General features: G+C 38.3%; 3 protein-coding genes and 2 pseudogenes across 8 annotated transcripts; 3 read left to right on the forward strand and 2 right to left on the reverse strand.

Moving 5' to 3' along the window:
* The first annotated feature begins 10998 nt into the window (after positions 1-10998).
* LOC102530619 (AT-rich interactive domain-containing protein 4B-like) lies at positions 10999-102500 on the forward strand. Of its 5 annotated transcripts, none has more exons than XM_072954602.1 (7): positions 10999-11018; positions 11847-11901; positions 29060-29170; positions 31880-31944; positions 36178-36269; positions 44598-44662; positions 45495-47536. In XM_072954602.1, the coding sequence occupies exons 2-7, from the start codon at positions 11896-11898 to the stop codon at positions 45618-45620; spliced, it is 465 nt and encodes a 154-aa protein (XP_072810703.1). In that variant the 5' UTR covers positions 10999-11018; positions 11847-11895; the 3' UTR covers positions 45621-47536. The 5 variants fall into 5 exon arrangements, 4 of the variants coding, with proteins under 4 accessions (XP_072810703.1, XP_072810702.1, XP_072810704.1 ...); XM_072954601.1 differs by lacking the exon at positions 10999-11018 and adding an exon at positions 11041-11184; XM_072954603.1 differs by lacking the exons at positions 10999-11018; positions 45495-47536 and adding exons at positions 11510-11597; positions 102222-102500.
* On the reverse strand, positions 45646-49262 carry LOC140691236 (uncharacterized). The gene is made up of 2 exons (XM_072954249.1): positions 48862-49262; positions 45646-46352 (listed from the first exon to the last, which is right to left on the reverse strand). Exons 1-2 carry the CDS (start codon positions 49260-49262, stop codon positions 45746-45748), a joined length of 1008 nt encoding a protein of 335 aa, XP_072810350.1. The 3' UTR covers positions 45646-45745.
* LOC140691325 (myb/SANT-like DNA-binding domain-containing protein 3 pseudogene) lies at positions 91093-92003 on the forward strand (annotated as a pseudogene).
* LOC140691339 (MAPK regulated corepressor interacting protein 2 pseudogene) lies at positions 93938-94393 on the forward strand (annotated as a pseudogene).
* A 9846-nt stretch (positions 102501-112346) lies between the features above and the next one.
* ALG10 (ALG10 alpha-1,2-glucosyltransferase) lies at positions 112347-119682 on the reverse strand. Of its 2 annotated transcripts, XM_072954257.1 has the most exons (4): positions 119325-119682; positions 117853-118050; positions 117254-117343; positions 116095-116177 (listed from the first exon to the last, which is right to left on the reverse strand). In XM_072954257.1, exons 1-3 carry the CDS (start codon positions 119676-119678, stop codon positions 117302-117304), a joined length of 594 nt encoding a protein of 197 aa, XP_072810358.1. In that variant the 5' UTR covers positions 119679-119682; the 3' UTR covers positions 116095-116177; positions 117254-117301. The 2 variants fall into 2 exon arrangements, with proteins under 2 accessions (XP_072810357.1, XP_072810358.1); XM_072954256.1 differs by lacking the exon at positions 117254-117343 and having other exon boundaries at positions 112347-116177; positions 119325-119680.
* Between the last annotated feature and the right edge of the window lie 120642 nt (positions 119683-240324).

The following is a 240324-nucleotide window of genomic DNA, read 5'->3' on the forward strand; positions in this document are numbered from 1 at the left end:
AGGGACCAGAAGCGGGGACTCTCTCACCCTGTGACCACAGTGGAGCCCAGCAGGAAGAAGAAAGACTCCTTTCCCTGCATGGCTGCAGCCAAGGGAAAACCATGGACACTGTTCATCTAGCCTCTCAACTTCACTTTCTCTCTGTCAGAGGACTCTCCTTCCCCACGGCCCACCAGCACCGCAGACCCCAAAGCACGGTTCTCGGCTGATCCCAAATTAACCCATCCTGACTGGAGAAACAGCTGGCAGTACTTGTTCTCAGTCAACAGGAAGGACCCCTGAAGGGAGGATTCATCTTTCTCTTTCCCAAAACCTGAAGACAAAAGGACCACTTAAACCTGGAGCAGCTGAGGGCCAAGCCTGCCAGCACATGGAAGAAACTTGTCTGAAAATAAGGTCAAAGAGGAAAGCAGAGCTGATCCAGCTGTGCACAAAGCCTTTCACCAGCCTAGTTAAATGAACTACCAAACTCCTTCCTTTGCTTACATCAGTTTGACCTGGGTTTCTTTCTCCTGCAACTGAAAAAATCCTGAAAAATAAATAAGAATTTAGGTCATATTTGCTCCAATTTAATGTTCTAGGGACATTCCATGCAGCCAGTCTGCTGGAAAGTCCACCTCTCCCAGCACATGTTAACCACAGGGCCCTGGATAATTTAACCCACATCTCACTTTCCCCATCTGTAAAACATGCATGAGATTAGGGCTGCCCCACAGAGCTGTCGTAAGCATTAAATGAGTTACAGTGTGCAGCAGTGTTCAACATCTAGTAAATACGATAGCCATTAAGATCATATATCAGATTCTATATTTAGATAAAGGAAAAGAAATACCACACATCAAAAAAAAAGTATCACAAGTTCAGAATAACAGTAGCTGATATGGGGAAGTTTAATCATGGTGAATCTAGTGCCACTGCAGGTACAGATTCAGTTACCATAACTCCTACCTTGTTCAGCCACCAAGAGATCCAAAGAGATGTGGGATGCACAACAGAAAAGGTGAGAACACTAGCACTTTGTGAATTCGTATCAGAAAGAAAGTTCTTCAATATGGATTCTTTTCCCCAAGTGTATTTTCCTTAATCTTTCCTGATATTTGTTCAAGATTGTACCAAAACAACTGGCAGGAGGTCTGAAGACCACTCATGCTGACACCTCTCCAGTAGGAAACACGACATCAGTGGGAAATGCCCCAAATGGCGATGAGGAGCTCTGGGCAGGACACTGACAGGCTGAGCCCTGACACCCGCTGACCTTTCCGTCATGAAGCACATACAGAAGGAGAAGACATGCTCTTATGAGGAACTTACAGCTTAGTTAGCAGAGGTAACTAACAGCAAAAAATGAAGACCTAAAATTAGTAATGCAAGAAATCACATTCAGTGCTGACAACAACCAGGTGGGTTAAGAGTGAGGCAGGCTCCACGCGGAAAGCATGCCCTGGTTAAGCTGACAATCAGAGTGGGCAGCAGAAATGAAGCGAATGAGCTTTCCAGGCAGGGAAATGCAAGAGGGTTTCACTGACGGGTGGTTCATGTTGGGAGACTAAGAATCTGGGAATACTTGGGAACATGTAAGGGCAAAAATGTCATTTGCTTTTAAATTACCACTTAAAACATAACAACTCCCAAGTACTGAAGAGCCTAACTGGAAACAAACCCATCTGCTGTCCTTTTTCAAAAGGAGATTTAATTGTGGTAAAATACACATGCCATAAAATTTATCATCTTAACCATTTTTATGTGCACAATTCAGTGGCATTAGATACATTCACATTGGTGTGCAATCCATCACCAAAACTTTATCGTCTTACAAAACTGCAAAGTCTACACTCATTAAACAACTCCTCGTAAGCGCCTCTCCCCAGCCTCTACCTTCAATCTCTATTAACTTGACTACTATAAATATCTCATAGAAGTGGAATCACACGGTATTTGTCTTTTAGTGATCAACTTGCCTCACTCAGCATCATGTCCCACTGTCCTTTCCTGCACTTCGTACCTAACATCAAAGCCCGTGTACAAACTGTCCTACACCCTCCCAGTGTTTCCCTGCCTCAGAGTGAACTGTCTCACATCATCCTAAGTAGTTCCTCCAAAAAGCTTTAGGCATATCTGAAGAGGCTGTGGACGTGTCTTCTGTCTAAAGCACCGACTGAAACCCACAATTTTTATGATAAAACTATATGAAACGGGGGGTATAGCTCAAGTGGCAGAATGCATGCTTAGTGTGCATGAGGTCCTGCGTTCAATCCCCAGTACCTCCTCTAAGAATAAGTAAATAAGTAAACTTAATTACCTCCCCCACCAAAAGAAAAAAAAACTATATGAAAGAGGACTAATAAAATTAGTGAATCAATAAGTTTGTGCCTTTTATCTACATACTTTCAAATCCCACCAAATCTTCCCAAATCACTTCTCCACAAATCCATTCCAGCCTCCTAATAACCAGCAAACTGTTAAGCTCCCCCTTTCTGGTGGCCCCTACCTACATTCTGAGTGGTACTCATTTCACACTTAATAATGTCCATCGTGTTGTTTTCTAATGGTCTTGTCTGCACATTTCCCAGCAAAATGCTAAGTTATGGAAAATATCATATTTTTTAAACAAACTTTAAAGTACTAAGTATACAATAAACATTCTATAAGATGCATGATAAATTTACTTTAATAAACCAAAAAGAAAAAAAATCAAAACCACCAGAAAATAGTAACTACTAGTTTTACTGTTGAATATTTACATCTTATAAAAATAAGTACTGAGAAGATCTGGGAAGCCTGTGAAAATCAGTGGCTTAGAGGTAAAAACAGTATTGTTCTGCACGGCTAAGCCTCTGATTAGACTCAGTTAAGTATGCACAGTGAAATTAAAAGTTTAAAGGAAAAGGTTAACCACTCTAAGAAAAGAAATAAAGTATATGGAGTAACATATCCAAATGAGTAGAAAGGAAAAAGTGAAAAGAGGAAACTAAACAAAACCTCAGTTCCAAGAAAAAGCAAGAAAAGAGAAAGAAAAAAACACAGAAAGTACAAAGTATAAGATGGCAAAAAAAAAAAAAAAAGGACAAATCCATTTATTCAACAATTATATTGTGGAGAGCCCGTGAAAAGCCAGATGCTGTTTGAGGCACTTTGGCTACAGCTGTAAACAAAACACAGAGAAACACCTGCCCTTGTGAAGCTTCTGCCCTGGTGGGGAAGCATCAGTGAACCAGAGACATGAACACAGCACATGGCATGCATGTCATATGGTGACAGGCATAAGGACAAGGAGAAGGATGGACATAGAAGGGAAGGTCTCTCTGAGAAGGTAATATTAAAAAAAAAAGAGGGAGGTAAGGTCATAAAGGGGAAGAACATTTAGGCAAAGGCACTGCAAGTGCAAACATCCTGAGGTTAGGGTGTGCCTGAGGCAACAGAGTAGAGCAAAGGGGAGAGTAGCAAGTGATGAGATCAGAGGGAAAGGAAAGGCCCATCATACAGAACCTTGAGGGCCACTCTAAGGAATCTGGCTTTTATTTGCAGCAACATGGATGGAACTGGAGGTCATCATTCTAAGTGAAGTAAGCCAGAAAGAGAAAGAAAATACCAGTATGATATCACTCATATGTGGAATCAAAAATAAAAGAAAAAAGAGGACACTAATGAACTCATCTACAAAACAGAAACAGACTCGCAGACATAGTAAACAATCTTACGGTTACTGGGGGAAAGGGGGTGGGGAGGGATAAATTTGGGAGTTTGAGATTTACAAATGATAACCACTAGATATAAAATATAAAAATAGATAAAAAAACAAATTTCTTCTGTATAGCACAGGGAACTATATTCAGTATCTTACAACATTTAATGAAAAAGGATATGAAAACAAATATATATATGTATATGTATGGCTGGGACATTATGCTGTACACCAGAAATTGGCACATTGTAACTGACTATACTTCAGTTAAAAGAAAAGCAATGCCTTATTTTATGTCTGTAGTTGTTGTTTACTGTATGTCTCCCTTATGTTAAAGTATAATTCTCCCAAGTTTATTATAAAATATGACTATCAGACAAATATAAAATATAAGAAGAAAACATGCCAAAAAAAAAAAGAATCTAGCTTTTAATCTAAGTGAAATGGATAGTCTTTGGTGGATGTTTTGAGAGGGAGATAATCTGATTTTTTTTTTTTCTTAAGGAGACTCATTCTAAATGTTGTGATAGAAAGACTGAAAAAAGAAAAAGCAGACTAGTTAGGTGGCTCCTGCAAAAATCCAGGTGAGAGGTGACTGCAGTTTAGACAGTGAAAGTGGTGAGACAGGCTTGGGAGTCAGGATAGACTCTGAAGGCAGAGTTCTTAGATGAGTGTGGGGTGCAAAAGATGCGTCAAGGTTGACTCTGAAGGTTTTGGCCTGAACATATATTTCAGGAATGACAAGTGACTGTACATCTAACAAGCCTGCCAGTCAAAAAGCTAATTGTAAAAGCATTCAGAAAGCTTACAACTAAAATGATGCAAAAAGTTGAGACAATCTCAAAAGACAGTGGCCAGGGCTATCCCGGGGATCATATTGACACTGTGTCACCTCAGGCATAGTGCTTCAAATAAAGTCTTTTCAGATATAACTTTCCATGTTTTTATTAGCTTTACAGTTTTCAAGGATACATGACCTTGGAGTCAGCTTCATAGGTAAGGCCTGAGCCTACTTAATTCCTACCTACACTCCACCAAGTCCTATGCTGTGTCTGCCTCTTCCTCCCCCCCCCCAGTTAGGTGACCCACCCCCTACCCAGTTCCTCTGGTGTGCAATTTCCCTTGTTTCAACAACTTAATATATTTTGTTAGCTTTGTCTCAGATGGACTTTATCAGATAGGCTTTATCACTGATTGATAAAGCCTCCTGCCCTCTTGAATGTTGAAGGATACATTTGGCCCCAACTTAGACAAAAACTGAAATGTAATAAAGTAAGTTATTTTACTGACATTCATTTGTGTCCTGATAAGAGCTGTGGACTTTTTTAACTTGAGCATTTTAAATTATCTTTTGGCAGAGAATGACCACAGTTTTTGAAAATTACTAGCCTCCAGCAAATTCAGACCTGCCCCACAACCGATATGGAAAGCACGTCCTCCTTTTTTTGTAAAGTACTTTCCTCTCTCCGCCGAGTTGCAATAATATTTGCCTAGTTTTGTCTCAAGTGAAAGAATGACCCCTCTCTGCCTCCAGTCTGTTTCTCATCACACTGATTTGTGCACTGCTGCCTCAACCATGTTATCACTTTGAAGTGTTTTCTCTGCTAAATTTTTCCCTAAAAGGGCCTCTCATTCCTCACCTCCCTCTCACTTCAATCCTTTTCAGCCTGATCTTTTGGCTGCCTCTCCCCTCCAGTTCTTCCATGATTACCTTCTCAAATACCACCAAGTTACTTCATATCACCAAGGTGGTGTCTTAGTCACCATATTCCTTGATTTCTCTGTAGCATAGGCTGATAGGGTTAATGACCCCCCTTTGTTGTAAAAATCATCTGTAAAACGTTGTAGGAAAAAAAAGCTCAAACTTAAAATATCAAATATTTGCAACACAATTCATTTTGAAGCTCATCATTTATGTTGCATCAAGTAAACAGTAAGGGCCAGCTCTGCGCCAAATACTATTTTTAGGCACTGGAGATCTAGCAGCAGAACAGAGATGCAATGTTCCAGTCTTGGACAAATTTATATCTTAATGGTATGAGACAGATGATATATAAGTAAAATAGGTAATTTCAGAATGTGCTAGGTGCAGAAAAGAAAATACATGCTATGTTACCAACTGAAAGTAGGGAAGGTAACTTTCAAGGTGACATCTGAGCTGATAGCTGCAAGATAAAAAGGATCTAGCAATGTTAAAAAAAAACAAAACAAAACAAAACTGGAGTAAGGTCTTTCTAGTGCTGTAGTGTAACAGAAGTGGGAGGCAGGGTTGAGGGAGGGTTAAGAGGGGTCACTTACTATTGTAATCATTTAATCTAGGGCACAAAAAGGAAATAGTGTCTTAAACAAGACAGGAAGGAGAAAAACTGGAAGACTGTGGGGTCACAGCTGCTGAGAAGATGAGAAGAGAGAACTGTTCACTAGATTTTGAAAAATAAATGTCAGTGTCCTTGACAAGAGCCGTTTCGGTAGAGTGGCAGACTCAGAAGTCAGTCTGCAGTGAGGTGAAGTGGAAAGGAGGTTGCAGGAGCATGGCTAAACTGCCCTTCAAAGATGAGACCTCATTGCCATACTGAATGAATAGTTTTTGTAATAGAAAATAACAGATCTGACTCCATACTAGTTCTGTTCCTTTGGCTTTAACCCTGTGCCATTTTCTAGGCTTAGTCTTGCTGGCTCTGCACTCTTTGTAAAATACTGTTGCCGTTAGCCTGAAATATACAGATAGCCTATTCTGAAGGCTCTGATCTTTATGGACATTAACACTTTTGCACTTATATAAAAATAACAAGTTGCAGAATAGAAAATAACATTTGTTTTGGAGGTTTCACAGGAACACCATGACCTGACCCATGGGGACAGCTGCAAGGACAAAGGATTCCTACGGCAAGAAGTTTGCAACGACCAACTACACACTCTCCCCTTTTTAGTGTTAAAGGAGCCTGAATTCTGTCTTGGGTAAAATGGTTCTCCAGGACATTAGTTGCCATCTTCTCAGTCTGTTGGCTTTCCGAATAAAGTTCCTATTCCATGCTTCCATGCACCAACATCTCATCTCCTGGTTTATTGGCCTGTCTTGCAGTCTGAAAGCAGAACGAGTTTGGACTCAGTAACATTTTCAGTCAATATCCCATGTAATGGTTCACCCCTTGGAGTCAGATGGTTTCTGGTTTCTTTCTAGCAGTTCTTTTTTCTTCTTCTCTTTTTCTTTTGGACAGGGAGTTACAAATCACTTTGGAAATCTGATGAAAGCTATCCACATTCATGCAAATTTTACATATAATTTTAGGGAGCTAATTAATCCTTTGAAGATAATTAATGGGCCCCAGAGAAATCCATGGATTACAGATTAAGAACTCTCTGTTTTCAATTAGCCATTCTCTTCCTTCCTGGTTTCCTTATTCCTTTGATTGCCTGGTAACTGTCCTTGCCAACTGCTACACACTCTCTCAGTGACTACATCTACTTTCTTGATTTTTGTTATTGGGTCAATGACACCTGTTTTAGTACAGAAGCCCTCTGGAGTTGGGGGGTAACCTAAAAGAAAATCAAGATCAGTTAAGCCTGATTTTCAATGTCAGAAGGCTTATTTGATTTCACAGTGTCTAACTGGACAACCATAGGAGATGAGGCTATGAATAACTGTTCATAAGGTCATTCTGGAAAAGGTTTATATAAAAAAAAAGAAATCATAAGCTAATTCTCTCCTTGTAACATTTTACAATCTTCTTCCATCTCTGTCTTCACAGCCCCATCACAGGAGGAGGTAGCCTTCTACTGGGAACTTCACACTGGCATATGTTTATCATGCAAAATTCCCTCCAGACTTCTTAGGAACTCTTGGTACCTTCTGATGTGCAACTTTTCATCCTGGCATGTGATTTGAAGGTTAGTTTTACATGTCAATGTGGCTAGGCCATGATACCCAGCTATTTGGTCAAAAACCAGTCTAGATATTGCTGTGAAGGTTTGTTTCAGATGAGATCACCAGTTAAATCAGTAAACTCTGAGTAAAGCAGATTGCCCTCCTTAACGTGGGTGAGCCACACCCAACCAGCTGAAGGCCTTAAGAGACAAAGACTAAGCTCCCCCAAGGAAGAGGGAATTCAATTTCCCCTGAAACACATGGCCACACAACATGGGGGAAATAACAGGGTTCTTTTCATAAGGAAGAAGTGAGGAATGTCTGTTGGGTAGACAAACACCACCGGCCATAGGTTCAATTCAGTACCTCCTCTAAACTCTCCAGTGGCACTACTTATAGATTATGGTTGGTCTTATTTTAAGATGTTCTCTGTTCCCTTAATTATTCTTGTTTCCTCTAAATTAAGTTTTTCTATATTGTTTTGTTCCTTTTTTTTTTTTAACCTTGGTCTTTCCCTGTCACTGCAGGTGTTCTATAAATGTGGGTGGGTTTCTGGTTGTCCACCTGTGTTTCAGACAGAATGAGGCAGCAGAAATGCTAAATGTGAGCTAATAGGAGCTCAGCTCATGTGACAAGGCAGGCTGGCTGGCTGGCTGGTGAGTTTCAGTGCCGTGTGAGAGGGAAGGGAGCAGCCATCATGCTCCAGGAAGGCTCCCAGATGCCAGAATAGAAGAGTGTAGCTCTTTGGCACCAATACATTCAACTTACTCAAATTTTCCAGAAACTTACTTCTAGTTCTCTAGAGGTGTCTACTTTTTTTGCTTTGGGATAAATACCTGGCAACGATGATTTACACTGCCCATTGGGGTACAAGAAGGAGGTAACATGGGGGAGTGTGCCCCTCCATTTACAGACTATCAATGAATTTCTGTTTTCATCCACGTTTATCACTCCTGACTTCTTTATTGATAAGTATAGAGCTGTTCCAATTAGTTCTTAGTGCCTCTCTAACAAATTACCACAGTATTAGTGGCTTAAAACAGCTTATATTTATTACCTTAGAGTTCTGGAGAGGTCCAGGGCTTCTCAAGGAATCACTAGGGCTGCGTTCCCATCTGGAGACTCCAGGGGAGAATCTCTTTGTTTGGCCTCACAGGTTCTAGAGCCAATCAGCCTTCTGTGGCTTCTGGCCCCTTCATCCATATTCAGAGTTGGGTCCTTCTCATATCACAACAGTCTAATCCTGGTTGCAACCTCACATCACATTCTTCGATTCTCCTGCTCTGCCTCACTCTTACATTTGAAGAATGCTTGTAGTTGCCAATGGGTCCTTTTGGATAATTCAAGGTATTCTATTTATCTATTTTGAGATTACCAATTAGCATAATTTCAACTCCCAACCTTCATTCCTTTTTGCTACATAACCTAATAGAGCCACAGGATCTGGGGGGTGAGGACATGGACATCTCGGGGAGAGGGTATTATTCTATTTCAGGTTCTCGTCAGCCACTCTCCATCCCCACCGCTTTCATCAATCAGTAAGTAGTCTTTCTGCTTTCTGTATTCCAGACATTTTTTGAAATTTCTCATCCATTCACAAAGCCCTTCCCATTCACAATGTTATTTCAATATTTTAGCCTTCTTATTCTTTTCCTTTCCTTTTAGTATTTTCTCAAGAGGGAGAAAAGATAAACACATGTGCTCAGTCCAGCATCTTGAAGAGGATGAACATTCTTTCTTCACTTCCTTCTTGCAGGGCTAGCAGAAAATTGACTCTCAGCCAGTGCTGGGGCCTTCTTACTTCTCACAGTTACACCAGCTTCTAGGAGATTTTAGAGGTCCCTGAGGGCATGCCAACTCCAGGCATGACGGACACCATTGACAGTTTTATTGCTGAAGTTGACAGTGATCCCTCAAAGCCAGATACCTTTCTGCTTCCCTGCCAGAGTGCTGCTATGATCATTTGTGTATAAGTTTCTGTATGGATATATTTTTTCATTTCCCTTGGGTAATCTTATGTGCTGAATACGTGTGTCTCCCCCAAATTCCTATGTTGAAGCCTCAACCTCCAATATTTCTGTATTTGGATATAGGGCCTTTGTGGAAGAAATTAAGATTAATGAGGTCATAAGGGTGAGACTCTGATCCAATAGGATTAGTGTCCTTGTAAGAAGAGACCTGAGAGCGTGAGCTGTTTTCTCTCTTTCCACCACGTGAGGACCCAGTAAGGCAGCGGCCGCCTGCAAGCCAGGAGAGAGCAGGAGTGCCGCTGTCCAGTCCGTCCTGCATGAAGCCTGGCTCATATCCTCGAGTGCTACCCAGCCCACGAGCACTTCCCTTCCCAGGGGTCTCTCCTCCCTCCTCTGTTTGCTCTTCAAGTCGCTGCTCCTTCTTCGTGTCTTCCTTCCAGTACACCTAGCCTGATCTCTTCAGTAAGCTCCAGTTTTAGGAAAATTAATTCAGAAAGGGAAGTGTCTCGCAAGAAATTTCTTCTAGCTTGACCATCACAATACTTCCCTGAAGCAAAAAAGCACAAAATGACCTGGGTACCTCTCTGGAACTAAAGATGGAAGAACAGGGAGAAAAGAATACAAATGTCTCTAAAATTATTTTGCTACTAAATACTTACAGTATACAGGCAGTTTCACTGCATTAAATCACTGAACTGTGACTTAATCAATTCATACAAACACTTCCTGTCTGGGCTCCCTGTAGTCGCTCCTCGAACCCAATTCTGCTGATCTATCTTCTACTCTAAAACTAGTGATCCTTTCCAAATTCAAATCTGGTCCTGTCTCCCTTCCGAGTGGGATCCCTCTGAAGATAACCCATTGTTCTTAAATAAGGACAGACCTCCCCCCCCCGCAACAAAGCATATCAGGGTCGGTGGGCACCCTCCCCTCCCCCAAGCCTCAGTTCCTCATACTTTAAAGAAGCACCCTCTCGACTCAAGGCTTTCCAATGCGGTATTTTTTGTTTGGAATGCCCTTTCTTTAGTTGAAACTCCAGCTAACTCTTCCGCTCTCAGCTCGAGCCTCACTTGCTCAGGAAAGCCTTCCCTTCTGTCCCAAGGGCAAATCCCGTTTCCAGTAGTCCTGGCCCCACGGAGCTCTGCTTGGCAATCGGAGGCTGTCTAAGAGGCCATCCGGAAAAGAGGGAGGGGAGGGGAAAAAATCTAGGACAGGGGAGAGAGAAGGGAAGAGGGGACTTGGGGTGGGGGGAGAAGCCATGTTTGCCCGTCAGTCGAGCCCGGAGTGAGGAGCTCGGGTGCCAGAGGGAGACTCTTGAGCTTAAGCTTGCCGCCGCCGCGGCCACCGCCTGGACCTTTGCCTGGAGGGAGCCGCAGAGGGTCCGTCGCCGCCGTCCTCTGGAGGGCAGCGCGACTGGGTGCCCGGACCTCCAGTCCGGGAGGGATTTTTCGTCGTCCCCCCTCCCCCCAGAGAGGGAGCCCGAGCGGCCGCCAAAACAAAGGTACCAGTCGCCGCCGCGGGAGGAGGACCAGCCGGAGTTTCAGCCTCAGCAACCGCTGGACCCGCCGCCCTTCTTCCCCCATCTCTCCCCCGGGCCTGCTGGTTTTGGGGGGGAGCCGAGGAGGGGACTCCGGACGTGCCAGGGTCAGAGCTCGCCTCCCAGGAGGGTAGGGATGTTTTCTGGGGCTTCGCGGTCTCGTCAGGGGGTCTTTGGGGGCAGTCCCTGGGCCCGGCCGGGGGGCGGGGCAGATGGCGGTCGTGGTCTCCGCGGGCGCCCGAATTCGGGGCCGCGGCCTCCGGGGGCCCCCGCCCGCTCTCCGCTGCAGTCGCCGAGTCCGATTGCCCCCCCTCCCCGCCCAGCCCAGCCCAACGGCCGCACACTCAGCGCTTTAGCGCCGGGCGGCCACTTGTGGGGTCTCCGCCTCGGAGCGGGCCGTGGGCAGAGGCTGCGCGGCGGGTCGGGCCGCAGGGCCCCGAGCGAGGCCCGGCCTGCTCGGCTCGGACGCGGTGCGCGGCCGCTCGGAGCGGGAGGCTGGCGGGGAAGGGAGCAGGCGGCCCCGCGCCGGACCCCGGGCGGCCTGTGAGTTTCTTCTCTGAGAGAAAGGGCGTCATCGTCGGGGACGGGAAACACCGTCGGCGCCGACAGTGGGGACGCCGAGCCTCGAGCCGTGTGGGCGGCTGCGTGTGAGGGGTGGCGAGGCCCGGGAGCGCCGAGTCGGCGTTCGGGGTCGGGGCCGACGCTTCCTCGGGCCCCTTTTGGGGTCCCCCGTCGGCGCCGGCTCAGAGGGTGCCGGTGGCGCTGACTGGGTGTCTTTGGTTTCTTCTGCAGCTGCAGGTGAACCCGGTGTTTTTCAGGGGATCGCGGTCCCGGAATCACCATGAAGGTAGGCTCACCTCCAGAAAAGGGACCCCGGGGCTTAGGGAATTCAGGAAGGAGGGTCTGATCGCGGTCGCGCGTGGGGCCCCCGAGTTCCGCCGAGAGAGGTGTGTGCGGGGGCCGGGGCCCAAGCTCTTCCCGGGGCCGGGGGTCAGCCGGCGCGGGAGTCGGTGGGCTTCGCTGCCGTGTTGGATCCGGTTACAGGGTATCTCACCGAGAACGGTTTTCCCATAGAGAACGTCTCTTTTTGCAGGGGGGTGTTAGGAATAACTGCACGAATTCAAGTGTTTGAAAAGCAGGTCAAGTAACCTGCCTGGAGAAACTGAACTGTGTTGTGGTTCTATCTGTTACGCCGATGAAAGAAAATCTAATTTGTCGTGTGATGCGTACAGTACCATGAATTTTTCGCAGACCTGTCTGACAAGCGAAATCCAGCATAATCTTAATCGGAAGGTTTTTAAAGAGAAATGTTGGTGGTCTTTGCACAACTCGGTGGTTGCAGTTGTGTCTTGTATTTCCAGGGATTTAGGATTCTGTGGTTTATTCACCTTTAGCGATCCATTTGGTCTGTGAATTACCAGATGCTGTATCGCATTGTGATAAAACCCATGTGAAAAGCCAATGGCCAGGTTCCTCTTAAATGTAAGCATGTGAACCGAATGGAGGATATTGTCTAAAAAGTACAATTTGCTTAACTGGTGGAAGAAATTATGGTCATAAAAAAAGTACAGGTTGTTTTTTCACTTTAGAGAATGTGTAATTAAATGCTGTCATATTTTTTAATGCACTCTAGGATGAAAAGCCTTAGCTATTGGAAATGTCTGATTCAACTGGTAGAACTTAGAGACTAGCAGATGTTTTTCATCCATTACAAATTCAGAAATGTTTGAAAGGGTGTATGTAATCACAGGTATAGAATTGCAGCAGCTAGAATGTAAAAATGCAAATGTCATCTACTTTTGACAGTTTATTTGAACTATTTTTTAAAAATTTACTTTGCTTCTCTTCAGAATCAGGACTGCTTTTATAGTACTTCATCAAAATTAAGTTCATAATGTTTGTGTTTATGGTAGAAAGTGAACGCCATGGCTACTTAAATATTTGTCAGCTATACACAGTAATTTGATTTAGTCCAGTTTTTTTTTCTTTTTGAGTTTGGGGTGCTATAAACTCTGAAGCAGTTTATATCTGCTGAATGACTATTTCACTTTCATGTAAATGAAAAAATAACCAGTGATATTTCAGAAATGAATTCCTTTTCTTAGTCACAGATGCTAGCTGGAACTTCTGTGACCCATGTGAAATGGTGACAAATTTATTAGGAAAATATATCTTCTCTGGTGTTGGATGAGAATTTCTTAAGAAAAATGTTGAATTGAAAAATATGTAAAACATTCAGAAGGTGAACATTACAAGTTTTAGTTTTGAATAAATGTTGTTATCTGTCATAGTCACCAGTGTAGTGCCTCTTCCTGCCTCTAAGCCATTGTGCCCTCATAACCACTTAAAATTTGCCTCTGTTTGTTCTTTTATACCAATAGGTAATAGTACTTTTCCTATTTATCTCCAGGGGTTTTGGTTTTTTTAGTTTTCTTGATAGAAATGAATGTGCTTTGAAATATGTGATATCAAATGTATTATTTTGTTATAATATTGAATAATGTCTGTGGTAGTAAATATTTTCATATCCGGTTAAGTCTGATTAACTTGCTTCAAGGTTTTCTTGTTCTCCCCCTTTCTCCCATTTTAATTAGGTAACCTTTATGAAAAGCCATGTTGGAATAGAAATTCTTAAACTTCTTTGGGTCGGAAAGCAGAAGCTTTAATGCCATTGTGCACATAATCTCTAAAAATTCTGTCTTTAATTTAATTCTGTCTGTCAGAGACCTACAGAAAATAAGCACACTTAACTGCTTTCAGGATAACTCTGCTTGTATATATAGTAGTCTTCATCTGTTGTTCACACCACCTTGGTTTATCTACTTGTGCTTCCAAATCTGACCCACAGAACTCATTTTGCATTGACTAAATTTACATCCCAGGGGATACCACTGTGCAGTTTGCCTTCACCTGCTTGTATTCTCTGAAGTAATCTAGAGCACAGTATTGCTTTCTGTGAGTAGAGGTAGTAGTGAGGGACCACATCAGTGCAGCGCTAAAGTCAGATCTTGGGTTTACCTGGGCCGTATAAAACCTTCATCTTTTGAGGATATAAGTAAGCAAAGTCTGGGCTGTGGACAGTTTTGATAGTGTATCCCAGTATTAACAGCAGACCATTGTTGGCCACATTATGCTTTACGTAGTGATTGTGTTTTTCATGACTTTGACTCCTCCAAATATGCCACTTAATTCTAGTATTTCAGTGTTTGTCTTTGTGTCACATTAAATCCCTCTTCTCCTGAAACATGGTGTATATCCCTAGGCTGATATTTTACCTCAAGTAGGAAAGTCTTAAGGGCAATTTTTTTTGCCTGAAAATTATTACATTAATATTTCTATCATTTCTCTTTGGTCTTTTAAATGGTATAAAGAATAGATTTTTATGAGATATTACCCATCCTCCTTAGAGTTGCCAACCACTGAGCACATAGTAGATTCTGCTCACCATGACACGTGCTGTATAGAGTTGCCCTGGTGAGAAGCAGCCTGATGGCAAGTCATCCCTCCTATCTACAGAGTCTGTGACTTTTTATTTTGGTTTTACATATGAAACCACTTGGATTTTTCTGTTTGTATGTCTTAACATATTAACTAACAATTAGGTGTCACTCAGGACTCCATAAACTTAGTTTCAACTGTGGAAGATCATGATTGTCTTCTTTGAAGTGCTCCCCCAACATCCCTGAAGTAAATTTTGTGTTTGCCAAAGAGCCTGGTTTTAGCGGTCGTCTCCTGTGTGGGCGTGCCTGGCGTGTATTCTGCCCTCATTTGGTGGCAGCATACCCAGTTCCCTGATGCACTGTCAGCGTAGGTGCCCTGCCCTTCACTGGCCAAGGGCTGAGCATGTAATTCAAGTCACACTTACTGGATATGATAAAAAGAATAAGAAAATGGAAATAAAGTAATATTAAAATCTTTTATTAATGGGTCAAGTAAGATAAATAGAGACCTGTCAGAGTTGGTGGTATGGTCAGTGTTTTTAGCCCTGTTAGGTGACTGTCAAAGAACTCATAACTGAAGTCAGAGTGTGTTGGGAGTTCTCAAGTCCACCCTCAGCTTTGGTACTTGGCTGAGAGGACTGACAAGACTCAGTGTGTGGTTGTACTTAGGCTGTGGTTTGTTACAACAAAAGAACACCAAGCATGATCAGTGAAAGGAAAAGATGTTTGGGGTGAAGTCTTTGGGAAACCAAGTGCAAGCTTCCAGAGTCTTCTTTCAGTAGTCACATAGGCACACTTAAGTCCTCTAGCAATGAATTGTGACAACATAGAAGAACTGTAGCCAACAAGAAAGCTCATTAGTGGTACAGCATCCAGGGCTTTTATGGGGGGGCCAGTCACAGAGAGATCCCATACCTGATGCACACCCCAAGTCCCTACTCTGAGAATGAAAGCTGTTGTTGAGCATAAGCTGTATCATATGTGCATACAGTGTAGGCGCATGAGCCACTTTTATCTATTAATTGTGGAAACTCTCTCGAAATCTCTGTAAATTCCCAGTTGTGATCCAAGGGCCAATGCTGCAAGCAGGCCAAAAACAGCAGTCAGGCCTGCTGCGGTAACTCTTTTCTGTAGAGAAGTTTTACCTTTTACTTTTCTTAGTTTTACTTTTTGCATTGATAGTTTTATCTCAATTTTTCATTTCTTTGCTATAATCTTCTCAAACCACTTTTCTGTAATATACTATTTTAAATGAGCCTGCTTTCATTGCCTTATTTCATTCTGTGTGTATATTAAATATTTTTTTTCATTATCACCTTCCTGTCATCTCTCAGGTTGGTAAATGGTAGCCAAAATCCCCCAGATGGCTTTCACTTTCACCATTCTTTCCATGGTACCTCGTATTATATTGGTCTGGAAACCAAACAGTTGCTGAATTTATCTATTACAAGTTCCCAGTGAGGATCTAGAGAAATAACCTATAGGGCACTGGTTTTCAAACTCTGGGGTGCATCAGAACTCTCTGGAAGGCTTGCTAAAACACAGATTGCTGATTCCCTCCCCCGAGTTTCTGATACAGGATGCCTGGAGTAGGGCTTGAGAATTTGCATTTGTAACAAGTTCCCAGGTGATATTGGTACTATTGGTCCTCAGGACACATTTTAAAAACTTCTTTTTCTAGTTTACAGTATAATCCACAGTCTTACATATGCAAGAATGAGGTGATCTGCAGAATTTACATAGAAGGGCATGCCTACCACAGGGCATTGAAAGTGAGCGAACAGTTGATGGCACCATTGTCTTCTCCCATGTGTTGTGCACCTGCTGCTTTTCTCTCAGAATGTTTGTAGGACACATGGCTCATAAAGATGAACATAAGAAATATTTATTAGAAAAGCTTACTTATCTATTTTTAATATAAATGAAAGATTCTTTATTTTTATGTGCTCAGTGAATCTTCCCCATATCACTTGGAATTTAATCATGTCTCTTGGGTAATCACAGACTGGTAGATTCCCTCTTCATTATTTTCTTGGGGAACATGGGTTATCAAGGGAATGCTAGAATTTAAGGGGTTTATTGGCTTTGATTCCTAACTGGGAATGCTTATGGAAGGGAGTGCCACTGAAATATCTTTCATGACTTTAGGGGAGTCAGAGAATCCTAAGGTAGCAGAGTTTAGCTGGTGGCAAGGGGGCCATGGTCATCACAGTAGGCTGGAAGGCAGGTTTCATAATGAAATTCTGAGAGTGTTCTGATCCACCTGGGATCCCTACATTGGTAAGCAACCTAGTAACTCATTTGGTATAATTTTTTAAAAGTCCACATCTAATAATGAACAATCTAATGTAAGCTATTGTCTTAGAATGCCTTGAGATTGAGCCTGTTTAGTTGTCAGAACCCATTGAAAGAAGGCAAAAATCGAGTACCCTGGAGGGTCTGTCATATAACGCTGCATATAGTGTGACCCTCCTCCCTGGGTTCACTAATGATACCTTGTGTTCACTTACTTAACTGTGCGGTGGGGAAAGGGGAAATACTCAGTTCTTAAAGTGCAGGAGGAACTGTTGTTTATCGGCTCTAGTGTAACAGTAATTTCTGGTGACCCAGAAGACTACCAGTATGATCTAGCAGTAAGACTGGGTGCATGTGGAGAGTCAGGAGATAGAATTTTGACCTAAGTGTATTTCTGTACACCTGTCCTGAAATTATTTCTCTTGGTCCTAAGTGAATAAATATCTTCAGCAAAACAGAATCTCCATTTAGTGTGATGGTAGGAGTGGCCAACCAAGTAAAGCCATTTGGTGCCACCAACAAAAACTTGAAAATTGCTGGGATGATGATCAGGAGAAAAACAAAGGAAACAAAAACAAAACAAAACACACCCACTCACAAAACGCCCTGAAATATGCACACTCAAAAATAAGGCTTTAAAAAAGCCTCACATATTATTGCATTTAATGTCACTTTTTATCTTGTGTTGTAGACTAATAACCTATAATATAAAATGAGGATTCTTTTGATGAGATGTATCAGAAAGGTCTTTCCAGTTTTAGTGATAGCTTCAATACAAATTGAGACTCCATAGGAGGCGAGCACAATGTATTATTGTGATTTCATTCTTTGAAATGACTGTTTTCCTAGAGCAATTCCAAGTAGCTAACATTGTATTATAATGAAATATATATACTCTGGTTAACCAGTATTTAGGTTAATTATTCATGAAGTATTCAGTTCAGTGAGAAGAGTAGTAGGTTAATAGACTAGTAGTTAATTTTTTCATATAAGATTAAAATCCTACTTTTAGTGCAATCTTTCAAAATTGTATATCAAATTACTTATGAGGTTTCTGAGATTTTAATTTAAAGGCTTTGACAACTTCCCACCCCCAATCCAAATTATAGCTGGAACATATGATGTTAAATGTGGCCAATTAGTCTTCACAGTATCACAGACCTTGAAGACTTAGTTTTTAAAAAGTTCGTTCTGACAACATGGCTGAACCCGGAGGGCATTACACTAAGAGGAACAAATCAGACAGAAAAAGACAAATGCTGCATACTGTCACTTATATGTGGACTACAAAAAAAAAAAGTGCATGAATAAATAGATTAATTTGAACTCATAGAGGGAAAATTCTCTTATTTTTAAACATTTGATGTGTTCCTTTGCTTATTTTCTCTGACTGAATCATGAATTTTGAAGACAGGAAAAATATTTTGTTTTTTGTATGTTCTGGACACCTAGCCAGGAACTGCCTACTGACAGTCCAATTTTTGACTTGGTTTGACTGATTGATTTGCTTGTTCATTTATTCAGCTTAGCTAGCATTTTACTGAACAGTTACTCTTCCTGCTTTATTCTTGGTTAGTGCTCTGTTTTTTCTTCTGATTTGGTAAGATATATCTAAGTTTTGAAAAATCTGAAGGGAAAAATAAAAGAGCCTGTTGAAAATAGAGATTTTTTTCTTTAAGTATAAATATATTTTTAGTAATTTGATATTGTAGGGCCAGACCTATGTAGTAAAGGCTGATTTTTGAAAATTGGGAGCCAGAGGTGGTATTTTACTACTGTTTTCTAATGCTACTACTGCTATAGTGGTGACCTGAAGACCTTTTAAAAACCTGTGGTTTTTGCTTTGTGTGTCCATATTTCATTGTTCCTTACTGCTCTTCTAGGACTTTGTATATTGTGAAAACTTAGCTTAAAATTTTAAACTGGAATTGGCTTAATATATGTATAGATAGGATGTAAGTCCTAAATAGCGCAGGGCATTATGCATGCTCAATAAATAAATATTTATAAGATGGTGATTACATCTTGTCTCCTTTGATAAGTTTCTTGGTTTTTTTTGTTTGTTTGTTTGAGGGGAGTAACTAGGTTTATTTATGTATTGTTTAATGGAGATAGTGAGGATTGAATCCATGACCTCGTGCATGGAAGCATGCACTCTACCACTGAGCTGTATCCTCCCCCACCTTCGATAAGTTTCTGATGGGTTTTAATCAAGACTATTTTGGTTATCGATAATAGAAACCATTTCAGATTATCAAAAGCAGAAAAGGGGATTTATATTATAGATACCAAGTACCCGAGAGCAGAAAGCCTGTTCAAATTTGAGGAGAGAGACTGAACTTCAGAGTTGGGCAGCTAGCAGGAACTGAGGCTGGCTGTTCTCTCAGTCATGCAGAGGACACACAGTCTCGTATGTGTTCCTATTTTTCTCTGCACATCTGTTTATTCCTTTGTTTTTCTTTATTTCTCTTTCTCTTTGCAAACCAGTTTTCTCTGCTTCTCCCTACATGTGTCAGAAAATGGCTAGCACAGGCTGTATCACCTTGCTCTGCTGACAAATTGACAAGCATTTCAGCTTTAAATCCTGGGACAGGGAGCCTGTTTGGCACAGTTTGGATCAGGTGGATGGCTGTCAGTATAATCAGCTTCTTGTTGGCAAAGCATATTGCCAGAACGTATCTCTTTGTTAAGAGAAAAAATCTGCTAATTGATTCTTGTCACATTAGCAGCATATTCTTCGTAGAACTATGTGGACTTTTTTAATTGTAAGCATTTGGTCATCTGATAAGTTATAAACAGCGTTTTAAATTTATTAGCATATGACGTAATTTTGTATGTAACAGGTCACGACTTTATTATATATTTTATCTATATTACATAAGCAATATATAAATACATATTATACATTCACATTACTATTATAACCACACTTCACATACGTGAAGTTAGGCTCAGAGGAATTAAGTAACATGTCCTAAATGTCACATAGCTAGTAAGCTACAGCCCTGGAGTTTGAACCCAAATACTTTTGATACCAGAGCTTATGCTTTTGATCTCTCAATATATAGAATGCCTCCCAGTATAAGATGTTTTTGAAATATACATAATTTTTACCTTAAGAGAAATCTCATTTAGCACGGATTAACTAATGTGTATGTAACTTTGGTTCAATAAATGGTTCGTGAATTCCTCCTATATGTAAGTGTAATTCTAGGAACAGGACATCTAAAGATATATAAGATGCTTTTTCTGCCTTAAAGTTGCTTAGTCTACAAGAGAAGACAGATACAAATCATTAAAATATAGTGTAAAACATGCACCTTTACAGAATGTTTATATCCATTTGGGACAAGCAAAGCCAGTCTATAGAATAGCAATGAGTATTGTAGCATTGGTTACAAAAGGGGTTAATATATTAGTCCTCAGAAATTAAAGTGAATTCTGTGACTTAAAATATTTATTACATACCATGTGGGTCAATTTCTTTTGGCCACTAGATTTGGCCAAAGATTATTGTTTCCTTTCAAAGGCTTCTTTCAAGCTCATGTTCTTGAGAATATAAAACAGGATAAAAACTTGGTTTGGTGAGCTGACAGCCAGCAGGTAGGAAAAACTAGCCATGGCTCCTCTAGTGGTACAATGGGGCCTGTGTTGTTGGCCAGGACTCAGAGCTCAGTTTGTGGCCCAGTCATCTGGCAACAGGGAGAAATATGGGTGGAGCTCCAGAGAGATCAGTAGTGCAAAGCTGGGTCTTGCTCACAGGCAGTAAAGCAGGAGCAGGGGCTGAGCAGATCATGGAACAGGACTGTTATATGTCTTGGGTGTTGGTCTTTGGCTTCCCAGCTGCTTAAAAGAAATGGAGAAAATCAGAAATCAGTATTAGATTGAACCATATAAAATTGCCAATATTTGGCCTTTTTCTGATTTATTAAAAAATAGCAATTTCATATGATTTAATTTCATATTTGCTGAGTATTTACCCAGGACCTGTCAGTCTTCTAAAAAGACTACTTAGTTTAATTGAAAACTTGCAGTCACCCTACAAGATCCATCTACAGAAAGGAAACCAAAGATCAAAGTGGTGGGGTGACATACTTCAAGACAGAAAGTTGCTAAGTAAATTAATAGCCATTTCTCTGGTTCCAAAGCCAGAGACTTTTCAAATTTGCCAGGGTCTTAAACTGTATGTTGGGAAGTTCATGTGGACAGCAGCCACTCTGAAATTGTATGACAGATAGGAAGTGGCTTGCATCCAGAAAGCTGGTGACCAAGGCCCAAACCCAAGCCCAAGGGATTTGCTTCTTCATTGTTCTCTCTGCTTCTGCTCCCTACCATCCACCTGTCTTTACCCTCATCTCCTCGTCATTCTCTGTCCCATCCACCCCTCTTCTCTCACTCCTTCCTACCTGCATTGCTCTTTCTGCAGTCATGAAGATATAGGTACGTAAAGGTTGGTGCAGCACAAGTCGAACTATATAGCGGTTAGTGACCACTGTATACAATGACATTTAAGATATGGAGGAATACTCAGGCTTTATTAAGTAAAAAATAAAAATTTACAATGAAGTAAGAGTGGTTGATCAAACTATCTGCATCTATCTGGTAGTATTTTGCCAGGGGAAAGTGTCTGGAATGGTATGCTAATAGTCATCGCTCAGAAGAATGATGCTTTTGCTAATCTGATTTTTTCCCTAAGTTTTCTGTTATTATTTTTATTAGTCATAGAACAAAAGTGTAATAGATTTTTAAGTCATCTAAAAAACCTAGTTGATGGGGAGTTTTAAGGATTATTACTGGTCTTGGCAATTAAGCAGACTCATAGAAAATGTTTTCTAGATGTATGCTAAGGACTCAGCTTGTGACATTTCAAAATGTCCTGCTTATCACTGCTCCTGGTTCATGCCAGTGGCTATCACTAACATGCCAAGGTAGAGACAAACCGTAACAATGCCCGTTTATGGTTTTCCCTTGTAATTCTGATTTTTGAACTGGCTGTACACTAGGCTCCTCTAATTTCCAAATTATTAAAGTTTAAATAATATAAATGAGCATAGTATGTTCTGCCAGTGGTGTTACATTAAAGCAGATTCATTTGAATAAGGTTTGGATCTCACTAATAAGATAACAAATAAGATTAACCTCTTCTGAGGGCAGAATGAATTGGCTGCCTTTGTGTTACATGAGGAAAATGCCTTTGCTGCTTTGGTACATGGAATAATGTCTTAAATACAGTAGACACTTAAATGTCCCTCCAAATATATTTCTCTTTTAACTTCTTTGCTGATGATGAACATCTTAGTTAGAATGTCTTTCCTCAGTTATTTAAATGTTCAGGAATATGCAGACACCCCTCTGTTAATATCTGTCAATATGTAGGTATCTCTCTGGTTAATAGATGTGGGTCAAAAATTTACTTATGAATAATTTGTGATTCTATCTCTTAAAGTAATTTAAATTTTAGAAAGACTATTAGGAAATACCGGTAGCATCTAGAGAAGATTTTTATGTTTGGAGGGGAGGGTTGATTTTTTTTTTAATTTTTATTGAAGTATAGCTGATTTACAATGTTGTGTTAGTTTCAGGTGTACAGCAAGTGATTCAGGTACAATATGTATATGTTCTTTTTCAGATTCTTTCCTGTTACAGGCTATTAAAAGATATTAAATATAATTCTGTGTGCTGTACAATAGGACCTTGTGATTTTTTTAATATGCAAGAACTTTTACAATCTTGTTAGAAAAAATGAGTAACTCAGAAAGACAGATAATGAACATATGTGAACAATTCATAGAAAAAGATATGCAAATGCCCAATAAGTATATACTACTTTAAAAAAGAATTTATTTTCATATAATTTCAAATTTACAGTATTTATTTTCATATAATTTCAAATTTATAGTACAAATAATTCATATAATATATATATATATATATTATATATATATGTGTGTGTGTGTGTACATGTAGATGGGCCTGTTCTCATTATCTTTGCACTTTTTGAGAGCAAGCTGCAGACATGGTGGCCTGTCACCCTAAATACTCCAGAGTGTAATTCCCAACAAAAAGGGCACTCTTCTACCTGTCCTGCATTCAACCCTCTGAATCAGGAAGTCAGCATTATTCTCAGACCCCTTTCAAATTTTACCAACTCTCCTAATAATGTGTCTCCTTTTTTTTTTCCTGGTCCATGTTTAATCTATGAATACAATTGCATTTGATTATGATGTCTCTTCAGACTGCTTCAATCTGAAACTCTTTCCCAGTTTTCCATATTTTTCAAATCCTTTAAAGTCTTAAGGAATGCACATCTTACATTCTATAAATCTGCCTAATTTTTCTCATTGTCAGAGTCACCATTGGCAGGTGTACTACAGAAAGGATGCTCTTTTGTTCTCAGTACATCACATCATTCCACCTCTGATAACTGAGTAGTGTTCCAGGAATATGCCATTATCCTGTTCTTCAACCTTCAGTCATCCACTTAGCATCTATTTATAACTCTGTGAAATTGGTGGCCGAAAGATGACTCTGTTTCCATCACTCCTGCTGCATCTATTGACATTTTACTGTAAGGGAGAGCTTTCCTCTTTCTGTCCATTTTCTGCATTTATTTATTTATTCATCATTCTTTCATTCATTTGTCAATATAGACTCATGGATGCCAGTTTTATTGAATAGATTGTAATTTGTTATTATCATTAATTTTAGAGCTGAAGTATAATTTGCTTACCGTGGAATGCACACATCTTAAGTCATTCAGTGTTGACATATACATACATGCCTAATGGGATAACAGGACAGCCGATACTGATTATGATACACAAATTTCCCCCCATTTGGCTGGTAGGAGCCCCTTCAGTGTGGCTCCTGTGTCCCTTTAAAATGTCCCCATCATTCACTGAGCATTTCCTTACTTTCTGGTACAAGATTTTTTTTAGATTCTTCTTGTACTTTCCCTGCTCAACTTTGAAATTAGTCATTTCTCTAAGGATCTCTGGTTACTTTTAATATAGTATGAGTTTTAGAAATAAAGATACAGGCCGTTGGTGCACTTTTTGTCACTGGGCTGTCAGTTGTTCTTAGGCCTTCTTGGTGGACATAGGAAACTATGTGATGTATATGTATGCACATACAAATACATATGCATATACACATATGCACCTGTAACTGCTTGTTCATTTTGCTGTGTTTGTGTGTGTGCGTGTAATACAACCATGAATTTATATTTCTAATTCCAGTCCAGTACCCTAAACTTCATTTTAACCTTTCTCCTTCCTTCCTTTTAAATTTCTCAGTGAGAAACACTGCCCCAGCTATCCTTAGGACATTGATTTATTTGATCATTCAGTTTACTTATTTAGTCGCTATAATGTTTCTTCCCCTGTGTACCTGATTTCCTCCACCCCTTCTTAGCTCCAACTCGGGCTCAGCCACAAGGCTCGCTGTGCTTCCACCTGCCCCCCTCATAGCCTTGTATACCCAGCATGTGTCTCTTACCTCCTGTCCCCGGTTCTGACCCCTCACTACCCCGTGTCCTTAGAGCCACATGAAGAGGAGGAGAGGAAATGGCTCCAGAGAAGATTTTAAAGTTAGATTGCACAGTTTTATTTCCTCAGTCTACTCATTTTTTAGGATGTCTCAAGAACTCATGCATTTTAATTTTAAACTTAGTTTTAAAATGATACATCCTTTTATATATGGGTGTGAGTGTTTTTCATTTATTCATTTGTCAGAATTATTTTCATTATTGTTTTAATGCCTCTTTGAGATTGTTATGTACAAAAAGGTTGTTTTCTTAAATTTATTGTCACACTGTGTGTTTAAATATATTTATTTATTGAGGGTTTTAGTATCAAATTTGATACTCTTTTGTTTTCTGGTTCTCCTTGGCTGCATTGGCACTGCCTTAGTAACCAATTTGAATGCTTACTCTTTCTAAAAACCTACCTCATAAAATGTCATCTAGTATGTTTTGCTTTTTTAAAAATAGATCTTGAATAACTGAATATTTCCTAGGCGGTGTCGACATTAGCCATTTGGAGAACTGATTCAACTACTGTCTTTCTAAAACTTATTTTACATACTTGGTGTAGCCCAAGTCACATTAGGTATTACTGTTGATTTGTTTGGGTGCTTATGCTACGTATTTCCATGGCATTTTGGCTTCTTGAAGGATTATTATCCACCAATAGCTAATTTAAAAATTGCTTGTGCTTTTTAGTGTCCCCATGGAATTCAGTGGTTTTCAGGTGCCAGTTCAGGCATTTGGTAGATTGACTAGAAAAATAATTGTTTAAGCCGTGCCGGGATAACTGTGAGGTGGCTGTTGCCTTGACAACTGGAATGCTGTTCTGTTTGCTAAATGAAGGAATGAAAATTTAGTAGTTTGATTCCCCTTTTGGCATGGAGGTGCTATCTAAAAGCATTTTGTTTTAGCCTCTGAGATGGCCTATATTTTTTACCACAGAGAAGCAGAACAAAAAGAAAGTAGGAGTTTTTTTTCTGGTGATATACAGCTAACAGGGCTGGTGTTGACCAGGACAGAATCTTGGTTAACCTGCTGACACAGTTCTTTGGGTGAACCTTTGTGTTGGGTCAGAGCACAGTAGCCTCAGAATAGGTATGTTGTCTGGTTGTCTTTATGCGACACGAAAGGGCTGTGGTGGACTTGATGGAGAGCCCCCATGGATGGTTAACCTTTCTCGGTGCTAGAATTCAACACGATTACTTTTTTTCTGGTAAGGGGGATATTTTAAACACTACCCCCTATATTTATAATTATACTTTCAACTGTTCTAGTTATATGGAGTCTCTCTTGTATAGGATTACAAATGTTTTAAACTCACAACCATACCCCAGATAATTAAGTAATAATAATAGCCTTTATTTGGTATTGTATGCTGGGTCCTGTTCTAAGCATTTTACATGTAGCATTTCATTCTTCATCGCTGTGATATAGTCACTATTTGTTACATCCAGAGGTAAGGTGTTTTGGCTACTAAGTGGTAGATTTGAACCTAAGCATCTAATTCAAGAGCCTGTGCTCTTAATTACTGTGTTACACCGACTCTTATTAATAAAATAATTCCATATGCATGGAAGAATGTAGAAAAGTGTTAATAAGAAAATTCAGAATAGCCCATAATCCCAGTCACAATAGATTGTAGTACTTTTTGTTGTTCTGGTGAAGTAATACAACATCTAGGGTTTCCTTGAAAATAATCCGAGTTTGGGAGGAATGGGTAGGTGTATAGATGAAGCAAAATTGTCTGAGGTGATAATTGTGGGAGCCAGGTTATAAGTCTATGAGGCATTTATTATACATTCTATCGTTTTTATATGTTTGAAATGTTCCTTAGTAGACGTTTTAAAAAGCAAAGAATACATGCCAATTGTAAAACAAACAAGCAAAAAACAACAACAAAAAAAGGAACCTTTTAAAGAAAATCAGGAAGATTTACTTTGACTAAAATATTTTCATGTAAGTACTCTATTCCAGTGCCTTTCTCATCGGTTAATCCCTCTTTAACAGCTGTTCTTATTTTTAATATGTGTGAATGTATAACATAATATAGATATCTTTGATAAAGGTGAGAGAAATGGTTTATTTTCACCTTGTATGTACTTATGATGAGCAGTCATTTAAAATGAGGTTTTTGGGGGAGGGTATAGCTCAAGTGATGCTTAGCATGCACGAGGTCCTGGGTTCAATCCCTAGTACCTCCTCTAAAAAATAAAACAAAACCCTAATCCCCCCCCCCACCAAAAATACAATGAGATTTTGCCTCTCCCATTTTAAGAAGAAAAAAAGGAAGCATGTCAAATCTGAATTTGCATTGGCTTAATGTCTTGTTTGCCCACGCTGAGTGTTTCATCATATTAATAGTAACTGTGAATGGCTGCACACTCTGGGCTTCATGACGGAGTACTTTCTAAGGTGACCCTATTTTCCTGATGTGGAAACTGAAGGTTCAGCAGCCTCCGATGGCTCACTGGTTAGCACACGGAGGAGGGCTGGGATGAGGGCCCTGTCATTCTGCTCTGAAAGCCTGTGCTTTTGGTCCCACGTTGTGCTAGTGACAGAGTGAGCATCATGGTCTGCCAGAACTATGCGCAAGTCTGACTGTGTAGGTTGTGAGTTTTGTTTGTTTCTCTCTAGAAATTCGCACACTTTGGGGCATAGTTTCAGTTCCAGATGACTGTGTCTCATTCTGACAAGCTGTGTAACACCAATCCTTTGACATAGGCTTGTTAAATAGATGTATACAGAATTCATCATTATATTCATCTAGTGATGAGACTTTAGGAACACAAAAGTAACTAACTCTTTGTTCAAAATTTTCTGTAATAAAAATAAAGAGCTTACTGCTTCTGAAATATTTGTTTGTTACATGCAACTTTTAAATGATCTCTTATTCTCTTCTACATTTCAGAATTTTGGGTTCCTCATTAGTTTTATTTAACTGTACTATTTGTCTACGAAAATAAATTTTTAGTGGCTAATAAAACAGGAAGTGTTCATGGGAGAGCTTGAAAGTTGTGGAGAGTGATGAGCCTTGCGGCCCTGAAGGGTGCCACACCCTTTGGGCTTTTCTAGCAATAACATACAATATCAGTTGAACCACAAAGTGAATTGATATCTTATTGAAAATTTCCTAAACTTTCTGAGTGAAGTATTGTGAATCCCTTTCATATTCTTGCTAAAATAAAGCTACTAGCTTGTCTGAAATTTAATCAAAATTTTGACCAAGGGAAAATGGTATTTTAAGAAGGCTAGGCATGATGTTGAAATGCATTTATGAACTTAAAGTGCGTGCAGGAACAGTACAGAGCTATCAAATTGTAGTTAATGATACCAACAAATTTGAAAGGTAGCATTGCAGATATGATTATCATTCTATGAGGATACACCTCTGTTATGGCATAAATAAATTGAAATACAGGCACTTTCCTAAGTAGATTTTAAAAAGTATATACTTGATGCATTTTGAGTTCTTTTTTAAAAATACTTCTCATGAAATGCATAGAACAAGAGGCCAGGGGGCCACTAGAGGCCGGCCTGATGCTGGTGGCCACAGCACCCCTGTGGTCTGTGGTGCCTCCCCACCTTTAAAATGGTTATTAAAGTTATTTGATAGACTTATGGTTGCTTTCGTTAGAGCATTAGAGTATCTTTTTCTGAGGGAGGGTCTTTCTCTTCTGTCTGTATTAGCCGGAACTATTAAGGGTGAATTTACTTTCAGATTGAAATGAAATGAATGTTTTCATTATTTATTGCTGAATAGCAGCATTTTTCAGCCTATGCGGTACAGAATTTCTGCAGGATGTTAATAGAAAAAAAAAGGTTCTTTGGACAAATAGATTGGGAAATGATGAGGCAGAGTGGGAATTCATTCAATAAACTGATTTTCCCAAACTTGCAAATCCTTTTCTCTCTGATGGAACCATCTTGGGATGTTAGTATTTCTTGTAAAACAATTTGGGAAAAGTTACTTACATAATCTTTCTTTGGCTATGAAATTGTTTAATATATATAGACCTCCATAGAAATACAGATCCTGTGCAGAAAATCACCTGATTATAAAAAGAGCAGCTACACTAGGACTGTTAAGAATTAAATCCCAAGTGAGGAAACTTAATATTTATTATAGATAGGAAATAAAGAGTGAACCCATGCCAAAGCATTGGAGACATTGTGGCTCATTTTTACTTGAGACTTTTTAGATTGAATTTCTTCATCTAGTTTTCACCAGTAGTTTGAGTACACAGAGTCTCCTCTCAGCCCCTTGCATGCTCGTCTGCCATAGAATTGCCTAGACAGGGATATAACAGAGCCATTCTGAATTTGGGTGGCTGGCAAGAGATAGCCTGAATATAGGAACTTTCTCAGACTGAGCTTTAAGAATCTGCCTTCTCTTTCAGTGGTCATTTTGGACAAAAATATTTGAATGAATGGGTAGATGGAGGGGTGGGTGGAATGATATACTTGTGTTTGAGCTAATTCACATCATGGACCCTATGTATTTTATAGAGAGAAAAAGGATGCCTTTATGTTTTATGTGATGTACATTTTAGTACATTTACACAGGCTTTAGGATACATGCTTACTTATTTTTAAGTTGAAATATTTGATGGATTGTTCCTGTTAACAAATACATCCATCTATTACAACTTTTATAACTACAGTAGGATTGGGTTCTCCATTCTAAGGTCCGATTGTGGGGAAGAATTGGAGAGTTAAAATCTAATTATATTTGTTTGCATTTTTAGGCCCTTCATGAGCCTCCCTATTTGACAGTGGGCACTGATGTGAGTGTGAAATACAGAGGAGCCTTTTGTGAAGCCAAGATCAAGACAGCAAAAAGACTTGCCAAAGTCAAGGTACAGTATACGTAGATTTTATAAATTATATGGTTAGTATTTGATAATTAAACTTTTATTTGGTGAGTGTATTTAAGAATATTTTTCCTGCAAGATGAATTTAGTTTCTAGGAGTGATGATTGTAAAAATACCCGAAAACAAAGCATTCTTTGTGATTTTAAAGTATTGCAGTTAGAATGAAATTAGATGATCCCAGCTGGTATTTTCAATGCTGTTTCACCACAGACTTGTTATTGTTTGTATCATTAGCCTTTTAGAGCTGGAAAGGAACTTAGAAGTCATATGGTTTAATTTCTTAATTTTATTGTAAGAAATATGAGGTTCATAAAGGGTTAGTGATTTCCCCAGGGCCATTATTAGAATTTAGTGGCAGAATGGGAATGACCATAGCACTTCAGTTCTAAGACACCCCTGCCCCCACAGGTTTAACCATGAGATTGGGATGTGATTTATAACTGATGATCGTGGATCTAGTTGTGGATTCCTTACCCTTTACTTTTCTTGAAAAATCTTTCTAAAAATCTGTGCTTTGTCTCAGATAATGCACAAAAAGAAATGTAGTTGTTTACATTTTAGTAAACTTTCAGTGTTGAAAAATATGAGATAAGAGATTCCAAGGTAGATCTTTATTCTTTTGTTAATCATTTATTGACTGGCAAACTGTGCAGGTTACTCTCTTAGATGGGAAGGAGGATGGGGATATGAGAATAATCTGATGTCTGTTTCCAAGGGATTTATATTCCAGATTAGCAGATGCCCTGTAAAACATTGGTTTGAACACCAGGAGTTAAACAGGCCTTGGAGGTGATGTACTTCCAGGGGAGAGTATCAGCGCCTCCTTGGAGCTTTTCCACATGTTGTACACCTAGGTTCCTTCCTTACATGTGGATATGTTGAAGAAAACTGCCTGGGTGATTCTCCCTTACACAGAGCCATTGTGATCAGGCCTTTAAATTAACTGTAAGCCTGTGGGATGCCGGTCCCGGTGCCCCACCCTGCCATCAGTTTGCACGTGCTTGGTGCCTGTGTGCACGTTTGTGATTTGACCATCTTCCAGTGCTCTTGTAGTGGCATTTCCTGTTCTGACTTCACACGCTGCTGTTCTCTGAGCACTTGTTTTTTGCCATGACTATCTTAGAGATGAAGAGAAAGCTTTTTTTTTCATCAGTTTTCTCACTCTTCTAGACAGAGCTACTGCTCACACGTGTAACATCTTTGTGTGAATTAGACAAAACCCCTCCCTTCCGGTAGAGACCTTCCTCAGCAGAGCTCGGCCTGTAGGTGAGCACTTCGGTGTGGGTGAGGAAAGGTGCTCCACGTGGGCTGAAGCGGCGCTGCACCAGGCCCCGTGCTGCGTTAGATCTGGGCCCTGACTGGTAATTGCAGCTCAAGGTCTCTGGGTAACGAGTGAACCAGCTGAATGGCAGGTAGCAACTCTGCTGTTTCTTGTTGTCAGTAAAAGGATGAGAACTGTTAGTTTCTACTGCTTCTGCTGATAGTGCCAACCAGGACCTTGTGCCTTATAAATATTGACTGTCTGAAATTTGTTGTTAGTATTTGTGGCTGCCCTGAAAATCTGCTTGTAATTCAAAGCCAATGATTTTCTCAACAAGTATCGTAATATATTTCTGTGCCAGTTTAATTTATTTATGATTCAAAGTTAGTAAATTTTTCAGCAATGTGTTGATACACTTCTTCCCCATCAGTTTTCCCTTATTGAGCATTTACTGCGTGCTAAGCACTATGTCATGTGTTGAAACTCTAGTATTTACATCTTGTCTTCATCCTTAAGTGGCTTAAGTCTAAGTGAAAGATGCAGACATCTAAACACATAATTTAAATAAAGTGTTACAGTGCCATTGTATGAAACAGAAATGCCCGTGATGCTGTGAGTATAGGATGTGTCCTTTCATACGTGGTTTGTGAGTCTGTTACCTAAATTAATGACTACGCACATCAAATAAGACCATGTTAATGGTTCAGTCCCTGTAAGAACTCCTGCTTTGTATAGGGAAAACAATCTTTTCTGTACTGAACACAGGAAGCTGTTTTGTGTTTTTAACTAACTAATTAAATATTTAAACTTATCCCTTTATTTTTACTTCATGTCTTGTATTCCGTTCTCTGATTTCTGTAGTAATACAGAGTTCTGGATCTAGATGGCCTGAGTTTCAGTCTCAGCTCCACCATGTCCTAGTTCTGTGATCCTGCGCCAGTCACTTAACCTTTCCATCCCTCAGTTTTCTTATCAACATTATGGGAATAATTACACCTACCTAATAAGGGTGTTGTGAAGATTATATATTTATGCCTGAGCCTGATGCTAGGCTCTCTGAGTGAGGGCTACTGTTGCTTGTTGTTGAGCTGGGGCTTCACAAAATAGTGGAGTACCTCATATAACAGCCTAAGGTTGCCACCTCTTTTTCCCTCATTTTTTTTTTTAGGAAAAGAAATTATACAGTTAAACTAATAACTAACAGTATTGCATAAAATATGATATGTGAAACATCCAAGTAAGTTAGTCTGGGAATTTTTCTGTTTAAATAATAAAATTTTCAGTTAATCTACTTAGGGATTGAGATTTTGTATAAACTAGGCAGCTGTTTGTTTAGATTACTTGTAATAAAAATGGATTCATGCATTGATAAGCTTGTGTTGCTTGATTTTTTTTTTCTTTTTTGTTGGCTAATAAACTTTATAATCTCTAGGTAACATTTAGGCATGATTCTTCAATAGTGGAAGTTCAGGATGACCACATAAATGGCCCACTAAAGGTAATTCATTTATTTATTCCCTGTTAATTCTAATGCTTCAATGGGAAACAATAATTGTACTTGGTCTTTTAAAAATTAATTGATTACTTTGTTACTGAGTTGATAAATACATAATTCTCTGTAAATAGACTAATAGAAAAGAGTAGACATGGTGTTCAGTAAAACCTGATATCCTACCTGTGCTCAGAAATGAAATGAACATCAAGGAAGCATTGATTGCTGTCTATTTACTCACCTGTCTTGGTCTCAACATGTTTCACATACTCAAATGATGGAATTTCCAGAATTATAGGTGATGAATTGGGGATCAAGTGACGTAAGTTCAATGATGATATGAAAAGTGAGAAGACAAAAAAATATAAAAAATCTCAGGCCTTTTAGTTCTTTAAAGCAGCTACTGGCATATGAAATTGTTTCAGGGTTGTCAGCGAGTTGTACGTGATGAACAAGGTCATACATATGGAGTTTTATTTCTTTGCATCCGTTTCTCTTCATTGGCCAATGAAGTTCACGCTGCTTTAGTTCCCACTAGGGAGCAGGCTGAAGGGAATGTGTGGGTAGCTGCTGTGTGCTCTTTGGCCATTTTTTTAGTTTTAATTTTTAAAATTTATTTTTTAAATTGAAGTACAGTCAGTTTCTGGTGTACAGCACGGTGTCTCTGTCATGCGTATACATACATGTATTTGTTTTCATATTCCCTTTGGCCGTTTTGAGTGTCTGAAATGGACGTTGACCTAGCTGAGTGAATTTTAAGAAATACTAACAAAACTGAAGAAGCATTTGCAGATGCATGAAATATCTTGTCCAAATGAAGCTGTACTTTGTAAAGAATAGATGTGTGTATCTGCTGGTTTGTGGTTGATTTAAAAACTTAATTGGAGCCCCAGGGCATTAGTACCTTGCATAAGTAGTAGGTACTGTGGGGGCCTAAAATTTGTAAGTTTTTGAAATTGCTCCATGTAAAAATATTTTCTGCCCTTCTGTTTTGTAGGTGCCATCTTACATGCACATGTACGTCACTTGTGGGGACAAAAAGACAAAAACACGCAAGTGTATAATTGGACATTAGCCACCATTCATTTTGCACTTAGTATGTGCTAGGACTGTACTGAGTCCTCCACACATACTGTCTTGTGTAATCTTCATAACATCTCCTTATGGAAGAGGAAACTGAAGGGAGGTGGGAGATAAAGTTATCTGGCCAAGGTTTTAGAGCCAGTAATGACAACCAAAATTCTGGTAGATTCACAGCCTGTAATTAAACATAGTGCCCTCTGGATGATCAGAACACATACCTCTTCATGCCTTTTTTGTGTGTTTGCCTAATAATAACACCATCACAGCTTTTCAGTGCCTGACTACCCTGTTCACCTGGCACAGGCCAGCTGGTAGAAACTACAGAAAATGTTCAGTGTTGCAAGGGACAGGAAAGACAGTTACTTTGTATCATCAAGCCATCTTCCTCTCCTGCTACTCCAGCCTCTTTGTGGCATAGTTGATTTATTTTGCTTGTTTGGTTTTTCTTATTTTATTAAAATTTTTTTTGTGATTAAGGCTTAACACCATTTGGATTTTGACATAGGCAAGTATATTAAATTTTGGTCTCAACATTGTTAACATATTTCTCTTGTCTGTAGACTTTTTTGGTATGTAGATTTTTCAGTTAACTTTTTTTTGTTGACTGTATGTAGATTTTTGATTGTTCCCTAGTACATTCTGTAGCCTTCTGTCAACTGATAGAAAGTATCAGCATTTGGATAAAATATTTCTGTTAGAGGAAATAAGCCTCCAAGACTGATCTGATCTCAATATGTTTTCAGTGAGGTCACAGGAAAATACTACTAGACCACATGAATATTAAATAAAAAAATTAAACCATGTATTTATTGACTGTAGTCATTTAGTGAAAGTTCTAGAATTTCATATCCTCTTGTGGGCATTGTGCTGACAGTCTCTTTGAACAATTTTGTTTCTGTTATCATTATAAAGACCATATACATTTTCTTTTATTTTTATTGATGTATAATTGGCATATAGCATTATTATTAGTTTCAGGTGTACAACATGATTCAGTATTTGTGTACATTGCAGAAGGATCACCCCATTACATCTAGTTAACATCCATCACCGTACATGGTTGAAAAATTTTTTTTCTAATGATAAGGACTTTTAAGATTTACCGTCTTAGCAACTCTTTAAATATGCAATATAATATTACTGACTGTAGTCACCATGCTGTACATTATATCCCCGTGACTTTTTATTTTATAACTGGAAGTTTGTACCTTTTGACCCCCTTCATCCATTTTGTCCACCCCCACTTTCTTTGCCCTCTGGCAACCACCAGTCTGTTCTCTGTATCTGTAACCTTGATATTTTTGGTTTTGTTTTGTTTTTTCCTCATTTTTCAGACTCCACATGTAAGTGATATCGTATAGTACTTGTCTTTCTCTGTCTGACTTATTTCACTCAGCACAATGCACTCAGGGTCTATGTTGTTGCAAATGGCAAGGTTTCATTCTTTTCTGTGGCTGAATTATACACACACAGGCATCTTTGTTCATCTGTCATTGGATGCTTAGATTGTTTTCATATCTTGACTATTGTACCTAACGCTGCAGCAAACATGGGGGTGCACAGATCTTTACAAATTAGTATTTTCAGTTCCTTTGCGTAACTACCAAGCAGTGGAATTGCTGGATCATATACTAGTTCTATTTTTAATTTTTCAGGGCCCCCCATTCTGTTTTCCATAGTGGCTATACCAATTTAAACTTACACCAGCAGTGCACAAGGCTTTCCTTTTTTCCACATTCCAGCCAACACTTTCTTGTCTTTTTGATAAGCCATTTTAATACGTGTTAGGAGATATCTTATTGTGGGTTTGATGTACATTTCCCTGATGATTAGTGATGTTGAGCATCCTTTCAGATACCGGTCTGCCATCTATATGTCTTTTCTTCTTTGGAAAAATGTTTATTCAGGTGTTCTGCCCATTTTTTAATTAGGTTGTTTATTTTATTCATATTGAGTTGAGTGAGCTGTTTATATATTCTGGATAGTAACTCCCATCAGTTATATCATTTGCAAATATTTTCTCATTCGGTAAGTTGTCTTTTCATTTTGTTGATACTTTTCTTTGTTGTGAAAAAGCTTTTACGTTTAATTAGGTTCCATTTGTTTATTTTTGCTTTGTTTCCTTTGCCTTAGGAGACAGAGCCAAAGAATATTGCTAAGAGTGATGTCAGAGTGTACATTTTCTTCTAGGAGCTTTATGGTGCCCAGTCTTATATTTAGTCCATTTGGAGGTTATTTTTGTAAATAATGTGAGAACCTCTGTCCATTTTTCACTTGGACTGTTTTTTTCCTTTAACACTGTTGCATTGCATGAGTTCTTTTTATATTTTGGTTTTTGACCCCTTGTCAGATACATGGTTTGCTGATGAATTTTCTCCCATTCAGTAGGTTGCCTTTTCAAATTGTTGATGATTTTCTTTGCCGTGCAGAAGTGTTAAGAGTTTGATATAGTTATAAAGACCATATGAATGTAATCATCAGCATTTTCTTGATCAGATGAAACTATTTTAAATGATTGTCATTAATGGTACAGTTTAACTCTTTTTTTTAAAACATTTTTTATTGAGTTATAGTCATTTTACAATGTTGTGTCAAATTCCAGTGCAGAGCACAATTTTTCAGTTACACATGAACATACATATATTCATTGTCACATTTTTTTTCATTGTGAGCTACCACCAGATCTTGTATATATTTCCCTGTGCTCTACAGTGTAATCTTGTTTATCTATTCTACCTTTTGAAATCCCAGTCTGTTCCTTCCCACTCCCTGGTACAGTTTAACTCTTAAGGAGACCCCAAAATTAATTCTTATATTTTCCTACTCTTCCCCAGCCTCCTTGAAAAAGAAGTGGTGATATGGTTCAGACAGTAAATTTCACAGGCAGGGTTCCTCAGACCCCCAAGAATTCCCAAGGCCCTTTCAGGGACATAATACTGGAAAAACTATTTTCATAATAATACTTAGATGTTATTTAACTTTTTCATTAATGGTACAAAAACAGTGTTAAGTAAAACTGCTGGCACATTAACACAAATCAGATCAGTTATTTTATTCTTAACCCACTATGTACCCAATTAGTGGGGAAAAAAGACACTTTTGGTTTGTTCATTTATCTTCTAAAAGTTTTTCTAACTTTTTTTTTTATTACTTTGGGTTGGAGCTATTGTGAAAGTGAAGAATCTTGACGGTGCCTATCAGGAAGCTGTAATCAATAAATTAACAGATGCGAGTTGGTACACTGTAGGTAAGGAAATAAATCTTTTAAAAGTATATTTCAATGATAATACAAATAAGGCAGATTTTTATTCATTTACTTCCATAATTGTCATAGATGTTCTTACTGTTAATGGTTTATATCTTCCCATATCTTTAAAACATTTATTTTATAAATACATACATAATAGAATTTGAAATTAGTTTATATATTATACTGTTGGATTTCTAGCTTTTTTTGCTTCAGAGTATATCCTAGAGAAGACCTTTGTGTATTTAAGTAGTGTTAAGAATATTCATGTTGTTGTGCAATAGATCAATTTTTTAATTGTAATATGTTTCATAATATTTGATGTAACATAGTTTATTTTCTATTACCAATGGTGTTGCCAGTTTCCTTAAATATATGCTGGGTTGAATGTCTTTGGTTCATACACATTATTACAGTATTTCCATAGTGTGTACATTGACAACTAGGCATAGATTGAAGGGAAATGTAGTTTTTAAAACTTTAGTAGGTAATGAAAACTCTTTCCTAAAAGATTGTATTAATTTACACTCTTGTGAACAGTGTATGAGTGTACTTGTTTTCCCAATCCTTGTCAAATTTGATGTGAGTAGTATTTTAAAATTTTTCCCTATTTGGACAGAAAATAGTATCTCACTTTTGAGTAATCATGAGATGGAGCATATTTTCATAACTTTAATGAAAGGAGCATTTGTTCATTTGTATTTTCTCTCTTTTTAAGTTTTTTTATTTTTTAAATTTTTATTGAAGTACAGTTGATTTACAGTGATGTCTCAGTTTCAGATGTACAGCAAACTGATACAGTTATACATATATATTATAATATATATGCATCTTAAGATCCTTTTCCATTATAGGTTATTGCAAGATGTTGAATATATTTCCCTGTGCTACATGCTAGGTCCTTGTTTTTTATCTATTTTATATATAGTAGTGCATATATGTTAATCCTGAACTCCTGAGTTACTGCCCCCCCTTCCCCTGTGGTAACTGTACTTTATTTTCTATGTCTGTGAGTCTATTTCTAGTTTGTAAATAAGTTCATTTATATCATATTTTTTCTAGATTCCACGTGTAAATAATATCCTGACACTTGTATATCTCTGTCTGACTTACATTACTTAGAATGACCATTTCCAGGTCCATTCATGTTGCTGCAAATGGCATCATTTTGTTCTTTTTAATGGCAGAATAGCATTCCATTGTGCATATATACCACATCTTCTTCATTCAGTCATTTGTCGAAGGACATTTAGGTTGCTTCCATGTCTTGGCTGTTGTAAATAGTGCTGCTATGAACATTTGGGTACATGTGTCTTTTTGGGTTAGTTGTTTACTACTCATATATGCTCAGGAGTGGGATTGCTGGATCATTTATTACCTCTTACCATATGGTAACACTAAGGAACTTCCATACTGTTTTCCATGGTGGCTGCTTAAATTTACATTCCGAACAACAGTGTAAGAGGGTCTCTTTTTCCGTACTCTCTCCAGTGTTTATTATTTGTAGATTTTTAATGATGGCCATTCTGACTGGTGTGAGGTGAAACCTCATTGTAGTTTTGATTTGCATTTCTCTAATAGTTAATAATAGTTATATTGAGCATCATTTTATGTGCCTGTTGGCCTTCTGTATGTCTTTGGAGAAATGTTTTTTAGGACTTATGCTCATCTTTTGACTGAGTTGTTTGTTTATTTTTCTCTTTTTGATATTAAAATGTATGAGCTAATTTGTATATTTGGCAAATTAAGCCCTTGTCACTCTCCTCATTTGCAAATATTTTCTCCCATTCTGTAGGTTGTCTTTTTGTATTGCTTATGGTTTCCTTTGCTGTGCAAAAGTTCTTAAGTTTAATTAAAATCTCATTTGCCTGTTTCTAATTTTTATTTCCATTACTCTAGAGACAGATTGAAAACAATACTGCTGTGATTTATGTCAGAGTGTCTGCCTCTGTTTCTATCTAGGAGTTTTAGAGTATCTGGTTTTACATTTAGATCTTTAGCCATTTTGAGTTTATTTTTGTACACGGTGCCAAACAATGTTCTAATTTCATTCTCTTACATGTAGCTGTCAAGGTTTCCAAGCACCACTTATTGAAGAGACTGCCTTATCTCCAATTGTGCAACTTCCTTTGTTGTAGATTAATTGACCCATAAGTGCGTGGGTTTATTTCTGGGTTTTTATGCTGTTCCATTGAGCTGTCTGTCTGTTTTTTGGCCAGTGCCACACTGTTTTGATTATTCTAGCTTTGTAGTATAGTGTGAAGTCAGGGAGCGTGATTCCCCCAGCTCCATTCTTCTTTCTCAAGATTATTTTTGCAATTCGAGTCTTTTGTTTTTCCATTCAAATTAAAATTTTTTTTTCCTCCACTTCTGTGAAAATTGCCAGTGGTAATTTGATAGGGAATGCATCGAATCTGCAGATTGCCTTGGATAGTGTGGTCATTTTAACAATATTGATTCCTCCTGGTCAAGAACTCGGTATTTCTTTCCATCAGTTTCTCTCATCAGTGTCTTACAGTTTCAGAGTGTCTATCTTTTGCTTCCCTAGGTAGGGTTATTTCTATTTTATCTTTTTTGATGAGATGTTAAATGGGATTCTTCCCTTAATTTCTTCTTCTGATATATTCTGGCAACATATTTCTCTATATTGTCTGTATCCTGCAACTTTACCGGATTTATTAAGGAGCTCTGGAAGTTTGCTGGTAACATCTTTAGGATTTCCTACGTATAGGATCATGTCATCTGCAAAAGTGATAATTTTAATTCTTTTCCAATTTGGATCCCTCTTACTTCCTTTTCTTCTTTGATTACTGAGGCGAGGACTTCCAAAACTGTGTTGAATAAAAGTGGCAAGAATGGGTATCCTTGTCTTGTGTCACACACTGTTTGGTTTGCAGATACTGAAACACCTTTGCATCCCTGGAATAAATCCCACTCACAGGATTTTAACGTATCGGGGAGCTGGTTTGCTAGTCTTTTGCTGAGGATTTTTGTATGTATATTCATAAGTGGTATTGGCCGACAATTTTCTTTTTTGTGATATCTTTGTCCGGTTTTGGTATGAGGATGATGGTGGCCTCATAGAGTGAGTTTAGATGTGCTCCTTCCTCTGCAGTTCTTTGGGATAGTTTTAGAAGGGTAGGCATTAACACTTCTATAAATGCTTGGTAGAATTCTCTTGAGAAGCCATCTGGTCCTGGGTTTGTTTGTTGGGAGTTTTTAAATTACTGATTCAATTTCAGGACTGGTCATTTGTCTGTTGATATTTTGTTTCCTTGTTCAGTCTTGGGAGATTATACCTTTCTAAGAATTTGTCCATTTCTCCTAGGTTGTCCATTTCATTGGCGTATAGTTGTTCATAGTAGCTAGCGTCTTGCGATCCTTTGTATTTCTGTGGTGTCAGCTGTAACATCTGCGTTTTCACTTTTGATTTTATAGATTTGAGCCCTCTCCCTGTTTTTCTTGATGAGTCTGGCTAAAGGTTTATCAGTTCTTTTTTGTCTTTTGAAAGAACCAGCTTTTAGTGTCATTCGTCTTTTCTTTATTTTTTTTAAGTCTCTTTCATTTCTTTCTCCTCAGACGTTTATGACATTTTTCTTTCCCCTAACTTTGGGTTTTGTTTTGTCTTCTTTCTCTAATTGCTTTAGGTTATATGGTTAGGTTGTTTATTTGATATATTTCTTCTTTCCTGATGTAGACTTGTATCACTATAAACTTCCCTCTTACATCAGCTTTTGGTGTATCTCATAAGTTTTGGATTGTCGTGTTTTTATTTTGATTTGTCTTCGGGTAGTTTTAAATCTTTTCCTTTGATTCCTTCAGTGATCCACTGGTTGTTTAGTAGCATGTTGTTTAGCCTCACATATTTGTATTTTTGCATTTTTCCCCCTTGTAGTTGATTTCTAATCTCATAGCACTGTGGTCAGAAACGATGCTTGATATAATTTCAGATTTCTTAAATTTGCCTAGGCTTGCTTTCTGGCCCAGGGTGTGATCTATGCTGTAGAATGTTCCATGTCACTTGAAAGAATGTTTATTCTGCTGCTTTTGGAATTGAATGCTCTGCAAATAGCAGTTAAGCCCCGAATGTATGATTTATGGCTTGTGTTTCCTTACTGACTTTCTGTCTGGGTGACCTCTTGGTGTGAATGGGGTGTTAATGTCCCCCCTATATATTGTGTTATTGTCAACTTCTCCCTTTCTGTCTGTTAACATTTGCCTTTTGTATTGAGGTGCACCTATGTTGGGTGCATAGATACCAACAATTGTTACATCTTTTTCTTGGATTGAGCCTTGATCATTATGTGGTGTCCTTCTTTGTCTCTTATAACAATCTTTAAAGTGCGTTTGGCCTGATGTAAATATTGCTCTTCCAGCTTTCTTTAGGTTTCCATCTGCATGAAATACCTTTTTCCTCCCTCTCACTTTCAGTGTGTATGACTCTAGCCCTGAAGTGAGTCTCCTATTGACAACATATGGACAGGTCTTGTTTTTGTATCCATTCAGCCAGTCTGTATCTTTCGGCTGGAGCATTCAGTCTGTTTATGTTGAAGGTAATTATTGATAGGTGTATTCTTATTGCATTCTTATGCCATTTTGTTAATTTGTTTTGAATTTGTTTTTAAGGTCTTGCTTCCTTTTTCTGTTCTGTTTTGTGATCTGATGACTATCTTTAGTGAACATTTGCATTCTCCCTTCTATGTGTATATGTGTTACGTATTTTTGGTTTGCGGTTAGCGTGAGTTCTTGGTAGAGCAGTGTGTGTATAGACAAATGATTGCTTTAAGTTGCTGCCCTCTTAAATTCAAATGCAGTTTAAATGCCCTGCATTTGTACTTTCCTCCCCTCATGATTACTGTTTTTGATCTCATATTTTACATTTAATTATTTGTGTATCCCTTTAACTGCTTACTGTGGATATCGATGATTTTACTACTTTTGTCTTTTAACCTCCTTTTTAGTTTGTGTGTGCATGATTTCCTATGTTGTCTGTATGTTTGCCTTACCAGTGAGCTTTTCCATTTCATAGTTGTCTTGTTTTTAGTTGTGGCCTTTTTTTTTGCCTATGGGAGTTCCTGTAGCATTTGTTAGGGCTAGATGCAGGTTTAGGGTTAGGTTGAGGGTTAGGGCTAGGTGCTGGGTTAGGGCTAGGTTCAGAGATACTGCTTGGTGCAGGTTTAGTCTGTTTGCAGGGTTATGGCTATGTTCAAGGTTAGGGCTTTGAGCAGGGTTAGGGCTAGGTTGAGTGTTAGGGCTAGGTTGAGGGTGAGGGCTAGGTTCAGGGTTACGGATTGTTTCAATGTTCATGCTAGTTTGAGGTTTGCTTAGAGCTTGTTTGAGGGTTAGAACTAGGTTCAAGTTTAGGGGTAGGTTCAGGGCTAGGTGCAGGTTTAGGGCTTTGTGATGTTTTAGGGCTTGTTTCATTTCAGGTTTAGTATGATTTTCAGGGTTCATGCTTAGTGCAGTGTTAGGGCTAGTGCTTGTTCTAGCGTCAGTGTTAGGGGTAGGTTCAGGGTGAGGGCTTGGTGTAGGTTTAGTACTAGTTGCAGGGTTAGGGCTATGTTGAAGGTTACGGCTAAGTGCAGTGATATGGCTAGGAGCTGGTTTAGCGCTAGGTGCAGGGTTAGGGCTATGATTAAAATTAGAGATAGTTGAGGGTGAAGGCTAGGAGCAGACTGAAGTCTAGGTTATGGGTAAGGGCTAGTTTCAGGGATAGGTTTACGTTCAGTTTCTGGGCCATGTTCAGGTTCAGGGCAAGGTGCAGATTGATGGCTACGTCCATGATTAGGTGTAGTTGCAGGGCTGGTGCTAAGTTCAGGGGTAGGTTTAAGTGCAGTGTTAGGGCAAGTTTTAAGGTGAGGTTAGGTGTAGGGTTATGGCTAGTTGTACGGTTAGGTCTAGATTCTTTGTTAGGGCTAGGTGAAGGTTTAGGGCTAGGTTCACATTTAGGGCTAGGTTCACATTTAAGGCTAGGTTCAGGTTTAGGGCTAGTTTCAATGTGAGGGCTGTGTGCAGGATTAGGGCTTGTTTCAGGTTTATGGCTAAGTTGAGGATAAGACTTTGTTTCAGGTTTAGGTCTAGATTCAGGGTTGGGTCTAGTTTCAGGGTTAGAGTTAGATTCGGGTGAGGGCTCGGTTCAAGGTTACGGCTACTTTCCGTGTACCGACAAGGTTCAGGGCTAGGGCTCTGTTCGGGTTAGTGCTAGGTTCATGTTCAGGGCTTGGTGCACGGTTGCGGCTAGGTTCAGGGTTACGGCTAGGTTGAGGGTAGGGCGAGGAGCAGGGGTATTGCTATGGGAAGGTTTAGGGCTATGTTCAGGGTTAGGGCTAGTTCCACGGTTAGGGTTAGGTTCAGGATTAGGGCTATGATCAGACGTAGGGTTATTTTCAGTTTGGGCTAGGTCCACTGTCAGGGCTAAGTGCAAGTTTAGGGCTAAGTGGAAGGTTCAGAATAGATGCGCTGTTACGGCTAGATTCAGGGATAGGGAGAGGTGCAGGTTAGGGCTACGTTAAGGATTAGGGCTAGGTGCAGTGTTATGTCTATGTTACACAGTAGGGCTAGGTTCAGACTTAAGGCTAGGTTCAGTGTTCTAGGTCCACGGGTAGGGCTGTATTTAGTTTTAAGGCTAGGTTTGAAATTAGGGCTCTATTCAGGTACACGGCAAGTTTTAGTGTTAGGCCCAGGTGCATTGTTACCCAGTCGGTGTCTGGGTGGTGTGGCATTGGGGGTGAGAATTCTACTGTGCAGTCCTCGGCCAAGGGGTGGACAAGCCCTACCGTCTCACGGCCCGGCCTCGGATGGTGGTGCTCGGCCCCTCTCGGTGGCATTGGCCGTGTTTCGTAGTATGGGAGCCCCATCCCCAAGTGTTCCCGCTACCGGTGGGAGGGGCAGGGGCGTATGTGCGTACGCGTACACGCACGCGCAAAGCACAGGAGCCCGTCCTACACTGTTGGTGGGAATGTAGTTTGCTGCTGCCATTATGGAAAACAGTATGGAGATTCCTCAAAGAACTAAACATAGACTTACCCTGTGATCCAGCAATCCCACTCAGCACATATCCAGAGGGAACTCTGATTTGAAAAGATATGTCCACCCCAATGTTCATAGCAGCACTATATACAATAGCTAAGACATGGAAACAACTTAAATGTCCATCAACAGATGACTAGTAAAAGAAGCTGTGATGTATTTGTACAATGGAATACTACTCAGCCATAAAATAATAAAATAATGCAATTTGCAATATCAGTAATACATAATGATGTAAGCAGAAATGTAATGATGTAAGCAGAAAAAGAAAGAAAAATACCATGTGATATCATTCATATGTGGAATCTAAAAAAAGAAAAAAGACACAAATGAACTTATTCACAAAACAGAAACAGACTTACAGACATAGATGACAAACTTATGGTTACTGGGGGATAGGAGGTGGAAAGGGATAAATTGGGAGTTTATGCTTTGGAAATATTAACTACTATATATAAAATAGATAAACAGGTTTCTTCTGTACAGCACAGGGAACTATATTCAATATCTTGTAGTAATCTATAATGAAAAAAATATGAAAATGAATATATGTATTTATATGTATGACTGGCACATTATGCTATACACCAGAAATTGACACAGTGTAAACTGACTATACTTAAATAAAATTAATTAATTAATTAATTAAAAGGTGATACCAATAAAAGTACATGTATAAAAACTATTAAGCTTTTTGAAGTATAGTTGCTTTACAATATTATATTAGTTTTAGATATACAGTATAGTGATTCAGTATTTTTATAGATTATACTCTGTTAAAAATTATTACAAGATAATGGTTATAATTCCAAGTGCTATACAGTATATCATTGTTTGTATCTTTCAGTTCCGTACCCCTGTGTTGCCCCTCCCCCTTCCCTCTCTCCACAGGTAATCTCTAAGATATCAGTTTTTTTTAATGTAAGGAAAAGTTTGTTTACGTCTAAGAATGGCAGACATTTAGAAGAGTGGTAATGCCTGTTCTTGGAAAGGTGTGGAGGTGATAGTTACACTTGTTGATGAAACTTGGTTAAACCTTTTAGAGCTTTATTGTAGTGACATGGCAAGATGCTCAAATATATTGTAAAGGGTAAGAAAAAATTCCAAAGCATTGTAGGATGTACACTGGAAAAATTTATGTGAGACTGTGACTAACAGTTCACATTGATTTTCTCTGAATGGAATTGCGGAGTCACTTTTGTATGTCGCACGTTGCTATAATTTATCATTAAAATATATTACCTTCGTAATTAGAAAGAAAACATTTTTAAAAGGCAATTTTACAATTTCTCTTTACAGGAGATTACATGCTTGATACAAAGCCAAAAGAAATGCCAGAAATTCAACGTTTAAACTATGAGCAGGTAATTGACACAATTTTTGTTATATTAAAATACGTAATTTTAACTTATGGATGTATTCTCTGATCCCTATCAGTGGCTTTTCAGGTATATTCTTTGATTTCTTTATTTTGAACACAATTCCAAAAATGTAAAAAACATCCTTTTTTTAAATGAGGATAAGGAATTTTTATTATTTTTTAAATGTGATGACGTATGGTGGTTTTATTATTTTTAAAGTCCTATCATCTAGAGATGTGTACTGAAGTATTTATGGATGATATAAATATGTCTGGGCTTTGCTTCAAAATAATACAGACGAGGGGGAAGTGGGTGGGGGTAAGGGTGAGGCGAGCTTAGCCAGGGGTGGGTGGGGCACATGGGATTATTATAATTGTCTACTTTTGTGTCTGCTCAAAATTCCCTACAATAAAAAATAATCATAAAAGAAGTGCAAATCAGATCAGTCTCTCCCCTCAACAGCTTCCTCAGCTCCGCAGTTACTTAGGGTAAAACCCAAATATTTTCCTGTGTGGTTGGGACCCCACCACCTTCTGCAGGCTTCTCTCTGTCCCTCAGAAACCCCAAGCTCCTTCCCACCGCTGGGCATTTGCACCACCTGCCCCCTGCCCCCTCTACCTGGAGCCCCCCTCACTACACACACACACCTTGTCAACCCTCCCTCACCCTCTAGGTCTCAGCTTAGACATATTTCTTCAGGCACTTTCTCTGATCAACCACCGACCCATAGGGGGCCCTGTTAGACTCCCTTGTGGCACGGCATCCTGTGTTCTTCCTTCAGGAGGCTTATCCCAGCTGTGAGGGCAGGAATGTGTTTGGAACTTTCTCCCCACAGGACGGCCAGCTCTGCGAGGGCCTGCCGACCCCAGGCCTCAGGCAGTGCCTGTCCCGGGATGCCCTCCCCTGCCAGTCATCTACATTAGGTCCCAGCCTGGCCCTTTGCCCTGGATCTGGAGCCTGACCAAGGAAGGCCAGAGAAACAGGGAGAAGGTGGGCCAAAGTTGCCCCCAGAACCGGAGGTGGGTTTGCCGCCTGCCCAGCCCTCATCCAGACACAAATGTCAAAGCAGCCCAGGAAGTTTCTCCTCTAGAGCATGGGAACATCATCCCCACAGCCTTCTCCTCCCTCACCCATGTCTCCCTGAGCCCCCACCTCCTTGCTGATCCCACCCAATCCCAGCTTCCCAGGACCTGAGTGTCTCCCTGGCCCAGACTCAGCCCCACTCCCCCAGCCCCAGCCTGGCTCCAGGGATGAGGGGACATGATTCTGAACAGGCACCTTAGGGGTGAGGACCACGGCAGAGCCCCCACTGATGCTGAGGATAGGCACGAGGGGCTGGGAGGAGATGAAGTCCTGGATCTGGGCCACGGCCTCAGTGCCGACGTTGCCCTCAGAGACGATGCCATGGACGCGGGCAGCGCCCAGCAGCCCGTAGATCTGGGTGAGAAGACTGCTGGGGTTGGTGGTGTTGACCCCCACGGTGAGTGGTTGGATCTCTAGGAGCAGGTCCAGGAAGCTCTGGGGGATGAGGCGGGTATGGGCCTGGCCCTGCAATGGCCCTAAGCTGCCGAACACCACGGCCACCATCACAGCCTGCTCGCCCTGCCCGGGGCCCAGCCCTGCCCAGGCATCGAGGAGTGAGGTGAGCAGCAAGGCCGGCCCCAGAGCCCCCAGCCATGTCCACCAGAGGGTCCTGCAGAGAGACCAGGATAGGCATGGGGAGGGAGGCAGAGGCACGAAGAGAAAAGAGAGACAGACAGGAGGCAAAGGCCAGAGTCATAAGGGCACACATCCAGAGGATGAAAGAGAAGAGGGGGAGCCTCCTTCCACAAAGAGAGGCAGAGACAGAGGGAGACAGACAGACACAGACAGACAAGGAAAAAGAGACAGAGGTTAGCTGAGCGTCTAAGTGCAGCCCAGAGGGCGGGGGCTGGGAAGAAGATGCCAGGCTAGGTGCTCATTACTTCCATTTTATGGTTGAACACCATGCTTGGAAACTCATCCATCTGGGTTCTGCCCCAGGAAGGTACACAGCAAATGCTAATCTGGTGCCAAGTGCATGGATTTGAGTGGAGAGGCTTGAGTTCAAGTCCCAGTTCTGCCGCTTACTAATTGTGTGACCTTGGGGAAGTTGCCTAGCCTCTCTGAGCCATGTTTTCTTGCCTGCAACAATCACAGGACCTACTTCACAGTGGTGTGAGGGGTGCCCACTGTTATCAGCATCCTTATCCTACAGGTGACAGCCCCACAGCCAGGGGAAGGCAGGCAGCCCTGTAACACACACACACACACACACGTACCATTCTCCATCCTAAACTGGACCTAACATCTCCAAGGACCCTCCTCTGCTTAACCCTTCCTGGCTCAGAGCCCCTCCTCCTGGGCACTGGACATCCCTACCCTCCCCCCGTTGCCTCAGTTAGTAGCCGCTCTTCCACAGCAGGTGTGTGACCCAGTTGATTTGTTCGGAGCTCAGGGTCACCTGAAACCCTGAGGTATCTCACACATGAGCTGCCTCCCTAGGCCATCACTGATGGGAGGGGATTTTTACCATAACCCAAGGGCCTGACGTGTATCCCTGCTAAATGAGCATCATGGCTTTGGACTGGGACCAATAGCCACACTGGTGAGTGGTACCCATGCATGCAGTTCTCCCTCCCAGCTGGCCATCGGCCACAGCTTTACCCCCCCTCCATCACCATGACATCCCCAAAAAACTTCTGAACAGGGGAGAGTGGAAGGGCGACCAGGCCGGGCCTGGTTGAATTCAGGAGGAGAAGACGGGAGTTTTGGCGGGGGAGGGAATACTGTGCTCACTTTTCTACCCTTGAAACTCCCCCCGTGTGTGATTTCCTAGTACACTGACTTCCAGTGTCAGCCTGGAGACGTGTGTGTCTTGTGTGCGAGCCTGAGCATGCTGTGCCCGCAGCGACCTCCAATCAGAGATTTCAAATTACACCTGAAAAGGGCACTGCCGGGCTTGTTCCACACTTTGCAAGGCCTCTCTGTGCTCATCTCTGCCCGTCCCTGTAGGTTCCCCACCCTCTGGGAAGCCCAAAGCTTCCCCCACCTCTGCCTCCCAGCTCTGAGCTCCAGATCTCTGCTGCCCAGCACAGCAGCCTCCAGTCACGTGTGACTATTGGGCACTTAAATGTGTCTCGTCGGAATTGCGGCATGTTGTGTCAAATACACACTGGCTATTGAAGACTTGGTGTTCAAAAAGGAAAATATCTCAATATTTTTATATGGATTACACGACAAAAGAACATTTTAGATACATTGAGTTAAACACAATATAGCCTTAGAATTCATTTCACCTTTCTTTTTACTTTTTCTACTGTGCCTTCATGAGCTCTCATGTGGTTTCTTTTGGAAAACGTAGCTGTAGATGAAGGACCCAAGTCCTCCCTCAGCTCCAAGGAGACTCTCTGATGGGAACGTGTCTTCCAGGACTGGAGTTGAGGAGAGGAAACTGAGGGAGGTCTTGCCTCTCACAGAAACTGCAGGATGCCTCTGAAGGGAGGAGTCCCAATCAGGCAAGTCTGTGAACTTAAAATAGCAATGGGCAGATTCAAAGAGATGCAGACTCCAGAATCTTAGCACCACATGGCATCCAGTCTCCTGCACAAGGCAGGAGGGGGGCCCCACTGGCCTGAAACACTCCTCTGGCCACTGCAACCCTCAAACAGCACAGCTGCTCCCTGGTGCCCACAAATTAAACCCAGACACTGGGTCTCATGGACAGAGCCCCACACACTCTGACCCCAACCAACTGTCCTTCCCTCCGTGGATCCCACACTCTTGCCACTTAGGGGTGACCCTACTACCCTTGTCTCTTGGCTTTTGCTCTGCTGTTCCCTCAGGCTAGAATGTCCTCTTCCCACCACCTCTCTCTTGTCTACACAACAGATCCCCGAATTTTCAGAGCCCAACCTCAATCCCTCTCCCACAGAGCACCTGCCTTAGTTCATCCAGGCTCTGGAAACATGGGTGAGAAGACAGAGGGTCTGGGTCTGGCTCTAGGCCGGTTGCCCTTCCCCCCACCCCACACCCCCACTTCTCCTGGGTTGGGGAGCTCCTCTGCTAGGGCTTCCCTTACTTTGCTGTGTGTCAGGTATTTGCCAGCCCAGGATGCCGCCGACCCACACTGGACTATTGTCTTACAGACCTCTGCCCACCCACTTGGGGTCCACCCCTTTCACAAACGGGCTGTTAATATTTTATGAACATCCGGACCCCAAAAAGGGTCCAGGGAGAGGATGGCAATGGTCAGGCTTCCGGGACCCTCAGCATCACCCTGAATCGCCTGAGCATCTCCATGAGCTCGCCCAATCTCAGGCAGGCTCCCACGCACGGACATGCACACACACACACTCACACTCCAGACATCTGATGGCTGTCCCCTCTCCCAGGCCAGGAGCCTCGGTCCCAGGAGTCGGCCCCACCCACCAGCCACGCTGTCTCCGGGGGAGCCGAGGGACCCAGGCTCCGCGGCTCCTGTGGATCCACTTCCCTCCGAGTGAGCGGACTCTGCTTTACCGTCGGGTTTTCCTCCCTCCGGCTGAGCTAAAACCCGAACCCAGGTGTCAGGGGAGACGACCATTTCGCCATCATGACCCCACTGACGCGGGCACGGGGGTCTCCCTCCTCCAAGACTAACTCCCCCCTCCCCGCTGATTCCGCCCGGACCCGCGGGGAACCTCTTACACTTGGCCTATGAAGTTCGGGGTATTTTTAGGCCAGCGATAAATAATTCATAGGGAACGTGGCATCAGGCTCCCCCCACGGGAGGAAGGGGTGTGTGCGGCGAGAGCCACCGTCACCCCGCGGCTCAGGGACACTGGCGTTGCGGCAGAGGCAGCAGCGGCGACTCCGAGCAACGGGACCCGCGCCACGCCTCCTGGCGGCCAAGCTGGGCACCACGCACTCCGCGCCCCTCGCCTCGCGGCTACCCTCTGCGGGGTGGGGGGGCGCGTGTCCTCGCTCCCAGGCCCCCTTCCCCACTGCCCCAAGCTGGTCGCCACCCCAAGCCCCGAGGGTGGGGGTTGCGGAGCTCGCCTGACAGGCAGAGTTGTGGGCGGGTACCACCCCGGGCCTGCCCTGGGGCAAACCCAGGAGTCTGGACCCCCGCTTACCCGATCCCCTAAACAATGCTATTGGGGTTTCTAGTATGGAGTCTACTAGGAGCAGGCTCCAAACCTATTGGCACAGCCAGAAACTACAAGGGTTCCGAACTAGAATCTGCTGAGTCCCCTCCAAGTTGCTTTCCTCAGTTTCTCCATGGCCTGGGTCAGGACCAAGCCAGGGCAGTGCCCCCATCGGAGGTATGGGACCCGAGCCGGAAGTCCTATCGGGTGAGCAGGGCTAGGGCTAGTGGGGTGAGCGCAGGTCCCAGTGGGGATTCCCCTTCGCTCACCCAGCAGGATCTTTGGATGGGTCGTGGTACGCACCCTTGGGAATTTTTTGGCTGCTGGGTGCCTTTGCCTTCTCATGGCCCTGGCCCTGCCCGCTTAGGCCTAGGCACCAACGGCCTTCCGCAGCAGGAGGCTAGGGGTTTCCCTTCCCCGCCGTCAGGGATCCTGATGGAAGACCCGGCAGACCAGAGCCAACCCGCTGGTGCGGCAGCCAGGGCCCAGAGCACAGGGGCTCACGGCTCTCCCGGGTCCTCTTTGTCCACCGGTCCTTTCCTATCCTCGGAGCCTGGGTCCGCCTGGGAGCGAGGTCAGCACTTGGGAAGATCCCACAAAGGGTGAAGCCCAGGCTTATTCCCTGAGGTCAGAGAAGGGAGCGGTATGCGGAGCAGGGGAGAAAAAGAAGAGCTGGAAGGGGAGGACCTGGGGGGAATCACGGTGGGTGAAGGGGCAGGGGTGTGAAGGCAGATGCGCGCAGTAGGTGCTCAGCAAACCTCTGGAAGCAGGGGACCGGGCTTCTGGAGCCGCCGACAGCCCTCTTCGTCCTCTGCTCTGTGCCCTCTCCAGCTCGCTTCTATCTGGCAAACCCGGCCACGGCCCCAGCTCACAGCCCCGCTCCCTCCCCCGCCTCCCCCGCACCGGCTTGCAGTAGCAACGGTTGCGGGGCCGGCAGCCCAGACTCCCGCGTCCCGCACCGCCCCCTCCCCCGCGGTGCCGTGGCGCCGGGAGAAGGAGCTGGAGAGCTTGGTGACCCGGGAGACCATGTCTTGGGCGCCTCGCCCGCGCCTGTCACCTGGGTCTCTCTCGTCACCTCCTCTCCGCCCGCCCCGGTCCAAATCCGAGGCCCAGACCCCGAGAGTCTCGGTCCCCCGACCGCCCCCTCCTCAGGCTCCCTGCGCTGGCCAGACTCTCCCTGGTGTCCCGCGTCCGCCTCCATTGTCCTTGCCCGAGAGGCGCCTGAGCCCAGCCCCAAGTTTGCGGCGCAGCTGGCGCCCCCAGCTCGCCGCCCCGCCCCTCATCGAGGGGAAAGGGCGCTGCGCCCGCGCCCAGAGCTCGCGCCGGCCGCCTCCCGCGCGGTGCGCGTCCCGGCGCCTCGGCTCCGCGCGCTGGCGCGCTCTGTCCTAGCTCGGCGGGCGCCTGAGCCCGGGCGCCCCGGGGCCAGTGCCCGTGGCCCGGCCTGGCGGGCTGGGCCGGGCCCGCCCCCGCGCCCCGCGCCCCTCTTTCCTCCCGTGGGCCGCTAGGCGCCCGGCTCCGTCCCGGGCTGGGCTGCACCCTGCATGTCTGGCTCCCGGGGCCAGCCAGCCAGCCGGCTGTGGGAAGCGCTGGCAGCCACCCGCGGGGGCCCGCCCCGTAACAACCATTCTTAACTCAGCCGTATTTGACTCACAAGCCATGTTTTGCTCATCTGTTTTATATGAATATATATAATTAAATATAGATATCATTCTACACACCTATGTAGAATGGTAACCTGGTAATTTCCTTGAAAAAATTGACTTTCAAGTGAATTTGTCATTGATTCATCTTTACTCATTTATTTGTGTTTTATAGTTAAGTTGTGTTAGAAAACAGTTCAGCAGATGATGTCTGGGGTATGGCATTAGGACAACACCTGCTGTTCATAGTTTCAGCGTGTCTGCATTTCTTGGCATGTTCCTTAGAGACTCTAGTCTGTAATATAGGAGGGAACACTGGGTTCAAAACTACTGACGCTGGAAGAAAGCAAGTAAAGCTTCATTTTCTTAAGTATTCTTTTTGACAACGGAAGGCAAGAAGAAATCAGATTCTTACAGTGGAAGAAAGTATCAGCCAATGCAGAAACAGACATCAGTGGAAACTTTATATTTATTTTCAAAGTAACTTTTTCTACATACCTTCACCAGATGGCAGGGCACCAAATGGCACCACCAAATGGCAGAAAGAAAACTCACTTCAGTATTGCAAAATTTCTTGAATTTGAATATTCATATAATCTAGTCCTAACAAATCTAAAAGCCATTATATTACTGAAAGACATTTCCAGTGTGGGGGTGGGGAAGACCTAATTACTTGCTTTTTATAGGAGAAACACACTACACAGCACACCTGAGTTAAAAGTAAAGGACAGAAAAACATATACCATGAAAACACTAATCATAAAAATGTAGGGCTGGCTGTATTACTTCTTTCAGAAGATGTAACAATCCTAAATGTACATTCACTTAATAACAGGGCTTCAAAATACACAAAGGGAAGACAGAACTGAAGGAATAAATTTAAAAGTTCACAATTATAGTTGGAGATTTCAACATTCTTCTCTAAGTAGTTGGTGCAACAAGTAGACAGAAAATAAGCCTATGGGAGGGGCTTCAAGAGGGTGGAATAGAAGAACATGGAACTCACAAAATATGTACTGAATTCTGGCAGAAGATCATATACAAGTGGAGCTACAGGAAAAGTCTTCACATAACTGTGTAGGAAGAAAAAAGAAAAGGAATCAGGATCAGATCTGTGCCCAGAAAGGGAGTGGTGGGAGGGGAGAAGTGGCCTCACCCTGGAGAGCCCCCTCTGCAGCGAGGAGGTCAGCTGGGACAGAAGAAGAGCTTCAGAGGCTCAGAGGAGAGTGCAGCACCTGCTCTGTGATGGACGGAGTGGGGAGAGACCAGCACAGACGGTCCCTGTGGTCCCCAGCCCAGATGGGAGCCTGCTGGTGTGTGCCAGGACTGGGTGCTGGAGCTTGAGCTGCAGAGGACAGACCCAGGGAGGGGGCTGGGGCTGGCTGCACAGAGGCAACCTTGGGGGGCTGGGGTGTGGCCTGGGCTGAGGCTGGGAGTGTGTGTAGGGAATCCTGGGTGTGCCGTCGAGGGCTCCAGTGTTGGTGCATGGGAACGGAGGGGCAGGACTGAGCCACAGCAGCCTACTTCTCAACTTGCTCTGGAAAATAGAATAATGGAAATCACCCAATCAAAACAGCAGATAGAAAAACAAATTTAAAAAAGAATGAAAGCAATATAAGAGACCTATCGGGTAATATAAACAACCTAACCTACTACCTAAAAGAATTAGAAAAAGAAGAATAAACAAAACCCAAAGTCAGCAGAAGGAAGGAAATAACAGAGGTCAGGGAAGAAATAAATAAAAATAGAGATTTAGAAAATGATAGAAAAAAGTCAACAAAACCAAGAGCTAGTTTTTTTTTTTTTTTTTTTGACAGAGTAAACAAAATTGACAAACCTCTGGCTAGGCTCACCAAGAAGAAAAGATAGAGGACCCAAATAAACAAAATAAGAAATGAAAAGAAGAAATTACAACCTATACCACAGAAATATAAAAAATTCACAAAAGAATATTATGAATAATTATATGCCAACAAATTGGATAACCTAGAAGTGGACAAGTTTTTACAAACATATAGTCCACCAAAAGTGAATCAAGACAAGATAGGTAATTTGAACAGACTGGGATTACGATTACTAGAAGTGAAATAGAATCTGTAATTTTAAAAAAGTTCCCTGCAAACAGAAGTCCAGGACTGGATAGCTTCACTGGGGAATTCTACCAAACAAAGAAGAACTTTCACCAATCCTTTTCAAACTTTTCCAAAAATTGAAGAGGAGGGAACACTCCCACAGTCATTCTGTGAAGCCATTACCCTGATACCAAAACCAGACAACGATATCACCAAAAAAAGTTATAGACCAATATCTTTTATGAATATAAATGCAAAAATCCTTAATAAAAATATTAGCAAATGAAATCCAACAACACATAAAAAAGATTGTATACTACTATCAAGTCAGATTCATCCCAAGGTCACAGGGATGGTTCAGCATATACAAATCAATCAATGTGATACACCGTGTCAATAAAAGAAATGGTAAAAGCCCATGATCATCTCAATAGATGCAGAAAAAGCAGCTGATAAAATTCAACATGCACGTATGATAAAATCTCTTATCAGAGTGGGTATAGAAGGAACATATCTCAACATAATAAAAGCCATTTATGACAAATCCACATCCTACTCAATGCTGAAAAGTTAAAAGCCTTCCTACTAAAATCTGGAACAAGATAAGATGCTCAGTCTCACCACTTCTATTCAACATAGTATTGGAAGTCCTAGCTCTAGCATTCATCAAGAAAAAGAAATAAAACTTATCCAAATTGGAAAGGAAGAGGTAAAATTGTCATTATATACAGAGGACATGATACTATTTATAGAAAACCCTAAAGACTTCACACAAATCCATTACAACTAATAAATGAATTCAACAAGGTAGCAGATATTAGATTAATATACAGTAATCTGTTGAATTTCTTTACACTAACAATGAAATACCAGAAAAAGAAAGTTAAAAAAAAAGTCCCTCTTAAAATCGTATCAAAAAAAAAAGGATACTTAAGAATGAACCTGACCAAGGAGATGAAAAACTTATTAGCAGAGTACTATAAAATATTGATAAAGGAAATTGAAGATTATTCAAAGAAATGGAAAGATATCCCATGCTCTTGGACTGTAAGAATAAATATTGTTAAAATGGCCATGCTACCTAAAGCAATCTACAGATTTAATATGATCCCTATCAAATTTCCCAGGACTTTTTTTTTTCACAGAAATGGAACAGATAATCCTAAAACTTATATGGAATCACAGAAGACCCAGAATTGCCAAAGCAATACTGAAGAAAAAGAATGAAGCTGGAGGAATAACACTCCTAGACTTCAGACAGTACTACAAAGCTACAATAATCAAAACAGCATGGTATTGGCATAAAAACAGAAATATGGATCAATGGAACAGAACAGAGAGCTCAGAAATAAATCCACAGACCTACGGTCAATTAATCTTTGGCAAAGGAGGCAAGAATATACAGTAAAGAAGACAGTCTCTTCAGCAAGTCCTGTTGAGAAAGCAGGACAGCTGCATGTAAATCATTGAAGTTAGAACATTCCCTCATATCATACACAAAAATAAACTCAAAATAACCAAAAGACTTAAATATAAGATAGGACACCTAGATAAATCTCCTAGAAGAGAACATAGGCAAAACATTCTCTGACATAAGTTGTAGCAATGTTTTCCTAGGTTAATCTACTTAGGCAATAGAAATAGAAACAAAAATAAACAAGTAATTAAACTTAAAAGCTTTTGCACAGCAAAGGAAACCATAAACAAAATGAAAAGACAACCTACAGACTGGGAGAAAACACTTGGCAAACAATACAACTGACAGGAGCTTAACTTCCAGAATTTACAAAAAGCTCATACTACTCAATAGCAACAACAACAAAAATACTTATGTAATTGATAAATGAGCTGAAGACTGAAATAGACATGTCTCCAATGAAGACACACAGATGGCCAAAAGATACATGAAAAGATGCCCAATGTTGTTAACTATCAGAGAATTGCAAATCAAAACTACAATGAGGTATCCCCTCACTCTAGTCAGAATGGCTGTCATTAAAAAGTCCACAAATGATAAATGCTGGAGAGGGTGTGGAGAAAAGGGAACCTTTCTACACTGTTAGTAAGAATGAAATTTTTGCCAATATGCAGCCAGTATGGAAAACAGAATGGAGATTCCTTTAAAAACTAAAAATAGAGTTATCATATGATCCAGCAACCCCACTCTTGAGCATATATCCAGAGAATACTCCAATTCGAAAAGGTAATGTACCCAAGTGTTCATAGCAGCACAATTTACAATAGCCAAGACATGGAAACAGCCTAAATGTCCATCAACAGATGACTGGATAAAGAAGATGTGGTATATTTATACAATGGAATACTACTCAGCCATAAAAACCAACAACATAACGCCACTTGCAGCAACATGGATGCTCCTGGGGAACGTCATTCTAAGTGAAGTAAGCCAGAAAAAGAAAGAAAAATGCCATATGAGATTGCTTATATGTGGAATCAAAAAAAAAAAAGAAAAAGAAAAACCAAAAACAAACAAAGCATAAATACAAAACAGAAACAGACTCATAGACATAGAATACAAACTTGTGATTGCCAGGGGGGCGGGGGGTGGGAAGGGATAGACGGGATTTCAAAATTGTAGAATAGATAAACAAGATTGTACTGTATAGCACAGGGAAATATACACAAAATCTTATGGTAGCTCACAGAGAAAAAAATGTTGCAATGAATATACGTATGTTCAGGTATAACTGAAAAATTGTGCTCTACACTGGAATTTGATACAACATTGTAAAATGATTATAAATCAATAAAAAATGTTAAAAAAAAAAAAGAACAACTGGGGGAAAAAAAAGACTCTGAAGCCCTTGCCCTCCTGCTTCCTTGTCAGTCACAGCAGGTTTCATTTGTATTGTCCCCATATTTAAGCTAGACATGTGCTAGGTATGGTTAGCCGAGTTAGCCATACGCCTCAGAAATCTAAGGCCAAAGAACCTGAAAATCAGAATCATTACATAGTAAGTCATCTTGCTTTACCTGATCTCCTCAAGTCCACACTTCATTCATTCATTTAACAAATATCTCTTGAGCATGATTATGTCAGAGTGCTCAGCTAAGTACTAGGACTGCAGCCTGAGCAAGGCAACTATGGTTTTTGCCATTTAAGGACCTCCTAGTTTGGCGTAGGACGGGTGTTACATAACTGTAGAAGTACTTATTATTTCTATTGAGATAACACTTTGTCAAGGGTACATACAACATGCTGTGAGTGCTCTTGTTAAGACTTACAACATATCTGGCGATGTCAGGAAAGACTTCCCTCAGAAAGTGACATATAAATTGAGACCTAAAAAATAAATCTTCTAGGAACTTATCAGGTAGCAGAAGAAGAAGGAGGAGGAGAAATTAACTAAGCAGATGATGGAACATGTGTGCAAAGGCCCTGAGGAGGGAAAGAACCTAATTTTTTAAGGAATTAAAAGAAAGCCTATGTGACTGAAGCATAGAAAATAAAAAGCATGATGTAAGGGTCAAGAGGTGGGCAAGTGCTAGATCTTGTAGGGTCCTGAGTTTAGAGGAGAAATAGACCTTGGTCTCCTGATGGCTTCATGGTTCTTTTTGTTCTTTCTCTCTCTCGGTTTTCTCATGAGGGGTGAAATAGCTCAACTGGGAAAACAAGGCCTCTGGGTGTCATTGGTCGTTGTTTTACAACCTCCCAAAATTGAGCTGTAGATGTTCCCTTTTTTTATCAAGGCCACGTCCCTGTACTAGTCAGCTGTGTGCCCTGGTCTCCTCTGTGGTTGGGAAGGGTGGGCCTTGCCTGGAGCACTTGCTACATTGGGTCTATTTGTGGACTAAGCATGCATTTCTGCGAGAGAATGATAGCTCAGAGAATGTGTGCATTTTTCTATTTCTCTGCTCCTGGGTTTTTCCTAGTAAATCTCATTCTATGACTAAAAAGGGCATCACCACTGATGTGCACCTCCCTGCACTTTGCACAACATTACGGGTCTTTGGGCTCCGAGACAAGGGGGGTGTGGGTTTAGTTAGGAGGCTACTGCAGGAGGCCAAGTGAGAAGCTATAGTGCCGTGAGCTGCATGGTAAGGAAATGGAGAGTAGAGAGATTCTGTAGACATTTAGGTGATATAATCAACCAGATTTGGTGACTAAGATGTGGAAAATAAGAAAGAGGATGGAAATTTCAAGTATATTTTCTGACCACACAGTATGAAACAATAAATCAGCCACTGAAAGAAAAATGAGAAAAAAAATAAAGATTACATGGAGACCAGATAACATGCTACTAAAATATCCTAAGGATCAATGATGAAATCAGAAAATACATTGAGACAAACAACAATGAAAACACAGCTTTACAAAATCTACAGGATGAAGCAAAAGTGGTTCTAAGAGGGGTGTTCATAGCAATACAGGCCTTCTTCAAGAAACAAACAAAAAATCTCAAACAACCTCACCTAGGCAACCACCTAAAAGAATTAGAAAAAGAAGAAGAACAACAACAAAAACTCCCAAAAGTCAGCAGAAGGAAGGAAATAATAAAGGCCAGAGAGGAAATAAATAGAGATTTTTAAAACTAGAAAATAATTAGTAAAAACCAAGAGCTGGCTTTTTGAAAGGATAAACAAAATTGACAAACGTCTGGCCAGACTCACGAGAAGAAAGGAGAGAGCACCGAATGAAACAAAATAAGAAATGAAAGAGAGAAACAGCAACCAATACTGCAGGGAAAAAAGCACTCATGAGAAAATGCTATGAACAGTTATTTGCCAACAACTTGGATGAACTAGACTAAATGAACAGGTTTCTAACAACATACAGCCTGCCAAACCTGAGTCAAGAAGAAACAGATGAACTTGGACAGATGGATCACTAGCAATGGGAAGGGGGAATTATATTTATTTATTCATAGAGGAAGTTCTGGGGGTTGAACCCATGGCATTGTGCACGCTAAGCATGTGCTCTACCACTTGAGCTATACCTTCCCCCAAGTTCTCTTATATCTTAAGCTAGAAAATAAGATTTATTTCCTTCACTGCCTGTTCATGGACTTAATAATTCCATTTACAGTAATGTGCCCTTAAGAAATAATTCAACACAACCAAAATGTTACATGGTAAGGAAGTTCATCAAAGCATTATTTATAGTAAGAAAAAACAAAGCGAAAAGGAAAGTGGAGGGTATAGCTCAGTGGTAGAGTGAATGCTTAGCATGCACTGAGGTCCTGGCTTCAATTCCCCAGGGCCTCCATTAAAGGTAAATAAATAAAAACCTAATTGCCACCTTCAATAAAAACAATTTATTAAGCTAGAACAAGAGAAATAAAATAGGGGGTGGCTCAGCGCCCCCGCTCTAGGCTGTGCACATAACCGAAGACAGGCCGGGATATGCAGCGCTTAGGGTGTGTGTCACGCGAAGAAGGCGCCCCCCACAGCTGACGTTGTAAGACGCCAAGCATCCTGTGCAGAAGCCCAGAAAGAAGTACAGATTTTACCCCAAAAAGTTTATGTCAAAATTGCATTTCATCATTTAAACTTCCTTGTTTGCAAGTTTGCTTCCTCTGATACTCGGGAAAAAGAAGCTAAAAAAGTTTGTTGAAGGTGCCAGGGCCTCCCCTCTGCCTCAGTTTCCTCGTAGAGAAACTGCGCGTTGAGCTTGGGGAGGCGCCGCGGGCGCCGTCGCTGTGCAGGTCCCGCGGGCAGAGGCCGGGCCTGCGAGGGAGGGGAGGGCCAGCCTTCTCAGCTCCCGCGGGAGACGCATCGTCACTGCTGTCCTCACGAGGAAAAGCGGTCTCTCCCCCCCGCGCCAGGCTCGCTCCCGCGCAGCCGCCCCGGGCTGGCCGCCGCCGCTCGGCGGGACGCGCTCGCCTGAGCCTCGGCCCGGGCACCTGGCGGGGCCACCAGGGCCGCCTGCAACTCCGTCTTCTCACTTGCCACGTTCCAAAGACTTTCGCCCCAATGTGCAGTACTTTTTATATCCACACAAATGAGTCATTTTCTTATTCTTAAGAAAAAAAATGTCTGACTTAAAAACATGAAAGTCCTGGGCCCGACAGCTCGCCACAAGCATGGCTGGTGTGGCCAGAAGCTCTACCCTCCCAGGAGAAAGGGCAGGGGCCAGGGGTCTTCACAGGTGAGGTCCCTCTGAGGGCTCAGGACACGAGAGCAGCAGGCCCAGCGTGACCCCAGAGGTGTGACACAGGCTCACAGGGCCTCTAAGGCTTTGGAAGATGCCAGTGTCATTGCAGAGAGAGGGAAGGCCTCCCTCCTGACGAGCACAGGTAACGAGACTGGGAGGAGGACCTGCTGGCCGCGGTCCCAGTCTGCCCACCCCGCGACACCGCCCTTTTCTGTTATTTTCCCTCCATGGGCTTCAGATTTTCAGTCTCTGATCCCTTGCGCTGACCCTGGGCCCCAAACTCTAAACAAAGATGTGTAGTGAACATTTCCCTGCCCAAATTCATGTGGGTCAGAGGCCATGCCACCTCGTCACTCGCCGAGTTCCCAGGGCCTCACCAGCACCTGGACGCGGTGGACTCAATCACCTGAGTCACTCCTCCTGCCTGAGCACCTGACTTCGGTCTGAAGCCAAGACACCTGGTCCCTGCACTGATCTCAGAATTCTTACCTCACCAAGTACGAGTGCTGAGAGTGTTCAGCCCTCCCCCACCTCCCGACTCTGGACCACCACGAACACAAGGCTGGCACGGGCCCCTGGAATGCTCATTCCATCATGGAGGCCTCCTTGGCCTCCAGGATGTGGTCTGTCAGGCTCCAGGTCATGGACATCTCAACGGGGAACTGGATCCTCCTGCCCATCATCAGCTCCAGGAAGAACTCTTGGAACCACAGCTGTGAAAGGTCACAGCACTGCTGGAGTGTCTCTTGAGGGATTCAAATAATACCACATTAATCTTCTGCAAGCAGAAAATACTCCACTGGGCACCAAAAGGGGAAGGGCCAGGCTCTCAGCCCTGAGCCCTGGGAGTGGACGTGAGCAGGGAGGGGTTGCCAGCACCTTACACAACGTGTGGCCCTGGACAAAGCCACCCAGATGTGCCCATTCTCACTCACACACAGAGCAGAGCCAGCATCCGGCCCCAACACCAGCGCCCAGCTATGGGACCTCATCAGTGCCGTGTGCCTTCTGGCAGGACTGGGTGAAAAAAATGTCCTTTTTTTAAAAGGAGAAATAAAAACAGGATTACCTTATTTCACTTTGGATACGGATGCAGGATGACATGCATTCTTGGTGCAAAATAGGGACAGAGGGAAAACAAATGTTTCCATCCTTTTATGAAGTGGAAAACAAAAGCGTTACTATTGCTCTAACCTGCAGTGCCCGCAGCCAAGACAGAGTCCTCCATCTCTGAACCAGTGGCTGCAGCACAGGAAGAAACGTGGAAGACTCCATGATGACGAAGGGCACCCCCAGGGCACCCTGGTCATCTCCAGATGGGCTGCCCTATTGGGTCACCTGCCACCTTCCACATACGGCAGCCAAGGCGGCTTCTGGTATTCATCACTGCCTGGGTCGCCAGCCAGGTGACGGTTACATTGACCCATGTTGCTGACCCAGTGCAGGTTACAAAGACTGCATCCAGGTCACCGGGCCAGCCCTGGCTCCACAGGCCTCAGCCTTCTAAGGGCCATGTCATATGGAGGGAGCCCTGGCCAGCTGAGCATTTAAAGCAATAAGTGAGGGAAGACCAACTGGGTTACACGTGTCACCACCTAAGTGCATGAAGGGACCGCAGGAGGGGACGGCCAGGCAGGAGGAAGCTTTCTAGGATGTGTTAGTGGTGTCAGAACATGCCAGGCCAGATGCTGGTCGGCAGTAGCTCTTACCACTGCGATTTATCAGGTGGGTGTAGAAGAATGATTCTCCGTGAAATTTTTCTATGTCCAATATGGTGGCCCCTCAAGGCTACTTCTCAAGGTTTTCTTGGAACCACTTTTGTCTGCAGCGAGGAACTCTAGCATGGTTCTCACCATGTAAAGCAGTGTCATCCAAGGAAACACCGGCAGGGGGAGAAAATACACATGGCACCTTAGGTACACAAACGCAGGTCAACCAGAGAGGCTGCCCCGAGGACACTGAGCCTCCTCACGGGGCAGCGCCCATCAGAGTGGCCGGGTCCCTGTGGCTGGGGACCAAGAACTCGGAGCAGAGCGGTTCACCTCGTGCCGCAAACGTCTACAAGAAAAACAAACAGTGCATCACCTCCGAAGGTTAAAAGAGGCGGATAGGTGTAGGACTGCCTTAGAAATGCATTCACCACATGCAAGAGCCTTTCTGCGCCCGCAGCCTTGAGCTGCCTGAGCAGCTCGGTGGAGCACAAGGACTCCGCCATGGTGTGCACCAGGCAGAGCTAGACACAGACAGACGGGGACAGATGGGGACAGACAGAGACAGACAGGGACAGGTGGGGAGACAGCGTTAGTCACGCACAGCATCCTCCTCCCGCCGCAGAGCCTCCTCCCTGGAGCCCGAGAGGCTTCGTGCAGAGCCAGCAACGTGCTCTGCTGGGCATTCCGGCAAGCCTGGCAGGAGAGAAGCCCCCGACACAGAGACACAAGCAAGAATTACAAAGTCCCCAGACGGGGAGGAAAAGCAGAAGGGCTTGTGACAGCAGAGCAAAGCTGCCCCGGGGACAGGAGAGGCGGAAAGAGCCGGGAGAGGGAACTGAGGACTCGGGACATGGAAAAGCTGTTGTTAATATCCCCCAAATTTTATCTTTAGAAACGATCATCTTTAGATCCAGTGTCAAAATTATCATAACATTTAAGTCCCCATCAGGAAACAGCATAAACAAGAACACGTAGACTTTCACCTGCACTTTGGGACAGGGGTTGATGCAGTCGAATTAAGTTCTGCGTGCAAATAACTAGACCCGTGAATTGCGGGCTGTCTAGGCTCCAGATTCACTCGGGCAGGCCGTAAAGGAGAAGAAACACAGGCAATACCTGACCTGCCTGAGCAGACAGCAGTGAGGTCATCTCACTCCCAGCCCCCCTCAACGCCCCCCGAGCCCAGGGTCAGCCCACCCAGGGGAACAGTGGAGGAAGGGGAGCGGTGGATGGGAACCTGGGTGCTAGAGGGTCCCACACGCCACAGCGCCTTGATGTCAAAGCTGCTTTTGGGGTCCTTCTCGGCCCGCAGGGTCGGGTCATTGCAGGGCGCCTGCCCTGTCTCTCAGTCGCACACAGTCTTCCTGATGGCCTGCAGGACACTAACCCACCCGGTCAAGTGGTCAGGACAGACGCCGTGCTACGGCATGTCCTCACCTAACATACGGCCAGCTCTCACACGTGAGTTCCTCTGCGGGTGCTGGGGGCACGTGGCAATGGGCCAGTTCAACGTGAAACTTTAAAAATAGGTTGTTTTCTTGGGGACCTTACTCTCCCCAGAAGACCTGATATGTTGCAATTTGCATCAGTTAGCCCAGAAGTGATGTTTTATTTCTTAAACACTGAATCATGTTAAGGGCAGCAAGAGAACAGACCACAAACATTCACCCAGACCTGAAACTTGACTTCCCTGTGACGGATCCCATTTTCTGACTTAAACATGAAGTCAACAACACAATCATGGGGACTGGGCCTGTGTCCCCAGCCCATTTGGAACATGGTCCTGTTCCCAACACAGCTCTGCCGTGCGGAGACCCCCACAGGTGCCACCCTTGGAGCACGTCTCCCACTTCGTGAGGCTGTATCACAGTGAGTGTGAGCAAAACCAAGGCATTACTGGAAACATGAAAACCTCCACTAAGTCCTCTGGGCGAGGGAACGAAAACTGGGATGCCTCAGACTGGAAAATCTTTTTAATGTTGAAGTCCTGCCACACCAGGTGACAATTACCTCAACCATAAAGCGACAAAGTGAAATCAATACACATGTGAGCCCCTGAGCTACATTTTACAAAAATGTCTCTGAAAGACAACTTTATCTATAAGGCTGCACATTAATAGAAAACTAGCCCACAGTCACTTCAAGAGCTCTACAATATGTATGCAGTTGTTGACCGATTTGTAGGAGGGGCCAAAAGGAACAGAAGCAAAATTACTGATGATAAGGCATACGAGACAGGAGATGAGTTGCTGGCTGGCGTGTCCCTACAGGCCTGGTGGACAAAATTGTCAGACAGATTTTGAGAGATCCCCAGGCCCCAAGTAAACACACCCTTGTCCCTGGGTCTCCAGACTGCTTAGACCTTCTGCAGCTAATTTACTGTGGGTGGTTCAGGTTGAGAATTGGACTCACTGCATTACATTTAAAGGAAATTCACCAAAGGGATGCCTAGAGGTTGCCAGTAAGTGCACTGAGCATGTGCATGAAAATGTAACTCTCCAGCTGTTCACACCTAAGCTGATCCTACTGTTTTGGAGGCTGAGTGTGCAGGGAGGTGTGTGTGGTGCGGCAGATCTCCGGATGATGTTTTTCTTTGTGATGGCCTGCCTAAGCAGCTCCCTCTGGGTGACCTGGGAGAAGTCCTGCAGCACGGCATAGATGGTGTGGTGGATGGCATGTTTGAACACGCTCTTCATCCTACTCACCAGCAGCCGCAAGCCTCTGATCATGGTGATGACCTGCAGGTGGACATGTGACCTTCAGTGTGCTGGAGGGTGACAGCTGAGCTCCGTGCACCTGGCACACACTGGGAGGCTGCCTCCCCTGTGCACAGGGCCTCTCCCTGGCCTCCTGCTCTGCACCTGCAGCTGTCCCTGCTCCTGGGTCTGACCCCATCAGACCATGAGTGCCTTGAGGGCAGGGACTGATCTGCTTGGCCTGGAGCTATCAGGGGCCTCTGGTAACTGACTCAAAACACTTCTGAATCCATCACAGTGTATCTCTCTGTGAAAGACTTCAAAAGAAAAAGAAGATAAAGATTCAGGAAGGCAAATGTGTTATTATCTGAAAAAGAAAAAAGAAGTCACATGTTTGTAGCCCAAATCCTGTCTGGTAAACAATAATGGCACAGTGATTTAATATGTATAAAAAGGCTAGAAGGAAATACACTGCTCAGACTTCATCTCTGTGACGGCATCAGAGACCCTGCTATCCTCATTTCACAGAGAAACATGCCTGTTTTCTCTGCTTTGGAGATTTTTTTGCTTTCCTAATAACAAAAAAAAAAAGGAAAATTTCCATTTAAAAAGGCAAATTTTCCGATTCAAGTTGAATTGAATTCAAATTCATAGCAATATGAATGAAAATGAAAATATTACATATTCAAACTCATGCAATGTAGAACAGGTTTGCTAAAAGGTAAATTTGAAGGTTTGGATCCATACATTAGAAAACAAAAAAAGCCTAAGATAATAATAATCTAATATTCAGCACTAACTTATAAAAACATAAACTCTCCCCAAAATAGAGGGAAATGAATATCTAAGAGCAAAAATTAATGAAACAGAAAGCAAGCTTATAATAGAGGGTGATCAACTAAGATGAAGCTGTTTTATAAAGAAACAAATGCCCAGCAATACTGATCAAGAAAACACCAGACAAGGCATGAATTATAAAAACTACAAATAAAGAGAGGGCCATTTCCAGACAATTTACAGATACTAAGAGTTTATAAGAATATACTATCGGATAAACATAAAGATTGATAAAATAGAATTGAGTCCAGAAATAAACCCTCACATTTACAGTCAATTAATTTTTCAACAAGGGTGTGAAAGCTAGTCAATGGGGAAAATTTTGTCTTTTCAACAAACAGTATTGAGACAACTGAGCAACCACATGCAAAATAATGAAGCTGGACCCCGTGTAGGAAAGTCAACCCAGCAGGCCAGGGATGACCGAACCCTGCACACTCCCAGGAAAGGCCTGGCCCTTGGCTGGCTCCAAGGAACTGACTCAGCCACTGGAATATTCTGCCTGAAGAAAGTCTGTGTGTCAGAGGCTCTGGGCTATTGCAATGTCACCAATACTTTATGCTAACAACTGATTTATGGCAAAAAGCTATTTTTGCTCTGGGTCCAGAGTCTGAGCAGCTGTCAATCACACATGTGCTACAAGCCTACATGACTGATCCCCAGTAAAAATCCTGGACACCAAGGCTCAGGTGGGCTTCCCTGGTTGGCAGCACAATGCATCTGTTGTCCCCCATCACTGCCAGAAGAATGAAGCACTTCTCCTGCAGCTCCCCTTGTGGGGGGAGAGGAACACCTGGTATTTGCACCTGGTTTTTCCTGGACTTCACTCATGTATCTTTTCCCTTTGCTGATTTTAATCTGTGTCCTTTTGCTGTAATAAATCATAACCTTAAGTAGAACAACTACTTAGATCTGTGAGTCCTTGTAGGAAATCTAGCCTGAGGGTGGTCTTGGGGACCCCTGACACACACCCTAACTCACATCATAACTCAAAATGGAGCATACGTTTAACAGGCAGCAGAACATGGGAGCAGATCTTTGTGTCTTAGGTTAGGTAGTAGTTTCTTAAGGTATGATATCAAAAACACAAGCAACAAAAGGAAAAATTAAAAAATTGAATTTTAGCAAAATCAAAGCCTTTTATGCTTCAGAAAACCTCATTAAGAAAGTAAAAAGACAGCCCACAGAATGGGAAAAATACTGCAAATCGTGTATCTGATAAGAACTGGTATCTAGAATATATAAAGATCTCAATAATAAAAAGACAAATAACTCAAATTAAAAATGGGTGAAGGATCTGAATAGATATTTGTCCAAAGAAGATATACACATTGTCAGCAGGCACATGAAAATATGCTCACCAGCATTAGCTGTTATAAAGATGCAAAGCAAAACCACCACGAGATACTATTTCTCATCTAGTAAGATGGCTAGACTTGCAAGACAGACATCAGGTGTGGGCAAGGTATGGAAGAAAGTGGAGCCTCAGGCGCTGACGGTGGGAATGTAACGGAATGCTACCACTTTGCAAAAGCATCTGGTAGTTTCTCTAAATATTAAACACAGAGATGGATATGACCCAGCAATTCCACTCCGAGCATGTCATCAGAAGGAGTGAAAACAAGTCTACCCAGAAACCTGCACACAGAAGTTCACATCAGCATGAAAAAGTAGAACAACTCAAATGTCCATCAGCTAACAAACTGATAAATAAAATGTGACCTACACATAGAATGAAATATTATTTTATGATGAAAACAACGAAATACTGATACATGTGTGAACCTTGAAAACATTCTGTTATGTGAAAGAAGCCAATCACAGCCACATATTGCACGATTCCATTTATATGAAATGTCCAGAATAAGCAAATCTACAGAGTCAGAAAAGAGGTTGCCACAGGCCAAAGGAAGGGGAGAGTGGGGGGCTGACCACCAATGGGTGTGGGTTTCTTTATGAGGTAGTAAAAGGGTTCCAAATTTGACTGTGGTTGCACAGTTCTGTGAATATACCCCCTCAAAGCACGGAATTTTACACTATAAATGGGTGAGCTGTATAGTGTGTGGAGGAAAATCTGTTCCCAAAATAAGACGAGAATTTATTATAAAAAAAAAACTATGTCAAAAAATTAGAAGATTTAGAAAGATTCTTAGAAAATCCTTGAAAATACAACTTAGAAAAACTGATATGAAAAGAAATAGAAAATCTGCACACTCTTTTCTAAAAACAATTGGGGGGGAATTAGGTTTGTTAATTAATTGATTTATTTATTTTATTTTTTGATGGAGGTACTGAGGATTGAACCCAGGACCTTGTGCATGCTAGACACACACTCTACCACTGAGCTATATCCTCCCCGCTACACACTCTTATACATAGCAAAGAAACTAAAAGTTTCAAAAAACATCCCTTAAAGGAAACGCTTCACCAGTAATGCTAGAAAACATTTAAGGAAAAAATAACATTTTGCACAAACCACCACAGACAACAGAAAAGAAGGGAGTGCTCTGTGAGCCATTTTGTGAAGCCAGCATCCAAGAACCAGAATGGAAGGTTATAAAGGAATGTTACACTCTCCTTAGGTGCCTTTTCCTTCCCAAAAGCACCCTATGAAAAGAGGGTGGTGGTGCTTGGTGTGGGTAACTTCACCATAGAGACATATGGCAGACACTCCCTCAGCCAGGTGATCAAGGTCAACACCAGCAGTGGTGAATCACAGTGACAGCACGGACCTTTGATACGATGTGATGAAAACAGCATTTCAGTTCTGTGGTCCTCCTTCCCGAAAGCTATAACCCCAGTTTAATCATGAAAAAAGCATCAGATAAATTCCAACAGAGGGACATTCTAAAAACACTGATCAGCACTCCTCAAAACTATGAAGACCATCACAAACAAGGAAAGTCTGAAAAACCATCACAGTCCAGAGGAGCCAAAGGATGCATGAGTACATGTAATGTGGGACCCAGATCAGGGGAAGAACATCAGGGAAAAGTGAGGAAATCTGAATGAAGCATGGGCTTCTGCTAATAATAATGTATTAAGATTGGTTTATTAAAAATGCAGCAATACTAATGTAAGATGTTAGTAATAAATGAAAATGGGTTGGGGTATATGGGACTTCGCTAGTATTGTCTTTGTGATTTTTTGGTAAATCTAACAGTGTTCTCAAATGAAACATTAAAAGAAAAAATTATTAAAAGCCACACTCACTCATTAACTTTGATGCAAAAATCCAAATCAAATGTTAGCAATGTATATCCAACTATATATATATATATGTATATTTATATGTAAAGTTGAGTTCATACCAGGAATGCAAGGCTGGCTTAACATCAAACCTGATGCAAAAAATCCTGTCAATGTAAATCCACATTAATGGAATCAAAGACAAAAGTCATACAACTATCTCAATGGATACAAAGTGTTTTTAGAAAACTAATATCTATCCAGGATAAAAATCTCTTCACAAACAAGGAAGAGAAGTCAACTTCCTTGCTCTGATGAAGGCTGGCTACAAGGAATCAACAACAAATATATCATTTGGTGAATTGTTGAAAGTTTTCCCTTTGAGATGAGAAACAAGACAAAGATGCCTGGATCCTCCTTCTGTGTAATGAGTAAGGATCCTATGCAGTGTGATTGGGTCAGGGGGAGAAGAGAGAGAAATAAAATTGTCATCATTTCCAGATGATATGATTATGTAAGTAGAAAATCCAAAAAAAAAACTATGGAAAATGTATTACGATTAATAAATGAGTTTGGACAAGTTGGGGGATACAAGGAAAGATATAAAAAATAATTTAGATTTTAAACACCAGTGATAAATGTTCAGAAAAACTTAAACCATATAATATCAAATACCTTGAAATAGAGCTAATAAAAGATGTGCAAGAGTTTTACAGATGAAAAGAGAAATTAAAGAGAATCTTAACAAATAGAGGGACATACCATATTCATAAAAGACTTATGGTTCTGAAGCATGAGAAGCGGTGTTCTCTTCTCATCGTAAGTGCCAAAGATCATTCAATAAGAAAGAATACTTTCTTCAACAAATGATGCTGGGACAACTGGATATTCACATACAAAAGAATTAATTTGGATGCTTACCTCTCTCCATATACAAAAATTGATTCAAAATTGGCTTAAGACCTAAATATAAGACCTAAAACTATAAAACTCTTAGAAGAAAACATAGGAGTAAATCTTCATGACCTTGTATTTGGCAATGGTTTTCTTAAATATAATACCAAAAACATAAATAACAAAAGAAAAAATAGATAAGTTGGATTCCATTGAAATTAAAAACTTTTATGTATCAAACTCCATCAAGAGAGTAAACAGGCAACCTACAGAATTGGCTAAAATATTTGCAAATCATTTATCTGATGAAGATCTAGTATCCGAAATATTAAGAGAACCCATATACCCAACAACAAAAAGATAAACCCAATTTTAAAATGGACAAAGGAGTGGAGACTAAAGAACATGCTATTTTAAAAAAATGAATCAATGAAAAAAATCAAAGAGAAAATAAAAAATACCTCAAGACAAATAAAAAATTAAAACACAACTTTCCATAATCTGTAGGATGCAGCAAAAGCAATTCTAAGAGGGAAGTTTATAGGGATGCAGGCGTACCTCAAAAAAACAAGAAAAATAGCAAATAAACAACCTGATCTGCCATCTAAAGGAATTAGAAAAAGAAGAACAAACAAAGCGCAAAATGAGCAGAAGGAAAGAAATAAAGATCAGAATGGAAATAAATAAAATAGAGACTTAAAAAAAGAAGGAAAGAAAAGAAAAGATCAATGAAACTAAAAGCTGATTTTTTTAAAATATAAAATTGATAAGCCTTTAGCCAGGCTCTTTAACAAAACAAGAGACCCAAATAAACAAAATAAGAAATGAAAGTGGAAAAATTACAACCAATATTACAGAGATACAAAAAATCATGAGTGATACTATGGACAATTATAGGCCAACAAATTGGGCAACCTAGTTGAAATGGATAAATTCCTAGAAATATATAATCTTCTGAAACTGAATCAGGAAGAAAAAGGTAATCTGAACATACCAGTCAGTGGTAGTAAAATTGAATCTCTCAGTAAACAGAAGTCCAGGACTGGACAGCATCACAGGAGAATTCTACCAAACAGATTAGGAAAAGCTAAAATCTGTGCTTCCCAAAGTATTCCAAAAAACTGAAGAGGAGGAAACACTCCTGGATTTATTCTATGAGGCCACCATTACCCTGATACCAAAACCAGATGAAGACACTACAAAAAAAGAAAAGAAAAGAAAAAAGAAAATTATAGGCCAATATCTCTGATGAACATAGCAAAAATTCTCAACCAAATATTAGCAAACTGAATTCAACAATATGTAAAAAGAATCATATATCATGATTAAGTGGGATTTATTCCAGAGATGCTAGGAAGGCTCAAAATCTACAAATCAACCAATGTGATGCGTCACATTAACAAAATGAAGAATAAAAATCACATGAACATCTCAACAGAATCAAAAAATGTATTTGACAAAATTCAACATGTATTAGTGATAAAAACTCTCCTCAAAGTTGGTACAGAGGGAACATATCTCAACATAATAAAGGCCATTTATGACAAACCCACAGCTAACATCATACTCAATAGGGAAAAACTGAAAGCTTTCCTTCTAAAATCAGGAACAAGACAAGGATGCCTACTCTCACCACTTCTTTTTAACATGGTATTGGGAGTCCTAGCCACAGCAGTCAGACAGGAAAAAACATAAAAGGCATCCAAACTGGAAGGGAAGAAGTAAAACTGTCACATTTTGCAGTAAAGTCGTCGGAGACAAAATTAATATATAGAAATCTGTTACATTTCTATACACTAATGGTGAACTATCAGAAAGAGAAAGAAAGAAAACAATCCCATTTAAAATGGCACGTAAAAACATGTGGGAATAAACTTAACCAAGGAAGCAAAAAAACCTGTGTTCTGAAAACTCCAGAACACTGATGAAAGAAATTGAAGATGATGCAAAAAAATGGAAAAAGTATCCCATTTTCATGGAATGGAAGAATTAACATTATTAAAATATGCACATCACCCAAAGTAATCCATAGATAATCAGAACAATTTCTTTAGAAGAAGAGCTCTCAAATTACTTTGTTTTGCATTAAGTGCTTGACTATAAGCTCTTATGCATGGGGGAAGAGTGTGAGATGGATTGTTAAGCATATGCATCTAGAAATGATCCCCCAGTTTTTAGCCACTGTCTTCATCCTCCAGCCTCGGTCCTATTTGACTGAACCACTCCTGGTTTCAGTCTTTTCCCTGGCTACATTTCCTTCTGCGTGTGTTCAGGAGTGGGGCTTCCTTTTGTCCTTTCACAAATACAATCATCCCTTGGTATCTGCAGAGGGATTGTTTCCAGGCTCCTGCCATGGATCCCAAACTCCAAAGATGCTTATTAAAAATGGCATACTCAGTTGCATATAATCTGCACATAGATCCTCCCATATACTTTAAAGGATCTCTAGATTACTTATAATACCTAATACAATGCAAATACTATGTAAATAGTTGTAAATACAATGCAAATGATGTGACAATAGTTAGTGGTATGTAGGGAATTCAAGTTTTGCTTTTTGGAAATTTCTAGAATTATTTTGTTTGGGTATGAATTTTGTTTTTTGGGGGGTGATTAGTTTCGTTCGTTTGTTTGTTTGTTTATTTATTTATTTATTTATTTCATGGAGGTACTGGGGATTGAACCCAGGACCTCGTGCATGCTAGGCATGCGCTCTACTACTGAGCTATATACCTTCCCCCTGGGTGTGACTATTTTTGATTCTTGATTGGGTGAATCTGTAAATGTGAAACCCAAGGATATAAAGGGCTGACTAAATACACTTTGCCATCATCTTTTCATCTTCCTGTAATTTGTAAGAATCTCTTGTCTATGAAAATTTCCCTCTACTTTTCCTCTTTCTTCTTATGGGATTATATTCATTTCTTTATTTTTCTAAAAATTATTCATTATTATTTTAATGTGAGCTCAGGAGGGTGAGGAATAAAATCCATGTCCTCAGTCATCATTTTGACACAAAAGCCCCAATTTTTTTCTTTTAATGTTTTTGCAGTCAAAATTCCAGTTTAATCCCTAACTTGAAAGTATTCCAATGAATTTCAACAAATTCCATTTGTCCACAATAGTGGTGCTATTTAAATTCTCATTTTTTAAAAACCTAATTTTGTCATCGTTTACCAAAAATCCAGTTAATTGTAGAAGAATTGGAAAGTAAGAAATATCATAAAGTAACAGTCATAATCCCATCATACCAAGTAAGGCAATTATTAACTTCTAGCCTTTTTTTCTCTCTAAAATTATTATGTTCCATTCTCCACTTTTGCTACTAATTTTATAGATTCTGCAATGCTGAAGTCCAGTATACAAGCTGACAAAAACGAATTCCCCCCCATAGCAGTTGGGGAAAGAACAGGGACAGGTGTTTTAATCATTTTTATCTCTTCATACTTTATATCATTTTACAGTCAGGAATATGATTATTACATGATTATAGAGTGATAATTATTTTTCTAGTCAAATGTTAGTGAATATTCTTGTTTCCCTAAAACAAATTTTCCAGAAATTAAGACAAAGGAAAAAAATACTTTAAAAGGCTCTCCATACATATTGTCAAACTGTCCTCAGGACTGGCTGTACCAATTTAAGCACAACCAGCGATATTCGATAATATGCCTTGTTTCTCATTTTTCTCAACATTGGCTTTTATTATTTTAACTTTTTTTGATAATTTAATAGATCATAAGAGTGATCTCACTGTTTAAACTTACATTAAAAATTACTTGTAAAGTTATTTTTCCCATAAATTTATTGGACTTCTATCTGTATTCTTTACTTTTCCAGCAAATTGCCCATTTTTGTGGGGAGAGTTCATTCTTTTTCATGCTGGTTTTTTTCAACTTTCCCTCAAATTTTTGTTAAAAATCTACTATGTGCCAGGCACTGTTCTAGGTGTTAGGGATTCAGGCATAAACAGTGTAATTCCAGCCCCTGTGGAGCTTATATTTTAATGGGGAACAGATAGAATGAATCAAATATATGAATAAAACATGCAATAGGTCAGATGGTGATAAATGTTGTGGAGAATAATGAACCAGGCTAGGATAAGAATGTTTGTGGTAGGGTCCTCTGATGTTCTACCAAGAAGGGGACATTTGAGCAGACATCTGAAGGAGGTAAAAGAGTGAGTCATGCCTTTATCTGAGGTAAGAATTGTCTAGGCATAGAGACCAGTAAGTGCAAAGACTGTGAGGTGGAAGTGTGCCTGTCATATTATGAGAACTGCAGGAGGCCAGGGTGGCTGGAACTGAGCAAGTAATGAGAGTGTTAGAAGAGGTCCAAGACACGGGGGTGTGTGGGGGGGATGAGTTTTGTAAGACCACTGTAAGATCATTGGCTTTTACTCTGAGAAAATAGCAAGTTAGTGGACAGACATGAGCAGAGGAATGAATATAGCAGAGAATGCTACAACTTATGTTTTAGAAAGATCTCTCTGGTAGGTGTGTGAGAAATGAGCAAGGACAGAAGCAGAGAGATCAGTTTAGAAAATTATTTAATAACCTAAGAGACAGATGATGGAGGCTGAGACTAGGGTGGTTATTGTAGAAGAAGTGAGAATTGGTCAGAGTATGCTTGTATTTGTGCATCTATATTCAAGAATGAGAGTTATCTATATATCCACCCACCTGCCTACTTGCTACACAGTTATTTATCCATCCATCCATCCAACCATCCATCTATTCCTTTTGTAAGGTTTCAGAATTTGGATTTGGAAAATGTCCATAGTTTTCTATGCTCCAAAACAGTTCAGATAGCATGAAAATTGTATATTCCTTGAGGTTCAGAAAACTTTGCTCATGTGACTCTCTGGACCTGACGTTTTTCTTATATGTAAAACTTTGATAGCTTTTTATGTATCTTCCAGACTTTGGTGGTCTGTTACGCTCATTTGTCTCTTCTGAATCAATATTGTTCATCTGCATTTTTGTAGAAAGTAATTCATTTCTTTGGGATTTAAAAAATATATTTATTGCTTTGAGTTGTATACAGTGTTGTAATTTGGAAAATCTCTCTGTATGTTTGTGGTTATATCTTCTTATTATTATCTATGTATGTTTTGTTCTTTTGATTTACTAGACTAAGTAGCAGGTTGCCTATTTTATTTTATCTTTTTCCTCAAAGAATAAACAGCTCTTACATTTCTTTGTCTATTTATCATTTGTCTGCTTTTCCGGTCATTTGTTTTTATTTTCATTTGAAATTGTTTCCCTCTCCCTGCTTTCCTTGTATTTGTTTGTTGCTCTTTCCTGATATCTTGAATTAAATACTTGGTTCATTTTTTTTTCTTGTGTTCTGAATTTCCCTCAGATAAACACTTTAGCTATGTCCCACTGGTGTTGATTAGGCATGTTCTCATTATTGCCCTTTTCTTAATACTTTATACTTCAGATTTGTCCTAAGAGCTGTTTATTAGTCATTTCTCTTTGCATTTCAGAATGTTTGTTTTTCAGTTTGCATTTTTGAAATCATTTCTAGTTGTAAAAATGTATGGTCAAAGAACATGTCTTGTATGATGTCTGTTTTGTTGGAATTCACTGAGGTTTTGTTTATGGCTTAATGCATGATCACATTTATAAAGTTTCCATAGGCTTTAAAACAGAACATGTCTTCTCTGTTGAGTACTGAGTTCAGTTTGTAGTTATTAAATCAACCTTATTAATTACATTACTCAGCACTTTGATTTAATAATTTTTCCTTGATTAATATGTCAAGAAGACTGATATTTAAGTCATCCACATTTATTGTATTGTTTATTTACCCTTTTTACTTTATCTGTTTCATTTGAGACAAATAGTTTCATGACTGTTAATAACTTTGTTGATTGTGCTTTTCATTAACATAAAATGTTCCTTTATTATCTAATTATCCCATTTAGTGAATTTTTTGTCTTGAATTCTGCTATGACTGATATTAATACTGTAATTACTGCTTTCTTTTTGTTTGTCCTGATATAATGTCACATATGTATAATACCCAACATTTGGCTGTACCATATAACTTTAGTTTTATTAAAAATCACTTGAGGTAAATCAATATTGATAAGTTGATTTTTTCTTTAAAAATCATGCTTCATTATATACACAGTCTATTTTATATTTTCAGAATTATTTTATAAAATTTATATAAATTCATATGACATGATTTCAAAATATAGGTTTGAAATGGAAACTAAGTTATAAAAACTTATAATTAGTTTTTTAAATAGTGTCATAAAATAAATTTTTAATAACAAAAAGTTATAAAAGCTGCCTTCAATATATTTTTGGCCTGGACTTCAGAAAGATGTTCTGTCTCAACAATTTTGATAAACAAAATACAAATTTAAAATGTTAGATAAGAACTATGAATAATAGCATTAGAGGCTGTATGTCCAAAGTTAATTACTAGGTGATATAGAAAATTTTAAAGAGATCAAGCTGCCCCGTTATTATTGTGTTGTTCATTCTGTTTGTCTTCTGACACCCTCTTGCTCAGATCCACTTTCTGCCCTTCTCTGTTCCGACTGTACCCTGAAAGGCTGACCCCTGCATACTGCTTTACCCGGTTTCCCTGGTTGACAGGCTTCTGTTAGAGCTCAGTCAATGGGAGGCATAGACAGGAGGTTGGGGAACAAGAGGAGAAAAGGTTGGAGCATTTCTTCCTGCCCATTGGGTAGCTCCTTCCTGCTTGGTGTCAGCACTTGCTGGGCTCCAGTAATACTATTTCCTCTCCTTCTCCCTTCAGGCCTAGTGTGCTAGGTCTCTGGGTGCATCAACATCTCTTTTTGACCCCTTGAATTCTCCCCACACCTCTGTAAATTGTCTCTTCATTAAAGTCTCTTCAGGTGAACCCTCTAAGTGGAATTCTGTTTTCTTCTGGGATCCTAACTGATCCAGCAGTATAAGCCTGGGCTTGTTTTTTATAAGTGATAGAAAACAACATAGCCTTTCTTGAAGGAGGAGGAGAGAGGAGAAGGAAAAGAAGAAGAGGAAGAAGAAGGAGGAGGAGGAGGAGGAAAGGAGGAGGAGGGGAGGGTTGGAAGGATAGCAGAGTGCAGAGAATTAATGGGAAAATTGAGAACAAGGTTTAGAGTGGGCAACAGCCAAGGCAGGCTCTGAGAGCTAGGGAACAGAAGCCGTGATGAAGATCACACAGTGGGAATGGTCTGGCACATATGCCTCTGCTTGTGAGATCATCTTGAACTCTCTCAAAATAATTTTATTTCTGACTCAGCATTCAAAGTCCAGGGAAGGCCAGTCATGTCCCCATCCCCTGGCTGTGACGGGGAGAGCAATTGTTTATTTAGCTTCTGAAATACGAGATGTCCATAGGAAAATTAGGAAGATAGGAAGGAGACGTGGATGCCAAACAGACAGAGATGACCAATGTCCACTGTAGATAGTCTTTAATGGCGTCTTAAATTTCAACACACACTATTATATAAATGCTCATTATAATACATGTTGTTTTTCATTATAGGTTACTACAAGGTATTGAATATAGTTCCCTGTGCTGTACAGTATGAACTTGTTTATCTATTTTATGTATAGTAGTTTGTATCTGCAAATCCCAAACTCCTAATTTATCCCTTCCCCATCTTTCCCACTGGTAACCGTAAGTTTGTTTTCTTTGTCTGTGTGTCTGTTTTGGTTTTGTAAATAAGTTCATTTGTGTCATTTTTTAAGATTCCACATATGAGTGATACCATATGGCATTTGTCTTTCTCTTTCTGCCTGACTTCACTTAGAATGACGATCTCCAGGTCAGCCCTTTCAGATCTGGGGAACTTTTCCTAATAGTCCATTAGTAACAGCGTTTTCCAACCCCCAACTTCTAGTTCTTCCTCAGATGATTGCTTTCAGGATAAATACGAGGGCAGGTTGTCTTGAGTTACTTTGGGTCCACATTTTACTTAAGAGCTTCTTCCTTTGTTATACATACAAGTCAGTTTGTATATACAAGTTGGTAAAATGCCACAAGTTTTGTGAGAACTAAGAAAGCTACATCCTATAGTTTAATAACAAAAAGTTAAGACAAGGAAAAGGGTCTGCAGTGTTCAGCATTTTGCTGAATTCTCTGTTTCTGGTGCCAATTTCTCCAGGTGAGAAGGTGAGAATTCCAGCAGGCACCTTGTCCCACCACGACAGGGTGAACTTAAAAAAATTTTTTTTTGTTCTTTTCTTTATTGAAGTATAGTCAATTTATAATGTATCAGTGTCTGGGGTACAGCATCATGTTTCATCACACATGCACATACATGTGTTCCTTTTCAGATTCTTCTTCATTATAGGTTGCTACAAGATATTGAATATAGCTCCCCATGCTGTACAGAAGAAACTTGTTTACATATTCAGTTTTTGAAAAAACAAATTTATCTATTTACTAAATGTAGATTTAGTCCTGCCCCTGACAGTCAGCTTAACAGAAGTCAACTGCATACTGGGATGTTTTTATTTTTTAAATGATACTCCAAAAATTATGACTGCTAGTAATTTGGAGCATAGTTGTTTTTCTTTGTATACAAGTTAAATCTGTGGTAATTTTAAGATGAGCATGGGTTTAGCGTGATGATTGAGGATGTGAGATCTGTTCATGTAGCTGACTGGATTGTTTTCTCTCTAAGGATCTTTATATTAAAAAAATCAAAGAGCTATATAAAGTTTGGTCATTTTTTAATCTGTTTTTCCCTGTTTATTTTTTAAGCCAGTTAAATGCCTTTCTGAACAGGGGTGTGTAAAGGGAATGAGTGCTTTATGAATCTTCCTGAACAAATTTAGTTCGTACTTATTAGATGGGTGTGATATGCAGCGGTGTCAGAGGAATCAGCAGTACCCTGAAGGTTCAGGTGTCCTTGCTTTAACCCTCTTCTAAGAAACCTGGGTCATATATCCTCCCCAGCTGTTGTGTGTGCTGTTCTCCCACTTAGATAATTACCAGCAAAGCACCGAGAGACCTCTTGCAGTTCTAGTCAAGCTGTTGGACCTTTGCAGGAATGATAGCTCTCTGTTCCTGCTCTCAGGGAGCCCAGGGCCTTTTCAGCTTCTAGGAGGAAGATGCTCTCACATTGGGCCCCCCGAACTCTGCACTGCCTTCTTTTAACGGGAAGATTTACATCCCACCCTGTGGTGGAGGCTGACCCTGTAATCTCCTAAATCGTTGCTTTCTCCAAGCCGTCCCATAACCCAGCTAGAGCAAAAAAAAAAAAAAAAAAAAAAAAAAAAAAAAAAAAAAAAAAGAAAGAAAAGAAAAGAAAAGAAAAAAAAACAAATAACTTACATTGAAAAGAATAAATGGTACCCATTTTTTCCCCAGTTAATTGTGATGGGATACACTTCAAGTCTCTTTGTTTTTTTTGCAAAGGATTTTGTGTTTTGTTTGCAAAGGATTTGGTGTTAATTCTGAGTTTAAATTATTTTAGAAATCATTTCACTTGCTGAGGGTGGCAGCCTCTTGAATTTAGTCATTGAACATTTACCGAGGACACACAGGATGTGGGCCTGCCGGTCAGTGCAGGGCACCCGCACATGAGATCCTAGGTAGCTGACCTCCAGGAACTCACTGGAGATGCACTGAGTACGCAGTTTCCTTGATTATTAGAGCTGCCAATGTTTGGTATTTAGAGTATTCTGAAGTAACCTTAACCTTTGAGTAAAAACTTTCATTTTTCAGCAAAAATCATCTCTTTTCTGCTCTGTGCCTTTTCTCCTACAGACACAGATTCTTGGATTAAAAAAGCCATGGAATCATAAGAACTAGATGGAACTTTCAAAATGAACCTTTGAAATTTCTTCTGTTTCTCCCCACCCCTCCTTCGTCAACCCTTTGGCTATATCTAGGCAGAATTCACAATCCTTACCAGAAAGTGGTTTTGGCAATTAGTGTTACTGAATCCAAACTCATTCTGTTTGCCACACGACGGGCCAGTACATTGACAGACGAGGTGTTGGGACAAGGAATAGTGACTTTATTTGGAAAGCCAGCAGACCGAGAAGATGGCAGACAAATGTCCTGGAGAACCATCTTCCCCAAGTCAGAACTCAGGCTCCTTTTACACTAAAAAGGGGAGGGAGTGTGGTTGGTTGTTGCAAACTTCTTGGTGTCAGAAGTCTTTGTTCTTGCAGCTGTCCACGTGGGTCAGGTCATGGTGTCCCTGTAAACCTCCAACAAGACAAGTATTATTTTCTGTTCTGCAAGTTTTTATCTCAATATGAATGCAGAAGTGTTATTATTCCCTTAAAGGTCAGAGCCTCGAGAATGGGCTGTCCTGTCTCTTTCAAGCTCTACAAAAGGTGCAGAACCAGCAGGACTCAGCCCAGGAAACAGAGCACAGGGTCAGAGCCAAAGAAACAGATCTAATATGGAGTCAGGTTTGTTCTTCCTTAGTAAATTATGGTAAATAACAGTACTTAATTCCTTCATGAGTTCCTTTCCATATGGAGCCTATGAAATAGTCAGAAGTTTACATCTGAAATATCTGTTCAGTGGGAATTGCCTTATTGAATCTCAGATGGTAAAATAATTTTTATGTACTGTATATTGGAATGATCTCAAATTTCTTAACTGAGAGGATGAATTATAATAGGCAAATTGAAAAGTTGTAAACATACTCATACTTGTAAATTAAGTAAGTTTCTTTTTGCTGTGAATGTTAAACAAATGGTGGATTCAAGGATAATATTCTAGAGATTGGAAATCATTTCTAGGTATTCTGTAAATGCTGTTTAGATTTGCAGAAATTAAGATTACCTTATTCAATCTTTTTTTTTCATTAGTGATATTTAGTGATACTACGAACTTCTAGACATTGCAGTAAGTGCAGGGAATGGAAAATTGATGAATGTGGCTGCTGTCATGAAGAAGCTCGCAATTTTGTGATTTCTTCTAATGCTCCAAAGTCTAGTTAGTTTTTGAAGTAGCTCATGGATGCTGTGAAAAATGTGTCCTCTCTACTCATAATGATGCAGGTGCTTAAAAGCACTAATGTAGCCTCCTTGAGATCTGGGGTCCCCTTGGTACCTTCTTTGAAGATCTTGATTTGGAAGCCCATATGTCCTCTCCACGATTCTGACTGGTTGGTAAAGGGTTAGTTTTCATGTTTATTCTCTTCCCTTCACCTCAGTCCATGTGTGATGACTCCTCCTCTTTGTATAGTATTTGCAAAAAGCAGAATAAACAATTCTGGAGAGTTGTCATTTAAAGGAGACGAGTTTTCCCACATTTAGCCAAAGGCCCTCCCCAGTGGAAGGAGGTCACTGTCAGGGCCTTCCTGGCTCACTTTCTCCTGGTCATTGATGCTCAGCTCTTCTTGATCTGACATCAGCCTCCTGAGAGCAGCCCCACATGTGATGTTGGGAGTCAACTGATAAGATCACTCGAGGGTCCATATAAATTCTTATCTTGGTGTTAGCAATCAGATTCTTTATCTTGCTTGGTTTTATGGTTTCTATAAAGTGTAGGATTCTTCTCAAAGTGGTTCCTGGATGTTAACACTAATTAATCTGAATTGGGGCGCACTTTCTTCTCTAGTGACTAGCAAGAAAAACAGAGTGTAGAGTGAACTATTTATTGTGTGGATTTTCCAACAGTTGGAAAAGTTTGGGTTTGACTCCTGCAGTTGAGACATGGATGCTCCCCAAGCAGATGTGAAGATAACTAAGTTATGATTATTCCCATCATCTAAGTAGCAAGGGTTCTAAGAGAATGATAGACCATTGAGCCACTTCCCCATTGTTCTGTAAGGCTAGGCACCATGTTCGTGAAAATAGTTTTTAAGGAAAGGGGTAGGGTATAGACATGCAGTCATTTAAACAGACAAATGCTAACGTTTAGCGTGTCCTGCGCATGTGGATTTGAGTTAGGAACCTGAAATAAACCTTGGTGTTCAACACATACCTACCTGTATCTCAGTGCTGTTATGAGTGATATAAGTAGAAATTTTCTCAAATTTCCAGCACATTCTGAGGGGGTTTGATGAGCCCATGTACACAGAATTTTTCCATCTCTTCCATAGCAGCCTACCATCCAACCATTACAAAAAATATTAACAGCAACAGTCTAACACCTAGAACCTTATTTAAACATTGGAGAGGTTTATTGCTAATGACAAAGTGGTGGCTGTCACTACCCCTGATACCAGGAGAAAGAAGGGTGCCCCTGCCGTGGTCCAGACCCTCGCCAGCTGCTGTGTTAGCTCCCACCCTCGCCAGTGGTGGTCATTGCGACAGAGCAGGTCAGTGCGTAGCACTGATGTTTTCTCATTTGGGGCTCTTGTTACTTGCAGCTTTCTTCTTCTTCTTCTCCTTCTCCTTCCTTCTCCTTCTCCTTCTCCCTCTCCCTCTCCTTCTCCCTCTTCTCCTTCTCCTTCTCCTTCTCCTTCTCCTTCTCCTTCTCCTTCTTCTTCTTCTTCTTCTTCTTCTTCTTCTTCTTCTTCTTCTTCTTCTTCTTCTTCTTCTTCTTCTTCTTCTTCTTCTTCTTCTTCTTCTTCTTCTTCTTCTTCTTCCTCTTCCTCTTCCTCCTCTTCCTCCTCTTCTTCTTCTTCTTCTTCTTCTTCTTCTTCTTCTTCTTCTTCTTCTTCTTCTTCTTCTTCCTCTTCCTCTTCCTCTTCCTCCTCTTCTTCCTCTTCTTCTTCTCCTTCCCCTTCTCCTTCCTCTTCCTCCTCTTCCTCATCCTCTTCCTCTTCTTCTTCTAAGAAAGGACTAGAAATTTAGGGAAAATGCAGATAGGCATATATTTAGGAGGTGGGACAGAGTCTAAGGAACAAGAGCCCATCCGTAGCTACAGGATGAACATTAACTTAGTAAAAGCCTTGGGAATCCACACACTTAGGTCCTGATACTTTATTCTGTAGATGAAGAAATTGAGATCTAGGAAAATGAAATGATTTACTCAAGGTTGCAGGCATAGTTATTGGCAGGAAAAAAGAAGTCTGAGGTTCTTTCCAGTATTAAAAATAAGTAACAAAAAATAATGGAGAGCACAGGCTAAAAAATTTTTGTCTTTGATAAGTCAACAGGCGAGAAAGAACTTAGATTGACTTGAAGTAATCCAAGATTGAGTTTTGGTGATAAAAACTCTTAATAACAGAATGGGGTGCTTTGAGAGATTATTTCAAGAGGTCTGCAATATAAGGTGTCTGGGTGTGGTCCTTCCTGAAAGGTGGGAAGGGGTGGTTGGAGGCCCTGTCGGGATCCTTTGATTATTCACTGCAGTGTTCCACGAGGACCCTGTAGCTCTGAGAAGGAGAATGTTGATCATCAGATCTCAATAGCCATACTTTCTCCCCGACCCCTGTCTCAGCCTCCTTTCCCAGTATGCAGGGCCACGATGAGGACTGTGAAAGCACCAGCCAGATGGGCTGGACTGGAGCTCTGTTCCTTTGATCTGTCCAGGCCGATAGCAGACTTATGATTCACCTGGGGTCTGGAATAGATTTGCAGTTGACTTTTGCAGTTAGTGCTTTGACTTTGTTTTGAGTTGGATAATGAGATATTCTCTGGAATATTGACTAGCATTTGTGAATTGATTGTGAAAAACAATAAAAGGGTTCTAAACCCATCGAGAAGGGGGTGTCTGGGAATCCACTTTCCCCGGTCAGATTTCTTCTTGCCTCCTCTTTCAAGAAGGCATAGGTAAACGTTAAAAAATACATATATAAAATGCAGAAGATGGGTGAACTTCTGCCCATATGTGGAAATATGTATATGTTTGTTATCATTACTCTTTTAAAATGCTTCCAAGTGGACCCAGTTGAGAGTGGCCAGTCTTTGATGACCACACAGCTCTGCACTTGAACAAGGCTCTTAATTTTTCTTTCTTAGCCGTTGCTGCTCAACGTCGTTGATACACCAGGAGAATGTCTCATTTTTTCAACAAAAGTTTACTCTGCATGATTGCAAGGACTCTGAGGAATAATTAAGATTAAAATATTCCCAAGCAGGGAGAGAGGGATTTTGGATAAAAGAATATCTTACTCTCTCTTAGGATTTTGTCATTGGAGAAGATCATCTGACTTGCTCAGTAAAACTTCCATTAGTGCTTAAGCACACAAAGTCAGATTTTTGCCACATATAGTTTGTTGTTTTCATCTGGTGTTTAATTTCCTGATATCAAAAAAAAAAGAATTTGATTGCAAGATTTTTTTTCAGAATTTTAGGAGTTCTCCCGGCTGGTGTGAGGTCACCATTTTCATGTTACTGTGAAGTAAGTGCTTGAGAAAATAAATAATATGAATTCTTTTTTTTTTTTTTAATGGAGGTATTGGGGATTGAACCTGGGACCTCATGTATGCCAGGCACGTGTTCTGCCTCTGTGAGATTGTTTAAGAAGAACAGGGAAAAGAGAAACTTCCTCAAAATGACTAAATAGCCCAGGAAGAGGAAGCATTTGAGCTCCTGAAAAAATAATTGTTTCTGTAGAACAAGTTTTTTAGCTAGAGTTCCACGTTTCTTGTTATTTCCTTTGGCTGTGGGGTTTTAAATTACACACACTTTCACCTTCAGAGCTCCCCTCTCCCTCTGTTGCCCTGTCATTGGGAAGGGTTCCTGTCAGGGGCAGCCTGTGATAAAAGACGTAGTGATGGTAACTGCAGGGTGAGGGGAACGGCAGAGATACAGCCCACTCAGGTGTTGTGCACCTTTGAGGCACAGGTAGATTGCAAGCTGCGGTATGTTCAACTGCACAGGAGACTTCCTCTTTTTAGAGCCAATTAGGAAACGAGTTCCACTGACAGCTTGACCAGCTGCCCCTCCCTGGCCATTGTACCGGAGTCAGGAGTGTGCTGGGACTGCGGGAAGGACACACAAGAGAAATGTTCTGCAGGACAAAGACCGCTCCACGGGGTATTTAGGGACCTGGAGAAGGGTGGATAGAACCTTGTGGCCAAGGAGGAAAGAAATGAGGGCTTTGAGAGGGAACCTCCTGCTGGTTATGCTAAAAGCAACGCCAGAAAATAGACAGGGTCCATGATATCTTAGGTGGGTCTTCAGGTTGAAAAGTCACACTGTAACTGACATATGGAGAGTCGGAAGTTCCCACAGTGCTCCCAAGATCTCAACTGTAAATCACAAAGCTTGTGGGTCTTTGCAGAATCTGATTAGAATAACATAAGGGTATACAGAATTTGGAAAAGATCCATTTATTTCAAAAGAGAAATCCTGCTTTGGGTTGTGTTTCAGTCACTAGTTGACTAAGTTATCTTTTGAACTGGGGTGGTTTTTTCTTTGTTTTTATTTTCCCTCATTGGTAATCCTCCAGCGAATCCCAGGCAGGAAACTCTTTCTTTCTTTAGCCATAAGAAATTTAGTTTTTGTTTGTAATACAGTCTTTACACCTTTTGATTGCCAGGAGAGACTAGAACAGCATGTGGTTTTATTTTTATTTTTTATTGAAGTGTGATTGATTTACAATGTTAGTTTCAGGTGTAAAGTGATTCAGTTATATATATACATATATTTTTTTCTTTTCAGATTCTTTTGTATTATAGGTTATTGTAAGAAATTGACTATAGATCCCTGTGCTATACAGTAGGTCCTTGTTGTTTATCTATTTTGTATAATGTAATGTGCCTCTGTTAATCCCCAACCCCTAATTTATCCCTCCCTGCCCTTTCCTCTTTGGTAACCATAGTTTGTTTTCTATGTCCATGAGTCTGTTTTTGGTTTGTAAATAGAATTTGTATCATTTTTTTAAAAGATTTCACATACAAGTGATAACATATATTTGTCTTCCTCTGACTTATTTACTCAATATGATAATCTCTAGGCCCAATTATTTTTAAAACCTATATTGTAAATTACTTTATTGGCATTTTCAAACTTTTCCACCATTGGCTATGAAAACAAGAATTCAACGTAATATTCAAATGAGTATTAAAGAGAAAGAGGGTAGAATTTAGTAAAGGGTTGACTTGGACTATGGTTCATGAAAAAATAGTTATTCAAATTTTGGGATATAGATATTTCTGGGTAATACTGACTTCTGATGTCACAGTTGTCTTTAAATAGTTTCAGGTGTATTCTGAGCAGTACCTTTTGTTGCCGCCTAATTATTCTAGAAAAAAGCTACTGATGGATGATGGACTTGGCAAATTTATCCTAAGAACTTGGTGAATGTCTTTATACTATGTGTGGAATGTTTACAAAATGCCCATCTTAGGCACTTTTATACCAATATGAAGTGTGCTGAAAAACATAGGCAGATGAAAAGATATATTGTCTAATTTTCTTTTTTCTTTTTATTGAAGTATAGTCAGTTTACAATGCTGTGTCAATTTCTGACGTACAGCACAATGTTTCAGTCATCCACATACATGCATACACTCCTTTTCCTATTCTTTTTATTATAGGTTACTGCAAGATATTGAATAATCTGGCCTAATAAAGCACATATTCTTAGAGCACTGTAGTAGGCTACCCCCATCCCACTAAACTTTCTTTCATTTCTTTTTCCTAAAAGCACTCTCTTTCCCCTGTCTTCTGCCATCCATCCACAAGCTCATCTCATCTAATCTTCAAATCCTCTAATCTTCATTTTCTTAGGTACCACTCCCTTCCTCTTTGTTGTAGCTTTATTTTAAAAAATAAAATTTTGGGACTAAGTAGCTTTATTGACATTTTCTGAGCATAGTACATGGTACTTAGTAGGGACCTTAAAAACTACTGAATGGGTTCGTGTAAATGACATAGACTACTTGGTAGCAACACGTTTTGTAGAGGACAAGCCCTACCCTCAGTTTTTTTCAGAATCTGACCACATTCTGACCTGCCATGTAGGAACATCAGTGATGACCCCTAGCTATGGTGCGTTCCTTTCTAGGCCTTCCCCTAGGAACCTCACCCTAGGATGAACACACACATATGCCAACACATGAAGAAAGCAACTAATTTCAACCCACTCAGACTGAAGAAACAAAAACACTTCAGCTTTATTATAGCTCCTGGTTTGTTTGCTGAGGTAGAGGGGAGGGGCTGTGCCACTGAAGCAGTGCCCTATATAACCAGATGAGCAGGATTCTGTAAAATGTCTTACTAGCCCATGTGATACCAAGTGGGTATCACGAAGATATGCAGGACCTTGACCTTGCTGATTTTACTGTTCTTTGTCCATCCTAGTAGTGTCTATGGCAGCTAGCAGCACAGTTTTCTAGACTCTACATCAAATAGAACTGCTGTCATTTTTGGGCTAACGAGCCCTGCTGAGGGTCTGAAGAGGGCTGCACTGTGCAAGGCCACACAGAACATTCCTGGACCCTCATCAAATGCAGACAACCACATGCTTGATCAGAGAGTGCTCAATTTTTTAAAAAAAGATGGAAAGGAATACACGTGTGTATATGTATGACTGAAACATGCTGTACACCAGAAATTGACACAACATGTAAACTGACTATACTTCAATAAAATTTAGAAATTAAAAAAATAATAATTCAGAATGGCATATTACTTATCTGGAATATCCTTTCTCATCTCTCTTTTCACGTCTCATTTTCTCCAAACCTGCACAAAGCTTGCAAGATAAAAATTAGTGTGAAGTCTCCTATCAGATTCACACTACAGTTTGTCACTGTTGAAAAATTCCTGCCTGATTTCACTAAACCCATATTAAAGCAAAACAAACAAACAGGCATGAACTAAAGAGATCTGAAGTCTAGTCCAGGATCTGTGGCTAAATTAGCTGTGCAATCAAAGCATGTCACATTTCTGTGTCTCAGTTCCTCATCAGGAAAATGATGTAGCTAAACTACATGGTTTCCATGGTCTCTTGCAGCTCTGAAATGCAAATTTAATAAAAGGCTCAGAATTTCCACTTCTGACTGAGATGCATAAAGTGGCAAGACACCATTACTCTCAACCCTATAAACCATGATGAACTGAGTAAATCAGAAAATTGTAGTTTTTAAAATACCCATCAGAAAGCTGATGATGCAAAGAATTCTAAATAAATTCCGGAAATTGTAAAGTCCTTCATAAGACAAGACACCATGGTTATTCTTATTCTTGGCAAAGTGGTAAGAGAACAAGAAATTTTCCACTAACAAGATTAAGAAGAACCAGCCAAATTTATAAACAAACTTTAATGACAGCATGTGGATTCAGGTAACGGACTAGAATTCAGAGGAAGTCCAGGTACAAGCCCCACCTGCCAACTCTTCCCCGTGGGTCTTCACTGACTGCGCAAGTCTGAGGGCAAGGCAAGAGAGCTAAGAGAAAATCTCATGAACCAAATGGGCACCCATCACTGTGCCCGAGACAGCTGTCCTCTGAGGGTGGAGGACAAGACAGGGATTATGAGATAACCTCCCCTCCCCAAGGCACTCTGAGTAAGGCAGATGATGATCTTCCTAAGAAAATGGGGAAAAACATGAGGTAAAGAAAACCTGAGGTGGTACTGGAAAGCAAAGGAAATGTCTAAGCAATCCAAAGAGCTGGCAGCTAGGGTGCAAAGCAGAGACCAAGGTTCAGAAAGCAGACGGGGCAGAGTATGTGGTGGGATAATAGACAAAGCTTTCCAAAGCTGACCAAAGACCTCAACTCACAGACACAGAAGCTCAATAAGCCACAGGCAGGATAAATACAAAGAAACCCATAGCTTGGCACATCACAGTTAAACTGCTGAAAATGGCAGGGGGTGGAAAGAGGGGGAGAGCAACTCTTAAAAGCAACCACAGAAAAGAGAAAAAGCATCTACTAGGGAAAACCAATAGGAACTACGGCTGACTTATCACTGGAAACAACGAAAGCCAGAAGGCAACACCAGCTTTCAAAAAACTATCAGCCCGGAGTTCTACATCTAGGGAAATCCATTCCACAAATGAAGATGAAGTAAAAGTATTCAAAGAGACAAAAGCAAAAAGAGTTTGTCTCCAGCAGACTTTTACTACAAGAAATGCTAAAAGATGCTCGTCAGGGTGAAGGAAAATGACACCAGGTGGGCCCCCAGATCTGCAGAAAGAATAAATAACTGAAAAATATAAAAAGCCTAAAAAAGAAAAGAGCCAATGCACATGTTTTAACATCTCTAAGAGACTACTGATTGCTTAAAGCAAAAAACTAATGGATTGTGGGGTTCACAGCACAAGCAAAAGCAACATACAGGGGCACAAACTGCTAGAAGGAGGTAAACGAACCCATGCGCCTGTAAGCTTTCCAGTGTTAGTGACGTGGTTTATATTATTCGAAACTGACTGTGATAAATAACAAAATGCTCACGGGTCACCTTTGAACACCCTTTCCGTTTTTGGTCAAGATGTTTACTAATAACATGTCCATCAATGGGGAGTAAAGGGGAGGAAAAAGAGAGAAACCAAAATAAATCACCAATTTTAAGTAACGACTTATTTCACTACGCCGTTTTTGTGTGCGTTTACATCAGTAATAATACAAACTAACACATTTTATTTAAATGCCACAGATTCACTGACACTTCCCAAGAACACAGAAATTAACCATGTTAATCAAGATGAATCCACATTTTAATTGAAATCATTTTGAAGTGCTCTACTTCCTATTTGGAAAGTACACAGTTTTAGGATATTAAAAAACTACCTTGCTGAATATGGCTCTAAAGTTCTAATTTGAAGACAGAAATAACATATGTGGTATACAGTTAGCCTACATTATCAGCTATTATAAAAGTAATTAATGAAAAGAATTGTTTATATTATAAAGGAAGTCACAGCACTGAACATGAGAATAGGACTTTTAAATATTTGAATTTTAACCGAACAGAAGGAACAAAAGCAAGCTTTTTTTAGCATTCATTATTTTATTAAAGGATCCCTAATAATTCCTCGACAGAGTCAAAATATTTAATGGGTTGAAATATCCTGAGAGATGAGAACACCGAGGAACAATGGCAAGCGTGACTGAGGCTGTGCTCTGTGGGAAGCAAGCTACTCTTACATTTAACCCCCCTAACAGCATTGCAAAGTGGCTCTTAAGATCTTCAGAGAATTTAAATAATGCATCCAAAATCACACATCAGTGAGAGCCAGGATTTGAACCTCAAGTCTGTAAACCAAAGCCCATGATCATCTCTCAAATAATAATGCTAACTGACTGACAAGTACATTACACATTCCCCCCCAGCCCTTTGATAGCAGAGCACATTTCTTACAGACAAGACGTTCTTCTGCATAACCAAATATAATAATCAAAAGTAGGAAATTAACACTCATGCTCAGATCCTATTTAAGTTTTTACAATGGTATCAATAATGTACTTGTGAGCCAAATACCCAGAATCATGTGTCACAATGACCACAATGCAATCTTTAATGTACTTTTCCCCTTTAGAAGTTTAAGGGAATCAAACATTTTGCACAGTGCACAGAACTTGACTGAGCACGTGGTATGTGTAAGGCACTGTTTGACAGTACAGTGGAGGTAAGACAGAGTTCCACTTCCAGTGACTTTACATTCTAGTAAGAAAAGACTAACAAGTGAACTAGTAACATGACTTTCAGGTTTGGCCAAGTGCTATGACTGGGTGGCTTGGAAATGGCCATCTAGGGAGCTGAAATCTGAATGATTAGAAGAAACTGCATTGTTAAGAGATGGAATAGGAGCGTTCCAAACAGAGGGAAAAGCAAATACAACCTAGAGAAGGACAGAGCTGGTGTTTTGGAGGAAAAGAAAAGATGCCAGTGTGGCGACAGCATCCTGAGCAAAGGGAGCAGAGGCTGATGTGGGGATGAGACTGGACAGATAGAAACAAACTCATGAGGTGTGACTCTAAACCTTATAACTAAGAGCAAAGGAAAGCTATTGAAGGATTTTAAGCAGACAACTGTCATGGTTTCATTGACATTTTAAAAAGACGATTCTGGCTACTGGTAGGAGAATGGACTGAAGAAGATGGTCAAGTGAAAGCAGAGACCAACTAAAAGCTATTTCAGTAGGCCATGTGAGATGATGGTGACTGAGACCAGGCTGGTAGAAATGAAGGTGTAAAACGGGACAAATCCAAATGATATTTTGGAGACCAAAGGAACGTGGTGACAGATTAGACATGGCGGATAAGGAGGAAAACAGGTTTTAAGGATATCTCCTAGGTGCCAGTTACTCAGATGGGGAAGACTGGGAGAAGAACAATATGGGAGAAGTCTATTTTGGACATACTAAGTCTATTTAGGAGAGAAGTCTAAATCAGAAACATAAATTTGAGAATTATTCACATGTAGACAGTATTTAAAACAGTACATTGAATGAGACCACCTACAGAAAGAAGAAGGGGAAAGTGTCTAGGACTAACCTCTGGGATATGCCAGTACTTAGAGGCAGGTCAAGGAGAGAAGTCTGTAAAAAAAAAAAACAAAAAACAAAAACAAACAAACAAACAAAAAACAAGCATGAGAAAGTGTGAGATAAGAGGAGAACAAGAATATGTTTCATAAACTAAGAGAAGCAGGTGAACAGGCAGAAAACAGTGCTGAATGCTTCTACAAGAGTCTTTAAGATGGATTTGGTAAATGGAAGTCACCGGTAACCTTGACTAGAGTGATTTCAGTGGCGAAATGGTGAGAGAGGCCAGTCTGGAGTAGGCTGAAGAGCAAAGGAAAAGGGAGAGAGCACATAGAGAGCTTTTGAAAATCTGCTTGAAAGAGGATAAGAGAAATGGAGCAAGGAGCTAGAGGAGAAGAACGTGGAATCAGGAGAGAGTTTATAAGTGATCTCTATTCTGCATCTGCCTGTCCGACCTGGAAGCCGACAGCTTGCAATGCAGCTAGCATGACTTGAGGGACTCAATTTTCAAAAATGAATTTTGGTTTAAAGGCAGATGTGGCTAGCGGCTACTATTTTGGACAGTATAGCTCTAGAGCACGTCTGTATACTAATTAAGATGGTCCAATCATAGAAAGGGAAAAAAATTCATGATGCAGGGTCAATCCTTGAGAGACTCAGCGCCTAAGGACTCGCGTGCGGCGGGCGGCCCGCGAGGGGGCGGCGGCTCCCGGGCTTTGTGGCCGCGGCGCGCGCGGCGGGGCCTGGCCGGCAGGGGGCGCGCCGCCGCCGCCCGGCGCTCGGAGCCCGCGGCCCTCCCGGCTGCCCCGCCTGCGAGAGGAGCCGAGGCCGCCCGAGCTCGCTTCTCGCCGGCCCCTCCCCGGGTCGCCGAGGCCGCCGCGCCGCCGCTGCAGGCTGGCTAACAGCCGGAAGAAACGTAGTGCAACATGCAAAGCAAAAAACCCATAAAACCTGCCAGGTACTTCTCAGAATTGGAAAAGAGCATCCTGCTCGCTTTAGTAGAAAAGTGCAAGTATGTGCTGGAGCGTAAGGAGAGCGACGCGCGAACCCCTGCCCTCAAGCAGCGCACCTGGCAGGCGCTGGCCCACGAGGGCAGCTCTCAGCCCAGCATGTCCCTGCGGGATTTCAAACGGCTGAAGAAGTGCTGGGAGGACATCAAGGCTCGGACCAAAAAGATTATGGCCCATGAGAGAAGAGAGAAAGTGAAACGGAGCGTCAGCCGACTCCTGAGCACGCACGTCCTGGGGAAGGAGACGGTCGCCAGCATGCGGCCCGGCAGCTCAGCTTCCCGCACAGCCCGCCGAGGAGGAGCACGGGTACCAAGCCCGCGCAGACGCCGAAGAATCGTTCGCTGTTTCAAACACAAGAGCTGTGCATGATGAGAAAGAGCTCATGCATTTTCCAGGGTGTGAGGGGACCTCTCAGCCTGAACCCTCGTGCTCAGCTGTCAGAATAACAGCCACTAAAAACTACCGGAGCAAAAAACAGGAGCAAAACCTCCCAGGAAGGTGCTTTAAAAAAAGATGCATGAGGAAGAACGCCATCAACAAACGTCCATCTTACAGCTGCAGCTGATAAAAATGAATGAGGTGCATGTGGCCAAAACCCAGCAGATAGAGCGAGAGGGTGAGATGGCAGAGGAGGAACACAGGATAAAAAAATGGAAGTTCTCTATTAAAAAAAATGTTTGGGGAAAGAAAACTGCAAACTTTTACCAAGGACTGGCCTGTTATCCTCGTTTAACCGGCCCTTTCCCAACTCACCGTAAGACTGTGGGGGTGGCTCCCTTGTAATTAACCTGGGCTGGCAAAGAAAGTCTGGAAGGTGAGCTTGCGGTCAGTTAACCTGTAACAGCTACAGCTTGGAAAATTAGAGCGGCAGCACCACTTATTGAGAACACATTCAGGTAAGCAGCTGCACCCTGCGCACCCCTGAAGTGGCAAAGAAGCCGTTAGGGGTCTCCTGAAAGTTACCGCTGTGAGCGCTACCATTCCGAATGTAACGTCTCTTAATTAGAATTCATACAAGAACCATGTGTGAGTGTTGTTGTATTTTTTAAATCAAATACAAGTGTGACCATAAAGGAGCGTGGCTTTTTGCAGGCGGTGTTTTTTTTTTTTCTTTTTTTAAACAGACAGCAGACCTTTACCATCCAAACGAACGCCCTCCCATTGCCAGTGCCTGTCCTAGGAGGGCACACGTTCCTCTAGCAGTGATGCTGTTGCTTAGGACTTGCCAGAGGCCTTCCCGGAACCTCCACAAGAGCTGCAGCACATTTTTCATTTTTTTCAATGTCATCGTTTGAGTGTGGATTCCCTGTTTTCAAACAACTCAACCTATGGAAGAAGTTTTTTCTAATGTGGCTCATAAACTGCCTTTTTTAAGGCCTTCCATTCCCCAGAGAGGAGTTCCAAATAGTGTCTCCAACAAGGGTAGCTTTTGGAGTTAAGGGTGTAACTGCTTCAAGGGAGAAATGTTCATTTAGATTTCTACATTCTGTCATGCTTGGTTCATTAAAAGACGGAAGGAAGGAAGGGAAGGAAGGAAGGAAGGAAAGGAAGGAAGGAAAGGAAGGAAGGAAGGAAAAAGAAAAGAAAAGAAAAGAAAAGAGAAGGAGAAGTCATGAGAAGGAATCTGGAGCACAAGTTGAGGAATCTACAAGGGCTATAACATGAATGAAGCAAGGCAGTTTATGTGGATAATTTGCTTGCTGTTTCCAAGTAGAAGAAATATAGTGAGTGGAAGTCTCTGTGGATGAAACATTTTTCTTTTTCTTTTTTATGTTAAAATTTAGAGATGTATCTGCGAACATGAGCTATTTCTGATGCATTACATGAGCTTGCTAATGTCTAAGAGGAGATAATTCCTAACCCCACCAATTGAAAAAAGTCTTTATTTCTTAGATGCCCTTTACTTAAAGATTTAAATCCTGTTTCATTCATATTTTTAAATTTGCATTTCATTCCTACAACCCTGCCTTCTTGGCAGTATATGAAACAGAGGGGCTGAAGGTAATATTGTTCTAAATAGAAATAGTAGGTGTATCTGACCACCTTCTGACATAGTGTCCAGTAAAATCTGGTTTTATTAGTTTTTATTTCTTGTATTTAGACCCCATCTTTAGGAGGTATACAGTTATGATCAAAAAGACCAGACAAAATAATCAGTATGTGAATAAGGTTTAAGAAGCTATTATTTAGAACCTGAGTGAGGATCAGTAATCCTCGGCTGCTCTATGTCCCAGCCCAAATCTCTAATTTCTTGACATGCTTTCCTTCTATAAGCTCATCTAGTCCTGTGAATTCAAACATGATCAATAGGTTGATGTGGCCCGAAGAAACTCTATTTCCAGCCCAGATGTCTCTAGTACTAATCCCACATACCTCCTGGACATCTCTAGGCATCTTTGGCTCATTTTTCTATTGCTTTGCTCATCTTTTTCATTGATATGTATTTTCTGGATAATAATACATTTTTGGTTATATTGGCTACTTCTGTGTCTTTTCTTTGAAATTTGTTTATAGTGTCTTCTCTTATAATGAAATTTAGTTTGAATGTAGTCAGATTTATTCGTCTTTTCCTTGTTTTCTGCTTTGGGATCCGGTTTCAAAATTTTTTTTCCAAAAGTGCCAGCTGGGTAGAGGGCGTGGAATCTGGCCGGCGGGCGGCGAGGGCGAGGGCGCGCTGCAGCCCCTCCGCACCATGTCCACTATCACCAAGGGACCAGCAAGCTGGCCGCCCAGCGCCGCACGGGTCCCGCGCAGCAGCAGGTGGAGAGCAGGCTCGGAGCTCTCCTGACAAGCCGGCATCCCTCACCGACGACCCCGCAGACCTCGAGGGCGCAGCTGCGGGGACCCTGGCACCGGCCTGAGGCTGGTGTTCAATCGGATGAATGGCCGGTGGCCCCGTGCTCCATCCCCCTCCCTTGAGGGAACCCAGGAGACCCACACACTGGCCCACGAGAACGGCCGGTTTGTATCCCGAGCCTGACAGCAAGTGGAGCAGCAGCTGGGTGGTGGCCCAGCCGGAGGGAGCGGGCCGGCGCCAGTGCAGTCCGTGGAGAGGATGCCCAACTCCCGGCTGCACAACCCCGTGCCCATCGACCTGGGTGAGTGGTGGGCACAGCAGTTCCTGGCCGGAGTCAACAGCTGCACCTAGTCTCAGCCTCGGAAGGAATGCTGCCTGTGCAGGGCCTGGCCCTGCCCCCCGCTGGACCCTCTGCCAGGAGAGGACCCCAGTGCCCTGTCCACCCACGGCGGCAGGCCCCGCTTCACTCTGGGCCTGGCCAGGCGCCGGCCACATCGAAGTGCCAGCATTTGGGCTTCTGCACTTGCTGACGCCTTGACCCAGCTGTTAACGGCTGCCAGGGACCAGGGGCTGAAGCTGTCTGACCTCAGTCCTGCTCACTGTGCGCGGGGACCAACCTGTGGGGCTGGCAGGGAGGAGCTCCAGGCTAAGAAAGTTGAGAAACTGCTATAAATAAATAAATAAATAAATAAATAAATAAATAAATAAATAAATAATCTTTCCCTAAAGAAATAAAAAAAATCCTTCCCTACCTCAAAACCACAAAGATATTCATTCATCTGTCTTTTTGCTAAAAGTTTGAAAATTTAGTTCTTCATATTTTAGTCTTTTTAAATCAGACTACTGTTTTTGTGCATGAGGTAGAGATCTGCTTTTATTTATTTTACGTGTGAACAACTAATTGTTCTGGCAGCATTTACTGACTGGTTTAACTTTATTTTTATGGTTCATGGTGTCATTAATGTCAGACTGGGTTTTCACATGTCCATGGATTGTTTATTCTTTTCCATTGTTCAAAATTTTCTTGTTCAAAGCTTTCTTCAAAATTTTCTTGGGAATGCCAGGCCCTTTCCTACTCTATGTGAATTTCAGAGTCATCTTGTCAAGTTCTATGATAAACCTAAAGAGTGTTATAGAAAACTCCTCAGGGCCTCAATTGCTCCCCTGGAACATGCTGACAGTAATGGTTGTTATGACAAGATATAATTAACTTTTTAGTGGGCTTCAAGAATGGTTGTTATCATCAGTATCATCTTTATCCTCATCAATGAATGAGCATTTACTCTGGCTCCGAGATCTTAAATTCCGGAGTCCTACCTTCTGACCACAGCTTCACGTATGTGTTTATACATCGTCCACTCCCTTACTCCCACTAACCTGATTCTTCGACTTCAAAGTATTTAGTGTTGAAACCATCTCTATTTTTCTAGTCTGTCAGTCCATTCCTAGATTGATTTTTTTCCCATTCATCACAAAAGTTGCTCCAACTCTTTACCATTCTATGTTATTTGCTTATTAAGTCTTCTAATCGATACTACCAGGCTTATTTTGGGGTCAGATGGCCTTGGTTTTTGGTTACCAGAGAACCTTTCCTCATTCTCATCTCTAAATGTGGCTATAATTCCATCTATGCTCAGTGCCTGCCCTGCCCCTCAAGTCTGACTGCTCCCTGTGATCTAGAGCTCATCCTCCAAGACCCTGATCCATCAGTTCTCTTCTCTCCAAGTTTCCTTTTCTTGCTCTCTGCTGGCCCTGTGAACTGGTGATTTCCAGGCATTCACATTTCACCAACCAATAAATTTTTTTAAAATTGACGTAACGTACAGTCGGTTACAATCTATCAATTTCTGGTGCACAACATAATGTCCCAGTCATGCATATACACTTGTGTATTTGCATATTCTTTACCATTAAAGGTTATTACAAGATATTGAATATAGTTCCCTGTGCTCTACAGAAGAAACGTGTTTGTTTTTTTAAATCTATTTTTATGTATCATAGCTAACTAACATTTGCAAATCTCAGGCTCTCAAATTTATCCCTTCCCACCCCCTTTCCCTGGTATCCATAAGATTGTTTACTATGTCTGTGAGTCTGTTTCTGTTTTGTAGATGAGTTCATAGTGTCTTTTTTTTTTTTAGATTGTACATATAAGTGATATCATATGATATATTTCTTTCTCTTTCTGGCTTCACTCGGAAGACGATCTCTAGGTCCATCCATGTTGCTGCAAATATTGAATATATTTCCCTGTGCTATACAGTAGGACCTTATTGTTTATCTGTTTTATATATAGAAGTTTGTATCTGCTAATCTCAAACTCCTAATTTATCCCTCCCCAGCCTTCCCTTTGGGTAACCAAAAGTTTGTTTTCTATGTCAGTGTGTCTTTTTCTGTTTTGTAAATAATTTATTTGTATCGTTTATCTTTTAGATTCCTCCTATAAGTGATATCTTATATTTGTCTTTTTCTAACTTTAACTAATTTAGTTACTACTTAGTTTAACTAATTATTACATAACTAATTTAGTATGATAATCTCTGGGTCCATCCATGTTGCTACAAATGGCATTATTTTGTTCTTTGTTATGCCTGAGTAATATTCCATTGTATATACACCACATCGTCATTATCCATTCATCTGTTGATGAACATTTAGGTTGCAGCCAATAGATTGGTTATTGTAACTAGTGCTGCTATGAACATTGGGATGCAGGAAGATACAATCATTCTGAAACTGTGGTTCCTCATCCTGCTTCCTCATTCCCATTTCTCTGGGACTCTTTGGAAACTACCAATGCTCAGGATGCACCCAAACTAATTGAATGAGGACTTCTGGTTCTGTGCACCAGGCATCGGAATTTCCTGTAAGCTCTAGTGTTCTACCTTAAAGCCAGAGTTGGGGAGTAACATTGTCTTTCAACAGCCTAAAAGAAGGAAGTCGTTAAAGGGTAAAATACAAAGGAACAACAACAAAAATCCCTCCGACTTGTACTAGTGGACTGACTTCCAATACTCTTTCAGATAAACAAGGAACTTTTCCATCACTCGCCAATAAAAACAGTTGATCATTTTTCCCCTTAGGCTGAGAAGCCATTTAAGTAACTATATTTATATGGAAGAAATCCAGTAAATACTCTGCTGCATGTTTAAGCAGCTTCTCCTACATTGTATCCAAGGGTTGGCAAAGATATTCAATTATTCATCAAAAACTTTTGTGAGTTTACTGATTATGTGCCAGGAATCATTCCCAGATGGAATCATGGAATCGAGTCAAATGTGGTCTTTCCATTCAAGTAGTTTAGAGCATGAGTTTGTGTGTTTCTTCAACATATATAATTGAGTACTGTCATAGACCAAAAACTGTTCTAGGCTCTAGCAAATCTCAGAAAACTAAGCAGAAGAAAAAAGTTCCTGCTCTGTGGAGCTTCTTTTCCAGGGGGTGTAATAGGAAATCAAATTAATAATATTAGACAAGAAGAAAATGAAAGCAATGAGGGAGGACAGGGAATGAGGGTGAGAAAAGAGCAAAGTGCAGCATCCAGTGGGGCAGAGAGCTGAGAAAGGTCTCAGTGACAATGTGACATTCAGTAGACACTCGAAGGAGAGAACGTATAAGCCACGTGGTTATTTGGAGGACAGAGTTTCAGATGGAGAAAAAGGCAAGTGCAAGGCCGGAGCCAGGAGCTCGTTGGAGGAGTTGGATGAAGAGCTGGGCAGCCAGCCAGTGGGGCTGGAGCTGAGAGGGAGGGAGGCCAGTGTGCGAGGGGGTCCCAGAGGGGAGAGGCCTGAGAAGCAGGGCTTGTGGGGACTGAGTGGCTGGGGCAGTGAAGGGCTGTGAGGGGAGACTGACGAGCTCTGGCGTTCCATTTACCGTCCTCGAGGCTGAGGATTGACTCAAGAGGGCAGATGTGGAAGGAGGAGTCCAGGAGGCTGTGATCAGATTCCAGGGGCCATGTGGCTCCCAGGCAAGGCACCATTCTACCTTGCTTCCTGATAAATACAGTCTGATTACATTTTAGTGTTTTCCTTGCCACTGGTATCAACTCTGTACTTCCAAACTGAAACAGCGATATGGATTCAACTATCAGACTAGTAAAAAGCTGTCATCTAAAACCCTCCACACAACCTGCTTCTTCTGTTATTGTTCTCGTTAAAAAGGTCCCACGATGGGGGCCCAAGCCCACGTTCCCCTCGCACGTTCCCTTGCCCTGCGATCGCCAGAGATCTTACTTCCCGTCTGCCTCATCAGCTCGCAGGGGGCTTCTCACCCTGCCCAGGAGCACCCGTGGTTCCCAAATGCTGGTCACAGCCCCACAACCACAACCACGGTGGCCCCTACAGATGGCTCCACACGGTGGCTGGGAATCGCGCCACCGTAATTCTTGTGACCCTCCCGAGGCAGGTCCTAAGCCATTTTTTCTCTTCTGTAGCTTTTCCAACTTCAAACTATATTTTTTTTCTTTTTTAATTGAAGTACTGTCAGTTACAATGCGTCAGTCTCTGGTGGACAGCTCAATGTCCCGGTCATGAGTATAGGTACATTCTTTTTCATATTTTATAGCTTTAAACTATTTATATATTTTTCCCTCTCAAACAACATCTATTTATTAAAATTTCGCATTCTTTTTTATTAAAATATATTCACAAATATTTCAATATTTCTATCTTTGACTCTGTAATGTGTTTCTTATCGAGAGCATATAGTTGGATACTTTAAAAGTCAAGCCGGGTAATCTCTGCCTTTTGATTTAGAGGAACCGATTTTTATTTAAATATTATTATTGGTATAGCTGGATTTACATCGACCAATTTGCGCTTTGTTTTCTTCTTTGTTTTTCCTTTGGTCGGGGGAGGTAATTAGGTTTATTTATTTATTCTTGGAGGAGGCACTGGGGATTGAACCCGGGACCTCATATGCTCTACCACTGAGCTAGACCCTCCCCCTTCTTCCGTAGCTTTTTCTTTCCTCTTTATTCCTCTGTCAAATCCGGTAGGATTTACTGTCGTGTTTCTTGCCACGCTCTGTGGGTAGTTTGGTTCATTCTTTCTCTCTCTCCCTCCCTCCTATGCCTTCTCCTCCCTCCCTCTCACTCCCTCTCTCTGTTTCTCTCTCTCACTCTCGTCCTTCTCCCTCTAGTCTCTGAGCCAACTGAAGACAGGAGCTGTGCGGGTTCCCCTTTGTGTCTGCAGCACACACCCAGCTGTCTGACGCAGAGTAGGTGTTCAGTCAGTGTTGTGGAACTGAATTAAACTGCTCTGCTTTACAAAGGACTACAGGCTTTTCCAACCCCACTGTATTTCAGTCATACCAGCTGGCACCCTTCTGTGGGGGCTCCTAAACCCAACCTGGGCAGGCACCAGAATCACTAAGAGAACTTCTAGAGACACAGATTCAGAGGCCCCCGCCCAGAATAGCTGGATCAGAATCTGCTGCAGAGCAGCCTGGGAAATGGTCTTCTCAGAAAATTCCACAGCAATGCCAAACCTCTTCTCAACCACAGCTTTTAGTGCAACCTTTGACTGTCTTTGTGCTATCAAGGAAACGGAGAGATACTCCTTAGGAATATCTCAGATCCTTTTCTGTTTCAAAGGACAACCTGCCAGGAAGTAGGGTGGCTTGAAAAGCGTTCACAAAACAAATGCAATGAGTGATCATATAATGTTGAGTCTATCAAATAACAAAGCACACTGATAGCACCTTAAATTATTCCAAGATGTGGAGGAAATGCTTGGTAAAGATACAAATTCTAAAATATATTTTCTCCTTTGTCACGAAAGCATTTAAAGGCAAACACACTTCTAACAGTTCCCATGCTTGGCAACCATTTCCAGTTATATTTATGTTTGAAATATTCTTTTTTTGCACAGCCGTGTCTACATTGTTCTTTATACTGTGTCAAATTTTCAGATGTCAGTGTGGGTCATGGGATTTGCACTTGAGCTTGGACTGTGGAAAATCCAAGTCACCGTTTCCCTTCTCTTCCTCCTTGGATGCTCTCTTCCTTCTGTTAAGACACCTCGAGGGTCATCATGTTTATGTGCACTAATGCTCAGTAGGAAGAAGGGGGTGAGATTGGAATGCTATGGGGGAAATTCTAGGCTAGGAAAGACAAGAATATCCCAGTTCTCCCCTGCCCCAGCCACTTTTCTTCCAAGTGAATTCCCCAAGGGAGTCATAAATACAGGGAGAGTGCTGGAATAAAGCAAAATGCCACTGGACGTTTTGTGAGCAGTGACCCAAACTCAAAAGTAACTGTCATTAAAAACCCAGGATGGAGCACACGATGTTGGCATCTCTCCTTCCTTTCCTTCCAGCCAAAACCTAAATCTGACCATTTTACCACCTTTGGGCCAGGACATGGGGGACAGGGTCCTGGAGAGATGGGCTCACTTATGAGAAATGACTTGTCCTTCCCCTGGGTGGAAGATGTAATCAACCAATTACCACCGTTGTTAGAAAGAAAGGGAAAGAGGTTAATTGGTGATTTTCTGGGCTTCTTTGTGACTAAATGAAAGGAGAGGCTAAAGCAAAGCAAAGCAAAGCAAAGCAAAGCAAAGCAAAACAGATGAGCTCCTTCCAATTCAAGAGAAGGAATCACCATGGAAAGGAGGACTAGGCAGAGGTTGTGTGAACTTTAATGGGACCAGGAAGCCGCCCTTCTGGGAAAGTAGGAGGTGAAAAGCTGGAGGGTGAAGACCTCCTCCAAGGTGAGGAGAGAAGCCTCCAGCTCCACTGCCTTCTAAAGCCCAGCGCTGTGACCTGCTGTGCCCGCACTGAGTAGCAGGCACTTTTCATGTATCACTTGTATAGAAATGAAGACCAACCAAACGAGAACGAGCAAGGGCTTTTTATTCAGAGCTTGCTTGCGAGGGAGTCGGCCACCATCACTTGCATTTTGGCAGAGGCTCACAAGCAGGCCGAGAAGTAGAAACGCTTTTATAGGGGAAACAGGGAAGGCTTCGGGGATGGCCTGACTGGAGGCTCTTGGCACATGGATGCTGTAGGTGGGCCAACTAGAAATGGCACACCCACGTGATTGGTTAGGGATGTGTATTTGGCTTTGTCTGGTAGGTCCTAAATTGGAAGTCTAGGCAAAAACTGCAGAGGCTATCAGCTACTGATCATGTCCTAACCATTTTGGTCTGATTGCTGCAGAAGTTGTTGTTTGGCTTCCTGAATTATTACTAAAGATAGCACTCTGACTTCCTCCAGGCCTGACTTTGTTGGCTGGCTTCCTGGGCCGCCTAGTGAAGGTAAGGGGCTGGTCTCCTGGGCAGGCTGCTGCAGGTTGTGTGTCAAAGTTCTATTTTTATATATGGTTGGCTATTAGCTGTTCGTATATTCAGTCATCAGTTACAATTTTGCCACCATTCAAAGTGTGATCCATGACCCAGCAATGTTAGGGATCAACTGTGAGCTTGTTAAAGATCTACCAAGTGATTATTATGCAGATTAACACTTGAGAAACACTAGGTAATAATTTACCCTCATTGTACCACAGACAGGCACTATCCTCATTTTAAAGACAAGGAAATGTATACAATGGAATACTACTCAGCCATGAAAAGAATAAAATGATGCCATCTGCAGCAACATAGATGGACCTGGAGATTATCATGCTAAATGAAGTAAGCCAGAAAGAAAAAGGAGAAATACCATATAATATCACTTATATGTGGAATCTTTAAAAAAGGTCACAAATGTACTTATTTACAAAACAGAGATAAACTCACAGACATAGGAAACAAACTTATGGTTACTAGGGGGAAATGGGGATCAGGGGGGATAAATTGGGAGTTCGAGATTGTAGATACTAACTACTATATATAAAATAGATAAACAACAAGGTCCTACTGTAAAGCACAGGGAACTGTATTCAACACCTTGTAATAGTGTATAATGAAGAAGAATATGAAACAGAATATATATATATAATATATAAATATATATATATATTTATGTATAACTGAATCACTATGCTGCACACCAGAAATTAACACAACATCATAAATTGACTATACTTCAATAAAAGACAAGGAAATGAAGGCTTAGAGGGGTTAGTGACTGGCATAGGCATGTGTCTAGTAGGTGGCAGACCTAGAACGTAAACCCAGTTGTCACCTAAGCTCTGCTTTTTGTACTGAACCTAAATGTGATCAGTAACTTTTCTCTGCAGGTGACAGCCTGATGAGGCCATGGGACTGCAGGATCAAGTCTTCTTAACAGGAAACACTAATGAAGGCAACAAAATGAAGTGTCAGTGCAGGCTGAGGTGGGGTCTCGTTCAGGGACACCAAGGCTGGTGAGCATCAGGTCCCCAAGGCAAGGACGTTCCTGCTGTTGGGGGAAATCCTCAGAAGCTCTCAAAGTAGAGACAACTGAGCTCTGACCTGGGACGTTCCTTTCTTTTCACAGGAAACAAACAGGATTAATAATCTATGACCATTATTCTTAAGCAAGGCATATTCCTTCACAGAAAATGTAATTATGCAGATTGCAGCAAAGGTAGAATCATGCAGTGTGCACCAAATTCCTGAATTCCTTCCTCGCCCAGAAATAAGGCGTTAGCTTTTTGACTCTACATTTTAGGGCATAAAGAAGGACCTGCCCGTGATGTCCCAGAGAGTTAGAAAGGTGTGATTATATGTCACCATGAAACTGCTTCAAATACATTTAGAAAATTATGAAAATGTGTCATCAAGGAATCACCGTTTGTGCCCCAGTGAGGTGTTGAATACAGCTGCTGGGGGCGAAGCCATCCTCCTGCCTCTGAAGCAGTGACTCTGTGGTGCCCAAGAAGCTCAGCTGTGGACTGCAGGCAGCCCGTCCAGGTTCCCAGTGGTCAGGTGAATTACAGCAGCTCCTGGAAACCACACAAATGAGGTTGATTAATTAACAAAGAGTGATATGATTTGATGTTTTAAATGAAAGTAGGGGCCGCTGTACTTAGGTTTTATTCTTGCTTCTGATTGTCTCTCTTTGCCCATGTCCTACCTATGGTGAGGGAAGAAATGCAATCAATTGACCTTTTTTTTGGATAAAGAGTTACATATTTTATTGAAAAAAAAGACTTTTTCTCTAAATTTTTATGTAACCACATTTGGGGGAAAAAAACCCCATCTTTATCCATTCTTTTTTTTTTTTCCAATGCATTTGTAACCAAGGCACCACCTTCACCTGATGACAGCCCTCAAAACAGGAAGTATAAAGACTGTAGAAACAGGTAATGTGGACAGGGAGTGGCCACTAAACCCGTCAGATGATGGCGGATGCCAACTTTTTTATTCTCTATGACAAAGTATAGTTACATATATTTCAAGTTTTTTATTTTTATTTAATCCCAGTAGAGAAAATTGATTTTGGATAAATAGAGATCTAGATGAACTTAACTGAATTGTCTATTTAGTAAAGAAACATAAAACACAGTCCACTGGGTAAACTTTCATAACAAAAATGGAATAAGCATAACTGATATACCAGTTTTAAGTAATAATTCACAAGAGTTAAAAAAAGAAGAGGAATGTTATGATATGATATATATCTATATATCTTCTACCTATCTATCTATATATACCTACATACATATAGTATGTATGTGTATCTTTTCCTGAATACAGTTTGAGGCTTTCATTCTTTCTGCACGGGATGTGCTGTTTCATCCCTGACTTACAGGAAAAGACATTAAGAGAAAGGAAGCCACTTCTTTTGCTTTTGAGACTCAAGATCTTCCCTAGGGCATCGTGTTCAGGTTCACGTTTTATTTGTACAGAAGGCTCAACACTGTGAGGTCACGGAAACTTGGGGGGTTGTCTTTCATGCATCTGAATACTAACCTATAGAGGTAATGGACCTGGAGGTGAACAGAGTAGAAAAAATTCATTGGTCACGTCTTTTTAAGTCTACTAGAGATGCTTCACAGAATCCCAGGCTTAAAGGAGACTCAGTTTTCAAGTGATGAATCAACGTGGCAGTTGAAAACAACTGACTCTTTTAATTTATAACTCTTTTTGTCATACACACAAAGAAAACCTACATGTATTCTTTAAAATTTTTAAATGCCTCCCAAACATTACAATCCATCTATTTGATATTCTTTGTATTTCACATCTTTTTCTAGAACTTGAATATATAATAAATAAGACTGTGGATAAAGTATCTTCCCAAAGCAGACAGGCAGTATGAGATTGTAATACAAGACACACACAGAGCCAGAGAGAAAAGCTTAGATCCTGGAATCCCAAATGAAACTAAGCAAAAGTTGTGGCCACACTTACTCCCAGCTGGAAACACTTTATTATTAATGGGGAGGAAAGTGAACATAAATACAGCACAGACATCACTCAATATTTAGGGTCCCCCAGATGACAGAAAGTCTTTTAATTGCAAACTCAGTATATATCGTTGACATTCATTAAAGAAGCCAAATTACAATGTAACTTTTACTTTATGAATTTTCCGTTTGGTATTGAAACCCAGAGAAGGCATTTTATTTCCACTTTGACTGCAAACTCAGTAGTGCTGAGGGACATTTAATAGGTGCTGTGCTGTTTCTGGGGTAAAATCAAAGTTAAAGCCCTGGATGAGTCACAAAGCCAACATCTTTAAGTACAACGGAAATTGTACACATGCTGTGCATTTTTCCTATTGAGAGGACAGAGATCTGAAAGTTGAGGAACACAGAAGATAGATATAATGTTGGTTCATCTATGTCTATAGAGCAATAATTCATCTGTCCAACATTAAAAATAATGTCCAGTCCTCTGAGCAACAGGTGTACAGTAAATTGGGCTAAATAGTTATGATAAGCATTAAGTCTAATTTGGGGAATGCATGTTTTACAATGGTCGTATGCCTATTTAATTCTCAGAGTAAATTGATAAGGATTTTTTTTAAGATTTTAAATCAGAACTTCTCATTGTGGGATTTAACGCTTAACCTGATCGACAGACTATAATGTCTCTCAATGGAGTGAACTGAACACTGACTATCAAAAATCAGTGCAATCACTTCCCGTGATACAGTTCTTTTCCTTAAACCTGTTTCTCCAAAATACTCCTGTTGAACTGCGAAGCAACAAGACAAAGAGAAACACTGGACAGAGAGTCAGAAAATTTATGTAATTTCAGGCAGGTCTCTCACGTTCCCTTACAACCCCAGGAAATGATGGTGTTAGCAGTTAACTCCAAAACTTCTTGCAGGGCTAGCATTTCAGGAACATATAATTTCTTGGATGTTTCATCTTGATCATAATAATGATATGAACAGCAACAACATCAATGATAATAAGATGAGAGGGGCACTGGGGAAGAGCTGGTGGAACATGACAATGGGAGTCAGGCCAATGGGAGTCAGGCAGTGGACAATCTAGTGACTTCTGGGTCAGCAGACTGTGAAATGAATTAGAATGAGCAGCTTCTCTGAGTGTCAGCTTTTTTTCTGATATAGAGAACAAGAATGATGGTTTTCCAACCAAATTCTACATAACTCTAGGATTTCAAGTAAGTGCTTCATACAGAACCACACACACACACGCACACACACCTGCATATATAATAGTTGAAAAGCAAAGCAAGTTGCCTGCTTAAATACATATTTTTTCTGATTATACTGTGCTGGGGACCATCAGCCCATGGATCAGTGCTGCTGCATCACCTTGTTTCATAGATACTGACCCCAAAAGAAAGCATGCCCTGCCACTTCTATTTAATGGAAGGATATCCTGAGATTTCCAGGAATTGGCTTTAAATACAAGTTCCTACAAGTATTATATGATACCTAACTCCCCATTGGATGGGGCCAATCCTAGGAATTTGTGAATGAACACGCTTGTTTGCCTGGCCTTTCTTAACCAATTGATTGTCTTTCTTTGGTATTTCATTATTTCTGGAGTTTCTCTAGTGAAGCCGTTCTTGGTCTGCCCATCTGTGGCTTTGGGGACACCACCTCCTTTTTCAAAGCTCAACTCAAGTGCCATGCTGCCTCACTTTGATCCAATTATATTCTTTCTTTTCATATCAGTATTCTGTAGGCATTCCATAAGCAGTGAGTCTTCCAAATGAAATATTTTAATGGAGAGAGCGAATCGTTGATATATGAGTCATCGATACAGGTTTCCTCTCCACGTTACCTGTTCTTGTTGAGCCTTTTTTTCCCTTCAGTCTTCGTATTTCATTTTCTTCTTTCTTTTCCTAACAATGTCCCTAAAGTTCTATGCTCATCAGCCCCAGCAGTGCTTGCACACAGGCTGGGAGGCAGAGGTGGGGGAGGTGCTGATTGGGGGGTTGGAGGAAACATATGTAGATATTCTCATATGATCCTAGAATGCTAACGCCTGGTAAGCCTTCGTGTGTCACTTTCCCCTTCATTTTAAAAAGGGACAAAGCCCAATGACCAAGACACACATCTCCAGGCGAGGCTAATTGCAGCTCCTGCCTTAGACCCGGCAGGCGTCTCCTCCACGTGGCTCTCCCGAGGCCTCCCCTTCATCCAGCTGCAGGACCCGACGCGCACAGAGGCACTACCAGGAGTTAACATTCCAAATCAGGACGGGCTTCTTCATTTAAATTTGCTTCTTTCACCATGTTTTTAGAGACTGACAGGTTATAAAAGAAACTAGTGTAAAGCATTACACATAATAGTACCTACTGCTGAAGCCTGACGTGGTGCCTGCTGCTTCTCCCGAGACTTCATCTCTTGGCTTCAAAACCTTTCAGGCCAAATGTGTCAGGGGGCCACCTCAAACCCCTAATGTTCCTAATCAGGAGTAGCCTTCTCCCTGGTCCCTGCACCAGCCACAAGGTTTAAGGGAGTGAGGGAGCGCAGAGATTCATCTTTCTAGTGCACACTGGCTATCCTCTCCCCAGCAGCATCTTTTCCCCCAGCCCTCCTACCACAGGGGCTGTGTGCGGGACGTGTGTTCTCCTTGCTCCTCACTGCGTGTAGCAGGACATTGTTCTTTTTCTATTTTCCACCTGAAAATCACCTCAGGGCCTTTGAAGCATAGGCTGTCACGCACACACGTTCACATGGAGTCGCAACAGTGCCCTTCCTAAGAGGGCAGGGCCTGGAGCCAAGCTACTTAAGTTTGAAAATGCTTTCAATTCCCTGTGTCTCACTTTCCTCAATAACAATATGGGAATAATAATAATATTTGCCTTACAGTTACTCTGACGCTTAAATAATATTTTAAAATGACCTAGTGCCTTGCATATAGCGAACACTCCATCAGTGTCCACTGTTATTGCCACCTACTGCCTAAGTGTGCGAGTTTTACTGTGCAATTTTAGTTCACATCCTTTTATTCTGCTAGGAATGTTTTTCAGTGTCTTCACAGATCTCCATAAAGTATAAACTCACACGCCAATTTTCCCATGAAATAGTTCTTCGCCATTTCAGCCAGATACAACTTCTGCTTCCATAGAAACAGCCCCACTCCACGTCCCTCCTCAGTGGTCATCACATTGCGTTTGGCATTCGTTAGCCCCTAGTGGGAAGGGAAGCTCTTCTTGCCGGAAGTCAGTTTCTTTTGTACATTTTGATAATATTTTCACATAATGGGGCCCTTAAATGGTCAATGGGTTTAATTACAAATACTGTGATTTACTAGAGGACCATATTAGAAGTCAATATTCTAAAAACTTACTTGCCCCACTAATTTTAGGAACTCTCCCTTTCAGTTCTTCAAAGATAACAACCCCAACTCCCCATACATAAACATGTGACAACTGTAATCAAGACACGATTCCTAAGCAGGTAACAGCAGAGGAGCTTTTATCAAATGAACCGCTCTACCGATTGAGTAACTTAAAAAGGAAAAAAAAAAATCTATCCGAAGGCACTGAAGAACAAACTAAAGCAGGCAAGAAACGGACAGGATTTGATGACTGCGAGATCTCACTGGGGGCGATCCATGTTTATACCTTTCCCCCTGAGGACACACCCTAGTCTGAAAACTGCAGTATCACTGGTTTGAGGCGTGAGAGGATGGAGCTTAGGGCTGCAAGAGTAGCTATAGATTAAGAAGGGAAATCCCAGAAAGGAGGAGTCACAGAGGAGGAACCCCTAGATCTGTGTGTGAGTCCTCGGCTGACTTCCGAGCCGCATATAAGCAAGGGAGAGCCCAGTGGAAGCAAGACTTGGAAGTCTGAAAGGCAAGCAGGGGTCTCTTCTGTTTATCACCGGGGATCAAAATTTGGGATTTGAGTACTTCCAAGTAAAGTGTTTGGAAAACACTGCACTAAGAAAGAAATCCCAGCATCCATAAGTTCAAGGTGATCGGCTCGTAGATTAACTGCTTTCCACTATTGTGAGAATAAAATGAAGGCAGTCATCCAGGCTAATGATGGGCACTCATTATAGAAGCTTAAAAATATTATTCAGTTCTATTATTTCAAGAAGACTGTCATGAAGTGTAGGATTGGGTGTGTGCTGCACAGGGTGGAATGGCTGCTAGCACAAAGTGAGTGAAAAAAAATGTACTAGTACCCAGTTTAGAATAAGAGAATGTGTTACACAGGCACAACAAATTCTAAAATATTATTTAAAAACAAGTTTATTTACAAGCAAAATAAAACCATGATATTTGGACAAATTTTTTAAAAAGGAAAAAAAAACCTGTCTTTTATTTTTATAAAGAATAGGCTTACTTAAAAATCAGTTTTAAAAGACATGAACCCATAATATTATTTGAGAAGTCAAAAACCTCTCCATTTTACAGAATACCTTAAAGAATACAAAACATTAAAGTACCTAAAACATATATTTATAGATTTAAAAAAATTAAGCTTTTTCAGTCAAAATTAAAAAAAAATCCAAAGTATGCCATATTTAATCAACAGTTTGCTTCCAAATAGAAGTTTCCTTGGAGAAACTAAGTATCAATTTTCAAACAACTGTGCTCCTCCATCTGGTGGCTGCAATCATTCTAATTAAAATACAGGTCTTTATTTCAATGTAAATTAACCTGTCTAAAGACTCCGCTCCTGGGTTGTTTCCTTTTTTTCTCCCTTAAATTCTTAAATACGCATGCATATCACATTGCGGCACCATCACAGAACAGAAAGGGAAGACACAGTGGCAGAGACAAAACGACCTGCCTCTCGAACAGCCGAAATTAGCGTGGGCCTCATTTTCCTCGTCTATAAGACAGTATAACCACAGTCACCAGGGTTATTTTTCTTTCTAAAACACTACAAACTTGTAGGTAGACTTTATGCCCTTCCTCCCACTTCCCCCACCCCCACCCACTGAGAGTAGTGAACATGGATTCTGGAGTTTGAATCCCAGCTCAGCCGGCTTACTTTGTTATCTTGGGCAAAATACTCAGTTCCCTCACGTGCAGGGTGGAAATACGAACAGTACTAGTCCCACAGAGTTACTGTGAGGGGCACATAAGACAACACGGGTAAAACACCTAGAACAGTGATCAACATGATGCTCTATGAGTTTTCAAATTTGTCATCATCATAACTCACTGCTTTTGGGAAAAGACCTTGATTTACGCCACTAAGCCACGGAGAAAAGAATGTCACGTGGGAAGATACATTAGGTTAAATCACCTAATACGTGAGGACAAAACACATGATTTTTTAAAACATTTACCTTAGCTTCATACAATTCAGGAAACAGCTTAAAAACCATTATAATAAACAGACATGAATGCTATAAAATACTTTGTGGATCAAAACTTAAAACTAAAAAAATGTTAACTGAGACAGTAAGAAAGTTTAAGTACAAAAACACCTAGAAATATAGCACAGTAGCACCACCTAGTGGGCACTGCGTTAAAAACCTTACAGCTAGGGCTTGCCCGGTGGATCCACAGGGGAAAAGCACATGCACATTCTCTTCACTAATGTAAAAGGAATCACAAAATAAAAAACCAATTAAATACTTTAATAGCAGTAGTCTCTAACACTATATAGCTTAAAATATCTCCTACTAAGTCTGTACCTCCAATTTGTTTCTGAAACAAGGGAACAGAGTTCAAAGTACTTTTTATTCAGAAATTTAAAATGTATCAAAATCACTATGCAAGTCGCCAGGAATACTTCACCATGACTCAGCAATTCATGTACAAAATATCAGCCATAACAAGCATAGGAATGTCAAGTCACAGGGTTGCAAGCTATCTTAAAAAGCCATTTTACTCTCCCTACTTTCTGTATGAATCCCTTCTGTAGCACCCCTGATAAATAGAATCTTGCCTCCAGTGAGCAGGTGAACTTACTTTTCTCTGGGTCCATTCCACTGTAGAAAAATAAACAATTAGAAAATGTATGCTTTTCATGAGTTTAAATCTGTTGGCCCTTGATCTGCAGGTGTGAATAGTCCGATCCTTCCAAATAATTATTCCTCAACTCTGAGATGTTACCAAGTTAAGGGATCTCTGCTTTTCCAAGTTAAACATCCTATATAGTCTTCTAGCCATTTCTCTTCAACAGAACTATAAACACTCATCATCTGCTCACTCTCCTCTAAACAGTTTCTAGCATTTCTAAAAGTGACTACATCCAATATAAAAAAATAACATGCCTAAAAGTGACTACATCCAATATAAAAAATAACGTGCCAAGAATGGTCCGGCTAAGGCAAAGTGAAGGCAGATTATCACCTCTCTCTGCACACCCTACTGCTCTTTATGAAGAACTTCCATGCCAAGGCAGAGTAGCAGTCAAAGACTCACTGGCTTGGAGGTCAGACCGCATTCTTAAGGAGCTGACTGCAGGCAAGTTACCAGATCAGCCTGACTTGGTTTCCTCCAGCAGTCAAACAGAAACCAACTTCTCCCTAACAGGAACACGAGTAAGATCAAACGAGACAGTGTTTGTAAAGCAGTCTGTGCAGTGCCTACAGCTCTGTAGGAGCTAAGTAAATAAGAGCGATTTTTGTTACTATTACTTTCCATCTCTCTCCCTTGTTTTGTATGTGCCCCATGTACACATATACGGTTCAACTGAACTGAATCAACCTAAGTTTCAGTCATTGTGAAAAATCAATGCAATGTGTAGTATTTCTCTCATCAGAAAAATACCTTCTCTATTTTGGGCTGATGGTGATGCAGAGCTCAAATTAAATTAATCAAATACTCTTTTTTAAAAAGCATGATTATAAAGATACTATTGGATTACTCTCTGACAAAATTTCTTATCCTAGAAATAATTTCCAAATAGTAAATACTTAAGTGTTGGATTCACAGATACATGTCAAAAATGTGTCTTCGGTCTATCCATTTTTATAATTTTCTTAGCTATGCAGGTTTTATTATATTGGAAATATTTGTCTTTTTGTCAATATTTAAATATGTTAAAAAGTACCCTAAATAACAGTTACCTCTAAATTAGTAAAATGCAGCCTGAGACAACATGAAATATTTGTAATTGGTTGTAATTTGCCTTTTCCCCTAAAACTGTGTTAATGATCAAGAATTCTGCTGCTCTTACAATTTAATGGTTGGCAGTTAATTATTTTTCTTATTTTAAATAAACAGCAAAAGTTTTGAAATCATATTCTATTATAAAAACAACACATATTTTCAAGTAAATACCTATGTAATTATCAAACACCACATTAAATAAAATTTTTTAAAAGTAGTTCAGGAGACTTAAGATGAAAAAGGGTTAGAATGGCTCTCATTACCAAACAGGTCATTTATTTCCTGAAATTAGCTTATGGTCATGTATCATACTTTTACTAGGATATTCACTTCATTCTGTACTCAAAAACTTCATTCAGCATTCATCCACTCAATATTTATTATATAATAATAAATTTACGTATGTATGGCAGGGGCTGAATTGTTTTTTGAAATAAGGTTAGGTGCCAGGCACTGACTTACAACAAATACTATTCTCATTTGAAGTGAGGACCAAAGATTAAACCACGTGCCTTATTGACTCCCAAACCACAGTAAAATAACGAATTCCTAACTCCCATGTTAAATGCTTTTTCTACAGCCCACTGTCCTAAGTTGTACTTACATTTTCATTAGAAAAAATGTTTTCATATTATTTGCATGATGTTACTTTCTTGTTTCACTTTTTAATGAAATTCTAATTGTTTTAAAGATAATAAATGCTCTCTAATCTAATGAACATGGATTTCTTTATAGAAATATTTTACTTAAAAGAGAGTCTAAAAAAAATAGTCCACCACTTAGAGGGTATAAATAAAAACTGAGGCTCTCTTTTCTTCTCCACACCTGGTCTTCAGACAATTATACAGAAAAAAAGTTGTCAAGCCCAGTGGTGGTTAAACTCAAACTAGAAGTACACTGCAGTAAGCTATTTATTTATTAGAAATATACGGCATTAAGCTATTTTTATTAGATACTTTATGACAGGCTAAGCACATTCCAGAAATAACTTTAAGAGGAGGAGGAAGAGGTCAGACAGCTAACACCATTTCTCTTGCCAAAAGGACATGCTATGCTTAAACCCAGGAATGAGTGTATTTCCAAAATAAATTAAATATATAGATGTATAGAAAAGATTTATAGGTATCCGCTAAAAGAAAATACAAACAATTGTGAAGAAACAGTATATCAGAACCTTACTAATGCCATCTAACACTTTATATGTATACAATACTCTACATCTACAACAGTAATACTCTGTATCTATACAATTTCATATAAGGTAGAAAAATTTCAGAAAGATGTATTATTGGGCCTAAAAAATGTATGGACCAAATATTTTTATCATATTCTTTAGAATAATCCCACTTACAGGGTTTAAGAACAATAATTGTAAGGGCTCACAGGCTCCCCAGCCTGTAAACACTTTTTTTTTTTTTTTTTGACAAAGAATTACCTTGTAATCAAGAAGCTCAGTCAAGTCTAATATCAAAAATATCTATTTGGTAACTCCTGAAAAATGTTCAAAACACACATAACTTCAGGATGTTTCTAAAAGCAACACTGTACAGCACCTTTTAATTCACAGAATTCCAAAAGATCCCTTTAAAGACAGGGACTCCACCCTTCAAACTTAACAGGAACAATGATTCCCTCAGTCCACGGGGTGGGACAGCCTCCTCGTTCTTGCTAGACTCGGTCAGAGAGAAAAAGTTTTCATCCCAAAAATATGCCTAAAAATAAAAGCCTTGCACCAAGAGTATCAGATAAGAAAGTTGTTTTTCCTAACTTACACATTTTGGGGAGAATTTTGACTTCCTGGAACTCCTGTCTCCCATTATAAAATCATAATTTGTCTGAGCGTGCTTTCTTGTCTTATTTAAAAAGTTTAGGTAGAAATATCCATCGTAGTCACTGTTATTATTAAAAAATCAATCAATCTGCTTTCTGAGCACTAAATAGAGCACAACTTGGCCCCACATAGTTTATACAATAAAAGATTTTGTATTTATTACTCAAGACTACACTTGTAATTTTCACCTGCACACAATTTTATATTTGCAAATGGAGAGTGTTTTCCAAATCCACTCATTGTGTAAAACCCAAAGAAAGCATAATTCAACACTGAAGACAGTTCACACAGTGATTAAAAAGTTTACCAACATAAAACTGGATTAAAAGATAAATTCTACTCACAGTTCTAAGTTTACATGTCAAAGTTAACATATCCAAATAATACTTTGCTGTAATAGGATGAAAACGCAAAGAATGTACTCAAAACAGCAGACACGGAATCCAAAACCGACCCCCCCCAAACCCCTAACCTAGAAAATAAGACTAGATCAAATAATTTCTAAACTTCCCTTAAATTCGAACTATTTTTGGATCATGGAATCAAGTATCAGTTATTTTTAGTTTTGCAACTATGTGACCTTGGAAGTCACTTGTTTTTAACCTCTCAGAAAAGATACAATTTTATTTAAAATATCTCAGCAAAGAAACTCTTTCCTACACATTTTATGAGTTTTATCATAAAAATCTACTTTGGTAACTCTGGTGGGTTGAAAAGTGCCCCCCAAAAGACAGGTATACTCGGAATCTGAACATATGACCTCATATGGCAAAGAGAGTCTTTGCAGATATTATTAAGTTAAAGCTCTGGACACGCGGTCATCCTGGATCAGGGTGGGCCCTAAATCCAAAGACACTGTCCTTGTAAGAGAAGGAAGACAGAGAGGAAGGCATGTGAAGACAGAGGCAGGGACGGGGGTGACGCACCTGTAAACCGAGGACCACCAAGCATTTCCGACACCGGAAGGCAGGAGAGCACGGGATGGGTTACCTTTCAGAGCCTCCAGGAGTCACTAACACTGCTGACATCTTAATTTTAGACTTCTGGCCTCCAGAACGGTGACAGACATTTTTTTAAGCCACCAAATACGTGGTAATCTGTAATGGCCATGGCAGCCATAGGAAACTAATACAGTGATGTATTTCAGGAAGCAAATCCCCTTTAAAAAGTGTTATCATCAACACAACTTATCTTTGGCTATCATATTTTCACATTAGGAACAGTGAGAGGACTTCCATCATTCCTAGATTTTTAACAAAAATCAGCAACTTGATTTCTAGATAAACACAGAAGAGCCTCTAATTTTATAACATGCACTATCTATGTGAGTCTGTTTTGCCTTACACTTAAAATTATATTCATTAAAATATTAAACAACTTTTCAGTCAAGACTACTATCTCATCATCTGTAAATATTTTTCAAAGGCTTTGCTACTTCTTTTGGAAGAGAATGAGTAAGTTCCAGCACCACAAAGCACACCCAGGTTTCTTAAATTTGGTGTAAAAAGCTTCCAAGCTTTTTGAGTGGCCAAGAGTATCAAAGAAATACCATGAGATAGCTGCAAATAATTTTATTTTCCCATCATTTTTCAGGCTTATGGAGCATGTCTTAAAACTTTTCTGTTTTTTATCACTTCACTGCCTTAGATTTTATATATATATGCATATATATATATATATACACACACACATATATATGTGTATATACATATATTTAAAATGTTTGATATTTAAAACATTAAAAAAAGTCTTATGATCTGAGGCTCACCATGGTGCCCAAAAGAAATTCCAAAATTTCTACTTACTCAATTTTCATTATGAAAATAGTCTAAATAATAAGTCTATTTCTGGAGCTCCAGATAACCCTGCTATTACCACATGAACCTCTGAGTGTCCGGACTGTTTGGCCACTGAAAAGTCTTGTGCAGGAAGATGTAAAAAGTCAGGAAATTGACGACTGCATAGCAGCCCAGCTCACAGACAAGCCTGGATGTGGGCGGCAGGGGTATGTTAAGTCTATAAATGACATAAGGTAAAATGAAGTAACGAAATTCTAGCAATTTCTGAGGTACTGTAACAGCAAATAAGCACACAAAAAACATTAAATTCCAGAAAATGGGCTTTGACTTCAGTGAGTCCGCTATGCTCCAACCAGCAAATATGTAGAGTGGAACTAACAAATATCTCACAATTTCGTGTCTTTGGAAAACTCTCTTCCACACGTAGAAGGTGTAATGTCTGTTGTCTGCTAGCAAGTACTTATGAGCATAAGTAAATCTCCAAACTAAAAATATGGAGACTAAAGTCACTGCAAAAAACTGAAGTTTCCGTTTCCACACCAAGCAGAGAAAAGCCCTGATCTTGCTAAGAGACAAGAGGTGAGGAAAGGAAAAAAAGAGAGTAAAAGAGCAAAAGTAGAACAGCTGGGGAAAGTGCAGACAGGCTTCATGGCTGCTCCTGTCGCCAATCACCACCCCGCCGTTGACGGCCACAAAGGCGCAGAAGAGCAGCGCGAGGAGGCCGTAGGGCCAGGTCAGGAGCAAGAGCGCACTCAGGTTCTTAAACGACATGGAGTACGCCAGCAGAAAGCGAAGGATTTTCCTGAATTCTGAAAACGGTCCTCTAACAGGGGGGAGCCTCTCTTCCTTCTTCTTCTGCAGCTCAGTTTTCCAGGCTTCTGTTAACTTCTGTGCGATGACATTTCCAGCGCAGAAGACAGCCCAGATGATGTTTGTTTGACGAAACATGAAGCCACAAAATCCAAGCAAGGCTGAAGTTTTATGATTTCCATAAAGACACATCAAGTAGGCAAAAAGAGTGAAAAACATGGATCCTGCTTCTGTATAATAAAGGAAGTTAAAAAAATAGAGCGTGGGAAATATTGCTAACGTTACTGTGGACAAGATTCTCTGGACACTTGAGGCGGCCTACGAGGAAGAGAAAACACAGTTCACAATAAACAGGCTACTTCTGCTCAGCTAGAGAAGACATTTACTACATAAAAAAAAAGGCCTGAATCTTACTTACTTAAATAAAATTATTCAATATTAATCTAATTTCTGACATTGCAGAAACACAGTATGTATTTATGAGAGCACTTTCTGATACTTTTTAGCTCGGAAGCCAATAAAACATTGCACGTCTCTGTCAAAGCTTCTACGGCCTAAAATACTTGGAGTCGTTCAACAAGTAGTTAAGGAGTGACACTGTTCACGACACTGAACGCAATTCTACGGGGAACACGGGCGTGAATGGGACACAGTGTGGGTGGTTCCATTTCGGTGAGCTTACGTCCTAGTGCCGTCCATAAGCATTCACTGGGCCACCACCACCAATTTCTTTTAAAGATATTCCTTCAAAACTGCACCAGAGAGAACATACGTATGCATATAGCATTTATACCACCATACCCAGTGATCTTACTAGTCCGTGATGAAATTACAGAGATCTTCCTGAAAATAGTGGGCCCAGTCTAAAGTTAAGTATCTTCTTTTGCCCTGACAGATTACTTCAGAGTTTGAAAGTATTCTTATGCCCTTGAATTCCACCTCCCACTTACTCTAAATCACCAAGCCAGATCACGCAGTTCCCTTAATTAAAATCAAGAGCTGTCCATCACCTACCAGATAAAGGCCAAAAAACCTTCTATAACATAAATATATTCATGACCTCTCCCCTACGACTTCTGTATTTTATAATCTTATGATTTCAGATAGCAATTCCCTGCATCCTGTTGCTCAACGCCTTTCTGCTACTGGTCATGCTATTTCTCCTGCTGGCAGTCATTCCAATTCTAGCCCTATGTGTTGATTCAGCTCAGGTGCCATCTTCTCTGAGAAGCCTCACCCAGTGCCACCCACACCTCTCCCTCCCAGTTAGGCTGCAACAAGTGCTCCTCTGCTCCTTCTCTGTATCCTTATAACCTTTCACATTTATCCCCCTCTCGTAACTTACACCATTGAAATCACCTAAGTTAAAAATAATTATTATAATTAACACTTACTGAGTCTTTACTATTATATCAGGCAGTATTCTGAGCACCTTCCATTGATTAAGCTCCTTTACTCTTCAGAAGAGTCCTATGATGTAGACTCTGTATTTTTCCCATTTAACAGACAAAAACATAGAGTCACTAAGGGGTAAACTGCCCAAAGTTCCACAATTAGTAAATGGATAGAATTCAAACCCAGGTAATTCATCTCCAGGGTCTGTATTCTTAAACCACATAAAAATTCTTCAGGTAAAGTCTGTTTCCCCTAACGAAGATAAAAGTTTTATAAGAAAGAGATTGCCCTACTTACACGTCTGTAGTCCCAGTGCTTAGCACACGAAATAAGCTCAGTAAATAGTTACTGAACTGGTTTAATTCATAAAAATTTACTTTAAAGATTTTATAAGTAAATATAAGTTATTCAAGTATTTTAGAAATTCAAGTATTTTAGAAATATCTTCTAAAATGGGGGTAGGGGACTTGCTTCATCTTTACAAAAGGTACACAAATACTAAGGATTGAATACATTTTTCATCAATTTCATAAAACCAATTCATCGTAACTGTCGATGACTGTACATAAGCTTACAGTAAATTATTCTGAACACAAACCTTGTGTCTGGGTTGCACCTTGCGAAGAAGCAAATATAATAAATAGAAGTTGCCAACACTGAAGAGAAGATTTACAAATCTGAGCATTCCAATGGAGCAGACAACATGTTCTGACCATCCAAAGATCCAACTGGCAGGTTTGACCACTCCGACTGACAGCAGGTATAAGCCAGGTAATGTAGTAATCATGGGGTCCCACTTAAAAATAAAAGGCCGATAATGAAGCAAGAGCAAGAGGTAATACCAGTAAGACAGACATAAAGATACTGAGCGCAAACACATCTTTACCAACGATCAGGCATTTGGGGAAGGTATCCTACGACAAATCAAATACCTCCTCTAAAGAAAAGTGTTGCTTATGTTTTGCACCTGTACTCGCTCTGTGACTCTTAAGGTATCAGCAACCAGTAGGCAACAACCTGAACTCAGTTTCTATTTTCCAAGACACACTCTTTAGAAGGCCTGTAGTTTTGGTGATTAAATTGCAAATGCTCCAGTTTTAGAAAGGCTGGAAACATCCACTGGAACTCTGACGGGCTTAGAGATCAAAGTGTTTGAAGGGATTAAACCACAGGCTCCATGACTGCTACCATGTACTGAGCCCGGAACTGTGCTAAACCCTCTGAATTCAATCCTGCAACAAGCCCTAAAGTACTTAGCCTTTTACTGTCACTTTCAGATAAGAGTAACCCGAAACTCAGAAAATATCCAAGCCACATGACTAGCACATTACAGCGCCAAGATTTAAAAGCAGGTTTAACTACAGATTTTGTATTTCGAACCACTACTCTATAATACCCTTTACCAGAAGGGACGGATAATATGTTTATTTTTGTACCTGTACCTCTATATCTACGTAGCAAAATATATATTCAAACATCCTGGCACTTCACTAGTTGCCAGTTAATCCGGTTAACAGACGGTCGCTAAAAACACCAAGGACGGAATTAATGTAACATATCACTTCTCAGAGGCTGTGGATTCCCTCCTGCCCCTCCTACCCAATTCCTAAAATCCACAGTGAGGTGCCTGACAGGTGAGCTAAACCGAAGTTTTCCTGTATTTCCTGGGAGTAATCTAATGTCTCTTAACCCCTGAACTGGCAAAGAAAAACTAGGCTATCCGTTGCCAACAAGAGGGGCAGTAACTCAGTTCCCCATCAGTTAATCTCCCAGAGCATTTCTTCCTAGAGACAGATCTACTGTTTACTCATTTATTTAGCAGATATTTCACAGATCTCAGAGACAGGAACAGAGATAAAGAACCCAGTTTCTTTCCTGTTTCAAGAGGCAGGAGCTAAGGATAAAGGTGGGAGAAACCAGCGCCGGGGCCGGGGCCGCCCTCTCTAGCGTGTCCTGGGCGGGACAGGCTGGAGGCCCCACCTGCGAGCGGGAGAAACGGCCCCGACAGTGGCGCTGGGCCGGGGCCGCCCTCTCTAGCGTATCCAGGGCGGGACAGGCTGGAGGCCCCACCTGCGAGAGGGAGAAACGGCCCTCACAGTAGCGCTGCGCCTGCGGCAGGTGGAAGATCTCGTCCATGTAGGGCTCTCGCAGCGCCCGGCTGAAAGCCGAGAAGAGGAGGCAGGACACTAAAAAGGTACAGCTCAGGGCGGCCGAGAAGTAGTAACCCTCCAGCTGCGCCATTTCTGGCCCCCTGGCCAAGAACCCAGTCCTGGAAAACGTGCGCGGGAGGCTCAAGTCCGGAGAGTCGCGCTTGACACTCGGGATCGAAATGGGCGCGCAAGGCGGGACTGGCCCGAGGGGCCCGAGCAGAGCCGGAAGGCAAAGGATGCTGGGAGAGCGCGGACCCCGAGCTTCCGGGAGCATCGGGTCGCTGTTTCCCAAGGGATGAGTTTAGGTAACGGATTGGGCTATTGCCCTGTCAATCACGTTGCGCAGGGCGCGCTGAGTGGTCGGAACAGCCGGGAGGGGCCGACCTCGTCTGCGGACGCTGGAGTGGCGCAGCTTGATGCTTCGAAACGAAAGCAGCTGCTTATCCTGAAGGTTTCCGTAGGGTTTTTTTTTTTTTTTTCCCCTCTGATGATCCCATCCCTTACCTATAGGTGGCGGCGTTTCCCCATGTTTGCAATCCCCAAGCTCTTAAAAAAGTGCGCATTTTCCTGCCCAGGTTATTTCTATTTTCACTTAAGTGATCTGAATCACTAAAACATTCGGTTCCAAGGCATTTGATTTCCTCAGCTTTGGAGGGTGGGAGAGCGACCGTTGGTTGCGGAGCAAAGATTTAGACTTTCACATTAAAACTTGAAGGTCCAGAGGGGCCCTTTACTGCTGAATGAACTTTGCTAAGGAATTTTTAGGTTTAAAGAGAACTTCAAATGACGCCACTCTCAAAGAGGATTTTTAAAAAATCAGTATTCTTAGTGCACTCTGGTAGATAGATTGCAATACTCTATGGGAATTGGGGAAAGCGATTATTTTAGAAATTGGGGTATTTTAGTTAAGGAAGGCTTCTCTGTACCTTAAGTTTGATTGTTGTTAGCATCTCTTGCGGCATTTTTTTCCCCACTAAATAATGAGCATGACCATCTTAATGGGTGGCACTATGTATCGTTTATATTTTTAGTCCCCCAAATAGCTTTCACATATTAGATACTTAAATTTGAAGGCTTTTATAGCCTGCGTTGACCTCACACAATTCCAGTATAGTATCGGGAGTTGGAAGCTGGAGGTGAAAGTATTTGAAGAGTGCTGCAGATAAATTATGTCTTGTAATTTTACCTTGTGCATAGCTGGCAGTGTTTTGTAGCAAAGTGATCTCTTGGGTAACCTCAGTCATGTTGTCTTTGGTAGGAATACATCAAGGGTTTGTTTAGAGCCACAAACCTCAGGGTTTTCAGTTCAGCTCTTTCTCTGGGTCAAAGCTAATTCACACTCTCCAATTTAAGCAACTTTCCCAAATTAAACTGAGTGGTTCCCTAATACCTCTCTGCCATTTTCTTATTAATAAGAGGGGCACAAGTGACGTGCTAAGACCGTATATAAACCACTGGAATAAAAGCGTGTCAGGATCCTACTTTGATGTGATGCGTAGTTTTGCTTTCCCTGTACTCTCTCGTTTTATCATTTAGTCCATGCTGTACTTAATCTATCTGAGATCATGTTCAGATGAACTAGTCTTCAACAGGTTGATATGATCTGCAAATATCTGACCCCAGACCCCATGACTTGCTCAACCATGATACACATTCTGTAGCAGCAGGAAAATACCTTTTTACTTTTCCCTTCTGAGTTCTCACCTAGGGCATCTATCATGAAACACAGATTAAGAAGTAAAAAGCATACAAGCTTCTATAATCTAAGTTTTATGTGCTACGGGAGCCTTCATAAGGAATAAAGACCTGAAGGAATTCTTAAACCTGAGGGGTTTTCTGTTAGACTTGATGGAGAGCAGGAAGTCATGGGTGGGACAAAGGATATGAAGTGAGTGCAATAAACTGAAGGAAACTTAGCAAGGCCTGTTTATTCAGATTTCTGTGTCCCTTTGTCTTTAGAAATCAGGAGGCATCTTTCTTCTGGGTATAGAAAGGTCACCTCTCACGTAAGGGTTTTGTGACCTATTTCAGGGGAAGGTAAGAATGTCCTCCCTATGTTTTGTGACCTGCTTAATTGGAAGATCAGACAGTCCTTACCACACATGCTATTTCTCAAATTCCTCACTCTTGAAATATTCAATGTGCCAAGGCGCCATATTTTGCACTAGCATGTCCTGAACCCCTGTCTGTACTCTGCAGGCTACTGACCTTCCCTAGAAATAGTGGGCATTTTTTTTTAAGGCAAAGCATTTTTGGACAAGGCCAGACATTTCTCTCCATAATAATTACCACCAAGATCTTACATTAAACATCTGACCCCTATACATATCCCACACATTCCTTTAAGATAACTGGGAAATTTCAAGGAAATATGGAGTTAAAACCCCATATTCTAAAGAACTAGGGATCTTCACTAATAGTCTACTTGCCTTCATTTTACAGAAGAAGCTGAAGTTAAAGTGACTTATCTGAAATTGCATAGGAAGTTAGTGGCAGAGCCATGAGTAGAAATTAGAACTTCAGACTGAGTCATAAAATAACACCATAGGCTTATGGTTTAAAATAATCTTCAATTTATACTGAATTGAATGTTTTATTAGTGCCACTAACCTTTTATTTACATTCTGTTCCTTTGTATTTCCATTCACCAAGTCAAAAATACAGCTTTCTTTTTTTTTTTTTAAGTGTCCATGGTGTGGGCTAATTGCATCAAAATCTGCTGGGGAGCTTTGTAAAAAACTAGATTCCAGGGCACTATCTCACATAACTGAATAATAATTTTCAGACAATAATCATCAGTGGAAAACATACTACCTAAGAATGCTAAGAAGCACTAAGAGGTCATCATAAAATACTCCAGTAGTTTGTTGGTAAATTACTTTTACTACCTACAAAATTAATGAAATTGTTACCACTTGTCCACTTTGGGATTATGACATCTTTGATAGCCTATAAATACTTTTCCAAGGTCTGTCACTAGATCAAGACCTAACATTAACATAGCCACCTCTGGGGATTTTAATGAAGTTACATTTTATTAGAGCCATGTTTTTCTGTTGTTGTTGGGGGGTGCAATTAGATTTACTTATTTGTTTATTCTTAGAGGAGGTACTGGGGATTGAACCCAGGACCTCCTGCATGCTAAGCATGCACTCTACCACTTGAGCTATACCCTCCTCACTTATTAGAACCATGTTTTAAAACTAGATCACCATTAATATTCCCCTTATGTTCTCTATTTTCTATAGGTCCTTATTTTGTGAAAAAGAGTCATCATTAAGATGGGAAATCCCATTATCAGCTCCTCAGTTGAATTTTTTTTTTATTTTGTGCTGTCTCTTGAATTATGATACAACAAGTTATGGCAAAAGAGCATTTTCTTTTGGAGTTCTAAGACTGGGCGGTATGTGCAAGAAATAAATCTTTGTTGACTTAAGCTTAATAGGTTTTGCATTTATTACTGCCATTAAAACTTGGCCCATCTCGAACTGACATAATACTGTATATAATTAACTCTGTGTGAAACACTCATTCCATAACAGTGAGTTTCCCCAAAAGTTGGAATTGTGATAACTGAGAAATTTGTCAGAGTACTATCACTTTGAAGCGGTAGTCCAAGTAACATTCTTCCTCTTTTTGAGCTCTTTCATTTTCTACTGAACCAAAATACTGTCCACTTGATAGTCACGGTGATGGTTTACTCAGTTTTAGGTGCCAACCAGTTCTAGCTGTAGCAGGATACTGCACCTTGGGCAAAAATCGTAGATGACAACCTCTAAAATGCAATTAGCCTTGAGGTCAATCTCAACATTCCAATAAAAAAATTAACATTAATAAATTAATCAACCAATTAACTAAAAAGAAAACACACAAAATTTTGGTACAAAAGTGTTAGCCAATACTTTAGCTCTTTCCTGAAATATCTTGGAGATACGATGTAGGATGACCAGTCATCCTGGTTTACTGGAGACTTCCCAGTTTTAGCCTTGCAAGTTGTGGGAAATCCCTTAGTCTCTGTCAAACAGGGATGGATGGTCATCTGGAAAGTCACACCATACACCCTAAACCAAAACTCCCTGAATATCCCTTATAATACTGGTTCTTAAAGTGTGGTCTCTGAACCGGCAACGTTAGCATCACCTGGGAACCTGTTAGAAATGCAAATTGTTAAGCGCTGTCTTAGACTTACTGAAACAGAAACTCTGGGGGTGGAGCCAAGCAATCTGCATTTTGGTATTTATTTAATAATCAATTTATGATTCTCTTGAATTCCAACTTGAACCTGATGCACATTAAAGTTAGAGAACGCTGCATTTCTCAACATTGTCCTTGCTTTTCTGGCCACCCATCCTATTCTGTCCCCTCTCTAGGATCTTTTCTTCTTTTTTTTTTTTTTGTTTTTTTTTTTTTTGTTTTTTTCATTTTCTTTCTCATGGAGAGAATTTTGGCTTCTCCAGTTCTTCATCTGCATGCTTTCCCTATGAAAAATCACTGTTTAGTTCCAAGCAACATAGAGACTCCTTACTCCTCATCTGAAAACAAAATGAGTAGCTGGAACAATGGTCCTACCCTTATTGCTACCAGTTAAGTGAGAAACATTCCAAGGAAAAGAAACTTCATGAAGACCTTTGCCCTTAAATTATGCAAAATTTAAGAGCGTCATGAATTGATTATTAAATGAGTTGGGCTAGTATGTCAATGAAATTGTAGTACCATTAGATCAACCAAAGTGAAAAGTTATTTAGAAAGAAAGACATTCACTTAATCTATAATTTTACCTTTTTAATAAGCACAGTAATGTGGTCTTATTAATTTTAACATTTCAGAGTTTGGACAGAGATTTGTGACCCAATTATTATTACTGAAGATATGCTTGTCCAAATTAGTGTGAAATGTTGAAAGAGGGTCTCAGGTTGCTTGCTGGTTTCACAGCGGAGCCAGAAGGCGTGAGGGCACCCTCAGGCTGACCATTCGATGCCCTGCACCAAATTGAAAGTTTGGCATACATTTAAAGTATTATTCTTTAATTATCTGCATGATATTGATTTAGTGAGAACAGAATAACCTGAATTTCCATTAATAAAATTTAAATACAGAAACTTTCATTTAGATTTTATTTTTTAGTAAGGTGAGATATTTTGTGTTTTATGCTGCTTTTCTGAAAGAGACAACAAACTATATTAAAGGATTTATAATTATTTAAAACGCTAAAATGAAGTACTACATTGTTATTGCTGTCTCAAAATTTTACTTTCTGTAACTATCAAATTTTGATAACTGATAATGAAAACTGTGCAAACATTTGAGGTACGTCTGTGTCATTAAGGAAATGGTTTTTCAAAGACTTCTTTCCACTAGAGGGTGCTGACAACTTCAGCCAAATCAGGACCAATGTTTAACCTTTCCTAAGCTATTTCCAGGAATGTTTTAGTCCTGTTTATTGATTGGCACCCAAATATAAGCCTAACAAGACTGTCACTCAGGATGGATGAATTTGTAGTTTCAAAAGTCTTTGTTTCCAGTACTAATTCATTGCTGTTATTTTTTGTATTGATGACGCCTACAGTAATCATATCATCATGCAAGAAATATTGGGGGCAGGCGAGAGACTGGGCCTGCGGGGGTGCACGTGCGTGGAGGTTGACTGGCCACCACTGGGGGACGAACATAAAGACATTGCACACTTTCCTGGACCCTTTAATGAAGTGATGTGAAAGCCTTTGTCCTCCGGGGAAGGTGAGATGTTTGCATTCTATGACCTAGGCAAAGTCCCACTGACTCTGGAGAAAGTAAAAGCTTTCTGCTGCTGAGGGAGGGGCCCAGCATCCTGCACTAATTCAAAGCAGAGGTCTGTTGCTACCAGGAGAGACAGAGACTCTCCCTTGCTCTGGAGCCACAAATGCAAAGCAGAGTTTGATCACCATAGAACGGAGTAACAGGAACAATGTGAAAGCCGACCTCTGAGGCCTCGTAATACAGGGCCCTCTTCACACAGAAGATGGGCCACGAACACTGAGCCCACCTGCTTGCTTCCCGCTTGAGACTGGCACTGAGTGACAAGGCAGTTCACTGCTGCAGTGTGGCTAAGGCCCTGGGACAGAAGCCTTTGAAGTGCAGGCTTGCAAGGACGGCTGCAAGTTGAGGGCGGAGCAGGAATATTGGGAGAAAACCTTTGGCACCCATGGTTCGATGCTCAGCACAAGGCAAAAACAGACTTCTATTAGAGTTTGAAGCTCATAGCGTACCTTTACGTGTGTGTGTGTGTTTGTGTGTGTGTCTTGATTAAATAACCTGAACACACGTTTCCATAGAGTCTACACCGGGGAGTGTAGTAGCTATTTCCTAAGTCTCTGTATTTTCTAGTTTAAATATTGAAAAAGGGTTTTCCAAAGTGGTTGTGCTGAGACAGGAAGGGGACAGGGCACAGCCACTCAAGGAAGGCCACAGCAATTCACATCAGAACGGTGAGGGATTCAACCCCCAGGAGGCCTGGAGGCTCAGGATATAGAGATTTAACTTCTAGCAGATCTTGAGCTTCATTTAACAACCATTTGTAATATATTAACATAGTGAATAACACGCCCCCAGGCACCACGGCAGTCCCGAGGATGGCCACAAAAGGTCACAGGGTGGGAAATGGCCAACTTCCTGGGAACCCCAGCCCCTCCCCTAGGGGAAGACTTAGACTGGTCCTTCCACGTATTAGCATATGAAGCCACCAAGCCCATAAAAACCAGCAACACGGTGCCCACACGTCTCTCTCCCTCTTCAGAGAGGGCCCACACTCTGTCTGTGGAGTGTGTACCTACTTTTTATCTGAGCACCCAACCCCCACACCTCTTGGCCTTTCTCTTGCCTTTCAGTGTATCTCGCTAAATCAATCTGCCTTTACTCAACTGTGGCTCACTCTTGAATTCCTTCCTGTGTGAAGCCAAGGACCCATACTTGGTGGAGCACATCCCAGGGACTCAGCCGAAGCCTGGGACACGGCCCTCCTCACGCCCCACATCCATTTTTCCTGCATCAGTTTTGCTGGTGGCTGAGCGCCCCATCTCCTCACTGGGAAGGGACTTTTACTTGCTCATTAATTCCAGGCAGCAAGCCAATTCAGAGATCCTTACATGAAAGACCCCTGTCAGGAAAAGTGTCTACTCCCAAGCCAGAGGGGGTCTCCCTTCCACCCCACATTGTTTCTCAAGTGGCCCCTGCTGTCTGGGAAGCTGAGGCCCCTGACAGAGCGACAATTGTCAGGCTATCATTAGAAATAAGAGCACTTGAGGCTGCAGGCAAGCCTCTTTAGAGCAAAGGCTGAATCAAGAGCCATAATTAAAAAACTTCTCAAACCCAGGAAGGCGCCTCAGTCGTGTTTGTAAGTAGATAGCCATCGGTGGGACGACACTGGCCACAGCTGATGTTCGGAGCCTGATAGAAATTTGGGGGGGAAGCCTTCTCCCCTGAGCTGAATGAGAAAAAACAAAACTGTCTTTATTTTACAAATCTAGTCTTTACAGGACCAGATGTGTGGCTCCAGAAATAACACAAAATCTACCAATCCTTTCACCTCCCCCCAGACCTCCCCTGCTTGTCTTGAGATGAGTATTGAGGAAAGAGTTGTTTTTTTGTTTGTTTGTTTTCCCCTGGACTTAAGGCAACAAAGTCTTTCTAGGAGAAACTTGCCTTTCTATGCCTTTGAGATACCAATGTTCTACATTGTCTTCTCCAGGAACTCTGATCTCACCATCTTTTTAAAATGCAAATCTCGAAAAAGAGGAAATAAGTAATTTGGAACTTAACTTGTTGAGGACAAATAGAAATTTTTCTCTTTTTCATAAATATTACTGAAAACATTTAGCCACTTAGACAGGCAACTTTGACTTGTTCTGTCTGCTAAAAACCCAACTTAAATCCAACCTCTTTTGCAGCTAGCTGATTGGTTTTACATTGTTATATCTGATTCATGGCTAAAAGTTTACGATGGAAATGATAAGGTGTCTGTTTCATGTTTGTGTGCCATAGATGTATGATATTGGCAAAATTAAATGATGAAAGAGCCCTATTTAATTGACTTAAAGGAATTAAGGGCTTAAATACTCAAAAATATAAAAGAAACTGGCCCAAATGAATTTCAAGTTCATATTATCTAAAAAATATTCAGTAGTAGTATTGGTATTGAAGCTAGCTTAATCTTGTTGGTTTAATAATATAAACACGTCTTTAGAGTCAGCGATGTTAAGTATAATATTTCTACCTGCGTTACTCGAGGTCAAATAAGACTTTACTATTCCTGTCATAAGTTTGTCAACAAGAAAAGGAACTCAGTGTAAAAAAATGCTTTCAAGAAAAGTAAATATAAACAAAATAACAGCTTTGAGGTAAACTCTGTAGGAGTAATTACATTTTGGGAAATGTCTATCTGTGTCATTTATAAACTATGAAAACAGTAATTTCTGGGCAGGTCTAAGTTTACCTACGTTTGCCGTCTTAGAAAAAAAAAAAACTAAAACACAAGTTTTCAATCAGGAAATGCTGATTGTGAAGGAGGAGTTGATAAAATGGCCACACTTTGGCTAACAGACTGCTTATTCTTATGCTTGCCCTTACAAGGGTCAACTGACCTGACTGACTGGGTGCTACTCACATTTCCAAGCCCGTTGGTAAAACTAAAGCTATTGATCTTACTGTTTCTACTTTATTCCAGTGATGAAAAGCTATAATCATGCTTGGTCTCTGAGTCTGTCTTCAGGGAGAGGGTCACAGAACTGTAACCTTACGAAGTAGGCTAAATAACAAGAAGACCACGCCTTGAGTGCTCACGAGATGAAGAGACTGAAAAAGTGACACTAGTGACATAGTGACACTAGCCTCTATGGAATTGTTCACCTGGAGGCATCATGATGCCACTCTGAGTCTTCTGATGGGAAATGATTCTGTTGATGGTTATTGATGCTTTATTGTTTGAGCTCTGGCTGTATAACCACCCCACCCCATCCCCAAGTGGGGCTCACAGTTTTGAAGGCACCTGCCTGCTGGGAGTCCCCTTTGCCATAAAGCAAAGCAATAAAGCTGCCTGTTTTCTTCAAAGCTCCAAGATCTTGTCTCTGAGTTATTCGGCTCCTCAGGGACAGGGGTGATCTTTCGGCAACAAAACCACACAGTGTTTATACAGTAGTCTTAATGCATCACAAAGAAATCCTGAATCAAAGATGGTTTGTTATTATTTGGTAAAATTTATTTTCTAAACCAGGAAAGAAAAGGCAAAAATGCTTAACAAAAGTAATACATGTAAAAAAATCCAATTTTGATTCACCTAAACTTATTTTGGTATAAGAAATACTATAAAAACAAAATATTTTTTCCTTTCAAATATGTAGCCAATATTCTCAATCTTTGATATTGTGTTCTCTATATTTCTCCCTATTCAACTTTATTTTAGGTTACTTCCCATTATAAATGATTCTATTTCATTCAACTGCATGACTCGTCCTACAACAGTACATTGCAAACAATTACAGTGTTTATCAAATTTCAGTCCATAAACACATCAGTTTTAATAAAGCACTCCATTAACATGTTTTTAAAATTATAATGATCAATTCTCATTAGCACCTTTTACATTTAGCTGTTTGTCTTTAAATTTTATCTAATAGCTTTGAAAACAAGAAATTTTAAATGGGCTTCAGATACACTCTTACTTCTACAAATCAACAAAGTAAATTTACTTTTTGTGTTTATGCCCCAAACCATTAAAATAGTACTTTTTAGTTAAGATTTCTATCTTCTTTTGAGATGAAATATTAGAAAAGGTTATACATAGCACTGAAATGTTTTTCTCAGTTCACCTAAATATAATTTCTAATTTTTTGATCCTTTGGGAAAATGCTTCAGGCTTAGCGCTAAAAGGAAAGCATGGCATGGCTGCCCTCTGTTTCTCTCCACAGTTATCAGTGAGGCTAGAGAATATGTTTATTTCAGAAGCAGTCCATAGTCAGCTGTTCAGGGTGTGAACGAACAATACTGCAAATCCTAACAGTAAACAAGGAACACTGAAGCCATCAAGTCATCAGCGGCTGCCGCCACCCCCCATTGAGGACAGGCCTGCAGCCGGGCCTCTGCAGCCACTCACAGTGGTGCCCTCTGAGGGGATTCAGAATGAGAAAGGACAGGACACTGGCCCTGGATAGCTAGGTGCTTGTCAAAGGAATGAATTCAGTGAGCCCAAATGTTTTCTCCCTCTGTTGCCGAAATATCCGCCCCCGTCCCTGACAAGCCAAATAACTCAGACACCAGGTCATGGAGTTTAGAAGAAAAGAGGCAGGCTGATTGCTTTGCCAGGCAAAGGGGACCCCCAGCAGGCTGGTGCCTTCACAACTGTGAACTTGTCTTGGGGTTGGGGCTCAGTGATTACATAGATGAACAGGTTTGAGCATGAAAGGTGGTAGCAGGTGGATCAGGTATCATGGGACCTCCCGGTGGCCTGGAAGGTCACCAGCCCACACCCTTCTTTATCTGGTCAGACTCATCGCGCTGCGGAGGAGCTCTGGAGGGGCTGATCATTCTCCTGAGGTTATCACCCCGTGACTCCCTTCCTGGGGAATGACTCAGATGCCAAACATGATTGCAAATTTTAATTATCAGAGTAAGGTCAAATCAAACAGTAGAACCAACAACTTCAGCTTTAACATTGGGCCTGGGGCTGGGAGCAGTGTCCGTGTCAGGCGTGTTTGCTGATCATCCTAGAAGCAAGCCATAAACATAAAGCCAAGAATTTGTTAGCCTAAATGCAGCCATTTTATTATTGCTCCTTCACTTCCCATACATAGAAAATCACTAAATTCTTTAACTTGAGATGTCTGGTTTTCTTTAGCTTACTTGTAATCTTTTAATGTTCCAACTACCTGGTCTTTGTTGTAAAACTCTTATATATCATGGCTCCTCCCCCACCTCTTCAGAGCAGTCCCTCAGAGCAATCTGAGAGGCTGTCATCCCAGGTTCGAGTCCTCAGAATTGTTCACCAAATAAACATACCTCAACTTTTATTTATTTATTTATTTATTTAAAAATTTTAACTTTTTTTAAAAATTGAGGTATAGTCAGTTTACAATGTTGTGTCAATTTCTGGTGCACAGCACAATTCTTCAGTCATACGTGAATATACATATATTCATTTTCATATTCTTTTTCACCATGAGCTACAAGATATTGAATATATTTCCCTGTGCTATACAGTATAAACTTGTTTATCTCTTTTATATATACCTGTCAGTATCTGCAAATCTCAAAGGTTATGCGTGTATTTCAGTTGACAGGGGGAACCTCACAAAATCTAGAGACCGTGTGTGTGTGTGTGTGTGTGTGTGTGTGTGTATGTGAAACTTCAATAAACTCTCCTTTGCAGTCTCTAGCTGAGGAAGAAGAGTTAAGCAAAGATAAAACACCCTTTGCTTGCACTGTCACATCGCTGGCTTCTGTAACCTTGCTTGCTTCTTGGATCAGCCAGTAACAGCTGCTGAGAAACTTACTGCACGTAGCCCGGAAGGTCCCTAGTACCTGAAAGCTTAACATGTATAAAAGGCAGTCAAAGCTGGAGCCGTGCTCAGCCTTTGGAGGTGACTCCACTGGGCCACCACCGGTGCAGAATAAACCAGTTTTTTCTGATCCTCAGAGTGCGTGTTGTCTGTCTCCCCCCACTGGCTGAGTTCTCCCACTACATAGCTACAAGTGGCATTACAGAATCACAGCTCTAGGTAGGGCTTGTGTTGTTGCTTTTATGATTACTCCTCATTCTGTAGAAATGTATTTGCTACTATCTGTACTATCAACTTTAAAGGTTAACTTATAGAGAATAAACTAGTAACAAGACTAAAATCTTCCCTCTGCAATACATTCTTAAATATAATTTCAAATAGTCACCCATACTAATGACTTGAGGCAGCTCTCATTAGTTTTCCTCTGGGCAGATTTATTCACCTCAGAGATCTACCTATTCAGACAATAGAATGCTTCCAACTGTCCTTCCTTCCCACTCGCAGCTTTCTCCATCTTCATCCACTTTCCTGCTTTGCCATCTCTGCCTACCAACTTCCAATCTCATGTCTGCAAGCTGTTGTGTTATTTTTTTTTTTTGAGGGAGGTAATTAGGTTTATTTATTTACTAACTTGATGGAGGTACTGGGGATTGAACCCAAGACCTCATGCATGATAAGCATGGGCTCTACCAGTTGAGCTGTACCCTCCCCCTGTGTTATTGTTGATAGAGATCTAGCCTTGACGTTCCTCCTTGATTTCTTCAAGGCAAACAGATATTTACTGGAATATTTTAGTAATAGCCACTATATTACTGTTTAGTTGGTTAGTTTTGTTTTTGCTTAAGTTAGTCAAAAACAGTTGATGTTGCTTATATCAAAACAACTGTAACTATTACTGAAATTAATTTATAACATTTTCACTTCTACAATATGGAAACACAAAGCTTCATTAGTTGCTCAATGAATAAAGAATTGAAATTATTTTGCTGAAAATGATGGTGTTCTCAGAATAATTAGATTCAAGCTGGAAATACTGCTGAGACATTTGCTAAATTAACTAAACAAATCAGAGGGTAAAAAAATGCTACAATCACTTTCTTATAAATGTATGCCTTTTGAGATTTTTTTTCTTGTTTTTTTATTGAAGTATAGTCAATTTACAGTGTTGTGTTAATTTCTGGTGTACAGCATAGTGATTCATTTATACAGGTGTATTATTTTTCATATTTTTTATTATAGGCCATTGCAATACATATATTTCCATGTGCTATAGAGTTGGACCTTGTTGAGTATCTAGTTTATATACAGTCTTTAGTATCTACAAATCCTGAGCTCCCAGTTTATCCCTCCACATCCCCTCCCCCCCGTAACTGTTAAGCTTATTTTTTATGTCTGTAAGTCTGTCTCTGTTTTGTAAATAAGCTCATTTGTATCTTTTTCTTTTTTTAGAAAAAATTCCACATATAAGTGATAGCATGTGGTATTTTTCTTTCTTTTTCTGGCTTCCTTCACTTGGTATGACCATCTCCAGTTCCACCCATGCTGCTGCAAATAGCATTATTTTATTCTTTTTTATGGTGAGATTTATTTTCCAGTTCTCTTGGTTAGAAATCCCAGGTTGATTCCACTGTAACATACTTCCATGGGTTTCTCTGCTGTTGCTTTCCTTCCCTTTCTCTTTTCGTTTTTCTTTTCTCTTTTTCTCTTCATCTTTCTCTCCTTCCCGCCTCTTCCTCCTTCTTCTTTTGTGGCACCTCATAATTACAATCTATTTTGCAATCTTAGTCTTTTTCCATTGGAAACTCTTCAAGGACTGAGACTTTCTTCTGCTTTTATCCCCCTGTCATCCCCAGTACATAACAGGATGCCTGGCAACACAACATTCAAGATAATTTTGTTGAATGAAGAAATGAGCAAATGAATAAGTCATTTAAAGGAGATGACTTTTCTTATAACAGAGAATCTCTTTTTGCACTTGCTTTCCATACAATAATCATGTCCCTACAGTTCACAGAGAATCCATTTAATTAATTCCACAGGTATCCATCAAGTGTTTGCATAAGGCTTTGGAGCAACTTGGCTAGTAATAAATTTTAAGTCCTCAAGAATCTTTTATACCACTGCATTTCCTCTCAGCCTGGACCCCCTAGAAGGAAAATGAATGGATTTTAGGGGTTCGAAATATCTTGTATATGTCTGCCTAAGGGCTTTTTTTCCTGGGGAGCAAATTCAGAGCTTTTATCAGATTCTCACTATTGAAAATTATCTGAAAATATTAGACACACTGAAGTTAAAAAATTTTTCAAATAGTTGAATGGTAAACATTATATGTTATATAACCAATGAATCAAGGAGACTTCGGTGTTTCCGGAGTTTAGAGGAAAAACAGATTAACAGGGATAGCCTGTTCTAGACATAAGTTCCTAGAAGAAATGGAGTTTGACACACAGGTTGGATTTAGACAGTTGAAGAGGGAAGAGGAAACAGTTAGAAAAGATGTCACAAGATGGAGAGAATTTTGGGAGTTTGGGATGCTTGATTTCTATCCACAGGCAAAGTCAAGTGTGAAGAGTTCCTTACTGCTCTATTAGTTGATAAAGAAACCTTTGCTGGATTGAAATATGGGAAAGTATCCAATGCACTGTCCAGGTACTGAAGGTATCCATGCTTACCTCAAGATGTTTTTAGTCCAACTGGAAAATAGATGACTTACAATGCATTATATTGAAAATAGAGATAGGAATTTTTATAGAAGTTAGTATAGGGGAGAGACTTAACACTGACTTATCAAAAAATGTTTCCTGTCATAAGGTTAATCAGAAATAAGTCTGTGATAAATACATTTATGCAAAAGGTGAGAAGCGAGGACTATCAAGGAAGTGAAGGAAGTTTGTACAGAAAAAACAAGCTGTGTGAAAGCAGCCCGGTGAGCATGTGGGACTGCCAGTGTTTAAGATGCTTGGAGTGAGGACACGTGGAGAGAAGAAATGAGGAAACTGAGGAGGGACTGGAATACAGTACTAAAAAGCCCCAATTTTATCTTAAAAGTCTGCTTTATTGTTAACATCCATTGTCATTTCAGTGGACTTTTGATTGTTCTTCTCTTTTTATTTTAATTGATTTTTTTTTTTAGTTTAAAAACAAAAATCAGACCAATCCGCTTTTGTGTCAAAGTTGAACAGATCTTTTACTGAAACAACTGAATAAGGTCTTTATAAATAGCCTGCTTGGTGTATGGGCTCAACTCTAGGATGAGAAAGTCTGAGTGAAACCTGTTGTTGGCCTTACGCCTTAGAAAGAAAGGAGTCGTCCCCATTAAAGGCTACCGCAAAACAGTGATGAAAAAGTCGCAGGAATGGAATTCTGGGCTCAACTGCAGGCCTAACTGAACTTGTAACCTTAATGGGGTGCTTAATATCTCTGGGTTTAATACAGTTATTGATTTTAGTAAAAGCAGTATTTCCTAGTGTTCTGGTTTTCACAGACTCGTCCTTCCAAAAGAGAGAAAAATCAATTGGAAAGATTCATAAAGTGTTGGCAAATATTTTTATTTTGCATAAATGAAAAAATTAAACAAGTGAACAAAGAAAATAGCAACAAATAAGTGTTATTTATGATTACCAACATCTTCTCAAAGAATGAATAATACCCACAATGAATAAAATCAACTTTACTGAGGAAATCACCCCCACCATCCTTATCGTCCCCCTTTTGTTGTGCGCAGCCGGCGCACGGGCTCGCACAGGTACCAGCTGGCTGGACTTAGGCTTGAGAATCCCTGCATCAATCCGTCTAAGCTGTTTATTAACATCAACTGGAGAGTTTTACAAACAGAAGTGTCAATGCCCTGCCCTATTCCAGACAAGTAAAATTGACTTTCTGGAAGTGAGGCCCAGACAACTGCATTTTTTTTTCTTCTCCCCTTTTGATTCCATGATTTTGTATAGCCAAGATTGAGAAAACATTGTTCTTACCACCTCTAAGTTCCTCCAAGTTATAAGATTCTTTAACATTCAACTTATTTCAATTTAGAGGGTCACACATCAGGAACATTCCTTCCTTCACAGGAAACCTTAGCAGAATCTCTTTCACTGATTTGCTGAAATCTCTGTTTATGGATCGGGAGATTAAAACTTTTGGTTTCTAAATAATTTTGACATAAGAATTTCTCATAACTTAATATTTACCAATTAAAGCGTAATTCTGAAATTTTTATATAGTTCCAAATTCTTTGTTTCTACTTGAATAACAGCCTTGCCAAGCGCTGTCTTTGCAAAGCTGTAATTTATTTAATTTAAGTAATTTTGGTTATTAACCACTTTATCTCAACATTCAAAGGTGATTAGTATCATAAAAAGAGCCTGAAGGTGGAGAAACAAGTTTAGGTCAGAACTTAAATATTAACATTATTTTTTTCTAATTCATAAAGTAAGGTCATAGGTGAGAGAAAATCATTTTTCCCTATGGAATAAACTAGATAGTTATAAACATTTCAGAGCCAAGTTGCTTGTTTTTGTGTAAGACAGCTGTTCTTTTTTCTGCAGGCAGGAGTTTGGGAAATTCATAAGACAATTTTAATTAATGGGCTCACTCAACCATAAAATCAATGCGTTTGTTTCACAGTGTGACCGAACATTTCATGAGTCTACAGATTATAATATGCTAATCCCTAGTTCTCCTTTGAAAAATCCTGTTCTTCTGGGAAGATTGTCCTTTTTAAAAAATGTGTATAGTTAGCAACATATTAGCAAAATTCCATGATGGCTCTGAAATGTCTACAATTTTCAGGGGTAAAATAACGGAAAATTAATTTGACTGTGTTTACAATGGCAATTAAGTCTAAATAAATCTATGTCTTTAATTTTGTGGTGCTTAAAATTTTCTATTCTACTTTCAAAGTTTTAAAATGACTTATAAATTTTATCAGTGTTTATGCTTCAATTTTATTCACATAGCAAGCTAAAGTTCAAATTTATAACATTTATCATATTTGTAAACAAGTAAGCAAATATTTTCTGGTTATTGTATCAAATCACAACTTACCAGCCTAATTACCTCTTTTGGTCAGATGGAGAAGGAAGTCCAAGAAAAATGAATTAGCCCAAATTTTTGGTCTGTGATATTCAACCTTAATGGCTACGACTTACAGCCATATGTTTCACTCCATGACTCAAAACACTACATATGTGCATGAAACAGAAATTTTAAAGCCATGTCATTTTCTACTGTATTTGAATCTAACTTTAATGATATTTAATTCACTAAATTAATTTCATTATCTGCTAGCAGGTTGCTACCTTCAGTTTGAAAAATGCTGTTTAATGCTATATTCTAAATCATACACTTCTTGGAAAATGACCTAGATTGTATTCATTTAGCTTTTTGAGGAAATGCCTTCACAGTGCACAGATTCAAAATTGACTTTTTGACTCAGATTTGAAGTTGCCATTAGAAACAGATGCAAGTAGACTGAATATTCATTCTTTGTAAAATTTACGTGAAATATACTATTATTTTACTCATTTTATTTTTATAATAGTCTTATAAAAACTTCTATAGAGTTTAGAACTAAAAGCATGTTGATCTTTTAACAAATGGATAAGTTTTCTTTTACAGAATGAAAAACGTCTATAAGTTACAATGCTGTACTTTCTTTTTTTACCCCCTTGGCCTCCAGAGAACTTAGAGCTATTTTGTGACTAATTACAGCAGACTTTTCACCCTATATTCCCCAGTAATTCTGCTCAACAACCACTTCAAAACATTATTTAGTCCTTCTTTTAATTTTTTATAAGTGATTTCAAATATGATTGAGAGATAGTTTATACTAATAAATTAAACAGGACAGATTTTAAAATTTGTTCTCAGACTTTCACTTATTTCCATAGTTTGAATAAACTCTCTTCTAGTATATTAGCACACTAATACTGATTGGCACTATCAGCACATTATATTACATTATCTTCTAGTATATTAGTACATTAGTACTGGAGGGACATAGTATTTAACTAACATTTCAAAAAGTATATTTGAAGTATCACCTCAAATTGTGCACGTTTCCACAGCTATGTTCTAATTAGATGTTGAGAGATAAAAAATCACCAATTACCAATTCTCACAAAATGCATAAAGCAAAGAAATAGCCAATATTTGATATTTGGGTATATTTTATGCAGAGCTTTTTACATGTTACAAAATAGACTTTAATGTCTCCCTCTCCCAAGATATTACCGTTTAAACTGGAATTGGCACAGAGCTGCCCAAACGGGCTTTCGGTGAGTGATGAAACCAGGTGCACCCTGGCTACTGACAGCTGTAACGCCCTCGGCACTCGGCTGAGTACAAAGTCTAGAGTCCAATGACCTGCATCCACCGCACCTGAAGAACTTGAGTTTTAGGACTGGGAGTTGAGATTCCGAATGTACCAAGGACACCAGACACTGTTCTGTCCTGTGTGCTGACCGCCCTTCACGCCTACAACACTGCCGTTCTCGGCTCCGTGAGGCTGCGAGGAACGCCCCTCCCGGCCTTTGCTGCAGCGCCTGCCTCCCGCTGCCACAGGCTGGAATCTTCTCTTCTGTTTTGTGTTTGTTCAAGATGTACTGTAACTTTGACCTGTGTATCATGACTTTCCCATCCCAAAAGTCACGTCTTCCACATTTCTTCCTACTTATAGTTCCCTTCCAAGCCCACTACAGTAGGATGATTCCAAAAAACTACGTATAGAAATGAAGACAGAAAAATGTCTATCTTCTTCCTATGCCCGCCAGTCCGCCATGACTGCTTTCTCTCTTTCTTTCACTAAGACGCACGTCCGGAAGGATTGTCTTACCTGAAGGTTATGGAAACGTTTCCTGATTTAATGGAACGATCCTTTTCATGGAGTCATCGATGTTCAAACAGCTGATTGCTTTCTGTCTCACACATGTCTTCCCGTTACTTGGCTTCCAACCATTTTATCTCTCAGGCTTCTTGGGTTTTCTTGAACGCTGCTTCCGTTTCTGTTTTTGGTTCTGCTTACTCTGAAACCAGGGGCGCTGACGAGTAACAGGCTTGCTGGGGTAGTGTTGGTGTGCCGTCTGGAGGAGCTCAGGCCTTGGACTTGGCTGCTCACAGCCTGTGACAAGGTACCAGATTGTCAGCGTGTTCTGTTTACCACCCGGAGCATCCCAAGTTCTATTGGACTGGAGAAATCTCCTAGGGCAGGTATATAATTCAGTCATTTAATCCCAAATCCTTTCTTTCTACTTAGGCTATTAGTTGATCAAACAAAAAAGGCCACTGGCCATCTTTTGCAAAAATTTATTTCTCAAGACATAAATTTAAAATATTCAAGGAGCACTTAGTTTAATTCTGTAAAACACAGAGGTAAGATGACACCAAAATATTTAGTGAGCTACATAATGTCGTCTTACAGTGACTTATTATTTTTTCTTCTCACTTACGTAATTGACTCTAAGTTGTGATTCATCTTTCTTTGTAGTTCTTACACTCACCCTGGCCTCCACAGACCTACATCACAGCATCAATTTATTCCCTCATCATCTGATACCTCGACCACTGCAATTTTTTTAAACCAGCCTTCCTGATTTGTTTTACCTACGTGTCTAATCCACAAATCACGCTGATTCAAAATGGATATAATTTGACAATTTATCACTCTGTTCTCACATTCTGCATGAATGAAGAGGGGGTGAAAGGGGGATCCAGGAAGGAGAATTTGTATCGTCAATGAGTATGGGGCCTGCATCCCCTCCCATGTGTCCCCTTCCCTCTGAGGTCCCTGAGAATCGGTAGGCTCTGAGTAGCACGGTCTATCTGGTCATAAAGCTCCAGGAGATGCTACTCTATAAATAAGAACTCAGGCTTCCAGTAATGTACATGGACAGGGCAATAAAAAACAGATCTGAGAAAATGGATCTCTTTCTGTAGATATGATTTTTTTTAATACAGAATTTTGGATAAAATTAGAAATGAAAAACTATTGAAATTAAAACCTAGGGACAAATCTGATAACATCAAGTTAACCATTTTAACTCTTATTTTGCAATTAAGTGGTTTATAACCTAGAGTAAAGAGAAATCGTCTCTTTTTTCCTGGACTGGTAGGTACTCACAGGAACGATAAATTGACAGAATCAGCATGTTAAAGGGAACTTTTACCACCTCATCCCTTCCCAGTCCGTTGAGGGAACAGTAACCAGAGATATAGGATGATGGCTCCAAAGAGCTGAGATGAGGCTAAAGAAGAGAAAAAGAAGCAAAATACAGAAGGAGAATGCTGAGAGTAAGTCTCAGGCAATGAAAACCTTCCTTAGTGCTAGAGGCTACTTCCCTCTCAAATCATAAGGGAAGGGACAAAGTCATCTTAGGTTACACTATCAGAATGAGAAGAACACGTTGATTTTGACCTAGCTATTTCATTCCTAAGAATTTACTTTATTGATGTATTTATGTTAAGATAACAATAAATATAAACATAGATGTTTATTATAGTATTTATTGATGTGAGGAACTCTGGATAGTGGACTATTGGGCAAATAACTTAAAAAATACACTTACACAATAAAGGATAAGATTGTGTGGAACAGTGATTTTTGCAGAAAGAAAAAAAAAGCTGTGAATGATTCCACTGTTCTGTGAAAATAGTACAAAAAGTAAAATTTGATTTTATTTCTTTAATTATCTCAAATATTACAAAACCTTCTATTGAACATTTATTGGTCCTCCGCTACATCCCCATAAAGTTAATAACTTTTCACAAAAGTGTTGTAACAAAAAGTTATTTACCTGTTAGGTTGGTGGATTTATTTAAATTCATTTTCTTGTCTAAATTGTAAGACCCTGATGATCTCTTAAGAGCCACTAGACATAGTCCAGTATCATCACATAATGGATGAAAATAATTATGTGATTAATTATTTATTCAAAGAACCCAGTTTGTCAAAAAGTATACATAGGCTGAATTCTCTCTCTTCATTCCTTTCCAAAGACTGGATAATGTTTAAGTTATCTTGTATACTTCCTACTGACAGTTAAATTGAACATATTGAAAGGAGAGCAGTTTCATTTTGTTCCTGCCAGTTTCACAGGAAAATAATGAAGCAATGTGAGTACCAGAACTGTCAAATCAGTACCTTACACTTTCAGTCTCTCCAAATAACAAGGAAATCAAATAATGCAGACCATAGATGAAACATAATGGATTTTGAATCAGTGATTATATATTTGTAATTGAGGTAAGTGCAAACCCATACACAAAACGCTATGGGAACTACTTTAACATCCTGAAACTCTCTCCTCATTCATGACCCACAGTTCAGTCATTGAACCTATGACAGTTTCTCTTTCCATTATACATACCACTCCTCAAATGTCGCTGAAGTTGATAAGGAAACCATCCAGTTTTTTTTTTCCCCAGAGATTGAGAAAACAAGCTTTCAACTGCATTTCTTAAAAGTGTTTCAAGAAATAAGAAAATTAAATATTATGTTATAATATTTTCCAAATCTTATACCTTTGTTGTTTTACTTTCCTTGATAAACTGGCTAAGACCTTCAGAATAATGGTGAATCTAAGTAATGATATGGAAGACATTCCTTTTTAAATTTATTTATTTATTTATTTATTTATTTATTTATTTATTTATTTATTTACAGACTTAATTTTTTTAGAGCAGTTTCAGGTTTACAGCAGAACTGAGCAGAAAATATAGACAGTTCACACATCGCCCTCCTCATCACACATATGTACTCCCCTACCCTCAGCATCCCTCATCAGTGTGGCATATTTGGTACAATTGATAAACCATCATGGATGCATTATCATCAACCAAAGTCCACAGTTTACATTAGGGTTCACTCTTGATGTTGTACATTGGAGGACATTCTTATTGTCTTATTTTCCGAGGAAAATGTATATAAGTTTAAACTTTAAGCATAAGGTGTGTAATATATTTCCCTTGAGTGTGTGTGTGTGCACACATGTGTATAAGATTATGAAGGTAATGCAGGGAGAAAATCTAAAATAATGTATGTACAAATCTTAGAATTACTTGGAGAATATGAAAAGTTGCCCAGATATAAGATCATTATATATAACCAATTATTTTTCTACATACCTGTAACAAGTAGAAAGTAAATTTTAAAAATATATAATTTACAGGGCCATCAAAAATATTTACTATACCTAATAAAAATCTATCAAAAGAAGTATAAGATTTTTGTGGGAAAAATTATAACACTTTGCTGAAAGACACACATAAGGACATAAATATGTAAATATGCCATTCCCATGGATTGAAAGATAATTTCAAAGAGCAAAGCAACACAAATTAAATGAGACATTCAGTGTGTTTTTGGTAGATGTAGCCAGTGTCCGGGTTCTTTTCCCATCCCAGAAAGAATTCAGAGATGAGACACGAAGGTTAAGAAAATAAAGTGAGGACTTATTAAAGGATGGATAGAACACCCTTAAGGAGAGAGTGGGCTGGCTCAGGGGAGCAGTTGCCCTGAACTTTTTTTTATTGACAAGTTGATTACATAGAGTGTAAAAATAAATGGGTGGAATATTCTTTGGGGAGGGAAGTGTTTGAGGTCATTTTCACCCCAATTCTACCTTCCCAAAGGAAGGAGAGATTTTTGTCCCTATTTAGTCTGGATCAGAAGTGTCATGGCATTGGTGCATGATGGGTACTTCTGATCTGCAAAGCTGATTTTACTGCACTGAGGGCATAATGAGCAAAAGGCTACATGTGGACACTGGAGATTCCTGCCTTTTCTCACCTTTTTTTTGTCAGCCTCCAGGCCATGTGTCATCCCAACGTGTATGACCACTTATCAGCCCAGAGTTTCCTGCTTTTCCTTCTCTGCCCAGGGACCCTTGGTGCTTATACGATCTATGGTTTCCTGTATTTGGCCGGTGCCCCTCCTTTCTGCCCAGTTCCTGCCATTTGACCTGCTCCTCCTTTTCTCTGGTCATATCTGCTCTAACAAATATAATCCAATCAAAATCGATATATTTTGGTGAAGAAAAGGAAATATGATAAAATTCTAACCTGTAAATAAATGGAAAACATCCAAATATACATATAAATTTCTTGAAGGAAAATAACAAATTTAAAATACTTGCTTTACCAGAGATAACGATTTCTTTTAATGCTATAAATTTAAGTGACTTTAGTATTGGTGCAGGGTTAGGAATAGAACCCAATGGAACATAATTAAGAGCCTGGAAATGGACCTAAATCTATAACAAAGGAGGGAAAAAGATAGATATTTCAGTAACTTGTTGTTGGGACAGTTGGGTAATCATATTTTAAAAAAGAAACTGTGTTCTTACCCAAGAAAAAGGAAGACAGGCCAGTGAAGTGTGAGGTATTTGGCATGATCATTTAAAAAGATTTTTAAAATATATTTTTAAATTTAAGCATGACCACTTTTTACCCACGCTGTGTACTTCTGATCTAGCCTTCCCTTTCAGTTGCAATTTCACAGACGTACTTGTCACTATAAGAAAGTGGAGCCTCTGTGCGAGCAGCCAGCACATTCTGCTGCTGTTGAAAAAGTCAGACTTTCTGCCTTGGTGGTTCCTGTCCCCAAGGCTGACTACAGCTCTATTTCTACCACCCCACTGCTTGCTTCTGTCCTGTCTGACCAGGATGAACATGACTGACTCCTAGACTCGCTGGGGAAAAATCTGAATACAATATGGGAGACCCATCCACCATCCACAGAGTTAAAGTTAACAAACCAGTCAAGTGGAATAAGAAATAATGCAAAATGGGGTGAAAGAAAGGGAGAAAGAGGAAGCAAAGAATAAACGGGACAAATACAGTAAAAACATCAAGATCGTAGATTTAAATCCAAATATGTAATTAATGACATTAATTATAAATTGTTAAAACACCTTACATAAATGGCAAAGGTCATCAATTTGGATATTAAAAAAAAAGAATACCTAACTATATGCTGTTCAGAAGAAACATACTTTAAATACAAAGGCATAAAATAAACTAAAACTTAAAGTTTGGGAAAAGATATAGCATGCTAATTTCATAAGATAACTGGAGTAACTACATTAATACCAGACTAGAAATCCACTGACTTCCAAACAGAATAAATCAAAAAGAACACACTAAGGTATATAATAATCAAATTGCTGAGAAAACCATCACAAAATAAAAATCTTCAAGGAGACAGAGAAAAAGAGCCACAATGGAAATACAGCTGACTCCTTTTCATCAGAAGCAATGCAAGCCAAAAGAAAAAATAAGTAAATAAAGTCGTTAAAATACTGTGGAAGAAAATAGTAGTCAACCTGCAATTTTATATCCAACAAAATATATGTCAAAAATCAGGAAAAATAAAGATTTTAAAAAATGATACAGAACTAAAACGATTTATTATCAGTAGACGTACACTTTAACAATATTAAAGGAAATTTTTGAGGCTAAATAAATATGACTTCAGATTAAAGCTCAGGTCTACATAAAGGAACATATAATCCTGGAAATAATAAACATAACAATATAAAAGAATTTTTTCTTATTTATTAAATTTTATGGAAGCAATTTGTTTAAAGCAAAAAAACAATGCTCTATGTAGCTTACAATGTGTGTAGAAGTAAAATGTATGAATTATATTTGAAATAGTGTATTGTTTGACTTTGAACGTGATAAACTATATAAAAATATAATCCTAGAGAAACCATCAACAAAATGAAAGAGATTTAGCTAATAAGCCAAGAAATCAGAAAAAAGCCATACCAATTTCTAGTCTGGTATTAATGTAGTTACTCCATTTATCTTATGAAATTAGCATGCTATATCTTTTCCCATACTTTAAGCCATACCAAAATGAAAGAGATTTAGCTAATAAGCCAAGAAATCAGAAAAAAGCCATACCAATCAGAAAAAAGGAAATAAGGGAAAAAAAAGAAACAGAGGATAAATAGAACAAATTGAAAAGATGTAGCAGGATAGTAGATTTAAAATTAAAATATAAATAAGTGAATTAAATGTAAATGAATTAAACTCTTCAAATAAACACCATACATTGACATGTAAGACATTAAAAAATAAGACCAAAATGTATGCTGTTACAAGAGACATACACTAAGCATAAAGGTACAGTTAAAAGTTAAATGATAGGGAAATATGTACTAATTATAAGAATAGTTATATATATAATAAAAGAATAATTATAATAATATCACATAGAGTAGACTGCAGGAGTATTATTAGTCATAAAGGGAGCTATTTCATAATAATAAAATGGTTAATTCATCAAGAATACATGATAATCCTAAATGCGCATGCATCTCATAACCCTAATAACAGTTTCAAAATGGAATGAAACTGACATGAGTGAAAGAAGACAAAGCAAATAGTGAAAAACACATGCAGATTTGAAAACTCTGTCAGTCATTGATGTAACATATAGATTGAAAGTCAGCAAGAATACAAAAAACTTCAAAAATGCTATTCAACTAACCTAACCTAATTACATTTACAGATTATTACAACTAAAACTGAAATATACTTTTTTAGAAGCACATGTGAAACATTAAAAAAGTTAGACTTCATGCTGTACAGACCATCTATTATCTGACTTCAACAGAGTTATATTAGAAATCAGTAACAAAAACATATCTGGAAAAATGCCCAAATAATTGGACATTAAGCAACATATTTCTAAATAACTCATGAGTCAGAAGAAAACTAAAAGAAAATTAGAGTATTTTGCACCAAACATTAATGAAAAAAAAACATTTCAAAATATGTGAAATACAGGTAAAATGATGAGTAAAGCAAAAGTTTTTTAAACATTTTTTAAAACATTTAACATAGTTTTAAACATTTATATTGTAAAAGAAGAAAGATCTCAGATCCATGATTAAGCTACTGTCTTACGAAGCTAGAAAAAGAACAAATTAAACCCAAACTAAGCAGAAAGAAGAAAATGAGTAATATAGGAACAGACATCAAGGGAACAGACAACAGAAGAATAAGAGAGAAAATTAAAGAAAATTAAAGTAGGCTTTTCAAAAGGATGATGAAAATGATAACCCCCTAGGAAGGCTTATCAAGAATAAAAGAGAAAAAACACAAATGACCAATATTGAGTGAAATAATATTCTATTTTTATAAATCTCTAGAAAATGCTACCTAATCTATAATGAGAAAAGATGATGTGGGTTTCCTGAGGAGGGGGCTGGGAATAAAGAGATGGAAGGAGGGCTTATAAAGAAGAAACTTCTGAGATGGAGCCAAAGATAACTGACTGTAGAGCTAAATATGAAATCTGAAACAGTCAGCCTACAAGTGTGAGATCTTGGGCCATACAAAGATTTCTTAAAGGGCACAATAAATCACTAAATAGAAAAGAAAAATATGAAAGGCACTTTACTAAAATTAAAAAAAAAGTTTCTCAAAGTATGCCAAAAGAAAATGAATAAGTGAATCACTAATTGTGAGAAAATACTTGCAATATACATGTCTGACAGGAGACTTGCAATAGGAGTACATACATGACTCTTACAACTCTGTAATAAATAACAAATAATAAAAATGGGAAAAAATTTGAAAAGCCACTCACAAAAAATTATATGAACATCTAATAAACACCTGAAAAGTCCTTTCAATTATTAGTTCTCAAGAAGTATGAATTAAGCTACAATGAAATACATATTATATATCCATAAAATTAGAAAGATCGACGATTCCTCATAATACAAAGGTGCAGGACTACCAAAACACTCTTCCATTGGCTGTGGGAGTATAAAATATCACAGCTACTTTAGACATTGATCTAGTCCTTTCTCACAGAGTTAGATACTCACCTGTTTTTTGATCCAGCCACTCCACTTTTAGGTATTCACCCAAGAGAAAAAAATGTACATAAAAATATTTATATAAGAATATTCATGGCATCTTTATTCACAGTAATGCCAAACGAGAAACAATACAATTGTTCATCAACAAAAAATACAGTGGAATTCTACTCATCAATGCAGACCTGAACAATGTGTATAAACATCGTATAACAATGTGTATGGACCTCAAAAGTTTTACTCTGTTTTCAAGACGCAAACCACAAAAGAATATATATCATATGTTTCTATTCATATCAATTTCTAGAACAAAAGAGAGTACAAACAAGAGAGTGAGAGAAATCTGAAAAGCAGTTTCTTTGTATGGGGCAGGTAAAACAAGGAAGAGGTGATGAAAATAATCTATATTTTTATGAGGATTTTTGTTATATATGTGCTCATAATATCCAAACATGTTAAAACATATAATTGATATGTAAATTTCTCTGTTTATATATGTATGTATACATAAATGTACGTATATAAAATTCCTAAGTGAACTTAAAAAAAACCCCTCAGGTACATGCAAAGAAGTTTCAATATGATTAAAAACATAAAACAGAAATATTAAGGCAGGGAAGTTCATCTAAGTTAAAAACTTCAGCTTATCAAATGACACCAGTTTTAGAGGGTGAAAAAAAATGTGAGAGGATAGTTGTAACACATGTAATCAACAAGAGGCTCATATATAGAATATGTAAAGAAATTTTATATTTAAAGAAGAAAAGAGCAAACAACGTCTTCCAACAGGTGATAGAAATGAAAAAGAATTGCACCAGAAGACAAAGTACATCCAAATATATAATTGCCAAACAAAAAAGTGTTTATCCTATTGAGTAATTAAGAAAATAGAAATCAAAATCAAAATGAGGTATTTACACCATTAGAAGAGCTAAAAATAAGAACAACTGATAATGCCAAGTGTTGGCAAGAATGTGTAGCAATGAAAACTTGTTGTGTACTGCTAGTAGAGGTATAAATTTGTATAACCACTTTGGAAAAGAGTTTGGCAGTATTTACTGAAAAATCACACAGCAATTATATCCCTATGTATATTTCCAATGTAATGCATGAACATTGTATTAGGTAGGGCTCTGCAGAGAAACAGGCTCAAATATATATGTATGCATTTTATAAATAATATTATACACACACACAGACACACACACATACAGAGTGAGAAAGAGAGCTTTATTATATGAACATGGCCCCTATGATTATGGAAGCTAAGAAGTTCCAAGTTTTTCAGTCAGCAAGCTGGAAACCCAGGAGAGCCATTCCAGTCTGAGGTTGAAGGCCCAAGAACCAGGGGAGCCCATGGTGAAAGTTTCAGTCTTAAAGCTGACTGGCTCAAGAACCAAGAAGAGCCAATGTTTAAGTTTGAGTCCAAAGGCAAGTCTGAGCTCAGGAGTCAGACAGGGAAAGTTCCCTCTTACTCAAAGAAGGCTCAACTTTTTAATTCTATTCAGACCTGAAACTGATGAGATGAGGATCATCCACAGCAGGAAGGGCAATTCGCTCTGCATAGTCTGCCAGTTCAAAGCATGTGTCATCCAAAGACACCCTCACAGACCCACATTTAATAATGTTTGACCAGTATCTGGGCACCCTGCAGCCCAAACAAGTTGACCCGTACAATTAACCATCACAAACACACATACCAAAAGACAAATACAAAAATATTTAGGGTGAGGTGCCAAGATGGCAGACTAGAGAGACTCACAGCATGCCCTCTCCCACAAATACACCAAGAATTACACCTAAAAACCCATGGAATACTGCAGAACACCTACTGAACTCTGGCAGAGTGCCTCTCACTTCAAAGCACAGGAGGATTCTCACAAAATCTGGTAAAAGAGAAAAACAAGAAAAAGAAAAAGAAAATCAGTACAGGATCAGTCCTGCAGGGCAGAAGCAGCAAAGCAAGAAAGGAACCTTATGCTCGGACACCCCTTCCCCAGCTGGGAGGTCAGCAAGGACAGAAGTGGAGCTTCCAAGGCTCAGAGGAGAAAGTGGCAGCTGCTTGGCAGATAGAACTTAGAGAAACTGGTATGGAGGGGTCCTGTGATCCCCAGACTTAGATGCGAGCCAGCAGGGACACACTGGGACTGGCTGCTGGAGATTAATGATGAGCCCAGGGAGAAGGCTGGGGCCCAGTTCACAGAAGCAGCCTCAGGGGACTAGAGGGTGGTGTGAGCTCTGGCTGGGGGTGTGTGCAGAACAGAACAGCCAGGGACCCCATAAAAAGCACCACTGCAGGTGAGCACGGGAGGGAGAGGTGCAACACAGCCACATCAGAGCCATTTTCTCTGATTGGCTCCATTGTTGGTGTGTTCTCATGAGGAGAGGGGTGACATTGTCACAGCCATCACTGCTGTGTGGAGATGGGGCTGGGGTCTTTGCTGACATTGGTGCAACACAGATTCAGGTATGTGACTGCACACTTACTCCAGTGGGCTCCTAGCACCTGACATTGGTGGATCTGGGCTGGTGGTTCCTGGGGCCCAGAACCTGGGGAACAACAGAGCAGGTGGCTGGCATGCCTGCAGCTAAGGTGGAGACAAAGGCAACATTAACAAAAAGTACTTTGTAAGCCTGCATAAAAATTGACAGACAACACCAGAGGGCACTTCCCAGTGGACATCTCCTGCAAAGGTGCACTCAGCAACTGTTCTTCCCAGCTGAAGCCCTCCAACCCTGCCCACCACACACCACAGCTCAGAAGTGGGCCTAGAATCCTCTATTCCAGCAACAGGGAAGCAGACTCGGCCCCTGTCAAGGCTGTGACAACCACAGAACAAAAAAGGGGGCCCCACTCAACAACAGTCAGGGCAGGCTCTAATCACCACACCACCCACACCCCCAGTCAAAGGGATAACAGACAACACACACTGAGGAAAGACGTGGCAACCATCCATACTGACAACAGCCCTCACAACAAAACTATTGGATGCACACAGTCTACACAGGAACGTAAAAATAAAGTAAAAACAAACAAGCAAACAAAATACAGCTCTTCAAGACCACAACAGAAGACAGATACTTCTAAATCCAATTAGCCAGAGAAATATAAGTAAAATGAAGAAGCAGAGGAACCACTCCCAATTAAAAGAACAGAAGAAGTCCCCTTAAAGAGTGAACAATCAGAGACACCACGAAGGTCTAATAGATACTGACTTCAAAAAGGAGTTGATAAAAGCACTGAAGGAAATGAGACTATGAATAGAGGAAGAGAGTACTATAAAAAGGAAATAGAAACTCTAAAAAGGAGACAATTAAAAACAGAAAACTCAATGGCTGAGATAAGAGCCAATCTAAAGGCAGTCGAAAGCAGGCTAGATAATGCAGAGGAATGATAAATGACTTAGAAGACAGCATAACAGAAGTCACCCAATCAGACCAGCAGACAGAAAAGCAAGTAAAAACCAATGAAAGCAATATAAGAGACCTATGGGATAATATAAAGTGTGCCAGCCTACCCATAATAGGGGTACCAGATGAAGAAAAAAGTGAAAGGGGACTTGAAAAAATATTTGAATAAATCATTACTGAAAAATTTCCAAACCTAAAGAAGGAAACAGATATTGAAATGCAGGAAACACAGATGGTACCCAACAAGAAGAACCCAAACAGACCTACACCAAGACATATTATAATTGAGTTGGCCAAAGTTAAAGATAAAGAAATGATTCTAAAGGCAGCAAAAGAAATAAAAGAGTTAGGTACAAAGAAACCCCCATAAGGCTTTCAGCAGATTTCTCTACACAAACACTACTGGCCAGAAGGGAGTGGTAAGATTTATTCAAAATCCTGAATGAGAAAAAGCTGCAAACTAGGATACTCTATCTGGCAAGGCTATCCTTTAGATTAGAAGGAGAATTTCACAGACAAGCAAAAACTAAAAGAATTCAGCAATACTAAACGTATCTTAAAAGAAATATTGGAAAGTCTACCCTGAAAAGAAAAGAAGCAGCAAGCTCTAGAAAGGAGAAAATCATAATTGGAAATGCAATAACTACAATGAATTGCTGGAGATTAAACATGAAGATGTAAAAAAAGAAACAGATAGATATTAAGGAGTTAACACACTTGAAAAACAGGGTAACCACAAATCAAAAGCATACAATAGAGTCACAAAAAACAAAAGCAAACCAAGCTAATATAAAAGAAGCTCATTAAACCACAAAGAGAAAAACAAAAAGGAAAGAAACAAAGAAGAAATACCAAATCAATTGGAAAACAAAGTTCAAAATGGTAGTAAACACACATCTATCAATAATTACTATAAGTGTCAATGGACTAAATGCTCCATTCAAAAGACAGAGAAGCAGATTGAAAAATAAATTAAAAGCCTACAATATGCTGCCTACAAGAGACCCACTTTAGAGTGAAGGACACACATAGATTGAAAGTGAGAAGATGGAAAAAGATGTTTCATGCAAATGGAAATGACAAGAAAGTGGAGGTTCCAATACTCTTATTAGAAAAAAATAGACTTTAAAATAAAGGCCATAAAGAAAGATAAAGAAGGACACTAAATAATGATCAAAGCAGGAATATAAGATGAGGATATTATACTCATTAACATATATGCATTCAATATAGGAGCACCTAAATACATAAAGCAAATACTAACAGACATAAAGGATATATTTATATTTTAACAAATATAAAGGAATTGATGGGAATGCAATAATAGCAGGAGGCTTCAACACTCCATTAACTTCATTGGATAGATCTCCCAGACAGAAAATCAATAAGGCAACGGAAATACTAAATGACACAATAGAACAATTGGACTTGGTTGATATTTATAGGACATTACATCCCCCCAAACCAGAATATACATTTTTCTCACGTGCCCATGGAACATTCTCTAGGATAGACCATGTACTCAGGCACAAAAGAAGCCTCAGCAAATTTAAGAGGATCGAAATTATTTTGAGTATCTTCTCTGACTATAATGGCATGAAACTAGAAATCAACCACAGGGGAAAAAAATGAGAAAAAATGACAGCATTGAGACTAAACAACATGCTACTAAAAAAAAACAAAGGGTCAATGATGAAATCAAAAAAGAAATTAAAAAATACCTTGGGAAAACAACAATGAGAACATAACCACACAAAATCTATGGGAGGCAGCAAAAGCAGCCCTAAGAGGGAAGTTCATAGCGATACAGGTCTTCCTCAAGGAAACAAGAACAACCTCAAATTGACAATCCAACCTACCACCTAAAAGAATTAGGAAAAGAAGAAAAAATGAAACCTAAAGACAGCAGAAGGAAAGAAATAATAAAGATCAGGGAGGAAATAAATAAAATAGGCATTAAAAAACAACAGAAAAAAAAATCAATCTAGCCAAGTGCTGTTCTTTCTTAGAAAGTAAAGAAAATTGACAAACCTCTGGTCAGGCTCACCAAGAAGAAAAGAGACGCCACAAATAAAAAAAAAAGGAAGAAATGAAAATGGAGGAATTGCAACCAACACCACAGAAATATAAAAAAATCATAAAAGAATACTGTGAATAACTTTATGGCAATAAATGAGACAACTTAGAAGAAATGGACAAGTTTCTAGAAACATACAGTCCACCAAAACTGAGTCAAGAAGAAATGGATCATTTGAACAGACCAACCACTAGAAGTGAAACAAAACAACCAATAAAAATGCAGATTTTATGAAACAAACTCTGTAAGCATCATTTACAAATTTATTTAGAATTACTTTCACAGAGAACACTGTAGCTAACCAACAAAAAAGGCTAGTTAATACTGACTTATTATGCAGACAGATAAAACAGAAATATTCTTCATTACTAACATATCAATGCCACACTAAATATAAAAGTTAATTTTTGTCATCCCATAAAATTACCATGGAGGTTTCAATCTGGATGCATTTTATATACATATAGAACTATACGCCTTGCCTTATCAGAAAACTATATATTTTAATTTGCCATTTTCTATATAACAAATTCTTCCAATTAAAGTTAATAATATCTTTGAATAAATTTCTCAAATTCATTTTCTACAGTGAAAATCCAATTATTTCCCTTGAAGATGTAACTCCTGTGATGTGTTTTTGAAGAAGTGATTTATCATCTTTGAAAGAAGTCATACTAGTCTCAAAATACCAAATGAGAGAAAAATGCCAACACGATCGTTTATCTTTCCTTTAGTGTATATGAATAAAATTATTTGAAAGAATGTAAGAAATTACTCTATAGGGAATATCATTTATGATTAACATCTTGCATATTCATATAGTCTCTTGTCCAAGCTACTCAGGATTGTCTCCTATGTCTGATGGCAACTCTCAATTAAGCCAGCTAAGTTAAGTTTATGACACCTTGATAATTTACTTCTTTTTTTCCTTTTTCAGATTTATTACATAGAATTATTACAGTTCAACTGCACATACACATTAGATAATCTACCTTTTTGTCATCACGGTGGGTAGGTTGATGCCAATAGTAAAAATGAGTATTTTATTCTACGTTGAAATAAATAATTTTATAGAGATTAAAATCGAGGAAGTGGGAAATTCTTGGGACCCTGTGACACAACAGTTACGAAGCAGAACAATAGGAGCCAGAGGAAAAGAAATAACCAAAAACTGTCTCTAAAACGTGTCAAAATTAAAAGACAGAAAAATATTTTTTCATTTTTAATATTAATTTCTGCTTTTCTTAACATTAAAAATCGCTTTTTATATAGTCAGCCCAGACTAGTCAAACTGGGCAAACTGAAATACAAATCTGATGAAGAACAGGAAAGCACTGAATTGCTCTTATCCTTTAAAACTTTATGGAAAGCATGCACAGAATCAGAGAAATTAAATCAGCTGGCTTGCTAAAAAGTGGAGCATCTCTACGGCAACCTCCCCCTCACACACACAAAACAAATGAGCTACCAAAGCATGTACCAAAGTATGCAGACTTCACCTCTAAAACCCAGGAATATTTCCCAGTGCCGGCCTCCTCTTCTCCACCCTCCCCCTGCACCGCTATCAGGTGCTGCTCAACTGCGACTGACTTTCTCAGTCGCCTCCCCTTGTCTTCTTGTCACCTGTCTCTTCTTTCTTCAGTCTCTTCCCTACAAAGCTGGGAGCTTTGTATTCTGAAATAAGAGTCCTGATTTGTCATTTTCTCTCTTAATTAGACTTCTGGTGCCTCTCAGCTGCATAAATAAAGATAAAGTTTTTAATTCCAAACATGGTATATAAGGCACTCTATAATCTGCAATCACAATCTTCATTTCACCCACTGTAGTCTTCATCGACATGTCTGATTACACCCCAGATTGTGGTTGAGAGGAAATTGTGTTTTATTCATCCCTTTATCCCTATTACCTTGTGCAGTTCCTGTGATTCAATCCATGTTCTATAACTCTTCAATATTAACTTATTATTAATTAATTAATGGCAAAACACAAATGATTAAATTGATATAAATAAACATCAAGGTGTTTATATAAACGTGTGTGCATATATATAACATTAAACAGTACTCTAAAAACTCTGAATCATAATTCCTAAATCTGTTTGGAGGGAAAATGGCAAAAGAGAGAACTCTAGAGAGGTATTATGTCTTGAAAAACAGCATTTTTAGTTTCTACCAGGTTGAGTAATGCTGAATAAAGTATTTAATTTCCCTTGTTTCATTATGTTCATCTACAAATAAAACATATTCCTTGCCCTACTAATTCTTAAGTTTCTTACAAGGATCAGGTGAACTAATATATTTAAAAGTGCTTAGTAGAAAGGCTATTTAAATTATCACTTTGCATTTTTTGAGTTAGATAAGGATTAATTCAGAGTTTAAATTATACTTTTGGACACTAGTTTCTAAATATAATAAGCCTCAACCCTTAGAAATGGTCAGGTAGCATTTGTTGGTATACTCCAGTGCTTAGGTGGAAGTCATGTACTGCAAACAGACTCTGAAAAAGTTCCAGAGCATAAATTAATCAGGACTTTTTTAAGGATTGGAAACCTTCCAGCCTTCCAGGCTTGCACAGGAATGTTTAGCAGGAATGCTTTGTTATTTAACTGTTTCCACAAATTTCCATAAAAAAGGGAAATACTGCTTCCCTTTTAATATAATAATATTGCATCTGTGGTTTCCATATTTACTCTGAATTGTTTGAGTGATCTCTTTTTACTTCTGAATCCATAATAATTATGCATTGATTCTTTTTGGTTATTTGATGAGCAGCCTTTAGAGATTCAAACAAAATATTGCTGTGGGAAAGATAAGGTGTAAAATGACCTTGGCTAAACCTAGTGAATGCATCATAACTGATTTATTCATTGATATGACAATCATAATAACCTTAATTAATCACTCTCTTCCTTTTAAAATCTATAAAGAAGGGGTTCTTTATACTTTTAGGTTATATTGGTCAGGGAATTCTGGTTAAACATCAGGAAATGCTGTCTATGTGGATTGAGGTAATCAATAAGACTGTATTTTCAGATGGGTTGACTAGATAATTTGGCATCCTTCACTATGCCGTGATTCATGCTGCTAATTCTGTTCATTTAAAGAGAAACTAAAAATGTGCCACTGGCAGAATAAGAGCTAACACTATAAGTGCAATATTTCTTGAATTCCCTAAGGAGTACATGTCTTCAACAGTAAGAGGACTATATTAAATTGGTGACATTCCCTTCCCAGTGTTGTCCAGATGGGCCTCCAGAGCTCAACTTTTTATTTATTTTTTTATCTTCTGTGGCATGATGTCAAGATCCAGTAGGCAGCAAGACTTATTAGAAAGAAAATATTAAGGTGACTCACTTCTAATTTGAACTATAACTGGATATTCATGACTGATTCAGAGGTGACTTGGCGTTTTAGACCTTCCTGATAATCTGCATATAGGAAGAAGTGGAAAATTCTTTATATTCAGTGACACAGATTTTCTTCAAAGGACTTTAAAGTGGTGCGGTTTTGTTAATTATTTGTAAGCATTTCAAACCATAAAAAGACACCACATAAATTCAATATCCAGATATGCACTATGATAGAGTGTTGCCAACTTCTTGCTACACTATATAGTCCCTCCAAGCGTGCTTTGTAAATACCAGCAGAAACACAGGACAAAAATCATTAAGTATTGCCTCCAAAGATCTCCTTACCCTCCCCAAGCTTCATTCTATTTTTATGCTTCTAACCAACAGTGATTATTTCTTTCCTACTTTCATCCAAACATTTTAGGAGAGCATCTGTCTTAAAATCAATTAAAAAGCAGGGGACTGGAACATAACAATCCTAATTCTGCTGAGGAAGTGCTGCTCTGAACTAGTCATGACCACTCTCGCAATGGACTGCCCCCTCTCTCATCCAGAGGAGTCCAAATATTGGCCACAAGCTTAAATAATGTCCTATCCCCTTGCCTTTAAATCTCATCCAACTAATTCACAACTAGTCTTCTGATGTGCACCAGACTGGAAGACCCAGGGAGAGCATCCTGGCTCTTATCCTTATTGTCTGTCATCATCCTGGGAACCACGACTCTGAGCTTTGTTTTTCTCTGTTACCAGTTACATTTTCTCTGCCCTATTATTTTTCTTTTCCTTTCATAAAAACTCTATTTTACAGAAAAGTGTTGCTTTATGAGCTATTTTGCTTAATTGTCCCACCTTATGTTTTGATTAGACACCAGGACCCTCCTACACTGTTGGTGGGAATGTTAATTGGTGTAGCCACTAGGGAGGACAGCATGGAGGTTCCTTAAAAAAATTAAAAATAGGGGTGTGGGAGTATAGTTAAACAAAAAACTAAAAATAAACTTACCATATGATCCAGCAATCCCACTCCTGGGCATATATCCAGAGGGAAATATAATTCAAAAAGACACATGCACCCCAATACTCACAGGAGTACTGTTTACAATAACCAAGACTTGGAAAGAACCCAAATGTCCATCAACAGATGACTGGATAAAGAAGATGTGGTATTTATACACAATGGAATGCTACTCAGCCATAAAAAATAATAAAATAATGCCATTTGCAGGAACATGGATGGACCTGCAGATCATCATTCTAAATGAAGTAAGCCAGGAAGAGAAAGAAAAATGCCATATAATATAGCTTACATGTGGAAGCTAAAAAAAAAAAAAAAAGGACACAAATGAACTTATCTACAACATAAAAATAGACTCACATACATAGAGAACAAATTTATGGTTACAAGGGGGTAATGGGGGTGGGAAGGGATAAATTGAGAATTCAAAAATTGCCCCTCTTGGGGAGTGATGGAAATGTTAGCTACCTTAATTGTGGTAGTGGTTTCATTGGTTTATACATCTATCAAAATTCAAATTGTACATTTAAAAATAAAAGAAACAAGGTCATGTTGTACTGTACCACTTTTAAAGTTACACTGTAACTTTAGAATTAGGCTAAAAATGTATTTGGTTAAAATTAGCTGGGACACACAAAGGACTACAGGTATTATGTTCTTGTTTCTGTGAAATAGCAAAAAAAAAAAAAAAAGGCAAATCTACAGACACTAAAAGCAGACCAGTGTTTTCTTAGGTCTGGTGATTGTCTACGAACAAGTACAAAGAAAATTTTGGTGATAATGGAAGTATTTTAAAACTGGATTATTATAATGGTTGCACTACCCTATAAATTTACTAAAAGTAATAACTTTCATGAGCAATTTTTATGGACTACAAATTATGCTTCAATAAAGCTATAAAAATAAATAGCCAGCAACAGGTAGATGTTGGGAAGCAGAGATGAAATAAGACTGCCAATATAATAATAATCATTTAAGCCAGTTGGCGCATAATATGGCTTGACTTTAGTATCTAATATTTATGTGCTTTTTACACTTAAACATGAAAAAAAGGTAAAATTTTGGGAGACTATATAATCACAGCAAAGACACTGGGTATTTTCAACACTTATTTGCTCCATAATGTACTTTATAGAGATTTGATATTAAGGGTAATTTTCAAGCAATCTCCTGTTTCTCCCATCATTATTCATGATAGATGATTAGTATCTACTTTTAATCATTTCCGGACTTTTCTGTTTCTAGTATCAACAGTTGACCCCTCCCATCTCCTTTTTTCCTCAGTGTTCCTTTAATAACGCTATTCTTTGGCCTGACACCAAATTGTGCTCTTCTGAATTTAAGCTGGTGACACGTGAGCATGAAAGTTTGCAGTGAATGTGTTTATCAGCTTTTAAGGTTGTTGTTATGCTTATGCTGCCCAAAAAGAACCAAGGAAAGGATCTAAGATTTATAGGGAAATAATTAGAGCTGTGAGCAAAGCAGAAAACACTCTAATGCATAATTTTGTTTCAAAACATATACAATTCAAATTTTAATACACTGACAAAATAGGCCTTTTTTGAAACCAGAATGATGTTTTTAGCCCTATCTACATGTATTTTATGAATGAAAAATTATTAAAAGTTTGAAGAATAGGCTTATAGACTGAAGTAGATGAGTTGCCTCAGTAACTCTCTACTTATAACGTTTGAACAAATGATTTTTGCATTTTATGTCATTCCTATTTACTCTCAGAGAGAGCTCTGATCTCTTACTAGCTCCTTTAGAAACTTTTTTCACCCCCTCAAATATTACCAGAGATGTTAGCATGTACACTTCTATAGGAAAAAAACTTCTATGACTTTGAGTCATGCAAAGATTTCTAAGTTATGGAAACAGCATAAGCCATTCAAGAACAAATTAGTAAACTAAACTGCATTAGAATTTAAAACTTCTGTTCTTTAAAAGATATCATGAAAAGAATAAAAAGCCAGTGGCAGGGAGGGTATAGCTCAGTGGTGGAGTGCGTGCTTAGTGTGCAAGAGGTCCTGGGTTCAGTCCCCCGCACCTCCATTAGAAAAATTACAATAAATACAAAAATAAACAAACAAACAAAAAAGAATAAAAAGTCAAGTGACAACTGCAAGAAAATATTTTCAAAGTATGTATCTATAAAAAACTTGTATCTTTTAATGTATATAAACTCTCAAAACTCAACAATAAGAAGATAACCCAATTGTTTAAGTGGGAAAGATATCTAAATAGATGCTTCACCAAAGAAGACATAAAAATGGTAAATAAGCTCACAAACAGATGCTCAATATCATTAGTTACTAAAAAATAAAAGTTAAAACCACAAAGATACCACTACATACCTATTAGAATGATTAAAATTAGAAAGATTTACTATACTGAGTGTTGACAAGGTTGCGGAGGAAATTAAAATCTCATACAATGCTGATGGGAATGTAAAATGGTATTAGCATTGTACAAACTGTTCAGCAATATTTTAAATTTAAATATACACTTCTTACATGATTCATTCATTACACTTCCAAATATTTCCCCAAGATAAATAAAGACACATATCCATCTAAGATGTGTACAATATTTATACCAGCTTTATTTGTCATAGTCTAAAACTGGAAATGTATCAATAGATTAATAATGAATAAACTGTAGTAAATCCACAATGGAATGCTACTTGGAAATAAAGAGGACTGAACCAATGGTATATGGAATAACATGAATGAATCTCAAAATAATTATATTTTGTGAAAGAAGTCAGGCAAGAAGGGATATGTATTGTCTGATTCCACTTTATAAAATACTAGAAAATGCAAACTAATTTACAGTGACAGACAGCAGATCAATATTATAAAGAATTACAAAGGTACATGAGAAAATTTTGGGAGATAATTAACACGCTCATTATCTTGTTTGTGGTTATACATATGTGTAAACTTATCATATTTAAATATGTATAGTTTATTGTATATCAATTATATCTCAGTAGAGCTGTTAAAAATTAAAATAATGAATTTCTTCCCCCATCAAAAAAATACCTAAGTTTACAGATTGATGAGTTTATATATATATAAAAACATCTGTGTAAAATCCACTGGAAAAAATTATAATATTCAGCATCTCAGAAGCTTGCTCATCTTTTTTTTCTAGTCAACTCTTCTGCCAGAGTGAACAATTATTCTGATTTAGTTTGCCTATTCTTGAGCTTTAGGTAAAGAATATCAAATAATATGGGTTATTTTGTATTTTTCTTCTATGTTTTTTGTATTTGTTCTTTTCACTGTATTTTATTATGTAAATATACTTATCCATTTTACTGCAGATGGATACTTAAATTGTTTTCAGATTTGGAGCTATTATGAATAAGGCTACCAGGAACATTCTTGCATAGATGTTTTGGTGGAGGGTCATAGAGCAGGCATTTGTTTAGCTTTAGTAGGTATTGCCATGTAGTATTCTGAAGTGCAACTGTTTACATGTGCAATAATTTCTGTTGCAGTGTATTCATTTCAGCTCCTCAAGATTTTAAGTTCTTATCCTTTGTTTTCAATTCTTATGGTATGCAGTGATATTACAATGTGTTTTTTTAGAGTGATCGAAGTGTAGTGGCTGTACAATAGTATACAAGTTACAAGTGTAAAATATAGTGACTTACAATTTTTAAAGGTTATATTTCATTTACACTTACTATAAAATATTGGCTATATTCTTTCTGTTACAAAATAGATCCTTGTAGATTATTTTTTAACTAATAGTTTGTAATTCTTAATCCACTAACCTTATATTGCTCCTCCATCTTCCCTCTCCGCACTGGTAACCACTGATTTCTTCTCTATATCTGTAAGTCTGCTTCTTTTATGTTATAGTCCCTAGTTTGTTGTATTTTTTAGATTCCACATATAAGTGATATCATACAGTATTTGTCTTTCTCTGTATGACTTTTCCACTTAGCATAATGCCCTCCAACTACATTCATTTTGCTGCAAATGGCAAAATTTTATTCTTTTTATGGCTGCATAGTATTCCACTGTATAAATATAAAAGGCAAATATTAACAAACATAAAAGGAAAAATCAACAGTAACACAATAACAGGGACTTTAATATGCCTTTTACATTAAGGGAGAGACCATCCAGACAGTCAGTGAGGAAACATTGACCTTAAATGACACATTAGACCACATGGACTTAATTGATATATATAGAGCATCCCATCAGATAGCAGCAGAAGACACATTCTTTTCAAGTGCACGTGGACATTTTCTAGGATAGATCACATGTTAGGCCACAAAACAAGCCTTGGTAAATTTAAGAAAATTGAAATTATAGCATATCAGGTATCTTTTCTGACCACAATAGTGTTGTAACCAGAAGTCATATAAGAAAAAAACTGCAAAACCTTCCACAAACATGGAAGCTAAACAATATGCTACTGAACAACCAATGGACCATGGAAGAAATCAAAGAGTGAATCAAAAAATGCCTAGGAACAAATGAAAATGAAAACACAAAGATCCAAAACCTCTGGGACTCAGCATAAATAGCTCTAAGAGGGAAGTTTATAGTCAGACAAGCTTACCACAGGAAATAAGAAAAATATCAAATAAACAAACTAACCTTACACCTAAAAGAACTGGAGAGAAAAAGAGTAAACAAAACCCAGAGTTACTAGAAAGAAAGAAATCATAAAGATCAGAGTAGAAATAAATGAAATAGAGACTAAAAAAAAAATAGAAAAGATCAGTGAGATTAAAATGAGGTCTTTAAAAAGATAAATAAAATTGATAAACCTTTAGCCAGACTCATCAAGAAAAAATGTAGCAGGCCAAAATCAGAAGTTTTAACCACCATCACAGAAATATTAAGGCCGTTAAAAGATTACTATGAACAACTATATGTCAAGAAAATGGATGTCCTAGAAGAAATGGACAAATGCTTAGAAGGGTACAATTTCCCAAGGCTAACCCAGGAAGAAATAGAAAATATGAAGAGACCAATTACCATTAATGAAACTGAATTAGTAATTTAAAACTCCCAACAAACCAAAGTCCAGGACCAGATGGTGTCATAGGTGAATTCTACAAAACATTCAGAGAAGAGTTAACCGAGTTAACACCCATCTGTCTGCAATTATTCCAAAAGATGGCAGAGGAAGGAACACTTTCAAACTCCTTATATGAGACTAGCAGCACCCTGATATCCAAGCCAGACAAAGATATCACACACACACACAAATTACTGGCCAGCATCACTTTTTGAATATGGAAACAAAAATCCTCAGCAAAATAGTAGCAAACCAAATCCAACAATACACCAATAAGATCACATGTCATGATCAAGTGGGATTTATCCAAGGGATGCAAGAACTTTTCAATATCCACAAATCAATTGTGATAAATCACATTAACAAATGGAAGAATAAAAACTATATGATCGTCTCAATAGATGCGGAAAAAGCTTTCCATAAAATTCAACATTGATTTATGATTACAAAAAACTCCCCAGAAAGTGGGAATAGAGGCAAGAGACAAGGATATATATGACAAACTCATAGCTAATATCATAATGGTGAAAAGCTGAAAGCATTTCCTCTAAGATCAGAAACAAGACAAGGATGCCAACTCTCACCACTTCTATTCAACATAGTTTTGGAAGTCCTAGCCTCCAGATTCAGATTTAAAAGAAAAGAAAAAAAAAAAAAAAAGAGAGAAAAGAGAAAAAAGAAAAAAAGGAAAATAAAAGGAAAATAAAAGAAAGAAAGAAAGAAAAAGAAAGAAAAGTAACCTAAATTGAAAAGGAAAAAGTAAAACTGTCACTGTTTGCATATGGTATGATGCTATACATAGAGAATCCTTAAGACCAGAAAACTACTAAAGCTCATCAATAGATTTGGTAAAGTTGTAGGATACAAAATTAATATACACAAATCTGTTGCACTTATGTACACTAACAACAAATTATCAGGAAGAGAAATTAAGAAAACAATCCCATTTTCTACTGAATGAAAAAGAACACAATATCTAGAAATAAACCTACATAAGGAAGCAAAAGACCTTACTCCTAAAACTATAAGATGAAATGTAATGATGAAAGTAATTGAAGATGACACAAACTGATAGAAAGATACACCGTGCTCTTGGATTGAAAGAATCAATATTGTTAAAATGACCATGCTACCCAAGGCAATCTACAGATTCATTGTGGTCCTTATCAAGATACCAATGGCATTTTTTATAGAACAAGAACAAATAATTTTAGAAATTGTATGGAAACACAAAAGACCCTAAATAGCCAAAACAATCTTAAGAACAGAGCTAGAGGACCCACAATTCCTGACTTCAGACTATATTACAAAGCTACAGTAATCAAAACTGTATGGTACTGGCACAATAATAGACACACAGATCAACTGAACAGGAAAGTCCAGAAATAAACCCATGAACTTATGGGCAATTAATCTATGACTAAGGAGGAAAGAAGATATAATGGAGAAAAGACAGTCCCTTCAATAAGTGGTGCTGGTAAACCTGGACAGCTACATGTAAAGGAATGAAATTAGAACATTCTCTAACATCATATACAAAAATAAACTCAAAATGAACTAAAGACCTAAATGTAAAAGTGGATACCATAAAACTCCTAGAGGAAAACATAAGCAGAAGACTCATTGATATTAATCATAGCCATATTTGGGATCCATCTCTGAAAGCAAAGAAAATAAAAACAAAAACAAATAAACAGGTCCTAATTAAATGTAAAAGTTTTTGCACGGCAAAGGAAACTATCAACAAAATGAAAAGGCAACCTACTGATAGGAGAAAGTATATGCAAATGATAAGACCAATAAAGGGTTACTATCCAACATATATAAACAGTTCATACAACTCAGTTTCAAGGGATAAAAAGGTAAAAAATAGACAGAAGAACTGAACTTTCCAGAATCAATGCAGATGGACAAGAGGCACATGAAAAGATGCTCAATATATCTAATCATCAGGTAAATGCAAATCAAAACTACAATGAGGTACCACCACACCCTTGTCAGAATGGCTATCAACAAAAAGACCTCAAATAAATATTGGCAAGATTGTGGAGAAAAGGGAACCCTTGTACACTCTTGGTGGGCATGTAAATTTGTGCACCCACTGTGGGAAACAGAATGTAGGTTTCTCAAAAATGAAAAATAGAACTATCATATGGCCCAGCCATCTCATTCTTGGATATATATCAAAAAAAAAACAAACCCAGAAACACTAATTCAAAAAGATAACATGCACTGTTGGTAACACTAAGTTGGTGCAGCCACTGTGAAAAACAGTATGGAGGTTCTTCAAAAAAAAAAAAAAAAGAAATACCATACAATCCATCAATTCTACTCCTGGGTATTTATCCAAAGAAAACAAAAACACTAATTCCAAAAGATATAAGCACCCCAATGTTCATAGAAGCTTTTTTTTTTTTTTTACAATAGTCAAGGTATGGAAGCAACCTAAGTGCCCATCAACAGATGAAAGGATAAGAAAGATTTCACACACACACACACACACACACACACACACACACACACACACACACGATGGAATATTACTCAGTCATAACAAAGAATGAAATCTTGCCATTTGGGACAACATGTATGGATCTGGAGGATATTATGCTTACTGAAATAAGTCAGACAGAAAAAGGCAAATACTGTACACTTTCACTAATACATGGAATGTAAAAAACAAAACAAATGAGCAAATATAACAAAACAGAAATGGACTCACAGATACAGAGAACACATTAGTGGTTACCAGAGGGGAGAGTGGTGAAATAGGTGAAGGGGATTAAGAGGTACAAACCTCTAGTCATAAAACAAATAAGTCATAGGGATGTAATGTACAGCACAGGAAATATAGTCAATGTTTTATAAGTTCATATGGTATGTAATCTACAAAGATATCAAGTCACTCTGTTGCAGCCCTGAAACAAATGTAATATTGTAAGTCAACTAAAGTTCAATAAAAAGTAACTAATAAAAAAAAAGGATACATGCACCCAAATGTTCATACTAGCATCATTTAAAATTGCCAAGATAGGGAAACAACCTAAGTGCCCATCAACACAATGTGTTGTTAATTTACATTTCCTTCATATATAATATGGTGAATATCTATTAATTTATTATTAAATATTAAATATTTATTAATATTTAATCATATTAAATATTAAATCAGCAATTTAGATATCTTCTTTTGTGTGCTGCCTGTTCAGTATATAGATTTTTTATATTATATTGTTTGTCTCTTCATAATTTGAAGTAATGCTATTGTGTTTAATAGTTTATTCATTTCTTATCCATTGAGATACTATGACAATTAATTAAAAAATATTTTTTCATCATTCAAACATTGATTCCACTATAATAAGTACACTTCAATACTATTTCTATTATTTTGTCTCTTCCTATTTATTTCCCCATCACACATCTAGTGCTGTGTATTTATATTTCTTCCTTTTATTTTTGACATTAACTAATAAGCTATCTTTGCTCACTTGATTTTAATAATTGATCTCTGACATATATTTCAGTATTACTATTTTTCTGTTTTCTGATTTTCTGTTTTCTACTCTTACTTCATAAAGTTCCTAGTGTTATTTTTTCTGGATTTATTTTATTTTTAATTTCACATTTTTATTGATTTATTGATTTATTCATTTACTATCACTTTCCAATAACAGCTATGTGCTAGGCACTTTTCCAAGAGCTGAAAATACAGCATTGAACAAGTAGATAAAAGCCTCTGTTCTTACGGAGTTTACATTTTAGTGAAATATTTCAAGTAAAATGCTTACATAATTTTTAAATAATTTTAAGACTACTTGATATTAATTTTCTACTCAGCATTGAATTAACAGAACTCTTAAGGTTCTGATATAAAATACTGTTACTTATACTGTTTTTTGGAAGTTACAAATTTCATTTTTTTATCTTTTACCCTAGACACATTTAAGACAGTTATTTTGATGTTGTTGTTTAGCATTCAAGAAGTATGAGATTTTGTTTATATGTTTATAATTAATGTCTGTTTATTGCACTGTGATGAGAACATATGTCTACATTTTTTCTGCACCATGGAGTTTAAATTAAGTTTTTTTGTGTTAAATTTTTGGCAAATATTCTTTGGGTACATAAAAGAGAGACGTTTGTCATTTTCAAGGAAATTTATTTTATATGAATCTATTAAATTATCAGTAATAATTATTTTTCTAGATTCTTAATATTATTTAAATATTTTTCCTATTATACCTAGCTTTGCTAAAAGATGTGTTCCAATTATTTATTCTTTGCTTGTTGCCATTTTCCACTGTAATATTTATCAGTTTAAAAAAATAACCAATTTATTTTTATTGTTTTATGGTGCTTATTTCTTTGTAGAAATGTCCTTTTTGTATCCTTAATGCTTTTATTTGAATTAAACTTTGTTTAATATTAATTGTGTGGCTCATGTAAAGTATTAATTATTTTCACCTAGTCTTTAAAATTATTCTTGCCTATCCATCTTTTTTTTCCTTTTTGGCCTATTTATTTTCAACCTGAATCACTTACTTTAAACCATATCTTTTTAATTTTTTTATTGAAGTACAGTCAGTTACAATGTGTCAATTTCAATTACTGGTGTACAGCACAATGTCCCAGGCATGCATATACATACATATATTTGTTTTCATATTCTTTTTTTAAGATTTTAAAAAATTGAAGTACAACTAGTTACAATGTAAATACATATTTTAATTGTGTAAATATTTATATTATTTAATCCAATCAGGATTTTTTTTTAGCAGAGTGAGTCTGACTTATTTACATTTATTGAATTGATAAATATATTTAGTGTTGTCTCTATTATCTTATTTAATGTTATATTTTTAACATTCTTTTTATTTTTAGTGTTTCTTCCACTATATGTTTTATGGTATCTCTATGTTATTTTGTGTGTCTGTCTTTCAGAAATAATTAATTGTTTCTGTAATCTGATTTTAGTCTTACGGTTTCTTCCATTTTTAACTTTATTTGATTAGCTTACAACTTGGTATTTTTAGATTTAAACAGAATTTATTGTCCTCCCATATTCCACTCTGAGAGATGAGAAAAATAGCATTCATAAACTTTTTAGATTCCTGTTCTCATATAGAGTTATTGCAGTTTTTATTACCCAGAATATATTGTAAGTTTTACAATATCAAGAGTTACAGATATTCTGCAGAGTCATAATTTTTCAGTTGTTTACCCTTAGTTATATATTTCAGCAGAATCCAGGTTCACCATCAGTCCTTTACAACAATTTCTCAATTCATATAATTCTCAGTATGATTTCATATTAGGCAGTTTTTCAAGGAGATCTTTATGTTATAGTCCCATACTTCTTTCTTATTTGAAAATAAGTATGGGTCATCACTTTTGGGGTAATCATTTTGCAGGAGAATGTATGGGGTAAAGACTGGAAAAATGTGTCTCGGAAGTAAGTACACCGGATTTAGTTGTCATAAACCACTTCTCAAACTTTTGCGTACATATGGCCTTGACTATATGCCCTTACTCATGACAACAGGAAGGCTACTGGGCTGCAAGGAAGATCTCTGTATTTCACTGTCTTCTGTGAGATGGTCTAGCAGTAACTTACCTTCTTTTGCTGAGATCAGCAGGTGCAGAGCTCCCTGCAAAGGTGTTAAACCATCTCTCTTTATTCTGTCCTTCTTCTTTTCTTTGGTGTTTTAGTTCCAAGCCATGAATCACATACTTGGCCTTCCAAGTATGTAATCAACTTGTGAGTATTCTGCATGCAGCTTGATTGTCTGCTGGGGCATGTTGCTTTCATATCCTCTTAAAATTTGGTCTGAATGTTATTTATCATATTAAGTACTAGAATTGCAATTATTTTCTACTTTTACTGAAAATTGATTAGTCTATGTGAATTTTTTTTTTTTTGGTAGTTGGTTTCAGAAGGGAGAGGGGTAGAAATAGCTTCAATTTCTACCATTTTTATCTGGAAGTCTCCAGACTGCTTTTTAACTGAGTCATATAACAAAATGATAAGTTACTTGGGAACAATTTAATCACATACTTTATATAAACTAGTAACTGAATTTTCTTTTGAGTTAAGTTAAACATTATAATTAACATACCAATTTCAGTTTAGCTTTGATAACTTGAGCCCTTCGTACAGGGTAAGTGGTGTTTAGCCTGAGAAAACAGGTTTGTTTCTGAGTTCAGCTGTCTTAGTTCATTTTCAATCCACTCTGTGTTCTTAAAGATTCAAATTTCATCCTTTTATGTACTTCAAAAAACTCAGAGAAACTGCGCTTTTGGTAAATCAGTGTCTAATCCAGAGGTCAAAAATAATATCACTGTAAAGGCTGGATGGAAAATATACATTTGCAATGTAGGAGGCCCAGAAATGGAAGGGAGCAGGCTATGATAAACAGAGTCCACAAACCACCACTAAATGACACAGCTGCATTCAGCACTACCTCATTGCTGCCACGTAGGAAATAGGCACATGGCTGGTAGATTTTCATTTTTTCCAGTGAACATGAAAATGTGACATGACTGTCAATTTTAAAGTGTTGGCTTAAGGAGCAAAATCAGCAACACTGCTGAGTACTACATCACTCATCATACCTTCACCCCTTCTCAACAACAATCTAACTTCCAACCACAGGCCAAAAATGCCTTTGTGCAAGATGTGTGATTCATATTCCAGGGGACCTGGGAGGAAGTCCCTGGGAGGTCTTGCCTACCTGTGTGCTGGATAATAGGCATACAGACCTCAGTCCTGGCTGTGGACTCTGTAGTGGTCCATGAACCAGCCCTAGCCCCTCTCAACTGCAGTCAAGACCTTGGAGAACAATGCCTTTGACAATCACAGACAAGAGACCCTCTGTGGAAGTCCAGGCTTCCAGCAAAGAAGTTCCAGTACACCAGTGGAGCTGAAAGTATGAGTTTAAATGCATTGGAGAGGGTAAGAGGAACAGTTTGATTTTACCTGCATAACTTCTTCCTCAAGGTGGCACAGCTCAGTGCCAAGAGAGGTCTTTTTAGCCTATGATTTCCCCCATGGAGGAAAATGAGAGCATGTGTGTAAGTGCCTGGTTTCTCCAGCTTTGCAGAATGCTACCAAAGAGGCTTATTTCTCTATTGCTCTGTCCAGGGTATTAAGTCATGAGCTACACCATTGGAAGGCAGGAATAGTCACGGAGAACTGCAGATAGAACTTTTTGAGGGCAATAAAGGGATGTGGATCCTACTAATTGCTTCACAGACTCCATCAAGAATCCCAACAATCAGTTGCTGGGATTGACACACCCACAGACTCCCAAACTCGCCCACAGGCACTCCTAGCACAGCACACCTCACTTACGCATTCCCCTCACCCTGGGGCTGTTTCTCTGTGCATGCTACTGAAGGTGGCACGAACAAGCTTTCGCAGATATCTAATAAGCATGTGCAGAAAGCCAGCCTGAGTCTGCAGGCCAGGGATAGATCACAAACTTGAGCTTTAGCTGCACCCATGGAAAAGCAAAAGAGAAACCTTCAGCACCCAGCCTAGTGCATTACAGGATGAAGACAAGGCGTGCAAAGTTAATAACTCTGCCACAGCAAGATGCACGAAGTAGGTGTGTCCATAGAAGGTCTGAGAAAGTATCAGAACTTCTAGCAGAGCTGATGAAAGGTATTTCTCTCCCAAGATCAGTTGATAAAGACTAGAGGAGGTAACTGCTACTTCAGATGCAAAAACAACAATGCAATGCTTCAGGGAAAATAAAAAATCAAGAAAACATGACACCACGAAAGGATTGCAATAATCTCCCAGTAACCAACCCCAAAGACTTGGAGATCTGCAATCTACCTGATAAAGAATCCAAAATAACTATTTTAAGGAAGCTCAATGCACTACAGAAAAACACAGAAAGACAATTCAACAAAACCAGAGAAACAATACAAAACAAAATGAAAAGATTAACAAAGATGTAGATCATAAAAAAGAACCAAACAAATTCTGGAGCTGAAGAACACAACAAATTAAATTTAAAAAAAAAGTAACAGAGAGCATCAGTAATAGAATAGATCAAATGGAAAAAGAATCTTTAAGACACAGACAAGGACTTTGAAAGTATCCAGACGGAGGAAAAGAAAATGAAATGCAATGAAGAAAACCTATGTGATCTAAGGGATACCACTGAAAAAGAAAAAATCTGCAAGTTATGGAGTCCCTGAAGAAGAGAGGAAGATGAGACAAAAAGCTTATTTAAAGAAATACTTGCTGAGAATTTCTCAAATCTGGTGAGATAGTTGGATAACCATGTTCCTAAATTTCATAGGTCACAAAAAAACTTAATGTAAAGAGATCTTCTTCAAGACACATGATAATAAACTGTTCAAAATCAAAGACAAAGAGAGAATATTAAGAGTAGAAAAAAGAAAGAAGTGGCAACTTACAAGGGACCCTCATATGGCTATCAGTGGATTTCTCAGCAGGACCCTTGTAGGCTTGGAGAGGGTGGAAAGAAAAACACAGCCAACCAACAACATCCATCTGGTAACATTCTCCCTCAGAAACGAGGGATAAAGACTTTCACAAACAATGCAGAAGAAGCTCATCACCACATGACCAGCCTTACAAGAAACGCTGAAAAGTTCCTCAAGTTGAAACGGAAGGATGCTAATTAGTAACATGAAACCATGAACGTATACAACACAATGGTAAACGTAAGTATACAGTCTATTTCAGACACTCTAATGTTACAATATGTTGGTGCGTTAACCACTTAACTCTAATAAAAAGGTTAAAGAACAAAAGTGTTAAAAATAACTATAGCAACAATAAATTGTTAATAAATACACAGTATAAAAACAGGTGAACTGTGACATCAAAAACACAGAAGGGAGGAGCAAATGGGAAGAGTTCATCTAGGCAACAGAAGTTAAGTTGTTATCAGCACAAAATAGTCTTTTAATCTGTAAGATCATGTGAGCCTCACAGTACCCACAAAGCAATACCATATATCAGATAACAGAAGATAAAGAGAAGAGAATCAAGGCAGAAAACAATGGAAATCATCAGTTCACAAAGGAGGATTCAAGAGGGGGGGAAAAGAACAAGGAACTATGAAACCACCATAAAAAAGTAAGATGACATTAGTAAACCCAAATTTAGCAGAAGGAAGGCAATAACAATTATTAGAGCAGAAATAAATAAAATAGAAACCAGGAAAACAATAGAAAAGATCAGCAAAACTAAGAGCCATATTTTTTTGAATTTGATTTTTTAATTTTAGCTGATACAGAATAATTTATCAAACTGATGTGACTGCCATTATTCAGGCAAAGATTTTGTTTATTTTTTTATGGAGTTATAGTCGGTTTACAATGTTGTGTCAATTTCTGGTGTACAGCACAATTTTTCAGTCAGACATTAATATAAATATATCATTTTCAAATTCTTTTTCATCATGAGATACTACAAGATATTGAATATAATTCTCTGTGCTATACAGTATAAATTTGTTTATCTATTCTGTGTATACCAGTCAGTATCTGCAAACCTCGAACTCCCAGTTTATCCCTTCACACCCCTTCTCCCCCCAGCAACCACAAGTTTTGGAATACATCTTTTCTTTTGTCAGATTTTAATCACCTGGTACTAAAAGTTGCTGTTATATAATGAGAGGAAAAAATTGGTGGTTCTGTTTTGAACAGAATAAAAGAGAAAAATTAGCATTTGGCCTTCCTTTAATTTCAATTAAGTACTACAGGGTATTATTTTTCTCAATAATAGATACTCCCATTTAAGTCTGTAAAAGCTGAAATTGCCATCTATGTCTGTATCTCAGTAAGAATGCTAAGTTACATAACATAAATTTATGTTTAAATTATGTTTAAAACTATTAAAAATTACATTGATTTTTATCAGACTGCTGTCTACATAATGTATCTTTTATACTGAAGGGGAACCAAATTTCTTACCCTAAAATACCTCTTCGGCACGCATGCAGATTATTTCAGGATGAAAACAATCAAGGCCCAAAAGACTCAGAAAGAAACTTTGACCTTCCATCTAATGCCTGAAGAATGAAGCTGGAGGACTTGTTAGGGAAAGGGAGCGATCACCACAGGTAACCATAGTAGGAGTCAGGTGCAGAGCCTGGTAGGAACCTAACAAGGTCTGTTAAGATTCATATTGTCTCCCATTGTCTCCACATGGCCCAGCAAACGTTTGTTTACCAAATATTTGCTTTTCCCTCTTCACATGAATTGCCTTCCCCCGCTTTGAAGCCCCAAACTCTGCCTCCAAATCCTCCTTTGTGAAGAAAGCACTTAAGGTGAGCGTTTCAGTAATTTTGGCAAGTTACTCAGTTATCCTGGGTCTTTCCCGTGGGTACAGGTCATTGAACTTCTGTGTGATTTTTTCCTGTTAATCTGTCTCATATCAATTTAATTCTTAAATGAGCCAGAAGAACCTGTAAGGGTAGAGGAAATTTCTTCTTCCCTAACAATACACAGAGCCTTTAGATCAGTTGCAATTATTTACATGAAGTGAACAAATGATAGCCCTTTTTCCATTTTGGATTCTTTAAAAAAAAATTAAAGTAAATAATAATTTTTACTGTGCATACAATAAAGAAAAAATTTGGAGTCTCGATGCCTTTGTACTGAAGATGGCCATAAACCCACAAAATAATGCTCTTATGTCCAGTATCAAATACAATTTGAAAGTAATAACATAATTGCAAAATTCTGATACAACACTATTAGTATGCTACTTCGCTGAAAGCATCATTGTTTATTTATTTCTTTCTCCTGTTTTTACTAAAAAAATTATGTACATAATTGAAATGTGTATCTAGAAGCAGCTCTCAGCAATCTCTTTAATAGGCAAGATTTTTGGGGGCATTTTCTGTGTGAACTTTTGGCTCTATTACACCACCTCCTTCAGCTTGTCTTCACCTCCATTTCTGACTCCCATGTTCTGTGGATACAGCTTGCCTTTACACTAAATGGCCCAATGATCTCATTTTGGTTCTTTCATCGGTTTACAATACCCGTTCATTAAACATGAGGCTGGAAATCTCTGCACTGTAGATTTCTAAGTGTAGCCAGTGATAAACTCTAGTTGGAAAAAAAACCAAAAAGCACAGCATAAGAGCTGTGGATTGAGTTTACTCAGTGTCTTACCTTGGATGATATATAGTCTGGGAAACAGAGCCTTAGCGCTGAGGAACACCTGCAAAGAGGAAGGGGGGAGGCCAGTGCATATGTGATTTTGGCAAAGGGCTACATGCAACCAAGCCCGCATCTCGCAGCGGATCACTCCCAGTGATGAGGAACAGACAGCCTGGAATGATTTTAGTGCTCTTCTATGTACGGGGAGACGCAAGAGTGTGGGTTCATTAACAACTTGCCTGATAGACGACTGTGTAACGACCTATTTCGCCTGTTTTCCCAAAGCACAGAGTGCCTCATCCTCTCCTTCTTCCTGAATTCCTTTCAGGCTCTGCTGTAGGTCAGGGACTGCATTGTTAATCCTTGCAGAACTGGATGGCAAGTGATATTCTTAGCTTTACATAAAAAATTACTGCAACAACAAAATCAAATGCCTATAGAGGTCAAGACAGATGTCTTTTAAAAGAATAAAGTGACCCAGTGAGATTAATATGACAACAGAGTTATGGCCAAAGAGGTGAATAAATGTGGGTAACTTGCAGAATCTGATAAAATGAAGAGTTCAGAGGAAACTTAACTATTTCACAAATAAGGAATGCTTAATGTTTAATGTCATCTATTCAAAATCATGAAACAAAAAATTGGAAAAAGGATAAAAATTGGGTAACGGTAAAACAAAACAAAAAAATGCCATGGGGAAGCATGGTGAACTAATGCTATGATGTAAGAAATGTACTTTAAAATGCTTCGGCATGGAGATTGTGATTAAAACATAAGTTAGCTTCAATTTGCACCCTAGGGGCACCAGCTGCCCTAATCAAGAATTCACACCCTGGGGGAGTGTGCTGTCCTTCAATCTAAAAGGCCACCACCAAGGCAGCTTCTACTGGAGCTTCAGCTATTTTTACCTTCCATCAATACCCAAAGCTACACCAATTAATATAGTAAAAGAATTCTTATCCACTGGTTAGAGGTTTGTCAACTAGCGTAAATAATTTTAGAAAGGAGCTTTCATTGGCAAAACTTGTGTGTCTTTATTTAAATAAATTTGTGTAGCCACTGCTGATTTGGAGAATCCAAATAACTGGTTAGCGGAATCTCATTATCAGACCACTGTCACATTCGTCTCAGATGAGCCTTTAATGAAAAGCCTTCCAAGAATCCAAAAATGATGGAAAATTTGATCCTCATTTAGTTGATTTCAAGACAGAATCTGTAACTTTGGTCTGCTGGCTTGCTAACAAATGCCTGCTGTGTGTTAGTTTACCCCAAGGCTTGAGTCCATTAGAAGCTGATAATGAGAGCATTAAAGAGAATAAGAAAAAGGAAGATGGAAGAGGAGGGAGAAGGGGCAGGTCTTAGTTATAGAATAGTTTATTAGAATTATTAATAGAATATAGAATATATTTCCTAACTGAAGTAGGCTGGTTCACAAAAACTGGTTTGCAAAACTAAGTGCACAGTAGACATGCATTTAGGGTCCCCCAAGGACATGGCAGAAAGTTCAATATTGACAAGAGGCATAATACACATTTCATTTTTCATGATGGGTGGTGGAGCAAGGGCGCTGCAGAAGTCAGGCTTTTACCAGCCCACAAAGACTGGCAGGCAGGGGCTCTGTCTTCCTTGGTGATTACATTTCAAAGAGATGGCTCCAAGGTCTTTGGAAAGGAATTTCTGGCGAGGAACCAAGAGGTTTATTCAGCTTTCAAAAAGACTTATATACAGTTGGCCCTCCATATCCTCCCATTATGCATCCATGAATTCAACTAACTGCAGATCAAAGATGTTAAAAAAAAATCCATAAAATTCCAAAGAGCAAAATTTGACTTGCCACCCCAGCAACTATTTACATAGCATGTACATTGTAGGTTTTATAAGTGATCTGGAGATAATTTAAAGTACAGAAGAATGTGCTTAAATTATATGCAAATACTACACCCTTTTATATAGGAACTTAAACATCCGTGCATGTTGATATTCATAGGGATTCCTGAACCAGTCCCTTGTGGATACCAAGGGACTACTGCACACTTAAAAGGAACAGAGAAAGAACTTACATGTACGAGCTTTCTAAAGTCAATGCTCTCAGAAAAGGGAGAGGAGAGGTCTCTTTCCTCGTTATCAAGAGAGGAAAATAAGCTAATTATTTTTATTTGTATTTGACCTTAAAACACTCAATAAATCTCAGACATGTTGCTAAAAGATTGGCCCCCATTCCTGATGAGCTGAATAACCCAGAGACAAGACCGTGGAGCTTAGAAGAAAAGAGGCAGCTTTATTGCTTTGTGGGGCAAAGGGGACTCCCAGCAGGGTAGTGCCTTCACAACTGTGAACCCCCCTTGGGGATGGGTTGGGTGGCTATACAGCCATAGCTCAAATAAAGCATCGATAACCATCAGCAGAATCATTTTCCCATCAGAAGACAGAATGGCACCATGATGCCTCCAGAGGATCAATTCTACAGAGGCCATCAGTTAGATCTCTTTATCTCATAAGCACCCAAGGTGTGGCCTTCTTGGTAATTCAGCCCATTTTGTAAGGTGACAGTCCTGTGACCTTCTCCCTGGAGAACGACTAAGAGACTAAGCATGATTGTTACTTTCAATTACTGGAGTAAAGTAGAAAGTCAGATCAATAGCTTTAGTTTTAACTGGAGCTGTGGGTAGCAACCAGTTGGTCAGGTTTGTTGACTGTTCTAAGGGCAAAAATAAGAATAAGCAATCAGCCTAAGTGTGGCCATTTTATTAATTCTCCTTCAGGCATACTAAAATTTGAAAACCACAGAACTGACCCATTGTTTAAATACTTTTTAAGTTAAATATGGTTTTATTTCTAGGAATAAATTTTGTATTCATTGAGATAATCACTGTGATTTTGCACAGACAAACTTCATTTGATTGTGCCTCACAGATGTTGCATTTTTTTACATTGAAAATCTGTGGCAACTTGATTTGACCAAATCTATCTGTGACATTTTTCCAGCAGCATTTGCTCACTTTGTGTCCCTGTGTCACATTTTGGTAATTATTGCAATATTTCAAACTTTTTCATTATTACCGTGTTTGTTTTGTGATCTGTGACCAGTAATCTTTGATGCTACTGCTATGACTCACTGACGGCTCAAATGATGGTTAGCATTTTTTAGCAATAAATGATTTTTTAAAATAAGGTATGTGCATTTTTTAGACATAATGCTACTATACATTTAATAGTCTACAGTATAGCGTAGTGATATCACTTATATGTGGGGTCTAAAAAAATGACACAAATGAATTTATTTACAAAACAGAGACAGACTCACAGACATAGAAAACAAAATTTTGGTTACCGGGGGAAATGGGGTGCTGGTGAAAGGATAAATTGGGAGTTCAGGATTTGCAAATACTAACTACAATACATAAAATAGATAAATAGCAAGATCCCACTGTATAGCACAGGGAACTATATTCTATACCATACAATAGCCTATAATAAAAAATAATATGAAAAGGAATATGTATATGTATGTGTGTATATGTGTGTGAATATATATATATATATATATTTAAATCACTATGCTGTATACCAGAAATTAACACAACATTGTAAACTAACTATACTTCAATTAAAAAAAAATAAAGGTAACTTTTAGATGCACTGAGATACCAAAAAATTGTATGGACTTGATTTATTATGGTATTCACTTTATTGTAGTGGTCTGGAACTAAACTTGCAATATCTCTGAGGAATGCCTGTCTTTTCATTGTTTGAAAAAATCAGTCAATAGTTTGCTAGAAGATAATTTTCAGAAAACAGGTAAAACTGGGACTTTCATATAGACACAAAAAATGCACACATGTTAAAATTTTATTCTAGTCCTTAGTCATTGAGGAACTAGACATATGTGTTATAATCAGTACAAAGTATAATCAGTACAAAGTATTTGAAGACATATATTTATAGATCAGGAATATATAATAACTTGTTTGTTTGTTTTTTGAGAAAGGGTGGGAGGGAAAGCAGTTGAAACTCTTACAGGCAGAACGGAATGTGCATGTCTATAGTAAGAATTATCTGTCATTGCTGTCAGTTACTGTCTTAGTCTATTCCTGATGCTATAATAACATCAAATAAAAAAGTTAAGGTGTTTAATACTTTTCTGTGTAGAGGATGATGGACCAGCCTGCCTATCTGTCTCCTTCCTGAGCTCCCTACGCTCACTGTCAGGGGCGGTGGTACTGGCTGATGACTTGATGGCTGCAGCATCCTTTGTTGACTGATATGGCTGGCAATATTTTTCATTCACAGTGCTCCCCTTTGGTCCTAAATTCAACCAATATATTGGGAGACACTTCACGACCAATTTTCACCCCACAATTCTAGGAAGGCTCCCTCCCAGGTCAGAAGATTCTGTTGATATACCTCTCAAGGCACCGATGTTTGGATCAGGCCCTGCTGATAATCTAAAAAATTATCTGGATTGCCTGTCTTACTATCTGTTTTGATTCAGGAAATGTTTTCTCTTGTTGCTTCTTTCCATACCTCAAATCACATGATTACAATTATTTATGGAGAGTTAAAAATGTGATCTGTTTCCTTAAAGTGTTTAGCCATCATCAATTTTGTCAGAGGCCTGGTTACATATTGAGTAAAGTAAGAGACAACAATCTTATAAAATAAACAGGATATGGGTAATACAGCCAGTAACATTAATAAAGTCGCAGAAGTGTAACAATTTGGAAACAAAGAACAGAGTAAAACAATGATTAGTATAATTAGTTATAATTTGATTATGACAACCATCAAGTCCACAGAAGAGCCAGCTGGAGAAGCCAAATTCTGGAAGGATCAGGCAGAGAGAGAAAAAGATAAATGTTTCATCCTTGTTTACAAAGGCATACTTTGTCAACTTATTGCAGATCATAGCATAAGAGAAAAGGTTTTCTGACAAATAAAGATTGAAGGCCAGTATATTTCTCAAAAAAGCCGTAAGGTTATAAATCATATTTATCAGTTCATTCAGTCCTATGTGATTAATTCTTGTTGATCTGGATTTAATCATCAGGTTTTCTGCTAGAAATTTGTGATTTACCCAGTTCAGTAGTATGGTGTAAAATTTATGGGAAACTTATATTTATTAAAAAGTCCCTTTTTATGAATCTTCCAAAAAATCTTCATCTTATAAAAGCATCAGAGTAAAACAGTGATTGTTTATATATGACAGGACTTAAAATGGTGTTGTTAAAGATTTGATTACAAGGCAATTGACAAGCAACTTGGATATTTCTGTGACATAGAGCATTTTATGATCACCAGATTTACGACTGGTAGCAGTGGTGTACCAGGACAGATCAGATTTTTAGGAATTCCAAAGAAATTTGTAATATCTCTTTTAATAACTTTTATCCATTCAATATAACTTAAGGTTCATCTTTAATCACTTGACAATGTTTCTTGAGTAATTTAACATACCAAATATGTCTAATTATTTTAACATTCCTCTCTGAGATGACTCAGGGTTTCTTTGAAGCAAGCGTCTGAGAGTTAATTGGAGGTTAAGAACTTTAGTTAGAACTTGATATTTGAGAAGTGTTAAAAATATCAAAAAGTTTTAAAACACATGAAGTCACTGTGAAACAATACTTATTCACGCAACCAAAGTGACAAAGGTTTCAAAAGACAGACACAAATCCCATAAAGGCGCATAAACTCACACAATCTGTTATCAAAAGCAGCATTCTGAAGAGGCTTTGTTCTCCTAACAGAGAATCAAACCACAGTCTTGTACCAGCTTACTTTTTAACCACAAAATTCACTTTCTTAATTAAATTAAATCTAAATTTAGTCAATCCTGACTGTGACAAAACTCTTTTCTCAGGATTCCTTCTTCACAAACCTTCCATTGCTTTCTGTATCCATATTATTTTGTCCCTCTGGTAGAGAAGGCAGAGAGCTAGATATGAGCAGAGAAAGGGGGACACAGACCAATGGCAGGGATTGGGCAGAAAGGAGGGGCACAAACCAAGTGCAGGAAAACATACATCATGGAAGCACCAGGGGTCCCTGGGCAGAGAGAGAGAAGCAGGAACCTTTGGGCTGATAAGGGGCCACACCTTTTGGCCTGGGGACAGGCAAAGAAAGGTCAGAAAAGGCAGGAATCTCCAGTGTCTGAACGTAACCTTTGCTCATTATGCCCTCATATCAATAAAATTAGCCTTGCAGGTCAGTAGTACACATCATGCATGGACACCATGACACTTCCGATCCAGACTAAATAAGGACAAAAATCCCTCCTCCCTTTGGGAAGGTGGAGTTGGGATGATAATCAGGGAATATGACCCCAAACCCTTCCCTTCCCAATGAATATTCCACCTATTCATTTCTACACCCTGTGTAACCAACTTGCCAAAGAAACTCAGGGCAGCCGCCCACCTGAGCCTGCCCACTCTCCCCTTGAGAGTGTACCGTCCATCCTTTAATAAATTCTCACTTTACTTTTTTTAACCACTACCTCTTGTCTCTGAATTCTTTCTGGGATGGGACAAGAACCTGGAACACCGGTTGCATCCACCAGCAACATTATTTTATCTATTTAGGAACAACCAATTCTTTTCCCTTAACAAAACGTAATTCCGTTCTTCCTACCTTCTTTTGTTTACAATGTACGTCTTACTTTCCTACTGTATACAGAAATGTGTTCTTCATTATTTGTAGCAGCTTTAATTACATATTTCAATAAGAACCCTCAACTCTTGAAATCCTTTATGTCCAGTGAAAACTAGGAAATAAGCAATTATGAATTTTCTATGTTAGTGTTCTGTAGATTGCTAAACATAAATACCAATGATTTCTAAAAACATGTGCTTTCTTATAGAAAATATCTCAGGGTGGAAGCAAACATACAGTCCTAAATATCTTTAGTTTCTCTGTAAAGGGAAGCCCATGTTCAGTAATATTTTTTCTTTGGGAATGACCTAGCTATTCAATAAACTTCCAACATTTAACTTAATTTAGCACAACTCTAGAATCTTAAATTGCCTAATTTTTGGAGAGATTACTTCAAGCAGGTATTCCTAAAAGACTATCATTTGTAAAAACTTCACCCAAAACTCTTATCTTATTTGCAATTAATTTACTTATATGAATTTTATCACACCGTTATTTTTTGCTGACAAATATGTAACAGATGTAACAAGTTCTTATCTGACTTCCATTAAAGTTATGTATAATAATAGTATTATACTTAATGTTGATGACTCTAAAGACTTTGTGTTAATTAGATCAAATAACTTACACTAACTTTAATATCAAGTATAAACTTAATATGGAATATTTTTCAGTTCATGTGAATCTGAAAGCCACTTTGGCCATTGTTTTATTTAATTTTAGAAGTATTCAGTTTGTAAGCACTTACTTTTAAGTCAGTTAAATTGTGTTTTTTATGAATTTAATTTTGATAATATTTTCTAGAGATAGAGGCATATGTATAATGTGTACACACACACATGAACAGACAAACTAGAGATTTCATAGTTTCACTCTACACCTTAGTTATGAATTAGGTATTACAATACAAATGTACTAGTGTATAAATAACAGTTGGAATAAATTGAATTTGTTTGCTCAGATCACTAAGGCTTACTAATTATGGAAAAGCCTTTAAAATTCGTACTTGTCCTTGATGAAGTCTGAGGGAGACTTTACAGCAATTTGAGTTTTAAAATGCCCCAAATTTTCCTTGGTTTTCGGTTTTACCTGCCTGAGATAATTAGACTCAGTCTCACGTCATTGCTTTACTTACATTTCTGATTTGTATCGATTTGTAAGACAAAAACAGTTGCTTTTTAGTCCCCAAAGATCTGGTCTGTCACCTAAGGGATATTGAAAAATTGTTATGTCCAACTCTATAGTTTTAAATTTGCTTTTCTGTGATCAGTGAGATTTCTAAATAAAAAGTCCTATGTTCTAGAACTGTAGGGTTTAATTTTTCATGCCTTCAAAAGCTTGCATAAGGCAATCAACAAAGGCTCTCTTTCTGAGTTTACAAGTTAAACCCAGAGAAATATCTATTATTATTTTTATTAACCCTTGAATATTAGTTCCCAGTTTTACTTTATATTGTACAGCTCAGGTAACCCTATTGGTTTCCTTTAGTGTATTTAATTAGTATTTCCTGAGGGTCAGATCTATATGCCTGTCTTATAATCCAAGCAAGGGAAGCGTTCCACAGAAAAACATGTTTATCCCACAATATAATAAAGCTCCACAGGGAATTCTAATTCAAAAAGATACATGTACCCTAATGTTCATAGCAGCACTACACACACACACACACACACACACACACACACACACACACGTATATATAAAATATATATATGCTTATCTCCATCTTGCATTCCCACTGCTCACTGTCAGGGGTGGCAGTAGTGGCCGATGACTTGATGGCCACAGCAACCTTTGTTTACTGATATGGCAGGCAATATTTTTCATTCACAAAAAAATACCGTAAACTGGGTAGCTTATAAACAACAGAAATTTATTTTTTACAGTCCTAAACCCTGGGAAGTCCAACATCAAAGCACTGGGTACCTAGACCATCATCTTTTCATTGTAAGTTCACATGGTGGAATGGGCAAGGCTGCTTTTATTGGATCACTAATTTCATTCATGAGGGCTCTATTCCTATGACCCAGTCACCTCTCCAAGTCCCCACCTCCTACGTTATTGCCTTGGAGTTTTTTCTCAATATATGAATTTGAGGAGGACACAAACTTTCAGAGTATAGCAGTCACCTACAATGTGCAGACTTGCAAAATAGGTCAAAGATGATGGAAAGCTGAATTCAGACAATTTGGAGGACTGTCCTCCAGAGGTACATTGTTGAAGCATTTTTTTTCCTACAAGTGATTTCAATTAGAAATATGGAATTGAATCAAGACATGATATTTTAATTTGTAAGATATTAGATAATTTGATTATGGGCATGCAGTAGTTGAGTACTAAAGATTTATTTCATTTGTAAATTTGATTTGTTGCATTTGCAAGAATTACTCTGAGAGGTTTAATGATTCTTTAATTCTACACACATTTTAAAACTCTCAGACCTGTAACTATAACAACCCCCCTTTCCACATGATCACTCTGGCCCTCCCAGTTGTGCATAAGAAGTAGAATTGCACCCAGTCTTTCTCAGCCTCTGAATGGGTGACTTGAGGGATGAACACAAATTAAATATAACTTTAAATAGTCAAGACAAGTAGAATAGTGTTTCTCAGTCTTTACTGTCCTGCAATTTGTATAATTTTTCTGCCATAAGTGAATATCACTCATACCAATATTTATGTAGAATTATGTCATGTTTATGTATTACTTTTTACATAGTTTAATTCAATATTAAAGTAAGTCATTTAAAAATTTATCTTTATCCTAAGCAGCGATGTGTTTGAAATCATGGGTTCAACATGGTTATTTTATCTAAAGTTATTTTTAAATATATAAATATTACAAGTATAAATGATTATTAATCAAATACTATAATTTTCTAATAACATAACACATTTTGAGAACCAGTGAGTTAGAGGAAGAGGGAACGGCTTCCTCTGTGGGTAAAAATACAAGAAAAGCAGAGAAGTTTCATGTATTTCATTTTCTGTTAAGCATGGGATGCAAAAAGGTTATAGCTCTAATAACCCCTGACATTGAACAACAAACATGTAGAAACATTAACAAAACAAATTAATTTTAATTTACTTTATTAATTACAAAACCAAAACATAAACAAAATAATTTAGAACACCGTAACTTCTTAGCCAGCCTTGGCATGGCTATGGAATGAACAAAGATTCCTCAAATTTGTAAATTACTAAGGAATAATATATCATGCTTTTCAGTTCAGAAGAAGTAAGGCGATAACAAGCTCTCAAATTGTTTTTATTTAATGCATACTTTGAATTAATGTCTTTATTTGCTCTTTGACTATAAAATCAATTGATAATTACAAATGTAGTCCATTAAGAATTGTAGCTCTTTTCTAAAATGTGTCAGTGTTGGGATGTGTCTCTCACTTCTTCACTTGTGATGAGGCTACCAATGACGAGGTCCATGAGCTAATGACGCTTATTACCTTATTGTGGCCATAGGCCCAGAATTAATCCTTTACATTCATTAAGTCTGAAAAATTCATTCATAGCTCAGTGCTGACATTTTTCTCAAGAGAAAATTGTGGAGAGACATTTAAATGGTGCCCTCTCACATTCTCTAATAGTTGAGATTTTTTGCCTAAGCAATTCGCTTTGCATAGAAATGTGTAAGTTTAAGATTTTGTTGCTTTGAGTTTCAAGAATCAAATATTGTGCCAGGTGTCTAAGATTGAATATATTAATGTATCTAGATATTGTCCCAAATGAAATATTGAGACAATAGTGTGTATTAAAATTCTGCCTCCACTCGTCCACTTTATGCAAAATGGTGGGACCATGTTTTGATAAGGGCAAAATAGACTGATGAAACAGTGGAACAGAAGGAACATCTTCTAAAGCACGTAGTACTAAAGCTAAGTAATATTACAAGTACATGATGTTTATGACAAAAGAAACAACTATAGATGTCTGAAAACTTAAGTAACTATTTTCAAATTCAATTTTGCACTACCACCAAAATTTTTCCATTCTTTTAGCTTCCAGGTTGGACTCTTGATTTTTTCTTAGTTCCTTTCCATCCTTCTCTCGGTAATGCTTGCTCTGACTTACAGACTTTCTCCTGTGATATTCTCCATCACTGATTCATCATTCTATTATTTACGTTGAAATCAATTCCCAGAAAATGTGCAATCTCTAAAGATAGTACAAGCTGACAGTTCATTTGATTTCCTAGTAAAATGGACCTTGTGTAGTTTCATGTAAGCATGACTTGCTTCCTAACTGCATAGATATTACATAAACAATTTGATTATTCAAAATCAAAAACAAAGCTCCTAGTCCATCCATGTTGCTGCAAATGGCATTATTTTATTATTTTTATTGCTGAGTAGTATTGCATTGTATAAATATACCACAACTTCTATCCAGTCATCTGCTGATGGACATTTTGTTTGCTTCCATATCTTGATTATTGTATATAGTGCTGCTATGAAAATTGGAGTGCATGTGTCTTTTCAAATTAGAGTTCCCCCCAGATATATGCCCAGGAGTGGGGTTACTGGATCATGTGGTAAGTCTATTTTTAGTTTTTTAAGGAATCTCCATGCTATTTTCCATAACGGCTGCACCAAACTACATTCTCACCGGTAGGGAAGAGGGGTTACCTCTTCCTTACAGCCTCTCCAGCATTTATTGTTTGGGGACTGTTTGATGATGGCCATTCTGACTGATGTGAGGTGATGCATCATTGTAGCTTTGATTTGTATTTCTCTGACATTTAACGATATTGGGCATTTTTTTCATGTGCCTATTGACCATTTGTATGTCGTCACTGGAGAATTGCTTGTTTGAGTCTTCTGCCCATTCTTGGATTGAGTTGTTTAGTTGTTGTTGTTGTTATTACGCTATATGAGCTATTTATATTTTGGAAGTTAAGCCTTTGGCAGTTGCATTATTTGCAAATATTTTCTTCCATTCCGTAGGTTGTCATTTTGTCTTGCTTATTGTTTCCTTCATTGTGCAAAAGCTTATAAGTTTAATTAGGACCCATTCATTAATTTTTGCCTTTATTTCTATTGCCTGTCATAGGAGAACACAACCAAGGCTTATGTCAGGGAATGTTTTGCCTATGTTTTCTGTCAGGAGGTATATGGTGTCTTGTCTTATATTTAAGTCTTGAAGCCATTCTGAGTTCATTTTTGTGTACGGTGTGAGGGAGTGTTCTATGTACTGATTTACATGCAGCTGCCCAGGATTCCCAACACCACTTGCTAAAGAGACTGTTCTCCATTGTATATTCTTGTCTCCTTTGTCAAAGACCAAGTGACTGTAGATCTGTGGGTTTATTTCTGGGCTCTCTATTCTGTTCCATTGACCATACGTTTGTTTTTGTGCTAATACCGCACTGTCTTGATTACTTTAGCTCTGTAGTTTTTTTGGTGCCATTATCTGTACACGCTGACAGCTCCCCTAATGCAGCACAGAAACATCTAGCACTATGCGATGACTTTCTCAGAGCATGCCAGTCTATTACACCACTGGATGATCGTGTTATTAAAAATTAGTTTTTCTGCTTAGATTGTAGCTTACTGGTGTAGCTAAGTGTCTGCAGTTCAGCTTTGACATTTCCAAAACTGAGATTGTGGAGTGCTGATAGTTGCTGAATATAGAGCTCACAAATAAAAGTGATTATGAATTTTAAAAGATTCAGTTTTCCTGACAACATAGATGATTTGAATCAATTCTCAATTTCTTAGTTCCTGTTTTAAAAAAATCTGCTTCTTTCCAGTCCAAGAAAAGATAATTTTTTGATCTTCCAGAAATGCTCTATTTTGTTGTGGTTTTTTTGGGAAGGAGGATCAAAATTAGGATGGTCATCACTGAGATGGATGCTCGTGATCCAATTTTAATTGCTTTTACCTGATTTAAATAATATCTTTGCAAGGGATAATCTGGAAAGGCAGCCTTATTATTTTGTCACTCCCTAATGGCCTCTCTAAGGCAGCTGAAACACCCTTGGAAGCTCCAGCAGTGACATACCTGAGTTTAGTATAACCATGACGGGTATTTTATCCTAGATAGAGCAAGAAATAAAATTCACCTCTCCTAGAGCTAGCTCTTCTGTCTTGTTACCCCAAGTCTTACATATTGTGACAAGGATAAGCAAGGATTGGTTTCCAGGATGAGTACAGAGCACCATGAAAAGATGAGATGCAACTTATGATATTATGTCCCTTTGGTCTGTGTCCCACTTATTAGGGACCCTGTGGGAAACTCTGAAAAGCCAGAATCTCTGTGAAGGCGCATCAGTTCTCACTAAGCTCAAATTCAACTTGAAGACAGGTAGGATTTGACTCATCAAAAAAACTGCCCTTCAGCTGAGTGCAGCGTTTTAGAGGGATACAGCTGTGCGCTGTCAGTAGCCAACACACTCAGTAGCTGGGAGAGTGAGTGCTTCAGACCTGATGTGGGAATCTGGGTGGTGCACCAAGGTACCCACCACACTCATTGGTCCTAATTTCTCTAAAAACTCCTTTCTTTCACACTAAAAAAGATCACCAAACAAACAAAAACTCTTGTGATAGTTTACACACTCTCATTAGCTATGTCTTGCTGTATAACAACTTCCCCTGAAATTTAAATCCTTAAAAGAAGGAAGATTCATTATCTCACTGTTTCTGTAGGTCATTCGTGTCATTAGTGTTGACATTCTTTGGTGCCTCTGACTCACACTTACTCATCAGAGCCAGTCAGGCATTTGGCTAAGACTTCCGTCTCTTCAGAAGGCTCTCCTCGGGGAGGAGCCACTTCTAAGCTTACTTAACACGGCGTTGGCAGGGTTTGGCTTCTTACAGGCTGTTGGACTGAGGCCTCCTGCAGTCCTCTGCCACGTGGGCCCTGTTGTAGGCTGAATTGTGTCCCCCTCCAAGTTCATATATTGAAACCCTAACCCCTTTAACTCAGAACTTCACTGTATATGGAGATAGAGCCTTTAAAGAGGGGATTAAATTAAAATGAGGCTGTTGATTGAGCCTTAATCCAATTACTGGTGTCTTCATAAAAGGAACTTTGGACACAAAAAGAGACACCATAAGGGAGAACCATGTGAAGATGCAGCAAGGGGACAGCTCTCTGGAAGCCATAGAGAGGGCTTGGGAGAAACCAGTTCTGCTGGCACTTTGATCTCTGACTTGTGAGAAAATGATACGTCTGTTGCTTAAACCACTAGTCTGTGGTGTTCTGTCACAGCAACCCTAGCAAACCGATCCAGGCCTCTGCATAAGGTGGCTCACGGGGCGGCACCTAGCTGCCTTCCAGAGACAGGGAGCAAGAACATCCAGACCTTCCTCAGCTTCCAAGAGGCTATGTCCTGATAAGCCCATCATTAGTTGAAAATATTGTAAGTTGAAAATGCATTTAATACACCTAACCACTGCCCATCATAGCTTAGCCCAGCCTATCTTAAATGTGCTCAGAACACTTAGACATCAGTCTATCGTTGATCAAAATCATCGAACTCAAAGTCTGTTGTATAACGAAGTGTTGAATATCTCAGGCAATTTACTGAATATTGTACTCAAGGACTAAAGCAGAATGCTTGTCTGGGTAAGACTGGCTAAGTGTATTGGTGGTTTAACCTCACGACTGTGTGGCTGACTGGGAGCTGTACCTCACTGCCACAGCCCATCATCACTGGCCTGGAAAAATATCAAAATTCACATTTTCAAGCACAATTTCTACTGTATGTGTATCAATTTTGCACCCTTGTAAAGTCAAAACTTTGTAAGTCAAATCACCGTAAAGCACGGACTGTCCACACACTCCAGAAGAAAGCCACAGTCTTTTTATAACCCAGTCTCAAAAGTATCATCTGAGTACTTCTGCTGTGTTCCATTTCCTGGGAGCTTGTAAGTCCAGCTCAAACATAAAAAGAGGGTATCGCATAAGGGCATGAAAACTATGAGGTGGGAAACATTAGGGGTCATCCTAGAGGCTGCCTGCCACAGACTCGCACATACCATCTGCCATAACTTAGGTGATCTAATTAGGATAAAGGAAAAATAAAATATAGAGCATATTAGATGAGGAATGGATTATACAGGAGCTGGGATGAAGAATCTTCACGAATGTTTAGATGGGGTTTAAACAGGAGGAGAAATTTTAAGTATAGGACAGCTGTAACTGTTTTCGTTCCATGGTGCTACATAAAAAGGAGATTGATAGATCCCCAGCAATCATCGTAGTTGTGATGAGGGCTAAATCCAGTTTTGTTTTCTTTATCACCACCTACATCTACTACCTTGTCTTGTAGGCAGGAATAAGAAAGCAGAGGCATGTTAATTGGGTGAGTGTCATCAGTTGCCCTCGTACTCTGTTCCACATTTGGAGTTCCCTTCACCCGCCGCCAGTTTCACACTTGACTTAGTAACATCTCTTCATGAGTAAAGTTCGCAGTCAATTATTGTGTGACAGTACCAACTACTGCCCTAAATATATATTCAAATTAAGGGTTACATAGTGGGCATTTCTAAAGTAGAACATTCCTGTAAAACAAACAAAAACCAAGCCAGCTGGAATGTTATTTTGGATGTATCCTATCTCAGGGCCATTATTAGTTTTTTAGGACTTATCTTAAATAAAGTCACTTAAAGAAAAAAAAAGAATGATTATAAGCAAGCATGAATTAAATATATGCCATTAAAAGTGAGGAAGGGGTAATGAGAGTCCCAAGCAGTCTTTCTCTAGGGAAAAAAAAAAAAGAAGTTCCACATATTTTAAAAGATAAAAGACCACCAGAGTCATATTTATGATTATTTCTTTGTACAGCAATTATAATAAGAGAAAGAAGAAGAAGGTTATTTTGGAAATTTTGGAGAAGATAATAATTTTTTGGTCCAGGCACCACATTTTTTAAGAGTGTAGAACAAATCGCTAAGTTTAAATTCTGAACCACTAAGTCATTTAAAAATAAGCTCACAAAAATATACTGATTTTCTTGAAATGAGCCATACTTGAAACGATAAACTCTATGGCTTAAAATTAGCCTTGGGGAAGTTTAAAGCTTTATTACTAAAGCACCAGAAGCTTTTCACCCTCTATTTCTACCTTTTCCTGTGCCATCTAAGTGTTAAGTGTTAAAAGTATGAAATCTGAGTGAGACTGGCTGAGTCTGAATACTTGATCTATCCTTTACTAGCTACAAGACATTTCTGAGACTCAATTTCTTAATCTGTAGTGTGGGAATAATGTAATTATAGGACATTCATGATGAATAAAAGAACATTTTTATCCAGCCTGACTGGAGATAAGCATTCAAACTGTATCTATTTTTATTGTTAAGTTGATTATTCTGTCTAAAGTGCCCTTCTTCAATCTATTGGCTTGTCAAATGCACTTTCCTCCTTCGAGATACGATTTAAATGTCTCCTGTTCTAGGATCTCTCTGATAAGTCTTCCAAACTCCTTATTCTGGGATTTTATGCCATTTCCTTGTATCTTTCTTCACACACTTGTCACTTTTATCATGACCGTTTTTCCTTCTTTACTCTGACTCTCCACTTGGTCTACACCAAGGAAAGAAAACCTTGCCCATGACTTACTCCTTTGGTCTCACATGGTAGGTGTTCAACAAATATTTATGAAATAAATGAGTGGCCACTCAGACATTGGCATGACATTGCACTGAGTAAACAGATATCAGGGTAGAGTGAGTTATGTTAAGGAAAAGATTAAGAAATATATTAAATATTAAAAAAAAACTTGAATCAATATATTCTATACAAAACAAAAGCTACTTATGACTAATATTTCAGCATAAATGGACATTTTGAACAAGGAGTATGTTTAAATTATATGATGCTTTTACTACCAACATCACTTACAAAAAGAAATGTGTACATAAGGGTTCACTGTAATTTGTCAGGTAGTCATTGGCATTTGGCATTTCAAGCCATTTATTGAATGAATCCAGATCATGAATGAATGAAGCCATATCATGAAGCTAGGTAAACACAGCATAAATTAAGGATGTTATTAAGGGATTAGAAGATTTGGAAAACTGATATTTAAGACATCGGTCAAAGCAACTTTCAGCCTCCATCTTTAACTACAACTAGCATTTAACATAGTTATTAAAATCCGTCCTGATACCCTACAAAAGAGCAATATCCATTCAGTCATATCTTAGTTCAAGTAAGTCATTACCTTATGCTCCCACATCTTTTATTTAAATATCAAAATGTCAAAGCTTCACTTTCTAACCTGACCTTTGATGATGTGTTTTCTAATTAACTCTGAACCTGTGTATCATTATCAAATCTTCATTACTTGGTTTGAAATTCTAAGTAATTAGCACCTATCCAAATCAGCGTTATTTCACAATGTAAATGAGATCCTCATCTAAATGAAAAATTTACATTTTAAAAATAATGTCACTTTGTTATCTGGATGTGTTTTGCTACAGAGTTGCAACTACAAGTATACATCCATATAGCTACACAGCTGTGTCTGTATGTCAGTATAAGCATCAGTATCGATACAGATATATCACAGCTTCCCTTTATTAATGAAGTTGACAAATGTGTAATTAAAACCCTTGTTAATGGCTAATATCATGAAAAATGGTGATACCATTTTTACATATACCATTCATACAATTGGACGTGAAAGGATGTGGGACTATATTAAGCTGAGTACACTGAAATAAAAACTCTGACTTAATGCTCTAAACTTACTGCAGATGTCCTTATGTTTGTATTCACCCAGTGGGGCTTCCAAGAGAAAAGCAGACTAAACTCAAACAGAATCTAAACTCTTAAAGCTCACCCCTGAAATTAGTATTCAGTCTTTATTTCTCAATTTCCTCACCCACTTGACTTCTACTTTAAAGTCACTATAGAATGTCTCTGCCGTCTCCGTCTCCAAATTATAACTAAAACGATCCATTTCTTTCTTTAGTTCAGTGCCACCATCATAGTCTAAAACTATCATCCTTTCAGTGACAGCTGGTGCTCACTCCCTAGCAGGTAACACTAATGCCTGCCTTCTTCTACAGTTTTATCTATGGTGAATATGTTTTGACATTCAGTCAATTGTCTCATTAGACTTTTTTGAAATATTCTAAAAATGATACTAACATGCCCAAGTTTTGAGGAATGGAGCTGGTATCTGAGCACATTGCAGAATGAAGAGTTCTCCACATGGTGCCTTTCTTTCTATCTGAGGTCAATAGATCACTAATGCCACAGGAATAAAGCTGCAATGGCTTAATCTCAGCCTGAAACCTTTGTTATTATTTATTTTCCATCTGATGGAGAACAAAAGTTGAGAGAAGTAAACAGAAAAATAGACAAATCCTCCATTAGAGTTGAAGACTTTAACATAGTTCTCTTAGACAAAACAGGCTAGTCAATATAGAAGTCAATAAACATATTATGTAGCACAATTTAATCAGCTTAACCTAATTTATACCAACAACTGCAGAATACATGAGCTTTTCAGGTTCACTTGAAAGCATTACCAAAGTTGTCCGTTATTAGCATATTTATTCAATAATGTACTGGAAGTCCTAAATGGTGCAATGAGGCAAAAGGGGAGAAATGGAAATTACAAAGATTGAAAGGAAGAGTAATAATTTTGTATTCTAAAAATCAAAACAAATCTTTAAAAGTGCTGTTAGGATTAATGAATATAGTAAGATCATGAAATAGAATGTCAATGCATAAAACTTAATTTTTATATAAAAGAAAAAATCAAATAGAACAGAAAAACACAAATATAAACATTTGAAATAGTATAAAAATCTGTAATTCTACACCTAAGAATCCCAGGACTATAATCCTCTAGCTATCATTCAATAGCTAAGAATACATTTCCAGAGGGACCTCTAATTAGAAAAGACACCTGCACCCCAATGTTCACAGCAGCACTACTGACAATAGCCACGACATGGAAACAACCTAAATGTCCATCAACAGAGGGCTGGATAAAGAAGTTGTGGTATATTTATACAGTGAAATACTACTCAGCCATAAAAAAGAATAAAATGATGACATTTGCAGCAACATGGATGGACCTGGAAATTGTCATTCTAAGTGAAGTAAGTCAGAAAGAAAGAAAAATACCATATGATATCATTCATATGTGGAATCTAAAAAATAGAAAGAAAGAAATAAAGAAAAGAAAAAAGAGGACAGTAATGAACTCATCTACAAAACAAAAACAGACTCGCAGACATAGTAAACAATGTTATGGTTACAGGGGAAAAGGGGTGGGAAGGGATAAATTTGGGAGCTTGAGATTTGCAAAGGTTAAAACAACTATGTATAAAAATAGATACAAAACTAATTTCTTTTTTATAGCACAGGGAAATATATTCAATATCTTATAATAATTTTAATGAAAAAGAATCTGAAAATGAATATATGTAAGACTGGGACATTATGCTGTCCATCAGAAATTGACACATTGTAACTGACTATACTTCAAAAAAATACAAAATAAATAAATTTTAAAAAGAGGCATGATATATTTATATGCAAATGGTAAAATATTAAACTTCTAGAAGATAACATAGAAACATATCTTCACAAACATGAAGCAAAATTTTTCTTAAATAGGATATGAAAAGATCTAACTGTAAAAGAAATGACAATAATCTACATTTCAAAAAAAAAAAAGCACCAAAATGAGAGAAGAGAATCACAATACTACAAAGCAACCTAGTTAAAATTTAGCAGAATTCTTGAACAGGCATTTCATGAAAAACTATACCAATAGGCCAGTTAATATAAAAAAAAGATACTCAGCACCATTGGTCATAAGAAAAAAATGCAAATCAAACTGTGATGGGATACCGCCACCCACCCATCAGACTTGCTAAAATTAAAAAGATGATATCAAGTCTTGGCAAAAATTTGGAGTGATTGCAAATCTTTGTCAGTGGGAGTGCAAACTGAGTTAACCAATATTAGAAACTCGCTGGCATTATCTACCACGTTTAAGCATACGTGTGCCCTGTACTCAGCAGTTGCGCTTCTGAGTATGCACTCCTCAAAGTAAGCAATCAGTTGACTGAAAGTCATGGTCAGTAATATTCATCCCAGCCTCGTTCGTCATGGCCGCGTAATAGAATAAAACCAACTTCCCTTCAACACAGAAAGAGTAAATAAGTTACAGAATAATATTCATAAAGTAATATTCTACTTTACAACAATACATGACACAATACTACACAACTACACAACAATACAGAATAGTGAAGTCCTGTGTACAGCACTACAGAATAATGAATTCAGACACATTGTTGAATCTCACAGCCATAAATTTTAGTGAAAGCCTTCAGATGCAAAAGAGTACATACCATGTCATTCCTTTTATATAAAGGTTAAAAAGACGCAAGCTCAGCCTTTAGTGATGGAAATCAGAGTAGTCAGTCTGCTTGCCAGGCTGACTGGTTGGGAGAATAGTGCAAGAAAGGCTTCTAAGTGATGACATTGTCTCTATTTGGTTGAGAAAATACATTTTGTATGTAAAAATGTTTAGCATAACTCCATGTACTTTATGTTTCTATAAAATATCACTAAAACAAGAATGAAAACAAAAAAAAATTCTGTGTGTAATAGCAACTACCCTATGAGACTATTTTGGGAGCTGGATGGGTACACTGCAGTACCTTTTTTTTATTTGTTTGTTTATCGTTGCATTTCTCCCTGTAATTCCTGCCGCTAATACTAGAATCTGTTTTCATTTACACACAGTCTGTTCCAGGTACTTAGTGAGCACTAAATTAATCTGTTGACGATAATAAATGGAGAAACAAAGAATCCTTCATGATGGGGAAGAAACCAAGTCACTCCTCTGCTCTCACAACTTGCTTTCTTCAAGCTAGAGCAATGACAGAGCTTTACCAACTGGCAACTTCCCGCAGTTAACCTAATTTGTGTCAAAATATTCTGTTTGCAATTCTTCTGCAATATAATATAGAACATTATATTAATGGTGGTGTAGCTATAGGTGATCTTAAAAGTGCAAAAACGTAGTTACTTTAATGCCAAATGAATTCTTTCCTTAGATAACAGGTATTGAATGAATTTCAGCAGAGAACAATTTTCAAGTTTTGACAGTCAAGTGCAAGGGTAATTAAGCCCTACACACAGAGATTCTGATTTAGAAATTCTTAAGTGAGGCTCAGTGACCAATATTTTTAACAAACAACGCGCTCTTTCTATAAGTATTTTTGAGTGCCTGTATTAATATTTTATTTTATATATCGCTGTGAATAAAACAGATCAAAATTCTTGCTTTTGTGCAGCTGAGAATTCAGTGGGAAACTTTAGTGAAAGTGTTTGAAGTATTTTACATCAGTCTAATATTTCCAAACTTTGAAATATTGTTTTATATTAGGCTTTTGTTTTATATTTAATCTCTTTGTGTTTGGTATGACATTTCAATAAGAAAATACTTCAAGAAAGTGTAACATGCAATGTTGATGATACATGACTCCATACCTGTGTACTGCATCCTGACTCTCTCTAACTTTCAAAGCCAAATGCTTGATCCGTATCTTTTGGACTCTCCCAATGAAAACCATTAATGAGATCTATAATAATAAAAAAATAGAAGAGGCTTTCAGATCTATTTATGAAAGGGTACTTAAAACTCTCAAATATAACACCATAATTTTTCAAATGAAGTAATCAGTTAAGAACTGATACCAGTTAGAAAAAGAACCCTCAAATCTGCCTTAATATCAATATATTAAAGAAAGGAATGTTTCTTCCCAGTTCTGAACACTTCCAAGAGGTCCCCTTCCCACCCCTCCCTGTAGACAAAGACCTGTTATTTACAAGCTGTTACGTTATCTACAAGCTGTAGAATTTCAGCAAGTGTTAATACATCAGAAGTTACATCAGGATCAACAGCTGGAAACGGAAATGCATAAGCGACTCATCCCAGGAAAACACACTCTTTCAGGCGGAAGGGGTGGTACGGTGCTGTCCACAACCGGGAAACTGCCCCGAAGCCAAGAAGCTGTACAGTTGGTCCAAGCAGATATGCCAGAGTGAAGTGAGGATGTACACTATTTGAAATGTTTAATTCAAATACAGCCGCAACGTCTCTCAGTATTTTCAGTTATAATCACCAGAAGCTTTACTAGGTTGACTTGGGAAGGTGGTAAAACAGACTTGTGGCCAACGTTCTGGGTACAACAGATGACCCCAATTCTGTGTAGCACCATTTTTATAAAGGAACCACTGCCATTGCTACTGTGGTTTTCACTGCTGTTGCCTTAGTGCCAGGAGCTCAAGTCTGCATTCATTCTGCCTCTTTGTGCTGCCAACTCCTGAGAGTAACGCCAATGAGAGTGCATTTAGTGGGCAGAATGTGTTACAATCTCATGCCTTAGCTGCAGGGGACCCTGGGAAAGAACTTGGCACTTTCAGCTTCAAAAGAGGAGAGTGTACTTGTCCCCTAGTAAGGCTCATAAAAACAAGTAACACCTTAACTCGGAGTTCAGATGATGGGCAAACTGGATGATAAAGGACAATTACAGCTACCTCTTGTTTAATTTTGATTTTATTTAACTTTTTACTCTTGAGAAATATGCTATGAGAACTCTGGGAGAATTTGCTGTGGAGATCAGGACTCCCTAGTCCTAAAAAATTTCTAGAAGAGATTAATGTATCTTCTCTCTTAGGAACAAGAGAGAGTTGGTGATTTCTTTCTCAGCGAATCATTTTATGAATAGAATGATCTGGTGTTATATGTGAACAGAATGAAATGTAACAGCTGAAATGCAATTATTTTTGCCACATAAACACAAAAAATTCGGGTGGTTCTAAACTTGATAGATGAAAAGGAAGATTTTCAGTAGGTTCTGATATTGCTTTAGCATTCCTCCAGGGGCAACTGCTTTATAAGAATTCTCTCAGAACGGAAGCTGTGCCTCTTCAGCCTTTCTGTTTCCAAAGCTGCAGTGCACATTTAAAAATAATTTAAAAAATCATATTATACCTCCTAATAGATTTAGATTTACCCCTGGTTAGAGAGCAAACTGAAATCAGAGACCGAAATCTCAAAATTGAAGGTGCACGTCAACTGTCTGAGTTTAAAAAAATACAGATTCTGCTTCCGAATGTGCGGATGAGGACTGAGACTTGCGTCTCTAACAAACTCCAAAGCGATGCCAGCTGCCGGCCCCAGGTCCGCACTTTGAATAACAAGGGCTTCCTGCTTTCATTAGCAACGGTTAATGAAGAATTCTGAGCACACCTGTTGTCACAGGTGCTTTGAGGACTGTATGACCCTGAGCTAATCCTCTCTAATTAAGTTTGATTAATAGTTTGGGGCTCTTTTGCAGAAAATTGCTTTAAAAATACTAAGGCTAGAAATCTTCATTTCTGTTGGGGTAGAGAAGTTCCCTTTCTGTTTAACTTACACTTATTTGCACCTTGTTCCCATGCAAGGATCACGGCTGGTTTGCTGATAGCTCTCTCGAGTTTAGTTTTGTAAATTATAACTCACTATCTTTGTCTTCGCAGAGCTTATTTTAAAATGTCTCTGTAAGATGAGTGGCTTAAACATCACACATTAAGAAGCTACTTTTGACCAGTTTTCTCGTCAGAATTGATTGTAATAAAAGTTATGACAAACAGGTGGTCTTTTTCTTTTTAAAAATATATAAATGTTTAGTTTTCTTCTGACAATTTTTCTGAGTTACAATGTTACTAAAGTACAGTTAATGTACAAAATACTTTTACTAGGGTGGGCAGGAACAATAACCTGCCCAAAGTTTACTACTGTGTAGCTGCTTCCCATAATGAGAGAGGTGACATAATATAATGGTGACAGCTCACAGTCTGGAACAGGAGCTGGAACAAGCTTGTACCCTGGCTCTGATTTTCCCCCAGCCATGTGATCTTGGACAAGTCACTTCACCTCTCTGAACGTCAGTCTCCTCATCTATTAAGTGTTATTACAATCAAGCTTGGTACAATATCTGTCAAATGCATATTAGTTTTACTATTAATTATACAACCTCTTAAAGAAAGAGAAATAGATATATTAAAGTAATGGATACTTGATAAAATTTCATTAAGCAGGCTAAAGGAAGAATGGTGATATTTGCAAAGTTATGAGAAGAAAGTATCGTCTCTCAAGCATTGTAAAAACTTAGATGTTTGTAAAGTAGGATGGCATATTGTTAGAAAATTGATGTGGATGATATAATACTGGTAGATATATCTTAGTCCTGTTCTTTATGGTGTGGGAACTTAATTTTTTCTATGCATGTCTCTTGGACAAATTACAAAGAGATCAATTCCATTTAAAACACTGCAAATGTATTAATTCACAGTGATAAATTCAGCTGCTGAGAAGAGGAGATACTCAGATCGTCTAGTCAGTATTTTTTTTTTAACCTATAGAGAAATTTACTTCAGAACTCAAGTCTTAATCAGAGGCTAGTTTAGGGATCATGGAATAAAGAAGTATGAACACTTAAGTAAATAGTAGCCTAATACTGTAGTTAATATCAGGCAAAAGTGAAAACTTTTCAGAGAAGCTAAATAACTATCCAAACTGGTACAACTATGTAGTGGTTGAGGTAAGATTCAAATACCGTTATGCTATTTCTCAAAAGTCTTATCTTCTAAATTCTGTTTAGTATCATTGGAATAATAGAATTCTTGCCGTATGTAGTACTTGGATGCCAACATTATATTTCTGACTGCTTTATTCCCTAAATATAATGGACCATGCTATTGACAAGCATGTCACCTTTTAGTAATGTTAATATCTTCCTCCGAATTCTACTCTAACCTGAGAGCCATTTAAGCTGTGCATATTTCTCCTTTGATTCATTGTGTTTTTTCTTCCTTTCTTTTTCTTTTTTTTTTTTTGTAAGTGAAGTCTGACAGTGTTTGTTAGTTTCCTCTTGCTTCTATAACAAATCACTGCAAACTTAGTGGCTTAAATGATACAAATAGATTCTCTTTCAGTTTTGGAGGTCAAAAGTTTAACATCAAATTGTCAGCAGTTCTGTGTTCCTTCTGGAGACTCTAAGGAAGCATCTGTTTCTTAACCTTTTCCAAATTATGAAGTCCACCTGCATTCCTTGGCTCATGGCCCTTTCCTGCAGCCTCAAAGTCAGCCGTGTAGAATCTTCTCTCTTCTCTGCCCTCAACTTCCATCTTTACATCTTCTCTGTATATAGCTCTGCCTTCCTCTTACAAGGACTTTTCTGATTACACTGGCTTCGCATAAATATTCCAGGATAATTTCCCCATCTCAAGATTCTTTACTGAAACATATCTGCTGAATCTGTTTTACCATGAGATAACATATCCTCAGGTTCCTGAAATTAGATTGTGGGTACCACTGGGGCTGGGGGAAATTATTCAGCCTATCACAGAAGGCAAATGAATTCCCAAATTATTAGGGAGGAGTTACCTAATGGCTTTATTAATATATTGTTTATACAAGTGAAGAAAAATAAGTTAAAGAAGTTGGACAGATTGTTATTCTATTATAAAAGGTACAATAAAATTCAACTCCTAAGGAAAAAGAACAGTAAGTGAGAAAAGACATTTAAGAATAAAAGTATGAAGAGATCATAGAATCTATGGCATGGGTGAGGTACTAATTTTGCATCCTCAGAGGATACTAGCCTACACTATTTGATACAAACTTGTATGACAGTGTTTTCACCTTGACATAATAATAAAAGGCAAGAATGTTATCTAACATGTACTAAATCACTGCTTTTCTGACAACTGCAGCAAAATCAACGAACGCCTTACCTGAGGGGCTAGTCTGTCCCTCCCATAAGTAAGTTATACTAGAAATCTTTTATTAAAATTTAAAAACTAAATGAAGCATATATTTACATAATTAGCTTTTTAAATTGGACATTGAAACTCATTAGGTTAAATCATAGGACCTGCCAGTTACTGTACTGTTCTAAGAACCACTGAGGCTAGAACCCATGCTTGTATTAATGTACATGATCCTGAGGTTCAAGACAGAGCAGAGAAATAATTCTAAAAGTTCAACTAATGCATTTCTGGAATGGCCACAAAATTAGGAATACCTAACTATTTTGTAAACATTGTCTTAAGAGGGAAAGTAAAAACTACTTGAGTTGGATGAGGCCAGTAGAATTTCTTCCAATTTCACTGAATTTTTTTGTTTTTAATTTGTATTTTTCTTTGAATTAATAATTTTACCATTTCCCAAAGAATTCAAGACACTTACAGAAGCTCAATTCTAAGTATCTCCCTCCTTAGACATTATGCTCGTATATATTATTCTTATGTATGTCATGTAAATCATACAAGTATTAATACTATTATTGGTTTAAATAATCAGTATTAATTTACATTTATCTTTTTTGTACTCTTCATTCCTATTGCATTTTGTATTTCCATCTGAGATTACTTAGCTTTAGCATGAAGAAATTTAGTGTTTGTTTTAGTGCAGGTCTGCTTGCAATGAATTAATTCAGATTTTTTTTTTTGCTTCTTTTTTTGTACGAAGATATTGTTATCTTGTCTCATTTGAAAAATACTTTCACTGGGTTTAAAATTTTTAGATGACAGGTTTGTTTTTTTTGGCACTTCAAAAATGTCATTCTTCAAATTAAAAAACTTCTGCAGTACAAAGGAAACCATCAACAAAGTGAAAAGACAACATATAGAATGAGAAAGGATATTTGTAAAACATGTATCTGATAAGGGGTTAGTATCCAAAATATACAAATAACTCATAGCAAAAACAAACTAATAACTCAATTAAAAAATGAGCAAAAGATCTGAATAGGCATTTTTTTCCCCACGAGGATATATGGAAGGCCAACAGGTACCGAAAAGATGCTCAACATCACTACTTAGTATAGAAATGCAAACTAAATCCACAATGAGATATCACCTCACACCTATTAGAATGTTCATCATCTAAATGCTGGAGAGGCTGTGGAGAAAAGGGAACCCTCCTGCACTGCTGGTGGGAATGCAGTTTGGTGCAGCCACTGTGGAAAACAGTGTGGAGAGTCCTCAAAAGACTAGGAATAGACTTACCATATGACCCAGAAATCCTGCTCCTGGGCATATATCCAGAAGGAATCCTACTTCAAAAAGACACCTGCACCCCAATGTTCATAGGAGCACTATTTACAATAGCCAAGACATGGAAACAGCCTAAAGTCCATCGACAGATGACTGGATAAAGAAGAGGTGGTATATTTATACAATGGAATACTATTCAGCCATAAAAATGACAACATAACGCCATTTGCAGCAAGATGGATGCTCCTGGAGAATGTCATTCTAAGTGAAGTAAGCCAGAAAGAGAAAGAAACATACCATATGAGATTGCTCATATATGAAATCTTAAAAAAAAAAAGAAAAAGAAAAATGAATATAAATACAAAACAGAAACAGACTCATAAACTTAGAATACAAACTTGTGGTTGCCAAGCGGGAGGAGGGAGGGAAGGGACAGACTGGGAGTAGAAATTTGCAGATCCTGACAGGTATATACAGAATAGATAAACAAGATTATACTGTATAGCACAGGGAAATATATACAACATCTTGTGGTAGCTCATGGTGAAAGAGAATGTGACAATGAAATATGTATGTTCGTGTATAACTGAAAAATTGTGCTCTACACTGGAGATTGACACAACAATGTAAACTGACTATAACTTAATAAAATAAAATTTAAAAAAAGAATGTTCACCATCAAAAACATAAGAGATAACAAATGTTGGAATGGATGTGGAGAAAATAGAACCCTTGTGCACTGTCAGTGGGAATGTAAATTGGTACAGCCATTATGGAAAACAGTATGGAGTATCCTCAGAAACTTAAAAAATAGAACTACCATATAATCCAGCAATTCTCCTTTTGGGAATACATCCAAAGGAAACAAAAACACTAACTTGAAAAGATACATGCACACTTATGCTCACAGAAATATTACTTACAATGGCAAAGACATGGAAACAAACTATCTAGCAAAGGATGAATGGATAAAGAAGTTATGGTGTATATATATATATGTGTGTGTATGTGTGTGTGTGTGTGTGTGTGTATGTGTGTGTGTGTATATATAATATATACATGTACATTTCCATATATATAAATTAATTTTATATTTTTCAGCCATAAAGGAAGTTCTACCATCTGCAAAACATGGATGGACCTTGAATGCATTATGCTAAGTGAAATAAGTCAGACAGAAAAGACAAATACAGTTGACACTTGAACAACTGGGTTAGGAGTGCCAATCCCACACAGTTGAAATAACTTTATGGTCAACCCTCTATACCCATGGTTTTGCATTCACAGATTCAACTACCCACAGATCATGTAGTACTGTAGTACATGTTTTTGAAAAATAAATCTACATATTAGTTCAAACCCATACTGTTCAAGGGTCATCTGTACTGTATCATCACACTTATATATGGAATCTTAAAACACACACACACACACACATATACACACAGAAACAAAAACACCAAACTCATAGAAAAAGAGAACATATCTGTGGTTACCAAAGATGGAGAGTGGCGGGGAAGAGGAATTAGAGGAAGATGGTCAAAAGGTATAAACTTCCAGCCATAAGACACAGGAGTACTGAGGTCTAATGTGCAACATGAATGACTGCAGTTAATGCTGCTGTATGATTTATAAGAAAGTTGTTAAAAGAGTAGATCCTAAGAGTTCTCATCAGAAAGAAAAATTTTTTTTCTGCTTTGTATTGTATCCACATAAGATGATGAATGTTAACCAAACCTATTGTGGTAATAATTTAACAATACATGTAAATCAAAACATCGTGCTGTACACCGTAAACTAAAGCAGTGAGGAACGTTAATTATTTCTTCATAAAACTGGGGTAAAAGTGTCATTCAATTGTATTTTAACTATCATAGTTGCTGTTAATAAGTCAGCTGAATAATAAATATATAAACATTTGTTTATTGCTTTTAAGATTTTTCTCTTTGCTTATTTTTATCAGAGATTTGACAACAGTGTGCAAAGATGTGGCTTTCTTTGTATTTACCCTGCTAAGAGTTGACTGACCTACTTGAGTTTGTGGTTTGTTGTCTTTCATCAAATCTGGAAAATCCTTGGCCATTATTTCATCAAATAGTGCTTTTGTCCCAGTTTTCTCCTATTTTTCCAGAGTCTAATGTATGTTGCACATTTTGAGCAGGTCCCTTATGTCTCATATTCAGTGTTATGCATTCATTAATTTTCTTTTCTGTGCTTCACTTAGGAATTTTCTACTGACCTGCCTTTGCTTTTACTAATCCATTCCTCTGTTATGTTCAGTTTGCTGTTAACCCCATTCAATAAATTCTTAATTACAAACGTCTTGTTTTACACTTCTAGATAACCATTTATTTTTTATTGATTCTAATTCTCTATTGACTTCTCCATTTCTTTATTTATTATGTTGATCACAGTGCCTACTTTCTTTTTAATCTTAGCAATTGTGAAATCTTTATCTGCTAAATCTAATATTTCGATCATCCTTCTTTCTATTTTTATTGACTATTTTATCTCTTTACTATTAATCACTTTTTCTCCAGATTATTTGCATTTCTAGTTTTGTTTTTTTTTATCAGCATTTCTAGTTTTTTTTTTTTTTTATCATATGCCTGATGCTGTGGGTATATTACAGAGGCTCTGGATTTTGTCTTCTTCCTCCAAAAAGTGTTAACTTTTGATTTTCCACACAGTTAAATTACCAGCAAATTACCTTGATCATTTTAAAACTTGGTTTTTGTGGTGGGCATATTTTATTTGGTCTTTCTGTGGTTTCACATAAAATCCTGGGATATTTACTAAGATATTCCTACACAAACTTGACTGTAACTCCAATATTTCCATAACACTGTGTAGTGTCTTAATCTCAACTCTCTAGTCTTCCAGCATCCTTCGGTCTGCCTGGAGTCTCGACCTGTGCATGACCAGCATAAAAAGCCTCCAAAGATATTTTTTGTTATCCAAGAACTCCAATGTCTATTTGCTGCATCCAGCGAGATCTTTGTGTTGTACTTGGCCTCTGCTGCCATTTAGAAAATTTCCCCAGAAAGAAAATCAGGATAAGTATGGGGCTTGCCTCTTTTCAGTCTTTTCTTCAAGAATTGTGCCCTGAATTGATTTCTGTCCAATGACAGGAAACAAATGTTTCATAAATTTGGTCATTTTGATGTCAGTCACTCAATTATGACTGCATTGGGAAGTCCTACTGCAAAGCTGATTTTGATTGTCTAGACTAGTAAGGGTAATTTGAACACTCGATAACCCTTACATTTCTGCCTAAATCATCCAAACCTCCAAAAGTAAGAGAAATATTTTCCTACTCTGAACTGCTATTATAAGATAACTTTCTTCTCCTATTGCTATTTGAGGAGTATGCTCCTATTTCAATAACATGAAGAACAAGTACTTATATGTACATTTATACACACATTTAACACATATTTACATATAGTAATATGATTTCATATAGATTTTTAGTGAAACTAAAGAATTGTTGAGAACAAATAATCGATACCATTTGATAGCAGTTTTATGAAGCAGCCAGTGAAGGAAATCGGAATAGACATTTAATTTAACTTCAGTATTCAAAAGATAACGCCAGTTATAGAAGTAACTGTCTTTTGAAATCAAATTAGGATTTCAACCAATCCCCTTTCATGTACATAATAGCACACAAAGCCAGGAAAAATAGATGATTTTCTCACCTAAAATTGTTACTGCGTGTTATGCCGTGGCTCTGAGAGTCTGAGAACCTGCCAATTAAAACAAGATATCACAAAATGATCAACAAAGGTTGTCAGCCAAATTTGGGACCTGAAATGACTCTTCCCATATCCCACTTATTTAATGTAACTAAAGTCTAATTGTTTCTAAAGTGGAGATTAGAAAAAACATGACAATCAGATTTTGTTTATGTTACCAAATAATGATCAGAAGATAAAACAACAGTTCCTGTCAGAACTTTCCATCTATTTTATTATTATATAACAATAGTTTTAAATAATACACTGATTTTTATTGGTTATACAATCTATGTTATCAAATTAACTCAAAGGCTGTTAAAGTAATTTGAAAATTACTTTTATTATATACATTAAATTGGAAAATATTTTTTTAGAAATTCATTAAATAGAAACAAAATGTTTATGTTTAAAATACTAAATTTTGAGAAAAGAGATGATCAACCAGATTTCTAGGCAAGATACTGGTTTAACACCAGAAAATGGCACAGTTAAAACAAGAGTTTGGTAGTGAAAGACATGCAAGTTTCATTGAATGCTTAGTATATGCTGAATACCCTGAATACACTGAATATGGGGAAGAATCTCCCATAAATGGTATCATTTAACATTTGTAATGATACTACAGTGGTGATTTTTAGATTCCTTTTGTAAATAAGTTAATAAGACTCCGAGTGGTTACTTAATCTGCTCAACATCGTATAGTTTGTAAGGGGCAGGGTTTGGAATGCAAACCCACGTCAGCCAGACTCCAAGCCTGTGCCTTTGGCAAACCAATGAAACGAAATTTGAAACTTCACTGTGGGGTAGAAAATAGAGACCATGTCTTGCTTAGAGAAGTCCCTAAATCTCCTAATGTACAGCTGAAGCGAACACTGTGGCTGGCCGTTACCAGCACGTTGAGCTCTGTGCCCAATAATCATTCAGGTTAAATATGCTCCTGCTTCACTTTACTGCTTCTGTATTACCCTCTGGCTACTAAGTATCAATTTCAATTTTCATCTGTATAATGGCATGAGTGTCAGGTTTGGTGTGTCCTTTATAACATAAACTCTTCAGCTAAAGGTGTCATTACCCAATACAAAATAAGTAAATAGTTTTAAGATGAGTAAGTTCTGGAGATCCAATACACAGATTCATGCCTGACTGGTGTGAAGTGATACCTCATTGTTGATTTGACTTGCGTGTCTCTGATAATTAGTGATATTGAGCATTTTTTCATGTGCCTGTTGGCCATTTGTATGCCCTCATTGGAGAAATGCTTGTTTAGGTCTTCTGCCCATTATTGGATTGAGTTGTTTGTTTTATTCTTATTAAGTTGTATGAGCTGTTTATATATTCTGGAAATTAAGCCCTTGTCAGTCTCATCTTTTGCAAATATTTCTTCCATTCTGTAGGTTGTCTTTTTGTTTTGCTTGTGGTTTCCTTTGCTGTGCAAAAGCTTATAAGTTTAATTAGGTCCCATTTGTTTATTCTTGCTTTTATTTCTATTGCCTGGGTAGACTGCCCTAGGAGAACATTGCTGAGATGTATGTTGGATAATGTTTTGCCTATGTTTTCTTCTAAGAGGTGAATAGTGTCTCATCTTATATTTACATCTTTAAGCCATTTTGAGTTTATTTTTGTGTATCATGTGAGGAAGTATTCTAACTCCATTGATTTACATTCTGCTGTCCAATTTTCCTAACAGAAACTGTTAGGAAAATTTTTGTAAAGAAACTGTCTTTACTCCATTGCAAGTTCTCACCTCCTTTGTCAAGGATTAATTTACCAAAACTTTAAATATATACCATTTTTATTTGTCAATTATACCTCAGTAAAGCTAAAAAATAAGTAAATAACATTTTATTTTACATATAGACATTATGTGTATGATCAGTTTTTAAATTAGAAAAAAGTATGACGGATTCTGTTTTAAAAATTGTTCCTATCTGAAAACACTAATTTTTTAGCAGTGTGATTCATCAGCTTCACCTGTGAAATAATAAAGCACAGATGGCCAGTTCACAGTGGAAGAAAAATCTATTTCCAGGAGGATGTCATCACCTCTCATTAGATGTTTTTGTTATCATAGTCTTCATAAGCCTCATTCTTAATAATTTGAGATTTCACTGAGTCAGTGTACCATAGTTTACATATCATTTCTCTATGCTTGGATGTTTAGATTGTTCAAGATTTTCCCTATTAAAAAAATCAAAGTAATGTTAGGCAACAAGAACAAAAATAAGTGGGTTAAGTGTCTACAAAGCAAGAGAAGAGATTAACAAAATTAAAAGGCAACCTACCAAATGGGAGAAAATATTTACAAATCATATATCTGACAAGGTGCTAACATCCAAAACTTATAAATAACTCATACAACTCAACTGCAAGAAAACCCCTCAAACAATCTGATTTTAAAATTGGCAGAGTATCTGAATACATATTTTTCCAAAGAAGACATATAGATGGACAACAGGTACATGAAAAGGTGCTCAACTTCACTAATCATCAGGGAAATGCAAATCAAAGCCACAATGATATATGCCTTACACTTGTCAGAGTGGCTGTTGTCAAAAAGGTGAAAAAAATCAAGTGTTGGTGATGGTGTGAAGAACCCTGGTGGGTCTCTCTGACCACAATAATATTAAACTATAAATTAATATCAGACAAGTATCCGGTTTGAAATAAAAGTGTATTCACTTTTAATGAATCCATAGATCAAAGAAGAAATTGCAAGTGAATTTATTTTGAACTTTATGAAAATGAAAACTCACCATATCAAAACTGCTAAAGTGGTTATTGGAAGGAAATTCATGGCATTAAAAGCTTATAGTAGGGAAAAAAGCTCTCAAATTAATAATCAAGCTTCTACTTCAAGGTGCTAAAGAAAGAAGGGCCAATTAAACCCAATATAAAACACAGAAAGGGAACAAATAAAGTTAAATGCAGAAACGAATGAAATAGAAACTGAACTGAGAAAAAATCAATCAAGCTAAAACTGTTTGCATTGAATGATTAATAAAATTAATAAATTTCTAGGCAGATTTATAGACTAAAACAATAAAAGAAAGAAAAAGAAAAGACAAATGTATTAAAAATATGCTATGCTGAGAACTTAGTAGGCAACTAACAAATGTTAGTTGATGAATAACTTTCCTAAGAACACAACATGTCAGAAAAAAAGACATAGGAACACCAGCAAAAACTTGCTTCACATTTAATTACCTTCTTGGTGCCATCTTTACGCATTTTAAATAAGTGAAACTTCACATAACATGCAAAGTTTCACGCAGCAAGATCGGACCGAGCTGTGTCAGAAGTCTGCAAGGAACCAGTGGCATTTGTGCTGTTTTTGACTATCATCAAAAAATAACTCAAGAGGTAAACTTAACATTAAATATCTGCGTGGAAAGTGCCCCAGCCTAGAAAGTGTGCTAACGTTAATTTGACTATTCCTCTCAAGAATGTTGAGGAAATTTTAATGCTCAGGCATTTCCTTTACTTCCAAATAGGGAGTTGCTTAAAATTAAAGTAAGTGCCAGATGTTGCTTTAATTTTTTTTAAATAAGGAGTAAGCTAAAACAATTACAAATCTTTTCAAAATCAAGGCCTATCTGGATTGACAGGAGAAGGGACAAATCATCTACTGTGGCAAAACAATATGAAAAAGAAACAGAAAAACATTATGGTGGTACCCAGGGAAAGTAAAATCTAAGGAAGTAACATCTCATCTTTGTTACTGTGAAGAATTTCCCTTATCATTGCCTCCCAAGGACTGGCCCATGTTATTCAGGGAGCAATGACACTACAAAATTTCTGTAGAAAAATTTTGATACAGAGATTTCAATGCAGTATGTACAAAGAAGCATAGTATTATACATTGAATAAAAGATCTCTGCTTATATCATTACTTTTAGCCCCATACATACATAAAATAAATTGGATCAAATGATTATCAAATTAAGTACTATCAAGTTTTGATTTAATATGCAATGGCCATTTTTCTTTTAAGTATAAGTTCTCATAAAATCAAATATATTGAAAACATCTACCAGATGGGAGATACTAGAAGAAATGTCTTTTTTTCTTAGAAGCAGGAAAAGATAGAATTATTTCTAACTACATATTGTAGAGTCATCCAGTCTAAGAGAGAAGGCCTAAGATTGTTTGAACTTAACTTGAGGATAATTAAGCTCCTGGTTGACTTTCTCAAAGGATAGAGATAGAACATCTTAGTTTACTCCAGACCACTAAGAGTGCAGTCTTTTAAATTGCTACTCTAACCTGGGTCATTCCTTCCACCAAAGTTTCTTCACAGCCTCTGAAATATTAAATCATTTTGAAGTAAAAGAGAAAAAAGTAGCTTGTTTATTGTACTTGATCCTATGGTCATTATAGGATACATTTATTTCAATGTCTCCCCACTTTAGTGCCATTAAATTATGTCCTCTGGAACAATGTTAAAAAAAAACCCCTCACAGCCACAGAATGAAAAATGTTTTAATAAATGAATTACAGTGACCCAGCTTGGAAAGCCTGATTTTCAAATTCCATGACTACCATTAACCCAAAGAGGTAGAGAATGTAATAACATAATTTCATGGCAATTCAAGAAACTTGAACAAGTAATTTCCTCAAATGATAGCTCTCTCATGATGTTTATCCTTTTTTTTCTTTTCTTACATTCACTTAGTTTCTAACTGGAAAAAAAACACAAAACTTCTTTCTGAAGAAAATATTGAAAGGAAAAGATGTACAGTACTTCAAAGAACCGACTTAAAAAATTTTAATACAATAAATTAAAAAAAAATCTCCTTTTCATTACCTTTTACATATAAAAGAACTGAAATTAAATTGAGAAGTTATTCATTCTTGGATAATTTGACTTTTAAAATTATAATTAATTGAGAACACTGCTCCTTAAATTTTTACTTAAAAAGATACATCACATCTGTTCAAACATTGCCAGGCACGATGGAGGGCAGATGAGTACAGCACTGGTAACAGTAGAAAATATAGTAATATAAAACATTTATTCAATGATATTCATCCAAATTAGAAAAATCTTATAAAGCTTCCCAAGGTTATGAACTAATAGTGAATATCTGGGAGGTCCTTGCATATAACAGACACTCCATAAATCCTTGTTGCATTAAATTGAAGGAAATTTGGTAAGTCAGATCAGTTGTTTTATTTTCTCCCGATACTAAAATTCTGATTTAGATTTGTAATTTAACATTTCTCCTAAATAGACTTTAAGTTTCTATATGACTACAGCTTCATCTTTAAAATGAGTATATTTCTATAAACTTCATTAGAATATGTTTCCATAAAGCTTGGCATGAGTTCAAATTTAGGCTCTTTCATTCACCTACTGCCATCCGAGTAGTAACCAATCTCTAAATCTTCATTCTTCTCATCTATAAAATCAGGATTATTCCCAAGGGATTGAGGATTAAATAATATAATCTTGTGAAAATGTTTTGTCCATAAGAAAGTGATATAACTTAGCTAAATTTAATGTATTTTGATAACATCGTTTTTAAAGCATTAACTACGCAATATCCTTGAAGGGATACCCAAAAATTCACTTTAAAAATGATGATGCAGATAGGTTATTTCACTGCTCATTGTTTCTTTGTTTTAAAAGCAAAAGTTTTAGCAAATGACTTAAATGCATAGGCTGTATTTTTTTTTACCTTTTTTTTTTATTGAGTTATAGTCATTTTATAATGTTGTGTCAAATTCTGGTGTAGAGCACAATTTTTCAGCTATACATGAACATACATACATTCATTGTCATGTTTTTTTTCTCTGTGAACCACCACAAGATCTTGTATATAATTCTCTGTGCTATACGGTATAATCTTGTTTATCTATTCTGCATATGCCTGTCAGTATCTATCCCTTCCCACCCTCCTCCCCCTTGGCAGCCACAAGTTTGTATTCTATGTCTATGAGTCTGTTTCTGTTTTGTATTTATGGTTGTTTTTAGATTCCACATATGAGCGATCTCATATGGTATTTTTCTTTCTCTTCCTGGCTTACTTCACTTAGAATGACATTCTCCAGGATCATCCATGTTGCTGCAAATGGCGTTATGTTGTCATTTTTATGGCTGAGTAGTATTCCATTGTATAAATATACCACATCTTCTTTATCCAGTCACCTGTTGATGGACATTTAGGCTGTTTCCATGTCTTGGCTATTGTAAATGGTGCTGCTATGAACACTGGGGTGCAGGTGTCTTTTTGAAGTAGGGTTCCTTCTGGATATATGCCCAGGAGTGGGATTCCTGGGTCATATGGTAAGTCTATTCCTACATAGGCTGTATTTTAATGAATCACTCTTCTAGAGAATTTACTTCATGTAGGAGTTTATTTACTTTTATAACAAAGTGGAAGGACTATGACCATGGCTTCATGTACAGTCTGAAGCCCATACAAGGAGGGAAAAAAGTAACAATTATTTAGCATTTACTACTTCAGGTGTTATTCTAAACATTTTGCAAAGATTTTTTTCCACTGACTTTCTGGTCAACCTCCTGAGGCAGGTATTATCACCATATTTAAGATGAGGAAACTGAGGCTCACTGAGTTTAAATAATACAGTCAAGGTGCACATTAAGTAAATGGTACACAGAAATAGGGAGACAAATCTGGTTTCTAATTTATTATCTAAGTTCCTCAACTATCATTTCTTATCTCTTTCTTGACAAAAATTCCATTTTAAATAAGACAACTGTACATTTAAGCTAAACATACTTTTAATAGCTTTTATTTGTATTGAGTGTAACTAAAATTAGCTGTACTTTCAGGGCTCTTTTTATTTCCAAAATCCATATGGTTCTTAGGACATAAATGTACCCCAAAGTTGTAAGAAATATTTTTTGCAGCCAGCAAGGAATCTGAGACTGAAACTCACACAAGTGGTGTAGATCTAACAGATGCACACAGTTATAGTCAAATGATGAGATTCACTCATTCTTCTTGATCAAAAAAGAGGGATTATGAGAGACCCTAAGGAGCTGAATATAAAAGCCTATTCAATAAGATCATTAAAATATCATTATTATGATTTATACATCTTAAATGGTAACCACTACCATGTCATCCCACTCTGGAAAATTATACATTTGATTCTGAAAAATGTAGTATTTTTCTAGGCTTAATTTTGAAATTTGAATAAAATCTAAAGATCTTACTATGATCTATAAGGTGCTACATGACCTGTCCCCTCACCCCTTTCCTGTCTTCTCTTTCTCTTCGGCTTGCTTTCCTCAAATACACAAAGTAGCTTTCCTCACAGGGGCGTTTACTCTTCTTACCTCTTGTCTGGCCCACTGTTTGGTTAGATATTCACAAGCTGGTGGCTGGTTCAAATGGGTCCTCTTTTTTTTTTCCTTAATCTTGTTTTTACTTTTTTTGGGCGGGGGAGAGGTAATTAGGCTTATTTTTATTCATTCATTCATTGATTCATTTTTAAATGGAGGTACCCGGGATTGAACCCAGGACCTCGTGCATGCTAAACACGTGCTCTACCGCTGAGCTACACCCTCCCCACAAACGGGTCCTCTTTGACTCTGACTACTGTATCTGTAATAATACTTCTATGTCTCTCTATCCCCTTACTCTGTTTATTTGTTTATTGTACTTGACCCTATGGTCACTATAGGATGAATTAATTTCTGTGTCTCCCCACTAGATTGGGAACTTCATGAGGGCAAGGACTTTATCTCTTTGTTCACTGCTGCTTTCCCACGACCCAGAATAGTAGCTATTTAAGGAATATTTGTTGAAGAAATAAAAATTTTTGTTAGTTACTTCTGACAAAGGCTATTCATAATAGACTCTGATGAAGGCCATCAATTTTATTAATAGATTATTTAGATGATAATAAGAGTAATGAATCAAAATATTTGTTTGAAAGATGTATGCAACTTCGTATCTTTTGGTCATTGGCAGGCTTGATACTAAATAATATAGGAGGTCAAATGTAGAGAACTAAACACCTGACCTGGAATTAAGAGACTGGATTCTGATGCAATCTATGTTATGGCCTTAGGTTATTCATTTCACCTTTCTGAATGCAGTAATCTCAATGCTACCGAAATTCCAAACCAAAGAAATAAAAACCATGTCCAGTCTCACATACTATGGAAGAGTATGGTCTGCAAAGTTCTGTTGTTACAGAAACCTGAATCCCGTTGAGAGACCAAGCGACACTCAGAGAGTTGGAGAACTCAGGTTTATTACACCAGTGGGCCCAGAGGAGCTAACACTCCAAGCTCTGGACCCCGTGTGTAAATTTACACAGGCTTTTATAGGGTTTTAGGTTTTGATTAAGTTCACACTGTATGCAAATGAGGTATTAGAAATGCACCAATCAGGAATGAGCTTTTGGGAACCAGTGGAATTTTAAGGGTAAGTTTTGCTTTCCTAGAAGCAAGCCGTTTACAGAAGTGCAAAAGTGGGAAGGAAATGACCCTGCCTAGGAGGTCTTGCTGGTCCCTTTGTGGGTTTTACCCCTTCACTGTGTCTGTCTCTAAAGTGTGTCTGTCTCTAAAGTTCATTGTCTTTTTCTTGATAGCCTTTCTTCCACATTAATACTGAAGAGGAAAGTTGATATTTATCTGATGATTTTAATTTGGGAAAATTAATCTAACAGTTTTTATAATAGTTACCTAATGTATTTATTTTACAAGCTAAATTTGGGGATGATTTCCAATATTTACTCCCATTCGTTTTGTAGCTCCTTAGTGACAAGAAATGATGACTATAGAGGGGAAAATGCTGGTATAAAATGCTTGACCAGAAAAGAACAGTTCACAAATGATCATATTGATAGACCCAGTTTAATTCACATTGTGGAAGAAAATTAACCAGAGCACCATTCAGTGTAAGCCTTTATTTAGAATTCTGTCATGACAATACAAGCAAAGGAGTGCTCCGTCTTCAAGAAGAAGGGGAGCTTTCACACAGAGATTTATAGAGCTTTATGGAGCTTTAGTAAGAGAGGTCAAAGTTCAGCTCTTTCTGGGATAGTAACATTTGGAAAAGAGTGTAGTTCAGTAATGTGTAGGTTGAGAAATTTAGGTTTATCTAGAGACGTAGAAGAGAAATTGATGCAGAATTTAATGACATGTGAAAACAACAGAAGGAAATTTTCAAGCCCTTCAGGGTCTCTCCTAACCCCTCCTTTTTGATCAAGAAGAATGAATGAATGTCACCACTTGACTATAACTGTGTGTATCCGTTAGATCTATACCACTTGTGTGAGTTCCAGTCTGATTCTTTGCTTTACTGCCAAAACCGTTTCTTACAACTTTTGCCCTTGCAGTTGAATTTTAATCTTTTGCCTAGTGAATAGTTACATGGAACTATTTATGACTCTGGATAGAATACAGCAAACAAACGTTGAGACAAAATGTCTTAACATAAGAATTATCAAAAATTATCAAAAAATTATCAAAAAAGGAGATATTGGACAATGTGTCTTAGTCAAATCCTGCTGCTCATGGGACCAGTCAGGACAGCAAATCCTATCCCACTCAGAGCTTGTAGAGAAGACATGTGGTTTGACATGAATAGGCTTATGTAATACTTTTTTTAATACTCTTGATCTACCCAGAGTAACGAGGTTGAAGGAAGACTTTTGAAAATCTCATTTTAGCAATTAGAAAACAGAGAAGAGAAAGGATAGCCAAGAGAAGAAAGAAGAAGATGAGAGGAGTATTATTTGGCGGTTCTGGGCATTTGGGAATCTTGAGTTGTAGGTCTTGGTTGACCGTCCATGTTTAGTAGTAGCATACTGCTTGGTCTGAGGTTCTTTGGACAGATACCTCTTTTCTGATGCTGCCTGCTTTTCTTCAATCCTGAAAGGGTCTCAGTTTCAGATATCTCATAGGCATGGAATTCCAGGAGGTGGATATATTACGTCTTTTTAACTGTGATACATGAGTAAAAGGGTTGAGTGCCTAAAGTTTGTGACTAACAGTATCTGATTTGGTACTTCCTAATGAGGTTCAAGAGCAACGTTTAATGGCATAATTTCCAGTTTACCAGGAAAGCTAGGCAGTCATTCCTGTGGTTTATCCCAGGGAAAACAGCTTGATAATAAACAGGAGTGTCTTGTATTAAACTTCTACACTATTTGTTCTATAAATAGAGCTATAATAATGGCAGACTCAAGAATTAGTGGGGAAGCTCCACATGGCTTTATTTCTCTTGGAGTGGACCTAACAGCCATGAGAGCTAAGGAAAAAGGCATTGGTCATAGCAATGAAAATTTCTTGGATGGTTTTGCAAGTTTCAGTGTTTAAAGTGCCATTCATTTGTTCTATTCCCTTGAGGAGGTTCTGGGGGCCATGAAGTTTCAGGGTGATATGCAGAGCATCACAGCATTACTTACTTACTCATCTAGTGAAATGGTTACCTCTATCACTAGTCAAATAGGGTTTCCTCAGGTGAGAAGTACAAAGTCTGAAAGTTTCTTTTCTGCTTAAGAGCAGCTGCTTTACATCAAAAAAAGAGTTGCCAGTCAACCAAAAAGCATACAATGTTAATAATATATTCAAATTCACACAAGGAGTAACTAAATAAAAGCCATTTGTTAATGTCAAAAGGGCCTAAAGTTCTAGCTTCTGTCCATATCTCAGCTCTGTCGTTTTTGTAGGACTGTGTGATTAGCAGATGGGATAACACCAGAGAAATCCCTTACAATTATGTTGACGTTTTCCCATTTTAGCATCTCAGGGTAGCCTGAGTAGTCATCTTGATGCTACAGGAATGGAGGAAATCTTATCTTTTCTAACATGGTCCTTCAGAACCAGGTGCTTGAGGCTGGAGTTGACTCAAGACTTAATGCCAATAATAATAAGGAGCTTGTGTTGACTTTGATTTTTGGAGCTGTTGGACAGCTGGAATGTGTTAAAGCAGCTTGTTCAGTATTATAATTTGTGAAAGAATTGCTTTTTGCTTCTAGAGTCTGTTTTTTTGATATATTTTTCTCAATATTCCTTAAGCCATTTATTTTGAAAGGGCCAAGGCATTTAATGCACCTTTCAGGTGACTGCCATGTTTAATTAAGAGCACCAGTTGCAGTGATAAAATCACATTGCTTCTAAAACACACCTGAATAATGGGTCATGTCAAAAACACAGCTGTTGTCTGTAAAGATAATTTGTTCTATTATCTCTAGCTAACTGGTAGACCCTAGAAATGTCTAAAGTTTCAGCAGTTTGTACAGACTTGACCTAAGGGAGATAGCTGGATTCAAACAAGTTTGAGAACCTCTTTGTTTGGTTCAGTCTTCAAGCAGTACAAAATCTGCGTTGCTTTAATGAGTGTGAAAGTCAGAGTAAAGCAAAGGCAAATTTCCAAATAAGTTTATAATAGTAATAATGATCACCTCCCTCTTGGTAAAAAAGAAAAATGGAAGATCACCAATGTTCATAGCAGCACTATTTACAATAGCCAAGACACGGAAACAGCCTAAATGTCCATCAACAGATGACTGGATGAAGAAATTGTGGTATATTTATACAATGGAATACTACTCAGCCACAAAAACCGACAACATAATGCCATTTGCAGCAACAAGATGTCCCTGGAGAATGTCATTCAAAGTGAAGTAAGCCAGAAAGAGAAAGAAAAATACCATATGACATCACTTATATGTGGAATCTACAAAAAACAAAGACAAATGAACTTATTTACAAAACAGAAACAGACTCACAGACATAGAAAGCAAACATGGTTATTGATGGGAAGGGGGTGGGACAGGATAAAGTGGGAGTTTGAGATTTGCAGATACTAACTAATACTTATAACATAGATAAATAAAAAGTTTATAATGTATAGCACAGGGAACTATATTCAATATCTTGTAGTAACTTATGGTGAAAAAGAGCATGAAAATGAATATATGTACATTCATGTATGACTGAAGCTTGTGTTATACACCAGAAATTGACACAACATTAAGTGACTATACTTCAATTAAAAAATATATACATATATATACTAAAAAAAAAAAAGGAAGAAAAAAAGTCAGATCATTTTCCAGAAACCTGGTGCCATGTTTTCACGTGAACACCTAATCCTATTATGTCATTCTTTCCTCAATTACATTTTGTCCAATAATCATATATACATTACAGATTTTCAGTCTTGTAAAAAATCATAAATCCCGTCTATACCATTTCTACATTTATTGTAAGATTATAGAACTAATATAAACAATGTGGAAAATTTAGGAAATAAGTATAGAAATAAACAGGAAATTAATGACTCTCAAGGCCACTTCAAAAATAATCAGTTTTTATATTTTGATATTTCCATTTAGATATATATATATTTGTACAATAATGATAATTAGTTGTGTAAAAGTCAGTTTTCTACTGTGTACACTATATATTTGAAACAACCTTCATGTCATTATATTTTCATAAATATTTTTAATGACAATAGTCTATAAATCCTACAAATTTCTAAATCATTGCCTTCTTTCTGAGTACTTCTAATTTTTCAAAATTATAGATAATACAAAAATGGTATTTATAGGTATAATTATTGCATGAAAATATACTTCCAGTAACAGTATTACTGATAGAAGGGAATACATTGCTATCATCTTCTGATTCAGTTGCCAAGTTGTCTGCAGCATTACTTTCCTTCTTGGAAACATAAAATGCATGAGAGTGCCCATGACATTACTGTGCATCAGAATTAAATAATTCAAATAACATTCTTGTCAATCTGACAGGCAATAGTGGAAGGAAACAGTGACAGAGAAGGCAAAGAGGGAGAAATCCAGAAGTGTGTTGCATAATAAAAAATCAAGGGAGAAGGACTGAATATGTGAGGTAGTCTTTACAAAACAGGGCTGCAAGAAGTCATTTGTAGCAACTAAAATGTCCTTGGTAACTTTTAAAGAGTCATTAAAGTGGAGTGTGAGAGCAGCAAGTAGACTACAAGAGGTTAATAAAATTGTTTGTGATCAGAAATGCAGCAAATGCGTGCGGGTAAAATATTCTTTGAAGGCTTGAGAGAGGATGGAGTGTGGAAGCTTATAGGGAGATAGCACAGCAGAATATTTTAGAGATTTGGAACTTGACCTTGTTTTTAGATGAAGAAAGAAGAAGCAGACCAGAAAAGAATCAGGACAAGAAAGAGCAGACATTAACAAAGCTTCTCTGACTAGCTAAGTAGAGTCCTGCAAATACAATTAAACTATTCACTTCTCTTTAAAACATATTTTTAAATGTGTATATAAAAACATGTTTTGAACAGTGCACTTACTTAGTTTCTTTTGTGCTTTCATTGCTCCTTATTTATATCTTGAGTGCTCTTAATTTTAGTTCCTCCATGTTTCCATAATTAATTGCACTGTCATCCTTGAATACCTTACACCTTCAACCAAATACATTTTGGGGGAGACACTGAGCTATTAGTCATGTACCACTACTTTAAAAGATAGACTTTTTTTAGAGCTTTGTATTTTAATAAAATTTCTAGGAATATTTTAATTGCTGACATAAGTAGTACTATTTGGTAATTGGAAAGTCAACAATCATTTCCCATTACACACTGAACAGAAATAGGAAATGAAATTTTGAGTTTTATCTATAATTTAAGTCAATGAGGGCAGGAAATATGATCATTCAGACCCCAAAGTCATTTTGGCTTCAACAACAATTTGTTTGAAACTACTTATCTGAACAGTTGTTTAAACTCATCACCTGATTTTTCTGTGGAGGAGAGAAGCTCTGAAAATTTCTAAATTAGTCAATTTAAGAACCAAATATTTAGACTGATTTCTCCCCAAGCCTAAGTACAAATAAACATCACTTTGTCTGGATAATATGTGAAGCACAATTCAGCCAGCTTCTACTATACTTTTTTTTCCCTGCATAATAGCAAAAATCTGACTATAAAAAGAATCTACTTTGATTACAGAATTATTTCCCAATTAATTTATTACTTGACTTATATAAGAACATTTTCTATTATCACAATCATGAGTTTACTTAATTAAGACATAATTAACTTACAATTAATAAAATAAAATGCCAAAACAGAAGAGAGATGTGTAAAATGCAAGTATATGAAATTTTGCAATATTGAAACACTCTACATGAATATATATGCTGTGATAAAGGCAAGACAATTATAAGAAGTTACATACTGGTCAATAAAAGAAAAAAGTATTCTAAATGATGCATTTACTAGCATCTTTCAGAAAGCTCACTTGAACCTTTGGGACAAAGTCATGCTCAAATGTCTTGTCAAATGGTACGCAAATTAAACACCTAGATGGATACATTCTCTCTCGTCTGAGTCATGAAAAAGGCAAGCATGGCCTTAACTGCTTTTTTACCTACTGGACAAGCACACTTTGCTTCACACAGTAATTCTGTGCTTCACAAATCTTTGGCAAATTCAATCCCACTATAAATGCATGTCTGTAATTGACTGTGTAAAAGTTGCCAGGACTGCACCATTTGCAGTAAGTACATTTCGCAATCACTTTCTAATCTGTTCATACTGTTACTGAAGCAAATCTAGGTTTTTACAAGCTTTTTAAAAAAATGAATATTTTTTACAACTTTCATTACTTTTTTTAAAACTGAGGTATAGTCAGTTTACAATGTTGTGTCAGTTTCTGGTGTACAGCACAATGCTTCAGTCTTACAGGAATATGCATATATTCATTTTCAAGTTCTTTTCCACTGCAAGCTACTGTAAGATATTGAATATACTTCCCTGTGCTATACAGTATAAACTTGTTTATCTATTCTATATATACTTGTCAGTATCTGCAAATCTTGAACTCCCAGTTTATCCCTTCCCACCGCCTCCCCCTGCCAGCAACCACAGGTCTGTATTCTACGTCTGTGAGTCTGTTTCTGTTTTATATATAAGTTCGACTTTCACTACTTTTGTGCACCAATATGAAAATGTCATGGCATTTCCTACAGAGTCATATATATATATATATATATATATATATATATATATATATAGAGTATATTTTACTGTATTTTCACATACATATATGTGTACTATGTATTTATATACATATTTATTTACATACATTATATACATAAAATGGGTGAACATTTACATTATATATATATGTGATAGGTGAAGAAAATCTTACTACCAGATTTATAAGTTTTTATTCTTATGAAATTAACTTATTGAACAAACTGAGTTTTGTAAAATACAATCAGCAAAAAACTTAAAAAATTTTTTCCCACATTTGCTTTCAAATATGTTGTGTTAAATCTCCATGTCTTGCTTCTAGATGAAATCTCTTGCCGATCCCTAACTTCTGATACTTATGTTAGAACCATTACATTTCAGATATTAAAAAGTCAAGTCCAGTTTAAATCATAACTACAATGTCTCAGCCTGTTCAAAAACTTTCCACACCCCCTTTCTTCCGGTTAACTATTGCTTATCTTCCAGATGTGTTTAGCCGTCTCTGAGGCAGGAAGACTTCCTTGACATTTCTGATGAGGTCATATCAAAAGAATACTGAGAGACTCATATGTATACTAAAAAAGTATGTTGACTTTTAGTGCTTGCAAGCGAGTCCAACATTTGGAAAAATTGTACTTCTTGCATAAATATATGGTAAGAATATAGAGAAAAAAGTTTTACTTTGTTAATTATTCTCATTGTTCCCCAAAGGTCAATTTCTTTGCATAATTGTCACATCTGCAGGGGTGAGTATTTCCACTGATGTTAATGATAAAAAAGACAGTGATGAAGCTGTTTTTATTAGGAAGCGAGAAACTTGCTGCAAAGGGAATCAAGGCTTCATTTATTTCAGGAATTATTACTAGACAGGTGTTCTCTCTGTGTGTATGTGGTTTATCTCAGGATGCAAAGCCTTTTCTTGCTGTAATCTGTTGAGATTCACGCTTAGGCATAAAGGTGGTAAAGGAAAGGGTCAGTTTTGCTTTCTCGACCTTAGCTCCCGACAGCATGCATTTTCCTACGATTGCGTGCTGCTTCTTCAAAGCACAGCTGTATGTATACATTGCTTTGGGTGATTTTTTAATTAATGTTTATTCCAAGCTCCATGAGGCCAAGGACAAAATGTCTAGTTTTGTTCAACACGGTATTGTACTGTCTACACATGTGTGTGCAAAAATACATATACACATCTTCTTTATTTCAATATTAGAAAAGGGAAATGTATGCCATCTCAATCGTAAAGTAATCTAAATTACACTAAACATTTTTTTCCATTTGTTGAATACAGTGTAACATTTGATATATTAAATGTGCAAAGGCAGAACTTCAAACTAGAATTGGTCTTTGCTTGGCGTATGGATATGTGAATGGCTGGTTTAACAATCTTCCAGTACTAAAAGAGTCTGTGCCATTTTAGGGTCTGAGCACTTTAATTCTTTGCTTTTTCATCGTGTATTTTTTTAATTCATTCACTCATCTACTCTGTATCGGATTACTGTGGCCCAGCCTCTAGGGAAAAACTCAGGTAGACACATGGAACTAATAGAAGTGAGATGAACAATTGGAACAAAATGAAGACTAAAGGGAGAATGACTGTCTTGTGCATGGAGTTCAAAGCTTTTGCTTCCTTACACAATTCAGCCTAGATTATTTTGCTGTCATCCACATGACATTTTTTTTAAAATCTACTTTTGATCGTAAGACAAATATTAATTACACTTACGTTATTTTCTAAAATTTTCCGTTATTTACCAAAGAAATATATGTTATACTAAAAAAAACTTATTTACTAACTTAACCAATATTTATTGAGTACCCAATCATTATATTCCAAATACTTTAGTTAAAAACATTCTTAATTAACATTCTTGTCCTTAAAGAGATTTCTCTTTAACTTTCTCCCCAATTTTATAATATACCCAAATACCTACTTGATTTCTTGACTCAGTTCTTTTTCTTCCAAACTGTTCATTCTTTAGCATCCTATATCTCGGTAATTGGAATCACCGTCTATCAAACTGTACAAGATAGAAATCAAGATATCCCACTACATCTTTGCTCTCCACCATCCTGCAATTCATTAATTCATCAAAGGTTGTCATTTCCAAATTGGACTTTATATCTATCCGATCTGCCCACTCTATTCACCCTTGATGTAGGTGACCATCAACTCTTCCTGGGTCGCTGTAATGGCCTCCTAACAGGTTTCCTTCATGCTAGTCTAGATTGGCCCCTAACCCACTCTCAATCAATTCTGCTAGTTACAATGGTCTTTCTAAATTGCAAATGCGATCATGCCATTTCCAACACACAGGCTTTTCTCACAGGTCTCCTCCTTTTTTCATACCCTCGTCTGTCCCAACTTGGCACCTCACACTGTGTTTCAGCTGTACTTACTAGCAGGTCTACAACACTTTCCACTTTATCTCATGTCTCAGCCCTCAGTCAGCAAGTACAGCTTCTTTGTCAGCCCTTTCACCTCTCAACTGTCTGCCCTCAGCTACCTCTCGTGCAGCCTTCAAAACACAGTTGTAGCGTGACTCCTCCTGAAGGCTCACCTGACGCCCAGCAGAGTGCTCCTCTGTGGTCTCTATGGTTTGGGGCTCATGTCTGCTGGACCACTCTTTCTACTTCTATTTCTTCACATTTGCTTCCTTAATACTTGGTGATTTACATGAGTGCAGAGTTTTTGTTTTATTTTCTGCTTTATCCCCAGTGCTTAGCATAGATGAGTATTCAGTATATTTGAATAAATAAAAGGCTCACATTATAGTCAGAGTAAAAGATAGATAAGAAACCTCCTTGGTCAGATTTATTCCTAAGTATTTTATTGTTTTGGATGCAATTTTAAAAGGGATTATTTCTAGACACAAATCACAGACATAGAGATCAAACTTATGGTTACTAGAGGGTAAAGCGGGTGCGAAGGGATAAATTGGGAATTCGAAATTTGCACCTCTTGGGGAGCGATGGAAATGTTAGCTATCTTGATTGTGGTGGTAGTTTCATTGGTGTAGACATCTATCAAAATTCATCAAATTGTACATCTGAAATATATGTAGTTTACTGTACAGGAATCATACCATACGAGAGGTGTTAAAAATTTTTTAAAAAAAGGATTGTTTCTTTACTTTCTTTTTCTGATATTTCATTGTTAGTGTAAAGAAATGCAACTGATTTTTGTATGTTAATCTACTATCTTCCTACGTTGCTGCATTCTTTTATCATCTCTAATATTTTTTGTGTGGAGCTTTTAGGCGTTTCTATACATTGCAAAGTCATATGCATAAAGTGACAGTTTTACCTCTTCTCTTCCAATTTTGATCCCTTTTTAATTTTTTTTTTCCTTTCCTGATTGCTATGGCTAGGAATTCCCATATTATGTTGAACAGAAGTGATGAGAGTGGGCATCTTTGCCTTGTTCCAGATTTTAGTGGGAAGGCTTTAAATTTTCACCACTGAGTATTATGTTGGCTGTAGGTTTGTCATATACAGCTTTTGTCATGTTGAGATATGTTTCCTCTGTACCCATTTTGGTAAGAGTTTTTATCATAAATGGGTGTTGAATTTTGTCAAATGCTTTTTTTCTCAGTATACTGGACTGGTCCTATGATTTTTGCCTTTTCTTTTGTGAATGTGGTGGACTGATTTGCATATGTTGAACCATCCTTGTGTCCCTGGGATGAATCTAACTTATTCATGGTGTTTAATCTTTTTTATGTGTTGTTGGTGTCTGTTTGCTAGTATTTTGCTGAGGATTTTTGCATCTGTGTTCATTAATGATATTGACCCGCAATTTTCTTTTTTGGTAGTGTCTTTGGTTTTGGTATCAGTGTGATGGTGGCTTCATAGAATGAGTTTGGGAGTATTTCCTCCTCTTCAGTCTCTTGAAGAGTTTGAGAAGGATTGGTATGAGTTCCTTTTGTATGTTTGGTAGAATTCCCCAGTGAAGCCATCTGGTCCTGGACTTTTGTTTGCAGGGAGGTTTTTTAGTGCTGATTCTATTTCACTTCTAGTAATTGGTCTGTTCAAATGATGTATGTCTTCTTGGTTCAGTTTTGGTGGACTGTATAATTCTAGAAACTTCTCCATTTCTTCTAGATTGTCTGATTTGTTGCCACACAATTGTTCATAGTATACTGATAATTTTTTTGTACTTCCATGGTGTTGGTTGTAATTTCTCCTTTTTCCTCTCTTGTTTTGTCTGTGTCCTCTGTCTTTTCTTATTGGTGAGCCTGAGAGGTTTGTCGACAGTCTTTACTCTTTCAAAAAACCAACTCTTGGTTTGATTGATTTTTTCTGGTTTTTTTTTTAACTCTATTTTATTTATTTCCTCTTGGATCTTTATTTCTTTCCTTTTGTTGATTTTAGGTTTTGCTTGCTCTTCTTTTTCTAATTCTTTTAGGTGATAGCTCAGGTTGTTTATTTGAGATCATTCTTATTTTTTGAGGAAGGCCTGTATTGCTATGAACTTCCCTCTTAGGACTACTTTAACTGTATCCCATGGGTTTTGTGTGATTGTGTTTTCATTGTCACTTGACTCAATGTATTTTTTAATTTCTTCTTTGATTTCATCATTTGTTGCATTTTTTTAGTGGCATGTTGTTTAGTCTCCATTGAGTAATTTGATTCTTTTGTTTTTTTGTGATTCATTTCTAGTTTCATGCCACTGTGATCAGAAAAGATACTTGAAATAATTTCTGTTTAAATTTGTTGAGGTTTCTGTTGTGCCCAGCTATGTGGTCTATCCTAGAGAATGTTCCAAGTGTACTTGAAAAAAATGTATATTCTGTTTTGGGAGATGTAATGTCCTAACTATAAATTAAGTCTAACTATTTTTTGTGTCATTTAGTATCTCTATTGCCTTATTGATTTTCTAGCTGGAAAACCTGTCCAAAGATGTTAGTGGGGCATTAACATCTCCTACTATTCCCATCAGTTTCTCCCTTTGTGTCTGTTAGTATTTGCTTTATATATTTAGTTGCTCCTATATTGGGTGCATATATTTTAATGAGTATAATATCCTCTTCTTGTATTACTCCTTTGATCATTATATAGTATCTTTTTTTTATCTTTCTTAATGGCCTCTGTTTTAAAGTCTATTTTGTCTGATCTGAGTATTGCTGTTCCTGCTTTCTTGTTTCCATTTGCATGAAATATCTTTTTCCATCCTCTCAGTTTCAGTCTATGTGTGTCCTTTGCTGTAAAGTGAGTCTCCTTTAGGCAGCATATTCTAGGCTCTTGTTTTACTATCCAATCTATCATTCTATGTTTTTTGATTGGGCATTTAGTTCATTGACATTTATGGTAATTATTGATAAATGTGCATTTATTGCCATTTTGAACTTTGTTTTCAGTTGACTTTGTATTTCTTCTTTATTTCTTTCATTTCCTCTTTGTTTTCCTTTCTGTGGTTTGATAAAATTTCTGAAGACACAATAAATCGCCTAGAAGAAAACATAGGCAAAACGTTCTCTGACATAAATCTTAGCAGTGTTCTCCTAAGGCAGTCTACCCAAGCAATAGAAATAAGAGCAAAAATAAACAAATTGGACCTAATTAAACTCATAAGCTTTTGCACAGCAAAAGAAACCATAAGCAAAACAAAATGGCAACCTATACAATGTGAGAAAATATTTGCAAATAACGCAATTGACAAGGGCTTAATTTCCAGAGTATATAAACAGCTCATACTACTTAATAATAAAAACCCAAACAACTCAATCCAAAAATGGGCAGAAGACCTAAACAAGCAGTTCTCCAATGAAGACATACAAATGGCCAACAGGCACATGAAAAAATGCTCAATATCACTAATTATCAGAGAAATGCAAATCAAAACTACAATGAGATATCACTTCACACCAGTCAGAATGGCTATCATTCAAAAGTCCATGAATGATAAATGCTGGAGAGGCTGTGGAGAAAAGGGAACCCTTCTACGTTGCTGGTGGGAATGTAGGTTGATGCAGCCATTATGGAAAATAATATGAAGTTTCCCCCTCCTAAAGTTAAAGTAGACTTACTATATGATCCAGCAATCCCACTTCTGGGTATATATCTGCAGGGAACTCTAATTTGGAAAGATATATGCACCCCAATTTTCATAGCAGCACTATTTACAATAGCCAAGACATAGAAGCATCCTAAATGTCCACTGACAGATGACTGGATAAAGAAGTCGTGGTATGTTTATACAATGGAATACTACTCAGCCATAAAAAAGAATAAAATAATGCCATTTGTAGTAATATGCATGGACCTAGAGATCGTCACTTTTAAGTGAAGTAAGCCAGAAACACAAAGAAAAATACCATATGGTATCACTCATATGTGGAATCAAAAAAAAGAAAAAAGAAAAAAAGGACACTATGAATTCATCTACAGAACAGAAACAGACTGGCAGACATTGTAAACAATCTTACGGTTACTGAGGAAATGGGGTGGGAAGGGATAAATTTGAGCATTTCAGATTTACAAATGTTAGCCACTATATATAAAATAGTTTTTAAAAATGTTTCTGCTGTATGTGGGGAACTACATTCAATATCTTGTAATAATCTTTAATGAAAAAGAATATGAAAATGAAAACAAATGTGAAAATAAAAAAAAAATTCCCAACCAAAAAGTCCAGGTGAATGCTACAAAATATTAAAGACAAGTTAATACCTATCCTTCTCAAACTGAAGAGAAAGAAACACTTCAAAACTCATTCTATAAGGCCAGTATTGCCCTGATATCAAAGCCAAAGACTCTATAAAAAGAGAAAATTACAAGCCAATATCTCTGATGATTATAGAAGCAAAAATCCTCAACAAAATAATAGCAAACTGAATTAGACAATACATTCAAAGGATCATACACCATAATCGAGTGAGATTTATTCCAGAAATTCAAGGATGGTTCAGTATCCACAAATCAATCAACATGATACACCACATTAATGAAACAGAAGATAAAAGTCATGATCAATTCAATATATACAGAAAAAGCATTTGACAAAATTCAATATACATTTATGAAAAAAGTCTTAACCAAGTGGGTATAGAGGGAACATATCTCAAAATAGTAAAGATCATATATGACAAACCCACAGCTAACATTGTGCTCCATGTTAAAAAGCTCAAAGTCTTTCCCCTAAGATCAGGAACAAGACAAAGATGTCCACTCTCACTATTTTTCTTTAACATAGTATTGGAAGCCCCAGCCACAGCTATCAGACAAGAAAAATAAGTAAAATCATCCAAATTGGAAAGGAAGAAGTAAAATTGTCACAATTTTCAGATGACATTATACTATATATAGAAAACCCTAAAGACTGCACCAAAAAACTATTAGAACTAATAAATTAATTCAGTAAAGTTACAGGATACAAAAATAATGTACAGAAATCTGTTGCATACTTACACACTAACAATAAGCTGTCAGAAAGAGAAATTAAGTAAATAACCCCAATTACAATTGCATTATAAGGAATAAAATACCTAGGAACAAATTTAAGCAAGAAACCGAAAACAATAAGAAACTGATGAAATAAATTGAAACCACAAATAAATGAAAAAATATTCTGTGTTTAGGCAATAGAAGAATTAATACTATCAAAATGTCCATACAACTAAAAAAACTTACATATACCCAAATTAATGCAATCCCTATCCAAATTTGAATATCATTTTTCACAGAAATAAAGAAAACAATCCTAAAATTTGTGTGGAACTAGATAAGACCACAAATAATCAAAGCAATATTGAGAGAAAAGAACAAAGTTGGAGGTATCACACTTCCTGATTTTGAACTATATTACAAAGCTTTAGTAATCAAAACAGTGTGGTATTGGCACAAAACAGACACATACATCAATGAAAACAAATAGCCCAGAAATAAACCCACAACTCTATGGTCAATTACTATATAGTAAAGGACCTAAGAATATTCAATGAGGATGAGAATCTCTTCAATAAATGATGCTGGGAAAGCTGGGCAGCTACAGGCAAACAATGAAACCAGATCATTTTCTTACACTATGTATAAAAATAAACTCCAAGGGATTAACAATTTAAATGTAAGACCTAAACCCTTAATACTCCTAACAGAAAATGTATGCTTTTTGACATCTGTTGCAGCAATATATATATATATATATATATTTTTTTGCTATCTCTCCTCAGGCAGGAGAAACAAACAAAAAAAAAAAAACAAATGAGACTACATCAAACCAAAAGCCTTTTGCACAGCAAAGGAAACTATCAACTGCATGAAAAGGCCACCTACTTAATGGGAAAGAATATTTGCAAGTGATATCTCCAGTAAGGAGTTAATATTCAAAATATATACAAAACTCATATACTTAATATCAAAAAAACAAAAAATGAACAAAGGATCTGAATAAACATTTTCCAGAGGCATAGAGATGACCAATAGGCACATGAAAAGATGCTCAATATCACTAATCATCAGGGAAATACAAATCAAAACAATGAGATATTATCGCACACCTATCAGAATGGATAGTATCAGCGTGTTGGTTAGGATATGGAAAAAGGAAACCCTGGCACACTTTTGGTGTGGATGTACTTTGATACCACCACTATGGAAAAGAGTAGAGTAATCAAAAAATTAAAAATAGAAGTACCATAGAGTCCAGCAGTTTCACTTTTGGGTATTTATCTGAAGAAAAAGAAAATGATAGTTCAAAGAGATACATGCACGCTTATGTTTGTTGCAGCATTATTTACAGAAAGCAACCTAAGTGTCCATTGATAGATGAATGGATAATGAAGACATGGTACACACACACACACACACACAGAGGAATATTACTTGGCCATAAAAATGAAACATGTTTTGTGACAACATCGATGGACCTAGAGGATATTACACTAAGTGAAATAGACAGAGAGAGAGAAATACCACATGATTTCCCTTATAGATGGAACTTGAAAAACAAAACAAATGAAGAAACATAGCAAACAGAAAGAGACCCATAGATACAGAGAGCAAACTGGTGGTTTTCAGAAGGGAGGCAGGTATGAGGATGGACAAAATAGGTGAAGGGGAATTAAGAGGTACAAACTTCTGGTTATGAAATAGATAAATTATGGGGATACAATGTATGGAAAAGGCAATAAAATCAATAATTTGTAATAACTATGTATGGTGACAAGTGGTACTATAATATTGCAGTGATCATTTAGTAATGAACAAATTTATATAATCACTATGTTGTACTCCTGAAATTAGTAGGGAAATGGCAAATGCAGACATGCAGATTTCATTTCCTCTTTATGCCATTTAATGAGGTCTCTGCTGTATTTAGTTATATAAATACTGTTATCGCAAATACTGTTGGCTGTGTTTTCAGACATGCAAACACAATATCTTTCTTCCAACAAACGTCCTCAGGGTATTGCAGTTTGCACCTTATTGGTGTTTCCACTATTTACATAAAATAAAATTAAAGGGGGTGATGGAAAAAGAATCTTTTAAAATATAAAGTTCACAGAATTTTAGCATTTGGGGGCAAAGGAAAAGTATGTAAATAAATTTAGAATTGCTTCCAGACACAGACCTACTAGATACAGGTAGATTCATTGAGGTCATTTATTCCTTCTGTGACACTTTAGAGAAGGACACTTAACAGTTCTAAATTTTTCCCAACTACCATTATATTTTGTCTATTACAATTATAGGGAAAAACGTAGCTGCCTTATTCAGATCACGTTTGATGACTAGTATTTCAGGCATGGCTACCTCTAGCATTCATTAGTTTAACATTTTTTATAGAATACCTAATCTCTATCAGGCATTGGGCTACATCTTGAGGATACGATAGTGAGACGAATGAAGCTGAGAATCAAAAGGAACGATTATACACAATAAAGTCATGTCTTGCATATCTGTGTTACTGGCCTGAGATTTGTATCTCCTACAAAGTGGATGAGAACTTGACATTGTAAGGAACTCTTTTCCTCTGTCAGTCTGCAACATGAACTGATTAAAACTCTAGACTCAAGCTAAGTGATCTTTAGGGAACAGCTGAAATCTGTGGAAGAAATGGTATACAGAGGTGATGGTGATAAAGAGCTTTAAAAGTTACTGATGATTTCAGAGATATAAGTAGACCGATATGAGACTGATTTTCAAAGGATATTGCAGAGTCCTCTTCATTCCTCCAAGCAGATGCTCATGACCTTACTAGAGCTTGAAGACTAGATTTAAATTATGATTCCCAGGAGAACAGCTAAAAAGGGGATATGGATGGTCTCTGTCTTGGACTTTAAATTTCTTAAAAAAAAAATTGACCTTACACTTAAAAGAGTAAAGTAATTGTAGCAGTAATTGTATTAAGTCTAGTCATCACCAAGGCAGAAGAAAACTTTGATAATTATTAAATTAGGCCAGCTCTTATCTACCCAAAATGTAGTGGCCTGAGCACATCCGAGCTTGGAGGAAGAGGTTATTTTCTTTCTTTTTTTTTTCTAAGAGGTTATTTTCTAAAGCAAAATAAGAAAGACCCAATGCAACCCTGGAACAATAGCATTTTAATTTAACCTTTTAAAGAGCACAAGGATGCAAAATGGTCTTACTTTGGCTTTGTAGATCATGAAATGATGAAGTTGAAGATTACATGATGTTAAACTGCATCTGCAAAGAAAATTTACAGCTAATCATGCTGAAATTGAGAGATTTGAGGTGATTTTAGCAGCCAGAAGGGGACCCAAGTATTAGAACCATGATAGTCATAAAACCCTAAAAGTAAATGTCCCATTTGCAACCATTTCTCTCTTTGCTAGAAGTTACGAGGACTACATACTAATTTTGCAGAAGAAGAAGTCATGGCATGAGTTGGCAATGGGACGTGCTATCGTCATTTGCTTCCTTTAAGCCAAGACACTTGTTCAAAACAAGTATCTTTTATTTAGGAACTACCAGAAGTTTCTTAAGACAAGCTAAGTATCCTCTGATCCTAAGGTCCAGGAGAAGAGATGAAGGGAAAGATATGAATCCTTTTTTGTGTATGTGGGGATATGAATTCCTTTTCTGTGGGAAATGAAAACTTACCTATTATCCACATTTACTAGGCAAACTGCAAGTTGTCACCAAATCCTTTCCCCCATTCTTCATGGATATTTAGCTGACCAGGTTGCCTTTCCAGCCAATCTTTCAGCTATTGCTAGCGATGTGACTGCATTTTTTACAGTGGCATGTAAGTTGAATGGCTTGTGTAAAACGTCTTCACCAGCTTACTAGGACATTGTTGCCTGTAATTCTTTTCTATTTCCTTTTCTCTCAAGCTAGAACCCCAAACCCAACTTTAATCAGGAAGGGAAGAGAAGACAAAGGATGGTGCACAGTAAGGAGAAAGGCGCCTGACTCCATGAATGACCATATGGAGCAGAGCAAACTCCTGATTAAAAAAAAAAAAGCTGACATTTTCAAAAATAAACTTCCATGTTTTTTAAATGACTGTATTCTGTGTGAGTATTTGTTTTAGCTGTTTATTGTTTACTCTAATTCATTGATGTATCTAGCCTGTGGCAGACTAGGAAATAAACGATTTACTCAGCCATGTTCTTCTTCTGGTCATGAATATTGTAATTTTGGACAGTGATCTAGGACGCGCTTGCAGTCGAGGGGGCAGTCACAGATGACAACTAAGGGTTTGTTGTTATTGCTTGTTGTTGCTGATGGGGTTGGAGAGGGCAAAAGATGAATGTTAGTTATTAAGCTATTGTCTCTCCACTCCAAGTCCTTCCTTTTAGCCTCTACTTTTTTCTAGCTGAATGTCTTTTGCCAGCTAGCTCCATGTTAGGCCCCTGCAAGGGAGTCTCATGAAGACTGGAAGGCCAGAGAGGGGACCAGAAGTTGATTTCTTCTTTTTCTGTTTGGCTTCCTGTTATTGTCAGTCTAGAAATGCTTCCTTTTCTTTTGGCAGTAAGCATTTGTTCCACTGGTGCCTGCTGTACTCAGTATGCAGTTTTTGCAACACTTGTAACAAAATTTACCTGTCCCAATCAAAGACATCAGCGCCAGAAAGCTGGCACCTGACTCTTCAGAGGTCAGGTCTCAACCCCCATGATACCCTTCTCTAAGTTCAGAGACAACACTATCTGCTGAGAAGCACCTCCTTAGAGGTTTGGGTTTAAGAGATTTTTCTTTTCTATGCTCCCAAGTATTAATAATTTCAAATAGTTACAACCTCTTCATTTTCCCCCCATTATATGCATAATTAACTACTTCTTTCAGCTGCTAAATTCATATTTTAGTGCCCACTCTTAGCCTTTACAATTCCTTAATACTTGATTAACAATTACTTACCTAAAATTCTGTTAAAATAACTGGTGTGATTTCTGTTTCCTGATTATAGCCATACTAATACATCTAAGAAGAGGATAATGACATGATAACATTACTGATATCCTCTGCTGTGACAAATAGGCATACATATGTATTATAAAGAATACCTTATGAACAATAGTTAATCTTCTAGTGTAAAGAAATGCAAATGATTTTTCTACATTAATCTTGTAACCTGCTACCTTGCTGAATTCTTTGACTAGTTCTAGTAGTTTCTGTGTGGAACTTTTAGGGTTTTCTATATATAGTATCATGTCATCTGCATATAGTGACAATTTTACCTTTTCTTTTCCAGTTTTGGTCCCTTTTATTTCTTTTTCTTGCCTAATTACTGTGGCTAGTACTTCCAAGACTATGTTGACTAGGAGTGGTGAGAGTAGAAATTTATAGATACTGACAGTGTATAGAATAGATAAACAAGCTTATACTGTATAGCACAGGGAAATATAGTCAAGATCTTGTAGTGGCTCACAGTGAAGAAGAGTATGAGGGTGAATACATGTATATTCACGTATAACTGAAAGACTGTGCTGTACACTGGAAATTGACACAACATTGTAAACTGACTATAACTCAATAAAATAAAAAGTTAATCTTCTAGTCAAAACTAAACACAGGAGTCAAATGGGCTCACAAACTCAAATGGCCACTCAGTTCAGGTGGCTAAGGTAAATGATTGAAGCAGATCAGATATGGGGGAGAAAACCCGCAGAAGGATGACAATGGATGGCATTGTGATAGGAAGAGAGACATCTTCATGTTAGACACCAAATGAAAATAGGAGCCACTATCAATAACTAGACAAGGTCAACCCCTCAAAAGACAACAGCAACTGTTTGTGTCTGGGCAGTTATTACCAGGTGGGAACAAAGATCAAAACTTCAGATATTGGAAAAGAAGCAAAAACTGAATTTTTATCTGAAATCTTCCTATTTATAAATATTGTCACTCATTCAGCTTTTGGGAAAGCATTCTGAATAAATATGATTTTGGGCCTAATCTGATCTACACGTGTCAGCTTGTGACTAACAGAGAAGGCATTTCTATTCCTCTTAAATGGAGATCCTATCAAGGCCTAAGGGTAGAAGAACAACAGAAATTCTTGGGAAGCTTGTGAATTTGGAGAGCAGCGAGTCCCCTTTCTTGCTTCCTGAGTAGATTCAAAAGAAACCTTAAGACTCCAGCGTAGAAAGGTCTGCGTAGTGTGTTGAGAGAGAAGAAACGTAGAGAGTCAGAGAACTTCCTATAGGAAAATAGAGTGACCTCTATACGCCCTGAAAATTAATAAATTAAGTTACTGATGTAAGTAACAAGTGACAGAGGGCTTGAGAGAGTTCCACAGGGTGGTGTGAGTCCCAGCGTGGCAGGAAACAGCAGAAACATCTGCAAAATTAACTTAAGAATCTGAGGGAAACTCAGAAAATGGGACAGACTTTGATTCCATGAGTGATGAAAAATGCAACAGTAAACCACATGGATAAAAGACTGAAAACAGGACATGAAGACATATGATTAGATGCCAGCATGGATAACCGGGAACACCAGGATCTGAATGCCTTCCATCCATGACACCTTGATTACATAAGACCCCAGAAAATCAGATGCTACTCCATGGCGGACAGGGCCTCCGAAATGACTGACATTAAGTTTTTGCCACCTTACAGAATGCTGATTATTAAAATGCAATGAAGTTAGAAAACTGAAGTTATTATAGTAGCACATACCTGAGTTTTCCTTTTTGAAGAGTCACGTCTGCTACAAATTGATTGAAAGCAAAAACTTGGTTTTCTAAATTTGCACTGAAAAGAAAGGAGATACATTTTTGGAAGATTTTTGTGCTGCTGACATTCAAATCTCACTCTAACCTTGACCGTTCCCTTGGACTCAAGATTCTTACCTCTAATTTCCTTATTTGACATGTTGACTTACTTGTTAAATTAGTTCAGTCCCTACATGATGAAAACCAAATTCTTCATTCTGCCACCTCCCTCGTACCTTTCTCCCTCAATACTTTTTCCTTCAACAGTGTAACTACCTTAGAGTGATTGCTCAAGTCAAAAAACCTGAGACATTATTTGTTCCTTTTCCCCCCATGAAACCCTTCCCAAGTCAGTCCAACAGTGATTACTGTGGATTGTACCTCCAAGTCTATCCTGTGTCTGTCTACATCACCCCATCTCTTCTGTGACCACCCTCACACAACCCCCGTTATCTTTTTTATTTTTTAAATATTTTTATTGAGTTATAGTCATTTTACAATGTGTCAAATTCCAGTGTAGAGCACAATTTTTCAGTTATACATGAGCATGCATATATGCATCATCACATTCTTTTTCACCGTGAGCTACTACAAGATCTTGAATACATTTCCCTGTGCTACAGTATGATCTTGTTTATCTATTCTGTGTATGCCTGTCAGTATCTACAAATTTTGAAATTCCAGTCTGTCCCTTCCCACCCTTCTCCCCATTGGCAACCACAAGTTTGTATTCTATGTATATGAGCCTGTTTCTGTTTTGTATTTATGTTCTTTTTTTTTTAGATTCTACATATGAGTGATCTCATATGGTATTTTGCTTTCTCTTTCTGGCTTACTTCACTTAGATTGACATTCTCCAGGGACATCCATGTTGCTGCAAATGTCGGTTTTTATGGCTGAGTAGTATTCCATTGTATAAATATACCACTTCTTCTTTATCCAGTCATCTGTTGATGGACATTTAGGCTGTTTCCATGTCTTGGCTGTCGTTAATAGTGCTGCTATGAACATTGGGGTGCAGGTGTCTTTTTGAAGTAGGGTTCCTTCTGGATATATGCCCAGGAGTGGGATTACTGTAACCCCAATTATCTCTTGATTGGACCGACTGCATTAGCCTCTCAACCAGTAGTGTCTTGAGCCAGCACCTACCAACTCAATGAAGGCCAATTAAATTTTCAGGAATTTTGAGAGCTGATATGCATTTATGTTGTTAGCTTAAAATCAGCCATGATTGGAAATATTTACACCATGAAAATCAGCATACAAATCCGGGCTTTTCCTCCCTTCTAGAAAGCAAGTTATTAAACGTTAAACATCACTGTTCCTGTTTCCACATTTGCACCTGTATAATCCATGTACCTCCACCGCAGCTGGTGTAATCTTTTAAACAAGTGAAACAGGTCTGGTATCTGCCTTGGCTAACATTCTCTAAGTTTCCCAAGAAACTCTACATGATTTGTACTGTCCCTACCCCTCTGACTGCAATCTCTACTAACCCCTGCCTCATTGCCTGTCCTTCAGATACGTTGACCTTCCTTTTGTCTCTCTGAAGCATCAAACTGTCTCTCATCTGGGGGTCTATCCGCTTGCTGCTCTCCCTTCTTGGAATAGACTTCACTGATACCTTCATGTGTTTTATTCCTTCTTGTCACAAAAAGGTCTTAGTTAAAGTGTTATTTTTTTCAACAAGGACTCGAACTCCCCAGTGGATCGCCACCTAAATCGTGCTTTATCACACATTTCTGGCTTTTTCTTCACAGACTTTATCACTACTTGGAATGACTTCCTTCTTCACTATTTGTGTCTCTCATTAGAATGAAGTTCTGTAAGAGCACGTGACTGTTCTTTCCTCCGCTCTCTCCTCAGGACCTAACAAACGACTGGCAGTCGACAGTATTTTTTAACATAACGAAAATACTTCATTCTTACTCAGAATCCCACTAGGATCAAAAGTTGTTTTTGTTGTTTTGGCTTTGTTGTTTGTGTATTCATAAACCCATAAAACCTTAATTTGGGCAAATAAAGGAATGCTAAGTAATTAACAATGTTTTTCCTCAAAATGTATAAAAACTTACTTCATTCCTCTTCAGACACTTTGAGTAAAATACCAAGTCCTAGAAGATCAAAGCATTGCCACACTAAGATCCTCCACAAATTCAGCATAGGACAGCAGGCTGATAGAAACCTTGAAACGTGAACTTAGCATTTGCCACCTTGGATGGTAATTTATCTGTTTATTTTTCTGTTGCTGCATTAAACCCAGCTTCCTCCAGAGCGGGGGTCATGCTTTTAAGCATTTTATATTCCAAGTGCTGATCCGATGCCTTCACACAGTAGGGCTTCACATATATTTGTGGAATCAAATTGTGTTTGCAATGCTTGTGGGATTTATTGGAGACAGAAATAATAGAGGACTTAGTCATATTTTAGAAATAAATCTACAACTGGGAAGCAGAGCAGAGAATAAAATTAAACACATAGACAAGGAATGATTCGAACTGTTAAGAAATAGCTACATTATACAAACTGAAAGGGTATTTATTACAAATGAGATAGAAAAAATAAAATTGTGAAACTTCCTTTTAGAAGTTACCTTGCTTTTTCCGTGGAGTCAGAGACTCCAGGACTAAAACCATAATCAGGAATAAAAGACGCCACAAAGATGTCTTCCAAGATGGTAGGATCGATGGGAGGATTTTCCTGTTTGCAGGGTATTCTTTTCTTCTTTTTTTCTATTTTTACAGATTCATGGTGTATTTTGTGTTTTGAAGAAGGCGATGTTCTGTCAAAGTTCAGCGGGTGCTCTGATTGGCTGGGAGGGTCCGTCGATGTCAGTCTTGGTGTATTTGAGGGAGGGGGTGAGCCGCGAGCATCCTTCTACTCCACCATCTTGGCCCTTCTCCTCCTGTTTGCAGGTATTGATACACTGTTTGAGGCTAAGGGCTGGGGCTGAGCTGAAGGATACTGGAGGTGACCAGTCTTAGAGTTTTGTAAAGAGGAAGAAGAAAAGAAAAGAAGGATACTGGAAACAGGGAGATTGAGGAGGGACTGGTGAAAGATCCAAGGAAGATTTCTAGTTGTTTGCTAGACAATCTGGATGACAATCCTGCTCCCCATCAGTCATTTAGAATTTTCAACACATTGAAATTTGCTCATTTAATGATTCTAAGATAGATTCTTTAGGGAGGGTGACATCTAGGTTTTATTACTCTGTATGGATTCAATATCAAGAAATAGTTTTTTTTACCTAAAGCCTAGGCAGTAACTAGTAATATTTCCCCCAATTCCACTCATTGCTCTATCCTCTTGAGTTATACCATTGACATAGGTCTGTGAAGGAGAGCAATAACCTCACGTCCCCTCTCCACAGATATTTTTCAGGACTCTTTCATTTGCTTCTGTTGATTGCTCTTCACTCTCTTAAACTCTTCTCCTGATTTCTTAACCACACTCACACACATACATCTGTGTGTTCTCTTACAGTCCTAGCTCTGTATTTTTCAGTTTCCTTTGCAAAAAGCTGCCTGTTTAAAGAGCATGCAGAGTTTCCCACTGGTCTTAGCATAAAGATCAAAAACTTAAAAAAACCTTATTAAGCCCTCACTGATCTGGCCCATGGCTCTCTCTGAAGGTCAGTCTGACCCTGCTTTCCACCTTGCCCTCTGCCCTTTTGCCACACTGGCCTTTTAAATCCTCCAAATACCCACACGTTACGTCTTGTCACAAGAACCTTTCCCTGCACAACTTCTCCCTTCTGGAACACTCTTTCCCTCACCCTTTACTTCCACCTGTTTGCCCTCTATTCACTTTTTTTCCCTTAACATCTATATAATTAAAAAATTTCTTTTTAATTGAAGCCATGAAAAAGAGTAAAATGCCATTTGCCTCTATTAATTCTTAAATCTCAGCTCAAAAATTGATTCAGCAGGGAAGCCCTCCCTGACCCTACTGTCTAGAGCAGCTTCCTTTGTTAAAAAGCTATGTTTATCTCCTTGAGAGCACGTGCCTCCGTTTATAGTTACGTATGTATCAGTATGATGATTTGTTTAAGGCTTGACTACTCAACTAGGTAGTAAACTTCTTGACAGAGACCTTGTCAGTTTAGAATTTTATCTCATCACCCAGTTAAGTGACTAGAACAGAGCACGTGCTCAATAACATAAAATGCCTAATTCTCCCACCTCCCCGACTTCTCATTCTTTGTCTCTTTAGCAAGTTAATTTTCCTCTCCCTGATCATTAAATATTTTGGTTCCTCTAGGTTTTGTCTTTGTTCCTCTTCTCTTTTCATTTCTTACTTTTCCTAAGCTAATTTCATTCAATTTAATGGATTTAATTATCACTTACATAGAGATCACACTTAAATATACCTGTTTCATTTAATCAACACTCCTCTTTGAGCTCCAAACCCATTTACTCAACAACTGGCTTCACTTTCCTGGCTGAGTATCATAATGGTGAGTCAAACTTAACGTGTCTAAGACTGACCTCATGATTTTTCCACTGTAAACCTATTATCTCTTCAGAATGTCACCTAATTGTACTAGCTAAAATCATGGTAACTATGCTCAGGGAAATAACTGCAAACATCTTCAGTTCTGCCTTGACTGAAATGATACTTAGTTCAGAGAATGGAATGCAAATTGTTGACCCATTTGCTTTTGAGTGTGCAAAGCACTGGCCAGCCATTATCATCAACTTAACTGGATAAGGAAGGTCAATAAATATTTATGTTTCAATTGCAGTTCTTTTTTTAAATTAAAAAAATTTTATGAGTTATAGTCAGTTTACAATGTGTCAATTTCTAGTGTACATCACAGTTGTTCAGTCATACATGAATATACATATATTCAGTTTCATATTTTTTTCACCATAAGCTGCTATAAGATCTTGAATTTATTTCCCTGTGCTATACAGTATAAACTTGTTTATTTATTTTATTTATACCAGCCAGTATCTACAAATTTCGAACTCCCAATCTATCCCTTCCCACCCCACTCCCCACTGGCAACCACCAGTTTGTATTCTATGTTTGTGAGTCTGCTTCGGTTTTATATTTAAGTTCATTTGTCTTCTTTTTTTACATTCCACATATGAGTGATATCATATGGTATTTTTTTTCTTTCTCTTTCTAGCTTCCTTCACTTAGAATGACATTTTCCAGGGACACCCATTTTGCTGCAAATGGCATTATGTTGTCATTTTTTATAGCTGAGTAGTATACCCTTGTATAAATATACCACAACTTCTTTATCCAGTCATCTGTCGATGGACATTTAGGTTGTTTCCATATCTAGGCTATTGCAAACAGTGATGCTGTGAACATTGGGGTGCAGGTGTCTTTTTGAATTAGGGGTCCTTCTGGATACATGTCCAGGAGTGGGAATGCTGGGTCCTATGATAAGTCTATTTTTAGTCTTTTGAAGAATCTCCATACTGTTCTCCTATGACTGTAGATGGTGGTTTTAATATATACTTTGATGCGAATCATTTGTCAGTTATGTATATTAAAACAAAGGCTTGGTATTTGTCAGACTCGTTGAATGATAACTTCACAGTTTATGCGCTAGCTCACGAGAGTGCTACGTAAATATTAAATAAGAGTTAATTACAATCAAAAGGTATATTTGTATATAGTCCTCAGGCAGTTTACAGGTTGCTTAGGACAAGCACAATCACCCTCAATTTCTCTGGTTAAAAAAGCATTAGATTACTAAAAATCATCACTTACCCAAAATGAATATTTGTGGTAGACAAATTCCATAGCTTTATTTAGTTTACCACTTGGGTTCCTCCTAGAAGAAAGTGTGTGGGAAATATCCATCTATGAAAGAGTGAGGTCGCTGTACTTCAGATAGCTCAAAGACAGCAGGACAGGAGAAGCGGAAGAACTCTGCAGCCCCGAGACACCTGGGACTTTTGGCCACATTTCACCTGATTCTTTACTACAAAGTGAATAAGGGAAACACCTGTCTAGACTTATTTCCTGCCCTTTGCAATAAATCAAGAGAAATGATTTTACTTGGTCACAAATTCACGAGCTCTTAAACTTTCATCTGTCTAGATTATTGTGCCTTGAGAAGAGAGGTATGTTCTGCCCTTTACCAGGTCCAAGTAAATGCCATGAAGTTCTTGTTACTCATCATTACAAAGTTTGTTCTGCCTGGTAGGAAAAAAAATACTGAATTTTAAAACCTCAAAGGTGTTAAAAATAACTTGTAAATGTGATCATGGGCGTTTCAAAGTTTCTGAACATTTTCAAGGTTTTAGTATAAATGCACCCTAAGACCATCAGATTGAAATTTATCAAAGCCTTTGCAAAATTTAGTGTTCTATGAACACAAGGAGAAGCTGCTTTCAACATTAATCCACAGGCTTCTCGGAGTCTGATGAGAAGGAATAGAGGCCAATATAACTAGGTCTGCCTCCTGACATTATTCTGTGGCTGAGGGGGGCAGGTGTTCTCTGTGTGGGTCTTTTATAGGGAGGGCCCATTACTGATGGCAGAAGTGAACATGGCTTGTACAAGGAACACATAAAAAAAAACAGGAACTATAAAAAATCTTGCAGTTCTAAGTAGGATCCATTTAAAAGTCTACCTTATCTGAATGCTCATTTTATCCTAATGAATCATTATACCGCTTAGCCAGTATTATCAGTCACTTGGGTTGCCTCCGGCTTCAGCCATTGTTCCTTATTCCGTATTCATTTCCCTTGATGGTTCACCCTCATCTCCCTGAATTTATAATGTTGGAGTAGGCCAGGGCTCTTTCTTTGATTTTTTTTTTTTCCTCTTCTTTATAGCTCACTCTCTCGGTGACCACATTCAGTATCATAGATTTAAATGCCATCTATTTTCAATCTCTAGTCTAGGACTCTCTCCAATACTGAAGTTTTTTTTTTTTTTACTGAACTACTCACTGCCATTTCCACTTGGATGTCTAGATGTATTGCAATTGCAGACTGAGCAAAACCAAAATGAACTTCTGAGGCTCCCCTACGCCCGCTCCTCTGCCCCAGCCGGCCGCTCATAGACTCTTTGACCACTATTGATGGCCACTCCATCATTTCATTTGTTCAGGACAAAAATTCTGAGCCCTCTTTTTCTTATGGCCTACATCCAATCTGCTAGAAAATCCCATTGTTTTCCCTTTAAAATATATTCTGAGTCTGACTGTTTTTCATAATGTCTGCTGTGAACTCCCCTGCTCTGGTCCACTGCCGTTCCTTATTAGGAGGACTGCAATGGGTCCCTTAACAGAACGTCTTGCTAGCAGGCTCAGCCCCACCAAGTCGAGTTACAACACAGCAGGCAGAGTGTCCTTTTACTACACAAGTCAGATTACAGCACTCAGATCACGATCTGTTTTGCTCAGAACTCTCCAATGACTCCCCACCGACTGGCCTACTAAGATTTACATCATCTGTCTCCATGTCACCCCTCTGACATCATCTGTCCCTTACTTCACCTCTCTGACCACTTTTTCCTTGCTTCTCTTACTCCAGCCACAGCAACCTCTTTCCTAGTTCTCAAATGTTCAGGCAAACACACACCACACAGCCTTCACACTGTTTTTCCCTCTGCCTGGAACATTCCTCCTCCAGATAGCCACAGAGGTTATCCTTATCTCTTTTCCAGATGTCACTGTGTCGGTGAGGGGTGCCATGGTCACGCTGGGAAGAGCAGCTCACCCGCACTGGCCCAGCACTCCCGCTCATTCCCCGTCTCCCTCACCCCAGCTTGTCTCCCAAAGCGTTTACCAATTTCTGGCATACAGTATATTTCATTTTGTTCTCTATTCCCATCCCCATAATAGAATATAAGCCCCATGAAGGAAAAGGTTTTTGTCTTTTTTTTTTTTTTACTGATATATTTAAAGCACATAAAATAAAGCTTGCCTCACTACAGGGGCTCAATAAACATTTGCTGAATGCTGACTTGAAATCTTCCATATTTATATAGATTATTTAGATTCAGTTGTATGACTTAATATCTAAACTGCATACTTAGTAAAGGCAAGTATTATGCTTTTCTCGTTCACCATGAAACCCCTAGACTAACGGTGCTGCTTGGTATACAGTAGGCCTTCAGTACATATTTGTTGTATGAATGATCACAAAATATAGCAATGACAGGTCCTTTATGAACTACCCCAAAACTATATAGAAAAATATCTACATGTACTATAATTATGACTGATTCTGGATTCTGGACTCTCTCATCAAAGGACGCATTTTCCTCTATCATGTTACGATTTTCCCCAAAGTGTCACAAAAGTGGCCAGGCTGTTGTGCCTGCCACACAGCTTACCCATCAGTCAGTTGATCAGTCCATCCACAGTCAACCTTATTAAGAGCTTTGGGCAGAACTTGGTAATTTTCAAAGTCCTGGTCTTAATTCATAGAAAAATTCAAATGCTTGGTTCTTGGCACTTAGTGCCTGTAACATTCATTTGGCAAATAACCTGGAACAGTACTGTAGTCATTCTGATAATCTACTCACTGATTCATTCATTTATTCATTTATTTTTAATTTAAGTATAGTCAGTTTACAATGTTGTATCAATTTCTGGTGCACAGAACAAAGCTTCAGTCATACATGAACACACATATATTCATTTTCACATTCTTTTCCACCATAGGTTACCATAAGATATTGAATATAGTTCTCTGTGCTATACTAATCTTTTAATTTTGTGCTTTTATTCACTTCACCTCTCTCTCTTTTTTTGGATCAAAATTCCCACTGGAGATCCTTCTGAAATTTTTTCATGAAAGGAGACACTACCCAAGGGTAAAAAAACAATTTATTAATCACTCACAGTATGCTAGGCATTTTACCTACATTATTTTATTTAGTATTCACAGCAACCACAAAAGCTTGTGTTATTTTCCTCAGGTTTTCAGATGAGAGACTGAGAGATGCAGTAATGTGGGAAATGTTACATACCTGTAAGTGTCAGAATGAAGTTTTCAGTCCCGTTCAATCTGACTTC

The sequence above is a fragment of the Vicugna pacos genome, chromosome 34 (genome assembly GCF_048564905.1).
Source record: "Vicugna pacos chromosome 34, VicPac4, whole genome shotgun sequence".
Taxonomy (NCBI): Eukaryota; Metazoa; Chordata; class Mammalia; order Artiodactyla; family Camelidae; genus Vicugna; species Vicugna pacos.

What these genes read in the sequence shown, in the direction of transcription:
- LOC102530619 (XM_072954602.1), top strand. An exon ending in AAAGACTTGCCAAAGTCAAG is followed by an intron (nt 29,171 to 31,879) that starts GTACAGTATACG and finishes TATAATCTCTAG; the next exon opens with GTAACATTTAGGCATGATTC. An exon ending in TGCGAGTTGGTACACTGTAG is followed by an intron (nt 36,270 to 44,597) that starts GTAAGGAAATAA and finishes TTCTCTTTACAG; the next exon opens with GAGATTACATGCTTGATACA.
- LOC140691236 (XM_072954249.1), bottom strand. Translation starts at nt 49,262, where the DNA reads ATGGTCGTCTCCCCTGACACCTGGGTTCGGGTTTTAGCTCAGCCGGAG. An exon ending in AAAATATTAACAGCCCGTTT is followed by an intron (nt 46,353 to 48,861) that starts GTGAAAGGGGTG and finishes GTCTCTCTGCAG; the next exon opens with GACCCTCTGGTGGACATGGC.
- ALG10 (XM_072954256.1), bottom strand. Translation starts at nt 119,678, where the DNA reads ATGCTCCCGGAAGCTCGGGGTCCGCGCTCTCCCAGCATCCTTTGCCTT. An exon ending in GCCGTTTCTCCCTCTCGCAG is followed by an intron (nt 118,051 to 119,324) that starts GTGGGGCCTCCA and finishes TTTATTTTTAAG; the next exon opens with TGGGACCCCATGATTACTAC. An exon ending in AGGTGCAACCCAGACACAAG is followed by an intron (nt 116,178 to 117,852) that starts GTTTGTGTTCAG and finishes TCTTCCTCGTAG; the next exon opens with GCCGCCTCAAGTGTCCAGAG.